Source organism: Peromyscus leucopus, chromosome 4 (genome assembly GCF_004664715.2).
Source record: "Peromyscus leucopus breed LL Stock chromosome 4, UCI_PerLeu_2.1, whole genome shotgun sequence".
NCBI classification, from domain to species: domain Eukaryota; kingdom Metazoa; phylum Chordata; class Mammalia; order Rodentia; family Cricetidae; genus Peromyscus; species Peromyscus leucopus.
Window position 1 is genome coordinate 32772285 of NC_051066.1, and position 288358 is coordinate 33060642.

A 288358-nucleotide genomic window follows, 5' to 3' on the forward strand; every position below is an offset into this window, starting at 1 on the left:
CTTGGATAATTTGGGCGAATTTCAGTCTCAACACAGGCTGGAATGTTCAACATGTCATAATGAAAATCTAAGGAAATGGGCACATAGGAAAGGATGGATTGTTGTCAGAAGGAGGATTCCGGGAAAGTGTTATGCAACTGAAATAAAATGTGGAGAAATTCTATTACTGCCTCGTATGCTAGTGTCTGGGATGAGGATTTCAGAATAATAGGGAAAGATAATGTAAGTAATGAGAAATAGGTGAGTTAATATGAAGAGTTAATGAAGTTAATATGGGGCACATTTTGTGGAATAGCGTTGATTAGAGAAAAACCCAAATCTGAAGAGGATGTAGAAAATCATTTGATAGGCTAGCCTAAACCATTTTGGAGATCTTAACATCAATGAGAAACAAGACCTATGGAAAAGAGTGTCCTAAGATCTGTAAACCACTCCTGGAGCAGAAAACCACTCCTCTAACCCTGCTGGCAGTGGGTGATAGCCCATAAAGGTTCTGGGGACACACTGCTTGAATTAAAAATTCAGTGTCTACTTTTCTGTATGTGATACTCAATGACAATTTACCCTTTCTAAACTCACTGTGCTCTTTTGTAAAAAAAAGATGATTAGATTAGACCAAGTCTTTTTAAACTTTCAACTGGGACTCTAAGTGTATAAAATATGCATACAAATCAAACAGGATTAATAATAAATGATAAATTTATCTAAAAAATATTTTTTGGTGTACATAAATGTTTACCACTTATTAAAGACCAAAGCAAATTTGCAAACAAATGGAATGTTTGTTCTTATTTTATGTATTACATCTTGGCTGAATATTTGACATCACAGCATGTGGGACAAATGCAACATTCTTTTCAGAGTGGATTGAGATTTTGACTTTATAATTGTCCATCTTGAGAATGACACTTTTCATATACATGTAGTAAAAAATGGCAGAAATGAAATGCTTAGCATTATTTCATAAATGGTTAGATTCTTCCCAACTCCCAAGCAAAAAATTAATTTAAGGATTATCAAAATGAGATTCAATAAGGTAACTCAAAAAATTAAAACCAATCTTTCTAAAGCAAAAAAAATTATAGTTATATTGCTTTAATACTTACTGGAGAAGGGCAATAGGAATATATTAATTTTTTTTTTTATTAAACCACTATGTTTCTGTAAGATCCCCACTGTATAGGCATTGATGGTCTGGAGATCGCTTCACTCACAGAGATCTGCCTGCCTCTGTCTACTAAGTGCTGGGATTAAAGGCGTGCTCCAACATGCTTGACTGAATTGAGGTCCTAAAGAGAGGTTAATGGTGTTGTATTAAAGAAAGTGGGAGAATCATTCCAAACATAGCAAACACAGATACAAAGGACTGATAGAATATAAACTTTTAAAGTAACAAGCTCAAGAAATAGTCTTTTTTCCATTTAAACCTTCTTTCGTATCAATCCAAGTGAGTGATCCCACTTAGTGATGATTAGATTCCCAGTTGGAGTTCTAGTGAACTTATATGGAGTTCCTAATGATTTAGACTGCCATATGTAATAATCCAAGAAATCTTGTTTGTCAAGGAGGAGGCAAGTACTAGTCTAGGTATGAGGAACATAGCAGGGAATGAGAAAAGGAAATAAGAGTACTGACAGGGTCCTTGACCTTGTAGATCCTGTTTTATGTGATTGGCCATGGAGGGAGGAAAACACCGAGCAACAGAAAACAGCACTGAGAAAACTAGCTCATGAAGAAAGAACCTGGCTGATGAGACAGGAAGGAAGTCTGCCCTATAAAGGATACACTTCAACAGAGAGCCTTGTGACATCAGGAGCCAGTAATGCTTATGGGGTCGACAGGAACACTACAGGGAGAGGAAGAAGACAAGAAGATGGTGGGTGGCCAGGGATCAGCTTCTGTCTGGGTGTGTCTCAGTAACTGAGAGGAGTGGCCTGCCAAGGGCATAGTAGACTGGAGGGGACAAGGTCACACTGTCAGAGACGAGATGAGAATATATGTTAGTTCACAGCAAGACAACAATTTGAGAACTCATTCATAACCTCCTCTTTGCTTTCTTAAAACTTAGTAGCCCAGTATATCCTTCAGAGGAGAAATAAAATGGAGTTTATTCTTTTTCTTTTTTCTTTGGCTTTTGTATCATGACTGGGGAAATGGAAAACTCTCAGTTTTTTTGAAGGAGGAAATTGGGGCTTAAAGATTTTTCTCTTGCTCAAGGTCACACAGCTTGCAAAAGGCACAGCTAGGATTCAAATCAGGCCTCAGGATTCCAAGACCAGAGCCTTTCATGCTCCTGGTAGTGTCACTGTCCTTATGTAATCTCCAGAGAATAAGTTGCTGACCTCTTATAGGGGACATGGCAGGACTGGAACTGGAACTGAATGTTTTATAGTCCTCCACCCATGGCTCAGAAGCCCTCCACTTTAGCCAGTAGGAAGGTTTCTGCTAGGGCACAGGAGCCAGTGCCTTCTGTGGAGAAAAGGTCTAGCGATTGTGTGTTTCTTTTGCTTAGCACTTGCTCAGCAGCTCTTTGCTTTTAGAGCAAGAGTTGACTTTCTACCAAGTTTGTGTATCTGGATTGAATGGAATATGGCATAAGACATTTTAAAACGAACATGAAATGTGGTGAAGAAGCTGGCATTTACTCATGGGTGCTATATCAGCTGTTTCTGCACTTTGCCCCTCCATTAAATTAACTGCCAGCCTGGGGCCACTAAAACACATCACTTTCCCCTCAATTATAGTCACACACTAACTCCAAATATTCTAAGTGTTTCTCATAGAATCCTTTTCAGAAAGGACTGGGAGTTTCCTTTCAGTGTGGCCCTTCCTTGGTGTTCCCATTGTTAGGTCTGTTTTTGTAATTTTTGGTTCTAAATATGCCTGTCTGAACGCCAGATCTCTGTTGATGATGCATCCCCAAATCCTAGTATTTGCTTCAGCGAGAGCCCTAGAAATAGAGACATATTGTACTCCTCTCAGAAGGCAGCATTTGTTGCTTGCTTGGGGGCTTTCTGATTGATGCAAGGGGGCGAGGAAAGAGTTGGCTGCGGTTAGGGAGCAGATTTAGAGCGGCTTCTCATTGGAGGGGCTCGCATTCTCTAAGCTGCCAGACACTGCAGGCTCAACCAAGGCGCGGAGGTGCAATTCAGGCTGGTGGAGCAGCGGGGGAAGGCAAGGACAGGCGGGGCTAGCGCTGCTCTGCAGCTGATCACACGCACCAGCACACACACCTCATCCCCGCTGTCTCTGCTTCAGCCTCGCATCATCCATCCACCGGGCAACCAAAGCGTGTACATGGACTAAGAAAACCAGGAAAGGAAGACTCAAATGTTTCTATTGCGAGGCACAGGAAAAGCTGGAGCAACGCCAGTGTTTAACCTGAAAGTCTGACCTCGGTTAAGCTGCCGCTCGGTCTCCAGGAAAGAGGGCATCGCGCGCGCCAAGGAACCCCAGAGTCGGCGTCCGAGTCAGTCTCGGCTTGGAGCACCAGGGTCTTCTGGCGGAGACTGTGTAGTGTCCCCCAGGGGGTTCGGAGATCGAGCCACCTGCTTTGGATCTCATCCTGGAACAGCAGGAAAAGTAGGAAGGGGTCGGGCAGCCCTGAGTGCTTGGCCGGACTGCCTCAGCTGCTTGCCGCGCGGCTCTGTCTGTCCTCTGCTGCTGGGTGAGTGCCCCGGCTTCCAGCGCTCCCCAGAGCACCGGGGTGGCCTGGTGTCCCCTCCTCCCCACGAGGGTCCACACGAAGGCCCCAGTGGCGCGCGTGGAAACTCGACCGCCCGCGCACAGCAGTCGTACAGGTCTCTGGAGTCCCAGGCGGGGGATTCTGAGCCAGCAGAGCGTGGGTAGGGGGCGTTGCACCACTGCCCAGCAGACATGCCTCTGGGCGGGATTTTGGCTAAAAGATAGGAGGCGGGAGTGACGAGGGAGCCAGGAGCACTCCCGGGGGGCGGCTGATCAGGGTGCAGCTGGGAGGGGGGAGGGTCTGGACCAAGCAGGTAGAGCAGCTTAGCAGCTTGGGGAGTTGGCAGGTAGGGTGGGACTTGCTTGTCAAACTCGTTAATTTTCAGCAGCCAGTTCAGGGGTGCTGCAAGATAGTCCGGGGTAGGGTGCTGTGGAAAGGTAAGAGGTGGCCCGGGATGCCGGTGGTGGGGGGAGAAAAGGGGAGCCTCAAAGAGCTTGGAGGCAAAATTGCACTCGGGTTCTTACACCTTGCATCCCTCCTGCCTTGAGTGTGGGGGAACACTTCTGTTTTAACACTGCTCTTGGAAAGAAAGCCTCTGTCCCAGGGGAGGAGAGGTGTCTGCAGGGGCAGATCCTGCTGCTACCTGCAGGGTGCTCCCCAACCCCCCACCCAGGCGCCTGCTTTCGTCCCCTCCCCTCCTGCCTTCGTCCCCTGCCCCCACCTCCTTATTGGTGCTGGTTTGCAGCGCTTGGCTCCTGTGCCTCCGCTTCGTGTTTGAATCTGGCTCGCCCCTCCGTATTATGTCTGCACTCCGAAGGAAATTTGGGGACGATTATCAGGTAGTGACCACTTCGTCGAGCGGCTCGGGCTTACAGCCCCAGGGGCCAGGGCAGGGCCCGCAGCAGCAGCTTGTACCCAAGAAGAAGCGGCAGCGGTTCGTGGACAAGAACGGCCGGTGCAATGTGCAGCACGGCAACCTGGGCAGCGAGACCAGCCGCTACCTCTCGGACCTCTTCACCACCCTGGTGGACCTCAAGTGGCGTTGGAACCTCTTCATCTTCATCCTCACCTACACCGTGGCCTGGCTCTTCATGGCGTCCATGTGGTGGGTGATCGCTTATACCCGGGGCGACCTGAACAAAGCCCACGTCGGCAACTACACTCCTTGTGTGGCCAATGTCTATAACTTCCCCTCTGCCTTCCTCTTCTTCATCGAGACCGAGGCCACCATCGGCTATGGCTACCGCTACATCACCGACAAGTGCCCCGAGGGCATCATCCTTTTCCTCTTCCAGTCCATCCTGGGATCCATCGTGGACGCTTTCCTCATCGGCTGCATGTTCATTAAGATGTCCCAGCCCAAGAAGCGCGCCGAGACCCTCATGTTTAGTGAGCATGCGGTGATCTCCATGAGGGACGGAAAACTCACTCTCATGTTCCGGGTGGGCAACCTGCGCAACAGCCACATGGTATCCGCGCAGATTCGCTGCAAGCTGCTCAAGGTAAGTGCAACCCTCTCCCACCCCATCAAGAATGAGCTACTCAGAAACCCAAAAAGTCAATCAAATCCCTGGGCACTACTCTGCCCTCTCCTCGGGCTTTCCTTCCACCACAGGTAAACTTCTTTGGAGCAAGGAGGCGGTAGAGAGAGCTGGGGATTGGACGGAGGACATAGTTGCCAGTTCTGTTTTTGCCCCTAATTTAGTGCTCTGGTTTTATGCTCCTCACCTCGGATGCACTGTATCACAGGGAGTGATGGTGATGGAGAGTGCCCTGGGCTCCTGGAGCTTAGGAGACAGATGCCCTGCTCTGTGCTTCAGCTTTGTCCTGTGAGCTCTTTGGGTTTGCTGTCAACTCAACACTCCCCTAAACTTCAGGCATTAAAGCTTCTATTTTGAAGAATTGGGTGTTGAAGTTTCCTTAACTTTAGTTTTGGGATTCTCTTCAGTGTAGCCCCTTCCCAATAATACCAGCAGGTGGATTAATTTTTTTAGGACACAGTAATTTAACTGTGGTCTTCTTTTAAACAACCATACAGATCCAGGCAGCGGTTAGTAAAGTAGAAGACGCCATATCTGTTTCTTTAAAATTGTTATTTTTACTAAATATTTTCCTTGAGACATATTCCGTGAAAGCTTGAGTGCTTTTCCTGTGGAGTCTTTTGTTAATTTTATTCTTAATTGCCTGTTTCTATGAAGCCTTTGTCAATTATAGATTTCACATGAAGCTTTTCAGCATCCATTAAAGAAGACTGCTTCCTAATATAGTGCTGTAAACGCTGAAACAAATTGCTCATAGAGTAGTTATTAAGGTCAGGTCTTTATAGCCCTGAGAAGGTACCATCACAAATAAGAGTCCCTAGTTATTTACCAATTAGAGTCTGGGAGGAGAGATTAAAGTTAGTTCTCACAGTCTACAGGTGTCACCTTTCTCTCTCTTTCTTTCTTTCTTTCTTTCTTTCTTTCTTTCTTTCTTTCTTTCTTTCTTTCTTTCTTTCTTTCTTTTCTTCCTTCCTTCCTTCCTTCCTTCCTTCCTTCCTTCCTTCCTTCCTTCCTTCCTTTCTTTCTCTCTCTTTCTCTCTTTCTTTCTTTCTCTCTTTTTTCTTTCTTTCTTTTTCCCTTCCTTTCTTTCTGATTTTCCAGAGTGCTTTTAAACGTTCACAGATTTAAAAAGATAACCTCAAATGAATAGTTCATGATTGAAAAAAGAGTGATCTAAAATCATGTAAAGAAGCATAGACAGGTTCTGAACTTAGAGGTAATGAAATGACTGATATCTAAGTTGAGGGAAATTTTTGTCTTTGAAATTTCATTTTGCACCATTCAACTATGGATTATTTTATACAGCTCCAAATTATTATGCAGTTAAAAGTGCTTTCCCAGGATTAAAAAAAATGTTTTGCTCTTATGTCACTTTCATTATCACTTATAAGATCTCATCCTAATTATTCTTGACCAAGTTGCCCAGTGCAGTGCTTGAATTAAAGCAGTTCACTTGCCCTGTCACTTCCCATCACATGAGTATTTCCTATGCTGCATAAGAAAATAACTGACATTTTTTGATATCAGAGTGTAAAATTTTCAGCCTGATTCTGGTGTACATTTTCATAAAGATAACTATGATTATGTAATTTTAATTGACTGCTTTTTATAATACACTTTAACTGCACAGAATTGTTACATTTTAAGGTAGCATTTTGCTGTATTGATATCTGTTTAAATTAGGTGGCTTGATAGATCTAAGTAAGTGGATGAGTTGCAGATAGATATGCTTATGGCAGTGGTTCTGTGTGTGCTCCTTTCTGTGTGTACAGTGACATCTTCCTCTGCTTCATTAGGGAGACCTAGTGGACAGATAGGAGCACTCTGAATGTTTGAACCATGCTACAGCCACTGTCAGGGAATCTGTGTGTAGCTACCGCTTTGAAACTTTCATTAAGTTTATCCTATTCACAAGAGTTCAAGTTATTGCCATTCTCTAATTTTTCACGCCAGATAAAACTGGTATTTTTACATGCCACTTATTTCAAATATTCCCAAATTTTATTTTTAACAAGTTAAGGATATAATTAAAGGATTACTGACACAGATGTACACAATGAGTTTGAGGTTCTTGGTCTCTACAGTGGTACATATACCCATAGTAATTTTTCTATGTAATGTTATGGACCACATTTACCAGAACAGTATCTTGAATTAAGAAATAAAATATTACAATGTTGGAGCGAGGTGCTATATTGATACAAGGTGATAAAAACAATATCACTTTAAAATAATAGAGTATTGGTGATGTACTGTCTTATGATTTATCAGGAAGACATCAGTGCTGAAAGTAAAAGTGATTAGCATGTGATTTTAAAGTTATATTGAAAATTATAGTGAAGTTAATATAGATCATTTTAAATTTGTTTGTTTTTCTGGTAGCCAGGGTAAATATAATGAATTCTTATAGTTTTTTTTATCCTTTTTTTACACTACATTGAAGCCATATCCTACTGAGGAATTAATAACATTGAGCAAAATTAGAGGAGACATTTGCTTTAACAAGTGACCCCTATTTTCTGTTACAGACCCTTGAAGTGACCTAAAACAGTCAACTATGATATGGGAGAAAAACTATATCAAAAGCAAAAAGTTTTAATATTTGTTATCAGTTGTGTATATTCTCACTAAATATCAGTTCACATATTCAATTTTCTATTGTAATCATTTTAACACTTTAAATACTATATTTATGTGTCTTCAATACATAATATACAGATTTTTCATGTCAATAAAAGTCAGTGTATTATGGAATCATAGTAATTATAGTACACATATAATTTCTTATAATTTAACTAACATTTTCCTACTCATATTTTATTTGTTGAATGAAAGACCTATTATTGGCACAAATATAGATTTCATGAATCATTATAAAGTATTTTCAGTTCTTTGGACAACACTGAGAGCGGGAACCTGCCTTTCTAATATTGGATACTGTGAAGTTTTTCACACACAGTTCTTTGGATTTCCCAATTATCTGGTGGAAATGATTCTAACTTTTCTATTTAATTTCAATTTTGCTTTTCACTTACATGAAGGAAATTTTCATTTAAACTCCACCCCTCAGTTTCATACTTGAAAACACTGACATTTCTCTAACTAATCATAGTGAAAACTGCTAACTTTAAGACTAGAGAGGTCAATATTTTCTTAGAAAGTAAATAAAAAGTGAAGGGTATAACTTGAAGTTATTTTAAATGTCTACAATCTAGTTAATTATAAATATACCTCCATAAAACTATTTTAAGGTAAATATTCTTAAAAATTTTCCCTCTCATCATAAAATTAATATTTACTTAGTTTTACAATTTATTTTACTTGCCTTTCTATCAACCTAAGGAATAGAGATTAATTAATTCCATGACTAGATTAATTTAATGTATTAGCCTATAGAAATTTTAATAAAAGTGCCTGGACTGGGGAGCTGAAAGCTCTATGACCAAGCTGGTGGAGCATACAACCTACTTTGGGTCTGAAGAAAGTGGAAAGTTCACGTACTTTTCCTGTCCCTAGTCATTAATGATTGACTGTCCTTATTAGAAGAAGAATAAAATGATCTTCAATGAACTGTTTAAGAATTTATCATTATTATTCAAACATTGCCCTTTACATCCAACTATTTTTACAATACAAACAAAAAAGGCAACTATTACAGCCACACTTTAAAAGAGGTAAGAGGGAGCTTTCTCATGGGGATATTCTTATTTCTTCATATTTTTATCATTGCTAACAGTCATTGTCTTTCTTGGGAGACCCTACACAGCTTTTAACTCTCATCCATTAAACAGTATCAGGCCACATTCCTTTCTTCTAACATCATGTACACTGTCTATGTACATCTCTTCTTTTCTCCATTTTTATGGCTAATCAAAATTTGGTGCTGTGTGATTTCTACAACAGGAGTGTGATCATGCTCAGATGCAACAGAAAACAATTTTATAGTTTGCAAAACCATTCAGTTCTTTACTCTTTTCTCGGTGCTGGGAACCTAAAGTCTCAGGCATGCCAGCAAGCCTCTACATGGAGACACAACCTTTGCCAAACTTTTTATGATTATTGCTGTTATTATTACTAATTATTACTATTATTATTTTGTCACAGCAGGAGGTCTAACCCAATGACTATCCATGCTGGGAAATTGCTTTACCACTGAGCTACATCCCCAGCCCTATCCAAGCATTTTACTAGTCAGTAACCACAATTATTCTTGGATTTTTTCATAAATGTATTGATTTGTCTTTTTTTCCTATCTTGTACTTAAACATGATTTTGCTTTCACCATGTACAACCTCATCTTGCCTACTTGACACATTTTACAAACATAGATCTTGGTTAAACTTTCCTTTATAGCCTAACCTTCTTTTAAAAACATCAATCCATGAAAATGGGTGTATCAGAATAAGATCAAAGCTTTGTGCGAGAGTATTAGAGAAGTCTAAGATGGAGTCCCTAAGAACTGCTAGGAGCTAGGTCTTATACTACTTGTTTTAGATGGAGGCGTTCATTATAAACCCCAAAACTAGTACAGTAGCTATTTATTTTAGCTTTGCTTCCTTTGACACATGTGTGACAATTCTCTAGTAGGTACAGATGTTGAGTTCTTTCTAAAATCTGTACTTATCATTCCTTTTTACACTAGTAGTAATAGCTTTTGGGTTGTTTGGGTTTTTATTTTAAATATGGTTCTTAAAGTATACAGGGTGCCTTGTATTCTTAAAATAAAGTATGAAGATAAGTAAGGGATGTGAAAACCCACAACTAAACAGCAGTAGGTAAGAACAAATGATAAAAAGAAGCAGGAAAAGGCATTTCATGGATGGAAGGGTGTTGTTGAGTAGGAAAGTAATGTACAAACAGGGATACAAATCCTGCCAATAGTTATTATAAAGCCAACAAAAGACCCCCATAGTGACACAAAGTAGAGCTTTCATTTGAACAGTACAAAAGGTTCACATAATCTATTGTAAGATAAATTATATTACATCTAAATAAGGCATATTCTTTTCATAAAACTGGACATTTTATGGATTAATTAGCTTAACATTAAAAAAAATATTTTAGACTTGGCTTGACTTTCATCATTCTACTTGAACTGAAATTTCAAGCTTTAATCATCCAAATAAATGTACAAAGGTCTATCCCAGTCCAGATGAAATTTTTAGTCTCCATGCTTCTCTAACTACCTTAAATTCTGACATGATTGTCATAAGTTTTGTCATAGTTGCTTTGAGTCACCAAAGCAGTTTAATTCCTGGTCTTAGTACATGTCTTGGACATATTTCCTACTTTTAGCTTTAGGCTATTACTCTGACTATACTCTATGTATTGTTCTTTGTGACTTCACCATATACTTGTTGTATATAAGCTCATAGATATGATATGACACATTTAAAGAAAAGTGAAATTCAAGACATAAAGATAGAAGGTGGTAGGAAAGACTGTTTGGTCCTCTTCATGTTGTTCTCCTTTCCTTATCACTAACTATACAGTCCCTTGTCAGCTGAGAATTATGGGATGTGGAATGTGTGGCCAGGTCACAGACGATGGCATAGTCAGGCAATGATGAGTAGGTCATAATTCCTGTACCCAACTTCAAACTGGGACAGAATACAAATACAGGTCAGAGATGGGATAGGAAGTTTCTGGGCAGCATTAGTGAAGTGTGGCTCTGGAGAATCAATATTGACACTTGGCCACATAATGCCCAGAATAACAAAGGCTGAGTGCAGGTCTGCTTATGTATGCCAGGACAGTGATGAAAATGTTTATGTGTATGTACCTTCAATTACCTTTGTTCTACTGAAAGTAAACTATTTGTTTAAAATTATCAGAATGTGATTCTTCCTTCTGAGCATATGTGATTTTTGATTTTTTTTTATTTGCATTAAAATCATACCTGATTGTCTTCTATATTTTTTGGAATCTGAGAGGACCCAAAGTTGTTGTATAATAATAGATTTTTTGAAAGTCAAAAACATCACTCTATAGTTAGGCAAAACCCTTAAAATACATTCAGAGATTCTTTTCATTAAATGTGAATTTTGTGTAATTGAATATTGTTACATAAATATTTTAATAAGAATAACTTAGAATTTATTACCACAATTAAAATTATACAAATTATTCCAAAAATCCATATTCATGTAATCAATTAGTAAGCCTTAGAGATCCTCAGTCTTTCCTCTAATTCAAAAAAACTTTTGCTTCCTTACTAGCAACTAGCTTGACCTTGGGATGATGGAGCAATATTTAGTATCTTTCTATGATTCCATGAAATCAAAATTCAGTTGTTTGCAAGCCATTTTCAGATCAGAGATTCATCAACTTATCTTCTAAGTTGTTAAGAATTTTCCATTGTTTTCTTTTCTTCTACTGTAGATGTAACCATCTTGTTAAATAAGAAACACAGAGACAAATACAGAGTTAAAAGCCAAGAGGTCAGAGCTGAGATTAAAAACCTTACCCTTCACTGCCGCTGCTGTCCTACCTCTCTGCAAGAGACCTACTTCCTGTGTGTTTGTCTTTTTTATTGACTTTCTATTCTACCTTCTCATTGGTTGTAAACCCAACTACATAACCTCCTTTTCACTGCCCATCTATACAGACCTCCAGGTCTTCTATGGTTGGTATTGGGATTAAAGGTGTGTGTCTCCATGCTGGTGGTATCCTTGAACACACAGAGATCTGGCTGTCGTGTGATCGGGAATAAGGGCGTGTGCTACCACTGCCAGACTTCTGCTATGGCTTGCTATTAGCTCTGACCCCCAGGCAACTTTATTTATTAACATACAAATAAAATTACATTTCAGTACAAATAAAATATCACCATACCCTACCTTTATTTATTTCTCACTCATTCTACAACTTTTATGAATCTTTTTTATCAGTATTATTAATTTAAATATTTTACTATAACCATCTAAATTTTTTAGCAACTATTTTGCATTTCAAGGCAATGTGGATTATTGTCTAATCAACCACCATTTCACAGCTTAGTCTGGGTAATAGTCATGGTCTATGTTCCCTTTGGAATAGGAAAATTTTAGGGTTGAAGAGTCTAAGTATACTAGACACAAACACTCTGTTAATGGAAGTCCTCATCATGATTTAGAACTCTTACAATGACATAATTAAGAAAGATTAAACTTATTTTATCTAAAAAGATTCTCCCTATTATCAAATAGCTCTATATTAAGCAGAGTAGTTGTTAGCCACATAAGACAGGAAAACAATGGGATATAAGTGGTACTGTAGAATACAGCATATTATTATAAGGCCATTTACAGAATTATCTTTTCCTCTTTATCTTTATTTTCCATATACATGCATATGTCACAGTTCTTTAAACAAAAAGTCCCAACTTCTCTTCCCCCACTTAGTTAACTTACTTTTATATTCACTTTGTTAACTTTGTTCTGGAACATCTTGGCACTTATATCAGAATCGGATCCCATAGATTATAATTGTTAGAAACCCGGTATAGAATGTGTCTGTTTTGTGGATGTATGTAGTGAGCACCTACATTTTCCTGCAGTATTAAAAGTGTTTGGCTGATCAGTGATAGCAAAACTTGATTCCAGACAGCAGTCCAGACTTCAGAGCGGTCCAACCTTCCAAGCACCTCTTCTCTCACAGCTCGTCTTTCACTTTAGACCTGTACTAAAGCCTTCTATCTGGTTCTAGTTATTAATAGACTTCTTAGTCTAGTACAAAGTCAAAAAGACAAACAAAAATCAGAAAATGAATGAATTTACATTTGAAATGTCTGATGTCCTAACAGAAATGACAAAGACTCGAATGATAAATTTGGAAATATATATGAAGTGTCTCAATACAATAAACAGTGCCTGATAGAAAACAACTTCAATAGCATGTGTGGGGTATCACTGATACTACAAGAAGCACTAGAAGCACCTTCCAAATAAAAGAAGTTACTAGCACTTTCTCCAGAATGTCACACAGTAGGGAGATCTGGATAGGACATGGAGTTGTCAGGACACTCTAGATTAGTGAGAGGTGGATTAAAGAGTATTAATTACAATATAATGAACAAACATTTTAAAAATAAAGACATGTTGGGACTGAATGGAACGAATCTATGTATATTTAAATCTAAATTGCCTATATCTTAATAAACCCCTTTGCTGAAAAATCAGGTCTTCCCAATTCAAACCTGCTGATCTCCTGGCAGTCTGACTGACTTAGGCCACTTCCTTTCTCCAGTTGTTGAAAGGTTAGGGAATATTAATCATAAAACTTACTCTAAAGCCACAGGTATGAATAACAAATATATCAAAAATTAGGCAAATTTTAGTACTGGTATACCATATGATAATAAAAAAATTGACTTCTTTGGAGAAATATTACCAAAAAATGACTTTAAAGACATAGTCCATGCTGTAGTATAGAATAACAGAAATTAGAATAGCTAGTAGAAAAGACCCAATTTAAAGTCATTAATTATAGATTTCAGAATATCACCTTGTGCTTGTATAGCACCCGCTGCTTCTTAGGTGGGAGAACAATGAAGCAGGCTTTGTTTGTCTTTGTCCTTTTCGTTGTTTTCTGTTTGTTAGTTACTATTTTCATCTGTGAATCAACTATCAATATACAGCTGACAGTTGGGAAGTTGTTAATATCACTTTATTTTACTAACTTGGCAAGATGTTGAGACTATAGGTGTCTGGAAATAAGCTTCAAACAGGTATTTTTCATGATGATTTGAAAATACCAATTGCTTTCCAATATTGGTTGCTAGAGCTGAGGTTTTGATTTTTGGATTATCAGGTTTTCCCACAGATGAAAAACAAAAATGTGACCAGGAACCCTTTCTTTCCCTCTTCCTTTCTCCAGAAATCCCCTTTCCTCCTTTTCTTCCACATTTACGTTCTACTTAAAGAAGAAAAGTGGTCTCAGTGTTTTCCCTAAATAGTCTCCTACACAAATAGAAATTTCAGTATTGCCAGTTGTAATGGAGCCTCTCAAATGAATCAGCTCAGCTTTTAAAGCCCTGTTTGGTCATTGCAACCATGGCATACTACCACTGATTCAAAACTACTCATTTTTTTTCAGGGAAAACAGATTATTCAACAGTTCTTCAGAATTTCCAGCCTTATTCACCAAACATGAAATCTAATGTATTTGTTGCAAATGAAAATAATATTCTTGTTTTAAAATGAGTGGTGTTTCTTTTAGATAGATTCATGCTCTAGATTCATTTTCATTTATTAACTTAGCTGATGAAGGGTCTTAAAGTATGCTGGATTCTTCCAAGTCATATTTAGCCACTGGGAATAAAACCATTCCCACTATTTTTTCCTGTATAAGTCTAGCTAAACAGCTCTTATTTTGCTTGTATTATTTATGTTAAATCTAAATATTTGCTTGTACAGCTATTGTGTATAATAGATATACTAAACAAATTGAAAATGAATGAAACAAAAAGAATAAGTAAGTCCACTTTTATGGTTTGCTGATACTTGCTTTTCATTCACAGTCTTAGAATATAACTGGATCGTTCAATTAAGCTTTAGAGTGATTATATTGAAACAAAATGCTAATGTACTATGAGATTTTTTAATGGACTTTTTGTCAAAGACAGCTACCTTAAAATTCTATTTTGTTTAAAAAGGTTTAATAGGGCACATGTTTGGCTATATTTTAAAATTCATAAATAGAGTAGTAGAGAATTATATTACAGTTTATTATCACTAGGAGAATGAAAATCATGACCTAAAGGCACATGCCTTTTAAGACTAGTACATACCACAATTCAGTATGACAGTGTCTTTTCTGTTTTATATTCATTTGTTACTTTACTAAGCTCCCCAAAAGAAAAAAAACCCCAGTTATTCATTTTGCTTTTCACGAAATCAACAAATCTCTTTTTTAAATGTGGTCAGCATTTTTCAGCTTCACAACCTCCAGTGGAACTGCAAAATGATTTGCCTTCTGAGGGAAGGCAACTCTGGCATGCCATTGGTTGTCATACAGAGATTTCTTTCAAGTAGTGTGCACATACACTTTCAGTTCCACAGTTGTGTTCATAGCCATTGTTGCACCAGACATTTGTCCAAAGCTCAGGAGTTAGGGATGGGTAATTATAGCAAATTCTTAATTATAAATAATGCATGTATTTTCTGCATGAGCTATGTGGGGTTTCAATCCATTTGGTAAAATATAGATGTATAATGATTTGATTGGATTATATTACTGATGATTGATAGTGCAGAATGTTGACATTGATGTAGATGATTATTAGGCTACCTTGAAATTTTCAGTACAAGTGGTGATTTCTTCTCTTTTTCTGTGTGCTTGTCTAGTCTCGGCAGACACCTGAGGGTGAGTTCCTTCCCCTTGACCAACTTGAACTGGATGTAGGTTTTAGTACAGGGGCAGATCAACTTTTTCTTGTGTCCCCTCTCACAATTTGCCACGTGATTGATGCCAAAAGCCCCTTTTATGACCTATCCCAGCGAAGCATGCAAACTGAACAATTCGAGGTTGTCGTCATCCTAGAAGGCATCGTGGAAACCACTGGTGAGTAAGAATACTGATGTGCCATCAAGTTTTTCATTTAGAATTCTCTACTATGTACCAGTGCCTGCAATAACTGGCCTAATGTATCAGTTCACAAGCATGAAAGTAAAGACATACCATTTAACATCCTGATCACACAAAATAGACAGCACTTCAAAAATGAAGATTGTTGTTTTGGTGGTTATATACCTGGGTTACCAGTAATATTGATTAAAACTACTACTTCAAAAAAGAAGGTTGTTGTTTTGGTGGTTACATACCTGGGTTACCAGGAATAATGATTAAAACTACTACTTCAAAAATGAAGATTGTTGTTTGGTGGTTATATACTTGGGTTACTAGGAATAATGATTAAAACTAAACTAAGATGATATTTTAGAAATGAGTATGCTGTTCTATTTTAATAACAAAGATTTCCTATAATCACGATTTTTTTCTTTCAAAATTTAAGGCTAACAAATCTTTACTCATCAGCCTGAACCAATATGTGTTTTTTTTGATTTGTGGTGGTAAAATGGAGGGTCGGGGGAGTTGACTGATAACGGTCTGGCATCTATTCTGTGGAGCCTCACAGGAAAGTGCCCTCCATGTTTGTGTGTGCACACAGAAGCAATGCTATTGTTTCAGAGCAGAGCAGCAGTTTCCATAGCTAAACACTGACTACAGTTTTTCTTTCAAAACAGGATTTTTTTTTTCCTATTCAGTTTGACTAGTCTTTAAGCATCCAATGCCATTGGAATGCTCAAAAATAAATTTCTACTCTCAGAGGAAAGTTAGGCACACAAAGAAAAGAATCAATAAATGTAAGTGTATTTTTGGGCCACAAATATTGCCAGTTACGTTTGAAGCCTGCTGAGTATTTGAGACTAATGATACATGATTATCCTCATAATTACTTATGTACATAAGCAAATAAACATTTGTACAACTTGACTTTTGCATGTTCTTCAGGTAATAAAGAAGCAAGAAATATTTTAGGTTTTCCCCACTATTTTTTTTGGGGGGGGAACCAATAACATCTTAATATTGAAATGCTAACTGTTAAAGTATGGCAATATTGGAATTCACAGTGTCAAAAATATAAATTCAAGTTTCAGGCTAGGGTGTCTCTGATTTCATTGTACCACTTGTCCAAGGAGTAGGCAGGTGGCTGCCGTTTTTTACATCTGTGGCATAGCAGCTGTTTGAAATTAGGCAAGGTACCATTTGTCTCTAAACTGCATCTTTCTCTTCATAGTGGGGCCATTGAATGACCAACTCACAACTGACCTTTGATATTGCCTTAGTTGTGGATGCTTAGCTTGAAATTAAGATTTTTGAAAAGAAGTGACAGAAGATTTATTAAGTCGGAAATTTGACTTCTGTGTGTTTTATGATTTGCATTCCTCATTCTGTCTTCACTTTAGAATCAAACAGTGTTAATATTTTCATGAAATATGCTACTAAATAAGGAACCAGTTTAAATTTACTTTGGATGTCAATTTTTGTGTATCATTTATCACAATAAAATGTTATATTAGAGCATAAAGACAGGTATCCCAAATTTTACTTATTACTTATAATATGTGCTTTCTAAGTGGTTATTAACATAATCATTGAGATAAGTGAATTTCTTTTTTGTGGCAATTTTAAAAATCCTCCATTTTCACCATTACTTATGTAATTGTGTACTCATTCATCCATCTGATATCTCACCCTAACCACTGGAATTTTTAAGCATAAAAACATTTCCCTACCAGATCAGTTTAAAGATAAAATAAGGTTTTGTGTGTGTGTGTGTGTGTGTGTGTGTGTGTGTGTGTGTGTGTGTGTGTGCACGCATGCACATTTGAGATTTATTTTATCTTTAATTATGTAGAGGTGAGTTAGTTGGTATATGTGTATGTGCATATGTGTGCATTCAGATGCCAGAAGATGATTTCAGACCTTTTGGGGCTGGAATTACAGGCAGTTGCGTGGCACATAACTGGATACTGGGAATGGAGTTAAGGTCCTTTGAAAGAACAGTAAATTCTTTAGGTCCTGACCTATCTCTCCATCTCTTTATCTTGTGTTTCATGACCTCATTATGTTTAAAGAATCTAGGCCAGGTTGTCTGCATATTAATTCTATCTGTACATGATTTTCACATACACATTAATTCTTTTTGAGGTGTGTGTGTGTGTGTGTGTGTGTGTGTGTGTGTGTGTGTGTGTGTGTAATAATGTCTTTTGTTACTGTTTCTACATCAATATCTTAAGGGCGAATGCTGAAACATGTGACTTTGTAATTTCAGCTGTATTTCGGGGAATCATGATTAGTAAATGGTGCTGTGTAAGGTCAAATGGAATTTTGCACCATCAATTATTCATTACTAGTATTGATTTTAGTTTGATGACATTCTTCACTCTTGCATTTTTATCCTGTCTGTTTTGTTGAAAGTCAACTGGCAGAGAATACTTTGCACTGGTAATCTAAAACTTGGGTGGAGCCTGAATTACTTACTTAGAGATTGCTTTTCATGGCAAAGAGCACATATTCTTCTTTAAAAAATCTCTTAATTAAACAAAATACAAAGTGAAACCACTGCTTGTAACACATACTTTATGGAAAATTCATCTGATATTTCATTTATATACCCAGCACAGCTAATAGAGTCTTAACACTGTTCAACTTCTATAAAAGCTGGTTCCAGCCCTCATGTACTAGCTTGATCAAAATAGCACATTTTTATTTCACTTGGTCATTTAACAATTTTATTGAAATATACTCAGATTTCATCTTGAATGGTTTTTGCCCTGTATGCAGCCATCCCCCCAAAAAAAGAAAAAAATTTCTTGTGGTATTTATTTTGGGGAACAAGGCAGATAGGTTCAGTATGATTCATGAAGCAAGAACATGATTTTTTTTTAAAGTTTTTGGATGTAGAGCCTTGGGATTGAACTTGTGCTTGGTGTAACTTTCCATCGTGTTTGAAATTAAAGAACCAACATTGGTGTCATTCATTAACTTACCATCTAAGTATTGAATATATATTATGTGCTTGCAAGAATCTAAGGAACTAAAGGTATAATGGTGACTTAGATGGAACTGCTTTCTTCCCAGGGTTTATATTGTAAGTGACAGTGACATACAATAAATCACAAATAAGGAAAACGTTAGCATTGTCAAGAATTAAATAAAAGCAAACCAAAACCCAAATACTCCCCTCACCCCTCCCAAAGTCAGTTGGTAGTGGGGGATGTTAAAAATTGAAGACTACTTTAGGTTGATGTTCAGAAAATGTTCTAAGGGAGGTGACACTTAATCCTAATCTTAGCTGGTTGATCTAAGGGCAGACTATGACAGGTCCACAGGAATAGCTGGTGCAAATGCCTGGATGTGGAATAAGCTTTGTTTTGATAACCGAGAGAAAGCCTGTGCTTGGGAGTAAGAACTAAGGATGTGGAGGGTAAAGTGAGAAGTTAAAGTGAAGGGCTAGCTGTCACTGCAGAGGATCTTACTTCACTGAATGGCAGCATTAGGGGTTATTTAGAAAGGGGATTCATCATTTAGTCAACTCTGCTGATATATAACAAAAATCCATTTTCTCCCTCTGACATGTAGTTTGTTTAGAAGTTACTATCTAATTTCTTGGAAATTTATACAGTTCTAGACAGTTCCTTTTTTTCTGTCAATCATCCTCACCTTCTGACCCCTGTGCACCCGCACTCCATAACCGGTCACTTCTAGACAACCCTTTACTAAGAATTTTTACATTTCATGTAGTTTTTCCTTCTTCCTGATCCTGTGGTCTCAGCAGGAATAGAGAGGACCAGGAGGTAAGAACCCAGAGGCTTCCTGATTTACACAGAGTAAGGTAGCAGCCTAGGACTTCTCAATTAACCCTTTCCCCTGCCCTTGGAAATATGCAGTCACCAGACTCAGAGATTGTTGCTCTGCTTAATTGAAAGGAGTCAGGCTCCCGTGCATGCCACAGTCTGTCTGGGTTTCAGCAATAGCCTTTGTATCTTTGCTCATACGGCAAGTTCTTGCCATAGAATATACCTCTAACTTCTGTTCTCTTCACTGCTTCTCCCAGGAGAGTGAGCACTGCTGGACTCAAACAAAGTACTGCAGATTTGGCTCATTAGAACGGGATGCTTTCAGGCTTCAATCTGGTTTCTGCTGCTATTTGGCAGTCTTTTTAATTGTCTTTTCTGTACTCTCAGGCTCAGTCCCCATGGGATCTATTTTAGACCTTTCTCTGTCTCCATGCCCCCAGTCCCAGCTGTCCTATCTCTTTCCTGGCATGTCATCTCTCTACCCATTCTATTAAAAACTATATGACACTTCAGTTTTTGTACATTTTTTTTCTTTCACCCATTTCTCATAGTTATGTTCTTTTCTTTCCTGGTATTTGTTACTAAGGCTGTCTCTTTCTTTCTTTCTTTCTTTCTTTCTTTCTTTCTTTCTTTCTTTCTTTCTTTCTTTCTTTCTTCCTTCCTTCCTTCCTTCCTTTCTTCCTTCCTTCCTTCCTTCCTTCCTTTCTTTTTCTTTTTTTCCCCTCTTTTCTTTTGAGACAGCTTCACATTCTCTGACCAGGTTGACCTGGAACACATGGCAGCCTCAGCCTCCTGTGTGCTGCTCTGACCTGCACGAGATAACAATCTGCTTAGTTATGCTCCTTAAGCATGGTTACCTGCCACCAATGTATCATATTCAGTACCTACCAACATCTTCCCATCGATCCTTTTTCTGTGCTCTAAAATCTCAATCCTTTCTTTAAAGGAGTAATGCCATATTTTTTCCATCTATACTTTGAAGATTTTTTTTCCTGGGATTCAGAGGGGTGGCATTCTTCCCCCATGTCTTTGCCTTTTCTTCTTTTTGGTGGTTGCTAGTCTTCCTTTATGTCTGTAACCCTGGCATCTTGGGCTCTATCAGCTGTTCTACTGATTCTCCCAAGCTCCCTGACCTTACTTATGATTTTCTTTTTTGTTTTGGTTTGTTTTGTTTTCAGTCATAGCTCTCACTACTCTACCACTCTACTATTCATCTCCAGCAAGGAAATCTTTCAGTCATGATTTTGTATATTCTCTTAATTACAAATCATTTTCTACTTAGACACTGACATTTTAATTCAGAGTTCCTTTTCCCAAGAACCATGTCATCTTCTCATCTTCCAATTATAATAGATTTAATTTTGGAGCGATTATCTGTTTTACTAATATATATATATATTTACCACAGATCACCCCTTTCCTTATCATATCTGGCTAATTTATTTATTGCACTAATACATCTTGAGAACTTATTACTCTGGACCCTAGAAAACATACAAATTAGAAAAACAAAATTTTTGCTCTTCTGTTTTTTTCTGTGAGTAACACAAGAAACAAAATGGAATGTCAGGAAGTGGGAAGTGCTGTTATAAACAGTAATGAAGGTCAGGAGGTACTAGGAATGCAGAGGTCAAAAGGCCACAGTGAATAGTGGACAGGTGAACTTTGAGCAAAAGAAATAAAATGTCTCAGCTAAGGTGACTCTAGGTGAAGGTGCCAGCAGGTGAGAGTGTTCCCAGGCAGATGCTTCTATTCTTAGGAATGGCTCTTTTGTTACCTGTGGTTACCTTCTGCCCTCCTGTTTAGGCAAGCATCAAGATGGTACTTTGAAATCATGGTTGTTCAGATGAGGATATAGCTGCTGTAGGAGCTCCTCTCACTAGCAGATTGCATATGGCAGTCCAGTACATAAGACCCAACTTTCATTATATGCCTGTGCTCAAAAATCTTAATGACAACTAAATAACAATACACACATTAATTTTTTTTGAGAAAATTAGACTGTACCTCTTCCTCTAAAGCTCATGCATGCACACTCACTTTTGCCTTCCGTGTTCCTGATCATGCTAATTTTTGTTGCCTAGGATGACATTTCTCTTTCCCAAGATTGCAAGAGCAGCAGAGGATCTGAGTTTCTCTTGAGCACATTAGCCCACCGTTTTCTTTACTAGGTCATTAAGACTTATTAACCATTCAAGAGTTATTACTTAGCCGGGCGGTGGTGGCGCACGCCTTTAATCCCAGCACTCGGGAGGCAGAGCCAGGTGGATCTCTGTGAGTTCGAGGCCAGCCTGGGCTACCAAGTGAGTCCCAGGAAAGGCACAAAGCTACACAGAGAAACCCTGTCTGAAAAAAACCAAAAAAAAAAAAAAAAAAAAAAAGAGTTATTACTTAAATGCTCCTTTCAAAAGATGTAAGCAGTACAAATATGCAAAAGCAGAAGCTCTTTCTTAATTTCATTTGCTGTTTTATTAACATGTTGATTGATTAACTGTTCAAGTGTCTGTATTTGATATAGTACTGTGCTCAGTGTACCATTTCATAACTTGTTTTATTATATTATCTATTGTTGCTGCCTTGTGTCAAGTCATAATGCTGCATCATTAATTTGAATGGCTCTATTGTATGCTAAGACATGCTTGTCTTAATCTTATACAACTAAGCCTCTAATCTAGAATCTTTAAATATTTTCTTTTTAACAAGGCAAACACTGTTGATAGCTTTAATTTATTTACTCCCATCTACCTATTTTAGATAAACTACTAGAGACAGAATTATTGGGTGTGCTGGTCAGTTGTTTTTTTTGTTTTTTTTTTTATTTATTTATTTGACATGAACTGGGATCATTTGGGATGGGAGAACCTTAGAAGAAGAATTACCTCCCTCAGATTGGCCTATGGGCATGTCTTCATTTTCTTCCTCCCTAACTTGGTTTTGGTCAGTGTTTTATCATAGTAAGAGAAAGCAAGCTAGGACATTGGATCATGAACATATAAATCTGCTTGCCTTTATTTTATCTTTAATTAAATTTGTAATTCTTTTATGATGTTGGTGATTGAACTCAAGTTCTTGCTGGAGTTAGAGAAGCATTGTAACATGCCACCACATTCTCAATCCAACTTCTTTAAATATTTTTTAGTTTTATTTATTATTTTATGTTTATGAGTGTTTTGCCTGCATATATATATGTATGTATGTATGTAGACCATGAATATTTCTGGTAACTATAGAGGTCAGAAAAAAGCATCGGATCTCCTGGGACTGGAGTTACTGATAGTTGTGAGCTCTCATATGGAATTCACTCTGGGTCCTTTGCAAGAAATACAAGTGCTCTAAACTACTGTGCCAATTTCCAGCTGCCTGCTCGTTTGAAATATGTAATGTATCTCAGGAGTCCTATCTGAAATGGAAATATCAGTAAACAACTGTAAATTAATGTGTTCATTTCTCCATATATCTAACCAAAGTAAACATTTTAAAATCATTTTCAAACCTTTGATTAGTGATGATGAAGAAAGCTTTCCACTTGCCTGCTTACTGGTTATGCCTTTCATCTTACAAATTATTAGTTAATATGTCCTCTTTTTATGAATAAATTGTATAATTAGTAAGATAATATCCCTGGCAGGTCTTATTTTTTGATAATATATTTTCTTTATGCAAATCCAAGGAAGTATATTGTATTTATTTCATAAGTACTTTATGGCGGACAAGGCAGAAGGTCATCAGAATGATACCTTGGCCTTCTAGTCAGAGGGACAGCAAGTGTAAATGTGAGGGTTCATTTTGCTAAGGGCATCACAGACAATTTGAAATGCTAATAGAAGTGTAGAGTGACTGATGAAAGACAAGCCTTGGCTGATTCCTAGATAACTGTCCAAATATAAAGTACAGACAGTAAGACTGTGAAAAGTATTAGTGTGCTCAGATGATGCTTCATGGTAGAAAGTTCCCTGTGGCAGCAGGTAGAAGATTGATTCAGTGAATTGGAGACTGACTACAGACCAGTCATTAGGTTGTTACAACAGCCCAGAGCAAAGGTAATTGAGTTCTGTTTGAAATTTTGTGGCTGAAGCAACCGTGTGGCTATTGGAAGTAATGAAAAAGGCCTCAGGTTTGAAAGCCGTCACTTGTGATTAAACAGGAATGGTGGGGAAACGGCCCCAGGACCTTTCCCACTGAACTCCCACTAGTTACTGAGAAGAAGCCTAATAACAAGCTACCGAGTCTTTTCTTTACCCATAAAAAATCACTAAAGTATCCTAAAAAGGAAAATTCAAAGAGTACCATTTTACCTTCTTAGTAAGTGAGACATGTCATCATTTTCTTCTCTTGAAGATTTTACATTATTTAGCTTTATTATCAGTAATCAGTCATTGGGCCTTTATGATCTTTTGGGAAACAGCAACCAGCAAACTGCCTCGTGGTACCTAAAATGAGGCTATTCCAACATGCCTACTAGAAAATTTATTCATCTTTCCTTATTGCATCCTTTCTGAATTACCAGCTTTTAAGTGAGTCAACACATAATTTAGAGCTAAGAGTTATTAGCTTCCCATGCTAATGACATGTAATCTGTATGGATGGGAGGTCTCTAACTAACATATTCACAGTAACTTCCATGATTATTTATTCAATAAATTGTTATTGCTTCTTAATTGTGATTGTACGTACATTTTTCTTTTTACATCTTAATTAACCAAGTCAACATAAATCTCAGATACTAAGATTTCTGTTTAAACTAAAGCAACTTTTTTTACAAGCTGTTTCTAAACAAAAGTATACCTTATTGTTTTCTTTTTATAGGTCATAGAAAATTTTCAGGTTAGAAAAAATTAGCATTTAAGTATTGAAGCATGAAGGAGGATGATGAACTAGAGCAGCCTACTATTAAAAGCCTTTGTGGACTATAAGAACTTCAATGATGAAGCTAAGAAAGCCCTGAGCAAACAGAGATGACTTTTCACACTCCACAGAAGCACAGATTATTAGATCAGCCTTACTAAATGGTAGCTTCAATTCCAATGGATTTTATTTTATTGATAATGGAATAGAATTTTCAGTGCTCCTGTTTGCTATCTTCCACCATTTCACTTAGTCTACATTTGTCAATATTAATCCCTCAAAAAAAAGAGTACATTTATTCTTCGTTTGTCCATGGTTTTTAATTGTTCTTTTATAGTTTGTTTGATGCAATACCTAACATCTTTGGATGGGAGTTTCTCATTTCCCATGCAGGACTTTGGGTGAGTGGGGATTCCTGGACATGCAGCTGGGATCTAGCTGGCTCTGTGCTGTGAGATGTTCTGTATGTTAAAAGTGTTGCTCTGATTGGTTAATAAATAAAACACTGATTGGCCAGTAGCCAGGCAGGAAGTATAGGTGGGACAAGGAGAGAAGAGAATTCTGGGAAGTGTAAGGCTGAGGCAGAGAGATGCTGCCAGTCGCTGCCATGAGAAGATTTTAAGATACCAGTAAGCCAAGAGCCACATGGCAATTTATAGATTAGTAGAAATGACTTAATTTAAGATATAAGAACAGCTAGCTAGAAACCTGCCACGACCATACAGTTTATAAGTAATATAAAAGTCTCTGTGTGTTTACTTGGTTGGGTCTGAGTAGCTGTGGGACTGGCGGGTGAGAGAGATTTGTCCTGACCATGGGCCAGGCAGGAAAACTCTAGCTACAGCTCTGCCATTGTTACAGTTTTGTCTAAGACTGCTAGGAGCAAAAGAAGTTAGAAAACTTCTTAGATAACACAGTTCACCCTTAAATATAAGCACCAAGACATAATATTGAGAAAGATAATCTTTCTCCTTTTATTAAACAAAGGTTCTTTTCTCATACTATATAATCTGAATACAGCTTCCCCTCCCTCTATTCTCCCCAGTTCCTCCCCATCTCCTCTCCCACTTGGATCTACTCTTATTCTGTCTCTTATTAGAAAAGAATAGGCTCGCAAGAGATAGATAACAACAAAACATAACAAAATAAGATAAAACAAAAACCATCATATTGAAGTTGGACAAGGCAAATCATCAGAAGGAAAACAGCCCCAAGGGAAGGCACAAGAATCAGAGACTCACTTGTTTACACATTCAGGAGTCCCACAAAAGTAATAAACTGAAAACTATAGTATATGTACAGAGGACCTTGTCCAGACCTGTGTAAGCCTTGTGATTGCTACTTCCATCTCTGTGAGTTCTTATGAGGGCCTAGTTCTCCTGGTGCTCTCCATCACCTGTCTCCCTTACTTCTTCTACTTTCTTCTCCAGAGTATTCCTTGAGATATGAGTGGAGGGATTTGATATTGACATCTTGTTTAGAACTATATGTTTGAAGGTCTTTCTCTCTTTGTAAGTGTCTGGCTGTGGGTCTCTGTATTTGTTTCCATCTACTGCAGGAGGAAGCTTCTCTTGTGACAGCTGAACAAGTCCCTGATCTATGAGTATAGCAGAACATCATTAGCAGTCATTTTATTGTTACTTTCTTTTTAGACCAGTAGTATTTGATTTTATTCTTGGTCTCTGGGCTATCTTATCTCTGGTTCTTGGTCACCCAAGCAGTGTCAAGTATGGATTCTGTTTCATGGAGTGAGCCTTAAGCCAAATAAAACACCAGTAGTTATCCCCACAAGGTTTGTGCCACCTCTGTCCTAGACTGTTTTGCAGACAGGATAGATTGTAGATCAAAGATTTTGTGGTTGGGTTGGTGTTTGCACTTCTCTTTTGGTAGCCTTGCAGAATAATTTTCCATGTCAAGACACTAGAATATGGGGGTGAAGATTATATGCAGGGAGAAGCTAAACCTAATGTTCTTTAGATTAAAGTATTTATTGACTGTAATACACCTTTAAAATTCAAAGCATCTATTTACTTATTTTTGTGTGTGTGTTGGTGTGTGCCACATGTGTTGGTCAGACAACAACTCTCAGGAGCAATGTGAACTTTCCCTTTACCATGTGACTCTCAAAGATTGAACTCAGGTCAAGTTTGACATGAAGCACCTTTGCTCAATGAGACAGCTTGATGGTCCATCAACTGCAATATATCTTTAAAAAACTCAAATTTATTACTATTTGTATTTAAATTTTATTATAATTTACATGTACCCATATGATATGTGGAAGATGAAGGAGGGAAGAATTCATGGCAGGCCCATGAAGGTCCAAGAAGACTGCTGTGGACTCTGTTCTCTATTTTCAACTTTATTTGGGTTCTTGTGGTTGCATTCAGATCTTCAGGCTTGAATGGCAATGGCTTTACCCACTGAGCCCTTTCGATGCCTTTCAAATGTGATACCTCCTGGGTAAACTTTCCACATTCACACATGTTAAAACCGAAAGAGAATACAGATCTTTAGACTTGTGCAATCCTCAGAGATGGAGTTTGTGTTGATTCAGACTGTGCTGATCAATGTAGCCAAATGCAAATTAGTGTGGGAAGGAAACAGTGAAAATCAGGGGTATGAATTAAAATGTGTTGCTGTTCATCATCCTAACTATGAACAAGATGTGATATCTATTGTGGAACATTGTGTAAAGATGTGACATAAATGCCAAACAAGGATGCTGATGCCACTCACGGATGGAGACTTGCTGCACATTCATTAGATGCAGAACACAGTGTGCAGTTATTTGCTGATGCACAGGAGGGAATAGCATTATGCTTACAACAAAGTTCAGAAAGACAACTTTCATTTCACAAGAAGACAAACATTGGCAATTAGTCAATGCCAAACCATTTTGGACCTTTCTTTTCTGAGGACAAATTTGCAGAGATAACAGAGATTAAATAGAAAGAGGCTTTTAATAGACAATGATAGCAAATGGATTAGATTTTACATTCAGATAGAGTGAATGTAGCTTGACAAATTAGAATTCTAAGCCCAATTTGACATTGTCTCACTGTGATTAGTTTTTACTCTGTTATTTCCATGCCTTGGGCTGTGTCTGAGAAAAAGCTAAGACCAGTGACCTACTCAGCTCATGGCAGTGACTTCATCATGGAAATTCAAGTGGAAATCAGTGCTGCTGTGACATTGCTACTGCCAAACAAAAACACTAAAACAGATGAAGGAACATGGGGTTACTTCAAAAGTGTGGTAACTTAACATTTACTAAAGTTAACAGTGAGGTGGCATCAAAGCATGGGAATGGTATCTTTATGGACAAGAGTGTTGAGGAAAAGGTAGACAGATATTTGATTCTATATTGTTCAATGGAAGATTTACCCTTGATTCTTTTGGTTATACATAGGCTGTGTTTGCTTTGTTTCTTTTACCAAAAATTTCCTCATCAGTCTATCAGTAGCTTGATTCATGGCTGCTGCCAACCTCAGGACAGAACTATGTCTAGACTGTTACCAAGAGATGATTAGATCTTATAGTTTTTTAAAGAAAGAAATTTTTAGTCTCCTTCCAGATTGCTGTCAAGCAATTTTCCATATATCTCTAAGCTAATTTTTAATATAACTTAATGTCTTAATTTTATTATATCTAATTTAATTTTTGTTTTTTTGTCTAAGTTGGAAACTGTTCTGTTTTCATAGACATCATTAGTCATTTGTAGTACCAGGTATTCTGTGTATTACCATTAAATGCAAGTAATACTGACACTTTGGAAAGCTATCTCCCCATACATATAAGTATGAGAGAATAAGTATAGGAGGGGCAAATAGATTGTGCTTTGAGGATGAAAGTAGGCTGGGCCTTACAGATGGAACATATCTACTGTTTGTGGATGTTCTCACAGCATTTATTTTCATACTTTTTCTGCATTAAGAGTTTACTTATAACGGAGCCTGCATGGGTCTGAGCTAGGTCCTCTGTGGTACTTCTAACAGTGGGAGTGGGGGCTGTCTCTTACTCTTTTGCTTGCTTTTGAGACCCCTTTCCTCCTACCAGGCTGCCTCAACCAGCCTTGATATAAAGGTATGTGTCTAGTATTATTATAACTTGCTATGCTATATTTGGTTGATATCCCTGGGAAGCCTGCTCTTTTCAGAAGGGAAACATAGGGGGACTGGATCAGGAGGACAGGGGAGGTGGAGGGGAGGGACTTGTAGGAGTGGAGGGAGGGGAAACTGCAGTCAGCATATAATATATAAGAGAATAATTTAAAATAAAAGAGTTTATTTTCTGACTTATCCACCTGATTCAGCAGTTCCCTAGAAATGGCTTCAATCTTTCTGAATTTGGAAACACTACTTTGAGAATGGATGAGGAAACTTATGTAGTCTCTTTGTATAATTATCTGTATTTCTTTGCATTAGCTTTATCAGCTCCACAAGTATTTCAACATGTGTTATCTCTCCACAAATTTTGCTTTGCTGTGAATTTTCCTGGCTCCCCCTCTTTTTATTTTTCAATTATACTTTATTTTCCCCCACATACTTTATCACACATTCCATACAAAGCTTCCCAAGCTTACAGAATATAGTCTACACATTTAAGTGTTAATGTTTATGACCTATGATTGTTGAATAGTCATATATTATAGTGGTGAAAAAAATTCAAGTGTCCTAGGGCTTTAGGACAATTTGCTGAAGTTGAGGATTGGCTTTGGGCCTGAACTTTCACTGTGTTTTCAGTGCAATTACAAATAATCATATGGTTAATGTGATGGCTGTCTGTCACTGTGATGAAACACCAAGAAAATTTACCTTATGAGAGAGCAACAATAGTCTTGACTCACGTTTTCATATTTTAGTCCATAGTTCTCCTGATTCCATTCCTTTAGGCTTGTAACGAAGCTTCTCTTTCATGGAGGTCAAGGAACCAAGAGACAGAAAGGAAGACCCACAGTACCAATATCTACTTGAGTATGCCTCCATTCATCCAACTTCCCCTAACGAGGCCCTCCCATTACACAATAACACTCTATCATCCAGAGACTGAACCTTTAGAACTAGAGCTTGGGGTGCACATTTGAGTTCCAAACAGTAGCATTGTCTAATTCACCCACTGACATTTTAGTATTCAGTTTAAAAAGCTTAACTATAGTTTCTCTTTAAAATGTACCCCATGTTACTAAGAGAATACATATACATCTTATATGTATTAATATATTTCAAGTTCTATCAGTTCAACAGCTCAGATGACATTTTACCTGAGTTGATCATTTAATTATACCCATATGATATGATGTTCCTGAAGGTCATGCAGTTGGTAAAAAAAAAAAAATGAGAAAAACATATTTCTTACCCTCACCCATCCACCCATTGGGAATCTGTGTAACTATAATAAATACAGAAGAAAACAATTTTTTTTAATTTCAGCTGTCATCTAATTGGACAATAAACTATAATTATAAGATAAAATATACCTCAATGATAATCTTATTAAAATTTTCCATTTGACAGAAACAGAAACTAAGGTTTAATGACATGGAAAGATTTGCTGACCTCAAAGCCCTTGTTTGGATAAGTCTAGAACATGTTTTATGTTTCCATCTTATTCTAGCATTCTTCTTATTATAGCAATTTAATTTATTTAAATACACTTCTTACTTCCTTTCTTTAAAGATGATATAGAGAGCTTATTTCATTAAGGCATGTCAATGACTTTTGCCATTTGACATTTTAAGATTCCAAGTTTTGATTAGATGGATTAGCTACTTCACCAAACAGAATACAAAACAAGAGAACAAGTTGGTGAACCTCTGAAGATATGGCTTCATCAGTAAAGTGCTTGTCACATAAGCATGAAGACCTGACATTTGATCACAGTCCTCATGTAGAAAGTTAAATATACTGGCATGGGCTATAATCCCAGCACTAAAGAAGTAGAGACCAGTCTCACTAAATTGGTGAGCTGGTAGGTTCAGTGAGAAACAATGTCTTTAAAAAAAAGTAAGGTAGATGATGATTGGGGAAGACATGCTACTGACCTTTGACTTCCATAGGCATGTGTACACATGAGCACATAGACCTCCTCATATGTACACACACAAGAACATGTACACACAGATACAGCCACCAACTCCCTCACATATTGTGGTGATTATCAAGGCAACTCCATGTAGTTAAAAAGGAGGTTTATTTGGGGGTAACTTGGGGCCAGTAAAGGGGTTGGTTACAGGATCCTAGAGAGGTGAGGTATAGTCAAGTGTGGTTTTCTGGAGAACTCTGGTCAGTCTACCATCCAGCATCCAGGATCACAAGAAACCTAGAGCACAAGCACGTCCAGATCTCAGGTCTTAAAGGCTTCTATCTTGGGCCTGCCCCAGAGGCAGGTCATAGGTAGGTGTGGGAGTTACCAGGAGCCTCACTAGGGGTAATACTTCCAGGTCAAAGCTGGAGCAGCTACCCACTACACACACATACTAGCCATGGTCATTAACCAAAACTCAAAGACCTGTTTCTTTGGAGCTCTTAAATATACTGAATATTATAGCTGGTATAAAACACTTACAGTCAAGAAAAGGACAATTTTATGATTGTTATCATTATTTTTGTCTTTTTTTTTTGTTGTTATGAGAAAAATGTTTAGTAAATACTGACTACAGATAAATTCTACCCAATTTTTGAACAAAATAAATTTTTACTTGATGTATTGAGAAAAGATCCAGTTAATTCATTTTTAATTATAGCTCAAGGATTGTCCTTTTTATGCATTGCCAAGCTTCATGCAAGTTGTGATGTGTTTCCTTCTCACACTATGAGAACTAGTCCTCAGGGAGGAGGCTTCCAGCTCAATTCCTCCAGGTCTTGTGTCCAAAGTGGATGATGTCTTCAGCAATGGAATTATACTTTGAAATTCTGGGAGGAAATTAGGGGTGACAATAGCCTATATGGTTTTTGAAATTTCTTTTATTTTTTAAAAATCTTTCTCTCATATATTATATCCTGGCCACATTTTCCCCTCTCTCCAATCCCCCGAGTCTTTCCTTTCTATCTATCATCTTCCCACAACTCCTCCCTCCCTGTATCCCCTCAGAAATGAGTAGGCCACTCAGGGATGTCAACCAAACACGGCATAATGTGCTACAATAAGATGAGGCACATGCCATCATACCAAGGCTAGACAAGATGACCTAGAAGGAAGAAAAGGGTCCCACAAACAGTAAGAGTCAGAGATAGTCCCCACTCCTACAGTTAGGAATCCCACAAGAACACCCAGCTACTCAGCTACAACATATCTGTAGAGGATCTAGGTCAGACCCCTACAGCCTCCCTGGTCTCTGTGAACCAGTGAGTCCAGTTAGTTAATTCTATGAGACATATTCTGGTGGTATCCCTGTCCCTTCTGGTCCCTCTGATCCTTCCTTCCCCTTCTCCTCAGGACTCATGAAGCTTCTACTAATGTTTGACTGTGGGACTCTGCATCTGTTCCCATCAGTTGCTGGATGAAGTCTCTCTAATCTCTTTGATGACAATTCTGCTAGGCTCTGGCCCATGAACACTCAGAAGGCAGGGTGAACCATAGGTTGAACATTATGTGGCTAGGTCGGTGTCCCAGTACCCCCACTTGAAGCCTTACGTGATTACAGAAGATGGACGGTTTAGGCTCTGTGTCTCTGGTTACTAAGAGTCCTTGTTAGGGTTACTCTAGTCTGAGGTGGAAACCTAGGTCAATGAAACTCCATGTTTTTGGAATTTCTTCAGCTCTCATGACCAAGAAGAGAAGTTTCCCATGCTTAGCTCTGGGATTAAGAAAGTCTAAGTTTCTTGGGGTACACAATGTGGCATGATTTTGTTTAAACTCACCCCCTCTCTACACACACAAACACACACACACACACACACACACACACACACACACACACACATACACGTATATACACACATACTCAAAAATTATCTCTATGTGAATATCTGTAAATGCATATGTACATTTACATATAAATATTATCATAAATATTGTGTTTCCTTATGGCTTTTCAAGCATACTTTGTCTTATTTATCCATTTCCTTCCCTCTTCCTTATCCTCCCTTGCCTCTTCACAGTTAAGCCCATCACCAGTTTTCCCACTCTCCCCTTCATAACAACTATGTCCTACTATGCCATCTCTAGAGCTCCTTAGTCACCCTCCTTCCTAATTAACAGGGCCACTTTTTTTCCTTTTTCCTTTACTGGTTTCTGTGGCCATTCCAGGTTATATATCCATTTGTGAAAAACTGAGAAGTAGAATCTATGAATAAGATATGTATATCTCTCAGAGTTCTCTTGAGAATTCAAAGATGAGGTCTAGAACATGAGTTGTGAAGCTGAAGGAAAACATTTTTAAGCTCACTAAGTGTGGCTGTCTTATCTTTTTCCTTCTTTGTGGCCAACTTAAAACATGGACTTTCATAGGTCTGTTGACATTGTGATTATGATTATTAGGAATATTGGGTTCCTATATCAAACTCTGTATCATTAGTTCATGAAAATAGTCTTATTTCCCACTTTAAAAAAACTTATTTGATAAAGTTCAACTAGATTTTCAAATAACTTTAGAATCATTTTTGTGTTGAGCCATTATAATGGATGGAAAAAAAACATGAATTAAATGTACTTAAAGCTGTGCATTTAGCGTTTATTGAATATTGTGGGTAATCTTACATAAAGTATTTGTTTAGAGTTTTACCTTTCTGGAACCCAGAGTTTACATCTTCCAGTAGTTTGAATGAAAACTGCTCCCCCAATAGGCTTGAATATTGTAACACTTGATCCCCAGTAGCTGGTGCTCTTCGGGGAAGATTCAAGGCTGTGTCACACTGCTAGAGGAAAAATGCCAATATGGGTGAGCTTTTAGAGTTTAAATCCTCCTCTGCTTCCAGTTAGCTTTCTGCTTCATACGTGTGTTTAAGGTGTGAGCTATCAACTTCCTGCTCTGGCTGCCATGCTTGCTGCTTGAAGGCATGCTTGCTTGCCATGTTGGGCTCATCTTTCTGGACCCATAATTCCAACACAACTTTTCCTTCTATAAGTTGTTTCCTTCGTGGGTGTTTATTACTGAAACAAAGCAGTAATCAATGTACATGCAATGTTAATTTTAAACAATTTTATTTAAAATTTTATACCTAAGGTACATTGTTTTTACCACTGTTACCAGGGAACCAGAGCCTCATAAAAATGCCCTGTGTCATTACCTCACTCTTCCCTTCTACCCAGAACCCTGACAATGTATCTTTGGTTATTCATTGTGATATCTTTTTCATCAATAACAATTTGCTTACAGTACTTAAAACTACTGGTCCCTTGGTATCATCTACTTTTTATAGTAATAGTTTTATCAGTTTATTTGTTTATTTTTATTTTACATGCACTTGTATTTTGCCTACATGTATGTTTTTGTAAGGGGGCTGAATTCTCTGTAAATGGAGTTACAGACAGTTGTGAGCTGCCATATGGTGCTGGGAATTGAACCCTGGTCCTCTGAAAGAGTAACGAGTGCTCTTATCTGCTAAGCCATTTCTCCAGACCCAGCGCTGTCACTTTCATTTACTTTTTCATTGCTTCATTAATTAAATGCAATTTTCAATAGTTTATAGCAAAATAATGACCCTTACTTTGAAATGCTATGTACATAAATGTCCGTGCTGCAGTTCACATATTCTCAATGCTTCATTATGTTAAAATGTCTTCTCTGTTAGCTTACTAGATACTGTTAATAGGCTCAGTGTCACTTTTTTTTCTTTTAAATTTATATATTTGGTTCCGGAAAGCACTGGGATGAATACATCTCCAATAGTGAAATTTAATGTTTGCAGAGTTGTTTGGATTTTCTGTAGAAGAATGTGGAACATGACATTTCAATTTACTGGTGTTTAAAATATGTCAAATGTTAGAAGAAAGTTGGACTGCAATATTTGAGAGAATTTTCTCATGTAGTGGTTACAAGCACTTTGGAGTGAAATTGCTTGGTTCAGTCTCTCTGTGCTTTGTGTTATTTGTGTGATTCTAGATAAGTTGATTTACTTTTTTTTTTTTTTTTTTGGCTTGGTACCTGTATACAATGAATTCAGAATGAAAGTACGTCATTACAATGTCCCCACTGAGGGGTAGGCCAAGATTAACAACATCAAAATAAGATTGCAGGGTGGATACGATTAGCTCATTGCTATATAAGGGCATCTTTAAGTAATAATAATTGTTGCTTTTATCATTAAAATGTTTGCTATGAGGCTGGAGACACAGTGAAGAAGTTAAGAATACCTGCTACATCTTCAGAGGACTGGAGTTTGGTTCTCAGCACTCACAGCTCTTAGCTTCCAACCACTTAAAGTTCTAGCTCCAGAAGGAGCTGATTCTTCTGGCCTCTGTAGGCTCTCATGGGAAGTACACACACACACACACACACACACACACACACACACACACACACACAAATAAGTAAATCTTTAAAATATTTAATGATATAAGAGACCCAGTTTGCCAATTTTTGAAGACTAGAAATATCTTGAAACATTTTAACATCTGTAATTTATACTAATTTCTGTGAAATTTAAATGTACAACATTTTAGAAATGAGTATCAAACATGTTTTTGCTTAGAAGCACAGGACTGGTATAATTACAAAAAATAGGAAAACTAGATTGATTATTTTCTGATTGGGAGTATTATATTTCTGTTTGTACATTTCTAATTGGTTTACCAGCCAGACACTCATAGGAGAGGTTCTTCAATCCTATGATTTTAAATGCTATGACATAAAATAAAGTACTAAGATGAATAAAGGGCTTTTGTTCATATGATTAATCATGGTCATATAGTTTTCTTTTGAATTTGAGTGGGACCTTTAATGTAATAGTTAATATTTACGATATTGCTATTACACATTATTTTTTAATATCTTAACATTTGCTTCTATTTTTTTTTCTTTTCTCATAATATATGTGCCTTCCCTAGCTTCATTGTTATGTAAACCACCAAAGTGAAAAATATACCGGCTTATAATGCCAGTGGACTTTAAGCATAGTGATTTCTTGTCACTGAGGAAGGGGCAGAGACTGAGGATAAGGGGTCATGGGGGAGAGTACCACCAACTCTATAAACCCTTTCTAAAAAGTGAGACAAAAAGAATAGTGTATGTATTATGAACCAAACAACAATGAGATCATTGAAATCAGAATGATACTATTCAGAAAGCTTGATTTATCTTTGTGACACTTTCTCTCTACATCCTATTGTCCACATTAGGAGTGCACTTCATTTCAAAGAGTAGAAAACCCAAGACAGCTAGTTTACTTTTTATTTATAATGAGATATTCAGAAATAGGCACTCTTGCTAGCTCAGCTGCTCAAAGAAGGCATTAGAATCCAACTCCTGCCTGTTTTTGCCTTTTTTAAAGCATATGCTTTTCTTCCTTAAGAATTAGAAATGGCTACCTTAGGCTCAGGCATCATCCCAGTTTTAAGCTGAAAAAAACTGGGGAAGAAGAAAGACCAATAGCTCTTACTCCTAGAGATGGTTTTGTCATTTTATTCAGAAAAAATATTCCTAGGAAAACCTGTCTCTATAGCCTTGGTCACAACTACCTCCTTCCACCCCCTGGTCCCAACTGGATGAGTTTTAGTAATTCAGTATTTTTAGCTGTACATACTTTCTTGAACTAAATAAAGATTCTTTTTTTAGTGAGGAATAATGAGAGGTGGGAATGAATAATCTCACATATGAAAATGAATTCTTTCCTCGGCCAAGTTTTAAAAGTTATGCTAAAGAAATAAAATGAAAAGCATTGTTTTATATCAAATTTTCTAGCTTATTAACTTACAAAGCTAAGTAATGAAACAAAAGAATGTTGTATTTTATTAGTAGCACGTGACTTAGGAGGGAGATATGCTTGATAGAGAATTACTAAATTGTGCATTATTAAACTGCGTGGTTGTCAGCTTGTTAGTATGAAGTAAGAGCACTAAGATATAAATGAAAACTAAACATAAAACAAAAAGCCAACATCAACTGTTTTTAATTGACCTATGAACATTGAATATTAAATGGCATGTGCAATATTTTAGGAATGTCATATTTTATTGTTTATTTAAATGTGCTTTTATTCCTGACACATAACAATCAAATTTCATCACAGATTAGAAAATGTACCTTCAGTACATGATTCTTATCTATAATGCATTATTTTCTCACACTCCACAATAAATTAAAAAATTATTCCTTGCTTGATATGTAATTCAGTAAGCTTGCCAAAGCTGAAATCACATATACGAATAATTTATCAGGAGCTGCAAAGATGGACCATTGACTAAGAGCTCTTACTGCTCTTACAGAAGACAAGAGTTAATTCCTATCACCCATGTTGGGCAGCTTAACACCATCCATTACTCCAATTCCAGAGGATTTGACAGCATTTTCTGGCTTTCTTGGAGACCCATGCACACATAGAGACACATACATACATAGATATAAATAAAAAAGAAAAGAATCTCATAGATTGGTGCCTAGCCCATTTGTCATCAGAGAGGCTTCATCCGGTGACTGATGGAAACAGATGCAGACCCACAGCCAAACATCAGGTGGAGCTTGAAGAATCCTGCAGAAGAGGGGGAGAAAGGTTTGTAGGAAGTAGAGGGGTCAAGGACACCACAAGTAAACCCACAGAATCAACTAACCTGGGCTCATGGAGGCTCACAGAGATTGAACTAGCAATCAGGGAGCCTGTATGAGACTGACCTAAGCCCTCTGTGTATCTGTTACATTTGTGTACCTCGGTTTCCTTGTGAGAGTCCTAACAGTGAGAGCAGGACTCTTTTGCTGGCTTCCAGGACCCTACACCTCATAATGAGTTGCCTTGCCCAACCTTAATACATGGGGAGGTGCTTAGTCCTACTGCAACTTGATATGTCATGTTTTGTTGATATCTCTGGGAGGCCTGCCCTTTCCTATACAGAAATGGAGGAGTAGTGGATTGTGAAGTGGCAATGGAGAAGGGTAGGAAGGGAGGGACTGGGAGGAAAGGAGGAAGAGGAAACTGCAACAGGGATGTAAAATAAATAAATAGATTAATTAAAAATAAGTAATTTGGAAGACTTTTTTTCCTAAAAAGAATATAATTTATTTAAATGTGATGATAAGATTCATGTTATAAAAATACATGCAGTAAAAATGCCACTTAAGAGGTGGATATGCTGGAATGATCCTTGAGAGTGTGAGGTCAAGGTGGCTCACTCAAATGAAATGTTTCTTCAGAAGACTTTTCAGTTGTAAATATAATATTAGCTATTACCAAGACCAAAGGCTTGATGTGATGGTAAACTTTAATTGAAGCAGGTTATTGTATTTATATCTTGAATGAACATACAATAAGATATGGATGGTCAGATCTTACGGTGTGTAGATAGCTTCTTTAGGGCTAGGAATATCCTAGAGAGTTATGGAAACTAAAGTACGTGCAATATATTTTTAATATAAAACTTTAGGCTTCCATTGTCCATCTTCACTGTCCTCTGACAACATTTCTATCTTGTAATAGCAAATTCATAGCTAAATCAAGGACAGTCTTATTCCTAAAATACACATGAAATAAAAAAATAAGCCAAATAATTTGTTTGGTATGTTTTAAATTCATGCCATGGTAGTTTCTGTTTAACTAAATAATGATATTTACATAATATTGTCTGATATGCTCATTGCTAGTAAGATTAGTCTTTCAGAGAGGTGACAGGGAAATGAACTGGGGTTTGGAGAGGAAATCAAAAGTAGGATTTTGTCAGATAATATTCTCCCAGGAAACATTTGATTTACTACTGCTTTTCTATTTGAGGGTGTTCTGGGTCACCTAGGTTTTCATTCTTTGATAATGAACAGTTTCTCCTAATGCTACATTTAGGTATGTAGTGAAAAGTCAACACTGTTGTTCTACTGTGAGAATAAAAAGGACAGCAGCAATGTATTGCTAATAGTGAGGAGAGATGAGACGAGCAAAGATGGAGAAATTATCTTACATTTGAGATCATACTATAGTTATACAATTTCTCCCTTCTCTTTCCTTCTTCCAAACTGTCTCATATACTCTTCCTTGCTTTCTTTATGGTTTTTTTTTTCATTCAGTGTTGTTACACAAGGAGCACAGAGTGAGAGAAATAGTCTTTCCTGGGGAAGATGATACCCACTGACTACATGACTACCAGTCAGTCCTGAAAACAAGCATACAAGAAACAATATACAGAGAGAGCAGATTGTATTCATGCATTTAAGAATATATAAAAACATGTAGAAACACAGGTATATGTATGAAAAATGATGTTTTAAAATAAATTTCCCATATGTGTTCAAAAGGAAAATGTTTCAGAGTAAATTGCCTTTTAGATGTAAACGTGAGCTTGAGCCTTGGCCTCTGTCTCAGTCATTCTTCTATTGCTGTGAAATGACATCATGATAAAGACATCTCTTATAAAAGAAAGCACTTAATTGAGTGCTTGCTTACAGTTTCAGAGGGTTAGTCCATTATAATCATGACTGGGAACGTGGTGACACACAGACAGACTGGGTGCTGGAGAAGTAGCTGAAAGCATTACATGCTGACCTGCAGGCAGTAGGCAGAGAAAGACCCTGGGCCTGGCATGGGCTTTTAAAAATTCCAGTCTCAACCTGAGTACCACAGTTCCTTCAAAAAGGCCACACCTTCCAATTCTTCCCAAACAGTTCCGATAAGAAAGAATGAAACATTCAAAAATATGTGCCTATGAGCACCATTCTTATTCAAAGTATCACAGTCTTTGTGACACAAATTAAAACAAATCTGCTTAGCTATTAAGTTTAAAAGGACAGGTATACAATTTAATGTTTATTATTGATTTGTCTTCTCATGAGCTAAGGAATACTAAAGTTTTTCATGTTTTAGTTCTGAATTTCCGCATTTTTAAAGTTTCTTAAGTGTTCTGTTTATAAAAGAAAATGTTGTAATCTAATTTGATATTCTCTAACCAGAATAAACCATGTGAGCATTTGTGTTTCTAGTTCTTCCTTTTCTTGACCAATGGAGTAACTTCTTACCCACTAGGGTTTAAAGAGATAAAAGACAATTGTGGGCTTTAGTGGAGTCTTCAGAAATACATGAAAGAAACCATACAGCATCATATTTGGGAATAGGATCCAAAAGCTGTGTGGCTTCAATCTATTTTCTTCACTCAGACTCACCATTTGACTTGAAGTTTTGCATGGAGGAGATGTCAAGCTGGCATCTGAGTAGCTCATGAACTGTTCATTTCTACTTTCTATTCCTTGTTTGGCTAACTGACCATCAAAACTCAGTGTGCAGTTGTAGGCCTGTTACAAGAACCTGAAAAGGGATCATTCACAGTCAGGCATTACTTACAGATCATTTGAAAGTATGAAGGATTAAACAAGGATGGAAAATGCATTTAGTATTTAATCTATGATTTATTAAAATTAGAAATCAAATGAGATTTGCACGGATTCTATGAAACAGACGCCAATTCTGCCAAGTAGATTAATGGAAAAATTGTCAAAAACAATAACAACAACAACAAAACTCCAATTTTCACTTAATATATTGGTGTTTGGTTCTTCAAAATAAACTTTTTTTTAATAAATGTAGATTATAAACCAATCCATGTCACCCATGTAAGAATTCATTTTGAATGCTGAAATAGATTCTACCACTAGAAGATTTAGTTTTATATTAAAAAAAATCTGCATATATAATTCTCAATTGGCTCCCCTCCCCGAATTACATATTTGAATGAAAAATTAGATTTAAAGCCTCTGAAAAATAAACCATCAATGTTTAGTTTTCAGTGAGAAATGCTGAGCATTTGATATAGATAACAAATGGTCAACCATTTCTAATTTGCTGTGAAAGACAAAATTATATTTTTCCAGAAGTATTAAATACAATATAAAATAAGTTGCTACTTCAAATATATTTTATAGATTTTGATTTAGGCCCCTTTATTGATGGAGGGAGAATCTTGAGTCAGTGATATTTACCCACATCATCTCAAGTGAGTGATACCCACATCATAAAAAATTATGGTCCTTAGTATTACTGCTAAAGAACTAGTTGAAATGACTCACAGACCAATGCCTCATACCACAAGCAGATGCTGGATGCATGCCTATGGGATTTTTAAAAAGAAAGAAAAACTACTCAATGAAAGTTAACACCTTGTTCTCTATTTATAAAGCTATAAATGATAATTATATGACACATGGGACTTGTCAGTCTGCAAGGAATTTTGTTTTCTTTTTTAAATTAAATTTATTTTCATCAAATGTATTTGGATCATGCTTTTATCTTTTCATAACCAAAGTCCTTCTAGATCTTTCCAATCTACCTACCTACCTACCCAACTTCATGCTCTCTTTGAAAAAAGAAAACAGAAAAAAAAATCAATAATCAAAGTCTAATCAAAGATAAAAGTAGCCCATCATGCTCCACTTCAAAAAAGGAAAAGCAGAAAAGCCCACAAAAAAATGCAGTTTGTTTTGCTGCAATAGTCAGTGAAGGGGCTGATTCAAGCCCCCAAGTAAACTGCAAGGTTGAAATGTCAGAGTTTTGAGGAGTGAAGATCTGAAAGTGCGAATGGAAAAAAGAAGATAGAGGAAAGAAAGCCATTTGGTCTTCTTTCCTCAGCAAGTTCAGGTTGCTCAATTAGAAATCACGTTTATGTTCAATCAAGCAACAGGAATGGCTTCAGCTGGTTGGACTTTGAACTGCTGTTGCCTGGTCACTGAGAGGATATCTAAGTTTGCAATCATCAACATTAGTCACCTATGATAAGACAACCAGGCTCACCAGGCAAGAATAGGTTTCATTATGTTGAGGCTTTTCTCTAGACCCTAAGGCAAACATGGAAATTAGTAAAACATTATATTATTTTAATTTTATCTGGTGTCTTAGTCTATTTTTTGGCTGCTATAACGCAATACTCAGATGTGCAGTTTGTAAAGAACAGAAGTGTATTGGGCTCATATTTTTGGAGTCTGGGAAGTCAAAGAGAATGATTGTGTGTGTGGAAGATGAAGTGAGTGAGTGAGACAGAAGAGAGGCAGTGCTTGGAACAAACCCCCTCTTGGGATAAGGACTATGGCCCAGTCACAAGAGCATAGCCCCCAGACTCACACTATTCCTTTTGAAAATTATTTTTAGTATTTATTTTTACTTAGTATACCCGCTATTGGGTTTTAGAATGATGTTTTTCATTCATGTGTGTCATTGAAATTTGTCTTCAATCATTTCCCATCCCCAGGACCCGTTCCCATCTTTCTCCCTTTAGCCAGTTCCCGTTGGCCATGTTAGTCTACATTTCTGTGCACTCTCTTTTAACATGTTATCCATCACCTCAGTTTTCAACCTTACATAACCTTTCTTCTTCCATTATCCTCTTTATAGTTTCATGACCGATAAACATGCACATATCGCATATGCATATGTAAGTACATAAATAATTTTAATATGTTCTGTATATGAGAGAAAATATGCAGTATTTGCCTTTTTGAGATCAATTTGTTTAATTTGCTTAACATTTTGATTTCCAGTTTTAATCACCTTCCCTCAAATATCATGTTTTCATTCTTATTTATAGCTGCACAGAAATACCTTTTTAATGTGTTCTACATTTTCCTTATTCATTCATCTGTTGATGGACATCTAGACATCTAGACTGATTCCTTTTGTGAATAGCACATGTACAAATATGTATATAAAAGTTTTTCTGTGGCATATTAACTTAAAGTCTTTTGAATATATAACCAAAATTATATATATATTTTTAATTTTTTATATGTATTGGTGTTTTGCCTGCATGTATGCCTATGTGAGGGTGTCAGGTCCTCTGGAACTGGAGATACAGATAGGTGTGAGCTGCCATTTGTGTTCTGGAAATTGAATGCAGGTCCTCTGGAAGAGCAGTTAGTGGTTGTTACCACTAAGCCATCTCTCCAGTTCTAGTCCCCATTTTTTTAAACATGGGTATAGGTTTGTGTAATTTGGTATATGTGTGATGGATTTGCACATGTATGCATGTTCTATCCACTTATGTAAAAGGCAAAAGAGGACATTGGGTATCCCTCTCTATCATTCTTCACTTTATTATGATAGGGTCTCTCACTCTCAGGTGTTCAGATACTTCTGCCTCCATTGCCTCCCTCATCCCCATATTGGATTATAGACATGCAATGACAAACTTATTAGCTGGATGCTGGAATCCAGACTAACCTTTCATCCTTATGCTTACAAAGCAACCACTATTACCTACTGAGCCATCTCTCCAAGCTTCATAAACATAGTTCTAGTTTCAGTTTTATGAGGATCCTCCATACTGACTTGCATAATTGCTGCACATGTTTGGATTCCTGCTATCACCCAATAGGTATTCTTCTTTTCAATCATCTCCAGCATTTGTCATTTAGTTTTGTGATAATAGTCATTCTGACTGGATTAACAGAAGATCTTAAAGCAGTTTTATTTTCTATTTCCATGAGAGCTAAGATGTTAGACCTTTTAAACAGTACTGTTTGGCCATTTGTATCTCTTCTTCTGGCAATGGTCTACTGAGTTTATTTGTCCATGTTTTGATTCAGTGAAGGGGCTTTTGGTGTTCAGTTTCTACAGTTCTTTATACATCATGAATATTAACATTCTGCCTGATGTGTAATTGGTAAAGATATTCTCCCAATCTGTCAGCAGTCTCTTCACACTGGTGAGTGTTTGCTCTGTGGTGCAGAAATTTTCTTTGCTTCATGTAAAGCATTTGTCAATTTCCCCGATTATTTCCTGTGCTACTGGAATCTTCTTTGGAAAGTCCTTGCTTATCCTAAAAGGCCTTTTCTAGTAGTTTCAAAGTAGCATACCTTACATCAAGGTCTTGATCCAAATTAAAATTCCAACCACTTTCTTCACAGAAATAGGAAAAAAATCCCTCAATTAATTTGGAAGTACAAAAAAGCAGCTCTAAGTTAAAAGTTCAGCCTAAAATACCTAAACTAAAATTATGTTTTAGAGATATCTTAAGAAAAATATGTTAATCACACAAAAATAGACTTATGGAACAGAAGAAAGCACCCAGAAATATGTTCACAGGTTTACCAGCTACCACCCAGGTAAGAGATATGGAGTACCCATGGAGCTGAAGTTACAGCATTTGTGAGACACTTGATGTAAGTGAGGGGGATGGAAGTTAGGTCCTCTGCAAGAGGAGTGTACACTCTTGACTGCTTTGAGTAATCTCTCCACCCATACAACTATCAAATACTTTTTAAAAGCTGTCAAAAACGCATTGGGGAGAAGAGAGTCTCATCTTTCAAAATAAAGTATTTTCTGACCAGGCGGTGGTAGGGCATGCCTTTAATCCCAGCACTCGGGAGGTAGAGGCAGGCAGATCTTTGTGAGTTCGAGGCCAAACTGCTCTACAGAGCGAGATCCAGGACAGGCGCAAAGTTACACAGAGAAACCCTGTCTCGAAAAAAACAAAAAATAAAATTAAAAATAAGAAAAAAAGTATTTTCATTCTTTGAGAATTTTATAGAAGAATTTTGATTATTTTCACTACTTCCTGAGTCCTATCACATCAACCCCTTACCATCCCAACCCCTCTTGACTTCATGTCCTCTTTTAGTATATATACATCCAGCTGAGTTCTATTTGTGCTGTCATATACTTCAGGGTGTGTGGGGTATCAATTGGAGCATGTCCCACATTCTAGGGGAAACTCCCTTAATGAAAACTGACTTTCCCTCCCCTAGAAGTCATCAACTTTCACTAGCTCTCCAGGTAGGGATAGGGGTTCATGACCCTCTCCCCTCTCCATTTTAGAACGTTACTAATTTGGTCCTGCAAAAGCAACTACAGTTGCTCTGAGTTCATAGATGTAGCAATCATGTCATGTCCAGGAGATGTTTCTCTTTGATCCTCCTCAACCTCTGGCTCTTATAATCCTTTATCCCAGCCGTTCCTTGATGATCCCAGAACTTTAGTGGGTGGATGATATAGACGTCCTGTTGGGAGTTGAATGTTCCATGGGCATTTGTTTGCAGCTCTTCAATCAGTCATATGTTTCTGCATTAACAGAAATACAAAACACAGGGCTCCATCTCTGATGAGGAAAAGATAACCTACAAGAAAGAGGCCTGGAAAACTGTATTTCCTTCCATATATAGATGAATGAAAGAAGATTTATATGTCTCCCCTTCCACATAAAATCCACTCAAAATCCACCTCTTCTTAAAGGTCCCAACTCTTGGCTGTTACAATGACAATTAACATTATCTGTTTTCAAGGAGATATTTAATCCAAGGATTTGAGATGTATTTAACAAATTTTAAGATTTGGTTACATGAATACAAAATATTCTCAAGTATTCAAAAATCCATAAGTCCATTTTAAATTTAAAAGTGGGCCATGTAAATATTCTGACCATTATTCTAAAATATATTTTTTTCTTTATTACATAGTATTATAGATGGCTTTTAAAATTAACCATTTAATGCAGATCATTCAATTTTTTTTGAGAAACCATATTTTTAGCTCTCACACATCAATTTCTTTTGTGTAAAACACACAAAAAAACTAATAAATTTTGCTTTTGGGTGGCAATCATTGCCTAGTTCCATAGAAAAATATGATATGGATTTCAAAAATATCTCTATGCTTATAATTTGATATAGTAAAATTTGTAAGAAGTTCAGTTCAGTTTTAAGTTCCAGGTTGTAAAATTCCCATAGTGATAAAAATTCATGAACAGAGCCTGAGTATTCCCTTAAACCCAAAGCCATAGATACAACATAAAATAAGTGAAACACTAGCTTTCTGAATATTGGGAATCAAATAAGGTAGGACAATGATGCCCAAAAATTAACAAACAGACAAATTCAGATTACTGACTTGTCTAGCTTCTTGTATCTTTTAAGACTGTGGTATTAGAAGGGGTCTTAGGTTGAGCCTGAAGGTTTTCTTGAATTAAGGAAGAAAACCAGGAGCCCAGAGAAGATAGAGAGTCCAGAAGTCACAAAAACTCATACCTGAGAAGAAAAAGATAGAACAGAAAAGACTATGGATACTTGCAAAATTTACAATCTTAGGCTGGGCATGGTTCAGCTAATGCTTATGAGGAAGCTATCTGTGTTGGTTTCACTCAAAAAAATTATAGGTAGAAGAGCCAGAAAGCACGCCATTCTAGAGAGTAATGCTGCTCATGTCAAACAGAGTAGAAAATCACATAATTCATAAGTCATCACATAAAATAGTCAAAAGACTTTGCTCAATGTCAGGACAAAATCAGCTCTAGATTAAAATTTGTTCTAAATCTTCTTGACAATGTTTAAAAGCAGTACTTGAAAATCTGAATCTATTTCCAAGCAACTTAATTATGTTCAGAAGAAAGCTCATCAATAGCTAGAGGACTATGAAAATCTTTAGTGTAAAATGATGCTAATATTCAGTTTCTGGAATCCACCAAAAATAATTTTTAATATTATTTGAAAATGTTTTCTTAAATTCATCTAGTATGATTTTGTGTGTGTGTGTGTGTGTGTGTGTGTGTGTGTGTGTGTGTTTGCATGTTTGTGTGTAGGTGCATATATGTCAAGCTTCCATGTAGAGATAGGAAGAATTCTTTCAGAAATTTGCTCCCAATGATCAAATTAAGGTCATCATGCTTGTGAAAGGTGCCTTTTTACCCTCTGAGCCATATCTGTGGGCTAACTTTAGTACCTATTTTAAATACCCTCCCCAAATAGTTATGTCTGTTTATAATATATACTGCTGTTAATACACCAACATGAATAAATACGGAAGCATAAATAGAAAAAAGCTTTAAATCTCTTATCACTTTCAGATATGCTAAAATTCAAAACTGGCATCTTTAGAGAACAGAATGTCAGTTAGACACTGTTTCAGACTTGTCAATGTAGTTGAGTTTGTTTAATTCTACCATATGAAGGGATAGTTATCAGTTCTACTATTGACCACCCAAATGACCTTTGCTGTGGATATCACTCTATATAAATAAAACACTGATGGCCAGTGACCAGGCAGCAAGTATGGGCTGGACAAAGAGAGAGGAGAATTGGGGAAACAGGAAGAAGGAGGGAGAGACACTGCAGCCACCGCCAGGACAAGCAGCATGTAAAGACTCCGGTAAGCCACCAGCCACGTGGCAAAGTATAGATTTATAAAAATGGGTTAATTTAAGATAAAAGAACAGTTAGTAAGAAGCCTGCCACGGCCATACAGTTTTTAAGTAATATAAGCGTCTGAGTAATTATTTTATACGTGGATTGTGGGACTGCAGGGCTTGGGGAACCTGGAGAGAAGCCTTCCAGCAACAGACCTTAAAATATTTCAGAGGCATACGTACCCGTTTTTTATATGACTTCCATTGTATCAACACCTGAAAAATTCTATGTTGGATAAAAATATTTTTCTTTTCTTTTGAGGATCCATTCTCTCAAAAGTTTGGATTCTGTTTGTAATTGGGATTCTTAGAACTCTTACTTGATATCTGCTACCACCAGCTGGTACAGGCAACCTAGGCAACCAGGGCTACTAAATTCATTGATCTTAGAGGAGGATCTAGTTTCCACTTTACTATATCAGCATAATTCTTAACCATATTCTAAATATTTGTCCTCAAACCCACAGGTAAATGTAGTCCTCATCCTCACCAAGGAGACATCTCTTTCTTTAACACTTAAATTTTTTTAGCAGGAAATTAAAATAGCCCAATAGTGAGTTATCCTAACTATAGACTTGGAAAAGTGCTTAGAAATGTGCTAGAGAGTTCTGGGGATATTGCTTTAGATAGTACCTGCCAAAAATGCCTTAACAAATGTTTGTTTTTGCTTTTTGTGCTTTTATATTACTATTTGGGAAATAATCAACACTTTCTTACACTCTTAATTTTTAATATGGCATGTGTCACCTAGGCATATTTATGAGTTTTCTTCTCTACAAAAGAAATGATCATCATTGGAGATGGAAATGAAAAGGGTTAACTGATGATAAGACCCCATGATCAATTTGCCTCCAAATGAAGACATAAAAGTGGATACAGGCTTTACAAGGTGAAGGAGTAAATGAACTGGGTAAAATGTCTATAAGTGACATTCCTTTCATGAATTTCTAGTTCTTGAAGCTTCATTTAATTACAGTTCACTTTTACTCCTATATTAAAAAGGGAGAAAGAGACAATATTCAAGCCCCCTCAGGAAGATATTCTCCAGTGACTCATGCTCAGTACCTTGCAATGATAATACTTTTTCTGTGAAACATTGAATAGGATAGAAACCAGACTGCATAGCACAGGGAAATCTCATCTTAAAAACACATGGAAGCTCATATTGCTTTCACACATTTTGTAGAAAGCAGATAACCCCAGGATTTTCTTTCATTTCTTATGAAACCTGACATTATTGGAGGAAGTTAGATAGAGCTTCGTAATCTTTTTTATTCTTTAATTATCCTAGTTTTGTTTGTGCACAAAGCTGAACAGAACCAGCATAGCTGAATCCCCACAGTACTGAAAGAAAGCAAAACCCAACAAGGTAGCCATTCTTACCCTTAGGAACTTTAGTTGAGACAGAGACCCTTCTGAAATCATTGTCTCCTAAACATTCTAGGCTTTAGTGTTTAGGTTATCTGTTCCCCATGTTTTTTTAAACAAAGCTTGATACATACATTTATGAACTCTTAAGTAACATGGGCCTTTCAAGCTGAAATAACAGCTTCTGTCTTCATGTTGAAGGATGAGATTTGGTAGCACCAACATATCTTTCCAGTTTGAAGTTGAAGAGTGTCCATCCTGTACACTTTGAACTTGCTTTCCATGTCCCCAGTTTTCACACTGCCTGTCCCTTTCATTTCTGCTGTCTGCTTGGCCCACTGTCTCAATTTTCAGCCTTATCCTTAGGAGCTGATGTCACTGTCAGCAGGTCCCTTTTCTGATTCAACTTGTTGTGAAAGGCATGTTGCAGCTTAACATGTTTAAAGCGTATAAGCTCAAAATATTTTCTGATAAAGGTGAAAATTGAACGAAAGTGAAAATCCAAGTTTTACAGTTCTTGTGTAAGCACAAACCAGATTTTAATAAGGGATGTCTGTTTTATGTTTTGGTATTAATTATAAGTTGTTTTTCATTTTTAATGCTGCATGCTACATGGGAGTCACCAGTTTTTATTTCCACATGCTTGCCAGGGTATTGTTAAACAGAGAAAGATTTCCTTATTGTTTTGTTCAGCCCTACACTGTGATTGGACACTATTTTTAGTAGTGGCTTCTGTTATTATTTTCCTGCTTGATCATATGTTCCTTGTTGTTGCCAATGATTAAAGAAAAAAAATCAAAACAAAACTGCCTGCTGGTTTCTTGGAAACTAGTTCAATACAAATTTTACATCACATCCCACAAAGCAGTATGCTCATTTTTGTTAATAGAATTTCATAGTATAACAGCGTAATGGAGGCCATTTTTCATTAGGAGGGCACTTTTGTTTTCTCACGTATTCTCTGTTGCTGTTGTGGAGGACGATGCTTCTTTAGAGAGAAATTATAGGATTCTGATGTCATGCCCTCAATGAGACTTTCCAGTTTTAGCATCTGTCCCCTTGGCACTTTTCCTGGTGTTGACAGTTGGGCAAGAAGACACCCCTGGGTTTTGTGAAGTGCTCCTGCTACAGATGGCAGGCATTTGCTTTTAAAGACTTTGTTTTAGCACTAACTCCCTTTTTAATCTCATGTATATATACATACATATATTGTGTTGAGCATTTTATGTAATAAAAATTATGCTACACATACAAAATAAGTGTAAAATCACTTAATGTTGCTCATGATATATGGAATAAAAACTACAGATTTTGAATTTACAGAATTTGCCACTGTGGATCCTATATCTGACTTGCCTGACTGAAAGTTAGGCACATTGCAAAAAAGACCAGGATGAAGCTCTTCAAGAGCTTGCTTTGATGTTTGGGATAAAATACCAGGGAGCTGAATATTTCACTCCCTATAACATAAATTTCCAGAGATCCCTGTAGCTGGAATTAATTGTGAGACCATATTTCTTCTCTCTCTTTTGATAGTATTGCATCAATGCATTTTGTGAAACACAGCTTTTTAAAAATGATCTTAGAAAACACTTTCACGTTAATGGTATTTATCTGTTGGTCTGTCTGTATTATCTATCTATCTATCTATCATCTATCTATCTATCTGTCCATCTGTCTGTCTATCTGTTTATCTGTATATCTGCCTATCTATACATATATATATTATCATCATTAAATATCATTTATATATCTCCATCTTTGTTTCTACTTCTACCTCTAAATCAATCCCTTCCCCATCTATCTGGTTATTGATACTAGAAATGCAAGAACTGGGACCTGATCTATAAGGACCCTCCTCTTAGCCCTTGGGTCTCTTTGGGGGACATTGCTCCATGTTTTAGGGCTCTGAGAAGGAGATATAGCAATCTTCCATATTTTGTTATCACATATTTCTTATCATAAAAAGTTGAATTTTATTTATTAAAAATAAAAGGAATCATAGCAAGTACCTGAAGATTAAAGCTTTTCATATTATGTGGAAAGTTCAGAGTATTTGTACTCTTTCACTTCTAGGCCTCTTACCCAACATTCTGGAAAATCAATTGTGAAATATATTCCCCCCATTATTACATCATAAAAATAGATGACATTTTTGTCTACATGAGCAGTAATAACACATCACTTGTTTCTTAAAAATCTATCTGCTTTTTATGAAACACCAGTCTAGGCTTCTAATCAGAGATTTGCTCCATGCTGTTGCTATTGAAAATCAGGGAGCTACACAGTACTGATGTATCTGTAGTGTACTCCAAACTTGTAGTATTTTTTCACTGTGAAGATTCCTTCAGTGTTTAATTTATTAGGAAATGAGAGAAGTGAGTATGGACATAAAATGCCTTTTGAGCTGTTAATGGCCCCTACCACTCCCCTATCAGTGAGCGTGGGGCTGATATGTTCTTATGTTATTATTTGTAACTTAAAAGGATTTATAAGAGATAAAACTATATAACTTTGGCTGGGATTTGTCATCACTGAGGACCTATTAGTCATAATATTGTTCTGTTTTTTATCCTCATTCCAAGAAATCAGGAGTAGCGTGCCTCATTAATGTGTCTAAAATCTGAGTCTTTTATACGATGACTATCTACTCTCTATTGGAATCAAATAACATCTTATTTCATCTCCACACCAGATAAAATAGAGCTCAATAAAAATGCTAATAACTGAACACAGAGGCTATTTCTCAAGAGAAATGCGCCTTGACTCATAGGTCTCAGAAGTGAAAAAATCTTGGACCCTGAACTAGTAGAATGATACTCCCCCCCAACAAAGAAAAAGTACTGAGAAATTTACTGGGACATAGATATCTACTAGGATATGAAAACTAGGAACATTCAGAAATATCAATAGAGATTTCAGTGTCTGAGGCATGAAAATCATCTGCTTTTGAATGAATTTTAAGTGGCTTGGGTAAGTAGTGTACTTTTCATTGGTGTGCAATTTCCACCAAGGTTAAAGTTCTTCAACCTTTCTTCTTGGATAAAATATTCCCCTTGGAGATTTTTGGAGCTCCTTGTCTCTGCATCTTATTCCAAAATATAACACATAACCAAATGAAAATGTCCTGTCAACCTGTAGGCCAACAAATTGTATTCCACTTTAACCCAGTGCTTGGATAGAATTTATAGCTGGTTTGTGTATGCCTGTTCTGTTCTTAGAAAGTAATGCAATATTCATTTTTGAATGAAGTTCGAGTCATTTGTTTGACTGCTTTTCTTCTAATGTCTTTTTTATGTGTTGAAATATGGTAGAATTTCAAATAAAACCTATAGTGTAGTAAAAATTTGTTGACATTTTATTGTATAGTAGTTCATACTGACTGTGCAATGTAGAGAAGTTTTTCAGTGGTTTTCAAGCGTGTTGTCCTCTAGTGAAAGCACCTGAGAGTTGAGAATGCATAGGATTTCTTGCATACATAGTGCCCTTTCTACTTTGTTCCATCCAACTTTAATATATTAATTAAGAAATCAGAGTAGATTATCAACTATATGAATACATATATATATATATATATATATATATATATATATAGTTGTATATGAATTGAAAAATTACCTGGAAACCTATAATTTTATCTATCTGTTGGTATTAGAACAGCAAATTAAATAATAACCCACATTCTCAAGCAACTGCTGAGTAGAACCCACCCAAATATTTGAGGCTAAAATTGTCAGTGACAAGATTAAAAGATATGCCAAAGAAGATATTTTTATTTTATTTTTATTAATTTTTGTTGTTGTTGTTCATAGACATTGTGGTCCACAGGACTTTATTTTTTTATTTTATAATTAATTTAATTTTACATATCAGCCATGGATTCCCCTGTCCTCCCTCCCCCACCCCCCACCCCCCTCTTCCCCCAGTACACCCCCCATTCCCACCTCCTCTAAGGCAAGGACTCCCCTGGGGATTCAGCTCAGTTTGGTAGATTCAGTTGAGGCAGGTCCAGTCCCCTCCTCCCTTCACCTAGGCTGAGCAAAGTGTACTATCACAGGCTCATTTTTATTTTCAAATGCACTTGAATACTGGATATTTGGTAATTGTATCATAGATATAAGAAAATTAAACGCTGCCTATAGTTTTTTTTTTCCACACTTGACAATAAAAAAAAAAAAAAAAATGAAATGATTTGCAAAGTGCTTTGTGCATTTGACCTGACCAGATTCTGTAATTCAGAACTATTAATATTTTCCTTCTCTAGCATCAGTAGAAATAATTTCCTTTTAATTATCAGGTTACCTGATGCACTGTACAAAGAAAATCACACCTTGGACTGGTACAGGTAGTGTTTGGGCAGAGTGCACCAACAAGCCAGTCAAGCTGCTACTCTTATAGAAACCATTGATTTTGTATAAACTATCATCTAGGAATATAGCCGCCAAACATTAAATAATGGGTTTAATGACAAGCATCTTTGAAATGCATATAGTTGATACCAAGTGATTCCTATAACTAATCAGATCTTTCTTAGATACTACCTGCTGTTATGCAAAGTATTGTGTGCAGGTCATGAAACAAGCTACATTTGTCCAAAGTTTCATAAGCCCCTTCTTTGGGGGTTGACGGTGGTAGATAGATTGCCAACCACTAGGATGGAACCTAAACTGCTAATCTCAAATTTTCACAGGTACACTGCATATGAATGCAACGAACAAATTTAAGTTATCTGTGATGGATACATAGGTACCTCAACTATTCAGTTTTCTGAGCATGTATTTCATTCTGAAGAGTTATAACTCAAGACATTTTATCTTTGGCTTTTCTCTATTTAAAGCACACTTCGATACTGGATTTATCTCTTAGCTTTATGACTTTGGCAATGTAAGATAAATTTCTTTATATTCATTTCTCTTATCTAGTGGAAAGGGAGAGGTGGTCTGTTAACCAGGAAGCCAACATTCAACTACCTTTCTTTTGTATGAATTCCAAGCTGGAAATTATGTTTAAAATAATTTATCTTCTATAAATGTCTAATGGATAAAAACCTAGTGTATAAAAGTAAGAAGAAAACACTTCAGATGTTGGTTTTTCTCTTCCCTTTATCATGATCCTCCCATTGAACAGTTAATGAGATAAATGAAGCATGATGTGCAACATATATGTGAAACTGGTCCTCATGAGAAGCGACATGATGTTTAATTAAAGCACTCCTACATTATGCTGCTGCAATCAATCACATGACTTTAAAAGTTTCTGAACATATAAGAATTGGTTATAAATTCTGATGATTTGTAATAGCCCAACACTATTATTATTGCTAATGTGATAAGAACGCTAAACAGGACTCCAGATAATACCAATATATGTAAATGTATGAAACTTCAAAGAAATTACTAATTACACATAATAAATGTTAACTTACCTTCTAAACTGTATGGCATTCCTGTTCTATTGTTCCTATGATGACTGCTGAGTTTTACAAGCACAGCTTCTGAACTGCGCACTTCAGCTCTGCCCTATCTCATCCTAACATAAATCCACAAAGCTGTAGCCTTCAGTAATCACCAGGCAGTGTTGACGCACCCACAGCCCCCTAACTGCTTGTTTCTTCTATCAGACGTTGCAAACAGTAGAGCCAATTCAATATGGAGTTTTGATTTGTCTTTGTAGCAATGTTGTGAATCAATGGCTTTTTCTGGTTTTGTCTAGATTGTTCATATTTAATAAATCGTGAATTGAATGAAAAAGGCATAAATTGTGTGCACAGATTGACTGCAGAAATCCTCGAAACTGCTATGTGTTACATTCAAAACAATATTTCTCAACATTCTTTTTGTCAATAATAGAGATTTTTCTTGAAATAACCTTTGAAAACTTATAGTTGGGGTGGATTAATTAATTCTGAATATGATCACTACAATATCAACAAGGTTTTAAACCAATTTAAAAAATAAAAATTCTGTGAATTTTATTTTTTATCATTTTTCTAAATTTTTGAAATGGATGTTTAACCTACAAAAACATATTTTAATATAAATTAAATATATAATATATAAATACATAATGTATCATTATATATATATATATATATATATATATATATATATATATATATAACTTAATATACATTTTCTTCTGTAAAGGAGTACATTTAAGATAAAAACATCCAAGGGTCTCATCCCCACAGACTCTTCTCCTACCCTTTCTCATTACCTTGTGATTGATAAAAAAATTTAATTTATTTTTGTGCTAAGATATTTAGAATTTCATTTTAGTTGCTAAATACATGCCCTTCCATATATGTACAAAGTTAAGCTTTAGAGAGTTTGGGTTTTATTATTATTATTACTATTTTTGTGTATTTGTGTGATTCTGAGTTAATTTATGCCAACCACAATTTGTGTGTGTGTGTGTGTGTGTGTGTGTGTGTGTGTGTGTGTGGTGTGTGTGGTGTGTGTGTGTGTGTGTGTCTGTGTAGGTAAGAAGACTAGTTTTGGGAATCAGTTCTCACCTTTCATTGTGTGTTAATGGAATCCAGTTCAAGTTGTCATGCTTCTGCAGCAAGAATTTTTACTTGCCCAGCTATCACACTAACTCCTAACGTTAAGCTTTTTATTCAATAGCTTATGTAGTTGTTATCCACAAAACAATATATCCTGTATGGTTTACCCCTATTAAACTGTATATATTTATTGGGTGTGCTTTTCTTCATATTAAAATTTCACCAAGAGATTAAACTGGTTTTAGAATATATGTAATAAAATTATGGAATTAAATCATAAATAGTGTTCTGTGTTTCCATTAGTTTATAGGAGATCCTTAATTAAAGTTCATAGACATAGCAGCTTAGACAACAGAAATTTACTCTCTCAGTTCTTAGATTAGAAATGCAAATTCTAGCTTGAGATGGATATGGATTTCTTCTGGGGCCTTCCTTTTAGGCTTGGAGATGTTAGGCTTCTTTCTGTCTTCACACAGTCTTATTTCTTGCTTTACCCATCCCTAATCTCTTCTCAGAAAGATATTATTTCTGTTGACTTTGTGCCTTTCCCCATTATTTTATTTCAATTTAACTGTCTTTTTAAAGTCTCTCTGCCTTTCCCTCCTTTTATACCCTATTATACCCACATTCTAAGGATTCAATATTTAGGGTTTCAGTATTTTAGGAAGAGACTTTTAAAACATAAAGTAGATAGCAATTATTTTTTACAGAGTTAAGGCAATTTACTTTCCTTTATCTTATTTCAAAATAAAATTCAAAGTAATCCCTTCTTCCAAATTCTTATGCAATTGAAGTGCAAACCATTATGTAACTATAAAATAAATGTGAATAACTCTCAGAAAGATTATAAAAGATATAAAAATATCAACTGTTGAAGAAATTGAAAAAAAATACTTATTTTTTTTGTTTGTTACTTTCTTTTTTATTTTGCTTTTGTTCAGGGTTTCTTTGTGTAGCCCTGGCTGTCCTGGAACTTGCTCTGTAGACCAGGCTGGCCTTAAACTGTAGATCCGAGTGCTGAGATTAAAGAATTTATTGGTAACATGACTAGCCATAGATTAAATCTAAATTAAACATCAGCAGAATTAAAGGGTGGATAATAGAAAGAAAATGTGACAACAAATGAAAATGTGTAATGATAGCAATACAGGAAGCAGTTTAATAAAAAGCATTGGTATACTTTGTGTACTAGCTATTCTTTTAAGACAGTAATCTTGTAAAGGCAGTGTTATTAACCCCAGGTGAATACCTTAATTTTTTCAGATTAGACCTTAATTTTGACTTGTGACTTATGTAATGATATTGTTGTAATGCATACTAATGTTATAATCGGGAGGGCAAAGTCTGGTTATGTGTCAGGTCCACATTATTTTCAGTACAGTTCATGCCAGTTACCCTCTGACAGGAACAAAGTGGAAATGCTTGTAAGTAGGTCCTCTTACTGCCTGGATTCAGTCAGAGACAATAGATGACTTACTAAAATTGTGTTGATACCAACATTAGGAAGATGTCCTTTTCATTTCTTATGAGTGTTGTTTATTTAATATTAGAAAATCATCTTAATCATGTAAGTTGTCCTACATGCATGTTGTTTTGTAAGTATACTTTTTATTAGGATAGCTTTAGATACATTATGTTTTGTAATTTACATTCGAGAGTTTGCTTTTTGTGGCTGTTTATTTTAGCCATGTTAATGACTTAATCAACAGATTTTAAATATTACTCAGATGATAGTCCACTACTCAAACTTTGTATCTACTTTATTTTTATGACATTGATTTACTTTTTACAATTGTTACATTTATTTATGTTTTTGTTTTTGAGATAAGGTCACACACTGTAGCTTAGGCTGTCCTGGACTCACTACAAAGCCCAAGCTAACCTCAAATTACATGCAGCTGTTCTCTCTCAGTTTCTTGAGTGCTGGAACTACAATTGTGACCCACCTAACCCAGCTTTACTGTTTCTTTAAAATAGACAAATTTGACACTGTCAAGCAATAAAATAAAGAAATATTTATTTAAAAAAAATAAATTTGTTATTTTTGAAATAAGTTTAGATTTAGAGAAAGGCTACATAAAGTTCTTACTTTACTGATTCTCTTAACATTCATATTTTTCATAACCATGATGCAATGGTAAAAATCATGAAATTTTCATTATCTTAGTAATCCTTTACTATGAACCCTACTTGTATTTTGCAAAACGAACTACTAACATCTTTTATTAAATAAACTTTAAACAAAATTTTTGGATTTATAGAAATACTTCAAGTGAAAATATTGCCATTTTATTATGAATAAACATTGATTTTTGTCAATATTTGTGCACCCATTAAAATTTAGTTATTTCTTTAGTTCATTCTTACAATAAATTCAGTATACATCTGAAAATTTAATCAACCTATCACAAGTAGTTAAATTTGAATAACCGTTCTTTCAATAAAACTTAAATGTATGGGGAAGATGGAAAAGGACACTTTTGTGTATTGGTTTATTTGATATAAAGCTATTTTATACAAGGTTTTTCATCTATTGTTTAAACGAATATTATCCTACAATTTGTTTAAGTTCAAATATATAATTGATATATTTGACAAGTTTGTCATTACTATATCAGAGGTGTGAAATAGTAATATTTGTAAAAGTTTTATCAATTTAAAACAATTAACTCAAATTATTATTTCTACCTAAAGTGTGATGAAATTTACTAACAAATGTCTCTCAGTTTTGACTTTCATCTAAGGAGATTTTAATTGCAATCTATCTGTTTCTTTGCCTTTTTGTTTGCTGTGTTTTTGTTTTTTTGACATTTTGAAGTAAAGTTGATCTTAGCCTAGGCTGACTTAAAACTGACTGCAACCAGGCAGGTCACAAACCTGAACTTTTCCTGCCTCCACCTGCACCAATAATACTTTTCTCTGTGATATAACCTTATTCACAGTTTCTTCCTTTTGAATTTTTTCATCAATTTTGTTTTTTAAGGAACTTACTGTTTTACCTTACACATCTAATTTGTGATGTGTAGTAGTTTGTGAAAACTTTGCTTTTTCATCATGATGTTTGAAAAGTCTATTGAAACAGCCGTAGCATATTTTCTCCCAGAATCACCCCACATCGGTCGTCTATGTTTTGAAAGACTTTGAAAGAACTTACAGAGATTTCTCTGCTTCATGTGTCCTGTTTGGTTACTGACTTCTAAAACCCTTCCTTTCCCTAGCCCTGATAGGTTAATTTAATATATTTTCTTAATTTCTTGATAAGATGGCTTAAATTAATACTATTGATTTCTGTTTTTCATTGAATTTAAAATCTTGGTTCTAATTTTAAGCTTTTCAGTGTAGCTGTTTCAGATGTTTTGTTGTTGCTTTTCCAATTATTTTATTATTTTAACTAATCTTATGCTTTATGATTGGCAAACATTTTTTTCTGCTTTAAGGAATCTGTACAGAGTCATCAATAGTTTTGCACCATGTTACTGGACTGTTTGCATATATGACAACATTTTATGTTCATAAAGTCTATGTAGGAAATGAACACTTTAGTATATATTGCAATGAATTACATAATGGTTACCCCATATATCCCTGATATTATTAATTATGAATAGTGAGAAAACCCTCTGATTGAAGTACACAGAGAAAGTCTAACATTTAGAAGGAAATCATATTTAAGCCTTAAGACAGATAGACTCTGTGAAAATAAAAACTATAAACAAAGTAGATAATTTTGTTTAAAATATCTTATAGAAAATTCCCTAAGATGAATCTTACTGTTTTGATATACTGGGGTTTATCATCATCATGGCAGAAGAAAACTTTCAGTAAATAACCCTCTTAAACTTCTTACTGTATATTCTTTCACTCATAGTAATAAAAATCCTAACATAAATATGTTACTGCAAAACATGTTTAGATGCCTTAGTTTATTATTATACAAGGAAGTGAAATATCATGTCTTCAGGAAACCCTCTTAGAATGAAATGGTTAACTTGGTTAGTACAGGGATACTAAACTAGCTCATTTTTCCTCCTTAGTGACTCAATGTCATTTTTTGTTATGTCTCTTTTTGTATGTTCCAAAATAATAATACATTACTATTATTATTAATATCATCATATTAATATATATTCTATTCAATAAGCAACTAAGCTCAACCAACCTATTTATATCTTCAACATCTTTGTGGTCATTAAAAAAAGTAGCCCATATATAGAAAGAAGTTGTCATTTTTATTTGACTCTTAATATCCATTATTTCCTAAGAGCACATGTGTACCTGTCTGCACCTTTTCTCAAATGCTAAAATCAGATTATCATCAAGTCCATGCTCTGTTCAACAATGATTTTTCTCATTGTATGTGTCATCAATAAGAGCAACTGGGAACCATCAGCTTTGGAAAGATGTGGCAGGATAAAAAAAAAAGCAAAAAAACCATAATGTAATCCAGTGTTGGCACTGAACTAAAAGAATGAAAAGCTAATAGGCAATATGACAAATGTTACTATATCTACTTTCCCCCAGATATCACTGGGCAGCTGGATAAAGCCTAAAGACTAGTGTAATCACACAGAGTTAAGAATTTAGACTGGTGATTACAAAGCTTCACAAGTTTATACCAGAGTAATTTTTGTACTTGGAAATCAGCAGACTCAAATTAAAAAACAATGAATCTTAAACGTGTATATTAAGTGTTCACTGCATGTGAAACCATGACTTAGTCCTCAGATTAATAGCAGGGAACAAGGTAGAGGAAAATTACCTCATTTCTGAACTTTATTTTTAAGCAGGGAAAACTAATGTAAAACATTCAGACACTCCTTAACTTAAAACAAGGTTCTATCTGAAAATCTATTGCATGTTGAATGTAGTTAAGTGAAAGATACATTTAGTACACTTAACTTTCGGGAGCCTCACAGTCTAGCAAACCCATATCTGTTATTTACCCTCACAATCATGTGGCTCACAGGGATATGCCATGTGCTGCAGTTGCCAAGCAGTGAAAGAGCTGCTGACTGCATAGAGTAAGCCTCAAAAAAGATCCTATTAAAAATATTTTCTACTGTGTGCATATTATTTCCATAAATAATCTTTTCAGACACATTAATTCAAGTCACTGTAAATTAGAGACTGTCTCCTTAAAATTATTTTCCTTCCATAATTTTTGTGGTAGTAAGTGAACAAAGGAGACCCATGGACTAAGTGAATGAAATCCCTAAGGATCAATAAAAGTAAGGGAGCTGAGATGTTTGAGTTACATGAAAAGTTTCCCTTAGTAAAATTTTCAATAAGAAGCAAAGCGGTGCTTCTCAGGAGAAAAAAAAAAAAAAAAAAAAAAAAAAAAAGATCGGGATATTTGGCAGTTATTTAGTTTGCATATCTGAGGAAGACGATAATGCAGCGAATATAGATTGTAAAGGCCCTCAGACTTCAATCCTCAACACATTACCTGACTCAAAATATCTATACTACCCACCTTGAGAAAATTCTTTCTAACACAGAAAATTTATAAAGGCGAAAGTATGTATGAGAATGTATGTTCAAGAGTTATAGCTTCCATAATCATTTGATCAAGTGAATAGCATTCAAAAAGATTTCATAATACTTGGACGATGATACAGGAAAGAAACAAGACAAGACTGGTGAAGACGGAGGCTTTTGTAGACACACACACAATAATTCTCTCCACTTAGAAAAGGATGAAAAAATATAATGAAAAAATGATTCTTGCTAACTCATTCTCAGAATACAAGACAGAAAATACAAGGAAGAAAATCAAATATTATTTTGATTACTCAAGTGAACACTAGGCTATATATAACATCAAACTTGACCTTCTGCTGTGGAATGTGACAGATCGGGAAAAGCAAGTGACCTACTGAAAGACCTACGCTGTCATCAAGTGGCCATGTGGTGCTGGCCACTCGGTAGCTACACAATTCGGAGGTCGATCAAACAGACTTGGTCAAGCTGAAAACCCAAAGGGAGAAGGCAGGGAAGCTTTTGATGATCAGAGAGATCTTTGCCCTTTAGTTTTCATTGTGAATGATTACATCCATTACTTTTAATAAAAGCATTTCTTTTTGCTCAGAATGTGACTGAGATGCACACAGCTTTTTCGCATTTATAAGCAACTAGGTAAGGCAGTACTCTGACAAAAAAATATTGACATCACAATTGAAAAAAAGAATATTGTGTGCTTTGAGTGATAACTTTGGATTATTCACCAGGGATACAGATGGTAGCTGTATCTTATCTATATCCTCACACTAGCTATGATAAATGCCACATGATTTTTTACAATTTTCCCTAGAGCTGCATTTTTTTTATCTTTTAACAGTTATACAGCAAAGGAGAAAACATGTAAGAATACTATGTTTATTAAATATCTATTTTGTACAGATTCAGAGTGAGGTATTTTTATTTGATTCTGTTCAATCTGCCAAACAGCTTCATTTTAAGTGAGAGAAAACAGGCCATGCAAGGCTCTGACTGCCCAGATTTAGCATGTAGAAGCTTGAGCTCATTTTTGATGTCATTAGTTCTTATGTCCAAACAGCTATTATACCATACTTCCTTTCAGAACAACATCTTTTCTTCAATGGACTCTACATTCCAGCTGCATTTTACTCTCTAGAAGCTTCTGGAAAAACCTGAACTTGATCACCTAGTTCAAACACTCTGCTTCTCACAGATGGAAGTCCACGCCACTCTGTGCCCCCAAAGCATGTGACCAATAGCTATATAAGATCATGTGTTGCACCTTCTCTAAAGCACAAATAGTAATGCATTCAGTGAGACAATATTGAAAAGAACAGGCATTAACATCAGACAGAATTATCACTACTGGCAGGTGTCTAGAGTCCATTAGAACCACTTGAATGGGACATATTTAGAGAGCACACAGAACCACAATGGAAAAAGTAAATTATTTCATTTATTACTTGGCCCCAGTTATTTCTAACAGCTATACCAGGTATTCCCAGGCAAGGGGCCAAATACATTATGATAATATCAGCTCAAATAAACTTAAAAGTTTTGCTTTAACATATTTAAATTTTATTAATTATATGATGTCCTTACAGAATAGACCACTAGAAGTGTAAATACCAATGGGAATGATTTTTCTGAGAAATGTTGTTTGAGGCTTACCCTTATGAATCAAACTTTCATCGTTCCTGTAACCAAGTTATAACATGCATTGAGATCATTAAGAACTATACAATCACTCTGCTTACATGTAGTATTCTCAACCTGTTCAGAATTAGCAAATCTTTAAGGAAAATATTGTAATTGGTCTTTCTATGTTTTAGTTCCCAGATGTACCATGTTCCCTGTTCTTCCTTTGTGACCCTTTCAAGAGCCTGACTCAGAATAATATATGTGTGTGTAAAATATGGTAGCTAGACCTAAGATCATTTGCTGAAAACAGCGAAGCATTGAAAACAATGCCCTGTCCCCAAGAAAAATGGTGAAAACAACATGTGGTTATAGATTGATAATATTTGATTGTGGCTTTGTGGTTGTTCTTAATCAATAGGTCCCAAAACAATTTTTTTCCTTTGTGAGACTCCTGTAAAAGACTGAGACAGAAATTCCCTATTCTTTTTCCCTAACATACTTGCTGTGCTCATCAATGGATAGCAAGGTTGGCCTCTGTTCAAGAGCTAAGTGCAGGAGCCATAAGATCTCTTCTGAGCAAATCAAGCCCACTCTAGGGTTAAAGACACCAAGAGTCATATATATATATATATATATATATATATATATATATATATATATATATATATATATATATGTGTGTGTGTGTGTGTGTGTGTGTGTGTGTGTGTGTGTGTGTGTGTGTGTGTGTGTATAAACATAAAGGGCTGGGAGTTTTCCTTATTTAATTTCATTTTATCATCATTGCAACTGCTCTGCCCTTGAATTTTCCTTGAGAAACAGATTAAGAAAATGAGGCTTTAAACATAGAGAATAAGCAGATCATTTTTAGTAGGATAGAAATGTCCCTGCACTGTCCAACAGACCAGCTGAAGGAAGGAAGTTGATTTTGTTATTTTAACTTTTTATTAATTTTAATTTAAAATACAAAATAATATATTTCATTATGACATTTTCACACACAGACACACACAAAGAGGCACCCAGACACATACACTCATCCATATGCAGATACACACATATATTACATATGTTCACACGCACATACTAAACATACACATGAATACACATGTATACACAGAGCTATAGATGACTCGTTTACTGTGTGTGTGTGTGTGTGTGTGTGTGTGTGTGTGTGTGTGTGTGTGTGTGAATTTAAATTGAGGCCCTCTATATGAGAGAACACATACTATATTTGCCTTTCTGGGTCTGGCTTATTTCACTTAGCATAATGCTCTCCAGTTCCATCCATTTTCCTACAAAGGGCCTATTTTAATTCTTGCCTACAGCTGAGTAATTTCTAATATGTACACATCCCACCAGTTCTTCACAAGTTCACCCTTGATGGTTAGCTAAGCTGGGTTCATATCTTTGTTATAGTAAAGAGTGCATCAATGATCATGGGTGTCAAAGACTAAACAGCTAAGACATCAGTTCAAAAAACCAGAACCCTCTGATCCATGTGAAATCCCCTCACAGTCCCAGTCATAACACTAGCCTAGCATCCCTGTCCAGCACTTGGAGTTTGTTGCAGGCTGCAGTTCACTTCTGCATTCTGCACTTTGTAGCCGAGACTTGCTTTGGAATTGCTACAAACAAGGAGACTATATATGAATATTTAATGGAAGGATTAGAAGGACCATCTGTCCCTGAGTCAGCAAAAACAAAACCAATCATGTTATTTCTTTGCTTAGGAAACTAGTTTTGATATTGTCAGAGACCTGCAGGGCAAACATAAGAGTCCAATCAGCCACATAAGCTGCAAACTCAAAAACTTGGAAGAAAAAATTTAAAATAGAGCTGCCACAACAAATACTTAAGAGGCACACTCCTCTTTAAAACTGGGTCTCTGACTATCCTCTTATAAACTCAGCTTAATAATTAATCCAATAAAGGGATCCACATTTGCTTCAATTCAGTAGAAACAGCTTTCTCACTTAACTTCTCACTGGAATGCAGTTCTTCCAGGAACATCCAACATTAATATGCAAACATATCCAATTCACAGGTAAATATTCTTACATAGGCTCATCTGCTTTATGTCTTAAATTTGTTTTGACTTAAATTTAATACACACTTTTCTAAAAGGCAACACCAAGTATAAACTATGAACAGTGTTGCTGACCAAATACCACATATGTAACAAAAGACAAATCTTTTTTGGCTTTTCTATATATATTTCATACTCTGCTCCACCCCCCCAGCGCGCGCGCGCGCGCGCACACACACACACACACACACACACACACACACACACACACACTTAGAAACACATAATTTGAAATAAATAAATAAATGAAACACAATTAAAAATTCTTGAAATAGAGGCCCCAGTTCAGATATTATGTTCAATAAATCTCAAATGCTGACCATTTCTCTAATATTATGTATGGCATGTTTAAATATGTTTTGTGAATATCACTTCCCAATAATTCCAACGTGGAACCTACCAACTCAAGTTATAGTATTGACAGGTGTGGCTTTGGCGAGTGATTGATTGACTTACTAGGTCTCTTCCCATAAATAGATTTGTGCTTTAACATGGAGCCTCCCCCAGCAATTCCCCAGCCTTTGTCCACATGGGATGAAGCATCAAACTTCCATCTCAGATACAGAGAAAGTGCCTTATCCGACACCAAGTCTACCAGTTCGTTCTTCCTGAAATCCCTCAACTCCAGAGCTGGGGGAAATAAAGTTATATTATTTGTAATAACCCTCACTAGTATTAGCTGCATTAGTTGGAATACACCAAGAGACTTTCAACATTATGGGTTAAGAAACAAGTTTACAAAATCGAGTGAATAATCTGAATGCTGTTTGCAGTTGTATTAGCTAACAAGACTTTGTGTGCGGAAAGACAAGATGTTCTCATATGTAACACGGGGGGAGGGGGATACAGCAAGGAGTTCAAGAAGGGAAAACGGGTGAAGAGTTTTCTTGCTTGAGTGGAAATTGTATTTTAAGCTTCCATTTCTACTTTTGATAGTCTAGAAGTACTATTTCTGATAAGGGAACAGCCTGGAGCAGCTGTTGCAATACTAAATCTTCCTCCCTAAAAATATCCACTTCACTTATACTGCCATACTGCTCACAAATACAGAATCAGCAGCTTTCCCAAGTTGTTCATCTAGAAAAATGCTAAAAAAAGAGTGGAAGGGACATTCTGTTATGCTCAAATGTGTCGATTCATATTCTGTATTTCTTATATTTTATTGCCTAGTGTCTTACTCCAATATGAAAAGAAATCATAATTGCTATGAAAATGCTTTGACAACAAAATATATCTGTAAAATTAATCATTCATTTATTTCTCAAGCTTTATATTGCCCTTTGTTTTCTTCATTTTTCTATAAAATTATATACAGATTTCTGATAAATTTATAGTTTTCTAGAGAAAATTTAGTTCCCTGGTGTGGATTTCAGTCAAACCTCCTCCCCAAATATTTGTTCTTCCTGTCATACATTTATTGAATGTTGCATTTATGAAAGGACGTTTGTCTTGAATGGTAAATTAGACAGAAAACCAAAGATTTTGTTTTCTTATTCCACATAGTACTGAGCATACCAACCTCATGATAAGCATTTAACTGTTCATAGCACCAGTTCTGTAGAACCTTAGAATGTAGATTTTGATGGCACAAAGTAATAATTTGCTTGATACTCAATAAAGTTTCATATATGAGTTATAATTGTGGAAAAAGATATCAGAGCATGACTGTACAGTAATATTTCAAGATATGAAAAAAAGTTGGTACTTTTTTGGCTTTAGCTAGAAATCAGCATATATAAGAAGCTATTACCCTGTGTGACAGTTACTACTATCACCATCATTATTTCAAATTGACAGTTAATCACTAATTTTCTTTGACATTGTTATTAAGTTCTATTGCTTTTATATAAAGATAGAGAAATATAAATATGCAAGAATATAAGAAAATTCATCTACTATCAATAGCAATGAAGCAGCAAGTGGGCATGCTATTAAAGAAAGGCACACATCTGTTTGGATATCCAGAATCCATAACATAAAGACATTCTGAATAAAGCTCAAAAAAAAAAAAAGCAAGAAAAGAATGTCCTAAAGTGTCATCCAAGGTGATAGTGTAGGGGAAAATATTGTAAAAGTAATCTAATTTATAATGTCACTTACCTATATTACTATATTAATTATGTGCAACGTCTAGATGAAAAAAAAACTTTAGAAACATTTACCTAATATCAGAAAGCTAACATAACACAATACCAAATCCAATCTGCCTCTATGACACAAACCTTTTGATAACATTACTTTCTACATTTCTGCATTTGTTTTGAGTCAATTCGCTTCTAAATACATATGCAAGGTAATATGAAAGGTAGTAATCTAGTTTCAATTTTAGTGCTCTATTAAGATGAACTTATGAGCACTTACACTGTCCATTTCATTGCAAACTCTGTCCATCTTTACTTTTGTAATTGCTGTCATGCAACTGTGTCACACACTTCATAAATGAAATTATAATACACTGTAATTATAATAAGTAAAATTATTTAGATATAAAATTATAGATAAATCAAATTTATTTCAGCAGAAAAAAATCCAGATATCATTTAATGTCTTTGATATTCTTTGCTTTTTAATAAATTTTCTAAACACATTATATAGTTATAAGAACAACTACTAAAGAATTTCATAGTATAATTAGAAGGTGTGATAAGTACATTTAAACTATTAATAATCTTCATTTATTTTTGTCATTACCATATTGGAAGTTTTAATGTAGTTTTAAATTTTGGCATCTTAAATGGCTTAAAGTGACTACCAACTCTGAAAAAGTATAACAATGATCAAACACATTTCAGAATGAGTTGTACTGCTTTCTGAAGAATGTGAGTACATTGTTCAGAGGCAACTGAAAACTGTACAGTTCTCAGCTGCTAAACATTGGCCACTTCTTTCTTTTGTATAATTATGCCTCACTACTTAGTGGTTATCTCTGCACTGAATAATCTTTTGAAAATTTTGATATTATGTACCACACTAGTTGATTAGGAATTCGCAGAGCTATAATGTAAGAGTAGAATTGATGATAGTAGAAACGTGAGTCCTAAATCCTGTGCCAATAAAGATCTTGGAGAGAAAAGAAGAATTTTTGGCATATTGGAATAATGTAGAAATAGGATTTTTAATGCTTTTGTTTTTACCCCCTCGTCCCTCCCTCACTTCCCTCCCTCCCTCCTTCCTTCTCTCCCTCTTTCTTTCCTTACTTCCTTCCATTCATTCTTTTTCTTGCTTTATTGGCATAGCATTAGAAAAATATCTCAATTGTATTGTGCAATGATTATATTGTGAAATTCTGATTATTTAAGTTTTCTGATTTAAACGAGTTGTTTTTAGTCTATTTTAATCATTACACTGCAGATTATTGTTAAAAATGTTATTTTTGTTTTTATTTGAGTGTTTAGGTAAGGTGGTGTATCACAATGGGTTAAGGATCATTATACAAATGTTGTTTCACAATTAAGAAGTCTTGAGAACACAACTTTGTTCAAGGTAATTTGACCAGAAAAGCAGAGAAAAACTAACTCTTTTGTCCCCCAGGGAAAAAAGCAACTGTAATTTTCACTAAATAATTTTGAAGCATGCAAAAACAGTTCTAGAAATGAAATAAATGGGACACATTCCCTATGTCAAGGATACATTTCAAATATGTAAAATATTTAAATATGGATGTAAGCCCTGACTATGCTAAATGAAATATTGGATGAATACATTTTAAAGATATGCTATGGGAAGCTAAATTGATTGCAGTGTATGAGGATTCTGTGATGTGTGTGGAGCTGCTGGGACAGAGAAAATGGTAAGTGGGCAGAATAGTGCAGACTGAACCACAGAGTTCAGAGGTAATATATTCCAACAGTCATATATCTACAGCCATGAGTCAAGCAGTTATCAATTGCAGTTGATACGAAGCATGTACAACATGGTTAGAATGCTGTGAGCCTTTTTTTTCAGAACAGGAAATTCTTGACACTGTTCAAGAATCAAGTAGACTCTAAATAATATCATTGCTGGTTAGTAGAATAACTTATACAGGTGTCACAAGTTGGATGGCTTTGGTCTATTAGTGGAACTGTTAGGAGATAACACTACTTTGTAAGTTACTAAGATAAGGTCTCTAGAAGGTAGGAATATGGCTTCATGTAAGAGGGATTTGCAAATAAATAGAAGAATGTGCTAGTTCAATTTTTTTTTTTTTTTTTTTTTTTTTTTTTTTTTTTTTTTTTTTTTTTTTTTTTTTTTTTTTTTTTTTTTTTAACGTTAAATGGAGAACCTCACAGAGTTATGGACCTCGAGCCTCACTCATGTTGGGAAGAAATGTAGAGTTCACAATGAAATCAAGTAAGTGATGTCAGGAATTAAATACTGAGACACAGAGATGGCTTGCCACCAACCAGTATAACCTGAGTCAGATCTCCAAGACCCATGTCATGGTGGAAGATAAGAACAAACTCTAACAAGTATTTGTGACCTCCACATAGTTGTGCTGGTACTCATGCATACATGATAAATAGATAGGTGGATAGATAGATAGATAGATAGATAGATACATACATACATACATACATACATAATACATAGATACATACATAGAAACATACATAGATACATACAGATAGGTAGATGATAGATAGATAGATAGATAGATAGATAGATAGATAGATAGATAGATAGATAGATAGATAAGTGAGAAGGGAAGCTGAGTTCCATTTGGTTGATTTTTTCCTCGCCTATATTCATTTAATCCTGCTAGAAACTGAGAAAATCCACACATTCTAGACTGATGTTTCAAATACAGCACTGAATTTGGAATGACTGATATACTAGAAATATGTTTACTTTAACTATTGCTTTGTTCTTGAAATATGATTTTCCACTACCACACAATGGATAATTATCAAACATATTACATTTGTTTTCCTTGTTATTTCCTTCCAAATTTCTAGAAAAGAAGATGTACTTAAGTGAAATACTGTCTAAATCAAGGTTAAACATTAACTCAGAATATCAGAGTTGTCTAAAGTCCCAAGATCATTCAGAAACATTGTTTTGAAGCTTCTCTTTCTAGAGACAATCTCTGAGATGATAGTTGTCAGCCTTTTAGGCTGTGTTTTCTATGTTTGATATCTGTATCTGGAAGCCAAAGTGTTTCAGTCATTTATCCAAGTGTGATGATGTTTTTTTCTTCAAAAGTTATTTTAATTACTCAATAGCACATTAAAATATGATTGTTAAATTTAAATTTTCCTTCTTACTCTGTGAAATTATTGGAGTGTTCAGTGATCACTAGTGTACTGTCTGTGAGATCTTAACAAGTATAGCTATAAATTCTAACAATGAAGTAAGAAAACAATAAAGTGACTCAAATAGTGACGTAAGATGACAACCTCCCTGACAAAGTCAGACATTACCAGGAGCAAAAATGGCACATTTTATTGCTTAATTGATAAGACTCCTTTTAATTATTTTTTATTAATATATAAACATCTTTTCACATTTTTATTGTGAGCCCTGAACATTTCATCAAGGTGCTGCTTTCTTGTTGATAATCTGCTGACATCAGTAGTAACAAAACATAAATTTTTAGTGTTCTTGTGGTAGTTAAGCATCGTATACTTTTCCAGGATGGTTTATTTTACTGTATAACTGAGTTTGTAGTCTGAAAATGGAATTTGGGGAATAATGACACCATTAAAATAATATGTACATAAGGATGAGAAAGAGATCTTTTGGTCCAGAAATAAGGTTCATTTTTGGAATAATTTTTTACCTTATTCATACTTGTGATGCAGATGCATTTTCTCCCACATGTCAAGAACCATTAGCTACAGTCATGTGAGTGTGTGCCTCGATTAATGCCTTTTTATTCTGCCTTTCAGATCATCACTATTCAGTCCTTTATTGCTCACTTAATAATTCCGACATCTCTTTTTTGGTTACACACTTTTCATTATGTACTTTAAAATTTTGAATGGTTATTAAATTGATTAAGTATCTAATATTCACATGTAAGATCATATTTTAATATGTAAATTGTAACTACTAAAACCATTTGTGTAGGTACCATGAGGCTTATCATGAGAATTAAATTTACTTAATATGTTGTTATAGAATGATGTTACAGATACAAATCCACTTGCCTTCAATCGTCCTATCCTTACTATACAACTGTTAATACTGCACATTCATAATTGATATCCTTTAATTGTGTTTTTCAATTCATGGAATTCAAGGGGTTCCAAAAGGCTCTTGGATGTAGTTATGTCACACTAAGTTGACCAAGGATGGCTATCACTCCCATATTTAAAGTTTTAAAATCCATTCAGTAATATTTTAGTATTTTAATCCATCTAAGTAGGTAAGCTAAGCTGTGCCATCACAATTTGCTTGTGGTGTATCATTGTAAAATGACATGAATCCTAAAGAAGAAGGTGCTCACGGGTGTGGACAAAGTCTTTAAGGGAAATTTTGCAGAGTGGGGCTAGTTTTCTCAAATAGAAATGTTTGTCCATTCCTAACTCTGCTTCCTTCATAACATGTCTCAGCCATGAGGAGGCTGTACTAATGTTCCTCCTTATTCTTTACATCAATTGCCTCATTGATTTTTTGAGTAATTGTCAGTTGGGTAAATTTAACTTATTACATATGTATCTTCCTTAATAATACAAACATGCCAATAAAGACTTGTGATTAACTTAGTGTTTCAAACTCAAACTTAAAGAGTTTTAGTTTATTTTTTAAAGAATATTTTATTGTTTAAGAATTTCATAGGTGTTTTGATTATCTTCCCAGATATCCTTCCCATTCCTTTCCCAACCAACTGTGTGTCTTTCATTTCACTATTAAATCCAATTGTGCTGCACAAATATTTTTGATTATGTGAACTTCCCCTGGTAAATTGTTGACTTAACAGGAGCTTTATGGTTAAAGAAAACAGACTCGTCCTTTTCATGGAGCCAACAATTTCCAGGAGCTCCTCAGTTGGGGGTAGAGCTAATGCTCAACTTTCCTCTCCATGCTGGGATTTAATTTGGCTTGGACTCCAGCAGGCCTTGTGCTTGCTGTCAATAAAGCTTTGAGTCAATATGCACATCTTCCTTGCTGTGTCCAGAAGACACTGTTTCCTTATAGTCATACACCACCTCTGCCTCTCATCCTCTTTCTGCTCCTTCTTCTACAATATCCCTAGGCCTTTGGAGAATGTGTGTGTGTGTGTGTGTGTGTGTGTGTGTGTGTGTGTGTCTGTGTGTGTCTGTGTGTGTGTGTGTAGGGGGCACAGTATTCCATTTAAGGCTTATTCCATTTAAGGCTTAGCACTCTACAGACTCTTATTCTTCACAGCTTGGCCATTTGTGAGTCTCTCTGTTGCTCAGCCTCTACTAAAAACAGGAGCTTCTCTGAGGAGAGTTGAGAAATATTTTATGTTATGGGTATAATGATGAGTCATTAAAGGTTGGTTTTACACTGTATTCATTTAGATGAATAGTAGTAAGTTCTCTTTTAACATCTAAGATCAGTCAAGTCATAGATTCTTGGTCCAAGGTGGTGCCAGATATGAGTTTCATCTTCTGAATCAGGCCTTAAATCTAATCAGAATATGACTGTTTCCTCCCATGTTGTTCATGCTACTTATTGTAGCAGTGGACACATCCAGCCACTCGGTCCTTGTTGCAGACTCTAGGGTTCACATCTGAGTAAGACTGATGAGTATTTTTCCTACAAGTAGCTAGTATGGCACCTTCCAGCATAATGAAAAACAGCCAGTAGGGATGAAGCTGTGGGTGACAGACTGATTTTTTTCATGTATCAATAAATCAGTATCAGATTGATTTATTAATGGACAATGACTCAAGTATGTAACTGGGTCAAAATATCAAGTTATAAAGGATAACCAGAGTGTTAACAATAGCTTGTAGTATATGAGAGTCTTTGTGATCTCACTGGCAAATAACTCCTAAAGGGGTAGCCAATTCCTGCCACTGGGCTTTTTTTTTTGTTATCCCCTGGTACCTAGTAGGGGCATTTTTGCCCTGCTATAAGGTTATACTGTTTTAACTTTTTAAAAAGTTGTTTGTTAAAAGAAATGTTTATATAAAAAGCTTTTATGAAGATAGTTACAAAAGAGAAATAAAGACAAACCCAAAATAGAAAAAAATACTTATTATGACATGATATATGTTAAACTGAAAGCCATACTAGATATGCAAAGGACCTGTAGGGAAAAACAGTGAAGAAAATATATAAATATTAAGTAAAATGAATTGGAAATAAAATGAAAATGAAAACAACCCCAAAAGGAAAAGCCCTGAAATGACATATTGAGACAAGGAACCTCTAAATATACCTTGAGATCATTTTCTGTTGGCAGTCTACTGTTGGGCATGCTGTCTATCTACTTTTAAGAGTAGTTTGCTACCTGGTGAGACTTCCTTGAAAAAAACAAAATTATCATTTTCAAGTGGTTATTGATTGGAGATTGCTTCTGGGTTAGGGATGTGGCAAATGTTCACTTCTTTCATCTCTAGGACATTATGTGGTGCAGAACCATGCAGACCCTATAAATGCTGCCTCATTCTGTGAGAGTTCATATGTGCAACATCCTTGCTCGTTTAGATGGCTATGTTTCCTCAATGACCTCCATCTTCTCCGGGTCTTACACTTTCAGTCTCTTCTTCAACCGGGGTCTCTGAACCCCGAGGGGAGGGATTTGATGGAGACACCCTGTTTAGGGCTGAGTCTCCCATTCTCTTCATATTATCTGGCTGTGGATCTCTGTATTTGTTCCCATCTGCTTCAGAAGGAAGCTTCTCTGATGGTGGCTGAGCTAGGTACTAATATGTGATTATAACAGAATGCCATTAGGAAATACGTTTTTGGAAGAGTAAAATTTGGTATTACCCTAAGACTAGTCTCGGGTTCTTGGTCACCCAAGCGGTATCAGGTATAAGTCTCATGGACTGGGACTTCATGCAAAGCAGATATTGATTGGATACACCCACAAACTTTGTGTCACCATTGCACTAGCATATCTCACACATAGAACACAATTTTAGATCAAAGGTTTTTGGCTGGGTTGGTGTATGTTTCTCCTTTAGTAGCATAAAGAGTACCTAGCTCCCTGTACCAAAGACATTAGAATGTAAGGCTGAAGGCTCTCTATTTGCACCAGCTTGACTTCTCTATGTTCAATGAGTCATGTAGGTGTTTTGAGCAATGGATCTTGCAGTCAGCTTATGGAGAACAACCTATAGTTTTGGCAAATAGCCTGGGTGTTTTGGGGATTCCCATGGGACACCTTTGGCCAATTTCAATTAGATGCAATCCCATCTTAATACTGGGAGCTTCATTTGGCATCAAGAGATGGCCAGTTTGGACTCTTCCCCCTAACTCCATTAGTTGATGATTTTATTTAGATTATCTTCATATATGCATACATTTTAGGAAACTTCTAACCTTTTATGTTACCATAATACCCCCACATGACCTTTAATTTTACCTGTCTCTCCTTGTATTCCCTCTATTTCCTCCCCTTCTCCATTTGATTATCCTGTTCCTGTCCAGGTACCTGTCATCTACCCATAATTATCTATTATATTTTCTTTTCCAAAGGAGATCTCTCTGCCTGCCCCTACTTATGCTAGACCTAACATCTGTGGCTCTATGGATTGTAACTTGGTTATTATTGACTTAATAGCCAATATCTACACATAAGTGAATACATAACATATTAGTCTTAATGGGTTTGGGTTAGCTCAATCAGGACGATTGTTTTTAGTTCCATCTATTTACCAGAAAATTGCATGATTTCATGTTTTTGAACATCTGAGTAAATACTCCATTGTAGAAATGGGCCACATTTTCTTTAAACATTCATATATTGAGGGACAACTAGGTTATTTCCAGTTTCTGGCCATTATGAATAGAGCAACAATGAACATGGTTGAACAAGTGCTTGTGGTAGAATGATGCATTCTTGGATATGCGCCCAAAAGTTGTATAGCTGGATATTGCGGTAGATCAATTCCCATCTTCCTGAGGAACCTCTACATGGATTTCCACAGTGGCTATAAAAGTTTTTATTCCCACAGCACTGGGAGAGTGTTCCACTTACTCCACAGAATGAGCTGTCACTTGTTTTGTTGATATGAGCTCTTCTGACAAATATAAGGTAAAATCTCAAAGTAGTTTTTGATTTGTCTTTCCCTGACATCTAAGGATGTTGAACATTTTTTTAAGCATTTCTTAACCATTTGAGTTTCCTCTGTTGAGAATTCTCTATTTAGATCTGTATGCTATTTTTAAATTGGCTTATTTGTTTCCTTAATATCTAATATCTGAAGTTCTTTATATGTTTTGGACATTAGTTTAGTATTAGATGAGTAGATTGCAATAATCTTTTATAATCTATAAGCTGTTGCTTTGCCTAAATGATGAAGTAAAGGAGTTTTTCAGAGCCAGGCAGTGGTGGCACACTCCTTTAATCCCAGCACTTGGGAGGCAGAGGCAGACAGATCTCTGCGAGTTCGAGGCCAGCCTGGGCTACAGAGTGAGTTCCAGGAAAGGTGCAAAACTACACAGAGAAACCCTATCTCAAAAAACAAAACAACAACAACAAAAAGAAACTGAAAGAAGTTTTTCAGTTTCATGGGGTCGCATTTTAATTGTTGATTTAGTGCCTGTACTAACAATGTTCTGTTCAGAAAGTCTTTCTCCATGCTAATGAATTCAAGGCTATTCCCTACTTTCTTTTATGTCAGGTTCACTGTAGATGGTTATATATAGAGATCTTTGATCCATTTGGAGTTACATTTTGTTCAGGGTGATTAATATGGAACTGTGTGCATTTTTCTATTGCAGCAATCCAATTGGACCAGCATTATTTTTTGAAGATGTTTTCTTTTTTGTTTCATTGTGCATTTATGGCATTGTCATTAAAAGTCAGTTGTCTATAGCTGTGTGTACTAATTTATGGGTTTTCATTCTATGCCATTGATCAGTGTGTCTCTTTTTGTGTTGAAGTAACTCTCTAGTATAATTTGAGTTCACAGATGGTAATACCTCCAGCAGTTCTTTGATTATTCAGGATTATTTTTAGCTATTTTGTGTTTTCTTGTGTTTCTATATGAACATAAAAATTGCCTTTCTAAGATCTCTGAAGAATTGTGCTTATGGGGAGTGCATTGAATCTGTAGATTGCTTTTGGTAGTATGGTCATTATTTTGTTGGTTTTTGTATATTAATCCTGCTGATCAATGAGATTGGGGTTTGTTTCCATTTTCTGATATCAACTTCAGCCATCCAGTTTGAACTATACTATTTGTTGAAGATGCATTCTTTTTTTCCAGTGTGAATTTCTGGCTTCATTATCAAAATTAAGGTATCTATAAGTGCATGGATTTAAGTATATGTCTTTAATTCAATTCCATTGATCATCATATCTGTTTTTATGCCAATACTATGTGGTTATTCTTACTATGGCTCTGTAGTACAACTTGAAATTGGGAATGGTGAGACCTCCAAGAGTTTTTCTTTATTGCTTAAGATTATTCTAGCAATCCTGTTTTTTTTTTTTTTTCTTTTCATATGAGGTTGAGAATTGTCTTTTCTAGGTCTGTGAAGAATTCTCTTGGAATTTTGTTGGGGGTTGTATTGAATCTGTAAATTGCTTTTGGTAAGATGACCATGTTTACTAAGTTAAGTCTACTAGTCCATGAGCATGGGAAATCTTTCTGTCTTCTGATATCTACTTCAATTTCTTTCTTCAAAGATTTGAAGATGTTATCATACAAGACTTTCACTTGCTTGGTCAGAGTTATATAAGAGGATTACTGATTTTTTTTTTTTTAGTTAATCTTCCATCCAACTACTTTGCTGAAGGTGTTTATCAGCTATAGGAGTTCCCAACTGGAATATTTAGGGTTAGTTATATATACTATCATATCATCTGCAAATAATGATACATTGAGTTATTTTTTTCCAATTTTATCACCTTGATCTCTTTCAGTTGTCATATTGCTCTAGCTAGAACTTCAAGCACTAAATTGAATAGATATGGAGAGAGTGGACAGCTTTGTCTTGTTCCAGATTTGAATGGAATGGCTTTGAGTTTCTCTCCATTAAAGTTGATGTCATCTATAGGCTTGCTGTAAATTGTCTTTACCATGTTTACATAATTCTCTTTTGTCCCTAATCTCTCTAGGACTTTTATCATGAAGGCATGTTGGATTTTGTCTCAGGCCTTTACTGCATCTAATGAGATGATCATGTAGTTTTTATTTTTCAATTTCCTTTTTAAATATGGCTGATTGTATTTATTGATTTACATATGTTGAACTATGCCTGCATCTCTGGGATAAATCGCACTTAGTCATGGTGGATGATCTTTCTGGTGTGTTTTTTTCTTTTCTTCTTTTTTTAAAAAATAAATTTATTTATTTATTTAACATCTGGGCTGCAGTGGCCCTTCCCTCCTCTCCTACCAGTTCCCCCCACCCCCTTTGTTGCCATCCTCCCAATCTGCTCCCTCTCCAGTTCTGTTTAGGAAAGGGGGGGACCTGTCTGTTGGTAAGTGTGGAATATTGAAGTCTTCCACTATCATGGTTTTGGGTCAATATTTGATTTAAGTTGTAGTAGTTTTCATTTTTTATGAGTTTGTGTGCCCTTCTGTTTGATGCATAGATGTTAAGAATTATACTGTCCTCTTGATGGATTTTTCCTTTGATGAGTTATTTTAACTCTTTTTATGTATATGTATAGATTTATTTTAGGTCATTTCTACAATAGTAGATTTCTGTATGGCTTTTTGGAAGAGTATTTATTATTATTATTATTTATCTCAGCATATCCCTTCTACCCTGAAATATCTTCCTCTATACTCATTTATCCCTAATCCCATGACAAGAGGGCAAGAAATTTCTAAGGGCCCATGGTGAGTGATTTTGAAGGACAGAATGCTCTGGTACAATTTCAAATCTCTGCCATAGCTTTGTGTGAGTGCCTGGTACAAGTTTAGAAACTGAAAAAATTTAGATTTCTGAGAATATCAGAAAAGCCAGATTGGCAAATTCAAGTTATTTATTAAGATATTCTGATTACCCTCTGAGATTCCATTTAGTTCTTAAACTGCTGTATCATGAAATAGACACTGTTATGTCTAAACTTCAAATAAGTAGAAATATGTAGCTATCTCCTTACCATTTTTTTTAAATAATTTAGCCTTGAATTCCATTTTGTTAACTTAAAAAAAACACACTTGACTAACACAAAACATTTTGAACTGTATATCTTTTAAATTAAATAAAAATTCATTTTTCTCTGTGGTGTTGGTAATAGACTTAAGGCCAGCAATAAATCGCCTTAAAAATAATGAAATAAATAACCTTTCAAAGAATCTTAGCTGTCCTATGCTTTGTGTAAGAGCCAGTGTTTTTCTGAAACATTTTGATTGATGACTCATCCATGTGACTCATGCCATTTTCTTTCATTATAGTGTTGTTTGCTTCTCAGAAGTGAGTATCTGTGTTTTTCTGTTGGATGTTCCTTTCTATATGCTCCTTTCTCCACTTTCCTAAACATTACATACTGCCAAAATCAGAAAAGACTGAATTTCAATGCATTTGCTAGAAATTCAAAGACTGAATTTGCAACACATTTTGGGAGGTAAATTGACATCAAACTAGAACCAAACAGCCAGTCTTGATTGCACGTGCACTCCTACAATCCCAGCACTCAGGAAGCTGAAGCAAGAAGATTTGACGTTCTAGGCCCATCTGCTGTACACAGTGAAACCCTCTCCCAAACAGCCCAAAACAAACAGAACATTTGCCCATCAAAATCAACCAAGAAAATAAAACAAACTAAATTCCACACACCCCCAAAACAAAATAAATACCCCACCAAAAATAAAATAACAAATAAAACAATCAAACAAATAATGCAATTCACCATGTGAACAAACTGAATTTTGAGCCATTTCATTTTTTAGGAATGCCATTGTTTAGGAAATACTCATTTTAGAGATAGAGGAATTTTTCTTGGTCATTTATAGAACTTTTCTTTAAATCATTTGTACAATGGTTACAGAAAACTTTGCAAGGACAAAACAGTACTCAAGAGCAAAATTGGAAGATTAATAATAAAGGGACAGAATGAGATTAGTAAGCTCAACTTTACCTAAGACACCAAAACAATTCATCTAAACTTTCCTTTTAACATATGAATATATATTCATATGTATTAGCACATTTAATTTACAGACACTGATTATGTCTTAAAAAAATTTAGGAGTAAGCCTTCTTAGTTTCTTCTCTTTTCCTTCTCATTTCTCTTCTGACCTTCCCTATGTCTCTAGAGATTTGATGACTAGCTGATTTAAGGCAGTTGAACAAACATGGCTGTGCATGAACTGTTTGTGAAACAGACAGTATAAAACAAAAATAACCAATATGCACAGTAAAGAATTAATTTACAGAATAGTTAAATTTAGTGAGTTTGAAGTTGTGGAATTTGGTGATTTTGTGCTTATCTTTGAAATGCATTACTTGTACTTATTAAAAAATATTTTCAAAAATGCTGGATTATAATAGGCCATAAATTTAGAATAAAAATTAGTAAGAATTAGTATGTTCTTTAATCTATTATGATTATACTGAATCAAGATCCTAGCTACACTGAATATATAAGTATATATTCAGATAAATTGCCTTAGCTAAAACTAAGTTAATCCAGAGACTATCAGTAGCCCTAGACATTTAGCTGTACTTCAGAAGGTGAAATTTAATCATCTTTGTCTTTTACTTTCTGGTTTCTTAGTAACTCATTGGCAATTTAGAGTCAATCTCTCCACTTTCATAGAAAAGGATTTCAATTAAGTAGATCAGTGATCTCATGTTCTAGTTTTGAATAGCATTGTAGAAACTCATCACTAATGATGTTCTATGGAAATCTTGTGCTTCCAAAATTTTCTATAAGTCACTTGTACCAACTTTTGAGAGAAAGAGAATTGGATGAGCTAAGGTATTCTGTTCAATCACAACAGTATAAAAAATTCAGCCTGAAAACCCTCTTTGAACATCAGTGACCTTACATAAATATGCAGGTTGTGAGGGAGCTCTTTTCAAGAATGCAGGTTGGTAGATGCCATTAATTTTATGTCTCCTCTTCACATTCTCTGACTTCATGAATGTAGTATAAATTTGTACGTGGGTCTCAAACTTTACCAAATATCCTTTTGTTTTTTTCTTTCTTTCTGATAAACACTGTTCCCATTTCCTGACATCGGAAATCACTGACCCAGTGCAATCCATCATATCAACACCATAGGCATCTCACAGCTTCTCTTTCTTATTTTCTGTCTAGTTTCTTTTAATTTGCTTCCTCTTTGCCCCTCAGCTTCCCTGTGTTTATAGCTCTGCCTGATGTAGGGTATTGCAAGTGATAATAGCTGAGTCAGTAATTACCCTGTTCACACCGACTGTGCAATACATTCTTTGTAAATATAGAGAACATTGGGAGCATTTAGATTTTTTTCTCTTTGAAATATATTCTTTCAGTCATGTTTTCTCAAATATTGAAAAGGATTTTTTTACATACACTTGTAGAAATGTTAACTGTAGCAACTCTGAGTCAGTTGTCCCAATTTAATTTCACAGACTTGGGTGTCAGAAGAAAACTTAAAGGAGACTGGCCTCATGGGGACTTAATCTTCAGAAATAAAACAAGGTCATAAACATGGGACTTTAATGCAAAGAACTAAAACTTAATTCAGTAGTCACTCAAACCACAACCTGGGCTTTCCTTCTATCATGTACAAGGGATACTCCATAAGGTGTCAACTTATTGTCTTCATTTTCCTTTATGAAAAGGAGCAATGAACAGAAAGCAAAAGAGGATGATGTATGAGACACCCATACCAGCTGTGTTAGCATCTGACTCTGAGCTGAAGACTGTGATCCGCTTTATATGTTAGTTATTTAGGTGCTGAAGATTTCTTCATAGTTTAATTGATCAAGGAACGATTTGTATTTCCACTGATACATAAAATTATTAAAATTCTATTTGGCAATAATTCATATTATTCTTCCATTAAAGTGGGATAAATGATCAGTTTTGACTCTGTTTACTAAGGTTTTAGCAAGGTTCCTGTAGTGAACTGAGGTATTTCAAAACCAAAACAAAGGATCAACTTGTCAGAGAGGGTAATCTTTCACATATATTTTCCTCTCACGCTCAGAATCAAAGCAGGAAAATATACAGTTTAGGGCCTGGGCTTCACTGGTAATGGGGACTAAAGCTTTGTGCTCTAGCAGCAGAGGGTTTATATAATGCCCTATTTTTCTACTTCTTTCTATATTTAAAGGAGACCATACAATGTGCCTTTATGTGAGGTACCCTATGATTAAACATGTAAATCCCACAGGGTATGCTTGACAAAATTAGCTGCTTAATGACATTTAACAAAGCTTTTATTCTGAATTTTAAACACATAGCTCTCTTATTATTATTATTATTATTTTGCTATTCTTATGTGGAAAAGAGCAACTGTAGTATGTTGACTGTTAATAGCATTGTGTGCTTTGAAAACTGATTAAATATACATTTTTTTAAAAGTTGAACTGTATTAGTTTGGAGTTATTCACCTCCAACCTAAATTAAATTTCTGTATTATACTCTTTTTATTAAGAAAAGGATAACATATGAGATGATGCATAGGGACCTTCTCAGGTTGCCTGTTTCTAACATGGGAGCTACCTCTGGCTACCCAATGAATTAGAATACTTGATGATACATCAGGTGAGTTTGTAGTGTTGCTGTTGCATGTGAATAATGTGTTGGTTAGAACTTCCTCCAAAGTCAAACTTCTCTGTGCTTCTCTAACTTAGGATTATGATATATTGGAATTTTACTTTGATGCCTTCAAAATATGCCTTTCTTTAATATTGTGTAGAGAGGAAAAAAAAAACCTTCTAAGTACTGATTTATTTATTTATTTATTTATTTATTTATTTATTTCACAAACATTTGTCAGGGAATTCCAGCTACATGTTATATGTATTCAAAGATGGTTATTTAGAATTTGTTCTTGAAGGACTAAAATTGCAATTGGAGAGAAAGAGAAAGGACAGAATGGAAAAGGGAAGGAAGAAATAGAGACAGTTATACTATACATGCATGGAAAAGGGGAGAAAAGAAAGAAGAGGCATGTAAACACAAGTTCCCTGGGCTATGCTCTGTGACAGGCATCTAGACTTCAGCTGCAAAATCTCTCACCCAAGTCAAGCAGGCAGTGCCTTCTTTTACAGACATGTACATGTATTTTATTCATGTACATTAGCTACACATTAGAAACTGTCTCAGGTTTACCTCTGTTTTCAACAAAGCAATTATCTTGAGTTATTTCTGAATAGCAATGAAACCATTGTCTTTTGCTGTGGGAAAAATAATGCCCCCACTCCAAGAAACTCACATTCTTCTCCCCCAACCTTCAGAAATGCTACATTTCATAGAAACGGAAAATTAAAGCAGCAGCTGGAACTAAAGTAGCCAACCAATCAGTTTAACCTCAAATCGGGAGGCTATCCAGACAAAATGTGTGTTGGGATCTCTAAATGTAGAAAAGATAGGTTAAAAGTGGATGCTGATAAGAGTCATGAGAATTAAGCATAAGAACAACTGGTCACTGCTGGCTCTGGGGTGTAAAAGGCCATGAGAAGAGGAGTGAAGTTAGTCATGAGAAACTGGAAAGGTAAAGAAACAGAATTTCCTCCTCAGTGCCCACAAGGGATGCCCTCCAGTTCACCATGAGGTTTACAGCCATTTCAGGTTTACAGGAAATAAGTAGTGTATTTGTTTTCGAGCCAATATGGTAAGTTATTGGTGTTATGATAAATACATTCACCTCTACAAGATGAAACATCCCTTTGGCTATAACTTTTTAATTGAGTCCTTTTGGACTCAATTATTTATAGGAAATACCAGGTAACACATTAATATCATGACATTGCCCACAGCCTTTTCAAAGGACTCCCACCTTTAAAGTTCAGTATTTTTCTAAAAGGTGGGGGGGGGGTAATCTCTGAAAGAAAAAAAAAGAGGCAGTGTGCAGAATGTAAAGATGCAAGAGTTTCTTGTGCAGAATACAGAGATGCAAGAATTTCAGGTGAAGACTGATTAGAAACTTGAGCTAAAATAGTATACATTTTCATTTTGGAAATAGTAGTAGAATTCTGTAGATCTTGGCTTCTTTTTGACATGCATTTTGGCTACTAATAGCATAGTTAAATAGGTATTAAAGGAAAAACAGTCAATACTTGCATGTTTCTTTGTTACCTGGAGAATTTTATAGTCTACTTAGAATAAGTAGTAGAAGTAGGGATTAAGTTATAAGTATGGAATACATATTTTTTTTTAATTTCATCTACTGTCCTGGCTATTCACAAGAAGATCAACAAAATTTTAATAAATTAAATTACCTTTTTTAGTTCTTTAACTAGGTCAGGTCAAGGATTAGTGAACTACTATTTTTATTAGGCATAACTTTTATAGATTTGAGTGCTAAGAAATATCCTTTTATGACTTAGTATATAATGTTATGTGGTGATTTTAAATATCTTCCTGGGATGATTTTGCGGGCTGGTGATACTGAAGCATTAGTAAAACTATTTCCTAGTTTTGGATTTTTTATTTGCTTCATCATGACTATACACTGGAGTAAAAGGCTGAAAGAAATGTTGAAATTCTGGAAAGTAAGAATTATGGAGGGAGGGTACTTGGAGAATGTTGATTTTGATACTTGCTTGTCAAGTGATTGTGAAGAAATTCTCCACCTTTTCTGTGCTTTGTTTTTTATGTTGCACAAAATGAGGGTAATAATAATGAATGTTTAATACAGATGTTGGGGTGCTTATATGAATTAATATAGCTATTGTGGCCAGAGTAGTAAAAATCCATACTAGGTGATAAATTCCAGCTATAATAATTTTCTGCTGAAATGCACAATTGAAAAAGGGGCCAGGGGGTGGTGGCACACACCTTTAATCCCAGCATTTGGGAGGCAGAGCCAGGTGGATCTCTGTGAGTTCGAGGCCAGCCTGGGCTGCCAAGTAAGTTCCAGGAAAGGTGTAAAGCTACACAGAGAAACCCTGTCTAGAAAAACCGAATAATAATAATAATAATAATAATAATAATAATAATAATAGAAAGAAAAAGGGAAACACATACAGTTTAATCTGCAACAAAATATAATAATATGCATTCACATTAATGAAACATAGACATAAATGTTCTGTTCATGTAGCATGAATTTTAATGAGAAAATCAGTATCAAACAACATGATAAAATATGTACTGAGAAAAGAATATCCTAAATTGGTGGCCTTATTTCATGCATGAAAATAAAAAAAAAATGTTGTCTTAAGATCTGACTGGGGGAAGAGATTTGAATGAATGATAAGATTATGTCATATTACTGTACTCAAATCAAAATGTGCTTCTTTTAAAAACTCTTCAGTAGTCCAGGAATGGAAAGAAGGAGTAAGGGCTGAAATTAAGTCACTGCAGACAATAAATTTTGTATTTCTTTTGGGATAGAGTTCTACTTTCAACTAATTAAAACATACTTTTATTCTATTTCAAAGAAAAAATACTACAGAGGAATAACTGAGACAACCAAATGTGGATTTTATTCTAATGATGTTCAAAGTCAGATATGTTTAAATATGCCATCTTCTTGCTTCAGTTTTACCTTTAATAGGCTTTCAGGATCTTCATGGGTTCCTTCATTTCTTTGGTCACAAGATAGGGGAACATAGGATGTACAATCACATAGCATCATGATAGGAAAATGACTCACTGGAACAGGTTTTTTTTTTTTTTTTGCCATACTAAGATCCTAAAAAGTTTTTTTTTTTTTAACTACAAAGCTTTTTTTTTTTTTTTGGTTTTTCGAGACAGGGTTTCTCTGTGTAGCTTTGCGCCTTTCCTGGGACTCACTTGGTAGTCCAGGCTGGCCTCGAACTCACAGCGATCCACCTGGCTCTGCCTCCCGGGTGCTGGGATTAAAGGCGTGTGCCACCACCGCCCGGCCTAACTACAAAGCTTTTTTCCCCACAAAGTTTTAATACTCTCTTAACTTTAGGCAATGTATAGGTCATAATGTGTTCAAAACATGTTTTAACTGATTAATAAATAGTAACTTTTAAAATCATTAGAAATGGGTTAGGTATCATAACTATCCTTACTTCACAGAACATAAATTGAGGCAGAAAGATATTTAATGCTTTGCTGAAAGTGTTTTAGAGTTCAGTATGTGCTGCATTCTTCCAATGAATACCCATCATTGCTTTGTTTATGCACAGTAAGAATTTCTTGAAAACTTGTCATAAAAATATGTTTTCATGAAAGCTTACTAGAGCAGGGTACTCTGTGTTTCATAAACTTTAAATGAAAATCCAATTTAAAATATTTTCTTGACGTAAGTCAAAATTTGAAGATTATTATATGCCACATTTTGCTTTCAAGGTAGATTTTATATGGATATGTCAATCATTGTGACAAGACTCAATTTGGTGTGATAATTCATAATGTTACCCAGAAGATTTAATAATTAAAATTTTTATCTATCATAGAAACATTATTTATGATCGTGAAAGAGTAGAGTATAATTAAGAGTTATATATCTCAGTCAAAAAGATATTGAAATAATTAGAAAGAGAAAAAATGTTTGAGGAAAATGTATATGTTACTTCTGTAATAAGGTATCAGTTTATTGAAGGAATATAGCTGAGTTAAGAAAAGGGAGTTTATCTTTCCAGAAGTCAGAGCTATGTTTTGAAGGCCCTGTGACATAATGGGCATAGAACAATACCAGAGAGGGCATGTCTGTATTGCATTTGTACCCTATAAGTACATTAGTATCTGTGAGTTTAGGGAATTTACACAGCTTCTCTTTATTTCTTAGTTGTATTCTAGTGGTTCCCACCCTGCAAAATTGCTGTGAAGCTTAATTGATTTAACATACAAAGTGATGAACAGTGCCTACAGCAGGCTGCATGCTTCATAAATGCTTCTTGTCATAACAGCAGTTATAGTAGAGGGAAGGAAAACAGGAAGAGAAGGAAGATAATGGAAACCTTATCTATCTGGTCTAAGGGGGCTGAACAGCAGATACGGAGCAACTTTATGTAAGTAAATTTTTATTTCTGGAGAAGGCTTGCTATCAATGTTCTTTAAAAATGTATAAATATATAATAAATAAAATATAGAAGTAAAAATGAGCAGTAAATTCATTGCCCTAGTTAGGAGAAACAATAGACTTGTATTCATAGCTCAAGACTGCTAGCTCAAGAACAAGATGCTGCCAAGCACAGCTCTTTTGGAGACTTCCTTCATGTTGTGGTCATATGAGGTCTATCCTCGGTGCATACACATCTCTAGTGTTTTTCTTTGTACCCAAACTGTCTTAAGAGACTAGTCAGATAGGGTTAGAACTCACCTCAGGAAGCTAATCTCTGGTATCTTTCTCTATACGCAAACTGTCTTAGTAGACCAGTCAGACAGGATTAGACCTCACCTCAAGAAGCTAATTTTAACTTAATTATCTATTTACTGCTCCGATTTCAAAATTCAGTTGCAATGAATGGAGCACAATTTGCCCATTATGGTCTCTCCCACACAATTCTACTGCTGAAAATTGAACTTTGAACCTCATACATGCTTGACAAGCCCCTCCCAGTAAACTAGACTCCCATCCCTTAATAGTCTTTTTGGAACAAATGAATTTCAAATTTATTGCTATGATTGAGGACTTACTCTAAAATGTCATTATCTCTTTTCAAAGTTTTGATCTTGAAGTTGAAGAATGTTCATCTTTAAGATTACTGTTATGAGTGTCTTCTTCTAAGAGGGGTTGATCACCATTGCTCTTGGACAGATTGAGGCTATTGTATAAGGCCCTAATGATGCAGGAAACATTTGGAAGAGGGCTAGGACTTCATTCACGTAGAGATGAAATATCTATGAGTTAGAAAAAGGAAGCGTTTTATTTTTACTTTTATTTACTCTGATGAAATTTTTATCATGTTAGTTTGAGAATTGGTGGGGCGGGGGCAGGAAATTATAAATACTCTTTTTGTATTCTCCTGGGAAGCAAGAGGTCATTGCAGGCTTGTCACTTCCTACATCAACAAGAATAAAAACTCACAAATATTTTATTTATTTCTGAGTCATTGGATATCAGACAAGAGAAACATGCTTTAGGTTCAATGATCTTTCTCTATTAAAGCTGCTTGACTGACATTTGAATATTAGGTATCACTCATGTAAACAATAGAAGGTCATTCCTGTGTTATTTTCACTCAAATTGCTTCTTGATGTTTCTTGGTACATCAAGTTTTTTTTTTTTAATTCTGCACTATGGAATCACAGTTTATACACATACACACACACACACACACACAGAGAGAGAGAGAGAGAGAGAGAGAGAGAGAGAGAGAGAGAGAGAGAGAGAGAGAGAGAATTGATGGAAGTATCACTTGTCATTGAAGAAGAATTTATGGATGAAATGGTTATGGACTATAATCTATAGGTCTATTTGTAGCGGACAAGGAGAAAAATATATAGCTTTATATGTAATATAAATCAGAGGATATTGATTTGCTATTCTCAAATTTTGGTTGGAGTATGACTGAGAGGAATTTTGAAATGACAGCAGTTAGCATATGGGGCTCCTTTCTCCTGTTTTCCAGACTCTTCCAATGTATATTTTTCTCAACCATTGGAAATAATATGTCAATTTAAATATAGTTCTATGTACTTTGTACAGGGGGAAAATGTAACTGAGAGATGGAGGAACAAACACACTTTTCAGTGTCTTTTATGGTACTGTTTCTTTGTCCTTGCATTTCAAAACATTGTGTATAATTGACATTGCATTATCTTCCTTTCTTTATTCTTCCAGGACCATCATTCACTAATAGCCCTCTTTCCTAGCAGTCTTTTGAAACAAATTGATTTTTACTACTCAATTGCTCTTTTCATTGTAATTTTTAAATAAGACCTTTGGTAGCTTCTCAAAGTCTCTTTATGGATCTAGCCTGCACTGATGATCAATTGAAGATGTGCCCTTCATCTGTTAACTTCCTCACCTGCCACTCCTGGCACAATGCCTTAGAAATCTATTTAAAAAACCTCAAGTGAATGAGGACAAAGCATGAATCTGTTCCAAACATCATATGGAGGCTTGTTTCCTCTCTTTTATTCTGTTTTCTCAAATTTTCTGAAGTCCACTTCCCATATGTAGAAGTTAGTGCATGGAAAAGCCATCTCCACAAGATTTGGATAGTGTATTAGACCAAGGTATACCCAGGCCATGGTCCAGCCTATACTCTCCATTTTTCTAGAGCAGCCCTGTGCCCTTTAATAGTTCAAGGTTCTTCCCATGATTTTCACACTAAACTAATTAAATCATCATCCATCTCTGACTGTTGAAATCTTGTAGTCATTGCAAATACTCCAAGTAGCATTCCTTGGTACTGCCAAAGAAAATGAGATTCAGTATGTTTTTATAGCAACAAGTTTCCCCTTCCTTATAATAAAAGCGAACATAAAGTTGTGTTACTTAATCTCTCATGTTGTGAAAAAGATACACATTTTCGCCCACATGTTAGATGGAAAAAAATTGGATTAGTTAATATCACTACAAAATGCATGGCAACTGTAATTGGGAGCCTGGATTCAGAATCAGAGGTTTAATATACAGAGAAGGAAGCCATAGAGAGCACAAGAAACAAAAACACCCTCCATTAAAGTCCTTATTGAGGATTAAGGCTTATTTGAGATATGTAGCTGCTCAAATAAAAGCACTGAGAAGTTGTACTAAAGCAAGCAGCAAATACTATGAAAAATTAGTATGTCTATTTATTGTGTGGTACATGCAGGTTTGCCTCATGTAATGTCCTGAGCTGAACAAATGGCTGCAGGGCACTAGACTTTGACAGTTTCAGAAGCTGGACCAAGGTGCAATCCTGACATCTGGATGAAAAGGACTTCTCATTTTGCTCATGACACAATTAGTAAATATAGATGCCTTCATATGCTTAAGAAGGTTTTCTCTTGTTTTTTTTACTGCTTACCTGCTAGTAAAAGCAGCATTTTGAAGAAATATTATTGGACAAAGCTTTGGCGGTTAAATATGCTGATTGTTTGTTTTTCTTCTTCCAATTTTTAAAACATTAGTTTCAACTATATTTGTTTCCTGCTATTAATCTCTACAGTTTTTAAGGTAGATGGAAAAATTCAGTAGATGAATTTGAAGATTTGGTTGACTCTCAGATGTTAGAATTACAAACAAATGTATTTATTTTCAAGAAATAGGATATTGTGCTACAGTAAATATGAAATTTTTAGAAGAAAGGTATTTCTCAAAATTTATTATGGTGTGACCAATATGGGACATACAGGTGGAGTTAGCTATGAGAGTTGGTGTTAACTAGATAAGGCAGACAGTAGAAGACAGCTATGAGAATTAGTGTGAACAATATGGTGCATATAGATGGAGACAGTTTTGCTGTGAGTTTGTGGGAACTGTGTGGGGGAGGTAAGTAGATAAGAATTAGTGTGAACTGGATGAGGAAGATAGGTAAACACAGCTATTAGAATTAGTGTGAGCTGGATAGGGAAGATAGGTGGAGACAGCTATGAGAATTAGTATTAACTGGATGGGAATGGTAGGTGGAGACAGCTATGAGAATTGGTGTGAACTGGATGGGGAAGATAGGTGGAGACAGCTACAAGAGCTCTAGAAAATAACAGTAATGTTTCCTGCTTGGAATTCTTAGTGTCTTATGACTCTTTAGTGCTTAAGACTAATTTTAGGGCTTAAGGCACCTATTCAGTGATTGAGAATTTAAATGCATACATACTAATTTTACTTACATAAATTCCTGGCTTAGAAAGTTTCCATAGCTTTCAATTTGTTTAAGATGCAAAGATTTTGTGGCAGATATTTTTCTTCGCTGAATCACATTGCAAGAAGAAAAACACAAGGAATTTTGACTATTGGATTTCATTCTAACCAACAAGCTCAGAAGTTACCATGTACCTAGGGCCTAATCGCAATCAGGCTAAACTTAAAGCAAAGAAGACAGTGGCCACAGGGGAAATTAAAGCAAGAATCTTTTTGAATTGACTTTGTTTCTTCAAACACCGTGGGGCTTATATATGAGGAAAACACTGGGGATATTTATTTTATCTGCCCATCTGAATTTCATAAGTGTGCTTGATAGAGGGCTTTATTAGAAACTAGGGGAGCAAAACAATCTTCAGAATCAGGGTTCTTTGGAAGACTCTGCATTTGTTACCTTTAAAATACTTAACAGCATAGAGGCTAGGACATAACTCAGATTACTAAGATAATGTACACTAAACTGCCTTGAGAGATACAAAACATTGTTCACATGTTAGACATTATTAGATTACTAAAACTAAGGTTTCTTGGCAAGACAAAAATGCAAAGTAGTATATTGAGTGCTTAATTTCCATTATCCTCTGTGCCCATCTCTCTCTCTCTCTCTCTGTCTCTCACACACACACACAAACACACACACACACACACACCATATAAATACACACACATATGCACACAAAACATACACAATTCCCATACACAAACACATACACACATACACACAATGTACATATGCATGCTCTTGTTTTACTCAGGTATTCCAATTTACCTACACTATCTAAAATCTTTATTAACATTACATACAGAAATGTTGAGTTATTTTTAGTAAGAAGCCCATTTAGGAAAATCTTTAGGTAATTAAAAGTATAGAGGAAGATAAAGAAAGGCAATTTGTAGGGGTTGAATGAGGATTTACAGCCTGGAGCTTTTAGAACAACTAAAGAAATACAGAATGCATTAATGTTACCAAAGGCACACTTTTAGAAATGTTACTAAGGATATTTTACAAGGATAAATTTAAAAAAAAACCATCAAGCCCTACTAACAATGAACAGTGACTTTATTATTTATAGTGGAAAGGGAGGGCAACTGATCTGATGCTTCCTAAGTACCACTTTCATTATGGCTCATTGTCTTGGCTCTTCCTCAAAATGAATAAACAGAAAGGCATCAGTCAGATATAGTTTTAACATCACTTTCAATATGTATATAAACTGACACAGATTACTAAAACATTATCCAAGAATGTGCATTTTTCATCACAGCTAATACAGTGATGTGCAGAAAAGACTTCAACTTTAGAAAATCATACTCTAAAAATGAAATTATTAGTCATGTAGAGTAGGAGACAGCAAGCATCATTAATAGCATTGTCAGGCTCTTTGACCACTGCCCATGATTTCTTTATTACCTTGTTGCATGAGCTTTGCTTACCTCTACTTTCTATCTGCATGTCTGGCTTACTTTGTGGTTTCTCAAATTAATAATCAGGTCAGCAGAAGATGAGATAAGAGATGCCTTGTTCAACCGAGTTGCTTGTCTCACATTTATCACTATAGTTTTGTTATTGGTTTGATGCTTTAAAGACACTTGCCATGTTTAGAGAGAGGGGGGAGAGAGGGGGAGTAAGAGAGGAGAGAAAGAAGGAGGGGTGACCAGGTTTAAAAAATGTGGTTTGCCATGAGATGTGACAGTGTTCTTTGTTTGTTTTTATTTGTGGAGATAGAATTTTGCCATGTAACTTAGAGGCTTGCCTGGAAGTTGAATTCTGCCTGCCTCAACCTCCTGGGTGGGGTGATGATAAGCATCCAATATTAAGCCAAGTCAGTGTTCTTTTATGGATAGCACTATTTTGTTATCATCATTAGCTACCAGTTACAAGATTCCATGTTTTAAATTCCATGCCCCTTCAACAATAAATGTAGCAGAAGAGAGCTATGGGAAGACTTGCTCACATGGCTTTGCCCCTTTGACAAGAAGGCTGGTGAGGGTACCTCAACCAGAGAAGGATATTATCTGTGAATAAAACAGAAAATATTTCAGGAGATCACCAGTATTTCATAAGACTTTGATTCCATCCTCACAATTCTTAGACCCTCCTACAAGTTCTGGACCTGGAAGCTGTTTCGTGGGTAGAGGGAAGCACTTGGAAGAGGAGGAGAAAAACAGAGTTAAAACAGACAGAAAAGTCCACCTCATGATTGGACAAGGAGATCAATTACTCATGCCTGAGTGACAGCAGTGTTGAAAGTTTAACTGGTTAAGATTAAAGTCTTACTAACTTAGAACACACGAGAACCACTTATTATTATATTTCTGAAATTCATTAAGATGTTAACATCTATGTCCAAAATTCAGTCATGATAAGAGAAAGGCGGGGAGGTCCAGAGTTGCTTTTGTAGTGGTTTAGAGTTAAATATATGGATGACTTTCTTTCTCTTTCTGTTTAAAAATCTCCTCTTATGGTCTTACTGTTCTAGCTGAGACTTCATGTATTAGACGAAATTCACAAGAAGAATGTGGACAAATTTGTCTTGCTCCTGATTTTAGTGAAATCGCTTTACATTTCTCTCTATTTAAGTTGATGTTGACTATGGGCTTGGTGTAAACTATCTTTATTATGTTGAAGAATGTCCTTTGTATCTCTAATCTCTCAAAAATTTTTATCACAAATGAGTATTGAACCAGTCAAAGTCCTTTCATGCATCTATTGAGATGATCATTTTTTTATTTTATTTGTTTATATAGTAGATTACATTTATTGGTTTTCATATACTGAACCATGCCTACATTTCTGCATTCAACCCTAGTTAATATGGAGGATGATCTTTTTGATGTGTTCTTGGATTCATTTTGCCAGTATTTTTGTTATAGTATATCACTTTAACTATGAAAAGATTTGTTACATTTGTTTATGTTTCAGAATGCTACTATAACTATGTAAAGGCATCTTACATTTGTTTATTCTACATTTTTGTTCAATGATGTAAAGATGGGCTGCTTTGTTTGCCTAAGGAAGCTGATTGGTCTAATTAAAAGCTGGATGGCAAATAGCTAGGCAGTAGAGGGATGGGCAGGACAGGAGGGCAGAGAGAATAAGTAAAAGGAATGTATGCTCAAGAATGAAGAGAGAGAGAATGAAGGAGAAAGAGAGGGAGTCACCCAGGACCAACAGGCAGCCATCGGCCAGCCAGACACGGAGTAGGACATATAGAATGAAAGAAAGGTAAAAAGCCCAGAGGCAAAACATAGATGAAGAGAAAAAAGTTAAATTAAGTTATAAAAGTCAGTGGGACAATCATAAGCTAAAGTCTAGCATTCATAACTTATAAGTCTCTGTGTTTTGATTTGGGAGCTGGTTGGTGGCCCAAAACAAGGCCTACTACTTATTATATTTTATTGAGTACTTTTGCACCTATGTTCATAAGGGAAATGGGTCTATAATTCTTTTTCTTTTTTGGGTCTTTATGTGGAGGAGTTGTCAGTGTAATTGTGGTCTCATAAAACGAATTTGGCAATGTTCTTTCTGTTTCTATTTTGTAGTATAATTTGAGAAATATGAGCAGTAAGCTCCATTACTGTTGCTTAAGTCTCTCTGAGGCCTCATGAGCACTGCTTAGTTGGTTCTGTGGGCTGTGTTCTTGTAGCTGTGTTGTTTTCAATCCCTCTGGACCCTACAACCTTTCCTCCCCTTTTGTGCATGGTTCCCTGAGCTGCACTTGTTTGGTTCTGTGTCTCAGCATCTGCTCCCATCACTTGCTGGACGAAGCCACTCTGATGATGACTGGCCTAAGTACCAACCTATGAGTACAGCAAAATATCATTAGGAATCATTTCACTGGCTTTTTTTTCTAGTTCCAAACATCTGCCTGCAAAATTCATGATGTCATTTTTTTAACAGCTGAGTAATACTCCGCTGTGTAAATGTACCACATCTTCTTTATTCATTCTTTTGTTGAGAGACATTTGGATTGTTTCCAATTTCTGGCTATTATGAATAAAGCTGCTATGAACATGGTGAGCAAGTTTCCTTGTTCAAAGATGAAGCACCCTTTGGGTATATGTGTTATAGCTGGATCTTGATTTAGATTGATTCCCACATTTCTGAGAAACTGCTGTATTGATTTCTAAAGTGGTGGTACAAGGTTGCACACCCACTAGTGATGGAGTAGTAATTCCCTTGCTCCACATCCTGGCTAGCATGAGCTGTCACTTGTGTTTTTGATCTTAGCCATTCTGGCTGGTGTGAGACAATATCTCAGAGTTGTTTTGATATGCATTTCCCTGATGGCTAAGGATGTTGAACATTTCTTTAAGTGTTTCTCAGCCACTTGAGATTCCTCTGTAGACAATTCTTTGTACAGATCTGTATGCTTTTTTATAACTGGATTATTTGGTTTGTTGAGGTCTAGCTTCTTGAGTTCTTTATATATATATATATATATATATATATATATATATATATATATATATATAATTTTGGTTTTTCGAGACGGGGTTTCTCTGTGTAGCTTTGTGCCTTTCCTGGAACTCGCTTTAGAGAACAGACTGGCCTTGAACTCACAGAGATCCTCCTGCCTCTGCCTCCCAAGTGCTGAGATTAAAGGCATGAGCCACCATCATCTGACATTTTTTTAAATATATTTTTTTATATTGGTCTGATATCAGATGAGGAGTTGATGATGATCTTTTCCCATTCTGTGGGATGCTATTTTGTCCTATTGACTGTATTGTTTGCCTTGCAGAAGCTTTTCAGTTCCATGGGGTTTTACATTTTTATTGTTGATTTTCCTTCTTGTGCTATCAGTGTTCTCTTTAGGAATTTGTCTCTTGTACCAATGTGCTCAAGGCTATTGCCTAATCTCTTTTCTACCAGATTCAGTATATCTAGTTTTATGTTGAGGTCTTTGGTTCATTTGAGCTTGAGTTTTGTCCATTGTGATAGTTATGGATCTACATGCATTCCTCTATATACAGAAATCACATTAGACCATCACTATTGGTTAAAATGTTTTCTTTTTTCCGTTGTGTATTTCTGTCTTCTATAATAAAAATAAGGTATTCATGGCTATGTGGATTGATTACTTGGTCTTTGATTCAATCCTATTGATCAACGTGTCTGTAGTACAGCTTGAAATCAGAACGGTGATATTTCTGGAAACTCTCTTATTGTACAGGAGTGTTTTATTTATCCTGGGTTTTTTTTTGTTTTTCCTTGTAAAGTTTAGTATTGTATTTTTCAAGTCCCATAAAGTATTTAGTTGGAATTTTGATGGGGATTATGTTGAATCTTTAGATTACTTTTGTTAGGATAACCAGTTTTACTGTGTTAAATCTACTGATTCATAAGCATGGGAGATCTTTCCATCTTCTGATAAAATCTTCTTCATTTTCTTTTGTCAAAGACTTGCGGATTTTGTCAGATAATTCTCTCACTTGCTTGCTTAAAGTTACTCCAAGATATTTTACGTTATTTTTGGCTATTGTACAGGATGTTGTTCATCTGCCTAGTTTATTTCTCAGCCTGTTTGAGATTTGTATATAGGAGGGCTACTCATTTTTTTTTTTTTAGTTAAAAATCAGCTGTAAGAGTTTCCTGGCAGAATTTTTCAGGTTGCTTAATTATACTATCATATCATCTACAAATAACAATACTTTTACTTCTTCTTTTCCATTTGATATCCCCTTGATCTCCTTCAATTTGTTTATTGTTCTAGCTATCACTTAAAGCAATATATTGACTAGATAGGGAGAGAGTAGAAAGCCTAGTCATCTTCCTGGTTTTAGTGGAATTGCTTTGAGTTTCTCTCCATTTAAGTTGATGTCTATAAGTTTGATGTAAATCGCCTTTATTATGTTTAGGTGTGTCCTTTTAAATCTAATATTTCCATGACTTTTATCATAAATAATGTTGGATTTTGTCAAAGGCTTTTTCAGCATCTGTAAGATGATCTCTTTTTTCTTTTAGTTTGTATAGATGGTGTTTTGCATTGACAGATTCTCATTTGTTGAATCATCCCTGCATCTTTGGGATGAAGCATCCTTGATCATGGCCTTTTTGATGTGTTCTTGGACTCAGCTTGTGAATATTTTATTGACTATTTTAGCATCTATGTTCATAAGAGAAATTGTTCTGTAATTCACTTTCTTTGTTGAATTTTTGTGTGGTTTGAGTTTCAGAATAACTGCAACCTCATAAAATGAATTTGGCATTACTCTTTCTGCTTCTATTTTGTAGAATAATTTGAGGAGTATTGGCTTTAGCTCTTCTTTGAAATTCCAGTAGAATTCTACACTAAAATCATCTGACCCTTGTCTTTTGTTTGTTTGTTTGTTTGGAGACTTTAAATGACTGGTTCTATTTCACTAGGGTTTATAGGTCTATTTAAATTGTTTGTCTGATTTTGATTTAACTTGTGTAAGTGGTACCTATCGAAAAAATTAACTGTTTCTTTTAGTTCCCAATTATTTTGGGGTACAGGTTTTAAAGTACATCCTTATGATTGTCTGGATTTCCTTGATATCTGTTGTTATGTCCTGTCTTCCTTCCTCCTTCCCTCCCTCCCTCCCTCCCTTCATCCCTTCCTTCCTTCCTTCATTTCTTTAATTGAAAATAGTTTTTCTCATACAATACATTCTGACTACAGTTAACCTTCCCTTCACTCGTCCCATATTTTTCCAACCTCCCCTCTCACAGTTTCACTTTCTCTCTGCTTCCCTTCAGAAAAGAACAGATCTCCAAGAGACAGCAACCAAATATGACAAAACAATATACAATAACACCAAGAGTAGGCAAAAGACTCAGAGACTCACCATCTCTCACTGTTAGATGTCTGACAAAAACACCAAGCTAAATGTCATAACATGTATGCAGAGGACCTCGTGCAGACCCCTGCAGGCCTGTGCTTCTTGCCTAAGTCTCTGTGAGTTCGTAGAGGACTGATCAGTTTATCCAGTGGGCCATGTTCTCCTGATGTCCTCCATCCCCTTTGATTCTTGCAGTCTTTCCCCCCTCCTTTTTCCATGGTGTTCTCTGAGCTCCAAGGGGAAGAACATGATGGATACCTCCAATTTAGACTCTTTCTACATAATGTCAAGCTTTAGGTCTCTGCACCCACTCCTTTCTGCTGCTGGAGGAAGCATCTCTGAAGATGACTGGACATTGTACAGATCTATGAGTACAGCAGAAAATCATTAGGAATCATTTCATTGATTTTTTTGGTCAGTCATGTTTGGTTTTAGCCTAGGTCTTGGGGCTGGCTATCCAGTCTCTGGTTCCTGGCCAATGGATGACTTTCATATTCACTGTTGTAGGTTACTATGCAGCTTATTCTGCACATTGCCTATGCATTATTCCATTAAATCTCTATGAGACTGATTTAAGCACTGCCATTGAAGAATGTGGATCCAAGAGAGAATACTAAATTTGTGGGAGCTATGTGAACTCACTCAGCATGTGATAACTGGGATGGCTGGTGAAGGTTCTGAAACTTGATGCCCTGACAGCCACAAATCCAGGATATTAGTTAGTATGGAGTGGTATCAGAGGCAATAAATCATGAGGCAAGTTTGCATGGTTGTGGGCAGTAGAGTAAAGGATGCTGGGGGAAATTCTGAGATGTCTATGGCTGTATGTCTGCTGACCATGCCTAATTTGTCTGAATTAGACTTAGAAGGCTTCAAGTAAGCATGTGACAGGCAAAACAACAAAGTAGAAGCTGGAAATCTTGTACTACTAATCTAGAGGGACAATCAAACTTTGTACATACCCAGAGTTCCTGATTCAAGCATAATGTATCCTATATCCAAGTGTTTAATCAACAGAATGTTCAAGAGAACATGGCAAATGCACCAGAAAATAGGATTCCTGTATTCATTCAAGAAGGCACAATAGAAATCTGATGATGGGTTGAGTTTTAGATCAGGTCTGACATTACATTAGTCAGCAAGCAAATAAGAGCTCCTGTCCTCATGTGGCCTTTTGGGAGGCGAAGTACAAGCAGGAGTGGGTGGTTGGTCTTTTAACTGCTGTCATATTTCTAGTCCTGAGCACATGGCTTCCTAATCTTGGATATGTACAAAGCAATTTTCAAATATACTAAGAAGCAGATACTCAGTCTCTTCCTGGTCCTGTTTCTTTCCTCCAGTGGGTTGAGAAATGGCAAGGCCTTGCCTTTTCATTTATCTGCTTCTTATCAAACAGCTATGCAGCAGGCATTTCTGAACAGGCAGAACATCCTTGGCATGTGGTCTGCTTCTCCTCTCAGACTAAGGGCAAAGGCATGCTCACTGCTTCTTGAGTTTCTCTTCTGCTGCCACATACATGCTGTGTAAGTGCTATTGCCCTGAGCCTAGCCCTTGGGGCTTCCCATGAGTGGCTTGCTTCTAGGAGAATGAGCACAGATATGTGCATGCTTCTGCCTTTTGTCCCTGAGGTTCTAGGTTTTCTTTTCAGAAACTGTGAACCTTGTTAAATATCCTACCAATCCCTTTCTTCTTCCATCTTGCTGTTCTCTCTGCTCTTCTTCTGCTGCATATCACACTTGATTAAAATAATTCAATTTTAAAACTCAAGAATTAATAAGAAGGGCGATATGGCATCAGGAAAAGGCTACGTTGGTTCATTTTTCTCTGTTTCAGTTATTTATGGTTTAAAATAATAAATAGAATAATCTAAAAATATTAACTTAGTTTTCTGTAAGGAAAACTTCTATGGGAAAATGTTTTCTGAACAAACTCACCTGTCATGATATAAATATGCATTGCAGAGGTTGGAAAATGATAGCAGAAATTTTACCATGGATCTCTAATATAAATCTCCAGAAGTGAATTGAAAACTGGTTTTCTAAAGCATTTTTATTTGAAATGAAAGCTGAGTTATATTAAATGACATGCTAGAAATGCTTCTTAAAATGCACAGTTTTGTGGAAATGACAAACAGTCCACAGGCTGCTTCAATCAGAATATGGTATAAATGTAATGGACAATAGAAAAGAAAGAAAAAGAACTTCAAGAGTTGAAGAAATAAGTCATCTGTGAAAAGTACAAAGGCCTACATTGTAAGAATTACATTTGGCACGTCTTCCTTTCCTGCAGGCAGCACAGTATGTGTGGCCCTTCCTTCTCCCCTTTTTGCTCATTGGGAAATGTTCACCGATGACATTCAATTGTTTTGAATATTCAAAGGCGCTGCCCTGACTGTCTGATTTATGCTGTCTGGGCAGCAATCATCAGTGTATGAAGAAGTTGGTGCTGTGGCCCTTTTCCAAACATAAGATGACAACAAGCCACCATCATTCATATTTTACATATTTTAAAATGTGTATGATCCCAAGGCTATACTATTTCAGAAAGTGTGATTGCTTGAGCTTATTAAGATATTCCACAATCCTCTAAAAAATAATCTTAGTATGCATGAAATTAAAAAAAATATTTTCAGAAACATTCATAAGCATGTAACATTGCAAAGCATTAGATTCGCCAGTGTCACAAGTATGTGATAGGAAGGGTTCTGTTCTCTCTCTCTCTCTCTCTCTCTCTCTCTCTCTCTCTCTCTCTCTCTCTCTCTCTCTCTCATACACACACACACACACACACACACACACACACACACGCACACTTAGAACACAAAAACTGTGCTGACTTAACTTCCAGAAATTGTGGACTGTGGACCTACCTTTAACATTTCACATGTGTCTCTCTGTCAACTCTGCCACCATTGTACGGAACCTGGCACTTAATAGACACTGGCTGGCTGAATGGATAAATGAGTGAATTCTATCCAATGAAATAAAGGTGGGTTGAATGTGTGTAATTGGATTTAATGCCTAGAGGCACTTGGATTGCAGATTCTGAGCCCAAACATTATGGTAATTTCTTCCCCTGAAGCAAATACCTTGCTATTTTCAGGGCTGCTGAGTGTTCACTTTCAGCACTGTGAAGTGGAGGTGCTTAGAAACTCCTCTAAGCCAATCGTGGAGGAAAGTTTGGTATTACTGAACTTGGTGCTGACATTTCAATTCTAATTGAAGCTTAAGATTAATATATTTTATAATTTTGTGTCCTGGCCTATTGAGTGTAAATCTCTATTCCTTTGTTGCTGAGAATCTATTTACATAAATGTTTTAATATTTTTTTTCAAATAAAAAATTAGACATTCTTATTGTCATTCCTCTTTCATGGGCTATTTCCTCCAGGAGAACTGATTTACTTTAGAAACTTTTTTTTTTTTTTCAATTCAGTATTTCCTTTCAATGTTCTATAAAATATTTCTGCCAAAGAAACATAATTCACCTTCTTGCAAAATGTTAACATTTTCAAATTGAAGGAAAAGCCACCTTGCCAACAGTGTTATTTCAAATGTTTGATTCGTCATGCTATGTTCAGTCTATTTTTAAGGTTTTTCCAATTTGAATTTTAAGGTTGTTTCTTGTTCCAAGTTGGATCAGTTTGCAATATGTTGCAGAATGATTGAGTGGGGAGAGAAATAAACCCAGAATCAAATGCATTCAGAGGAGGACTCACTGAAAAATCATTGCTTTTCTTTACCAAACGTGATTAACCTGCCAACCGTCGTCCTGCCCTCAAGATTACAAAGAATCCCATTTATCAGCAAATGAGATTATTTCTTTACATAATATGTTAATTTATGTGCTATACTAAATATGGTTGAATAAGAGACTGATTGTCTGGTTTGTTATTATCAACACAAGGCAATTTAATGCTTAGTTATACTGGAATATCATCTCATAATAGGTACTCAATAGACAGAACAATGAAGCACAGAGATTCCACACAGTATGGCCTACCCTGTTCTTATACTAGGAAACTAGAGTTTCTCTCTTAAAACCCAGAATTGTATGACTGGCACTGTACAGTTAGCTATTGAGAGTGTAAGACAGGAATAACACAATCAGGGAGTCAATGGCATGAGAGGTATGGTCCAGTAATACTAAGGGGGAGGATGGGGGGGTGATGCTGCACAAGAAACTGAGGAAGCCTTGTGAAGGAAGATCATCTTTGTAATAGCATAACCCAGTGACTGGAAATAGTCATATTGGATATTCAAGTACTTAATTGGCTATATTTCCTTTTATCTTCTTAACATAACCCATCCATTAAAGTTAGCAAATATCCTTGCCAAATAGCAATATATGTGTTGGTACCACTAGGTTAAATAGACAGAATTAACTTTACTAGATTAGATTCAGATTTACGATATAAAATAAGTATAGATTTTATTTTGTTGAATCTGTTTCAATTTCTGTTTCCTTGTGCTTTTACATTTAAGGAAGCATGCGCTTATTTGCTTTACCATTAAATATTTTGGTGCATAGTTTCTTTTTTTTTTTCTTTTTTTTTTTTTTTTTTTTTTTTTTTTTTTTTGGTTTTTCGAGACAGGGTTTCTCTGTGTAGCTTTGCGCCTTTCCTGGAGCTCACTTGGTAGCCCAGGCTGGCCTCGAACTCACAGAGATCCGCCTACCTCTGCCTCCCGAGTGCTGAGATTAAAGGCGTGCGCCACCGCCACCCGGCGGTGCATAGTTTCAAAGGAAAGTTTATATTTTATACAATTGGTGATGATCAATCTAAATCTATAACTCTCACCAAAAAGATAAATACCAAGAAAAATGATCTCTTTAGCTGAAAGTATATTTTATTATCTTTACTGGGCATGTATTATATATTATCTATATATTATAGATTGGGTGTATAATTTTTCATTTAATGGATATTCATCCCAAATGATATCCTATATTTAAGCATTCTAACACAATGCTGTCTTTTACTATTTTTTATAATGGGAACATGTACAGAGAAGACCAGCCAAACTAGTGGAAACACATGAACTATGGACCAAGAGATGAGGAGCCCCCATGGTACTGGATAGGCAAGAGAATTGTTTAGCTTGAACTGTTTATGGGGTCCCCAGGCAATGGGATTGGGACCCACTCTGGTGCATGAGCTGACATTTTGGGGTCCAGTGCCTATGGTGGGACACTTTGCACAGCCTTGGTGCAGGGAGGAGGGGCTTGGGCCTGCCTCAACTGAATGTATCAGGCTCTGCTGATTCCCCATGGGAGACCTTGCCTTGGAGGAGGTTAAATGGGGGTAATTTTGGGGGGGGGAAGACTGGGGGATGGGAGGATGGAGGACAAGGGAATCTGTGGTTGGTATGTAAAATGAACAAAAATTCATTTAATAGTAATAATAATAATAATAATAATAATAAAATATTACATCACAGTAAAAAAGTTTCAGCTGGCTTACATTGTAAAACCTTTTAATTCTTAAAAACATTCATGTAGGACATTTTTCTATTCAAGAATTTTTAAGTATTTTTAGAGTATAGACTTCACTATTAAATTTACTTGACACAACCTAAGAGTAAAAGCTTTCTTTGTTAGCAAATATCATTTTTAAAAAATCCAAATATAGTACTATTTTGAAATATGCCAAAAATTGTGCACATTTGTAGGTTATAAGGTGGCCTTTCAATACAGGCATACAAAGCATAATATCATATCAGGTTAATAATTGTCATTCTGCCACTCAAACATTTACTCTATATCAGAAGTGTTTAAAATCCTCTCTCAGTTATTTTGTAAAATCCTTATGTTGTTTATAAATATTCTCCTGCTGCATCATTTAACCTTACGGTTCCTCCTTTTGCTCTCTCTGCATCTTGCATCTTTCCTTTCTTTCCTGAAACATTGTAGTATTTTCTATATTCGAATGCTATATATATAATAGGCTCTGGTAACCACTACTGTATCCTCTATTTTCTTGAAATGAACAGGAAATATTTCTTAGTAATGCCTCATGTTAGTTCTGTAGGTAATTATGGATGAAAGTAATTGTGAGTGACATTTTTAATATATATTTTAAACGCAGGACTCTTTGGGTCATAAAAATATTCCCATGAGCTTTCTCTCCTATGTCTTGGTGAGATGTTCTCTGTTTCATTCCCATGTTAAATCAGTGTGGAGCCTAAAGCATCATTGCAAAGTAAGGCAAAACTTAGGTAATTAGGTTTCTCCTGGGAAATTGGATTCTGAGGAATTGGATTTCCCCAGTAGATTGTGAGTGACAGTGATTCTAACTCTCAAAGAAGGGCGCCTTTGGAATGTCCACAGGCTGATTCAGGAACACAGACATAGTGATTTTTACTTGGTTTCAGATTTTTTTTCTTGCATTGGCTTTTCTCTAGTACACACGAGTTCCAAGTAATGGATTGAACAGCAAACTATGTTGAGTGTCCTGAGTGAGGATGTGATACTGTGCTAAATTACATGACCAGGTAAGGTTATGTGAGGGATTGAGAGAATTGAAGTCTGTCTTGGAGGAGCTGAGAAAATATTTTCTGAAAGAAATGAAAAACCATGGAGAATGTCTGAATTTTCTGAGGGTAAAATGGTTCTCTGTACAAAAGTTTTAAAAATTGCAGTTTTTCCAATTATATTGTCTAGACAGTGTTTAGTATCTCGCTTATTTGCTTTCATATTTTCTCTTGGTGATGTGATTGATATACTAACAATGATGTGTTTGTGTTTTAGAAAGTTACCACTTTGCTAAATGGGAAGATGTCTTTTGATCATGACTTGCTTCAGGGCCCTGGGTTGTGTATTTGCATCCAATTGAGGCAAAGAAGTCAGTGTTTGAAAAGACAGCAGAATAGTCTGTGTAGATCATTAGTTTTTGCAACCCTAAACTTAAATCATAGCTTAAAGTGTCCTTTGAGATGGTAGCTTTGAAGAAATGACACCACATAGTAGAGCTGAAAGTGGGGAGCATGGAGACGTTTTAAACAGAGCCAACAGAGTTCCCAGAGAATTGGCTTGTTATTTTATTACCACTTCTCAAGTTTTCAATTTGCAAAATTATTTGAGTAACAGAATACACTGAATAGAGAGAAAAACAACTAGAATTATCTAGATAGGTTAGAAGAATCTTTTAAAAGACACTTGATGTGCATTCTGTGGCCATAGCTGGCAGGATCAGCCACTGAATTTTAAACTTATTTCTTCCCACTCTGTTATTGCATGGCTAACCAGCAGGCTGAGAAACATCTGCTACAAAGTGTTCAAGGTTTACATGTTCTGTGTAGGTGAGAAGAGAGAGCCTCAAAGTACAAGGTTAAGGTCATTGGAATCTAGACATTTATTCTCTCCTCATGTCACTTACTGTTTACTAAGACACAATGTGCTACTCAGTGTTCTAGGTGCTAATCATTTCCTGGTGCCTTAGTATTTCAGATATATTCTTTAGAGCACCTTTGAGATTTTATAGTATTATAAATATTAGTAATTGTCTGGTTGTATTTCATGAAGTTAGTATGAGCCTTAACTTGGGAAAGTGTTAGAAGAAGCTGTGATTGACACTAATATATGTACATTTAATTACAAAACCAACATGAAACTATTCTTTATGAAAATGCCCAGTGATCCAGGACTCCCTCCTCCCCAAAAATCACTGTTCACAGCTGTTGTGAGTTTACACTCATTAATAATTGTCAACACATTTATTTATTTTGTCACTGTTGTTTTAATGTATCAATTTTGCAAGACATTGTAGTATTTTCTATAATTGAATGCTATATATATATGCATAGATATATTATATATCATATAATTTGCTTTTGATATGAAAGTATATTGTCATATTGCTCTATATTCCTTATAATACATATTTTTGGAGACAGAGTTTCACTTTGTGTCCAAGATTGGTCTCAAACTGGTGATTTTTCTGTCTCAGCCATCCAACTGCTGGGATTGCTGGTATATGCTACCACATACAACTTTTCATAAGCCATATTTTATTAAATATGTGATAGTTTATTTAAAATTCTCCTTAGCCTGAATACCCAGATTGCCTCTTTAATTATTGATATTTGTTATTATAATGATATTGAGCATGTGAATAACTCCATTAGGATATTTTATTTGTAGCATACAATATTACAGATACAGTATTGTAAGGGAAATATGTAGAACTTGCACATTTGTGACTGTACACATTTGAGCAGTCATTTCTTCCTCTTTACAGTTTCTGGTAACCACCTTTAGCATTTTTAAAAACAATGTAAATTTTTCATGGATAGATGGATGGGTGATGAAAACTAGCCTATGTAGTTATGTTGGAATATGACTCAGTCTTAAAAAGATGAAAACTATGCCAGCTGTAACTAGATGATAGAGCTGTAAGGATATTATGCTAATTTCAATGGCCCAATAATAGAACAAACTCTACCTGGATCATGTATTCTAATGATTAGATGGAAGTATTTCATAGATTCTATTCTTTTTCATCAATATATTCATGCACTGAGATTATGCTATACTAACTTTTTGATTGTTTCACTCATGAGGAAGACTGATCTTGCATTAATAATTTACTTTACTTAGAAACTTGTTTTCTGTTCTAGTTTTTATACACTGGCAGTTAGAATCAATCTGACTATTTCTCTAATAGGGAACGTTTTGAGACTTGGTTGTAAAATGTACTGAATTGTTGATGCATTTTGAAAATGTTGACTTGTTTAAAATACTGGACCCTTTGTATAGGGATCTTTTAAGTATGACTGTATGTATTATGTTTCACATTGTGTTTTAGTTAGGGTGTCTATTGCTGTAAGGAGACACCATAACCATGGCAACTCTTATAAAAGAAAACATTTAATTGGGGCTGGTTCACAGTTCTTGAAATTCATTCCATTATCATCATAGAGAGAAACGTGGTGGCATGCTGGTAGATACAGTGCTGGAGGAGGAGCTGCAAATTCTACATCTTGATCTGCAGGCAGCAGAAGGAGACTGCCACACTAAGCCTAGCTTGAGCATATATGTGAACTCCAAGCCCACCTTCACAGTGACACACTTCCTTCAACAAGGCCACATTTACTCCAACAAGACTACACCTCCTAATATTGAAACTCCCTATGGACCAAAGCATTTATACACGTGGGTCTATGGGGGCCATTCCTATTCAAACTAGTGCACATTGTTACCAGCAGGAGTGATGTGCCGGAGAAAAGTGTGTTTCTCTGTGTTTGCATGTGTATGCATACATATGTGTATTTATGATGGGAGAGGCTGAATATATAAGATGCTAAAAATACATATTGTCTCATAAACTTGACAGATTCCATAGTGAAAAAGGAAAAAAAAAGGCCTTTAGATTTCAAAATTATCCATAGAAAACTGTTGAGGAGGGAATGCCTATGAGAGACTGAATCTGGTGTTGGAGAAGTCAACTATCTGAATATGTTCCAGATGTTTCAAAGGCTGTACACATTGGTGTCTCTTACCATGGAGAAATCAAAATCTGGACCAATTGCCACTGGGACCATTCCTAGACTTACAGTGTAAGTGTTGCTTCCTATTCATTCCAGTTTTCTAATCCAAGCAGATTTCTGGGTCTTCCCTGTTCTGTCTCTTCTGGTGGAATTTACTCAAATCAAACCCTTATGGGTATCTTTACTAGAACCATACACTCCTCCCTGTCTAATGATTCCATTTCTGACAAACATTAATAAAAAGTCCAATCCACATGGAGCTTCCACTCATCATACTGTGGGGTAAATTCTATTGGAAGTACATTAAGAGACAGTAAGCGCTAAGCATAAATGAAAATGTGATGGAATGGCACAGAGGTGGGAAGACGGTCATAACTTTCTTTCGTTCTTTTGTTTACATTCTAAACATTTTTCATCATTGTGAAAATGTGAGACATACATTTATGTATGCTATACCATCTAGCATTAGTTTATGTGAATGAAATGAAAAATTTAGCATTCATATTTACAGGGGGTTGTAATTTTCAGTAGAAAAGTCAGGGCAGGGGCTGGAGAGATGGCTCAGAGGTTGAGAGCACTGGTTGCTCTTTCAGAGGTCCTGAGTTCAATTTCCAGCCACCACATGGTGAATTACAACCATCTGTAATGAGATCTGGTGCCCTCTTCTGATGTGTAGGCATACATGCAGGCAGAACGCTGTATACATAATAAATAATTTTTTTTTAAAAAAAAGTCAGGACACTGTCAATGGGAAGGTGACATTTGTGTTGTCCTGAAAGAGGTTGAGATGATTAGACTTGCTGAAACTCTGCAGTAAAATGTTTGTTCTCTTCGTCTTTGAGATTCATATATATTAATATACATGTAGGCTTACTCCTGCTCATTTGCCTTATGTTTGTCAGCTCGTCATTGTCTTCTTTGATCTCTTGGTTAGCTTCTGCTTAGCCCTTGCTCTAGCAGTTTGGCTGTTAAAACCTTTGAATAACATGGGTATAACTTAACAATATAGTAATTGGCTAGCATGTGTGAGGTTGTTGGCTTAGTTCCCAGCACCAAACACATGTACACATACATATGTGCACACTCTCACACATGTATGCCCATTAACATACTTATGCATGAACACATAGAAACACATCTTACAAGTACATCTTTGAACATATTTTAGATTCCTCTACAAGAGAATTTGTCAATGTAGTAAAATTTAGTAAAACAAAGATAAATTCTACTTCTTTAAAATTATGAACACTTCTAGAATGAGTGAATAAATTGTATGGGTAATAGCATTGTTGGCCAGTCCTAGACACATGCTTCATGTGTGATTCCTGAATAGTGAGACAAAGAGCTGGATTTCTCTTCATTCTTTTTTATGTGAATTCTCTTTCTTTTGGTAGCTCCCTCCTCTATTTTCAAAGCACATTTTGTGTATTCCCAGTATTACTACATTTCACTCTTTAATTCTTGTTCATATCATATACAATATGAATTTTAATTGAGCATCACTTGTCAGGATTTTTCTGTCTGCACTTTTCCATATACTCTTGATTCCTGGGTATTTCCATATCTGGCTTGTCTTCTCTTTATGGGACACTTTTTTGTGCTTCATAAAGCATAATTCTTTATAATAACTGCATTTTGAGTTCCATTTCAAATAGTTTTCTTTTTACTGGCATTCTTTCCCACAGGTTCAAAGTGAAAACCTCTGTATGTCACATAGATTATATTTCTAGTAAAGTACATAAAAGCATAGCCTGCCATCAAGGTAGGACTCTTGAAGCCTCAGCCTGGCTATTAGAGGAGCATGCTCCACTGGCCTTCATGACCTCACTGGAACACTGTGTATCTGGTTCTTGGTGATTCCAAGAGGAGTCACCAGATGCTTACAATCTGCCTTAGTCATTCTCACTTATATAAAGACATGGGTAGAGAGCGTAAATTGTAGGGAGTTCCAGATGTATGAGTAAAATTCCACTTCTGCCATCTTCTCAGCTCTGGGATCCAGGGGAAGTTGCTAACTTTAATTTTTCTGCTCTTCATTATTCTGACATAAGAACTGAAAATAAATATGCCACTGACTTTAGCATTTTATTGTTAGAATTAAATTAATAAATATGTGTTTAGTTTTTTTGTAGATATTTATTGATTATTTATTCACTTGAGAGAAAGAAAGAGAAGGAGAGATTGTGAATGCTATGGAGTGAGTGTGACCATCACAGGAGTGGATTCTTTGATTCCACCTTGACAGTACCAGAATTAACCGCAGATCCTAGGCAGAAAGCACCTTCACCTGCTTTGTCCTCTCACTCGCAATGATATTTAATGTTCAAGAGAATGATTGCCAAAGAGCAGGAATTGTGCAAGTGCCAAGACATTTATTGTTTATTTTATTTACTATTATAGAAAAACACAATAGTTTTTTTTTTATTGGTTTGTTTTACTTCTTAAGGGGGGACACATTTATTGTATGTTAACTTTTCATATCAGGTGAGAGTGGTATCAGTTTCACTTAATTTTCTCAGAACAGTACATATTACTCTATTCATAGTCCATCTTGAAATCTACCAAATAAAATATTAAAGTTTGTCTTATCATTAGGTTTTTTTTAAAAAATAAGACATTTTGTATTATTATTCATTTTACATACCAATCACAGATCCCCCTCTTCCCTCCTCCCACCCCTCCAGCCTCTCCCCTCATACCACCCCCATTCTCTCCTACAAGAAAGTAAGGCATGACAGTTATATAGCTTGATCTGCTTAAGGGGCCCCCTGGCAGTAGTTTCAAAATCTATTTCTAGTGCATGAGCAGGCTTTTTGGAGTCCAGTAACTATGGTTGGACACCTTGAACAGCCTTGAGGCAGGGGAAGGAGCTTGGACCTGCCTCTACTGAATATATCATTAGGTTCTTAATATATACTAATGTAGATTTTAGGTATGCAATTGCTGCTGTGATATTTTTCTCCTTGGCTTGATTATTTTATTCAACCCACATTTACAAGTCAATAGTAACATAGAGATATTCCTCCAAGATAAAAACCTGATAGTCATCATGCAGCATTTCTAGAGATTTAATGCTAGTGTGTGTGTGTGTGTGTGTGTGTGTGTGTGTGTGTGATGTATATATAACATACAGTTTATATGAATTATATTAATTTGATTATGTGAACATATACTATGAGTGTTTATAAACAATAATTAAGCATACAAATTTCTCATGTTGTGAATCCTTAAGATTTCTTGCTTTCCAGTGAATTTGAAAGTACTGGTAGGGACACAAAGGACTCTTTTGTGGGAAAGACACAATTCAGCATGGTCTGGATTAGGAATGATAGAGGATTGAGATTGCTTTCCATTCTTCTTCTGGAGTGCCATGTTGTCTTGCATACAGTTTTATCAGTATTTATTGGGGTTTTTTTGCTTTTATTTTTTTTGTTTACAATTGTGTAATTTCATTACATGTGAATGTAATGTAGATAGCTTTATAGACAAAATCTGTGTTAAATGGTTTTAATAATTATATACCCTCTAAATATATTGCTATTTTTGACACTTCTGTTCCTAACATACTTTTATATTGGCATATGATGTCATTTATTCTGATAGATTTGAAATAAGAATGAAAATAGCTGAGTAGAACACCTTGTCAAGATACATGTAAAAGGGCTAGAAATCCAAATCAACTGTTAAGGCTGCTGGTTACTCTTCCAGAGGTCCTGGCTTCAGTCCCCAGGACATAAATGATTGCCCGTAATAACCTGTATTTCCAGTTCCAGGCTTTCTGATACCTTCTTCTGGCCTCCAAGAGCACAGCATAGATTTGATGCACCTATATACACAATGCACACACACACACACACACACACACACACACACACACGCATGCACACACACACACAAAGTAAAAAATACATGTAGAAATAAAGATTTATTGTAGAATAAAAATGAAATATGATTGATATTAACCCTAAATTTGAGTTTAAGAGTAATACAATAAGTCAGTAATGCTGACTTAGTTGAGGCTGAGTCATAATATTTGGCCTAAAGAAATTATGACATATTAATTATCAATTTTTGACTAAATAAAAACAAAAACTATATAAAATATTATAAATTCCATATTTTGATAGATTTTTAACATCTCAATCCTTGCTACATTCAGTATTCCAATTTATTTTTAATAGGTTTTTATTTATAATTGAGGATTTAGTATCATGAAAGGCATTTTAAAATACTTCTGGCTGAATAATTTTATTTGATTGCATCTTTAATTAGATTTTTTTTTGAGCATTTGTTTCTGTCCATAAAATGACAGAAACAATACCCATTTCGAAAGTTGATTTTCTGCATGGTAAAGCAAAACACTTGAAAAGCAGTCTAGAATGTCCTGTGAAACTTAGGAGGTCCCCACTGAATGTCATTCAAGACTTAATCCAGACTTCGATCTTGGGAGAGGAAATAGTAAGGAAAGATTCACAGTCCCTTATGCTCAGATTCAAAACCATTACTGGGGCTATATTATTCCTCCTCTTGCTCAGCACACCCTTTTCTTTATTTTCTGCCATGCTCTCCATTTTCAAAAATTACTTAGTTCCAGATGCCTACTAGATACCTTACACTATAATATGGACAAACACTCATGAGTAGGAATAAAGGAAAAGCCATCTGCCATATTTTTTGGACACAGAGTTCCATTCTGTAGCTAAGGAGAGTCTTTATCTCTTTATCCTTATGCCTCAACATCATGAGTATAGGCATTTGCCACCATCCCTTCACTAAATTCTTATAAAATTTATCCTGGTTTTAGCAAACAATGTGTCTTATTTATTCTTTTCCAAAAAAGTGGACAAGACAAGATGTTTGCATAGTATCCCGCTGTGTAAAGTAGGTCTTGTAGACACTCACCCAATAAATAATACAAAATGGAAGGCATTAAGGAGCTAGCCAATATTCCTCCACAAAATATAACAATGTTAAAAATCTAAGTCTGTCCTACCCAAAGCCATGTTTTCAACTGAAGGATGAATTTGCCTGTGTTTGGCATGTTTCTTAAATCTTTTAAGCATTTAACATAATAAGCAGTACAGTTTGTTTGTGATCAATTTACATTATTAATATTTAAGTGTCAATATGGGGATCTATAATCTTGGGGGTCTCCAAGTTACAAATAGATGATGCTCTGCAGCCTGATTTACAAATCAGATGTTATAACATAAAAGTGAGAAATACAACTATAATTAAACATTTAAGTTGAAAAACAGTAAGTATTATCATAAATGAACAAGTGTAACATGAATCTTAGGAGGGCTTCTAATAAAAAAAAAATCCAGAGCCATATATTGGGGTGAAAGCTGAAAGACCAAAGAAGCAAAACAGCCAACTACTAGCTTACCTCTAGGAAATCCTCAGCCTCAACAGAGCAAGTTCCTGTTTCCTCATGCCTTATATACCTTTCCGTGTCCTGTCATATTACTTCCTGGGATTAAAGGCGTGTAACACCACAGCCTGGTTCTGTTTCTCTCATGTAGCTCAGTGTGGACTTGAACTCACAGAGATCCAAACAGATCTCTGCCTCCCAAGTGATAGGATTAAAGGTATATGTGCCACCACTGCCTGACCTCTATGTCTAATCTAGTGACTGGCTCTATCCTTTGATCCCAGGTAAGCTTTATTGTGGTACACAATATATCACCACAAGCTAGGACATAAAACAATACATATTCAGTGTGAAGAGGGGGCTGTCAGTGTTTTGAAAGAAAACAAATGCAATCTGGAGGAGATGAGCACATTTCCTAATATGTATTGACATCAACTGAATATATTGTAGAAAAGTTACAAGGTACAGATGTGTGTATAAGAGATGGTTTACTTGGTAAAGTGCTTACTGTGTGAGCATGAAGACTGGTGTTTGGATCCCAGCACCCACACGAAAGTCAGGTACAGTCGTGTATATCTGTAGTTCCAGCATTGGGAAGGCGGAGACACATAAATCCTCTGAGCTGTCTGGCCAGCCAGTCTAGCCCAGTAGGTGAATTTCAGGGTTAGTGGGAGACTGTGTTTCACAAAATAAGGTGAAGGGCTGGAGAGGTGGTGTAGTGAGTATGAATGTTTGCTGCTGTTGCGGAGAACTGTAATTCAGTTCCTTGCACTCATATTGGGTGGTTCACAACATCCTGCAAGTCCAGATCTAGAATATCTTACATCTTCTAGCTTCCTTGGGTACTTACACTCGTGCATGAATAAACATGAGCGCGCGCGCGCGCACACACACACACACACACACACACACACACACACACACACACGATTTGTATTTAATAATGTGTGTGAGAGATTAAAACAGCAGACAACAGTGAAGTACCTTAAACATGCAAATGGCCATTGCACAAATCCTGCCTGATAGATTAAAGAGATATAAAAGAAATTGATATTTATAAGGGCAGGTGCTTTTCCTTGATGTTGATGAGAGAGTGCCTTTAGCCTGGGTAGACTGGGTTATAGACATGACCTAAGTGTGTGGATGATAGTGGAAACTTTAGTGAGAGTAGATCAACCTCAGGCTAAGATGAAGTCGTGTGAAGTTGAACTACTTTGTACTTATAAATAGAGTATCGTTAAGTCTTTTTTCTTTTCTGTTTCAGAAAATATTTCAGTAACACTTTGAAATGATTTGAAATTGGCCCTTTTTTCTTCCTGATTAATTACTGAATTGTACTGCAGGGATAATTGCAAAGTTGGCACAACATATGAATTATAATTTGAAGCAAAGGAACTGAAAGAGTGTATTTTTACTTTGCAAACTTTTAACATGAAGTTTTTCTGCAACTTTTCAATGAAAGGACAAAGATATATCTTGATTTAAATTATTTTAATATGAAATTGATATCCTTTAACTTTATTACTTAAACATTATACTATAGTGTGTAATATGGGCAAAGTATAGTTAACTTGCTAATTTGTCTTAAGAATACACATATATCACTAATATACTAAAGATTACAATGATCAACTATGTCAAATTTATGCAAATTAATTATCAAGACAGAATATAAGGCTTTGATAGACTTTCTTTTATTAAGTAATATGCATAATTAGGTGAGAATCATATGAAGACTGTAGTAAGGAAAATTTAAAAAAAAATGTCCTACCATTCTGTAACTGTGTTAACATATAGAGAAGTATTGACTAATGATTAAAATGTGCTCTTCATCTATAACGTTCATTTGAAATATTAGTCTCCCCTCTGTGTCTTTCTAATCATACCATCAGGAGCCACTTACACTTTTATGCAAAATGTGAAGAGATGCTTAAATGGGATATGGTTATATCCTATTTTAAGTACATATTGTTTCCTTCAAAAACTGAAACAATCCCAAGATTTTATTTTATTCTACTTTGGAACTACTACGTTGGTCTGTTACATGGAATGTGGGAGAGACAAGGGACTCCTGGATTTGAGATAAAGGATTTAATTATAGCAAAGCTGACAGTATGCATGTGAGTATACTGGTGTGTGTCTTGCGTGACTCCCAAGTAGCAATTGATGGAACACAACATTTAGATAGAAAGTATAAAACAATGCTTTATGTTTTAATAATTGATTCGTCTAAAGCATGCAGTAGAGCTTCATACTTTCCCCAAACATTCAAAACATTAACAATCATCAAAGAAATGAGTTATTTTCCTATTGGAAACAAGCAATGAAGTTCTCATATTCCATTAAAATTCAGTTAATTTGTAGGTGAATTTGCTTATTTAGCTTGTGTTGTCAGTTTGTAAATACGTTCTGTATCAGAGAACAGGTAAGCTTTTCTGTTTATCATACTGATAAAGAATATACAGGATACTCAGAACCCTGGTAGGCTGCCTATGGAAAAATACAAAGTATTATTGGCCCTACATGTTCTTAGCTGAACTCAAATTTCCTTGTGAGTCTGTTACTCCATGAGTTATAAATCTTATCAGCAAATTCTGTATTTGCAGGGGCTTGGTATATATAACATTTGCTTACGACTGTCACCACGACTCCACACATCTTATAGAGACAATCTGAACTACTGACCCCAACCCTGCCCCAAAGGGTCCCACATTCAGTTCTATAAATAAATTCTATGGACATCAGATTATTCTTGGCAAAGGCATATGGCTATCTCTTTTATTGTTTCTCTTTGAGCTTTCCTCTTGCCCAAGATGACTAATCCAGATACACTAACGGAAACTGGTGGGGATTAGGACTCTGATAGTGTTTCTCCATTCTCCACAGTTGTTTTGGAGCAGTATTACATGAAAAGAGCCAACACTGTGTGAGCATGTGCATGTTTTACCTCTGGATTAAGCTTATCTAAAAATAGCATTATATAGTGAATATCTTACATGTTGAACTTTACATCACAGAAAAGTATATGTATAACTATGTTTGTATGTATGCTTGTGTGTAATTTTAGAGCTGATGGGTATACATGCATTCATACCTATGCTTATTAATTTTCCTTACACCTCCCCTCCTTCATTTCATTATAAGGTAAAAGCAGAATTTATGGGTGCAGGATCCTAGATGCTACTTCAATGGACATAATTATTTATTTTAAGATACTGGGTAAGAAAAATAAAAAACTGGATTCATTGAAAATCAGATGGTACTTGATAGAGTATGGTAAGGGACTATTATTAAGGTAGTTTATCAAAATTGAGACACCCAGCTCTTAAAACAGCACCATTATGAGACTATACAGAACATTTAGTAAAAACATAGGACAAAAAAACCGATGCTATGTCTTACAACCATTTTATATCATGAGGAAATGTAAGATATTCTTGTAACATTTGGTTTGCTGTTAGGATTTAAATATATGAAACAAAATCAAGAATAATTAGTTAAATTAACCACAGATTTAATAATTAGTAGTGGATTTTTAAATGGTTTGAATATTTGAGAATTAAAAGTGGCAAAGCTTTTCCTTTATTAAATAAAAAGGAATTTTGATAATAACCAACCTTTAACTACAGACTCCCTCTCCTAGCAGGAACTTTTTGTGTCAAAACCTGGTGCAGCTCTTTTAGAATGGAAAAGTTTGATGAATTTCCTAGGTGATACTTTGACTATTCCAACTTAAAAACTATCTGGGGGCATGTTTTTTGCAACATTTCATTTAATGTTTCTTGTATTCTCTCATAAAAAGCAATGAGAGGGTGTATGCCTAGATTTACAAGACCTGGACAACTCTGCTCCACTCAAAAATATTTAATGTATATGAATGTTTTGCTGGCTTATGTATTTGTGCATTATGTGCCATGTAGTACCTGTGGAGACCACAGATGGTATTGGATCCTCTGGAACTAGAATTGTATGCAGTTGCTGTGCATGAAGTGGGTGCTGGAAACCAGGCCCTGCTTCTCTGGAAGAATAGCCAGTGCTCTTAACAATGGAGCCATCTTTCCAGTCCTTGTTGCCCTTTTTTATTCAACATTTTGTATTTTCAAAGGCATACAATACTTATTCAGTTTTGTGTGTGTGTGTGTGTGTGTGTGTGTGATGATAAGATATGGTTTGTAAAGTTTCTTCTTTTTTAACCAACCAGTCTCCCTTTATGCCCACATATATTAACAAAATATTTAAGTTGAAATACATCATAAATAAACATATCTACAGTCTGTCAAATTAAATATTAACAATTAAAGTAGATGAAACTGGAATGAAATAATTACATTAACAAAAATCTAATGAATTGTACCTCTATCATTTATTACATGAACTTTCTTACACTTTTTTAGCACATGTGTATGTGTGTATGTATGTGTATATATTGCATGTGTGTTTGGGCACATAGGTGTCAAAGCATGCAGATGTGGTTCAGAGGGCAACTTGCCAGAGCCAGTTTTTTTTTTCTTTCCAACATCCATATGTGTTCTGAAGATCAAATTCAGTTAATCAAGCTTGAGGGCAAGAAAGTTTACCCACTGACTCATCTCACCAGCCCTGCTCATCACTTCTCATTCTCCTGCAATGAATGATAGTCAGTAGGATCATAGATGCAGTCAATGCCTTATTATAGTCTACATCAAATATGACAGAGGTAGGTAACTGGCCCAAACTATTCCCATATGATCTTGTGCAGTGATGCATTTCATCAAGGAAGACCACCATTGAAGAGATGCAATGGTGGTCTTAATTTTAAGCACTCCATTATTTCCTTGAAAGGTGTTTCTCTTTGCTCCCTGTCACCCCATGAAACATACTTATTGCACTTTTGCTGATGTACTACTCCTATAATGTGGATTCATCCAGCTAGACTTCAGGACCAGGAAATACCAAGGAAGAAACATAATTCAGTGTCTCCTTCTACCAGTGCAGTGAACTGATTTTGTAAGAAAGAATTGCAGTTATAAATTAGAGATTAATGGTATGTTATTGATTTTTATTTTTTTTAAGATAATGCAATTACATCACTTCCCCTTCCTGTCTTCCCACAAAACCCTGCCCCTACTTGCTCTCCTTCAAATTCATGGCTTCTTTTTTCATTGCTATATGAGAGTATGGAGGGTGTGTGTGTGTGTGTGTATGTGTGTGTGTGTGTGTGTGTGTGTGTGTGTGTGTGTAATACTTATACATTCTTAAATATAACTTGTTCATTAAACTTACTTGTCATTAAATATTATATAAGCCTAAATGGCATTGTGGCCCCTATTGATTTATATTTTACATTTTCTGTAGAACAAAATATACTTAATGCTGTCTGTTCTCTGTTCAACTTGGTAGTTGCTCTTAAATTTTATGCAAAGGAAAAGTCCCCACCATTTCCCACTGAACAGTGAATACCGAATGTAATTGTATAAGAGGTTTTTTAACAAAACAAAAAATAACTTGGAATAGCTTAAAATGTATATAACCCATTTTTAAGAGCATTGGAAAAGTAAATTAGTGATGACTATTTCATTCCTGTAAAAATGCTTACTGACTATTACACAAAATAATGGATTGTTCTGACTATAATAAGAGTAAAGCTATTCAAACTTATCTCTACAATTAGCAAAAATATAACTCTTAACAAAGTCAAATAAGCACTCATATCAAGCACATTTTGACAACCTGCCTTATTATGGTGTGAAAGGCCAATGTACTAGAAGAAAAATAAGAATTTGACTAACTATTATCTTATTACACTCTATCTCTGAATATATGTATTTATCTATAATTCTAAACAATCTTTAGACATCGCTCTAATGTCACTTTTCTAATCATCATCTTTGATTTGTTATTGTTGTTGTGAAAGCTCCAAGACTTCCTAAAGTTATTCCATATCAATCTTAAGGCATTGATGTAACTGTAAAACAATAACTGTGCTCTTATCCCCAGAATAATCCAATTCTCTTAAACTAATACGTGTGTGTATACTTAAATTTTATATCTTTCTCTTCTTAATGCTGGAAGTTGATATAGTTTGTTTGTATGTTTGTTTCTTTCAAAGTCTGATTGGGTTTACTTTGATTGATTTGTAACCAGGTTGTGGTGGTTTGAGTGAGCAATTCCCCAGCTAGGCTCATGTATTTTAAGCCCTGGTCCTCAGCTAATAGTGTTCCTTGGAAGAGAGTATAGAACTTTTAGGAGGTTCTTGCTGGAAGACATGCATCTTTGCAGATGAGTTTTGAGGTTCATGAAGTTACCCCACTTCACTCCATCTCTCTCTCTCTCTCTCTCTCTCTCTCTCTCTCTCTCTCTCTCTCTCTCTCTCTCTCTCTCTCTCTCTCTCTCTTTCTGCCTGTCTGTATCTCTGTTTCTGTCTCTCTCTCTCTCTGCCTCTTTGTTTCTCTTTATATCTCTTTCTCTCTGTCTCTGTCTCTCATTCCTCTGTGTAGTATCAAATCCTCCTTCGGGGTTACAGAAATTACTTCAACTAAGGATTGAAAGTTTATGACTTATTCCTGTTCTTTTCATATTTTTATCTAGTTCAGTGACTTCTGACAGAAAATAGATTTAAATACACATGTTAGTTTCCCAGTTTGTAATAATATGGATTTTACTCTTTGAGGACTGCATGACTTACCACAAAATATGAAATAAAGTGAATTTGGTTATACTATCAAGTATTATTTGAGTTGAATCAAATTTGAACCTGGACTTTGAAATATGTATTGATAGTACTGGTTTCAAAAATAGAAACTTTGTGATTAAGGACAAAATGTTCAGAGCAATGAGGTCTTAAGTTCCAAATCTGGGTAACATCAGCTTCCATATTCCTCATTTATAAATCTGTGGAATTAGAGATAAATGTATTTTCCCCATATCACTTCCCAAATTATTTATAAGCTCCAAAAATAGTCATTACTGTGGCATTTTCAAATGTGTATAGCAATCATTTGATTGTGATGTTTATACATTGCCTTCAGACTACTCCTAATTCTTCACAAAGGATTTTAGGGTTCAGTCTCATCTCCTTTCCTCCATTCTTGTCATTATAACCTCAGAAATTTGTCATGGTCACTACTCAGCACATTTTAAAAGATTAACTTTTTAAAAGAAAGCTAAACTTACTAAAATTTTACTTAGATAATGTATGAATTTCAACTTGAGTGTACTCTCAAAATAAGGACTGTTGAGAGTTCTGTATCCATAGGCAGCTGTTATGCTGCAAGGCCTTAATAATATTTAAATATATGTCTATTTAGATGTATGATATTAATAATAAAATTCCCAAAGAGTTTGGGAATGAAGCAAAGAAGTATTCTACATAACAAACTCTTAGTAAAGGAGGTTAGTAAAATATATTTTTATCATTTGTTAATTTTTACTTTCTTATCAGTAGAATGTTTTCAAAGACTTTCAGTTGAAAGTTTGTAACACAAATTACTATAAAAGATTATTCTCAGGAACATTTTAAGAACAAAGTGGTATCTAAAGATCTTTATTGTAAAATAGAATATTAAGCAAATAATTATTTAATAACAAGAAAGCAGTTCCAAAAACACAGCCATGAAAAGGTAAGACAATTCACACAGGCACCATGACCTGTACAGAGAGGAAAATAAGTGTCTAAGTCATGAGGGTCACACATGAATATCTGCTACAGTCTTTAGAAGCCAAGCAGATATGGAAATGGAGTTGTCGAAAATTTTTATTTCTTTTCAATATAATCATTTCCTTTAAAACCATTTTTTATCCTTTTGTGTTTTATTGGCTTGTTGTATACAGCTGTAGAGGATTCTTAGGGTCATAGACAATCTGAACAGCTAACCCTTCCCTAAAGGTCTATGTGTTTGATTGCCAATAGCAACCAATTATAATTTTTCCTTAGTATCTTCTTTACCTCCTTTTTGTAAAATGGTTGCATTAAACATCAATATTGACTGCACTGTCAGTTTTTAGCTATGCCCTGCCCTGTGGTTTATTTATAGTTTTATTTCATGTTGGTGGAGAAGAATCAATGAGAGGAGCAGATGGAAAATTTGGTTCTGACCCTAGCATCGACCTAGCATGCTCTTCTGTACAGCCATAAATGAAGTACTGTTGGAGTTTGGTTAGAGGGACATACTTTCTAACAGGCTTCTTCATGCTTTGTAATCACATCCTTCAACTTCTGGGAGCTACGTTAGCCTTTGCTAGTGCTTTAATTAAATACTTACTCCATTGCCTGTTTGTCAGTTAAACTGGACTCCACTCCTGCCCATAGTTGTAGACATGTGCCCAAATCAGGGCCTTTTTGTTTATTATCTATTTTATCTAGAAATCTTGTTCTTAAAGAATTCAGTGTGTGTGTGTGTGTGTGTGTGTGCGCGCGCGCGCGCGCGCGCGCGCACGCGCGTGCTTCTGTCTGCCTGTCTGTGTGCTCACCTTTGCATGACATTCAAGAGGAAGGAGGTGGTTCTCTCTTCCATCATGTAGGTACGGGGGTGTCAGCCTTGGCATTAAGTGCCTTTATCCACCGAGCCCCCTACCAGCTCCGAAAGATTCCTCTAACAGATATTTTCATAGTTTATTTTTCTCTTAAAACATTACTAGCAGGGAAACATTTTTTGCAATGCAAGGTATAAATGATGATTCTGACATACTCCTTTATTTTCTTCAGGATCAGATCATCGAGAGACCCAAGGTTGATCAGTTATTTCTTTGCTTGGTGTTTGTAAACATTTGTCTCTTCCTATCAGAATTCATATTTCATGAGGGTGTCATTTGGCCTGGCACATAGTATGTACACAGAACTGTAAATAAAATAAAGAGAAATCTTTATTTGAAATTCACAATATCTTAAATGTAAATGAGTAAATTAGTTAACACAATCAAACACATGGTCTATGTGTTAATGAGATCCCAAAGGTAAAAGAAGGCATTTTGTCCCTAGAACTAAAATTCTACACACAAATGCTATAAAGATTATGTGAACTCTTGAAAGTGTAAGGCCTTAATATTTGACTCTGATGTTACACATAAGCAGAACACTTAATAATGTAAACAATGTAGTATAGTCCTATATGACATCGTGCATAAAGTAATATATATGCACACAAATAAATACACCAGTAAATGTAATTAAAAATAAGAAATAAACTTTAAAATTTCCATAATCTTAGGAGAAACAAATTTCTCTAGGATAAAACTTTCAAGCAAGTATTAATGACTCTATAGAACTGTTCTGGAATTTGGATTTAAAACAGCTCAGTGTTAGCCTTTCTCTTCTTATAGCAATTGCTTGTTGACCTTTACAAAGTCACTAATAATAGTTCTACATTCCACTGATAAAGCCCACAAGTGATATTAAAAAGATCAAGACTTTGTTTTGTTCTTTGGCAAGTGATTCAGTCCCTGGACATCATATTGTAGCTGTGGCAATCCTCTATGATAAAAATGATTTATGTGTGGAAACAGGGGAATACTGCATTCATTTGAGTGAACTAATTGCATTTCAGAAGCAACCCCCCTGCCCCGATAATAAGAACCTATGTTTGGTTTTCTTCCAATTAATTCATATTCCTTTTTCATTCTAATAATAACCTGCAATATGCAGCCTTAATCACGATAAGCAGTCTCAAATCACTTTATCTCATCACGGTGTTGGATAAACACTCCTGATTTAAATTTCAATAATTCTACATTAGCAGAGCTGGTATGAGACTTAGATGTCTGATGGAAAATCCGAACAGGGATTACTTAGTAATTATCGGTTTCACTGAGGTTTATGTAGCACTGCACTTAGCTATGCGCCAGAAATCCAAGCCCCAGAGAGCAGGCCAAGCCAAGCTTGCATGATCACTGCTGTTCACCTATTAGGCATGTCATAAAAATGAAATTAAAGTCTCTCTAGTGAGTGATCAAACTGTCTAAAATCTCATAGAATTTCAAAATCATGGAAATGTAAAGATGAGAGAGCTCAATTAGATTACCTAATCACTTCCTCACTCCTCTCTCTCTAGGGACTGTTCTCTTAATGCCATGTTTGATTATTTTGTCTAGCTATTGAAATGACTTGGTCCAGAACACTTCTATACTTCCCTCAGGAGAACTTGCCCTGCTCTAATAGATTTCATTGTGGGGAAGATATTCCTAAGAGCAAAATCTTTTTCTCTCTTGATTTCACATAGTTGTCCCTTTTCACCCTTTGTTTAGTATCCATTTGTTTCTATACCTTGTACACAACTCAAATATCAAAAAAAACAAATTAATAAATAATAAAATGTAAATAAAACATTTAATTCTCTGAGATGAAAATCATGAGCACAAAAACTTCTGAAAGGTAAACCTGGTTTATTGATGTCATATGTATTAATCAACTAAAAACATCCATTAAGTGCCATATCTTTCAAACTCACCACAGTCATTTTTACATTATCAATCTCTTCTTACCTGGTTGTTAAAATCATGAAACACACTTGATAATCAAAATGAAATATTTGTATAATACTTTTCATGGGACAAAAGCTATAATAAAGTCTACTGATGAGTTTTAGAAAAAGCAATATTCATTAATCATGTCATGGATTACCTCTGTCTTCTATAGTTTATGAAGAATGACATATCTTTCCTTAGTATGTGGAATCCTCCTGAAAGATTCGCAATTGATTAAGTTATTTAATAATTTCTTACAGACATAGGGATGGATGAAACTAGATCTTGAAAATCAATGTTGAGCACAAATGTAACACTCATACGACCAACACTGACATCTACTGCTCCATGTGGAGACCAAAAGCTTGAGAGCCCACCACTGCTGCTTAGTCTAATTCAGCAGTAGTTTGCATTGGACATGTTCCTAAGTGTTTTACATTAATTATTTCCAATTTTTTGAATTCCAAGTACTGTAACCTTTCTTTATCCAATGTACAAAGTGAGTTGAATCTGAAAGAATAACCTAGTAAAGCCAGATACCTAACAAAAATATGTGGTTCCTAAAACAAAAACAAAGACTCTACTTATAGCTCTCATTGCTATGCTTTACTTTTAATCACTCTTACTGTCTGTGCTCATTGTTGAGGTTGTTCTTTAAGAAGATAAATGATATCTACTCTGATATGGAACATAAAATACTTTATATTCATTTTCTAAATAAATACCATTATCACAACCTAGTAAAACTAGGCAATCTGATGCTGTAGGAGCTGTCTCCTTAACTACTCATGTGAGTATGAATAGTAAAGTTTCAAAGTTTCTGAAAACCTAGGTTGTGGATAAAATACAGCTCTTGTGTTTGTCATTTTGTTAGCTTTATTAGAATTAAATGACATATTGAATATAATAGAATTATCACCATTCCAGAGCTTTAGTTGCAAGCACATCTTTTAAGCCATCTCTAAATTTTTTCTTTTGAGTCTCAAGAAGAACACGGAGATTATACTAGCCTTTACAACACCAACATCAAGAGATGCTATGGATGGTACCAAATGACACAGAATTTTCAACTACCATTGTACCCAAGCAAAAGTTATGACATAAAAAGTTTTTAGAAACTTTGATTATTGTAGGTTGCAAACACAAGTGTGGAGAGAAGTTATATTCATTCTCTGATTCAGTCAGTATCAGTGAGGAATAAGCAAAGCTTATTCTTTTCTATAGATTTATTTTAAACCATTGCATGCCATCATCATACCATCAGTTTTTTCATTTTCCAAATAAACAAATTTTTTCATGATCACAATATCATTATTAAACCCAGGAACATTAAGAAATCTAATGATGAATTTGCATCTTAATATCCTAGCTTTTGTAAAATTTTCCCTTTAGAGTTCATGTACTTAAATCTGAAACAGAAGTGGTGTGGGCTGCATTTGCTTTGCCCCTTACTATTTTTAAATGTTCAATTGTAAATAATTTTAGAATTAAACATTGACAAAATAGCATTGAATTTCGGGGTATTTTTCATCAGCTTCTCCTTCTGTTAACATCTTAGGCACAGTACAATGCTCAAAATCAAGAAATTAACATCACAATGCAGGTTGTTGCCTAGACTATAGTTTTCTCTCTGCAAACTGACAGAAAGGCTCCATAGCTGAAGACAACACTTACATAACTCATTGAACATGGAGAAGTTGAGCTTTTGCCTACATAGAGCTTTCATCACTACACACTAGCACCTTTGGTATAGGAAGGTACTCTATGGACTACCAAAGGAGAAACATAAATACCAACCTACTCACTAACCTTTTGGTTTACAATGATACCCTGCCTGCAAGATTTGCTAGTGCAATGGTGGCACAAAGCTTGTGGGAGTAACCAATCAATATCTGACTTGACTTAAGGTACACTCCATGAGTTGAAGCCGATACTCAACGTTGCTTCGGTGACCAAGAACCAGATATCCCAAAGACCTGGGTAAAACAAAATACTACTATTCTAGTAAAAAATAAATAAATAAATAAATAAATAAATAATAAATAAATAAATAAACAAACAGTAAAATGACTCCTGATAACCTTCTGCTATACTTGTAGCTCAGTGCCTTGCTCAGTCCTCATCACAGGAGCTGTCTCCTGTAGCAGATGAGAACAAATACAGAGACTCAGAGCCAGAAAATACACAGAGGCAGAGAAAGAGAGACCTTGGAACATTCAGCCTTAAATGGGATGTCTCCATCAAATCTCTCTACTCAGGACTCAGGAGACCTTAGGGAAGAGGAGATGGAAAAAGTATAAGGTCCAGAGGAGATAGAGGATACCATGGAAAAGAAGACCAACTTACTTAATCAACAGGATCAACATACATGTGAATTTACAGATACTGTGGCAGCATGCATAAGACCTGCCTGCATAGGTCTGCACCAGGTGGGATCTTAGAACTGAAAAAAGAAGCAGATATAGGTTCTTATCCCTAACTCAGAAATTATCATCAATTGATAACCATTTGCAAATGAAAATTTAGTTTTCTCCAAGGGAAACCAACTACTCTTAACGGTAGACTTCATACCCTGCAGTAGATGGCCATCAGAAAATGAATGCAATGACATCTTTGGAAGTTCCTAGTCTTACAATGTCATGTCAGTTTTTTTTTTTAAAATTTTATATTATTTTCAATTTTTAGTTCATTTTATTTAGTTATAAATATGCACACACACACACACACAGAGAGAGAGAGAGAGAGAGAGACAGAGACAGAGACAGAGACAGAGACAGAGACAGAGACAGACACACACACACACACACACACACACACATACACAAATAAAGGCTTCCAGTCTGTGCCTTTATGGAATTCCTGAGTGTGTGAACAAGTGGATTTCTGCTTCTATATCTGTTTTTTGTGACTTTTCTTGGGCTCTTTTCCTTGTTTGTTTTGTCCCATTCTGACGTTGTACTTCTTATTTGATAATATTGTACTATGTTATATTATATATTATCTTATATTATATTCCTTAGAAGTCTGTTTTCTAATAAGAAATAGTAAGGAGGTGGATCCAGATGGGAGGAGAGGTGAAGAAGAAGTGGGAGGAGTAGATGGAGGGGCAAATGTAATCAGGATATATTATATGAGAAAAAAAAAACCCATGAGTAATAAAATGGGAAAAGGTATTGAACAATGTCTGGAATTTTCATGAAGAGAAAACATATATTTGTGACTGAAAGGTCACTAGGAAACAACAAATTAGGACTGATGAAAAGACAACAGAAGCTGAGGGTGGGAAGGAAGGAGAGAGAAGTACATATGAGATGGAAGAGTCACTGGATTTCTCCTTGGGATTTACTCACTTATCTACCCATTTTGAGAGAAAGATATTTATAAAGTGCTGTTTATGGGACAAATCATGACTCCAGTGTTTGAATACAATCGTGTGAAACAAACCGACATAATCTTTTCCTTACAGAATTTTGCTATTAGGGAGAACAATACCATTAAAAGTAAATCTACTTTTTATTCTAAAAAGAGAATTTAATGTCAATCACAGTACTAATTACTAATAACTGGCCACTAATCCATTGGTGCTACTGAGCCTTCACCACGGGTTTGCTTTGTTTTATTATGTTTTTTTAAGCTGCTGTTTGTTTATCCTTTCCAGGATCCAACCCCAAATCTCTCATAACTCACACAATCCACTCTCCCCCAGGATGTCAGTGACTTTATTTATTAATTAATTAATTTATTATTTATTTATTTACTTATTTATTTATTTTGGTTTTTCGAGACGGGGTTTCTCCGTGTTGTTTTGGTGCCTGTCCTGGAACTTGCTCGGTAACCTAGGCTGGCCTCGAACTCACAGAGATCCGCCTGGCTCTACCTCCTGAGTGTGTTGGTAGAAGTATTAGGGCAACTCTATGTACACCTACCCCACTACACGATTGCTGTGGTAAAAGGCGTGCACCACTACTGCCCGGCGTCAGTGATTTTTTAAAAGAAAAATAAAACACCGATGTATTAGCTATTCATTATTTTGAATGTACTTACCTTTTCCTATCAATTACACCTAACATGCAGATTAGCTCTAATAATTAGAAGAGAGACCACGTGTTTTACTCAGTTTAGTTCCTCATAGTAAAAAAAAAAAAAAAAAAAATACATTAAAATCACTTAAGAGATTATGCTGTGACCATAGTGTTGAACCAGGTCAGGAAAACTGTGTTTGCTTGTTCCATTTCAGTGGAAGGCAAAGGTGGGAAGATAAGAATTCTGATCTTCCATATTCACTTTCCCCCTTAGTATCAATTGACAATCATTGCCTGGTTCAATTATCTCATGCCCTGAGAAAAATACTACTTATTTTCTAATTTTAGGAGAGCAGTGACGTGTATGTTGGAGGGTTTGGAGAGAGGAAAATGAAGAGAGAAATAATGTAACTATGTTCAATCTCAAAATAATCTATAAGTAATTACCCTTTAAGGGAAACAATTGTTGCATAGGCAGACGTAGTTAGTTGCTGTGAATTTTGCTTTCTTATTATAATCACCAGCTCTACAGTAAAACATTGGCATGTTCGCTCCCACCATTACAGACAAGCTGCATGGCTCCCCCTCATACATGCTCTCTTGGGTGATTTATTTCTTAGTCTATGCAGATTTGCTAAAGTATCTTTACCAGTGCTCATGTTTTGTGCATTCAAGGTATCTGGTAATCGCACTCATGATTCTTTTTCACCCTCAAATTTCTCACCAGAACTAAACAAATCCAGATGACACTGTTGCCCTTTGCACACATGGCTGTTAGGGCTGATGGCTGCATTGATTTCCATGATAAACTACCAGCCTCATCTTGTGGATTTCCTTTTGCAGATTTTTAAAGAGATGACCTTCTGAAAAGTTCATATTCCCTCTTTTCTTTATTTTCCTTTTTTATTGTGTGTGTGAAAATGACATTCAAAGATTATAGCTTAGAACCAAAGAGCAAAGTATAGGAACAGTTTCTTTGAAATGTATTATTTTCATTGGGCATATTACTGATCACTAACTCTTAAAAATAATTTACTATATTTGTTTTGAAGTTGGATTTTTTTAAAAATATTCTTCTGTATCCTAACAAATATAATATATCTACACACTATTTTTTTGCATAGAAATGTCAACAAAATTTTATATTTCTAAAAGCTGCAGTTTTCACTTTCTTTGGGATGGCTCTGCGTTTTGTAAAAGGCACTTGCTGCTCCTGAAGATTATAGTGATCTAATGAAAAGGCCAGCACCAAAGAATAAGCAATCTGTTAAAACATGAGTTTTATCTGCCTGCAGTATTGTACCAGCAAGGCTACCAGCTCACCTGTCTCCCACTTCTGGACTCAACAGCACTTCAGTATAAAATATATCGAATGGTGGTTTCCACAAAGATGTAAAAATGAGAGAGCAGAAGAATAATTTTCTGAACTCACTAATTACTTTTGGAGTATCTTTTATTTAGATATTTGTCAGTGAACCTGAGCAGATATTCAAGTGTCAGTTTGTAATAACTCATATGCACATGATCGGTGAATATTTTTTCTGGGAATTTTTTTTCCTTTTATTTTATTTTACAATACCATTCAGTTCTACGTATCAGCCACAGATTCCCTTATTCTCCCCCCTCCCGCTCCCCTTCCCCTCCTCCCAGCCAACCCCCCCATTCCCATTTCCTCCAGGGCAAAGCCTCCCCCGAAGACTGAGATCAACCTGGTAGACTCAGTCCAGGCAGGTCCAGTCCCCTCCTCCCAGACTGAGCCAAGCTTCCCTGCATAAGTCCCAGGCTTCAAACAGCCAGCTCATACAATGAGCACAGGACCCTGTCCCACTGCCTAGATGCCTCCCAAACAGACCAAGCCAATCAACTGTCTCACCCATTCAGAGGGCCTGATCCAGTTGGGGGCCCCTCAGCCCTTGGTTCATATTTCATGTGTTTCCACTCGTCTGGCCATTTGTCCCTGTGCCTTATCCAACCTTAGTTTCAACAATTCTCGCTCATATAAACCCTCCTCTTTCTCGCTAATTAGGCTTCCGGAGCTCCACCCAGGGCCCAACCGTTGAACTCTGCATTCAGATCCCTCAGTCGTTGGATGGGGTTTCTAGCACAACCACTAGGTGCTTGGCCATCCCATCACCAGAGTAGGTCAGTTCCTGCTGCCTCTTGACCATTGCCAGCAGTCTATTGTGGGGGCATCCCTGTGGATTTCTGTGGGCCTCTCTAGCACTTTGTTTCTTCCTTTTCTCATGTGGTCTTCATTTACCATGGTCTCCTATTCCTTGTTCTCCCTCTCTGTTCATGATTCAGCTGGGATCTCCCGCTCCCACAGGCTCTCTTTACCTCAACCCTCGTCCTTCATTATCCCCACTCATGTCCAGGCTGTTCATGTAGATCTCATCCATTTCTCCGTCATTGGGCGATCCCCATGTCTTTCTCAGGGTCCTGTTTTCCAGGTAGCCTCCCTGGTGGTGTGAGTAGCAGTCCAGTCATCCTTGTTCCACATCTAGTATCCTTCTATGAGTGAGTACATACCATATTTGTCTTTCTGAGTCTGGGTTACCTCACTCAGGATGATTTTTTCTAGATCCATCCATTTACCTGCAAACCTCATGATGTCATTGTTTTTCTCTGCTGAGTAGTATTCCATTGTGTATATGTGCCACGATTTTTTATCCATTCTTCAGTTGAAGAGCATCTAGGTTGTTTCCAGGTTTGGGCTATTACAAACAATGCTGATATGAACATAGCTGAGCAAGTGTTCTTGTGGTATGATTGAGCATTCCTTGTGTATATGCCCAAGAGTGGTATAGCTGGATCTTGGGGGAGATTGATTCCTGATTTTCTAAGAAAGCGCCATATTGATTTCCAGAGTGGTTGTACAAGCTTACATTCCCACCAGCAGTGGAAGAGAGTTCCCCTAGTTCCACATCCTCTCCAGCATAAGCTGTCTTCAGTGTTTTTGATCTTAGCCATTCTGACAGGTGTAAGGTGGTATCTCAGAGTTGTTTTGATTTGCATTTCCCTGATGATTAGGGATGTTGAGCAATTCCTTAAATGTCTTTCAGCCATTTGAGTTTCCTCTGTTGAGAATTCTCTGTTTACTTCTATAGCCCATTTCTTAATTGGACTGTTTTTAAGATATTATGGTAAAACTGAAATCGTAAGGGTATATTCATGACACTTTCATTTCAAAACTCTGTGCTTCATCATTACCAGGACCATGGCAACCTTTAAGCATCTGTATCAGACCCAGAGTAACATTTATATTTATTTTATTCATTTTTTGGTACCTTGAATAAACTCTCAGAGTGCCATTTGCTAGAAATATTAGATCAAATGAATCTCCCCATTCACGAAGACCAAGAGCACAGCCAGCTTCACATTTGCTTCTGCTGCACAACCAAAGGGAAGGAAGCTAGGTTAGCCTACACAGCTGCCGGGTCATGCAGAAGACTGGATCTTCTGTTCCCGTGGTGTAAGAACAAATTGAAGCAGAGCAGAAGTAACTTAACAGAGTACAATCCCAACTGAACTACATAGATAGATCTTAAGGAAAGTACCAATAACACAGTTATTTTTTAAATTTGTCAAATTAATAAAAATGTATTTTCCTAAAATATCCGCAAGGAAGAGTACAATGTACCAAAAGATATTGAAGAAAATAATGTGATATATTATAAAGTAGCAAAATTCATAATACTAGAGTTACAAATAATTTTAGTTTGAGTAACTAGAACTGAAATATTCTAATTTTTAGGTGAAACTTGACATTAGATGTTTTATTAAAATGATATAGGTCTGCAACTACTATGTCTTAATCATTTCTAATTCATATTCATTATATTTGTCTCACATTATTTATTAGATTCTTACTAAATATATGAGATATTTGACATTAAGGAATCATTGTTATGAACTTTGTATCATGATATCTAATTTTATTTATAAAGAACCTCTACTGATATTTCTAACAATTTATATTACAAAATAATATTACTATCTTATAATCACAAAAAATGTATAAAAGATTACATAAATGAAGTACTGAATTGACTTTTAACCTCTTATTGCCATAAATAAATATCATTTCTGAATAAGAATTTAAACAAAAAGACAGTGGAAAACCAAGTAGTAGTAATATTGATAAAGAATTAAATCACTGAAGAATATAAAAAAATAGGTGAGGGAAAAAAGGTAAAGATGATTCATATACCACAGTAATTTGCCACTTCCTCTCTAACATCCAATGTCAATGACCAAAGTCCAGCAATAACCAATGGCTTTATTTATTCAATCATTTCACTCCTCAGCCAACTCATATTTTCCAAGCACTCACCATCTGTCAAGCACCTGGATACTAAAGCCTGTATATCTCATGTATAATTTCCTTCCTTGGATTTCACTACCTTTCCTGATCCTTAAACATATTGATTCTTCTTTATTGTTTAGTGATTTTCTCAATTTTATTATTTATTTCTGTATTATAATCCACATTCATATGTTGCTTTCTCATTTACTAGTCTTTCTGATTTTATGCAAGGTGTCTAATATTAAGTAGTTAACTTTCCTACCACATCAGTCTTTAGACATATATTACTTACATGATGGATACAGTTTTTTGAAGAAATTCCTGTGCATATTTTGTCTTGTACCAATGTCAGTTAATTCTACAAAGATAGGAATTTTCTATGCTTTATTCATTCATATCTTTTCTTTTAACTTTTTATGAATAAAGAGGGGGAGTCCTTGAGTTCTATATTATGTTGTACATAACAGTCAAACTGCTGCAAACTTAATGATTTTGATAATAATATAAAAGGGTATATGTCCCTTGAGGATACATTTCTGAAGTAAAATCAGTGAGGAAAAAATCTCCAAGTGTGCCTCTTGTTTGTCATAATATTTTCTGTATTGAGAAAAATATAAGTGCATTCGCAAAATATGAAAGATAAAGGACTGTTTTAAAATCGCGTGATAAAGCAATAACCACACATATTTTTATGTGTAAGGACCAGAATGAGAATCTAACCATAATAAAGGACGTTGGAGAAACCAGATGAACAGTTATATAACAAAAATAGCTTCTACTAAGGCTATCCTGATAGTGGATATTGCAGAGTCTTCTAGGCCAAAGCAAGCACTGTATCTTCAGGTCTGCATGAGAGATGTGTAAATATGCCCTGTAGAAAAATAGTGAAAATCAGTCTGTGAGGGGCCTTTAGCAGGGAAATCGTTGTGAAAGGAATACAGTCATTTTTTAGGGTGGCGAGGTAATTGAAATCTTTCCTTACATAAGTCTCTTGAAGATAACTGATTGAGGTTGCCTCTAAGGTTCTCCATAACCAGGCCACTCCCAAGTAATTTTATTTGTTTACTCTTCATTTCCACGTCTTTTAATACCCTATACTTTTTCTGTCACTTTTCTTCTGTTTATTCAAATTATTATTATGGCTTCTATTCTGCTAAGTAGAACTCTTAACTTGGAACAGAGCCACCCCTGTAAGAAACTACTACTCTACTATTTTTCTGCTTTAGTTTTTATCAATACTTAGGGATTAAATCTAGGGATTTATACATGTCACAAAAGTACCCTGCTAGTGAGCTATATCACCAGACTTTTGTTTTTTATTTGAGACAAGATCTTACTAAGTTAGCCAGGCTGGTCATGCTTTATTCTGTAACCACCTAGGTTGCCCCTTGAATATTTGATTCCAAGCCTGTGCTATTAGAATTTATTTGTCACCCTTTGTTCACATTTCTTGATGTTTAATGAGCAGGGCAACTTCCTGTGCCTTATATTCCAGAAACAATTGGGATTTAATTAATTCATCACCCATTGCTGAAATACTGTTACTTAAGTCGTTTTAAATTTACTGTATATGGTTGTGTGCCTACATGTATGCCTGAGCACCACTTTGGCTGCCTTGTGCCTCAGAGGCCAGAAGAGGATTTATGATACAATGGAACTTGACTCACAGATTACTTTGAGCCACTTTGTTGATTCTGTGAGTTGTACCTGGGTACTATGGAAGAACAGACAGTGCTTTTAACGGCTGAGACATCTCTCTAATTCTCTAAAGTAGTATTTACAAAAAAAACTTATTGTGATAATCTTAGGTGTGTAGAAGTGAGGACCAAGCCTATTTGGCTTACTCATTCCCCTTGATGACCTGCGCAGTTCCTAATGTGTGGAAGAATGCATTACTGACTTCACTAAAAGTATCTAGAGAAATGATAATTAGCATGAAAACATTTGTGGGAGCTAGCCACATGATGAAGACTCAGACACCCTAGGCCTCATACCGTTAGTGATCGCCTACTACAAATAAACTCAGTTAGGAATGCACACATCATCAAGGACACAGAGTGTAAAAATATTAGTAGTCAAAAGACCAGTAATGAAACATCATTTAAGCTTAATGGCCTTATAGAATAGTCATGTCACATCCTTCTTTAATTTATAAGAGTGAATTAGAAATTGCAGAAAGACTGGAGCTCTAACTTTCTCCTGACATCCTTGGCCACTTGGCTCCCAATCAATAGTCATGATCTATTGATTAAGAGCAAGATATGACTACACTCAATTAATCATTAGAAAGGGCACTTGTGAACAAAATTTAAATAGGAGGACTTAATGCATAGACAAATAAGAGTTACACTTCTAAACTAACTGTGAGCATAGAAATCTGAAAACTTGCAGATACCTGTAAAATATACAAAGGATTATAAAATCTTTATTCTATTTTCTTAAGTGTAAGAAATGATGTCTGATAAAGATAATAATTTATTGCTCAGTTCATGGAGCACTTCTAATTGTATTTAATGTGGGAAAAGCTTTATTAGTTCTTCATGTTTAATTTATTAAGACATGTTAAAATTTACTTGCAAGAACATCATAAAATCTAATTTTATATTTATCTACAATAAGTGATTATGAATAATCTTGAATTACTATTTGGTTACAATAAGAACATTTTAAATCAGTGTCCTAAGAATCAGTATTGTGAGTTTCGATTATAATTCTCACACCAATATATATGGCCAATTGTATTATGAATACTGAGACAATATAGATAATGAATTAAATGAATTATGTGCATATGTGTGTGTGAGAGTACAAAATATTTTCTGAAATTTTATTTTAAATTAGGTATATATCATTTAAAATCTTTAAATATAATAATATTAAACTATTTCTATTGGCAAAATCAACAATGCAAAATATGCAATAGCCTTAGGCACCTTGCCCATTTTTCTACTTTTTAAAAATTATGGATATATATATATAATTACATAATTATGTATGAAATTATAATTATACTTTTCCCTTCCCTTTCCTTCCTTCAACCTCTCCTATGTCACTCTCTAGCCTTTGTTTTCTTTTAAATAGATGATGTTTTTTATATAATTGATATTAAAATCAATATATGTGTTTAAATATATATATAAAACATACTCAGTCCATATAATCCATACAATAATAATAATATTACTTGTATGTGTATGTTTTCAGGGTAAACCTTTTGGTGTTGGATAACCTATTGGTGTACTCTTCTCTGGGGGTGATTATTTTTCCAAATCTCAGCATTTGTTAGTTGCCTATAGTCCTTTGTGCATGGTTGGGGTCACGCGAGCTTCCTACCATCAACGTTAGCATGTCGATTGTGTTGTCCTTGTTCCCGACTTGTTTGGGTAGCCATATCGGTAGGATGTATCTTCTGATCATTTTCACAGACACAATCTCCCTGTTCCAAGGGTTTTTACAATATCTCTGCTCCCTCTCCCACAATGATCCCTGAGCCTAAGGCACTGGAGTTGTATTGTAAAAGTATCAAGTTGGGACAGGGCTCCAGATCTCACCTGTGGTCTTCTGTAATGGTCCCCATGTGTTGCAAGGAGAAATTTCCAAAGGGCAAATCCTGCAGTTTCTCTTCTTTTTCTTCAAGTGGTGTTTCAGTTAATCAATCTAGGTCCTCTTCTTTCCTTTCTTATTGGTACATTCTATTCTCCAAAATGAGGTCTTTTGACAACTGAAGACCTATACCTCTAGGTTAAACACATATCTTAATACATCTACCATAAATTCCTTTCATTTTTGCGTACTGATATCCTAACATAAGCATATCTTTAAACTAATTTATATTCCCTTTGACAGGCTGAGAAAATTCTTGGAATCCAGATGCCTAGTCATAGTTGGAAAAAAAAATGTACTTTGAAATAGTTTTGGTTTTTTGGGGGGAGGTTTGCTTTTATTTTCAGCTTCAATCAAAGAAGTATTGAAGGGGCTCCTCATTCCTTTTGGGGTTTATGCTAAAAAGTCTATCATCCTTCTTTTGCTTAGTACTAAACTCAGAAATTTCCCCCAAGACCTCTGCAGAGTGCTAGTTTTCCTGAATTAGTTTCACAGATGTTCTGCTAAGCAGGCTGCCTTATATTTAGGAGACTATTTCCACTTGGCAAGTATGGAGAGGCCAGTTGCCCTTTGCAGAGATTGCTTTTGCTTCAAACACAATTCACAGAATCCTCTAAGCATCTAGGCATTGTCAGCTAGTGGACTATTTAGTGCTCAAGAGACACAACATGAGGGTAGTAGAATAATTTCAGATTGACTTACAGGCTTATTTACGAATGTTCAGAAATGTATCAATGTTCTTCAAACCTGTGTACTTGAAAACTTTCATGTTTAGGAAGACATTGACTAAGTTACCTTAAATCTAGTGGTCTTAGGAGACATTCCTTAATGTGAATACAGGCTTTGGGAATATGTTTCACTGAAAAAAAAAAAAGAATGTTTGTTCTCTAGTGTCTTTCAGTGATTCTAGTACTCAAATTCTGGAAAGAGCAATATATTTTCTGTAACTAACTCAGATTTTATGAAGTACAACTAGAGTGTGTCAGATGTATATGTGTGTTAGACTCAAGAAAATACATTTTTCTGTGCTCTGTACTGAATACCTTAATAATATTTTCCTTCATGTTAAATGGGTGATACATTTTATATTTGTATCATGATTATGCCGAAGTTCAGTCTCAGAAGTCGGTAAGCAACCTGATAACAATGGCTTTCCTCTAAAACAAACTGTCTGAAACTGTCTTGTTTTTGTTTACACTTGCAAATTGTGAGATGGGATTTCTACCAAGTCACTGCTGAGTTAGTTTTCCCTGGAAAAAAAATACTTATGTAAAAACCACCTTAATTTGTACCTTTGTTTGCTATTGCAATGACAAGCTGTTGATGTCTTATCGCAACTCTTAGGGACCTGAGACCTGCCTGCCTCCCACATACACGAAAAGCTAAGGCAGTGCATGGTTGGGCTTTCTTAGCCATGGGAATGGGAAGGTTGAACTAGAAATCGGTGATATGTTAGGGTTAGCAATTTGTTTGGTATGGATGAGTTATGGCATTTTAACTAGTAACTTATTAAGACTTGCCAGAGCAATTGATGGAATCCCAGGACTTCACACAATCAAGGAGGAAAGCTCTACTATGTGTGTGGCAATGAGAAAAGCACCAGACTTTTAACTCAGGCCAAACTATCCTAGTTTAATACAAGACACCATCTTAGGCATCTAATGCCTCCCCTCCACGCCAAGCCCTTAAGCTGTGCTCACGCTGGCAGTCTTGTGCCATTTACTCTCTCTTATTTCATGCTTATGAAACACTCAGCCATTCAAAAATCCAGAAATTTTTATCTCCATTGGTAAATATATTGAGGGATAAATTTAGAGTGAAATTTCAAACAAAGAAACAAAAAATATTTGTTACTATTTCAAAACGTGTTATGCTATGTATTAAACCTTACACACATCTTATTTCATGCAATGTTTAGCTTTGAAGTAAAAAGTAAAATCTTTAAATCAATAGGATCATTGCTATTTACATGTTGTACCATGTCGATTTTGTCTCTAGAAAAAGGTAATCGGACCTCAAAATAGGTATGCCAAAGTCTAAAGCCCAAATATTATTTTTAAATGACAGCAGAGAATGAAACAGATGGCTGTTTCCTTTGAATATTCTAATAGCAACCAAGCTGTTAATTAAAATAAGAGGTAACCCAGAATGTTCTCAACCTGTTCAGAGAATTAAATTAATCTGGATAATTTTGACATACAATTTTCTTCATTTTAAAACAAAGATCAGTGTCCATTTAGTCTCATCATGGGGCCCATCTTTCCACTTCATTCCATTATGTTGATATCATCTATTATCAAATTGTGTCAAAAAGGGAGGAAATAAATGTGGCTAGCATCTGTGGGGGGAACAATTTCTTTACCTTGGTTTCCCTGTCTAGAACATTAGAATTTTGGCATCTGTTTTCTGATACTTCTTCAACTGAAATCAGTCTAGATTGTGTAAACGCCCTACTCAGAAAGTAAAGTTTATTGTTTTACAAAGAACCTTTCATCTATGTTCTTATAGAAGTAATTTCCTTTTCCAGTTTTGTGCTCACAATCTTGGAAAAGCAGCAGTGAATATATCCATATCTCAACAGTCCCTATAAATTGTGGGAAATTTAATGCATTTCATTAAAACCATACCACCAAACCACCATAAGATTGTTGTTACTCTGAAAAGAGGCTTGGAAAACCGCATCATTAAGATGCACATCATGTACTTCAAACTTAATGTATTTGATCTGATTAGTTGGCTGAGACCCAGTCAGTGTTCTGTCAGCAGATCCAGAGTAAAACAAAGAGGCTATAATTAATAAAATTAATGCCAGATATAGAAACTTGAGGCATGAGGTGACACTTTGATCATAACATTTCCTCTGATCTAAGCAGAATGCACAGACAGTAATTGCTCTTTGTTTCAAGGCATGGGTTTAGATCAGAAACAATTATTTTCTTCATGCAACTGATGGCTATGGATGTTGTCAAGCTTGCTACAAAATGGTCAACTAGATTTTGAGAACAGAATAAAGTTCGGGAAATGAAAAGTATGATTTTAGGTATTACTTTATCTTTGTGTTCTTAGGAAATTCCCCAGTGACGTTTGAGAACATATCCATCTTCATCATTTTAACAGCACAAACTTTTGGTAGCCAGCCATCTTTACCAAACCCAAACAGCTATCAGTTACTAAGAACTTGGTCTCCTCAATACCATTTTCCTCTCTCCTGACAGCTGTGTGTTTGGCCATTGTCTTTTAGTCCAGTTTCTCACCTGAGTTTATCAATTTTTTTTCTACACAGTAATCTAAGTGATTTCTGCAAAGCACTCACACTGTGGTGAAATCTTTGACAAAAATACCCAGTGTTCCTACTGCATGGAGTAAGACAGGTTTCCAGGTGATAAGTGCAATTTCTCTTCTATATGCAACAGCAGATATTTCCCTGATATTAGTTTTGCAGTATTCAAAAGAAATGGAAAAGTCAAAGCTTTTAAAGAGATGTAGTTTTGTGTAAGTCAACTTTAGTTCCTGAATACAGATATTGACATTTTAATAATTTCAGTAACAGAGTATTCATTGACTATATCTTGAAAGAAAAAACTGGAGATTTTGACACCGTTTTAGGACAAAATAAATTGTAGCATCTTACTGTCCAAAGTTTATTTTGAGGGTTTGGTTACAATAGGAGAACATGGTACCAGGTAAAGAACAGTGTGCAGTGGGACATTTGTGTGCATGAGAAGTGTAATTTGGGGAACATAGGAAAGGCCTGCAATGGCATCCATAGTATTAATTTGGGTCCCAATGATTAAAAATATCACAACCATAAATTATTACACAATGTCATAGTACTAGCAAGGAATTCATACCAAACCTGGTCTGCTTCAAGGACACTTACTTCGATTACATTATAATACTTTTTAGGAGAAAAAGTTGAGAATGGAAACAACATAAACTTTTGGATTTCCTTAAGCAAAAGAGAATTACAATTTATGAAATAAAAATGTAAAATGGAAAGGACTTATGCTAGGTAGAGCACAAAGCTGAACTTGATGCAGATTCCACTTCTGGTAAATGCCTATTTCTTAAAATAGTTCTCATACATTATCTTTGTCTGATGGCAGTGGAACATTCTCCATTAAGATCTAGCATAGGCTGGGCATAGTGGCTCCCACCTTTCATCTGAGCACCAGATAGGCAGAGACAGGGAGATATATATGAGTTCTAAGCCAGCTTGATCTACCTAGTAAGTTCCAGACCAGCTCGGGTTGCTTAAGTGAGATATTGTGTCCTGGAGCGGGGATGTGGAGGGGAGAAGAAAACAAAAGTTGATAGAGAATAGCACAGTATTATGAGTTTTAGACTTCAATTGCCTTGAGTTTCACATAATAGTATTTCATAGTATACTTTATAAAATATCTATTAAACATGGACCAAGTAAAGCTGATTGAATGTGAGGTTATGACAGCATATGAATAACCGAGGATTCTCAGAAGATCAGTGAGGGAATATTCTCTTATATAAGTAGGTAGACTATTGCCTATTGCAGTGAGCATGGCGATTGCAACAGCAAACTGTATGAAAGTAACATAGGGCTTGATTGCGGGACTTCTTCAACTTTTAAAATATTTTTAAAAACTTTTATAAGCTAAATGCGGTCATGTGGTGCTATGAGATTGCCTGATAACGAACACTAGGTGAGTTGCTCTTATTCTTTCTCCAAATATTAGTTACTTAGGTAAAACCATTCAAAATATTTTCTTCTAATTTTATTAAAATTTATAGAACTTTTCAATTATTTGTAGGCACACCGGAAATTATAACACTTCATACCTATTGGTAAATCTATTCCCTACCACTCTTGCCCCTACTTTCCCAACACCCTGATAACAATCTCTCTTCTTAACTGCTGAGATTACTTCATTACATGTGGATGCAAACATATTTTACATGTATTTTTATTTCCTAAGCATTATATTGGGTGAAAGAATCTCTATACCATCCCTGTTGTTACAAATGACAATATTTTTACTATTTTAGGTTGAATAGTACTATATTGAATATACGAACTACATATTCTTTACCTGTTTAGCGCTTGTTGAAAATATAGGTTATCTCCACGTTCTTTATAGTATTGTAGCATTACAGTAAAATCTCTTGAATTATGGTTTCAGTCATTAAAAATGATCAAAGGAATCTGTTAATGAATTAAAATGATAAAAGAAATTAAATTCCTAGAAAGCTTGTTTGTTGGTAAATCTTTTACCAGGGCTTTCCTTTGTGAATCATAGTGCCTAGGTCACATTTACAGGTAATGAGATGGCTGAAATGTGGAATGGAACTTGAATAAGAGGTCTGCACACTGGTTAAAGATTGGAGGTGACACTACTTCCGTTTGCATGCTCTGCGGTCTGAAGAAAGTCATTTAACTTTCTTAGTTATTGGGTTTGTGGCTTGGGTTTTTTTTTTTCTGTTTTAAAACGTTGGACATGGCAGAGTTCTCATATACCAACCTATGGCTAGATTAGCCTCCTTCTCCATCAACATTTAGCCCCAATAATGGTACCTCTATCACAGTCCTGGAGCCGACATGGTTTGCATCAGAGTTTACATTTTGTTTTTGACTCATGCATGATGTCATCTGTGTACTATTATAATAACATTTAGAAATGTTTCACCATGCTAAAATATGCAATGGTCCTCTTATCCTTCTATTCCTCCCTTAACCCTTGTAAATAATTTACCTTCTTATTGTCTCTAAAATTTATTATGAAGAATTTAATTTACTTGGAATAATCCCTCACACATCATTCGCAGACTGGATTCTTTTAATTAATAATATGTAACTCAAACTCTGTCACATCTTTTTGTGCCTAAACAGTTTACTTAAAGAACATTGAGCAATATTCCAAAGTGCAGATATAACAAAGCTTACTTATGCATTCCATTCCTTGAACTCCCCTGACCAACAACTTGGAAGGGGATTTCTCATGCCTGGGGTTTTGATTGGATAGTCTATGGCTCTCTATGAAGGCATTGTCAGACCAAGTGTCATACTTTATTTTATAGATACATACATGTATGCAAAAACATACATATGTGCACATATACACATATATTATTTTAACTATAGGTAAATAAAAATATAATTCCTTAGGGTTTTTTCAAGTATACTTATTATTTTTCACTCCTGTCCATCTCTGTTTTGACTTCACTCGCCTGTGACACCTATGAACCCTAACAATGACAGTAAGCTAAGATATACCTAAAGATGCAATAATAGCATCCATATTTTGGAGGTAACCAGTAACTTTCAAAGGGAAGGGAACCATCCCTGGCAATGGAGACTTAGGAAACTACAAGGGACTAGTTTTAGAGGAGAACCTACTATTAACACTGTATTGAACCAGAATAATTCCCAACTGTATTACAAATACTTGTCCTTATACCCATAGATAAGTGTAGCTCTCATCCACCCTCAAGAGACTTTATTTTTGCATAAGATAGAGACCATTACAGAAAACCCAAAATGCTTAAAATGCAAATAACAACAGATCATGGTATGCTCAGTCCAATGGATACATCTATAACACATCTCCTACACTTTAGGTTCAATGCACATAACAGAAGAGAGTGTGGAAAGACTTTATGAGCCAGAGAACCAGGAAAACTGCCATGAGATTCTGTCTCCTAGAAAAGATAGAGAAAGTACTTTCATGATACCTTAACTCTATGGCTGACTAAATAAGACCTGAACCAGAAAAGCACCAATAGACTTGCTAATGTGGAAGGGGAAAATCTTCCCAGGGCTCCACCCTTCAACAAACAACTGCAGACAACTAAAAATTGTTGAGAGAGGGAGCATTAATATTCTCCATGGATGAGGCCCCTACATAGTGTTCAGCCCTGAAATTAAATACGTTTAAACAACACTAAACTGACTCAGCAGTGTTATATTTGTATATTTATGGATTTAACCATGTAACAGTATCAAGTGAAGAAAGAGAGGCCGCGCGTTTGGAAGGGAATGTGGCGCATAGCAGGAGGGAGGTTTGGAGCAGTGGTTCTCAACCTTTCTAATACTGTGACCATTTAACACAGTTCCTCACGTTGTCCTCAAACCATACCAGTACTTCGTTGCTACTTCCTAACTGTAAATTTGCCCCTGTTATAAATCGCAATGTAAATATTTGACAAGCGGGATATCTGATATGTGACCCTTGTGAAAGGGTAATTCGACCCTCAATAGCGTTGTGACCCAAAGGTTGAGAAGTGCTGGGTTAGAGGGCAGGAAAGGAACAGGGGAAATGTATCTATATTTTAATTTTAAAAATAAAATGTAAGGTGGCATAGAAGACTTTTTATTTGTGTAGTTAGCCTTCATATCAGTGCTTTTCTATGCCTTGAGCTGTGCTCATTATTAATTTTTCTTCATGTTTAACATGTTACTTTATTGGGACTTTTTTTTTTAAAAAAATTTATTCATTTTCCATACCAACCACAGATCCCCCTCTCATCTCTGCTCCTGCTCCCCCCATCCCTGTCTTCCCACCTCCCCCAGCTCTGACCCATCCCTTATCCCCTCCTCCACCAGGGTAAGTTCTCCCATGGGGGGACAGCTAAGCCTGGTACATTCAGTTGAGGCAAGGCCAAGCCTCTCCCTGCTGCATCAATGATGAGCAAGGTGTCTTACCATAGGTAATAGGATCCAGAAAGCCGGCCCATGTACCAGGGATAGATCATGATCATAATCTCATGATCAGAGACCCTCAGAGATGGCTCAGCACGGCTGGGCTTAACCTCTAAGTTCAATTCTCAGCAATCACATGGTGGCCCAAAACCCATCTATAATGGGACATTTTTAAAATTTTTCTTTCAAATAGCTTCTACTAAGAAATGAATCTGAGCTTTCATTATCAGGATTACCAGTTCTAATGTACACCAGCCTCTTATGTGCCAAAATTTTACTGTTGCTTTGAAAACTTCACTTACAATCATTTATTACTTTGTTTCAAGTAAAACGTGCTGTTTTAATTATGGGTTATTATATTTTCCTCTAAAAAATGCAGGGTCAGTAGATAATAGACTTTAGTGTGTTTATATATTTATTATTAGCTGATTTTGATATTTGATATCTTATTAAAACATTGTTGATTTTTATTTATCAGATGTTTATTTAAACATTTGATGTTTTGTATAATTTTCTAACAACAGCTCAACAAAAGAATAGGAAGGATGTGAACCGGTTTATTTTTGCATCTAATAACATGTTCATGTATTTCACATTTTCTATGTTCTAGATAAAGTTTTGATTGCTTGATTTAATTTTTCCACTCTCTCTCAAGGAACTCTACCAAACCAGAAGGTAATGAAAACGTCACTATGTATGACTAAATGTCACTAAATTAAACAAACATTTAGAAACAAAATTAGAAAAAAAAAATCTTCTAATTTATAGAATTTATGAAAAGGTAGTTTCCAATTCTGAATGATGTGAAAAAGATTAAAAAAACATTGTGTTCATAAGTGCTGCAAATAAAATCCTTTCTTAATAAATTACTACTTCTATATAACGTGTCCTAAGTGAGTATCAGGCCAGAACACCTGATTTTGAATCTTCCAGATTGATTATTTCATCGGACCTTCCATCTCTCTTACCTTCCATCTCCCTCACAGTTACATAGTTAAATATTATTTGTTTTGAAATATTAACTAGGCTTTGACAAAGGATTTTAATATATTGAACATCTTAACCCCATTTTGTGAGGTAAATGATACTGTAAAACATTTCTCAAAAATGCATATGCTAAAATTTCTCCAAATGTTAGCAGGCCATTGGAGAATTTTTGCCTCTAGACAAAGAATCTTTACATCAATGGAAAACTTCCAGACAGACAATTTTTCACTTAACCACTTGGGAGAAAAATCTAAGCTACTTTTGGAGTATGCTACATCTTAGTATAAACTTACAGAGTTTGGTTATCATTTTCTTTCTGATAATGCCAAATTTAAGGAAGTAACTTTGTCTCATATTTCATATACTATTTGTCTTAGCATTTCCATACTTTTGGTTTTATAAAATCAATCTAGTTTTTATAAAATTGAGATAAATTAAATATTGAAGGAGATGAGAAACCAATGAGTTTAGGAAACAATAGTTTGACTTTAGTCTCTAGACTCTTTCTTGCCTGAAAATTAAGATCATTCATAAGACTTGTACATAATGCTACAATTGATCATTCATTTTACTTTAAAATACATGTGTTAAAAGAACATATATTTGTGAGTATTACTGTGATGTGCCATTTTCACACTTAGAGAAAAAAAAATTTCTCCCGGAAACTGTTCTCTTAAAATTATAGGGAATTTATGTTTCACTTGGCCTCTAAAAATAGCATAACAGCAAAATTAGAATAAAAATCCCCTGACCTTTTACTGCAAAGCGTAGAACCAGAACAACTGCTGAATTGCAAATGTTTATTCAGCTCTGTTCTGAGCCTGCAAGCAAACAAAGTGGAGTTGAATTTCTGCCAAAGGAGATGTTAAAGAGTAGCTACAGTGGGTGACTGTAAAAGATGTGGCAGTCTCTATAAAAAGGAAGAGTCATGAGCTAGGAGAAAACAAGTTTTAAACTGTCAGGTAGAAATAGATGTGCTGTACTGTGCGAGGTGACCAATTTAGTGATATGAGGAACAGGGATTTCACCAGGTCTGAATAAGACAAATGTCAAAGTGTGTACAAAATACCATCTTGGTTTAATTATAATGTGGCTTACAAACTAACTCTAGGAAAATTAACTCTTTCTAATAGCCATCTTTACATCTATATCTACTTGTATATGATTTCATATTCATTTAAGGAAAATATGATGCCGTCTAATGTGACATGTATTACTTATCAAGTGTATAATGATTGCATATAACCTATTATTATATTTTGTTTGCTTGCTTCACTAACCAGTGTAAAAAAGTTTATGTATAGACATTTGTGGGTCAAGTTTTGAGTTCATATGAACAACAAATTGTATAATTTTCAATGTGCAGAAATCAATCTAGGCTGAAATATCACAGATGTTTACTCTATTAATAATTGTCTTCTGCAGTTTTGTTAGTGACTTTTGGTAGTATTAAAATCGGCTATTGATAAGTAGATAGAAATCACTGAAAGAGTTAACCTCACCACTAACACTTCTAACTTCTTTTCTCCCTCTCCCTTCTTCCTCCTTCTCTCCCTCCTTTCCTCTCTCTTTCCCTCCCTCCCTTCTCCCTCTCTCCCTGCCTCTCTCCTTCCCTCCCTCTGTCTCTTTCTATCTCTCTTTCTTTTCTTTCTTACATTTTGATTGTAAGTTTATTTATTTCTAGTGTGTGTGTGTGTGTGTGGTGTGAGAGAGAGAGAGAGAAAGAGAGAGAGAGAGAGAGAGAGAGAGAGAGAGAGAGCAAGTTTAAAGTGAACAAATGGAAGTCGAGAAGATTGATTTTACACTTCATTTTTGCAGCACTTGTGAGTACCAGAAGAATGCTTTGCAGAAAGTAGATGCTCAATAAATGAAAGAAGGTTATTATTTATGCTCTCAGGGCATTTATGGTTCTCTATGAGTGAAGAACGCTGACACAGTTGCAGGAATGTACAAATGAGGCAATTTCACTTATTTAAAGGCTACAAAGCTAGAATATAAAAACTGGCAATGATGTGGTGGAGTTAAATGCACTTGATTTAAACTTTGGATATGAAGAATTGTTGACAGAGGGATGAATGAAGACCTTCAAGCCTTTTGAAAGAGCAGATATAAACAGAAAACAATAGTTCCTACCTGCTGAAAATTGGTGACTCAATGTCTGTGTTTTTGTGTGTATTCGATTGTATTCATAATTCACATAAGGAAAGGAATAGTTCTTCACAGGCACTGAGGAGTTACATAATCATATGTCTGCTTCCGATATGGTATGTAGTTTTTCTTATTACTGTTAGTAATATTTTTGTTAAGGTTTTTATCTTATAAAGATATTTCAGAATATCTGAAAGATATATTAGAAATATTTTGTTTCTTAGTCTGCATGAGCTTTGTGTTGTTAGGCATGACACGGTTTTGGTGGATAGCTTTGAAGATTATATTAATTTGTATATAATGTTTGGAAAATTTGACCTACATTTTTGTTCCAGGACATATTTTAGAAGTCCTTCACCTAATTTTTTAATTAGGAATATATTTTCCCAAATAATTACTTGTTAATGTCACCCAAAAAAACAACCTTTTGTGTTTGTTTTTTTTTTCTTTTTGTGTTACATGTTTTAGTTTTTTTCCCCCCTTTTTAAAATGATCTTTACTTCTGTCAGTCTTCTACAGGCCATTCTCTTGCAGTAACTCGATTACGCTGTTGCTGCATAATGGAAATACTTTGGAAACTAAATCTTGTCTTATTAGGGAAAGAACAATGGCAACCCTTGATTTGTTTTGATTCTATAATTGACCACGCAAGCAAGCATGTTTTAATAGATACTACAAGGAGAAATCCCAAAATAGGCAGGCTGAGAAGAGAGCATTTCCCAGGTGAAATTTAGGGAATGATAATCCGATGAAAGTAAATTTGTCATCTTGCAATGAGCACAGGACCCGGTACCACTGCCTAGATGCCTCCCAAACAGATCAAGCCAATCAACTGTCTCACCTATTCAGAGGAACCTGGAGCTTATGCAGAGATGCTTGGCTCAGTCTGGGAGGAGGGGACTCGACCTGCCTGGACTGAGTCTACCAGGTTGATCTCATTCCTCAGGGGAGGCTTGGCCTTGAAGGAGGTGGGAATGGGGCTGGGCTGGGGGGAAGGGGAGGGGGCAGCACGGGGGGGGGGAGAACAAGGATATCCGTGGCTGATATGTAGAACTGAATGTATTGTAAAATAAAATAAAAGGGAAAAAAAACAATAATGAAAGTCAAAAAAATTATCATTTCTTTGTTCCAATTTCGCATAGTATCTAAAATAAATTATTAGGAACTATTTAAAAAATTGTCGTCTTGCAATGCTTCCCTACAAAGGAAGACTAGGGGCTAGAGGTGGTGCCCTGTCAGTGTCTCCTGGAAATTAGCTCTAGCAAGGAGAAGGAGTTCTGCTACAGTTAAGTTACATTTCTTCACGAGGAGGCAGGTACATAGTAGGGCTTGATTTGCTGCTTATAAGTGTGATAATATGTGCTTATCAGACCCCAGGGTGAGGTAGGCTCCATAGAACAACTCAGATCACCAAAGAATAGCAATAATACAAGCTATTTCAGTTGCTTTGAGTTGATGCTGAAAAATGAGGTAATTACTAGAAAATATGTTAATAATGTCTACACTGACCTTTAGGTTAGAGGGAACTGCAATAGCAGTATGATGAATAATTTCTTCCAATTACTCACCCTTTATTACTTAATGGCTATGATGGTAGACTCATAAGTTGGTTATATATACATACATACATTCATATATACATATTTATATTGCAAAAAGCTTGAGGATTAGATATTATTAGCCTTAATACTATCCATATTTTATAGCAGCTAAGGTTTACATGGTTTAAATAACATGTCATTGGTCTTACAGGAACAATCTCTGATTTATAGCCTACATTTCTGTTCTTTGATATTAGCATTACCCTGTCCTCCAGAGTGTTCAGCATAGACTTCTTACATATTGCGTGCTTTTCAATAAACCCAAGCATCCACTTAAATTCTGTTGTGCAAACTCAACCATCGCTTTATTGGTCATTGTTAAAAATCTCTTTTCCTTTTTATTTTGAGATTTTAGAAATCTAAAGTGTATTTTAAAAATCTGTTGTCAAATCATTTATAAAGATTTATTCCCTTACAAACATAATTAGCCTTTTCTGCTTTAAATAAAACAAAGCAAATTTCTGGCCTCACTTGTATAAAACTAGCAAACTGACATCTGAGAACACATAGGATACTTCATGATTGTACAGAATAGAGCATAGTATAGAGCTGAATGCATGCCTGCAACTCCTCTCTGCCTGTGCTTTGGCAGACTACATTTGGCTTTGAAGAGATTCCATCTATTTGAAGCATTTTATGGAAACAATTTATGTATACTTAATGACTTTGCAGCATGTATCCAAGGAGAACCCAACACCAATAACCCTGGTGTTATTGAGCATTGGAGTACACAGTGTCTTTTTGTTTTGTAAAGAATAGTTTAAAATCTTGAGCTTCTTTGGAAAGTTTATTGTTTAAATTTGGGTTCAGCTCAGAGCAGTAGAACAGAGAACGAGAAGAGAATGCTGAATGACCCCAAGTTATTATTGAAGAGGGATGAGAGAATTTCTGGAAGGACTTTAGGGAAGAAGCAGCAATAGACTTTATTCAATAATCTTAAAAGAAATATGCATGGCAGACTGCGAAGTCATGTGTGATATACAACATGCCCTGTATCAACTTCTAGCTGATACAGTTATAATAATAACTGCCAATTTAAAGAAAAGATAGACAATAAGGACTTGAGAAAGAAAAACAATGTTTCTAGCTAAAATTACCAGCTTTGTGTATCTGTATGAGTATGAAAATGAACTTGTATTTATGTAGCCTTCAGTTGGAGACCCTTCTTGAATAAAATGACCACCGTGTTTTATGTAAACAATTTACATACATTTCTTAATTTACTTAATCCTTACAGCATCCTTTGGAGGGAAGCTTCAAGTGAACAAATAATAAAACTGAAGATTCCAAAAATCTATTAGCTTTTTCTTCTTCCAAATTATACATTAATTAATGATTGAGCTGAGATCCACTGTTTGATTTTACATGGGTCTGGTATCAAAACTCGTGATTCATCCATTGGCCTCTAGGGCTAATGTAGCCTGCTTCTTTAGATACTGGATTATCAGCTGTATTTATCCTACAAGGTCAATGTTCATAGCATTGCAGCCATATCTAAAAGTGTTTTGTTGTTATTGTTTTTATTTTCTGTTTTTTGGGTTTTTGTTTTGTTTTGTTTTCTTGTTTTTTTTGGGGGGGGGTGTATTTTGACACAGAAGGTAGAACAGTGAAATGATTTACCTATACTATGGGTATATGATAGAGTTAATTTTGATCAGATTCCAGCTCTTTAACCAAAGATTGTATGAGACAATACATCATTGATACATGGTTTACAACCCAGTTTGGCCTCTAGACTTAGTTCTGCAATGATTTTCTGCTTCTGGTATTTTCCAAAATCCAGTACTCAAATATGGACTTAGTAAAACTTATGTCAAAGTTCCAAAGTGATGGTGTAGAAAAATGTTAAGCTACATAGCACAATTACTGGCCTACTGTTAATTATGCTGTGTACAATTAATACTACCACTTTTATCTTACCAAAAAGTAATGATCATTTTAAAGACTAGCCAGAGAAACATAAGCTAAGAACTTTTACTGTGGCTAAATGATGATTCAATATAATTATTAAATGTTAAAAATGTAATGATATTTTTGGTTCATCATATATTTTCCATGTCATATAATTAAGGGCTACAGTAAATAATTTTTAATGCCTATGCCAATGTTTTTAAATTTAGAAACAATATCTCATGATATCATCTTGATGTCTCCAAGCTATAAGAACCAATAATATTTTAGTTTTTTAAGATTAGAGAAACTGAGAATCAACAAAGAAAGGGTAGGTACCTTCCAAAAGTTATACATCCTATGTAGGAGTACTGGGATGTAACCACAGGGTTTGATGTGAGAGTCATTGCTTCCTGGATCTCTACAGGGTCCCTTTTGTGTTCACCTCCACAGAAATTAACATTTTCCTTATGTTTCATTTTTGTCCTGGTCAGATCTCCCTGACCACTAACTTACAGAATAGTTCTCCATCCACACTAATTATCCCTTGGAGTTGAATTTTCTTTGGCTGCATTTCTAATGCTCTATTAATCTTTTTTATTCCTTCTTTTGTCTACACAGTGCAACTTGACAGACAGACACTATAACACAGGGATTACAAACATGGCTTTCTAGGTCCCGTTTCTTCAGCTCAGTCTCAGCTCCACCATGGTTACACGATCGTCCTATGACTTAGTTTTACTTCTAGAATTTGGAAGAGTTGTAACAGAATCTCAAAGTATGATGAGTATTGGAGTCAGAAACAAAGGGCAACATGTTTAAGGAACTGAAGAGGGGGAGGTGTCCCTTTGTACAACTAACTAGCTAACAAATTTTCCTAAAGCCGTCTATGTTGATCTCAACTTTATGAACTACAGACAACAAAACCTTCTCGTGGCTTTGTGTAGCAATTGAAAATGTGTGTGGTGTTCAGTGACTTAGTGACTGCTTCTCCTAGCTACATAATGATCATTTTTATCTGATGTGTACCTGAAAATTTGTGATGCTGTCTGATAGAAGTGAAAGTTTGATAGATTGGTAATATAGAAAATTAGTGTTTAAAACTATTAGATATTAGCAATTACTTTTTTGTCAACTTATGAAAAATTAAAATATTTAAATATTTTAATTTAAATTTTCTTATTTGAATAACTTTTGCATTTTCCCCTCTCCCAACTCCTCCCACATCTCCACACCTTCCTATCCACTAACTTCATGTTCTTTCATTCTCCCCCCATAACCTCCTGCCTCCATCTCTCAGAAGTTCACCAAAGAAACACACATCAAAATACGGACACCATGGGGTCCCACCACTCCCCAAGAAACTATTGGAAATTAATACTTGCTGGCAAAGGGGAACTAAGTCTCCTCCAATGGAGTGTCACTGTGTTTATCAACTTCACTGTAGGGCAGGCCCTGTGCCAGGAGCTGTTAGCCCACAAAACAAACTCCCTGTTTTTAGTTTGTTTGTTTTTCATTTTTTGACATTTGATTAACTTTGTTTTGTCATTTTTGTCTTTAAAACTATTTTTTAGTGAAATTACCCATATTTCCAGCTTCTAGATTTTTCTCACCACTTTGCTTCTCATGAACTGACAGAGTCAGTGTGAACACTTGGTTTTCATTAAAAAGGCTTTCAGTAAGTGAACGAATATATCTATCATAACTTCATATGAGGAAAATTGTCCAGCACATTAGCTTTTCTTTTTCTGTTCCTTCCATTCTTTCACTGGCTGTAAGAACACATAGAACATCCAAGTCCACACACATAATAGTTTTAAATGTAGTCTCACCTTGGGATCTTACTAATTTGAAATTGAAATATGGATAATGATAAAGAAGTTTAATATATTGTATAACGGAAAAATATCTATGACTCCTATTCCTTGCCTTAGACAATGAGCCAAGCTGTGATTGAGGAAATACTTCTTTTTCAAAATCTATCCCAAACTAGTGTACCAAAAAATAAAATGCAAACTCTAATTGAGAAGCTTTAAAGTAGATATAATTATGTTTTCAAAGAATATGCATGCATTATAGCATCCTTCCTTCTAGAATGTTCTATCTTTTCACTACTTTTTCTAATTAAAACTATTTTAAAACTATTTAAAAATAAACCATGCTTACATTCCTGACCGAAGATACCGGCTGAATTAAAGTAATTGCAGGTGAACACCATCATTCAAAGGGCACTATGTGATTGCACCTCTCAGCTGGCGAGATGACTGTTTGCATGTTTTAACCAGATTCCAGACTGGAACAAATGTGGTGAAAATCAACACGCACTCATCCCTGTGGAAACTGGCGAAGCAGCAGATGCTGCTGCTGGAAATAGCTGGGACTTCTGCATCTTTGGATGAAAAAACATTTTGTGAAAAAAAAAAAAAAAAGATTTGCTTCATGCATTGACTCACAGATTAAAAAGGGTATATGTTATTGTTTAATGTGTTTTATTCTAGCAGCATTACAAATTTAGAATGTCAAATGCAATGCAGATAACCTCGTTGGTATTTCCTATAGCTAATCCTTTATTTACCCTAGACCAAGGTCATGTATTCAACCTAATTCGCTATTCACTAGAAAAACAGGTCTGGGAGCTTTTGAGGTGAAAATGGCAATCGCTTGATGTTATTACAAATCTTTAATTAAACTGTCAGATGACCATTAACTCTGTAATTGTCCATTGTTTCTACTGGAAGAGAGAGGGCCTGCATAAGTCACAAACAGTGGGCAGGATAGGTTTAAAAACAGCATAACCACATGACCTAGTGTAAGAATTGCTGTGGAGGTGGAGTAGAGAGTGAGAGTAGGGGGTCAATCAGAACACTGGACAGCAGTGGTAACTATTTCACTAACATGCCCTCAACAAAAGGTAAATAAGCAAGCAAACAAAAAAAGGTATCATCAGATGTTGTTTCAGTGTTTACTCTGACTGTTGGAAATAATCACATGAAGCTCATGCCTGCAATTACTTTGAGACTTCTTAATGAAAAGGAGTATTTACAGAAATCTTGGGACAAACCTAAAAGATGTCACAAGTTCAGAACTCTGACAGCCTGAGAATGTGCCTTGACATACAGTTGAACTGAACCATGATTGTGGTAAAAATGGAGTAAGAAAATTGGGTTGTTTTAAATTAAAATGTTGTTTTAGGAGAAATATCACTTAAATGAAAACTACATTCATGATAGTTTTGTTCCATTGAAATCATACAGAGAGATATTTGTAACTCCATACAAAATGGTTTCTTTGAGGAGACAGTTAAAGGGCATGCTAATTTTATTTGCTGCATTATGTACTATATAGAATATTTATTTCTTCTGGGTAGCTTATCTTCAAATTTCTCAAATAAAAGTGAGTGAATATGTCAGTAGAGTCCTTTTTTTCTTTTATGATGAAATAACAATCCAACATTTTCTTAAAAATTATTTAGTAGTGGATTATAAATATGTTTACAATACAAAAATGAGTTTCTGCTAGTGTGTACACATAAAACCCAGAAATAATGATTTGAACTGATTTAATTACCTTCACATATGAAAATATATTCTGGCATAATATTTATTACAAATAGTGATTTTGTCACTGCCACGCTGTATTAGCTGTATTATCATTTCAGCATTGAAGTAATGAATGGGTTTAGACTCTTAACTAAAACATTAAAAGTAGAGAAGAGAGGGAGAGCGAGTGAGGGGGTAGAAAATGAGAGGATAAGACAAGAGGTATTAAAACTATGCTGACATTTTTCTCTGCAGCTTATTAAACCGGTTTCCCAGTAAGTTCAAAAAATTAATGTCTCTGAGCCCTGGGTTACTTATCTTTCTGTTTGACAGAGCACATCCCCTTAACAGGGATGTACAGAGGATAAGGAAGAAGAGCCAGGGCACCTAGCACAGTGCCTACCAAGACATGGATGATTATTTTCTGCATTAGAAAATTTTAATTCCTTCTGAAAGATGGCATGTCATGATGACTCTGAAGTACCTCGTGATATGTTACTGATAATGCTCATTTGGCAAGATGTTGGAGGGATTCAATGAAGGATCTATCTTTTCTTTAACGTGGCTTTTCCTATGACAGACTTTAATCCTAATCCCCTGTAAGTACTTGTGTGATTGCTTTTCAGGCAGCAGAAGCACACGGTACTTTTTACTGGTCCTCTGCTATGTTTTAAAACAACAGAGATCACCTGTGTGATGTGAATAATTGAAAGAAGGAAGGTGGACCTTATTCATCAGATAACAATTGTTAAGGGAGAATTATTAGTTTTATGACTTTACATTTTAGTAGCCAGTTGGAGAAGTTTGATAGTGCACATGCAGGAAAGCAATCATTTTACTTCTCACAGAAAATCATATTGTGATTTGTATAAAGCTGAGATTTGATGTGTGATTTTAAATTTTCGCTTCATTTTCAAAAGGTGAATATTCAGAGGTTGTTTGGCTAGATAATAACTTAATCTAAATAAATTATATTGAAGAAAACAACATTGGTTACATCAAAGTATCATGAGGTACATTATATTCAAGCAACATAATATATAAGTGTCACAATTTTACATCTGATAACCAGCATGACTTCTAGAATTTTTAAAGCAGAAATGGAAAATGATACATTACAAGACCCCAAGTAGCTATTTTTCCACCAAAATTTCTAAAATTTTAACCAATGTTTGACCTTATAGATCTAAAAAGGTAGGACTACCACAATGACTCGCCATTATCCAGATTGAAATGTTTAGTTTTGTTAATTAACAAGTACTTTGGGGAGAGATCTTTGGTGTTCCCACCTCCCCTTGCTTATTGTCACTAACTGAAGAGGAAAAACATAACTCTTATTTATTTAGAGCCAACTACATATACTAGCTACATGATTTGTTATATTTCTATATTTGAGTTTGATTTCTTGCTCACAGCATGAAATTCTTGGTTTGTCCCCACTTTACATTACAGGAAATGATTTAGAGTTTCTAATTTCTTTACCTTTACACTCTGGTACAGTTCGCATTCAAAGCCAGATATAGTCGACATATCACATTGCTTCTTAAATAATGATATGATCATACTATTTCCCCTTCAGTTCCTCCTATAGATAAGTGTTCTAAAGTTATTCTAGGTAGGTTTTAGTCTTGGTTTGTGGATAATGAACCATGAATCATGTGAGTCTGAGGATTTCTGGCACCTTTTGTGTTTCTGTGGAAGGAAGGAATATGCAGTACAGCTTTAACACAAAAGAAAACTTCTGAAGTCTTATACTATGTGGTCTCCTTATATGAATATGTGAACAGAGTGGATTCCTGCTTTTTCTTTTGCTTTACTGTGCATAATTCATCAAAGGGTTTCTTTCTGCTTGCAGGGATGACTTGCCAAGCTCGGACATCATACACTGAGGATGAAGTTCTTTGGGGTCATCGTTTTTTTCCTGTAATTTCTTTAGAAGAAGGGTTCTTTAAAGTTGATTACTCCCAGTTTCATGCAACATTTGAAGTCCCCACCCCTCCGTACAGTGTGAAAGAGCAGGAGGAAATGCTTCTCATGTCCTCCCCTTTAATAGCACCAGCCATAAACAACAGCAAAGAAAGACATAATTCTGTGGAGTGCTTAGACGGACTAGATGACATTAGCACAAAACTCCCATCAAAGCTGCAGAAAATTACTGGGAGAGAAGACTTTCCCAAAAAACTCCTGAGGATGAGTTCTACAACTTCAGAGAAAGCCTATAGTTTGGGTGATTTGCCCATGAAACTCCAACGAATAAGCTCAGTTCCTGGCAATTCTGAAGAAAAACTGGTATCTAAAACCACCAAGATGTTGTCTGATCCCATGAGCCAGTCTGTGGCAGATTTGCCACCAAAGCTTCAAAAAATGGCTGGAGGACCTGCCAGGATGGAAGGAAATCTTCCAGCCAAACTAAGGAAAATGAACTCCGACCGCTTCACATAGCCAACACCTCCTTAGGCATTCTTTAAGGTTTTGATTTAGTATTAGTCCAATATTTGGCTTACAAGATAATCCTCCCTAGGAAATCAGAGAGGTCTATCCCAGCCCAGAAAGTGTGTTTGAGAACTCTTCAATCCAGTGTTGTTACCGTGCAGAACATGCATTATGAAGGGAGGCCATCTTAAGGAAGTTATTAGTGGGCATGTATTATCACATCAAGCATGCAATAATGTGCAAATTTTGCATTTAGTTTTATGGCATGATTTATATATGGCATATTTATATTGAATATTCTGGAAAAATATATATAAATATATATTTGAAGTGGAGATATTCTCCCCAAAGTTTCTAATATATGTATTAAGCCAAACATGAGTGGATAGCTTTCAGGGCACTAAAATTATACACATATATACATACATACATATAAACATACATGCACACACACACATGACATACCCATACAAACATATATATCTAATAAAAATTGTGATGTTTTGTTCAAATTTGTATTTCTTGTGCATGTTTACTTTATTAGACTAGGAAGGCTGCTGGCATTGATTATGAATACCAAATACTTTAGCCTTAAATTATTTGTTATTTAAAAATCTGATTTAATGTTTTCTGCTGTTAAGGTGATGGAATCTATCAACTGTACTTAATCATAAAAGATTTCTCAGAAGTTTATGGGGTTCATGGCACCACAGAGACATCATTATTGTGCATTTAATTTGTAAATTTAGAGTACCAGTACCTGGTACACACCATTGAACTTTTCTTATGATTTTTAGAAGTCACTGGAACTGGGGTTGGGTAAATAAAAGTTTATTAATTCATCGGTTAGTCTTTTCTTAGACTAACTAATACCTTTAAGTTGGATTTGTACACAGTCTAATAAAAATATGAGCTCTAGACAAATGCTGAATCATTGGAATAGTCAGTAGCCAGGTTATATTTGAAGATGTCAGAGTTTGTGTGAACTTTACAGGGTAACGGTCCCTGCTTCAAAATGAGTTAATTGCAAATGTTTTCTTCTTTTTCTGGGACTTTTGTCATCCATCAAAAACCTCGTAGATCTTTCAGGAGATATGACAGCACAATGAAGCAGAAGAAATACTCATGCTAAAATCGTGTATGTCTAACAGAGACTTTTTTTGCTGTTCTCTTGTGTATGCCATTTGTTGTGAAAGGACAGACTTTTTCCTTATCTGGGAAGCATATCCCAGGTCTGTCAGTCATAATTTCGCCGAGACCTGAGGAAATTAAAATCAAATGAATTGATAATGTTTGTACACTCAGGATTTTTCAGTTTTGTTTTGGTGTTGAACAATTCTTTATTGATGCCTTGGATCTCTGGCCTCCACAATAAGTTTAGTAGTACGATTTTTCAACTCCCAACATCTTGCTGGAATCAAACTTGATCAGTAGTACACTTCTAACACAGGGTTTAGGGTGAGGATTTTTTTTGTGTGTGTGAAAATGCAGAAGTACTTCTTGGCATAATAGCATAGGTTTTGCTATATAATTTCTTTGGGAAATTTCTTTGGGGTTTTCAATCCAAATTGGCCCAGAATTTACTCACTTCTCATTAATATGTAAATCACTGATGGATGGTTTGAGCACACAGCATTCCTTACAGTTTAGTGATCCTGCGATAATTTTATTAGAGGCAAATTATTGCATAAACAGTATATCATCCACTATATCTTATGGCTACCTCTGTATCAACCAAATTCTGTAGGTGCAAACACATACCAGGGAATGATTACTGGAAAAATGATCAACTCTAGCATCCATCCACTGTGAATAGAGCAGTTGCCCTTCCCCTTGATCACTAAATGTTCTTATTTGCCAGATGAAGATGATATTAGCAGAAGGAAAAAGGGGACCAGTGGGTATGGAATATTTAGCAGTGGAGGAAGCTGCATAGATCATTTAGTCCAACACCTTAAAACTATACAGAGCCATAATAGTCTTTGGAGAGTCATTTTAATTTGTTTTTGGTATTATGAAGAACCAAAAACAAACTCTCTGGATTTATTCATTTAACAAAAATTGTTGCATGCCTTCTTTGTCCTAGGCATTGTATTTTTTCTTTCTTTCTTTTTTTTTTTTTTTTTAGGTTTCGTTCCTGGGGATTTAGATATGTATGCCACATGAGCAGGAGAATGTGGAGGAGACAGGAGAAAAAGAGAGAGAGAGAGAGAGAGAGAGAGAGAGAGAGAGAGAGAGAGAGAGAGAGAATGCAGTAGTCAACATTTCAAGTATAAGAATGAACACAGGGTAGAACACAGAAATGGCTGGGGGTTGATGAGCACACAGAGGAGATACGTAGGGAGTTGGTTAACAGTAGACTTGGGACCTGGATGACAAGAGCCAGTGTGGCCATAATCAATCAATTCAAGAGAATACGACACTTTGACCTTTTCCGCACACGTGTGGGAACAGTATGATTTCTGCATGTACTTGCAGTTTACTCCCGATTTCAATGTTGAGCATAGGATCCAGTCTGCCCAGGAAACTTGCAGTTTATACTTGTTGTACTTGTGGAATTATTAGTAGCCCTCTCTTTAATTCCCATTATGTCCTGGTTTGGATGATATATGGTAAAGTTTTGTTGATGCTAACAAAATTATCGAGTCTAATATATTTGGAAAAAAAATAAAGAATTGCTTTACTTCTCCTTTTCTTGATTTTCTTTTCTTTCACAAACTGTTTTGGAAAAACTCACTCCAATATCACTTCTTTTAGTCTCAAGGAATTCCTAGAAAAGTAGTTGGATCTGTACATGTCATGTCTCTTAGGTTCAAAACTTATGCATTTTATTGAAAGCACAACATAAAAGTAAACCTAACTATTTCTACTTAAAGAAGTTTTCTAAGAGCTAAAATCAAAAGAGCTAAAAGTTAATATATGTCAATATGCTTTCCAGATCACCAGATTAGTGGTTATTGGGAAAGAAACACCATACCAAATAATTGGACACTATTGTGTTCCTAGCATTTTACAGCATAGCTCTGGTTATAGTAAAAGATATCATTCTATTTATTAAGATGTTAATAAAACAACTATTTTGATAATGCTTATCCTCATTTTAAGTACATATTTATTGCAGCAACACATGAATATACTTTGTAATAGATGTTAAATGAACTGGAGGATATTTTATCATCAATTATGTTTAAATCTTATGATATTTTAATACCATTTATATATGACTTAACATTTTATCCAAAGAGTTCTTTAACTCCAGTAGTGAAAAGCCCTGTTGTCTGGTAACACAGAATTTATTCTAATGCATGATGCTTTCTGGAGGTATAATTATGGCACAGCTGACTCTATTTGTATGAAGAACATTTCTGTAATTTCTTACTATGAAGAAAGTTCAGTTAGACTGCACTGTCTGTCTGCACATTCTATTTTACAATTTATGCTTGAATTACATTTTGCATATTAAAATAGTATGAAACTTATTATATTTTATAACATCCAATCTTTAAATATTTCAATTTACAGGGTTATTTGTATTATAAATATATAAACTCCTGTATTCAGTACAGAGAGTCTAATTAAAATACACATTAAAACTTTGGAGAACCACTGAGCTTAGTTTTCAAAGTCTCACCATCATTTCTTCACTTTCCTACGTGAACCACACACCTTCATAGAGTTTATGACTTTTAGTTCCTACAAGACAGTGATTTGATTCTCTACAAGAGCTTGCTTATAAATTACTTTCATGGAGTCTCTTTATGGATGAGCTGTTTCAGCAACATGAAGCCTCTACTTACTAATGCTGATTTCTCAAGACCTGATTCCTTGGAGGAAGCTTCAAGAACAGTCTGTCCCAAACTAAGTGTTTTTTAAAATGGTGATAAGTAAAGCAGGAAAAGTACAGTTTTGTTCAAATAAATAATATTTTAATGTATGTTCACCTGAAAATGTTCAATGTGTCATCAGGTTAATAAGTGTGTCATCAGATAAGGGCTATGTTTTTCCTTTGATATGTACTGCTTCCTGCTCCTGGGATCATCACAGAATTAATTTTATCAAAAATTAAAATTAGAAAGCTAAATTACAGAACAAGAGAAATTTATCATTAATTATGAGAGTTTACTGACCATGCAGAAGATCTAGTATTGGTTTCCAGCACCCATATCAGAATCTTACAACTGCCTATAACACAAATATCAGATCTTCACTGGTTTTTTTTTTCCTTTGCTGTTATATGACACCATGACCAAAGTCTCTGTCTACTCTTTCAAGACTCCCGAAAGTTGCTTGTGTCCTTCTCCTATTTCGCAGGTAATAATATATCCTTCTGAGGTCTTTGATGTAGTTGAAGACTAGATAGTTATAATTTTCCTTAGTTATGATAAAAGATAAGTTAGATATGAAACCTTAGACTAACAAATATAAGATAGATAGAACATTTTTTTAATTTTGCCAAATACAAATAGACTAGTTATTATAAATAGACTAGATATTGTAACTGTAATTCTTGCTTGATGATTGTTTTGTTATCTGTAATTTTACTATGTGAAAGTTAAAACCTTCCTTTTTGAAAAAAAGAAAAGGGGAAGTGCTGTAGGATGTACTGTATGTTAAAAATTTTGCTCTGATTGGTTAATAAATAAAACGTTGATTGGCCCGTAGCCAGACAGGAAGTATAGGTGGGAAAAGGAGAGAAGAGAATTCTGGTAACAGGAAGTCTGAGTCAGGAGAGACACTACCAGTTGCTATCATGACAAGCAACATGTGAAGATGCTGGTAAGCCACAAGCCACGTGGCAAGATATAGATTTATAGAAATAGGTTAGTTTAAGATATAGGAACTAGATAACAAGAAGCCTGAGCCATTAGGCCAAACAGTTTAAGTAATATAAAAAGAAGAAAGAAACTAAAGTATAAAATAAAGTATTTAATTTGGGCTTATGTTTTCAGAGGGTTAGCATCCATGATGGCATAGCACAGGAGTGTCGACAGTAGCAGTTCAGAACTTACATTTTGAATTGCAAGTATGAGAGAGAGAGAGAGAGACAGAGAGAGAGAGAGAGACAGAGACAGAGAGAGACAGAGACTGAGAAAGTTGCCGTGAATCTTTTGAAACCCCTGAGCCCAACGCCTAGTAACACACCTCTTCCAACAAGGCCATACGTCCTAATCCTTCTTAAACAGTTCCACTATGTGGAGACCAAATATTTAAACAAACTTTCTTATGGGGGCTATTCTCATTCAAACCACCACATTCCACCCCCTGGTTCCCATAGGTTTGTGGGCATATCATAATGCAAAATGCATTTTGTCCAACTTCAAAGATTCCCACAGTCCTTTATAGCCTCAACAAGGTTTAAAAGCCTAAAATTCAAAGTCTAAACTCTTCTGAGACTCATGAAAATCTCTCAGTTTTAACCCCATGTAAAAATAAAAACATTAAATTACTAAATTCCAATATAACATGACATAGAACACACTATTCCTGAAAGAAGGGATGGGGACATAATAAGAAAATGCTGAATCTAAGCAAGACCCAAACCAGCCTGGCAAAACCCAAATCCTGTAGTTCCCTGTCTAATGTGAATGGGCTTTGATGGTCTGCCTTTCTAGGCTTTCTGCCTGCAACATTCTTCTCTCTCTAGGAATGGTTCCACTCCTCGTATACAGCTCTCCTTGGCAGATGTTCATGGCTTTGACATCTCTAGCATCTCTCCCAGCTTCAGGCCTCTCAGATTATCCAGGACTCCCCTGTCACACGTCTGGTCTCAGTGGATTTCCTTCACCATAGAGAAAAATTTCAGAAGCCCTTTATTCATGTATCATTTATGAATCTAAAGCCATAACCACATGGGTGACACTTTGAAGTTTGACTCCCAACTTGAGGTGAACCACTTTGGCAATCTTCAACCACATTCCTATCAGCTCCGATTTGTTGTTACTTTTCAGGAGCAGAAAATTCCTCAGTTCTCTCCTTTCTGTGATTTAGAAGCTTACCTGTGTGGCTGTTTCCCTCACAGCACTCCTCCATTTATTCCATTGAAGATCATGACTTACTATGATCTTTTCATCTTAGCACAATCCTTGGCTCCAACATTAAATTTCCTGGTGCTATTTTTCCTCTCAAACTGTCCATTTTGCATTTTTTTGTTGTTTCACGTGTTTTTTTTTTTTCATTGTAGACATGTCCAAAAATGATTACTATAGCCACACAGAAGAATCAATATTAGGCTGTCTTGTAATCTCTTTTACTATATAAATTAGTTTCTTACTTTTCAATTTAGTATCAGGTACATTCTTAGGACACTGGAGAAGCCTTATTCTTTGCTAATATTGTTTCCCTCTAAAACTCTTTGAGTGGGGCCTCCATAGTACATACTGCTCTCAGCCCTATTATCTTCCAAATTACTACAAGGATGGCCCATTTAACACTGCTCACAGTACTCAAGTGCTTTCCTAGTACAAAGTTCCAAATCTTCCACACTCCTCCAACAAGCTGCATGGTCAGACCTGTCAAAGCAATACAGGATTTGCCGGTAGCAGCTTTGGTCTTAGCTACTTTTCTATGGCTATTATAAGAAACTGTGACAAAGACAATTCCTAAAAGGACATGTTTGAGTAAGGTTTATGGTTTCAAAGGGTTTGAGTCCATGAATGTGGAATGCAGGGATGTTGGTCCAAATAGCTGAGAGCTTACATATTTTTGTAGGATTTTTTGTTGTTGTTGTTGCTGTTGTTGTTTTCATATCCCAACCAACATTTCCCCTCCCTCCCCTCTTCTCAATTCCTCTCCCCCATCTCCCATCTACCCCTCCCCCATCCATTTTCTCTTCAGATACATATATTCCCATGGATATCAGCCAGCCAAAGTATATCAAGTTGCACTGAAACTAGGCTCCTCTTCTATTAAGGCTGGATGAGGCAATCCCGTGGGAAGAATGGGCCCCAAAAGCAGGCATCAGAATCAAAGACATCCCCTGTGTTAGGACTCTTACAAGAAGACCACATTACATAACTAGAACATGTATGCAGAGGGCCTAGGCCAGTTCCATGCAGGCTCCCTAGTTGTTGGTTCAGTCCCTGTGAGTCCCTTAGGAAGGCCAGGTTAGTTGGTTCTGTGGATTTTCTTGTGGTGCCCTTAACCTCTCTGGCTTCTACATTCTTTTCTCCCCCTCTTTAGCAGTATTCCCAGAGCTCTGCCTAATGTTTGGCTGTGGGTCTCTGCATCTGTTCCTATTAGTTGTTGGATGAAGCCTCTCTGATGACAGTTGGACTAGGCACCAACCTATACTTTATGAAAATAGCAAAATATCATTAGGAATCATTTCATTGCCTTTTCTTGCATCTTTGCTCTTGTGAACAGTACACTGCAAACATGAGCTATTTGTATTTAGTTCTATCCTAGGTCTCTGGGGTATCTTTCCTTGAAATGGAATCTGGGGTCATCTTTGGGTGGAGCTAGAAACTTAGATCAATGAAAACTCCCAGGAATCTATGAGGGTGACCCTAGCTAAGTTACTAGCAATGGGGGATACAGAGTCTGAATCAGTCATCCCCTGTAACCAGACAATTCCAGTGGAGGGATTGGGACACCAATCCCACCACAAACCTGTCAACCTACAATTTTCCTGCCTACAAGATGTACTGGGATAAAGACGGTACAGAAATTTTGGGAGTGGCCAATTAATGACTGCCCAGCTGGAGACTTATACCCTGAGAGAGTTTACACTTTAATATTCAAGTATAAACAAGAGGAAAAGACTAGGAATGCCACAAGCCTTTTTAAACCTCGTGGTTTACTGGCAGTGACACATCTATTCAAACAAGGCCACACTCCCTAATCCTTCCCAAACAGTTCCACCAATTGGAGACCATTATTCAAACATATGAGCCCATTATGGTGGGTTTCATTTAGTCCACTACATTATCCAACACCCTTTACTTACAGCAGACACCTGCACAATATGATGAACAAAATCACACAGATATACATAAAACAAACAGACAAAAATAAACTAAATTTCTTGAATCTTAATCTTGTGGATTCAGTGATGATTGTCTTCAATAATAATAATAATAATAATATTACTATGATGATGATGATGATGATTTTTACTGTGGTTGGTATTGATTTTACTTGTAAAGTTTGTATTTTTGTCTCTCTCTCTCTCTCTCTCTCTCTCTCTCTCTCTCTCTCTCTCTCTCTCTCTCTCTCTCTCTCATGAGCTGGATTGCAAGCTCATAGTCCTGCTTCATCCTCCTGGATGCTGGGATTACAGGTATTTATCCTTGCATCAAGTTAAAGTTACTTCCTCATCCTCATTGACAGCTAAGATTCCTTGTTATGATTTCAGTGGTGAAAAGTTTGGTTGCTGATAAGATTATAGGTCTCTAGAGCTACACATGACATGCTCATCAGCTCTTAGTTTCAGCTTTACAATGATTCATCCTGCATGTTATTTCTCATGGATGTGATAATCCCAATGTCCTAATCAGGATTACCCAAGTCTAATTCTTCTGAACCCAAACACACACACACACACACACACACACACACACACACACACACACACACACCACAAACACAAAAAAGAATCACATACATGCATACATGCAGAAAAACATTACTTTACTTTTGAAAAACATTATTCTACATAAAATATATGAATACATATAGACATGTATGTGTATATATACATATATTTATAAGAATACATTCATATGCATATATGATACAAATATATATACATATATATGAAATTTTAGTGCACTTAGCCATCAAATTTATATAAGGACTGCAGAGAAAAGTCTCTACTCTGTACATATTGTCTATTCATTTCCTTTTCAGACACAAGACTTTCTTTCCTTCTGAGTAGTTCCAGTTATATTAAAGTATAAGCTGCAGACATCCAGTAGATCTGTCTCTGACAATCTTTCCACTCTCTCTTTGTCTATGATCAGTTGGAGTCACTGACCATGAAATAGATGCCCTATTTAAAGCTGAGCATTACACAGTCTGTTCTCTGCATGTTAACGAGTTTGGGGTTTCATGTGAATCACCATCTAGTAAAAAAGAAAGAAACCTCTCTGATGAGAGTCAAGAGACTCACTAGGCGATCAGGATAAGAACTTAGTTGCTTCATTCAGCAGCACATATACATAAAATTGGAACAATCTGCAAGGTGACACACAAATATAAGCTTACTCTTAGATATATGTATAATGTATCAGTCTCCCTCTACCTCTCTATCTGTCTCTGTTTCTCTCTGTTTCTGTCTCTGTTCTCTCTCTCTCTCTCTCTCTCTCTCTCTCTCTCTCTCTCTCTCTCATGCATGTAGTTTAAACAGAGTTGTATAATCGAGGGAGATAATGCTCCCCCTAAGAGCCATAGACAAAAAGTCCAGTGCCAGGCATAAGGTACCTACCTTTGAGTCATTGGTCAAGAAAGTTCAAGAGATTCCCCTAGCAACACAGGCTATGGCTAATGCCCATGATTGTCTTCTAGAACGCACACTTTAGTCACAGGACTTGGAAAATTTGAGATGGAAATATTTTAAAAGCTTCCCCCTATACCACTCAGCTTCCAAGGTAAGAAAGCAATCAATAGTCCTACTCATCTTTAAGACTACAAACCACAATAATGACTAATCTTGCAAGAGGCCCCTAATAATGCAATAGTGGCATTACCATCCTGAAAGTACCTAGTCATTATATAACTGGACTTAAATCCCACTTAAATGGAGACAATTCATACCTGATATTGTAAACCTAGTCAATTAATCATGGCTGAAGTGGTCATAGACCTTATGGGAGAAGCTATTTTTCAAAACCAGTGCAATTCAATTTCTAACTATATTCTAAATTCTTATCTTTAAATCCACACATGTCCAGCTCTTACCCTTCATCAAAGAAATTTCCTTTTGCAACAAAAGGAGACTATTACAAATGTCCACACTGGTCAGAATGCAGAGAATAAATGATAAGGGTGCCCGGCTCCAACTATTATACCTACAATAAAATTATTACAGCTAAATCTCAGGTAATATCACAGGAGAAGAAATGAAAAGATGGTAAAAGCCAGAGAATCATGATGCATTCCGCTAGACAGGGATGCTTGCACCTATGAAATCTCAATAGTATGGTTGACTGCACAATACTTTTGTAGTGACAGCATCAATTAATACAGCAACATGGAAATTTCACAAGGTTCCACCTGTAGATGAGGAACAACATACAATAATGGCCACTGAGAAAGACAACCAATTTTCTCCAAGAATGAGCTCCCTGATGAGTTATCTGATGCAAGTACCAACTTGAAACAAAAGACGATTGCTAGGGAGAGTAAGTCTGTTTTTTTCAGTGGTGTTGCTAGTGTACATTGCTCATGCTCTGATGGATGTCCTCACACCCTACATGGGCAGAAGTACTCAGTGATGAAAAAGAGAGAGAGAGATATGAAGTTGGGAGGGTTATGTAATTCCTGAGTGAAGTAGAAGGAGAAAATGGGTTTGTGGATGTGACTTCACTTGATTCCCTTTTCAGTATACATAAAATTTATAAGATGAAATTATATTCCTTTCAATTCTTATATTCATATTCATATGACTTATATCTTTTCTAATACATTAATGTAGATCTGTCAAATAATTTTCTCATCAATCTTCAATTTTTTCAGTTAAATAAAAATGCATGAATAATGTCATCAACTTTTCACTAAAAGTGACTCACAGAATTGATGCTCAATCACAAAGAAGTTTTAATGTGAAAAATATTTGGTAAATTTAGATCTAATCTGGGATGAGAATATACAATATTTTTAAAAGGAATAACAAAACATTTTAGACTTATAAACAGATGAATAATAAGCTATAAGCAAATTAAATAAATAAGAATATTTGAGAGCGTACATGATTACAGGTCTTTATAAATTTTGCTTTCCTCTGTGCTTGCAATCATATTTGTTGGTTATAATATGAGTGGTCATAAACAATGAATGACCTGTATTCATACTAATATTCCATTATTCTGTGTCTATGTTTTATTTTATAGTCACTTTCATGACTATACAACATAATGCCACCAATTTCAAATTGTTAAATACTCTGTTGTTTAGGAAAAGATCTTACTGAGAATGATGAATTTAATTTGTAGCCACTATAATATGAATACCACATGATGTCTATTAACATGTAATTTCTGAATAATCATGTCCAATTGTAACTTAACTACAGTGTTAAATCTCCACAATGATTCCTTTATCATAAATTTAAAACTAGTAACCACTTATTGGGTCATTTTTTCCTATTATAGAAAACAAACTAGAGTAAATATAAAGATCAAGAAATTCAAGCCCTATTAGAGATAGGGCTTTAGTGGGAATAGAATGTTCTAAATTTTTTAAACATAAGTTCATAGTATCCTATAAGCAAATTGAAGAACAATGTGATTTATTTCATATTTGATGTGATTTTGAAATTATAATCACAAAATTAGAGAACTTTTAAAATGATTGATAATAAAGGGTACAGAAATTACATCTCAAGTGCTTTGAAGCTATTTCTTAAATAATGAAAAAGTAGAAGAAAAGTCAACAACATCAATATATCCACAGGGTTTGAAAGGCACATTATGGATTGTAAATGCAAATTCAAAAAAGTATAAAAATGAAATATGAAAAGTAGATCAATAAGGAGCATAAAGACCAGATGAATAGTAGATTGTTCAAAAGGGAAAACAAAACCCACAAACAGTATCTGTACACCCTTTAAAAACTTAAGTAATAGGGAGAAATGATAAATATTTTGCACAATACACTGACAGCAATCAAGAGGCTTCCTATAGTGTGAGTGGGTTACATTTGGTTGAGTTGTGGACCAAGGAGGGGCTGCTGTTGAGGTCCCTAAATAACCCAGGCAGAAGCTCAAATAGAAAGTCACTTTCTTAAAACTGACAGTGGGGTCCCATTGTTGAGGACATCCACATAGCTAATTGAACATATAGAATATTAACTTGTGCAGTCTCAGAGCCTTTACCCATACATTCTAGTCTCTGGTACAAGAAAGTACTCCGTGGGCTACAGAATGAGAACCTGTACACCAACCTAGCCACAAAACCCTCTACCTACAATTTGTTCTGCCTCCAAGATATGATGGGCCAGTGGTGGCTTAGACTTGTGGGTATGGCCAATCAATGTTGGGATTAACTTGAAGTCCACACCATGAGAGGGAGCATGTGCCTGTCTTTGCATGGATGGCCAGAAACTGGAGACTAGATAGTTAGACACCTAGTGTAGAACCAAACAATACTGGCAAAAAAAAAAATCCAATCAATGAAATGATTGCTAATGTTATTGTTTTAAACTCATAGATCAGTGCCTTGTCTAGGTGTCCTTAGAGAGGTTACTTCCAGCAGTAGATGGGAGTAGGTGTGGAGATCTATAACCAGACACTATGCAGAGAGAGAGTCTAAGTTGGAGGTCTCCATTGGGTCCTACCCCTTAGAGCTCAGGGGAACCCCGCAGAAGAGGGGATGGAAAAATTGTAGGAGTCAGAGGACACCAGGAGAACATGGCCTACCAAATCAACTAAACAGGGCTCATATGGTCTCACTGAGATGGACATGGCAAGCATGGGGCTTCACAGGGCTGCTCCAGGCCCTCTGCATATATGTTACAGCTGTTAGTTTGGTGGTTTTGTGTGACTATCAACAGTGGAATCAAGTGTATCCCTGACTCTTTTGCCTGCCACTAGGCCTCTTTTTCTTCTATTGGACTGCCTTGTCCAGCCTCCACATGAGAACCTTTGCCTTGTCTTGTCATATCTTGTTTTGTCTTGTTTGGCTGTTGTCTCTTGGAGGTCTGATATTTTCTGAAGAGGAAACAAAGAAAGGTTCAATCTTGGGGAGGAGAGGTTGGAGGGAACTTGGAGGAATGAAGGGAGAGGAAACTGTGATTGGGAAGTATTGTATGAGAGAAGAATCAATTTTCAATTAAAAAAGAGTAATAAATAAACTGATGTTTCACTCCATTGAAATTATTTTCATTGAGATTTGTTTATAGATCACGTGTTTTAGAGAAAAAATAAACTCAGTGTAAAGTTTAATGTTAATGGTTGTAGAAGTTGCCAAAACTAATATTTTCTCAATTATCAAGTAAAATCAAAAAAGAAGCATCATTTTTGTGTGGTTACCCTTACAACCACCTTGGAAATCAATATGGCACTTTCTTGGAAAACTGGGAATCAATCACCCCCAAGACCCAGCTATACAACTCTTGGGCATATACCCAAGGATTGCTCAATCATACCACAAGGGCACTTGCTCAGCTATGTTCATATCAGCATTGTTTGTAATAGCCAGAACCTGGAAACAACCTAGATGGGCCTTCAACTGAAGAACAGATAAATAAAATGTGGTACATATACACAATGGAATACTACTCAGTAGAGAAAAACAATGACATCATGAGGTTTACTGGCAAATAGATGGATCTAGAAAAACTTATCCTGAGTGAAGTAACCCAGACTCAGAAAGACAAACATGGTATGTACTCACTCGTAGGAGGATACTAGGTGTAAAACAAAGATGACTAGATTCCTACTCACAACTCCAGGGAGGCTACCTAGAAAATATAGGACCCAAGAAAGACACAGGGATTGCACAATGACAGAGAAATGGATGAGATCTACATGAACAACCTGGACGTGAGTGGGGGTAATGAAGGGCAAGGGTTGAGGGAAAGAGAGCTTAGAGGAGTGGGAGATCCCAGCTGGATCAAGAACAGAGAGGGAGAACAAGGAATAAGAGACCATGATAAATGAAGATGACATGAGAATAGGAAGAAGCAAAGTGCTAGAGAGGTCCACAGAAATCCACAAAGATACCTCCACAATAGACTACTGGCAATGATCGAGAGAAAGCACAAACTGACCTACTCTGGTGATAAGATGGCCAAACACCCTAATTATCCTGCTAGAAACCTCATCCAATGACTGAGGGAACTGGATGGCAGGCCCCAGGTGGAGCTCCAGGAGTCCAATTGGTGAGAAAGAGGAGGGTTCATATGAGCGAGAATTGTTGAGACCAAGATTGGAAAAAGTACAGGGACAATTAGCCAAATGAATGGAAACACATGAACTGTGAACCAAAAGCTGAGGAGCCCCCAACTGGATCAGGCCCTCTGGATAAGTGAGACAGTTGATTAGCTTGATCTGTTTGGGAGGCATCCAGGTACTGGGACCGGGACCTGTCCTCAGTGCATGAGCTGGCTGTTTGGAACCTGGGCCTTATACAGGGACACTTATCTCAGCCTGGGAGGAGGGGACTGGACCTGCCTGGACTGAATCTACCAGGTTGAACTCAATCCCCAGGGGAGTCTTTACCCTGAAGGAGATGGGAATGGGGGGGTGGGTTGTAGGGAAGGTGGGGGGAGGGGGGAGAGGACAAGGGAATCTGTGGCTGATATGTAAAATTAAATTAAATTATAAAATTTTTAAAAAGTAAAAGAGCCCAGGACCTGGTACCACTGCCTAGATGCCTCCCATACAGATCAAGCCAATCAACTGTCTCACCTATTCAGAGGGCCTGATCCAGTTGGGGGCCCCTCAGCCTTTGGTTCATAGTTCATGTGTTTCCATTCGTTTAGCTATTTGTCCCTGTGCTTTATCCAACCTTGGTTTCAACAATTCTAGCTCATATAAACCCTCCTCTTTTTCGCTAATTAGACTCCCAGCACTCCACCCGGGGCCTAGCTGTGGATGTCTGCATCCACATTCCTCAGTCCTTGGATGGGGTTTCTGGCACAACTATTAGGGTGTTTGGCCATCCCATTCACGAGAGTAGGTCAGTCCCGCTGTCTCTCGGCCATTGCCAGCATTCTTTTGTGGGGGAATCTTTGTGGATTTCTGTGGGCCTCTTTAGCACTTTGTTTCTTTCTTTTCTGGGCTCATTGCATGAGTTAGCTGTTTGAAACCTGGGATTTATACAGGGACGCTTGGCTCAATCTGGGAGGAGGGGACTGGACCTGCCTGGACTGAGTCTATCAGGTCAATCTCAGTCCTCTCAGTCCTCGGTTGTGGCCTTGATCTTGAGGTGGTGGGGATGGGGGGTGGGATGGGGGGAAGTGGAGGGGGGCAGGAAGGGGGAGAACAAGGGAATCTGTGGCTGTTATGTAGAACTGAATAGCATTGTAAAATAAAATAAAATAAAATAATAAAATAAAATGAAGGTTTGGAACAGAATAAATAAATAAATAAATAAATAAATAAATAAATACCTGAGGAAAATATAAAAAAAAAAGGAAAAGAGAAAGGCAATAATTCCCTGAAGATTCAGCACTAATTCTAGTTCCTTTTAAATCACATAAGACTTTTACATAAGGGTCTTTTTCCTCATTCCGTGTAATCAAGTTTTCTGCTGGAACCTTTCCCTAAGGAAAATGTAACTTGGAAGTTGCTTTTTTTTTTCTCTCTCTACATTAATCAAATGAGACTGCTTAAAAGAAAAGCAGCAAAAAGTGGACTGTACAAAAGCAAAGATTGAAAATAAAAATTATTATATTGGGATTCTTTGTGAATCAAGAGGAGATTTTGCCTTGACTGTGTGTTTCAGATGAATAAATCCTATTCATCTTTGCTTCAAAATGAAATTTTAAAAATGAACATTGGCACATAAGCTATACATGATATAACTTTTGCATATTTCATTATTTGAAATGTAATGAATACAGTTTGACTAGTAGAATCAATATAATTTGTGTGTTTTTGTTTATGTCTTCTATGTATATGTGTATATGGATTCATGTCTGTGCTCATGAGCGTGCAGGTACATGTGAGCATGAGTGTGGAGGCCAGAGGTGAAAATGAATCATATTTAATCACATTCCACTTTATTATTTTTTAAAAAATATGCATTTACTTTTATTTTAAGCTTATGAGTTTTTCTTGCATGTGTATGTGTGAACCATGGGTATGAAGGGTATCAGCAGCCAGAAAAATGCATGTGATCTGACTGAGCCATCTCTCCATCTCTAGCAAAAGCATTTTTCATGAACAATGGGGCCTAATCTTATGTCTTTATACTTGCATGATGATCACTTTACCAACTGAACTATCGCCTTAAAATTTGTTTTGCATTGACTAATTGATTGATATGCTTACTTACTTTTTTATTGATATTGGAAAGGCATGGCACACACATACCATGGCATATATGTTGATGCCTGAAGATATTTTGCCTGAACTTGTTCTCTATTTCCATGAACATCGCTGGGATTTAACTTGGATTATCAGGCTCAGTAGCAAGTGCCATTTCTATAATACACCATCTTGACAGCCCCTCACCCCACTTTGTGCTTTTAAAATTAATTTTTAATTTATATCTTTGTGTGTGTGTGTGTGTGTGTGTGTGTGTGTGTGTGTGTAATATAGATATCAAACACAGAGAACTTTTGGCATGCTGAGCAAGCACTCCATCAATGAACTAAAATACTAGTCAAATCATTAGGCACAAAATATGTAGCAAAAGTTTTCTTTCATAATAATCTGAATACAAAAAATAGTGACTGATTACTAAAAGATATCAAGATATCACTGTTGGGCATTAATGTTCATGTAGTGAATACCTTCAACAGTGAATTCTGAATAGTGATTGCTTATACATGTCTCACCTTCTAGGAAGTAGTTTGATTGAACACTTTCCAGATTCCATTCAGTCACATAGAATATGTCATTTAATTTATACCCAATAAAGCATTGTATAAATATATATACACTTAATGCTAATTGTCAATTTTATAAAATCTAGAATCACTTAGGAGATAGGCTTCAGTGCATGTCTATGAAGAATTATCTTGATTATATTAATTGATTTGAGAAGACTCATTTTAATTGTGGGCAAGACCTGAGCTGTAAATATGGAATTGAGTACTAACTAGTGTGAATTCAGGGGATTCTCTCTGCTTCTTTAAGCTGGATGCAATGTGACACTTCCTTCATACCCCTGCCCCATGACTTCCTTGATATGATGGACTATTACCCAGGAATGTGAACTAAATAAAAGCTTTGAGTCTTAAATTATTGTTGTCAAGTTATTTTATCATAATAACTGGAAAATTTATTAAGATGATATTATAGATCATTTGAGCTTAATAGCTTAGGCTTTCTTAAATTATTTCTCAGAATTCCTCAAAGATTCTGCCTTCAAGGAAATGTCTTTCTGGACACACCTAAGTATACAGAATGATTAATTTTAGTTGACTTGGCAAAACTCAAAAGCATAGCAACACTGTGAAGTATGGAGAAATAATTCAACAAAACTCAATCTTAAATTATTTTTGAGAAAATATTGTCAGGTTACCAAATACATGCTATAAACACTGTTACAGTTCATGAATACTTATCACATGAAATAACTAGATAATTGTTTTACAACAATGCTATATTTTGGTAAAGAAATAATTGTAAGTATTCAGAAAGTTTAAATGATTAACATAATATTACTTTGGGTAGGGAAGAGACATTTGTTATTTTAGATAAATTTTACTGATGTGTATAGTAACTCGAAAATGAATGCGTAGAATGAGAAAATGGAATATAGATGAAGTATACATTTAAAGGAGCATTATTGTATGTTGGTTAAATTAATTGCTCAGACCATGAAATATTTCAGTTAGGTTTTAGCAGGTATCAGTTTTAGTGAAGAAGATGCTGTGCTTCTAGGCAGCACTGGGCTGCCATTCAAAGAATTTCATTGTTCAAATGTTTGCTTCATGTTGGCATCAACTGTTTTTAGCAAAGATATGACAACTCATTCCTTCTGGTTTTCCACATTCATCTTCAAATTAGATGCCACTATACTTGGTATTAAGTTATATCAAATTTTCTTCTGTGGAGAGCAGATGAGATCATGAATGATCTGTATTGTTGACATGAGCCCAACCACGTCAAGGACTCCAATGTCAAAAACTCATAGGCCTTCCTTGGTCAGATACAGTAAATTGACAAAGCCTTCTGCTACTTCAAAAAGGAGTGCTTATAAATGATCAAACAGTGTATACACACACTGGAAACCACACTTCCCCATCCTGGATGAAGGTGACCTGGAATGTTCCCCTACAGAAAGCTACCATCAAAACTAGATATCCCTCTACCTCATGCTGCACATAATAAATGTCTGTCTGTTGGCTTAATAGTAGCCATTAGAGTGAACACAACACAACACAGTTTTTCTGTATGTGTGTTTGTTATTTCTTCATTGCCCCATCAACATAGTTAGGCTTCTAGACCAAGTCATGGAGGACATGGCATTATTCCATAACCATCATATTAGGAAACATTGTTTACCTATGGAATATAAAATTACCATAAAGCCACCATCTAGTAAGTTTGTGTTGAACACTAATTTAAACTTCATTTATTTAATACACAATGCAATGACAGTTTTACCATACAGTATATATGACATTCTTACTAAGTGTCATTGTCCAGATAAAATCTTATTAAGATGACTTGAGGTTTTTCACATTTAGGTTAGAGCCAGTTACCTTTTGGTGTTATTAATTGATGTACCTTAATATTCCCACCATTCAGAAGTCATTATAATCTGAATAAGTAAGAAAAATGCCTTTCCTTATGTTTATAACAAATATAACATTCTTCTTCAATGCCAACAATAAGAGAGGGTCCATATAATGTTTGATGTTGCACTTTTAATGTATAATGTAGATGCGCTCATCTGAACCTCATTGTAAATGGAGGGTTCTTTCCCACCCTCCATTTCCTAAATAATCACACAGAAGCTTATATTAATTATGAATGTTTAGTCAGTGTCTCAGGTCTTACTACTAACTAATTACTAATTATATTTAAATTAACCCATCTCTATTATTAATCTATTTATTGCCACATGTTCTGTGGCTTACTGTTTCTCTGGCATCCTGTTCCTTGGGCAGCTGGCTGCCATCCCATTATGCAGCCCTTTGGGGTAAAGCAAGGTCAGGTTCTCTGACCCTGACTAAGGTCTCACAAGATAGCCTCTGTGGGCCACCACAAGACTCTATAAATGGCAGAGAAACACTTAAGGAGATATTCAACATCCTTATCTATCAGGGAAATGCAAATCAAAATGACTCTGAGATTCCATCTTACACCTGTCAGAATGGCTAAGATCAAAGCACAAGCAACAGCTCATGTTGGAGAGGATGTGGAGAAAGGGGAACACTCCTCCATTGCTTGTAGGAGTACGAACTTGTACAGTCACTTTGGAAATCAGTGCGATGGTTTCTCAGAAAACTGGGAATCTACCTACCACAAAACCTAGCTATACTGCTTTTGTATATATACTCAAAGGATGCTCAATCATACCACAAGAACACTTGCTCAACTACGTTCATAGCAGCTTTATTTGTAACAGCCAGAACCTAGAAAAAACATGGATGTCCCTCAACTGAGGAATGGATAAAGGCAATGTGATAAATTTACACAACGGAGTTACACAATTCAGCTTTAAAAATAAGGACACCAGGCTGGGTAGTGGTGGTGCACACATTTAATCCCAGCACTTGGGAGGCAAAGCCAGGCTGATCTCTGTGAGTTCGAGGTCAGCCTGGTCTACAGAGTGAGATCCAGGACAGGTACCAAAACTACACAGAGAAACCCTGTCTCAAAAATAAACAAACAAACAAAAAATGACACCAGGAAATTCAAGAAAAAAAAAATGGTTGGAACTAGAAAAAAATCACCGCCTCTACTTCCTCCCTAGCCACTGGCCAATCAGTGTTTTATTTATTGACCAATCAGAGCAATTTGACATACAGACCATCCTACAGCAGAGTGTATATTTTTTTCCAAAACACCTGTGCTAATTGGTGAGCTTTTGTGCAGGGTGATAAGTATAGGTTCTTCTACTTGAAGTCATCCAGATTTGAGCACACCTTTTGTTAAAGATGGCATCTTTTCTTCAGTATATATTTCTGCTCCTTATCAAAAATCAGGTTTCCATCCATGGATAGACTTATGTCTGAGTCCTCAATTTTGATTCTATTGATCAATAACTCTGCTTTGTACCAATACCATGTTCTGTTTATTACTATAAACTTGTAGTATAATTTGACTTCTTCCTTTCTAATTTGTATCTTTTGATCTCCTTCAGTTATCTAAGAGATAACTGCACTAGCTAAGAATCCAAGTACTATATTGAGTAGGTATAGAGAGTAGATAACCTTTTGTTTTTCATAATGTTAGTGGGATTGCTTTGAGTTTCTCTTCATTTAATTTGATGTTGGCTATGTGCTTTCAGTAAGCTGCCTTTATTATGTTTAAATGTTTCCCTTGGTTTCCTAATATCTCCAGGATTTTTAGCATAATGTGTTGTTTAAATTTGTCAAAGGCCTTATCTGCATCTAGTGAGATAATCATATGGTTTTGTTTTTCAGTTTACTTATATGGCAGGTTACATTTGTCAATTTACATGTGTTGAACAATCCCTGCATCTTTGAGATGAAGCCTGCTTGATCATGGTAGATGATTTTAGATTCCATTTGCAAGTATTTTATTAACAATTTTTACATCTATGTTTATAAGGGAAATTAGATTGTAATTCTATTTTGTTTTCTTGGTCCCTGTGTGATTTGGGTAACAAGATAACTTTTCTCTTATAAAATGAACTGGGCCTTGTCCCTTCTGTTTTTATTGTGTGGAATAATAGGAAGATTATTGGCATAAACTCTTCTTTGAGTGTCTGGTAGAATTCTGCACTAAAGCCAACTAGATAGTGATTTTTATTTTTATTTTATTTTTGGTTAGTGGACTTTTATGCTTTTATTACTAAGGATTATAGGTCCCTTTAATTTGCTTATCTGATGTTGATTTAACTTTAGTAAGTGGTATGTGTCATATATATATATATATATATATCTTTTAGATTTTTCCAATAAGATACAGATTTTTAATATCTGACCTTCTGATTCTCTGTGTTGATTTAACTTTAGTAAGTGGTATGTGTCATATATATATATATATATATATATATATATATTTCTTTTAGATTTTTCCAATAAGATACAGATTTTTAATATCTGACCTTCTGATTCTCTGTGTTTCCTCTCAGTTATTATACCCCCTCTTTCTTTTCTAATTTTGTTAATTTGTATATTCTCTGTGTGTCTTTTAGGTAATTTGGATAAGTATTTGTCAATCTTAATGAATTTCTAAAAGAATCAATTTTTGTTTTGTATTTGTTAATTTGTTTCAATTTTATTGAGTTCACCCATAGTTTTGTTGTTGCTTGTTTTTGCTCTTTTGGGGAGCCTGCCACCCAGATCCCAAATAAATCACACCAGAGGCGTATTCTTAATTATGAATGCCTGACCTTAGTTTGGCTTATTTCATGACAGCTTTTCTTAACTTTAAATTAACTCATCTGATTTTTGCATCTGGGCTTTTTCTTGTCTTTATTCTGTATACTTTTCATTTGTTCTTACTCTGTGTCTGGCTATGCAGCTGGGTGGCTGGGTGGATAACACCTTAAGTCTCCCTCCTTCCTCTCTCATTCCTTCTTCCTCCCAGATTTCTCCTTCTATATATTCTCTCTGCCTATGAACCCTGCCTACACTTTCTCCTGCCTTGCTTTGGCCATTCTGTTCTTTATTAGACCATCAAGTGTTTTAGAAAGACACAGTAACACAGCTTCACAGAGTTAAACATATGCAACATAAACAAAGTAACACATTAAAATAAAAATCCCCAACATTTACCCCATTTTTTCTAAACAAAAATAAAAGGTTTTAACTTTAACACACTAAGACTGTATACACTAAGAGCAATTATCAAGTAAGGATTACATTCACAATGTACTGAATTCCAATTCATTTGTGTCCAGTAAATTTAAAGAAAATACTTCATAATCTAGCCTATCTTAGTAAATCCAAAATTTTATACCTACTTTACTTCCTATCTTATCTAAGGAAAACTGTCTAGTCTTCAACTCCATCAAGGCCCCAGAAGGAAATAATATTATTTAAATAAACAAAAAGTGCATTGCAAACACCTTCCAAAAATTCAAGAAATGACAGAAACATCTGACTGTCTGAACAACCACCCAAATTTCCTCTTCAACATTGGGGCATCCATCTTCAGCCTATAGATCTGTAGTATCTGGCAGACTTTTCAGTGAAGCAGGAAATTTGAAAGACTGTCCCACTTATACTGGCAAAGTTTGTTAGTCACTTTTTTCTATGTCCTGCACAATGTCTGGAAGTTTCTTCTGAGAAGCAGGAACACTGAAGGAGCATCCCACCACCTTGTTTTGGCAAAGTTCAGTAGCAGTTACTTTCCTGTGGGTCCTGCATGTCCAGCTTATACAACACACTGTCAAGCAGTGTAGGTAAGAGCAGTTTCTTGTAAAAATTGCTAGCCCTGACACATTGAAAGCAAACTCCATAAGGAGTTTCTTTAATGCCCATCATCTCTGAAGTAACTTGGTGCTTCCAGGAACAGACATGTCTCATTTTCATGAAAGATCTAAGTTAACAAAACATTTTAAATGCCATATTCTATTGGTCTTTGAAAGTTTTGAAGATCATCTAGCTAAAATAGATCTATATATGGTCTGAAAAGCATACCTAATATATTTATAATTTTTATTAATATAAATGACTAAGCACTAACCTATGTTTTCCTGTTTATTCAATATAGTTTATAATAATAGCTTTCAAAAACTAGAACTTGACCCTACATTTCCAAGTGAACTGTATATGCATAATGCCTCAAATAAAAATAGAGACATATATACAGTATATTGTAACAAAAGTAACCTTAAATTTTTATTAATATCCAAAAATCCTTTAAACAAGAATAAAAACATATATACAGTGTAACAAATGTAATTTTAAATTTATATCAATACACCAAAATCCATGCCAATGCAAAATAACTGAGATTAATAGTTGTTTTTCTTGTCCTATATTCCCCCAGATAACAAACACTCATAACTCACCAAATAACCCAAGACCACCCTCACAGCTAACTCTTGGGAATGTGGGCATAGTTTTTTTTTTTTTTTTTTTTCCATTCTGCTTCCTGTTGTCTGTGGATGAAGTATCTTTAGGTTTCCAGAGAGAAAATTTGAGATAATGGCCAAGTCCTGAGAATACCAGCTATAATCTTTGACGATGGATATCAGCTGTCAAGATTAAGGAGGTCTCCCTTGATCATACATGATCCTGTTATTCCTGAAGGAATCCATAACCACTGGTCTACCGGGGGAAACAAAACTCCAAAGCGTTTTTTTGTTTTTTTTATTTCCATTTGACAAATATGTTTTGAATTCTTTTTTAAAGTTAAAGCATTCCTAAAGTCTCTAGATTGGTTCAATTTATCAGTCCAGTTCACAATCCTGTTTCAGCGGTCATTTGCTTATCAACATTCAAATAAGTAAAATCAACACAATACCATACAGGATCCAGACTCCCTGTGTATTTCCCATCTCTACATGGTTTATTCTTTTTTATTATTTTACTTCTCTCTCTAAGGACCTTGCTATTTTTAAACTATTCATTGTTTCTATGATTATACATACCCCTTTTCTTTCTTTCTTAAGCCTATGCACATTGTTGAACACACTGCAACCTATTTAGAGGTTGTTTTTCCATCTGCATATCTTCCACCTCTTTTATTGCATTACTCAAGTCTGTTTTTTAACTACACAGATTTAGACTGCTAAGTTACACCTGGATCCTCCACGTGCAGCTCTGGGCTGGCTCTGCCTGCTGCTGGGTTAGTGAAAGCCAAACTTTAAACTCACAGCTTGGTCAGATGTTTATGGCAGAGAACTGCATTCAGCCTTCCTAGCACTCTAAAATGCTGGTGTTTGCACGGTAGCAGGCATTTTTACTTAGTTTTTTTGTTCCTACTTAACCTACTGGCTGCTCAAGGGGTTGTCTTAAGGTGGGAACTCTTAAAGGATCTATATCTTTTTTTTTCTCTTTTGTTTTGCCAACTTTCTTAGGCCCTACATGGAAATTTGGTCCCATAATGGAATGCCAAAATGCTGTAGTTCGTTTTTTACTCTCTTGTGGGGCCTACCATCCAGATCCCAAATAAATCACTCAGGGAGGCTTATTCTTAATTATGAATGCCCAGCCTTACAAGCATGGCTTGTTTCTTGCCAGCTTTTCTTAATTTTAAATTAACACATCTCTCTTTTGCTTCTGGACTTTTACCTGTCTTTATTCTGCATACCTTTCATTATTTCTTACTCTGTGTCTAGCTGGGTAATTGAGGGGCTAAGTGGCTGGCTCCTGAAGTCCTCCTTCTTCCTCTCTCATTCCTTCTCCCTCCCAGATTTCTTCTTCTATATATTCTATCTGCCTGTGAGCCCTGCCTATCCTACCTCCTGCCTTGCTATTGGCCATTCTGTTCTTTATTAGATCATCAGGTGTTTTAAATAGACACAGTAACACAGCTTCACAAAGTTAAACGAATGCAACATAAACAAAAGTAACACAACTTAAAATAATATTCCCCAAGAGATTGATTATTTCCTTCAGCCTACTCCTTTTCATTTTTTTTTCTTTTTGTTCTAGATTCTGTTTCTTTCAGTTGTGCTGTTAAGTTGCTTGTATGAGATCCCTCCGATATTTATAAGGTAGGCACTTAATGCTATGAACAACTTTCAGCAAGCCCCATAGGTGTGTGTATGTTATGTATTCATTTTCATTTAATTCTAGAAATCCTTTAATTTTTCCCCTTAATTCCTGTTGACCCCTTTTTCATTCAGTAGAGAGTTGTTCAGATTCCATGAGCCTGTAAACTTTCTTTTTTTTTTTTTGTAGATAGATACTGGTAAATTTGGTTTTATCATGAATGTTGCATTTTCTCTATCTATGATGATTGAAAGTTTGCTGGATTTAGTACTCTGGGATGGCATTTTGGTCTCTTAGAGTCTGCAGCACATATATCCAGGCTCTTCTGGCTTTTAGAGTCTCCATTGAGATGTCAGGTATAATTCTAATGGATCAGTTTTTGCATGTTACTTGGTTTTTCCCCATGCAGCTTTTAATATTCTCTCTTTGTTCTACATATATAGTGTTTTTATTATGATATGCTGAGTGGACTTTCTTTTCTGGTCTAGTCTATTTGGTGTTCTGTATTCTGCTTGTACTTTGATAGGTATATCCTTCTTTAAGTTTGAGACATTTTCTCCTATGATGTTGTTAAATATATTTTGCTGTGCCTTCGACTTGGGTTTCTTTTCCTTCTTCTATTCCTATTATTATTATATTTGGTCTTTTCATAGTGTCCCTGATTTCCTGGAGGCTTTGTGCCAGGATTTTTTTTTTAGATTTAACATTTTCTTTGAGCAAGGTATCCACTCTCCATTTCATGTATTGTGTCTTCAATGCCAGAGATTCTGTTACATTTCTTGTATTTTGTTGATGACGCTTGTCTCTGTGGTTCCTGTTCAAGTTCCTACATTTTTCATTCCATGGTTTCCCTCAGCTTGGGTTTTTTTATTGATCAATATTTCTACTTTCAAGTCTTAAACAGGGTTTTATTCATTTCTCTCCTTTGTTTTTTGTTTTGTTTTGTTTGTATAGTGTTTTCATTGATTTCTTTAAGGGATTTATTCATTTCCTCTTTAAGGACCTCTATAATACTCATAGAGGCTATTTTAAGGCCTTTGTCTCATGCTTCAGCTATGCTGAAATATTCAGGTCCTTCTGTGGTAGGGTTGCTGGGCTGTACTGGAGACATATTATATTGTCCTGCCTATTACTGATTGAACTTTTACATTGTCATTTAAGCCTCTGGTACTGGGAAGATTGTAATCTAAGGGCTGATCTTTGGTCCTGTCTTCATTGGGTAGATTTTTTTTTTTGGTTGATTTCTATTTTCTCTCTGGTTCTTGTGAGTTTGTGTGCTCTGTGTTGACTGTAGCAAGATCTTCTGTGGTCCTGATAGTGTGGGCACTAGAAGTCCAAAGTAGAATGTGTTTCTGAGTATGGTGACCTGAGACGTGGGACTTGAGATGAACTGGGGAATGTGGAGGAAGTTCTCAAGAAGAAGGAAGGCAGGATTTTCCACCAGGATCTGTTTATTTAGCTCCCCTGGGATGAGAGCAGACAATGAGAACATGCCATAGTAGAAGGTTTGCTATAGAACTGGGGATGAGACTGGGAGATTAGACGAGAAAAATGGAGGGAGAGGTGAGGATTTACAGTTAGCCTACCTGTTTTCCTGGCCAGAGTAACTTGTGAATTACCAGGGAGTGCCTTCTGGAGTTCCGGTGGGGGTGGGACAAAGCAACAAATAGGAGCAGGGAGGTTAGAAGGGTAATATCTGTGTGATTCACCAGAGATGAAGTTGCCACAAGTGTTCTGCTGTAAAGCTGGGGGATTAGACTAAGAGATGGACTAGGAAGATTTGAGGGAAAGTTGAAGATCTGCAGTCAGCCTACCTGCTTCCCTGGCTGGAGTCTGTATTAAGGTTTCTAATTTTAGGATCATTATTAATAGTGTTAGGTTAAAAATGCTACAAATCACTATTGCTTCAAATGATTCTATGTCTGGTTATATTTTAGAGGAATTTTATTATAAATGTAAGATATCTTGAAGTGGGGTTTCACAACTATGCCACATTATCTGTTAGTGGATTAGAAGTAAAAAGAAAATAGATCATACAAAAGAACAGGCATATCACTGTATTGGGCAGTAAAAGAATGGCAAAATAAACTTAGAGATGAGTTATTTATTAGAAATTTATTATTTCTTTTATTAGAAAGTAAAAGAAGGAAACTTATTTCAAAGTAGTACTATATACATTTCAGACTCTCTTTTTTCATTTTCAGGTTAATTAAATCAAGTCTATTATTCTTGCACAGCAATATTTCATACAGTGCAAATAAAAGTGTGATGGAATTTCATAGGTAAAGCAGAATAAGAATTGTAAAATTGATGAATTAGATTCTGAAAATAGATCTTGAATAGTTTTGGTGAACAATGTGTTTCATTTTGCTATAAAGGCCAATTTTAAACTATTTTGCATAACTAATATTTCCATAGCATTGGTTGGCAGATGTTTCTAACTCCATTGTAACCAAAAGTGTACAATATAACAATAATAGAATTTATAAAAGCAATTCTATCAAATTATTGACTATTAAACAAATTTAAATCTATATTTTGTTTTGTAAGAGACATGGAACATGTGGACAACTTTGTGTAAATAAAAATACAATCCTATATAATCTTTTGTAGCTATATTAACAATAGGCTAAACAGACTTCTAAGCCATAAAACATTATCAACAATGGTTAAATTCAAACTATATATATATATATATATATATATATATATATATATACATGCTAATGATTATAACAGGAAAATATTCAATCAGAAGAGCCTTAATATCAAAATATAAAGGGTATTCAATGGAATATTAATGAATTAAGTTGAGTAAAGATACTTGCTGCAAACCCTGATGGTTGAAAGGGAAAATGCAATTCATCAAGTTTTTCTCTGATGCCCACATGTGAACATGGCATGTATACACACATAAACACACACTCACATAGACAGACAAAATTCTACAAAAACTTCAAAATTAAAAAAAAATAATGACCTAAATGACATTTTTGGAAATCAATATGGTGGTTTCTCAGAAAATTGGAAATAGAACTACCTCAAGACCTGGATATGCCACTCTTGGGCATGCACCCAAAGTATGCTCAATCATAACACCAGAACACTTGTTCAACTATGTAGCTGGAGTTATCTCCAGTCCTGCCTGGGCCCGCAGCCACTCAGATCCAAATAAACACACAGACTCTTATATTATTTAAACTGTTTGGCCTAATGTCTCAGGTTTCTTGCTATCTAGTTTTTATATATTAAATTAACCCATTTCTATAAATCTATACCTTTCCATTTGGCTCATGGCTTACTGGTATCTTACATCATGCTTCTCATGGCAGCGGCTAGCAGTGTCTCCTCTTCCACCTTCCTGCTCCCACAATTCTCTTCTCTGCTTGTCCTGCCTATACTTCCTGCCTGACTACTAGCCAATCAGCATTTTATTTATACAGAGCGATATCCACAGCAAAACTATGTTCATAGCTTTATTTGTAATAGAATCTGGAAATAACCTAGATGCCCCTCAATGGAAGAATGGATAAAGAAAATACGATATATTTACACAATGGATCATTACTCAGCTGTTAAGAGCAATGACATCATGAAATTTGAAGGCAGATGGACAAAACTAAAATAAATCATCCTGAGTGAGATTGGTGACTATCCACTTGTCATCAGAGAGCTTTCATCCAATAACTGATGGAAACCAATGCAGAAACCCACAGGCAAGCATTGTGTTGATCTTGGAATCGTGCTGAAGAGAGGGAGAAAGGATTGGATAAGCCAGTGGTTCAAGGACATCATAAGGGAACCCACAAAAACAATTAACCTGGGCTCATAGGAGCTCACAGAGTCTAGCCGGACAGCCAGGAAGCCTTCATGGGATGAACCTAGGGCTCCTACATGTGTGAGACAGATGGGAATCCTAGCAATTGGAGCAGGGGCTGTCCCTAATGCTTTGGTTGGCTTTTGGGAATGTAATCTGCATACTGAGTGGCCTTGCCTACCTTTAAAACAAGGGGAGTAGCTTAGTACTAACTCAACTTAGTATGCCATGCTTTGTTGATACTCATGAGAGCTCTGATCCTTTCTGAACAGAAACAGAGGAGGAGTGGATGGGAGGGGATAAGAGGGGAGGCTGTGGGAGGTAATGGAAGGAAAGAAGGGAGGGAAACTGCAATTGTGATGCAAAAAAATGAATACATTTAATTAATAAAAATGAAATCTTTAAAAATGATACTAAATATAATAATTTTAAAAAGTAACTTACAATGGGATATTTAGAAATTCTTTTCATTATTTGGAAATTTATGAAGGACAATGGATAAAAATGTTTTAGTACTGGGGCCTATTGAAATTCTCACTGGTTAAAAGTACTGAGATAGGTCGGGCAGTGGTGGCACATGCCTTTAATCCCAGCACTCGGGAGGCAGAGCCAGGTGGATCTCTGTGAGTTCGAGGCCAGCCTGGGCTACCAAGTGAGTTCCAGGAGAGGCGCAAAGCTACACAGAGAAACCCTGTCTCGAAAAAAAAAAAAGTACTGAGATAGATAGATAGATAGATAGATAGATAGATAGATAGATTCATTATTTCATTATCCAGAAAACACATTGCATTATCCAGAAACCACATGATGTTGATCACATATAAACAGCAGTATTTTGTTTTTGTGACTTGTAGAGGTTTTAACGCATTGATTGTCTGGCTGGGTATTCTCAAGTCTGCGACATGTTGGAAGGACATGCCAGAGTAAAGCAGATCATATCATATTATAATAGCCAGGAAGCAAAGGAAGAAATAGAAGAGAATCTCGGAACTGGAATAATTTATAATTTTGAAAGGCATGCTCCCTGTTATCCATTTCCTTGAATATTTTCCCAACTCCTAATAGCATATTTGGTGAGGTATTCAGCAATGAATTAATCCACTGTTGTCACTGTCAAATTTGTTGACATTTTCGTGTGTGCATATGATGAATTTAATCATTTTTACTCCATTAGCCTCTCTTGAGTGCCTCCCTTTCCTACTGAAACCCTTGTTGTTTCTACCTAGTGCCCTTCCAGCTTCTGTGTCTTGTTTCTGTGTGTGACTCATTTTGTTTGAGTAAGGTTATTCCATCAACACAGGTTGAAGGGGCTTTACTGGAGATGCCACCTCCCTAGCAGTCATTAGCCAACTGCCTGTCAACAGCAGCTCAGGGTGGAATCTTATGAGGCAGTTATTCTCAAACATACTGTAAATTGGAGACCAAGACCTCAGCAATGAGCTTTTTTAGACAATTTGTGTCCAAACTATCATAACATTTACATAGAGTATTACATTGCTTTCAATAAAGAACAATATTTGTTGTTTTGAAAAGTAACTGTAATACCCACAAAAATATATTATGCACTATACCATTAAGTAAATGTCAACAAATTTCAAATTTAAAAATTCAGTAAAAGATACTGGTGCTGTGGTCCACAGACCCAAAGAGACTAAGTAACAAGGAAGGTTTAATGAGGAATGCATGGATCTCCTTGGCAAGGGAAAATTGAATAGATTTGGAGGGTGGATTGGGGACAGGTGGGATGGGGGCAGATGGGGTTGAGAACAAGAAGGATACTGAGAGAAATGATTGCAATGGAGGACATTTCAAAGGCAAGTCGGAAACCTAGTACAATGGAAACTACATGGAATTTACAGGAGTAACCTTAGCCAAAACAAAACAAAACAAAACAAAACAAAACAAAACAAAACAAAACAAAACAAAACAAAAAACCTAGTAATGGAGGGCGTGGAGCCTGAACTAGCCCTCTTCTGTAACCAGGCAAGCCCTCAGTAGAGAGATTGGGCCATCAACCCAGCAACAAAACCTTCCACCTATAGTTTGTCCTGCTTGCCTACAAAATATTCTTCTCAAAGCCTAGCAGAATCAGAATCAAAAGACCAGAGAGACTTTATCCAGCAACTGATGGGAGCAAATGCAGAGTCCCACAGCCAAGCACTAGGCAGAGCTCAGGAGTCCTGCAAAGGACCTGGAGGAAGGATCAGAGGAACCTGAGGGGTTAGAAACACCACAAGAACACAGCCCAGAGATTCAATTGATGGGTTCATGGCAGCTCATAGAGATCAAGGAGCCTGTAGGGGTCTAAACTAGATCCTCTACATATATGTTATGACTGAGTAGCTTGGTATTCCTGTGGAACTCTTAAGAGTGGGAGCAGGGCCCGTCTGTGATGTTTTTGCTGCTTGTGGGACTCTTTTCCTGCTACTGGGTTTCCCTCATCAGCCTCGATATGGTATTAGGTGCCTAGTCTCATTGTAACATAACCATATGTGGTTGAGGGTCCCAGGAGGCCTGCTTTTTTCTGAAGGGAGACAGAGGAAGGGCAGTGGGTTTGGAAGAGAGGGGAAGTGGGGGTAAGAGACTAAGGGGGTGAAAGGGGGGAACTGCTATGTGGATATAATATAAGAAAGAGGAATAAGAAAATATTCATGGAATTTCCTTGTAGTTACATTATCACTTAGCTATTAACAATATACAATAGCTAGCTAGAAATAACATATTTAAAAATCAACAAATCTCTGTAGCATTTCATACTTCAATAAATAATACTTGGAAATAGATGACATCTAGTAAAACAACAGCAGGGCAGTTTTCAAAATTTACAGGATGCAACACAATAAAAAGAAACATTGACTTTACTTAAAATAGTGGTAAGAAAAATTAGTTAAAATCAATAACTAAAATCTCCCCCAACAGTTGGTTAAATAAAATAATAAACCAAAAAAATGATATTCATAAAATAATAGTGATAGTAACATGAATTTATTAATGACATCAGTTATTATTTTCTTATCCCTTATTTTATCTTGTATTGTTTGTAATACTAAACAGTAATCAAACTTATCTCTCACTTGGAAGGATCAATAGTTATTTCATTCTCTCAGAACATAGAAGAGAAAGAAAAATTCTTCAAAATGAGCATTTATTATAGTTTTCAATGGGAAAAAATGCTGGCAAGTTATGTGTGGTACTTTGAATGAGAATGTCTCCCATTGGCTCAGGTCTTTGAAAACTTGGTGCCCAGTTGGTAGAGGTTTGGGTGGTAGAAGCTTGTGGAAGGAAGTATATCACTGGAGATAGGCTTAGTGAGTTTACAGCATCACCCCACTTACAGTAAGCTCTCTGATTCCTACTTCCTGTTTGTGATTAAGGATATTATCAGCCAGCCTCCTTTTCCTGGGGCCATAAATCTACAGCCATGATGGGGTCTAAACCCTTTGGAACTATAAGCCAAAATAAACTCTTTCTTTTATAAATTGTTTGATGGCAACAATAGAAAAGTAACTAATACAGTCAGGATATGACATAAAATAATAAGATATAAGACTTATTGTATCCATTATTATTATTATCTAGATTAATATTATACAAAGGATTATACTAGATATAATAAGTTTAAAGAAATCATTAATAATACTTATTATCCTAGATATAATAATTCTAAACAGAGTATTTCTTAATAATGTCCAGCAGAATATGAAAGTAAAATTAAATTTTCCTCAAATTGATTTTCATTAAATAATCCAGTTTGGATTTGATTAAACAATAATTATTTCAAAACTTTAATTATTGTAATTATTGTTAGTCTCATAACTAGATTTATTAATTATACAAGTAATTAAAAATATATTTGGAAAAATTCACACTCACTAATGATAAATTATCATGGCTAACAGAGTCAAAAAAGAGAGACATTAATATGCACAAATATTTACATCATTTATAACTCATGGAATTTTGAAAATATTCTCTGAACAAAGTAGGAGAAAAAAGTATCTCATATCATGATGTGCAGTAAACAGAGGTCCTCCAAACTGGACAACTAAAGTAACATTGAAGAAATAAATGTGAGTACAATTGGAAGGCATAATTCCTTAAACTTTCCTTAACAGTACCTTATGCGAAGTTAAATCATGGGATTAGTCCTTTTAATAATCTATTACTGAGCTATAACACTGTTCCCATAAGCTTCAATAATACCACAAAACCAACTTTTTCAACTACGAGTTGGAGCAGTCACAAGAATGATTGATCAATGTAATGAGTGAGCCGTTCACTTTGTTATGGAAAGATAGATTTCTCTTTGTTTCATTACGTATGTATGTGTATAGTAAATTGCAACACATGCAAGAATGAATAAAAAAACATAATTGGGATATCAAATACGTAATATACTGATTCACTGAGTAGAAGAGGAATGTAATAACAAACAGTAATAAATAGTGCCATAAAAAGAATATCAATTATAAAAGCAAATAGAATGTATTTTCAGTTGTCATATGTAGATATAATTGTTCAAACACTGGAAAACATAGGGACAGAATAAAGCAAAGGTGCTTTAAAAATAAAAATATATATATTTATTTTGTTTGTATTTTTATTTCAGAGGTTTCATCATCAAAAAATAAATTAGTATAGCAATATCAAACATTAATACATTATTATATGCATTTCATAATACACCACATGTTTTGAAACAATTCAAAAGTAAAAACAATATTAGAAACAAGAACATTGAATATTTTTTGATAATTTTCTAGATTTGCCTGCTTGTAGTACATGTTTCTATTCTATTACCAAGATAGTAACAACATTTTCCAACATTATAATAGAAATTGTCCAATTTTTTCTCAGACGTTGATGACTTGAAAATTGGAGCAAAGGCCAGCAAAATTTTTGTGTTTAGTTTACAACTGTTCTACGTTGTCACAAATTACAAATGTCATCCATCAGAATTTTTGGCACAACTTAGACAAAGGATCTATTTGTGAGCTAATTTCATTTGGAAATAAAATAAAGGAAGGTGAAGGTGTGATAGAGCCATGGTCCCTTTGAGATGACACTGTTCTGTTAGTTCCTGTGTTGTGTGTAACTTAATGACTTCTGTTAAATGGACATGCTGTCTAGTGAAGAGAGAAGAAGAGAGAAAGACTACTTGTCAAAGACCACATGCTTTCCTACCCACAGTTCCCCTCCAGTGCACTTTGGACACAATCTTGCCACAAAGTATTAATAGTAAAGAAAATACAGATATATATTGTTTCCTTAAAGAACCTTGTGTGTGTGTGTGTGTGTGTGTGTGTGTGTGTGTGTGTGTGTGTGTATGTGTGTGTACAAATTTTCATTAGGTACAAAAGATCCAATTCCTTTTCAGCCACCTAATCAAATGGTGCAATGCTTCCATGATCAAATGAATTATGGAGCATGTTCAAAACTGAAGCATTTATTCATGGTTTAAACTTGCATTGCAAGAACTAACTCCACCAGGGCTCAGAAGTTTAAGGACTCTGATATTCACTAATGAATAAAATATACTTCCTATCTCCAAATGGTTTATAGATAACTATGTTTTATGCTTTAATACGCAGAAGGTAAGGAAATAAATTCTTGCTCATACATCTATTTCATGCCTAGAAAAAAAATAATAAAAGGGCTAGAGTTAATGTTATCTTAATACAAAATTGTCCATATATTTGTTATCTTGTTTAGTATATCATCTAATTTTCCTAATATTACTCATTAGAATGTTATCTGGTGTTCCTAAGCCAACATATAAATTACCAAATATGTAGGAATAAATCTATTGGAAAATGGCATTTCTTTAAATGTACTTTGATGTATTATAAGAAAAATGCTTTACAGTAATATGAATGTTTTTAGTGTACTATTTCCCAGATATATAAGCAGATCTTTTTACAGACTCCAGGAAATATGATTTATCTCTAAGTATGCCTTTAAATTACTTTTCTGATATGCGATCAATGATACATATATCTAATATACAAAAGAAGTATACTCCTGACCATTGAAAATTTCCTTTGCCTTCATTTCTGTGGTGCATAGATCCCCAAGGGCTTATCTTACAATTTCAACTTCTTCTACAATCATGCTCATTCTTCCAACCACAGGAATTAATTTAAATGGAAAACTTGAGTAAAAATGTAGAAAAACTTTAGGGGTTGAATCAAGGACATATGACAATGAGTCCTTTGAACATCCTTCAGCTCTCATACACTGTTTTTATCAGTGATGTTTAGGAGATTCAAATATAAGCTCGACTTTCTATTATCAAGAAACTTGCTACAAGATATATGATAATTATTTTATTTGTATATTTTCCTGTGTTATGTATAGTTTTTATATAATTATATTTAATGATCTCTATTCTTAATAAAATAATATATTCTTTAAAAATGTAGAAAAACTGTGATGATATTTTATTTGTGCTGAAATGTGGTGATATTTAATTTGTGCTTTAATAAATAAAGCTTGCTGGCAGTGGTCTACAGGGTGCCTGGACTGGTCTACTCTGGTGACCAGTCTAGTGAATACCCTAACCGTCATCATAGAGCCTTTGTCCAGTGACTGATGGAGACAGACGCAGAGATCCACGGCCAGGCACCAGGCTGAATCCAATTGATGAGAGAGAGGAAGGATTCTGCCGGCGGGGAACGTGGAGATCATGAAGGGAAGATGTATAGAGATGACAGGCTACACTAGTGGAAGCCCATGAACTGGGGACTGGTGGCTGTGGAGCCCCCATGGGACTGGACTAGGCCCTCTGGATATGGAAGATGGTTGTTTGGCTCGAAATGTTTTGGGGGGCACCCAGGCAGGGGGATTGGGATCCATCCCTGGTGCATGGGTGTTGCTGGAGGCCTTCTCTCCAGGTTCCCCAAGCCCCACGGTCCCACAATCTACTTATAAAATAATCACTCAGACGCTTATATCACTTATAAACTGTATGGCCGTGGCAGGCTTCTTGCTAACTGTTCTTTTATCTTAAATTAACCCATTTTTATAAATCTATACCTTGCCACGTGGCTGGTGGCTTACCAGAGTCTTTACATGCTGCTGGTCATGGCGGCGGCTGGCGGTGTCTCTCCACCTCAGCCTTCTGCTTCCCAGAATTCTCCTCTCTCCTTGTTCCACCTACTTCCTGCCTGGCCACTGGCCAATCAGTGTTTTATTTATTGACCAATCAGAGCAATTTGACATACAGACCATCCCACAGCACATGGGCAGGCTTTTGGGAGTCAGGTGCCTGTGGTGTGACACCTTGCACAGCTTTGGTGCAGTGGGGAGGGGTTTGGATCTGCCTAGGCTCAGTGTGCTGGACTCTGCTGACTCCCCATGGGAGACCTTGATTTGGGGGATGAGGGAATGTGGGGTGGCTTGGGAGGGAGGGCTGGTGGGTGGGAGGAGGGGGGATCTGTGGGTGGTATGTAGAGTGAATAGAAAATTTCTTAATAAAAATGAAAAGAGAAAGAGAGAGAGAGAGAGAGAGAGAGAGAGAGAGAGAGAGAGAGAAAGAAAGAAAGAAAGAAAGAAAGAAAGAAAGAAAGAAAGAAAGAAAGAAAGAAAAAGAAAGAAAGAAAGAAAAAAAGAAAGAAAGAAAGAAAGAAAGCTTGCCTGTAGATCAGAGGAAATAGCAAGCCATTTAAAATAAACAAAGTAGTCGGGCAATGGTAGCACACACCCTTAACCCTATCACTTGGCAGGCAGGAACTCTGTGTATTCAAGGCCAAACTGGAAACAGAACCAGGTGTGGTGGCACATGCCTTCAATTCCGAAACTAGTTAACCATGGAGGTCTGGAGGTCTGAATAGACAGAATTAACAGAGCTGGGTAGGAAGAGGAAGTGCTAGAGCTGAACAGAGATAGCAAATTAGAGGGCAGAAGAGAAAGGCATCTAGGCATGGGTATACAGGAAGTCACAGCATTTGAAAGCTGCAGAGTTGGTGAGGTAAGGTTAGCTGGTGGCTTTCCCCTATTTCCCTGTTCTCTCTAAGGCTTTCACCCCTATATTTGGCTTTGTGATTTTTTATTTAATAAGACATTTAGAAAATTCATCTATAAATCCCTATCTTTTTGTGTATCAATTTGTGAAGAATAATATTTTCAGGTGTACATTCTAAAGTACTGTATTAACTACTGTTCTCATTGCCATGACAAAATAACAGGTGAAAATGTAAAGGAGGAAATACTGGTTTTCCAATGCTTTATGATTGATACTAGTTCTTCAGAAAAGGAAGGCAGAGAGGTAAAGAGAAGGCACCTCATGGCATTGAGAAGCAGAAAATATGATCCTGGATTTGGTTCTTTCCTTTAACCACCCTGTTCTATTGGCTCCAGAGCATGCATGGGGTGGTGCCAACCCATTCAAGGGAAACCTTCAGCTTTGTTTGCTCTCTTGGGAAATTCCATCACAGGCAACTCAGAAGTATGCTTTACAAATCTTCTAGGTGTGCTTCAATCCAGTCCTCATGACAATCAACACTAATCATCACATGTACATAGCTACCTCTATTTCATTTAAATCATATACAGCTATTATCAGAAAATCATTGCCAAGCCATCTTATCACACAACAGGGTTTCTATGACTGCATGGAGGATCATCTGTGATATACATGGAATTTCTTCTCTAACAATTTTGTTGTGATGTAATTTCACCAAATAAAATTAGCTAATTTCTAATGTTAGCTCAATGATTTTTAGTAAGTATGCAACATTGTAGAGAAATTGTTATGTGTAATTTTGACCATTTATGGTTTCTGCATGACACCTTTCATATCCATTTGTGGATAACACTCTCACCTGAACACATCTGCAGGTAGTCACTAATCTTCTTTTGATTGTTATCTTTCCTTTTTCTGATCTTTTTACATTGAAAGAATCTGAAAAGACTACTTTAGCAATCAATTACACTTTTGTGACAAATTAATATTTAAATGTCCTTTTATTGTTTTTCTTAGGCTAAGTCTCTTTGCATAATTCTGACATATTTTTTGTATCTGAGTTTCAAATATGTTCTCTCACTCTGATTTCTCCAATGATTAATTTTGAGAGAGAAGTTTTTATTTCTATGAAATCAAAACTTTCAGTTTTTTTTTCAGAAGGTCAAAATTGTGATGGCTATGCTTCATTGTCAACTTGACTATATCTGGAATGAAATGCAATGCAGAAATGTGATCTGGATCCACTTGTGATCTGGATCTTGAGGCAAGAAGACAACATGCCTTTGATCTGGATCATGAGCATGGATGGCACATGTCTTTATCCAGATCTTGAGGCAGGAAGGCACATCTTTAATCTGGATCACAGCCTCTGTTGGAAGCCTATATAAAGACAATAGAAGAATGAAGGGGTATACTTTGATTGCTTGCCCTCACCTCCCTCAGTACATTCATTTCCTTATTTGAGATCCCAGCACACCAGCTGAGACACTCAGCCTTGTGGGACTGAGCAGCAACAAAATAACTGGGCTTTCTATTCAAAACTAGCCATTGTTAGACTTCAGCCTGTAAGTCATTCCAATAAATTAATATACATACATATATAAATAGAAACAGAGAGAGAGAGAGAAAGAGAGAGAGAGAAGGAAGAGGAGAAAGAGATTCATTCCATAAGTTCTGTGACTCTAGAGAATACTAATACAATAATGTTAGCAAGATATCTTAGAAATTTTAAATTCAAAGCCATAATTATTTCTATTTTCTTCGAAAAATATTCATTATTTGATTTTGCATTGAGATTTCTCATCCGCTGATGTTAGCCTTGGTGTATGATTTGAAACAGCAATGACTATCTGTGTGTGGATGTTTAATGGACCCAGAGCTACTTATAACAGTAACAATGAACTTGGCCTCTCTGTGAAAACTTAAAGTATCCAAACCACAAGCATTTACCTTTAGGTTATCAAGTCTGTTCTATTAATTTATATATCTATGCCATGAAACAATTGTTCAGATTATTGTGGCTTTTTATTGAGCAAGTGTCCAAAGTGAGTGAACATTTTTGCACAAAGCATAGAAACAGTAGCATAACACAGACATGCAAAAACTTACTAGCACTGGAAGGAACAGTGCTGATATTCAAATGTATTGCTCTTAAAGTACAACATTAACAGAAATTAGAAACTCAAATAAAAATTTACAACCATATTTTGATTGTTGAAGATAAGATGAAACACTTTAGCAGGAAAGACACTTTGGTGTAGTGCATGACATTTAAAATGGCACTCTTCTGAGCATCCAACAAAGAGAACAAACAATGCAGAATGATATGACAGTAAAATGGCAGGAGTGCATTCTCTGTCAGAAAGGGAGGACAGATTTAATTTGTGCAGTCATATAAATGAGGCTGAAAAATAAAAGCAATAGTTATTGGCACATTTTACTAATTTTCTTGTGGATAAATGATAAGGTTAAAAATGTAGATTTAGTGTGTTAAAATAGCTAAATCAAACTTGTGTTTGCTTTTGCAAATTTGTCTAGTTTTATTTTTTCTTTTAAATCTAGTTACGGTTTAGATGCTTCCCATTCAAAAAGATCCACCTCACTTGCATATTTTATTTGTTCTGTAGAGATATAGACTAATGTATATTCACTTCAGATTGTAACTATTGAAACTAGAAATAGTTTGGTAATCTAGTGAGTTTTGAGGATATGTAGGCACATTAGTGAGCATTAATTGAGGACAGTTGCATCACCAATGTACTTACTCCTGCTTGGAAAAGACACAGGAGAGGAATCATTGAAATTGTTTCAGAACCTGCATGTAGTGTCACTAAAGAGTTACATAAACTGCTTGCACCTCTTGCAGATTTTCATGTCTCCCAGCAACATTTTATTGCTTATGTTTATACTGCTCTGGTGATGGTCTCATGAGGCTTGCAAGATCTGGAAACTTTCTGAGTCTTAGAAATTTTGTGAAGTTCTTTACTCTTATAAGTCTCCCTACTCTCCCCGAGAGGAATTGTTTCAACCCATTGGGAAGTATCAACATGCTATCAACCATACCGAAAAGCAAACCTCAACATTAGGAAACAAGAATTGAGTGTCAGCAGCACAGACTTTACACTACAGCTCAGATTTGTTGCAACCAGAGGAGAGAAATCAACAGTCACAAGGTCTTGTAAAATCTTTCCTTGTCACGAGTCTTACATATTAATGATTTAATTTTTAATCTCCCAATTCTTGTACTTTGTATTACCTCGTTTTACCTATCAATTTGTACACTTCTATACCTTGTTTCTACCACTCTTACTGCCCTCACATCTTTTTCCTTTGTTCTTCCTGTTTTACCTAGATTATAAGTAGCTAACATACAATTATTATTGGACAAAGGGTTGCAATGTATTCAGGTGTCTGTGATGCTGATCAGCCTCTGGTAAGAAAGTTGAGAAACAAGTAAAAAAAAAATACATGACATGAATCCGTGTTCTAAGAGAGAAGAAAGCATTGCGCTAGTATCATTGTTTGTTTGTTTTTTATCCTATGAAAGAAATGAAAAAGACCAAGGTGGTACCTAAAATGAGAGATGATAATAAAACAGCACCCATAACTGTTTATTCTATAATATATTATTAACACAAAACACAGTCTTCAACATATTATCATATGCATATATTTCCTGTTTCTTGCTCTGAAAAAAATCCAGCAATGTGATATCATTCAGAGATGGCACCAGAATATAAAATGTGGTCTTTTGCTGATCAAGGCATGTACCTGTAGAGCTTTCTTAATAGTTTTTTACTGCTTTAAGAGACAGCACTGAAATATTTATTTGACACCCACAAAATGGTCACATTATAAAATGCTTTGCAAATGTGTTGATTTTGTTTTGACTCCAATATGACTACACCTCACAGCCATATTCTATTTTTCCTCCTGAAATCATCTTAATACTTGATATTCTGTCATAATATACTAAATTGTTCTAGCAATGAATGTAGCCCACCTTCCTTTTTTCATCCTATGCAAAGAAATTTGAAGAGGCCAAGGTGGGACCTCCATGTTTAAGTCATGGAGATTACTTGATATGATAGCTGATATGGGAAAGGATATTTATGCAATAAATTATACTGTGAACAATGGTCAGCATTCATCATGACACTGTAGTAAAACTGTACATGTGTGGCCAGTACTTGACATTTTTATTTTGCAGAAGAAATGTTATTTATTCACTTCCTTATGTCAGTATAAAAGAAGAAAACAGCAAAGGGAGTATTCCAAATACAGGTTTTACAAAAGAGTTGTAAACAGTCCCCAAGTCAAGACCTCTGAGTAAGAGAAACCTTATTCATCTTCTCCAAGTAATTGTGACAACTGACTTACTCAAAAATTTAAAATGTATGTCTGTGCTACATAGTTTGCATAAGAAAGCTTTTAAGGATGGGGTGCAACTGCCCTTTCTCATATAGCACTTGACCCGGCTTCAAACCTATCATCAACAACAACATTAGTAATAGTCATAATAGTAGTAAAGAACATTTACCCATCTAACTGGTCCCATAATTCAGAGAGGATCCATTTCTCCACCTTAACCATGTCTGAGCAACAGTTGAGATAACTATTATACATTCTATTAGCCCCCATGGAAACCCCAAAACAAACTGTAGTCTGACTCTTCGTGGTCCAGTGTCTTCTTCCTGACTACTATGATGCCTTCTCTGTTTGGTCCAGGGTGGAGTAATCTGCCTCTAAGATTGTGAGTTCAACAACCTCCATTTCATAGTACCTCTCATGTGTATTCTCTTGTGTCTATTCTTTAATGATTATCAAATCAAGAAGTAAAAGCACCAACTTTCATTTTCTGTGCTACCAAAACCACAGTGAAATATCTTACTGGATATTCCTGTAGCTATCTTGGATTTACTTGGGTGCACTTATGCAATAATTTTAGAATTGTTGAAGATGTAATTTTGATTGATAGCTCTTCCTGATTAGCCAAGGATGAATTCACTGTTTTGAATGAAAGAACACTTACAGGGAGACTTTATTTTATGCGTATTAAGTATTGGATTACATAAATATAGCAATTACAGAAAGAATTACAGCTGCGTGATATTTAAAGGTGTTTTAATGATATGTTGTTAAGATTCTTTCAGAGATGCCATGTTCACTTGCATCCATAGTCTCATATGTTCCTAAACATGTGCATTACAAGTGTATGACTGTTTTTAGATATCCATTCCTATAGGGAATGATAAAGGGAATATTCATATTTTTAACAAGGAGATTGAGACAAAATCCTTAATGGATAAGGAGAAAGAAATAGGAAACACCAACATTCCTGTAAAAGTAAAAAATAAAAGATAAACTGTCAAAACCTGTGTGGTTGCACTCTTTATAAATTAGACAAATGTTTCCCCATCTGGAGTTCTGAGAGGTATTTATGTCTGATGCCTGTAAGACTCTTACAAAAAATGTCTACCCTCAACTCCAACTTCTTATCTCTTGAGTCTCAAGCACAAGTTCATTGTCCTTACTAAGAAACTGTTCCCTGAGACAAGTGCAGACTAACTTCTGTAGTCCCTTCCAACTTTGCCCAGCACCTCAACAGATATCTCTTTTTACCTATTTTTTTCAGCTTCAGGTTAAGAAAGAAACAAATAAATAAGGACAATGGAAAAAAAAAGAAAGAGCAGCTATTATGGTAATCAATACAATGGTTACATAGAAAACTGGAAACTGATCTACCTTAAAACCTTGCTATACTACTCTTGGGCATATAGCCAAAAGATGCTCCATCCTACCACAAGGAAACTTGCTCAACTATGTTCAGAGTGGCTTTATTCACAATAGCCAGAAACTGGAAACAAGCTAGATGTACCTCAACTGAAAAATTGGTAAATCTGTCTGAAAAAAAAATTACATCATGAAATGTGCAGGCAAATTGTTGGAACTAGAAAATAGTCATCCTGAGCAGGGCAACTGAGATCAGAAAGAAAACATTACATGTGCTCATTTATAAGTGGATGATAAAAGTTAACCAAAGGTTAACCATAATACAATCCACAGACCCAGAAAGGCCAAGTAACAAGGAGGGTTCTAGGGAGATGAACTGATCTCCCTGGGAAGGGGACTGGTAGGAATGGGAACAGGAGGGATCACATTGGGGAGGAAGGGGCAGAGAAAGAGTATGGGGAGAGAATACTGGAATAGGTGGGCATTTAGGGGAACGTGGAATCCTAGTGTGGAAGAAACTTCCTCCTAGTAAGGTGCCCTATTTATGGAGGATATGTAACCTGAACCAGCCATCTTCTGCTATCCAGTGATGGGACTAAGAAACCACCCCAGACACAAAACCTTTAAACCACAACTTGTCCTACCTGCTAGATGCACTGGCGCAATGGTGGCTCAGAGTCTGTGAGTCAATGAAATGATTCCCAACGATATTCTGCTTTATTCACAGATCGGTGCCTAGCCCAATCATCATTACAGAGGCTTCCTCCAGCAGCTTTCGGGAGGAGTTTTAGACACCCACAGCCAAACATTAGGTGGAGCTCAGGGAACCTCAGGGAGGAAGGATTGTGGGAGCCAGAGGGATTGAAGACATCAGGGGTATACGGCCCCCAGATTAAACTAAGCAGGGAACACTGGGGCTCACAGGAGCTTAAGAGGTAATCATGGAGCCTGCATGGGACTGTGCTAGGCCCTCTGAACACATGCTGTGGTTGTTTAGCTTGTCGTTTCTATGGGATTCCTAACAGTGGGAGTGGGATTTATCTGACTATTTTGCCTGCTTGTGGGACCCTTTCCTCATACTGGGTTGCCTTGTCCAGCCTTCATATGAGGGTCTGGTTTATGCTTAGTCTTATTACACCTTGTTATGCCACATTCAGTTGATCTCACTGGAAGACCAGCTCTTTTTCTGAAGGGAAATGGAGAAGCAGTGGATCTAGGGAGAGGGGAGTAAGGGGAGGCTCTGGTCAGGATGAAATGTATGAGAAAAAAATCAAGAAAAAGAAAAGAAAGAGAGGGAAAGAATCTAGGTCGAGTAATTCTGGGTACACTCACCAGCTACTCATCAGCACAACTGGAAGCATCCTGATTCCAGCCTGCTGCCCTGCAGTCAAGTAAAGGATACAGTACATTTGGAATCAGCCTGTAAAGCAGCTCTAGTGGGTTCCCTCTATGCTTATTCATGTGCCTTACGTATGTGGACTGATCTAAGAGCTGTAGCTTTTCTTTAGAAGACTCCATCACCAAAATGAAGGCTGTGACTGTTATGCCCAGATCATGACCCCAAAGAGACCACTGAATACTGTGGATGTCCAGAATGCAACAGCAAGGTTTATTCTGTAGATACAAGCCTAGGCAGGGAACTCATTCCTATACCCAATACAGTGAGGCAGGGAGGAGTTGCTCTTTCTTTGTGAGGCTAGCTATTTAAAGGCAAAAACCACAAGCCCTTCAGGGCAGTTGGGGGTGGGGGTTGGGGGTTTGGCGCAACTCAAATTGGTTTATTTTTATTTTTGAAGGTTTCTGTCTGTTCTCTTTTAATTGGGTAAGGGTATGTAACCTTTGAATTTACTGGTTGGGGATTACATTATCAATTTGGGGCAGTCTGGGACAAGTCCCAGGCTTTGTCCTTCAGCTGCCATGGGGGCTGGCTGGCCTAGCTTGGACTGACTGTGGGGGCTGGCTCAGTGGTCCAGCCTCTGTCCTTGACTCTCCCACATAGCTCTAAGTTGGTGAGGGGTCCCAGACAGTAAACAACTGGCTGAACTTCGAGCAGTCAGAGTACATGCAGAAAGGGAGCTACTGCAAGGACTATGTCTTTTGGTCACCGCCCTCCCAGAGACTGCTTACTCAAGTCTCAGGAAACTGAAATTAAGGCCTGATTTCTGTGAGAAGACTGAGCAGCCTGTTATGGCATCTGCTTGGTCCTTTCAGTGACAATACAATAAACAATAATAGCACTATAATATGATAAACCTATGATGTTTGGATTTTTTCCAAATATATGAAGCAATAGACACTGTGAAACTATTCAAAATGTTATTAGACCCATTTTAAATGATAAACATCTAATACCATGGGTGCTTTTTTAGCAAAATATGATTTAGTTAATAGCCATGACCTTAAACTGCTTTTAAGTACTTCACACCATTGACTGATTGACAATGCCTACTGGACCCCACGTAATATACTGAACATCTCCCAGATCCCTGCCTATTGAAAATAATCACATGGATTAATGGAAATGCAGCATCCTTTAGTGAGTTCCTTTAAGATGTAAGTCTGGGCTTGGGATACATATGTACTCCATAAGGATTCATTGTGCTCCTAACATGTGCTATAACTACAAGAGGTCTTTGGGACACAATAATGACAATGACTGTTCTAATATAAGAAGTGACAAGTTGGAGGTAGAAGTAGAAAAGTGATCATAAAACCAGTGAGAATGCTGCAGGGAGATGGAAAGGGTTGATGCTCAGTAGGCACTGAGTTACATTTACAGAGGAGCCAGACCTCTGGTGTGATAGTGAACAACAGGGTAATTATAAATAACAGCAATGAAGAAACGATTTTGTATGTTTGAAAAAATAGACTGGTTATTCTGAAACATTATATGATATATACGTGCTTTGAAAAATAACATGGTGATCTGTATATGTGTGTGATTTTTATATTTTAATGTATTAATTAAAATGAAACAAAAGGAGTATTTAGTAGAAAGGAATACTGTTTAAAGACTAACTGTGTGCTACCAATAATGCAGGCAATGTACAAAACTGAGTTGTGAGAATAGTTGAAGAAAATGTTTCTTTTATTTGGAAGTTTCCTAGTGTTATAGAAAAGTCACTTCAATCAAGGCTTTGAAAGACTAAACTTTTCTAATAAATTTCAGACTGCAAGTGGGAATCATACTCTTGAAAGAAACTACTAATAACTCAGTGTTCCTGTAGGCTAGACGTGAGCCTGTTGTCTATGGGAAGAGGGCCTGATTATAAACTCCATGCTCAGCGTGTATTAAGTGTGAAAATGTATCTTTTAGGTAATACAAAGCATGCAGAGTTTTGAACAGAGATATGGTATGATGTGGTTTGCTTGATGAATCTTCCTGACAAAAGTGATTAGTAGAAAGCTGTAGACACTGGTAGGCAGCTGGTCAGCTACTGGATTGTCAGCAAAGGATACACTTCTTAGTTTGGGCAATGCTGGAGAAATCAAAGGGGGTGGGGATGCAAGTCAAGTGGAAACCGATGTGCAAACACCTCTTCACTTCTAGCTGGCATTAAACAGTGGTGGAGCTGTTGTATAATACTGACTTCCTTTTCTGCCTGGCCTGAAACATTCAGTGTGAAAGAGTATCTTTTCCTTAAAAGGTAACTTCAAAGATGCATAAGAAAAGATCATTATAAGGAAAATTGCTATTGATATTTTTATGTTATATTAGAATACATAGATTTATTTTAAGATATTTCAGCAGCAATATCTTAAAGATATGAACTATTTGAGCATATTTGGATCAGTAAGATCAAAGGGTCAGGGTGTTTTCTGTGAGACTGTGTCTCCTAGTAGTGTCATAAAGGACACTCATAAAATATCATGAACATAACTGCCCGAAAGGGAGATGAACAAGAATGACTCCAGTGTCACTTTGGACACACCAAAAGTGGATGGGTAAAAGCTTATGGTGCCTCAGCCCTACACAAAGAACTACAGACAACCAATGAATATTTGGAGCAGGAGGAAGTCTTTCCTAGGGAAGAGCACAGCAATTGGTTATCCAACACCAAATGGTCAGCCCTGAAAACATAAAAACAAGTAAAATCATATAAGTCAAGACAACTGTATTTAACAACACACACACAAACACACACACACATACATATTCATCCATATACATATATAAACACATATATGCATGAAATAACAATTAGTGAAAAAGAGGCCATGACTTTGAAAGAAAGAAACAAGCAAGAGGAGATATATGCCAGGGCTTGGAGAGGGGAAAGGGAGGGGAGAAATATTTTAATCACACAATCTCAAAAAAGGAAAGAAAAAAAAATGAATGCCTTACTGAAGGAAATAAAATGTAGAAAGAAATGAAAAAAAAAAGACAAGTGTGAGCACTCTGAAAGCAGTTGGCTCTAGATGAAGGTTGAGGAAGGGAAGGAAGAGAAAGGAATCACAGACATACACCACCAGTGGGTAAGAACACAGTGAGAGCAGAAGGAAGGCTAAATTGAAACTATTAAGAAAGTAAATGTGGATTTAAAAAGTCTCCTAGTTTTTGTATTTTGAATTTTTATATTTTGAATAATATGGTAATAACTATGAAGGAAAATAAATAGTAGACAAGAAAAATTTTAGGAAATGATATACTTAAAATATGTTATTATATATATATATTATTATAATCATGCATACATTATGTTTTGATTGTACTACACATGATATGTAATGAATAGTAGTGGAAATCCCACAGAAAATAAATATGTTCATATGATACAGATACCTCCGTCTCAGAAGCCGTTCCTAGTGGTGTCTCCCTTTTCCTCCTGATTTTCCACCTGAGTTCAAGAGAATTCAAGCAAATTAAGACTCAATTCTTTCCTGAAACTCCTTGCACTTCACCTATGGAATATACAGAATGTTTATAAATCCTCTTTATAATTTTATAAACATACTTTACCTTCTGGATGCAAGAAAACTGTGTGACATAATTTATTGGAAAATGAGAAAAATTGGACTATGAATATGCAATTAAATTTAAAAATACTTTTTCAAATTATTTTGTGAGGTTTTCATTTAGCTACCAAATAAAATTGAGAGATGAACAGTGATCAAAGACTGCTTTGCTTGCATTTATTATTTTTTGCAAATCACTGGCAATTTGAATCACATAAAACTACTGTTGGTCACTTTTGTTACTCATAGATAAATTATCCATATTCTTAAAATAGCTTATTGTAAGCCCCAAAGTTTATTTGTGATAGTTAGAAGAACTTGAAGATTGTTTCCAGTTGGTCTCAAAACATATCACTAGGAACAATAATGTGCAAGCTAATAAGTATAGATCTAAATAAGACATAATCTCTGCCTTTAAAAACACAAGAGACCAATAGATAGACATCCCTACGAATAACGTCGTTGCAATTCAACATGTTAAATGAAGTCATCTGTAAAATCCCATGTTTCAGACAGTCATCATGACAAAGTAATTTTTGAGGAGATACATTAAGTAACTACATATGGCATTGCTGGGACCACAAAAGACAGGTTCCCCTTTACCTTTTCCAGATTAGGGAGAAAGATTAATAAGGTAACAATTTATTAAGGTGTTCATTTGAGAAAGAGTGATGACTTCAGGCCAACATTCTTGGGCTAGCTAACTTCACTTACAAATATTCCTCAGTTGTAGATCACAGCCTACTGCATGAAATAACATTTTTTTTGAATCATAATGAAATAAAGGTAACTTTCAGACTTAAATTTATTTACTAAGATAAAGCAAAATAAAAATGCATAAATGCTATATTATATATACAAAAAGTTCCATCACACATGAATGAAAACCTTTGTCTGGACATGTTTTGAAAGGAGGACCCTCTTTTAGCTTCTTTAATCTTTTACTAGAATTTGATGAACTACTTTGAAGCCTGTTTCTTATGACTTTGTGGTTTTCAGTAAGTATCACTTTGAAAATATATACCAAAGTAGAGCATGAGCACTATAGTTAATAGTAGACATCTGTAGGAGGAGTAAAGAGGGCCAATGCAGACTAAGATTTTGAAGCATTTGTCACTATGGTTGAATTAATAAAAGTAATCACAAATACAGCCTTAAAATAATTGTTAAATTACTACTGAGCTATTATGGCAAGTCATAACATGTAGAATTTTAAATAGTTATTTATATGAACTTAGGACTTACAAGATCATGCAGACAGTGTAGCATAGGTTGTATTTTAAATATATGTATTTGATTGCTATCTTTCTTATACTTGACATTAAGTTTAAACTAATGCATGAAATGTAAAATTGGAGACATTTATATCATGTGATGTTTCCATTCTGCTTACTAACTGATGTTTTAAGCCACTTGTGTTTCATTTACTTATGGATACCCTGGGTCTTAGGTCTATTTTTTGTTGTTTTTATTTTTTTAAAAAGTTTTTTTTTCATTTTATATACCAATCCCAGTTCCCTCTCCCTTCTCTTCTCCTGCCCCCCCCCCCAATCCCACTCCTTACACTTCTCACAGAAGGTAAGGCCTTTTTGTTGGTTTTTATTCATCAGAATTTCTTCTTTTCCTTCATTTGTCTTTCTGTTAATGTCTTTAATATTTGTATATTTCTACTTTGATTTGTGTATAAATCACGGGGATATATCTTCATGTAGATTTGTGGCTCTATGTACAATAGAAAACATACATAATGTCATTATGTCCCACTACTGTTACCATTTTACCAGGGTGTACAATATGCAAACTGCTAACTTAACTTTATGTCATTTTAACCCCACTCATTTTCATTTTTTTAAAGACTTTTTCTAACAATCTTCTCACTTCGGGGAATATTATAATTTTCCTTTCCATCAAAAAATATAATTTGGAATATTCAAGCAGAAAGGAAAAATGAGTTATACTATTTGTGTTTGTATTCTTTAACTCATTCACTGTGTCCCTAATTATTCCAATATCCATTTTCCCATTATTTTCTTTTAATATAAAGAATTTCCCGAGCTCCCATCCTGCCCCCGACTTCCCTTCTGGACCACAGGTGAGTATCTGGCTCCAACCCGGACCCCATCCCTGGGCACCAGCCACTCCGGGAAGACCTGCCCAACTTGGCACCAGGTTCTGGCTACCGGGCAGCTCCCCTTCTAGCCCCACCAGGAGGGATCCCCTTTTCCAAGCCCCCTGCAGCCCCTGCAATCTCCGCGCCCTGCCCCCACGCCCATTTGCCCGAGACTCCAGCCACTTTCTGAGACTTAGAGACCGGCCCCCAGCTCCCATCCTGCCCCCGACTTCCCTTCTGGACCAGAGAGTTGGACAAGAGAACTCTCTTTTGGACAAGAGAGAGAGTCTTCCTGAATCTGTCAGCTCTTTCTGAAACAAGTACACTGATAAGACCAAAAAGGAACCACAAGGAGATGGGAAGACGTCAAGGCAGAAGTACATACAACAAAAAGAAGAGCAATACAGCATCACCAGAACCTAGCCCGCCTCCAACATCTAGACCTGAACACCAAAAATTGGAAGAAGCAGAAGAAAGTAGCCTTATGAGTAACTTCATGAAGAAGGTAGAGGCTTGTGTTGAGGAAAAGACAAGAAAATTGGAAGAACGCTGTAAACAACTAGAGAAAAGGGCAAACAAATTAGAAGAAAACAATAAAGCCCTCCAAGAAAACAATAAAGTACTGGAAGAAAACAATAAAGCACTGAAAGAAAATCATGAAAAAGCAATGAAACAAACAAATGAAACAGTCCAAGAAATGAAAAGAGAAATTGAAAAAATAAAGAAGACACAAACAGAGGGAATGCTGGAAATAGAAAACCTGAGTAAAAGATCGGGAACTTCAGATGCAAGTATAACCAACAGAATGCAAGAGATGGGAGAGAGGATTTCTGGCATTGAAGATACAGTAGAAGAAATAATTTCATCAGTTGAAGGAAACACTAAAGCCAACAAAGTCATGAACCAAAATGTCCAAGAAATTTGGGACACCATGAAAAGACCAAACCTATGAATTATAGGGATAGAAGAAGGTGAAGAATACCAACTCAAAGGCACAGAAAATATATTCAACAAAATTATAGAAGAAAACTTTCCCAACTTAAAGAAGGAAATGCCTATGAAGATACAAGAAGCCTATAGAACACCAAACAGACTAGACCCCCCAAAAAAGTCCCCTCGACACATAATAATTAAACAAACATGGATGTCAGCCCAGACTAATATACCCAGCAAAACTTTCAATCATCATAGACAGAAGGAACAAGACATTCGAAGACAAAGCCAGATTTAAACAATACCTATCCACAAACCCAGCCCTACAGAAAGCACTAGAAGGAAAATTCCAACCGAAGGAAATCAGATACACACTCGAAAACACAGGCAATAGATAAAGCCACAACAGTAAACCCAAAAAAAGGGAAGTTCACACACACTACCACCAAAAATAACAGGGATGAAGAATCACTGGTCATTAATATCCCTTAATATCAACGGACTTAATTCACCTATAAAAAGACATAGACTTACAGAATGGATACGAAAGCAGGACCCATCTTCCTGCTGCATACAAGAAACACATCTCAAATTCAAAGACAGACACTACTTAAGAATAAAAGGCTGGGAAAAGACTTTCCAATCAAATGGTCTTAAGAAACAAGCAGGGGTAGCCATCCCGATATCCAACAAAATAGACTTCAAACTAAAATCAATCAAAAGAGATAAAGAAGGACATTACATACTCATCACAGGAAAGACCACCAAGATGAAGTTTCAATTCTGAACATTTATGCCCCAAACACAAGGGCACACACATATGTAAAAGAAACATTACTAAAGCTTAAACCACATATAAAACCCCACACATTAATAGTGGGAGATCTCAACACCCCACTTTCACCACTGGACAGATCTCCCAAATCGAAACTTAACAGAGAAATAAAGGACTTAACTGATGTCATGACCCAATTGGACCTAATAGATATCTACAGAACATTCCATCCTAACAAGAAAGAATATACCTTCTTCTCAGCACCCCATGGAACTTTCTCTAAAATCGACCACATACTTGGCCACAAAGCAAATCTCAACAGATACAAAACAATTAGAATAACCTCCTGTGTTCTATCAGACCACCATGGTTTAAAGTTAGATTTCAACTACAGAAAACCTACAATCTCATGGAAACTGAATAATGCTCAACTGAATCACCAATGGGTTTAGGAAGAAATAAAGAAAGAAATTAAAGACTTCCTAGAGATCAATGAAAATGAAGACACCACATACCCAAACTTATGGGACACTATGAAAGCAGTGCTAAGAGGGAAATTCATAGCACTAAATGCCCACATAAAGAAGTTGGAGAAATATCACCATAGTGACTTAACAGCACACCTGAAAGCTCTAGAACAAGAAGAAGCAAAGTCTCCCAAGAAGAATAGACGCCAGGAAATTATCAAAGTGAGAGGTGAAATTAATAAATTAGAAACTAAGAGAATAATACAAAAAATTAATGAAACAAAGAGTTGGTTCTTTGAGAAAATCAACAAGATAGACAAGCCCTTATCCAAACTAACCAAAAGACAGAGAGAGAGAATCCAAATCAACAAAATCAGAAATGAAAAGGGGGACATAACAACAGACATTGAGGAAATCCAGAGAATTATAAGGTCATATTTCAAAAACCTCTACTCCACAAAACTGGAAAACCTAAAAGAAATGGACATTTTTCTGGATAGATACCACATACCTAAGTAAATCAAGACCAGATAAACTATTTAAATAGCCCAATAACCCCTAAGGAAATAGAAGCAGTCATTAAAAGTCTCCCAACCAAAAAAAGCCCAGGACCAGATGGTTTCAGCGCAGAATTCTACCAGATCTTCAAAGAAGAGTTAATACCAATACTCTCTAAATTGTTCCACATAATAGAAACAGAAGGAACATTACCAAAATCCTTCTATGAGGCTACAATTACCTTGATTCCTAAACCAAACAAGGATACAACAAAGAAAGAGAACTACAGACCGATCTCCCTCATGAGCATTGATGCAAAAATACTCAATAAAATACTGGCAAACAGACTCCAAGAACACATCAGAACAATTATCCACCATGATCAAGTAGGCTTCATCCCAGGGATGCAAGGGTGGTTCAGCATACGAAAGTCCATCAATGTAATACACCATATAAACAAACTCAAAGAAAAAAACCACATGATCATCTCACTAGATGCAGAAAAGGCATTTGACAAAATCCAACACCCCTTCATGATAAAAGTCTTGAAGCAATCAGGAATATGGGGAACATACCTAAACATAATAAAGGCAATATATAGCAAACCAACAGCCAACATCAAATTAAATGGAGAGAAACTCAAAGCAATTCCACTAAAATCAGGAACGAGGCAAGGCTGTCCATTCTCCCCATACTTATTCAATATAGTACTTGAAGTTCTAGCAGAGCAATAAGACAACATAAGGAGATTAAGGGCATACAAATTGGAAAGGAAGAAGTCAAGCTTTCCCTATTTGCAGATGACATGATAGTATACTTGAGTGACCCCAAAGATTCCACCCAGGAATTGATAAAGCTTATAAACACCTTCAGCAACATAGCAGGATACAAGATCAACTAAAAAAAATCAGTAGCCCTCCTATATACAATGGACAAAGAAGCTGAGAAGGCAATTATAGATACATCACCCTTTACAATAGCCAAAAATGACATAAAATACCTTGGGGTAACACTAACCAAGCAAGTGAAGTACCTATATGACAAGAACTTTAAGTCCCTGAAAAAAGAAATTGAAGAAGATCTCAGAAAATGGAAAGATCTCCCATGCTCATGGATAGGCAGGGTTAACATAGTAAAAATGGCAATCTTACCAAAAGCAATTTACAGATTCAATGCAATCCCCATCAAAATACCAACACAATTCTTCACAGACCTGGAAAGAATAATAATCAACTTCATATGGAAAAACAAAAAACCCAGGATAGCTAAAAGAAACCTGTACAATAAAACAACTTCTGGAGGCATCACAATCCCTGACTTCAAGCTCTACTATAGAGCTACAGTAATAAAAACAGCTTGGTATTGGCATAAAAACCAACATGTGGACCAATGGAATGGAATTGAAGACCCTGACATTAACCCACCCACCTATGGACATATAATTTTTGACAAAGAAGCCAAAAGTGTACAATGGAAAAAAGAAAGCATCTTCAACAAATGGTGCTGGCATAACTGGATATCAACATGTAGAAGGCTGCAAATAGATCCATATCAGTCACCGTGCACAAAACTTAAGTCCAAGTGGATCAAAGACCTCAACATAAATCCAGCTACTCTAAACCTGCTAGAAGAGAAAGTAGGAAGTAGTCTTGAACACATTGGCATAGGAGATCACTTCCTAAATATAACACCAGTACCGCAGACACTGAGACAAACAATCAATCAATGGGACCTCTTGAAACTGAGAAGCTTTTGTAGAGCAAAGGATACGGTCAACAAGGCAAAGCGACAGCCTACAGAATGGGAAAAGATCTTCACCAACCCCACAAGTGACAGAGGACTGATATCCAGAATATATAAGGAACTCAAGAAATTAGACATCAAAATGACCAACAGTCCAATTGAGAAATGGGCTTTAGAACTAAACAGAGAATTCTCAACAGAGGAAACCCAAATGGCTGAAAGACATTTAAGGAACTGCTCAACATCCCTAATCATCAGGGAAATGCAAATCTAAACAACTCTGAGATACCACCTTACACCTGTCAGAATGGCTAAGATCAAAAACACTGAAGACACTTTATGCTGGAGAGGATGTGGAACTAGGGGAACTCTCCTCCACTGCTGGTGGGAATGCAAGCTTGTACAACCACTTTGGAAATCAATATGGTGCTTTCTTAGAAAATTGGGAATCAATCTCCCCCGTGATCCTGCTATACCACTCCTGGGCATATACCCAAGAAATGCTCAATCATGCCACAAGAGCACTTGCTCAGCTATGTTCATATCAGCATTGTTTGTAATAGCCAAAACCTGGAAACAACCTAGATGCCCTTCAACTGAAGAATGGATAAATAAATTGTGGCACATATACACAATGGAATACTACTCAGCAGAGAAAAACAATGACATCATACGGTTTGCAGGCAAATTGATCGATCTAGAAAAAATCATCCTGAGTGAGGTGACCCAGACTCAGAAAGATAAATATGGTATGTACTCACTCATAGGAAGATGCTAGATGTGGAACAGGGATGACTGGACTGCTACTCACATCACCAGTGAGGCTACCTGGAAAACGGGACCCCAAAAAAGACACGGAGAAATGGATAAGATCTACATGAACAGCCTGGTCATGAGTGGGAACAATGAAGGGCTAGGTCGAGGGAAAGAGAGTGGGAGATCCTAGCTGGATCAAGAAAAGAGAGGGAGAACAAGGAATAGGAGACCATGGTAAATGAAGACCACATGAAAAGGGGAGGAAGCAGAGAGCTAGGGAGGCCCACAGAGATCCACAAAGATAGCCCCGCTAAAGACTGCTGGCAATGGTCGAGAGACGGCAGGAACTGACCTACTCTGGTGATGGGATGGCCAGACACCCTGTTAGTTGTGCCATAAACTCCATCCAAGGTCTGAGGAATCTGGATGCAGACATCCACGGCTGGGCCCCTGGTGGAGCACTGGGAGTCTAATTAGTGAGAAAGAAGAGGGTTTATATGAGCGAGAATTGTTGAAGCCAAGGTTGGATAAAGCACAGGGACAAATAACCAAATGAATGGAAGCACAGGATCTATGAACCAAAGGCTGAGGGGCCCCCAACTGGATCAGGCCCCCTGAATGGGTGAGACAGTCATTTGGCTTGATCTGTTTGGGAGGCAGCTGTGTGTTGGTGCCAGGTCCTGGGCTTGTTGCATGAGTTGGCTGTTTGAATCCTGGGACCTATGCAGGGACGATTGGCTCGGTCTGGGAGGGGGGGACTGGACCTGGCTGGACTGAGTCTACCAGGTCGATCCCGGTCCTCGGGGGAGACCTTGATCTGGAGGAGGTGGGAATGGGGGTGGGCTGGGGGGAGGGGGACGAGAGTGGGAGAACAGGGGAATCTGTGGCTATTATGTTGAACTGAATGGTGTTGTAAAAGTAAAAAAAAAAAAAAAAAAAAAAAAAAAAAAATTTCCCGCCAGGCGGTGGTGGCGCACGCCTTTAATCCCAGCACTCGGGAGGCAGAGGCAGGTGGATCTCTGTGAGTTCGAGGCCAGCCTGGGTTACCAAGTGAGTTCCAGGAAAGGCGCAAACCTACACAGAGAAACCCTGTCTCGAAAAAAGCAAAAAAAAAAAAAAAAAAAAAGAAAGAAGAATTTCCCATAGCTGTTCTTCTTCAGGCAACTCTCATGATAAATTTCATTCACACTTTCCTATGGTGATATTTTATTTGTACTGAAATGAGATTTTATTTGAATGTTAATAAATAAAGTTGCCTGGGGTTCAGAGCTAATAGCAAGCTATAGCAGAAGCAGGGCAGTGGTGACACACGCCTTTAATCCCAGCACTTGGGAAGCAGAGTTATGAGGATCTCTGTGTGTTCAAGGATACAGCCAGCACCGAGACACATGCCTTTAATCTCAATACCAACCATAGAAGACCAGGATGTCTGTATAGACAGGCAGTGACGAGGAGGTAATGTGGTTGAGTTTACAACCAATGAGAAGGCAGAACACAAAGTCAATAGAAAGACAGACACACAGGAAGTAGGTCTCTTTCTGAGATGAAGGACAGCAGTGGCAGTGAAGGTTAAGAAAGAGTTTTTAGCTCATAGCTATTGCTCTGACCTCTTGGGCTTTCCACTCTGCATTTGGCTCTGTGTTTCTATTTTAATAAGATGGTTACATCTACACTTTCCTTCCTCTTTCTCTATTCCTTGATCATCCCAGCTTCATGCCCTACTTTTATTTTATTTTTAAACATAATTTTTATTGATTCTTTGAGCATTTCACTTCATGAACCGCAATCCCACGCATTCCCCAATCTCTCTCTATCCACTCTTCAACCTTGTAGCATACCTGCACCCCCAAGGGAAAACTTTTAAAGAAATAATAAAAATGAAATAATAACTAATTAAAAAGCAAACCAACAAAAAAAAAACTAACAAAAACCAGAAACAGTAAAACTCTTCACTCCTCCATCTTTCCCGCTTCTCCATCACCTCTTTGTTCCTCTTAGTCACGTTAGGAACTGCTGTATATCATGCAGTATACTATTTTGTCCAAATAGCCTTACTTGCAAATGTTTATTGTGTAATGTGTTGTTGGTCAGGTTCAATGTTTCTGGCTTCTGGTACACCATCAACACTGGATTTTCACTGAAATTCTTCTTGTACATCCTGCTGTGTGCCCCAAGTCATGGAGATTCTGCAGCTATGATTCCCTAGGACAGTCCCTTCACTGGCTCCAGCGGGCGATATATGGGGTAGATGTTGGAGAGTGTCAACTCAAATCCCTGGATATGTGCCTGGGTGGTAGCTGAGTCGGTCAGTCTGGGCCACAGGGACACTCCCTATCAGATAGGGGTTGGAGCCAGCTTTCCCACATTCATTGTGTAGGGATGGGCCAGATTTCTCAAGTGCTGGGGGCTGGGCCAGCTTTCCAGTGCCAGGATCATTTGGGTCCTTTTCCCAGGACTGACTAGGGGTGGTCTCAGCACTCCAGTTTGGGGTGGGGGTAGCTCTCCCTAGGCCACTGAGGGGAAGGACCAGTTCAGTAAGGTCCTCTTACTTCAACACATGGTTCATCATATGGTTTGCATGACCCCCTGGAGTAATGATGCATTCATCAATTCTGACCACAGCTGCAGGAGCAGGACCAAGGACCCAGACATGGTCCTGGGTTCATGCCCTACCTTAGTCCGGGTCTACATCCATGTCGATGGCTCCTGTTACCATAGAAAGCCATACCACTGCCCAGGGTCTGGGTTGCAACCTGGGACCATGTTCGAGTCCAGGTACCACACTGCTTCTGGGTTTAATCCAATCATATTCTACTTTTATAATTGTATTTATTTTAACCCACTGAGTCCAACTAAGGTTTCCCATATGCATCAGAGCATGGAGTCATCCACTGGGAAAAGAGACTCTTACTGGTGGGCCAAACTCCTAATAAAGTGAATCTTCCTCGGAACTACAGCAGCCATTAACCAGTAATGGTTCCCTTTCTCATTATTATTATTATTATTGAAAAAAGATTTTTAATCTCATACAGTACATCCTGACCACAGTTTCCCCTTCCACTACTCCTCCCAGACTCCCCCAAACTCCCCTCTCCCTGAGATTCAACTCCCCTTTTCCCTTCAGAAAAAAGCAGACTTCCAAGAGACAAATCAAACACGATAAAACAAGGAATAATAAGACAAGGCCAAAGTCCTCATATCAAGGCTGAACAACCAAAAAAGAAAGTGGCACACTCCTTTAATCCCAGCACTCGGGACCAGAGGCAGTCGAGTCAGATCTCTGTGAATTCGAGGCCAACCTGGGTTACAGAGTGAGTTCCAGGAAAGGCGCAAAGCTACACAGAGAAACACTGTCTTGAAAAACAAACAAACAAACAAACAAACAAACAAACAAACAAAAAAGCTGAACAAGACAACCCAATATGAGGAAAAGAGTCCCCAGAGCAGGCAAAGGAGTCAGAGACAACACACCTGTTCCCACTGTTAAGAGTCCCACAAAAACCACCAAGCTAACAGCCATTATATATGCAAAGGACCTGGAGCAGACCCTTGCAGGCCCAGTACTTGAAGGCATCAGTCTCTGGAGCCCATATGAATCCTGCTTAGATTTTTTCAGTGGGCCATGTTCTGCTAGTATTCTCCATCCCCTGTGACTCCTACAGTCCTTGGTCTCCCACTTCTACTGGGTTCCTGGAGCTCCAAGGGGAGGCAACTGATGGAGAACTCCATTTAGACTCTCGCTCTGAATAATGTCTGTCTGTGGGTCTCTACACCTACTGTCTGCCCCCAGAGGAAACCCCTTTCATGACAACTGGACAAGGCACTGATCTATGAGTATAGCAGAATATCATTAGGAATCATTTCATTGATTTATTATTTATTTATTTATTTATTTATTTATTTATTTATTTATTTATTTATTATTTTTTGCCAGTTGCATTTGGTTCTACCCAAAGACTCTGGACCATCTCTGGTTCCTGACCACCCAGGTAGTTTAGGGCATGGGCTCTTTCTCATGGCATGGGCCTCAAGTTGAACCAGACATTATTGGTTGGCCACTCCCACAAGTTCTGTGCTAACATTGCCCCAATGCATCTTATAGGTAGGACAGATTGTAAGTTCAGTTTTTGTGACTGAGTTGGTGTCCAGATTTCTCTTTCTGTAGCCTGCAGTATATCTTTCTGTGCCAGAGAGTAGACTAGGTTTTGTGTGTGTTGGGGGGAAGGGGAGTGGAGAGAGAAAGTGAAGTAGAGACAGCTGAAATTGGGGGGGGGGCATTTAAGGACATAGTGTGGAAGCCTAGTGAAATGAAAACTTTCTGGAACTTGTGAAGATGACCCTAGTGAGGACTTGTGAAGATGACCCTAGTGAGGACTTGTGAAGATGACCCTAGTGAGGACTCCTGGTCATGGAGGATATGCAGTTTGAACTGGCCATCTTTTGTAAAGAGGCAAGGCTTCCATTGGTGGGACTTTGCATTCAGTTGAGTTGTTGGCTATGGGTATCCTGTGGAGAACCCAAACTGATGCTAAGACAGGGGGGTCGCTCCTGAAAATTGACAGCTGGGGCCCATTGTCAAGCACAACACCCACTGTTTTTTTAACAGTAAAATGTTCATTAAATTTAATGTGATTTACACAAAGACCAGTGCCAACTTTATGAGAAAATACTAATAGATTATCGCCTAAATTTATATTATAGAATGCTTCATATTCCAATTTATATTGGTTCTTCATAAAACATTTTTGTATCACTGAGAACACTTAGATATCAAAGACAACTGTCCCTAAGCCTAATGACCTGACTTCAATTCCTCTGTGTGTGTGCTGTATATGTGTGTGTGTGTATATATATATATGTGTGTGTGTGTGTGTGTGTGTGTGTGTGTGTGTATGCATTTGCTTTTATATGTAATAACATATATGTAATGCATTTTATATGTATGTATATATATGCATTTGCTTTTATATGTAATAACAATTAAAGAAGAAGAGATCAAGAATTTGAGAGGGAATTGGAGAGCATGATTGAAGTTGGAAGGAGAGAAGAAGGGGTAAAAATGATGTAAATATAATATTCATATACCATTAGTGTTGGTTAAACGGCTCGCTGCTTGTGTGGGGCAGCAGTAGCTGTGTGGGGGTCCAGCAGGGGCGGTGATGCTTGCAGTCTCACAGTCTCGCTGGATGGGGGAAGAGGCAGCAGGTGGCAGTGGTCACAGCAGGTCCTCGGTATTCGATGGTGTATCCAAGTCTGAATGGCACCAATGTTGGTTAAACAGTGCTCTGCTTGTGGCTGGCTGCTGCTTGCACATGGAGGAGCTTGCACATGCCGATGGAGGAGAGTGTTGGTTGGAAGAATCACAAGCCATAATTACCTTTTTAGAGCTTTATTGGGAGGGGGAGAGAGGAAGAGAGGGAGAGAGGGAGAGAGGGAGAGACGGAGAGAGGGAGAGAGGGAGAGAGGGAGAGACGGAGAGAGGGAGAGAGGGAGAGAGGGAGAGACAGAGACAGAGACAGAGAGACAGAGAGGAAAGAGAAGGAGGTCCAGAAGGAAGGAGCGAAAAGGAAAAAGCCACGGAGGGCCCACCCACTTTTTAGGCGGGGACGCTGTTGCAGGCTGATGATGTAATTAAGCACAGAATCCTTACAATTAGTAATTAGTCAGATTTACAATTTTTCCTCTTCTGCTTCTTGAATCTGAAAACAGGCACTCTGGCTTCTGATAATCTGAACTATGAACTTGACTTGATTTAGAATACCCTACAAGAAGGTGAAGCATGCATTTAGGTGGATCATGAAGGCATTTCTGTGGAAACATTGCACAGGTGACTGTAGGTATTATCATTTTCTTGAGTTTGGGGCCCATAATAAATAAAAGAGGAAAAGGTTTGAACTCATGGTCCCTCCTTTGATTTCTGGCTGGCTGTGATGTGAACTGACCCACCACACCTTCTCCACCATAATGGTCCCAGTCTTCTAAAGACTTGAGCAGAATAAACAAATCTTTCCTCCCTTAAGCTTTTCTTGTCTGCAACAGTCATAAGAGCTGTTACAATGCTAAAAAAATAATCTAAATAAAGCATCACAGCTACATAAAAATGAAATTATTTATTCTCATTGTAAATGTAAATCAGAGAGAGGGAGAGAGAGAAAGTACCATAAGGCAGAAGGTCTTGGAAGGTTTGGGAGAGTCCTCATCAATGAGTCTGAGAAAATGGAGAGTGTTCTTAATGATCCACTTCATCAATTATTTCACTTTTTGATGTTTCAAAATAATCTTCAGTCCTTCCTTTAATTGGAAGATTTGTTAACAGTGCTTTGAGACCAAACAGTGCTTCTTAAGAGGAATGAGGATTGAGGAGTAGCATACTGACTTCAATAACAGCTGAGTCATCACATTGTTCTACACCAGTGGGTTCCTACTGATGGAGCAGCAGGAGAGCGAGTTCAGAGTAGAATTCAACCTTCCTGGAGACAAGTTGGCACAGACAGTAGGCTAGCAAAATAAAATCTAATCATAACCGAAAGATACACATATCAACTCCTAAAAACTCATTTTTGGTTAGTTTTTCAGTCTGTCATAACCTGATGCCATGTTCTCAGGTCCTTGATTTCTTTTACTTTGCCCTCAAAGGAATTTTCCCATTCATGTCAGATTCATCCTTTACTCTTTTCTATTAGTTCTTTGAGAGATTCATGAAATGTGTTTTGATCATGTCCACCACCGTTCCCCACCTCCTTCCAGATCCACCCTTCCCTTCTCTACTCACACAGCATTGTGTCCTGTCTGCTTTTTATCCTTCAAGACCAATTAGCACTTCATAGATATTTTAGGATGTGCACACTTTCCCTTGAGAGTAGTCAACTCACCAGGGACTACACTCTAGAGAAAACTTACCTCCTTTTCGAATCCCATTACTCCCTCACCAATTGATGTGCATCTCCCTTCAAGCTACATGCTCGATAAAACAGGACAGATTTTCTAAATAGAGACTAGTCATTGGTCAAGGGTATATGAGTAACTGTGCTCTCCTGCTAGCATCTCCAAACAAACACTCATTTACTCCTTATAAGATCCAGGGCATATCTTCTTTATATATTTGTATGTATAAAATATAAATATTTATATTGTATATAAATAATACATGTTGTAGTATATGTATACATTTACACACACATTACCTCCAAAATCATTTTTTTTCACAATCAATGGTGTTCCTAACATCTATACATTTCCACTGTATACATGCTGCACATGTTTCTAGATGGAAAATTACCCCGAGATATGATTTATGTGCATTGTACATGTTTTTCTTAGACATCAGTTTTCCTTTTAACTTCATTAGTATTGTACTGTTTATCAGGATAACAGTTATATTTTCAAAGAATTCTATTTTAAAAATAAAAGCACTTCAGTATGTGTTCCATAAGCATATTTCCTGTAATTGTTTCAATATGCAGCTTTTCATGTGTGGATTTTGATCCTTTTTAGAAACTATGTGCTATAAGAGTTCTAACATCACCTGTGAGAAGAGTGGACATGCTCCTCGATAACGTGACATCAAGCTTCTGTTTCCCAAGCTCCCTTCTAGATGTGGAGCGTGGAGATTTGCTTGTCACTTCTCTCTCATGTTTTTGTTTTTGTTTTTATTTTAGCTTGCTTTTGCTCATTGACTTTTGTAACAGAAATTTATATTTGATTAATACTTTGTGGGTACATGGACATGTATGTGTGTGCATGCACATGTGCAGAGACCAGAGAAATTTTGGATATTTTTTGTAGCCTCTTTTCATCTTCTTTCTTGATACTAAGTCACTGGACCTTATCAATGATGCTAGATAGTCTGGACATACGGCCTAGATATCTCTGTCTCTGCTTTGCCAGTTTTGGGAACAATCACAAGAACACAGCTCCACACTTGACCTTGTATGGGGTTCTAAGGACCTTGTTAAAGTTCTTGTGCTTGGATGGTGATCGAGTCATGCCCCTAGCACCTGATAAACATTACTCTTAAACAGTTACTCTTAAACATTAGTCTTAAAATTTATCGGTTTCTATGTTGGATGGGCAGAATCCTGCTGCTTGCCATATTTTGAACCTGACTGGGTTTCTCCTGCAGTCCTTCATATGTACTTTAGATAACTGCTTATGTTTCAAAGAAACCTCACTTTACTATTTATTCACAGGATTTTTGATACTTCTCTTCTTTGATGGATGTTAATACCACAAAGTTTGTATTTTTTCCTCATTCAATGTGGGATTTTTAACCTTTTTCACACCATTTAATGTCTTATGATTGTATTCTTTAGGATGTTAAACAACATTTACATTCATAGACACAGCAATTTTGTAGACGGCTTTAATGTTTATTATAGAATTTTTAATTATGTCATATAAGTGATTGGCTCTGATATATGAAACTGTATCAGTTTTTTGAATATATATTTTCAAGTTATGGCTGACAACATTGCCGAAACTTCCTATGAATTTTCATGATTTTCTTGTTGAGGCTTTCATTTTTTTTCTTATAAAATATGCCATCTATAAATAATGGTAATTTTGTTTTCTCTTTTCAATATTTAAATCTCATCTTTTTAAACCAGTGAATCATATTGACAAAACATATCTTCTTTACTCAGTTTTGAAAACATGCTTCTAGGAAGGAATGCTTTTGAGTAACGGCAGAAGCTACATCCATGAATTCTCAGCAATATGACTACCTAAACATGAGGTGAACAATGACAGCAACAATTGTTATGCCAAAGTGGACAGGAGAAAGCTTGGGAAGCCTCTAACCTACACAGCCACTAAAGAATGCTGAGGGTAGAAAGGACTTTCTTCCCCAGGCAAGAGTATGTCAGTTGGTTATTCAATACCAAATGGTCAGCCTTGAAAATGTATATTCAAGTAACATCACATAGACTGAGCAGGTTGCTTTTAGGAATATATATGTATATGTACACACACACACACACACACACACACACACACACACACACACATATATATATATATATATATATAAAACAAGTAATGAAAAATTAGGTCAGGAAGTTAAAAACAAGGAATATTATATAGAAATGTTTGGAGGGAAGAAAGAGGGGAGGGAAATGATATATATCATTTTATAATCTCAAAAGATTAAAAAAATTAAAATTATCTTATAATGCAGTTCACAGTACCTACAACTAGAATATTTAGCTACATTACTTTTTTATTTCTAATATTATATTTATTGTATATAAGAATGACTTATATGATAATTATAGGAAAATGGCTTGATGTGAAATATCACTGAGGTGAAGATGTAAAGTATTTCAAATTTTTATTAAATTCCTTTATTCCTTTCATTGATGATAATGGAAACCAAAGTGGGTTAACAAGGGCTTCTAAATCAGCAATTTTTTCATTCTTAAAATTCATAGAGAGGGCTGGAGAGATGGCTCAGAGGTTAAGAGCACTGGCTCTTCTTCCAAAGGTCCTGAGTTCAGTTCCCAGCAACCACATGGTGGCTCACAACCATCTGTAATGAGATCTGGCACCCTCTTCTGGCATGCAGGCAGAACACTGTATACCTAATAAATAAATCTTTAAAAAAAAAATTCAAAGAGATGTAACTAGTTTTTTGTCTATCTTCTTTCAATCAATGTTTTATCTATGAGATATCCATCTAAAGTGCAAGTAAACGGTGTGTGTTGAAAAAAATTGGTTTCATTTGTTAAGTAATATTTAAGGGTGTTATTATTATTGAAGGGTATTATGGTAATTTTCAGTTCCTGAAAGATTGTCTCCACTCCGAACATACCACAACGAAATCTCTTTGCCTTAAGTAATACTGAAAAATCTAGATACCATATATTAGCAATTTATTTTTATTTGTTTTCTAAATACATTCCTTTATTACTTACTTATTTTAAATGAATCTTTTTTACTTAAAAAACAACTATTTTATAGAATAACTATTAAAACAGAATACTAAAGCAAAATAGGTTGTCTTAGTTCTCTATAGGCAAACAGCAAACAGTATTTAAAATAGTAAAATCTATTTAAAATTATATATATATATGTGTGTGTGTATGTGTATATATATATATCCTGCCAGCCTGCCAGATGTATTTAGTACTGCCTCATAAATCAATGGCTGAAAACTAGGTCATCCAATATCATTGTTATTATTATCTTTTTAAAACCTCTTCAGGTTTTTTGTTTTTCAAATTCCTCTTAGAGTAAGTTTTGCCTTGCCTTTCAAGGTATTTTCAAAGAGTAATATTTTCGTGTTTATAATATTGCAATTTTGTCGTTTTTTAGAAATTGTATCTGTAATTGCAATTACTTTCTTTTCATATATCACAATAGTTTTCTATGGAAGATAGAGTACAATCGCAAGTCTCAGGGCTTCAAGGCACCACATTTTCTCACAGTAATATAGCAGAGAAGTCTGGGTACACGAACTCATAGTTGTATAACTTACAACTATGGCTAGAATCAAGCTTTTAACTCACCAGTGCTGCTTTCTGGTGGGGAAATGTTTCTAAGCTTATTCAAGGGTTGATAGAAATGATGTCAGTGACTGTGTTATCGAGTTTTCTTTGTCTTGTTTTCTGTCTCTGAGCTCCAGGTGCTGTCCACATTGCCATTATTCTACTCCTCTATCTTCAAAGACCAATTACAATTTTAGTCTTTATGGTCATAAAATCTCTCTGACTTTCCCTGTGGCCACATTTCAGGTTTTTTCATTTTTAGAACTCAGATTTAGGGACTCAGATTGCAGAAAGCACATTACACAGTGGGCTTGAGCCTTCTGTAGCAGTCATCAATCAAAACAACCTGTCATAGATGTGGCCACAGGTCCACCTCATCTAGAGAATCCCGCAGTTAAGATGACTTTAGATGACTCTAGGCTGTGTCAAGTGACAGCTGAATATAACTAGGAAAACTTCTGAACTGAATATTCTAAATTTTAGGGTTTTTTTTAATTAGGTAAAACATACATATTATGATATTTGTCATTTTAATATTTCAAACAAGCATTTCAATGACATCAAGTAATTTTACAATGATGTGCAACCTTCATCACTGTCCATATCAGCAGATTTTAATATTTGAATTTTATTATCCATTAAATAATAATTTGGCATTCCTTCTTCATCCGGCCTTCTGTTATAACTACACTACTATTTTTCTAGAAACTGTCTATACTAGTCAACTCACATAAATGGAGTGATACAGTCTTTGTTATCTTGTGCTTAGTATATAAAGTGTCATCAAAGTTTAATCATATTGCATTATGCATGTTTCAAATTTGTCTACATGCTCAAACTGAATTGTGTTCCATTGTATGTGAGTTTCATATACATTTATTCATTCACCCACTGATAACATTAAAATCCATTTTTACATTTTGATACTTGAGGCTATTCTTCTTTGGCTATGGGCACAAACATATCTAGCCATTTCTGCTTTCATTTCTCTTAAATATGTATACTCTATATCTAGAGACATTAGAGAATCATATGGAATTCTCTATTAAAGATATTGAAGAATTAAAAACACTGTATTTTCCCAGTGGTTGCACAATTACACTGTTACCAGCAATGCCCATGTGTTCCCTTGCCTCTTGTTAACATTGTTATTCTCTATTTTTTATCACTTGCAGTCATCATCAGCAATTATTGCAATTATATAATTTTTAGTGTGATTTTGATTTATATTTTTTTTTGTATAGCTTTGGAGCCTGTCCCTGGAACTAGCTCTGTAGACCAGGATGGCATGATTTGCATTTTCTTAATGATTAATGATATTGAACTTATTTCATATGTTTATTTATCATTTGTAAGTTTTCCTCAGACAAATGAAACTTCAAGACCTTTTCTCATCTTTAAACCAGTTTTTTGTTGTTGTTAGATTGTGGGATTATTTTAATATATTTTGGATTTTGATCTCTCACCATGTATATGAATTTAGAATATTTTAGTTTGTGACTTGCTTTATACTCTGTCAGTATGCTATGGCAACCAAATTAAATTTTGATGGAGTTGACTTTTTTTAAACACTTATGCTTTTGCTGCATCTAAGACATTCCAATCACATAAAGTCTCTAATTGCATAAAATCGCTGTTGTTCAAATTTTAGATAGACTTTGAATAAATAAAAACCCAAAAAACCTAAAGCCAGATTTTGGGGTGAAAGCTGAAAGATCAGAGAAGCAGAGCAAGCCACAGCCAACTTCACCCCACCAACTCTTCAGCTGATCCTGTTCCCATGAATCCTCAGACTGAAAGTCTCTGAGTCCTCACCCTTTAGGTCTCAGCTGAACTGCTTAATTCCTGTTTCCTTACCTCTTATATACCTTTCTTCATCCTGCCATCACTTCCTGGCATTAAAGGTGTGTGCTTCCCAGTACTGGAATTAAAGTTGTATGCCACCACTGCCTGGCTCTGTTTTCAGTGTGGTCTTGAGCTCACGGAGATCTAAATGAATCTCTGCCTTCTGAGTGATAGGATTAAGGGTGTGTTCCACCATTGCCTGACCTCTATGTCTAATGTAGTGGCTGGCTTTGTCCTCTGATCCTCAGGAAAGCTTTATTAGGGTACACAATATAACACCACAAATTATAATATGAATATTTGTATAGAATGCTATTGGAAACTTTTGATTTTCATTTGGAATACGTGTGAATCTACAGAATTAAGATTATTGAATCCCTTTCTTAACCCATGGAGAAGGCAGCCAGCCAGCCACCTGTCACTGTAACCCCAGCCCCTGAGAATCCAACAGCCTTTGTCTTTGTTTCTGTGGTCACCATCTCCCACCCCAAGCACACATACGTGTCATTCTTTCAGATGATCACACAGACACAAATAAAAATAAATAAATGAATAAAAATTAAAACATTTTAAAAAGACACTTGTGGTCTTATAAGTTGTGTTGTTCTTTACCTTTCAGTTATGTGATGGGAGGAATGATGGTGGTATATAATATACTCAAATGTTACTTTGTCACTTTCACACATGCAACCACACATTCCTGAAAGACCACTCTATCTTTCCTCCTCAAACTATCTTTAACTTACTTTAAAAATTCCTACTCCTTCTAATTCAGAATTAAGACATCTTAAAAAGACATATCATATTCATATAGTATTTAAATAGATTCACACAACCATTTCCTATTTAAAAAAATCTTAAGGTGCTAACAGAAGAGGTCAGGCCAGAACTTGGCAATGAACACACCAAAAGCAGAACTGTAGCCCCAGCCGTGGACTCATTCATAGTTGTTGTCTCTATGCAAGCATAATATTTCAGTATCTCCCAAATTATGTCTTTTAATATAAGCATAAGTCAGCTTTAGGATTCATATATAATATTTTTGAAGTAACAGAATTCTAAATAAGATTATTTAAAATATTGAGTGTCCAACAGGTACACAAAAAAGTGCTAAGCATCATTTGTCATCATGTAAATATGAATTCAAGCCACCATGAGGTGTCACCTTACCTACTGAGAAGCCTCAAGGAAAATTGCAGAAGATGAAATGGAAAGATTACAAGAATTAGAAGACCAGAAAAATCAGCTGTGAGATCATGGCTCTTGGAAATAACAGGGAAGCTTCATCATGATATCAAAACAAATATGGCTACCTCAACATGATCTGGACAAGGTAAACACCAATAGACATATTACAGTGGAAGGAGGACTCTCCCAAGGTTCCACTCCTAGGCAAAGAACTACAGGCAGCTAAGGCATACTGGGAACTGGAGAAGCAGTCTTCCATATGAGGAGGCCTCTAATGGGTTATTCAATGCCAAGCGGTCAACCTCGATATCATGTATGTGCAGGCATCATTGAAGGGACTCAGCAGGTTGTATTTGTATTTATATGTAATGATAACAGTTTAGGCAGAGGAGGCCAGGAATTTAAAAAGGAGTTGAGAGCACATAGAAGGAGTTAAAGGAGAGAATTACATAATTACATTTTAATAAAATAAAGCAAAACCAACAAAGGCAACAAATGCTGACAAGGATACGGAGTAAAGGGAGTTTTACACACCATTGGCCGGAATACAAATTAATATAGCCACTATAGAAAACAGTGAAGAGGTTATTTAATAATTAAAACATACAGCTAATTCATAATTCTTTATTTTGATTTTATTTGCATAACACTTAAATCAATATGCTGCAGAAAGATCTGAAGTACCAAATTTAGTCACAGTAACTCAGGAATGGACACAATCTGGAAAAAAACAACTAACAAATGAAAAATGACAGTTATCTTACATGTAAACAATTGAAAACTATTCTACATCATAATAAAAAATGAAACACTGACATTTGTCACTTCCTGTCCAGAATGGAGATCATTCAGTTAAGAACAATAAACAAAGTACTGAATGACAGCACATAATATGTGCTTTCTTACAAGGTAGGATTGGCATAGTGGTCACAAGTGTGTGGAAAGAAGGAGCAGGGGACAGGAAGAGGTTGACGGGTGAGCACTAAGCTGTGCTTTGACAAGAGCAGAAAGTGAAGGTGTTCTATTATACAGTAATGGCCCATAAACAGTGAAAATGCAGTATATGCTTTTAGAAGCTGGATGAATATATGTTGAATGTTTTCATTTAGGAAATGAATATTTTTAAGAGAATAATTAATTTAATCTAGTTTTAACATTGCAAGTTCAAATCATCATGCTACCCTGATAAAGTATATTAATTATGTTTTTTGTATCAGCTAAAATATCATAATTTTAATTGTTTTAGTAAAATAAAGTATTGCATGCAAAACCTACAAGTGTCCATTGAATAGCACTGTCTTTCTCCTCTGTTTTTCTCTCAGTTGATGATTCAGCTTATCTCATTACCATCCATCTGTTGAATTCATTTTGCTTATAATTAATGTCATCTCCAATGAAAACCTCCTACGCTTCAACAGAATAACATATAAAAATCATAAATTCTTTCTTTAATAAATGGAAAATGAGAAAGTGTTAGAACACCATTCCCTTTTAATAGGTTATATGAAAATGTTCTGAAATGACTGAGAGTGACTCCAGTCTTCACAGGCCAAGCAGGTGAGACACTAACAGAGGCACTCTAACACTGCAATTACTCTGTCAGAACTGACTTCCTGCTTAATCTGTGCTGAAGCAAACCCGCTAGCCAAGGCTTTGCCATGATGTGAAAGTAAGGATCTAAACTAAACACACACACACACACACACACACACACACACACACACACACACACACACGACTGCTTAGAATCTCTTTTCTAAATTCAATGTGAAAATGGGGGTGTGGTCTTATTTCTTAACTTCTCACTTCTAGGATTTACTTCCTAGTAATGAGAACTAGCTGCTGTTTTATAAAATACAGACACTGAAAACATGGTTTATTGCTGAATATTGATGATTTTCTTTTCAAAATGGCCAATTGTATAAGAAAATGAGAATTCTGTTGGAGCAATAATAGTAATGGCAAATCTTTCTCTGAATCTTCACAATAGACGAAACTCACATCTTTATAACTAAAGAAGACTTTGGCGGCCGGGCATTGGTGGTGCATGTCTTTAATCCCAGCACTCGGGAGGCAGAGCCAGGCGGATCTCTGTGAGCCAGTCTGGGCTACCAAGTGAGCTCCAGGAAAGGCACAAAGCTACACAGAGAAACCCTGTCTCGAAAAACCAAAAAAAAAAAAAAAAAAGAAGACTTTGATTTAGTACAAAATCACAACATTCAGATATTAAAAATATCTGACTTTGATAACTTGTCATCAAAATTAAAAACCAATCAAATATTATTATAATTTGTACTATAATTTCTATCATAGTCTCTGGATTTTCTAGTGGGTAATGCATCTAGATGCCCTTTGTAGGACTGAAAAATCAACATCTTCTATTTTCAGGACTTTGGTCAATTTTGATTTTCTAGCTTGACCCTTGTCCATTGCCAAAAGATACTTCTTTGACTATGACCAGCACTAGTATATGGGTATAAAAGTAGTTGTAAAGCTCTTTAATTACACATACATTTAGCAAAGCATCTAAGTAGAAACTTTTACCACTCAAACATGCACACCGTAGCTTATGAACTCTCTAGCCACAGAGTTTTGACCATATTTACAATACCATGAATATATTCTCTCACATGGAGTGGACTTCACATCCAGTCAGGAAAGAGTTGGCTATCCCCAGATATGTGGGCATAGCAGTCAGTATTACAACTCACAGTATTTACAGCTACGTTTGGTATTTGATAACTTTTTTTCCCAAAAAAACTTGGCAAGCACCTTCTAACATTATGGATGCTAGTCAGCAGGAAGGAAGCTTCCAGCTTAGTTCCGGTTTGATTTCTTTGTATCCTGTATTCAAAGTGTGTTTTGTCTTCAACAGTAGGATACATCAGCCAGGCAGTGGTGGTGCACGCAGAGCCAGATCTCTGTGAATTTGAGGATAGCCTAGTCTACAGAGTGAGATCCAGGACAGGCATCAAAACTACACAGAGAAATCCTGTCTCAAAGAAAGAGAGAGAGAGAGAGAGAGAGAGAGAGAGAGAGAGAGAGAGAGAGAGAGAGAGAGAGAAAGAAAGAAAGAAAAAGAAAGAAAGAAAAAGGTTACATCAACTTCGTAATTCATCAGCTGCAACAAGTGCATATAGAATGTACCTTTTAACTTTTGAGGCCCTTTCTTTCTTGTCCTCTCATCTTCTCAATACTTAATAGCTATATTATTATTTCCTTTCTGTTTTAAATGCGTTGGAAAATACTGGGAAGTATCTACAAATCTGAGCAAAGTATTTGCCAGAGCACACAGGCTCTGTTGAGCTGCAGATAACTACATAATGCACCAGACTGCTTTGGACTCCCAATGGTATGCGGCAGAGATTTTTAAAATGTTGTGTAGAGTCATTTTCTTTGTGTACATGCAATAATGCTGAAAGATAGGGATGGATATCTGCCTAGATGCTTTTGCAAAGTTTAAAAGTTTACTTGACAGTTAAATCCTTTAAGCTTTGTTTATTTGTGTTGTGCTATGATTGTATTTCAATTTTCCTTTTAATATTTTATTATAAATTCACCAATCATTCAGGATTGAGAAGACAAATTAGAAACCTCCTTCTATCCTGTACCATGGATGCTGTATAAAGGAAAACATCAAGGTGAATTGCCAAAAGTAATTCCTTCTCTGTCATCATCATCATCATCATCATCATCATCATCATCTTTTACCTTGAATCACTCCCTGCCTATCATGTTAAACAGGAGCAAGAAGCATTCCAAAAAGTAATGGACACGTTTGCTTGTTTCATTTGAAAGTGTCAACAAAATCTACCAGACATTCAAGACTGCTTCATCTTGGTAACACAGAAACACTCCCGAAGTGGCCCTCAGAAATCAGAGGGCCATCAAGGTTAACTGAGCAACAACAAGGCCCACATCAAGAAGACTTTACTCTGGATTTTGGAGGCTCAATCATTCAACTCTTAAAGTAGCTACTAAGAAAAGAATCATAACAATGTTAGGTTATTAAACGTGTCAGTAACGTAAAATTGAAATTTATTGCAAAGAAAACAAGCTGCAGGACAAAACACTTATGTAATAATTGATTTTAAAAGCACATAAGTTGATTATCCCCCTTTGATGTAGTGGCATATGCTTACTGGAAAAAAAGTAAAGGAGTATCAGTGTGTTTAAAGACAGTAAGATTTCTTCAGATCTAATTGACATCCCCGGGGAAGAACTTTCATGGTACAATTTTGCAAAGAATTCCAGTTCTGGAAGGCAACCTGCATGGGGACTGATGTTTAAGAACAGCTTGAATTTTATGGGCGAAGGGGTGACAGAGTTCCTCTAATAAAGCTCATATTGCTATTCCCACTGATGGCCTCCTGCAATGCTTTACAACCTCTCTGCACCACATGGCTGTGCTTTTAATCCAGTCATTAGAGCTCCGCGCTTTTAAAGTCCTGGAAACACAGCGCTTATAACCAAGAAATAGAGCAGAAAAATATTAGTGTTTTAAGTCAGAATTCTGTTATGTGTTCTCTGTGTAATTATGTCTAATTGGCCAGTGTGTGTACAAAATCCTTGCTTCTATCAAAGAGTATTTTAAAAGCAGATATTTCTGGATTGCCTTCTAAGTTTTGTTTTATCAACACCAATGGTGTCTATTTACATAAGCATGAACTTCTCTGATTTGGCCTGTTAGAACGATGTAAGAAATTTTGAATCAAACAAGTAGAAACTCTAATTTTCTTCATCAGGGAGGAAAACTGAGGGAAGTAAATGATGTAGATTGGCCAAGATAGGGAGCAATTGATTTTGCCTTGGTATTTTCTTTTTTTTTTTGAAACAGGGTTTCTCTGTGTAGCTTTGCACCTTTCCTGGAACTCACTCTGTAGCCCAGGCTGGCCTTGAACTCACAGAGATCCGCCTGCCTCTGCCTCCTGAGTGCTGGGATTAAAGGCGTGTGCCACCACCACCATCCGGCATCTGCCTTGGTATTTTAAGCCAATTATTCACATAGCATTTTGATTTATACATTTCAACTAGTATGTCCTTATAATTCATAAAAGGTGACATAGCTCCTGTTTGTATAATCTAACTATGGACCAATTAATCTGTCAAGTTTAAACATGTGCAGTATATTTTTATGTTATGTCTAAAATTATATTCTCCATTTCAATATAAGAAAAATAATATTTTATAATTTTTAAAACATTTCAATGATGAATAAGGAAGTTTGTCCTCTTTAATATTTCCTAATACACAATGTTAATTCAGTTAGTTTAGTATTTATGAATTTTTAAGATGTAAAGATAAAATGGACATGCTTGGTCATTTTTATAGTGATGATAGATTCATAGTTTATTTGCCATGCAACAAACATAAAAATAATGACCAATTTCTTTAAGTAGCCAAGAAATACAAATCAAACCTAAGTCAAACCATACATGCATGTGGTTTATGCCTATAGTCTTTGCACTTTTTAAGAGGAGGTGGAAGAATGAGGAATTTGAGTCCAATTCCAGCTGCACAGTGAGTTAAAGGTTGCTTGGGCTACCGATACAACACATCTCAAAAACAGCACCTCCCAAGACAATAATAACATATTATCTATCTTGCAAGTCAAAAGTTATTATTTTTTTAAGTAAATTCTGGCAAGATGTAAAGAAAAGTGAATTCTCATATACTGTTGATAAGAATGTAAATTTTCAAAACCACAAATGGTAGAACAGCATGTAAGCTCCTCCCAAAACTGAAAACATACATGTTTCCCTCTATCTTACTTCTGGGCGTATATGTAAAGGAAACAAAATTAACATATCAGAGAATCCTATGCTCCCGAATTTATTGACAGTGGCCACACTATACAGTCAAGCTAGATATCAATTTAACAAACAGATGAATGGATAGAAACAGGGTGGTGTATAAGCACACACACACACACACACACACACACACACACACACACATATACAGGAATAGCGTTCATTCACAAAGAATGATGCAATTCTGTGATTTGTAGAAAAGTACATAAAAGTGGAAGTCATTATACTTAGTGAAATAAGTCAGCATTAAAAAACAAATACTACCTGTTCCTTCTCATCTCTGGAACCTGAAAATGAAAATACTGACTCCAGTTAACAACACTGTGATCATCAGAATATTTGACTTTCATACTGTACAAATGCATTTCCATATCACAATGAAACCCATTTATACATAATACATTATTTCTAAAAATTAACAAAGCTGGAGACATAGCTCAGCAGCTAAGAGCATTTGCTGTTCTTGCAGAGAACCAAAGTTTAATTTTCCTCACTCAGACAGCAGCTAACAACCTGTAATTCCTGTTTCAGGGGGGGAAAATATCTAATGCCCTTTTCTGGCCTTCCCAGGAACTGCAGGCACATGGTGCACAGACATATACATAAAATAGAAATAAATAAATATTTAAAAATGAATCAACCAATTAATTATAACCTGAATAAAAACATACTTATCACTTAGCTATGACTTTCACGTTCATGTGTATATTGTGTTTTGAGTAACAGAGATACTCTAGTGGACTACATATTGCCAAGAGTATAATTTCTTTAAGAATAACCTTGTTTAATTCCTTGTTTTGGGGTCCTATCCTAATTAAAGATTTTAAAAATGCATTTTTAAAGAAAGATTCTATCCATCAGCTGTCCGAGGTGCTCTGAGCCTTCTCTGCAGCTCTATATTTTTGTTTGTTTTTATTAGGGGGAGGGAAGAGCATAAAATTGAGTAAAACAAAGAATACCAAAACACAATACTGTAGATGTAAATATTTCTGTAAGTCAGGGTGATTGTGTTCTGTGATGTCTGAGGAAGTGCTACAGTTCCATAGTGAATTTCAGCCCTTGGATCATGGCCATCAGCAGAGAATCACACAGTTCAGAGAGAGAAAAGGTAACAACAAATAAATGTTTGAATTACAATTCTGCTTGATTTAAAATGATAATTTGACCTGAAACTATTTGTTTTCAACTTGTCTTAAAAATTCCAAGACAATTTGACTTTGAGCAAGATATACATCTATATAATGTGTTTTGTTAATTTGAAACAGAATTTTTCTCTTGAAATGAAGAGGCATTGCACATTCTGTTGAAATTCATTTTTGATATCACATATGAGACAACTAAATCTCTCAGAAAAGTTCAAAAGACCAAAATAGAAAAAAAATGTTTTATGTAAGAATTTCTTATTAAAAATAGATTTTTTTCATACAATGTATTCTGATTAACATTTCCCCTACCCTAACTTCTCAGGAATCCTCTCCACCTCTCTTCCCATCTGAGTCTACACCCTTTCCATCTCTTCTTAGGAAATAAGAAGACATCTAATGAATAATAATAAGAAAGGATAAAACAGAACAAAACAAACTGGAATAGGAAGAAACAAGCAAACAGACAAATAAGAACCAAAATAAATAAATAAATAAATAAATAAATAAATAAATAAATAAATAAAAAATCAGGAGGATCATATATCGATGTAGAGACTGACATGTTTTTATGGACAGATATTCTAAAAAAAAAAAACCTCAAAACTGGAAGCCATAATATACATGCAAAGGACCTGTAAGGTTGAGAAAATATGGCCTGATAAAATATTATGAGTCCAAGAACCTCCAAAAATGCTATTGAGTTAATTTTGTGTTGGCCATCTATTGCAGAGCCTGGGGCCTGCCCTTAAGAATGCTTTGTATTCCCTGTGAGACTCCACCGAAGAAAGCTGTTTTTTTCATCTGCAAGTAGTTGTCCATAGGAGCTAGCTTCTGGGTTAGAGGTGAGGGCTCCTGTCCAATTCTCCTCTCCATGCTTGAACCTCATCTGCATAAAACCAGGCTGGTGCTGTGCATGCAGCCCTACTGTGTGAGTTCATGTGTGTTTAGAAGGCTTTGTTTCCTGGGTGTACTTCACTCCCTCTGGCACTTACAGTCTTTCTGTCTTTCTAAAATACATCCTCTGTTAACTCCTTAAAGAGAATTTCAGTGAAAGGCAAATTAATCATCCCCTAGGTCTGCCTGTAGGACTTTATTCATATAGACTGTAAACAGCTGTAAGTCCTTTGGCTGCCAGTCACCTGCTCCCAAGCTCACCTTCAAAAAAGAAAAGGTTAAGCTAACATCTGCTTACAGAATGTTACACAAATCAAATCATGGTGTAGACTGGATCTTAACATAGCACTTTTGGTAAATTAGCATTGCATACATGTTCGTTTTTATGATTATTTATTCAAAATATAAAATTTTCATTTTACTATATGAATCTCAATTTGTGTTCAGGGGATAACTATAAAACAGATGGAAAATAATCTTTCGTTCTGGATCTTCTTGTCTTTCTGTTATTTATTATGCATCCTGATACAATTATTTTTGATGTTTGTATGGCTTTTGCAGTCATTTGATTCTGTGAAATGATCTTCAAAAAAAAAAAAAAAAACAAATGAAACATCTTTTCAAAATAAGCAATTTCACAGATTGTTTCTGCTTTCTCCCATGTTCCTCCAATTTGCTTGTTTCATTCCTTATCTGCAGATATTAAGAACTCATTGTATTTCATAGTAAACTTGATATTAATCTACTTCTTAATAGAGTGAGTGTTTGGTGCCAGTTTGCATAACTGTTTCTTAGTGTGGAGTACACATCACATTTAATTATTTTATTATTTCTGCATTTCCTTTCATTTTAATTAAGTCAATTTATTTCATGATCTTTTGTTGAAATTGGAAAAGTTAATATTTAAAAAATTATTTTTCAGAAATACTGACACTATTTAATTCTTACCTTATATGAAATATAGTCTATTAAACACATTACTCCAAAGTAAAATTTTTAGGAACAATATTTTTTTGCAAATTACCAGATGTTGATTTTAGTAATTTGAATATTAACTATTTTTATTGCAGGTATTATTGATAAGATAAATAATTTTATTTTAAAAATTATAAATTTAGCCGGGCGTTGGTGGCACATGCCTTTAATCCCAGCACTTGGGAGGCAGAGCCAGGCGGATCTCTGTGAGTTCAAGGCCAGCCTGGGCTACCAAGTGAGCTCCAGGAAAGGCGCAAAGCTACACAGAGAAACCCTGTCTCGAAAAACCAAAAAATTATATATATATATATATATATATATATATATATATATAAATTTATACATAACTGAATTGACTTTTGTTTGGTTGAATAAAATGAATAGATTCACATGGAAAATGCACCCCTAAAAGAAATGTAACCCTGGCCCACTGTGAGCAATACTATTTGTTTGGTTTCTTCTTGTCGCTCTTCTTCAGTTTAATGAAGAAAAAAATGAAACAGTGTCTCCCCACACTCTGTTTTCTATTTGATGCAGTTTGGGAACTATTGACTTCCAGATGAAACTCATTGGAAGTTAGTTGCATATAGAATGCTCAAATTGGACATCTACTAAATTCAAACTTCAGATTGTTCTCAGGCAGCAAACCGTAATTGGGTATGTGTATATATATATATATATATGTATGTGTGTGTGTGTGTGTGTGTGTGTGTGTGTGTGTGTGTGTGTGTGTGTGATTTTACTTTCTTCTTTCCTCTGGTAAACTCTTGCTGGCTCTTACCTCCCCACAAATAGCTCTGCCGTCTATTTTTATTTCATATATATTCCATTATTTTCTCCTTTTCTTTCCATTTCCATCCCTTAATTTTTCCTTCCCCTCTCCTGATTCCTTTCTTATGTTCACAAGCCATGAAAACACACACACACACACACACACACACACACACACACACACTCAAACCTAGAGAATCTGGAGTTTGTAAATGACAGAGAATGTTCTGCAATTTTCATGTTTAGCTTAGTTTACTTCACATAATGATCCCCAGTTGCAACCATTTTCCGGCAAATGTATGATTTCATTTTTCTTTACAAAAAGACCCAATTTCAAATATCTTCTTGATAGGTCTAGGGTTCTGTGCCTACTTCTCTTTTTCCATGCTGGGAGTTGCTCTGATTTGAACTTGTGTAGGCCTTGTGTGGGCAGTCTCGGTCTCTGTGAGTTCATAGGGAGAAGGAACTGATAGCTACTGGGGGAGAAAAATCCATTTTCTCCAGGGAAGTGTCACTGGGTATATAAACCAGAGTGCAGGGCAGGCCCCAAGCTCAGGGGTAGTTGGCCAAAATAAATTGCACTCCGTAGTTGTTGTTGTTGGTTTTGTGTGTGTATGTTTCTATTTTGTTTTATTTTTCTTTTAATAAGAGAGAATGAACATGAAGTAGAATATGTAGTATTGGGGGAATCTAGAAGAAGTTGGAGGAAGGGAAATGATAGATGATCAAAACATATTACATAAAATTCTCAAAAAAATAAATGAAAAAAATTTTAATTCCGGATTTCAAAAACCACAATAAAGATACTCAGGCTTTACTGATTCTACTACAGAACACTCAGTCCTGAATTCTTAATATTGTTGAACACTTTTCCACATAATGGTGACGCTGAAGGCCCGAAGACATCCACAAGTATTTGATCAAGTTACCCAAGTAGCAGGGAGTATGAAAGTTCTTCAAGCAATTACAAACCTCAATTCATCAGGGAACAGTAAAAACCATGAAAATCAATGATAGAAATAGGACACATTTAGATAGCATATATTGTAACTATAAAGCCATAGAACAAGGGCTTTATAATCGTGATATGCAATCTTGAGAATAAAAATAGGGATACTGATTATCTTCCATTTTTGTTTCCTTTTATTTTATTTTACAATACCATTCAGTTCTACATAACAGCCACGGATTCCCTTGTTCTCCCCCCTCCCACCCCCCTCTCTTTCCCCCCAGGCGACCCCCATTCCCACCTCCTCCAGAGAAAAGCTTCCCCCGAAAACTGAGATCAACCTGGTAGACTCAGTCCAGGCAGGTCCAGTCCCCTCCTCCCAGACTGAGACATGTGTCCCTGCATAAGCCCCAGGTTTCAAACAGCCAACTCATGCAATGAGCACAGGACCTGGTCACACTGCCTAGATGCCTCCCAAACAGATCAAGCCAATCAACTGTCTCACCTATTCAGAAGGCCTGATCCAGTTGGGGGCCCCTCAGCCTTTGGTTCATAGTTCATGTGTTTCCCTTCGTTTGGCTATTTGTCCCTGTGCTTTATCCAACCTTGGTTTCAACAATTCTCGCTCATATAAACCCTCCTCCTTCTTGCTAATTAGACTCCCGGAGCTCCACCCGGGGCCTAGCCGTGGATCTCTGCATCCAGATTCGTCAGTCCTTGGATGGGGTTTCTGGCCCAACTATTAGGGTGTTTGGCCATCCCATCACCAGAGTAGGTCAGTTCTGGCTGTCTCTCAACCATTGCCAGCAGTCTATTGTGGGGGTATCTTTGTGGATTTCTGTGGGCCTCTCTAGCACTTTGTTTCTTCCTTTTCTCATGTGGTCTTCATTTATGTAAACTGAGGAGGGTATCTAAAAGATGGTGGTTAATTACAGAATTGTACTTTAGGAAAGGAATACAATAAAACATAGTTCTTAGATTAATGAATGTTCAACATGTAGCCCCACATCAGAGAATATGAGTTTGAATCTTGGCTCCACATGCTACCCTTTTCCCACTATTTAATGGAGACAACTGTAATATTAGCATCACCTTCAATCATCACTAGGTGTTTGAACTAATATCCATCAAGTGTTATTAAATATTGGACTTATTGGCACAGATTGATTCATTTTTCATAAAGAATGAGTAAAACATTAAGATCTTCTTAAAGAAACTAAAACAATATAAAAAACACAGGTCATCTTCTGTGAGTCACTGTGATCAAAGTAGAGACCTCACTTTTTAATACAGCAATTGTCTTTAAAATAAATTCAGAAACACTAAACCATTTCACATGTCATACACAAAGATGAATCTGTTGTCAATCAGCAAGGTTACTTTTGCAATCCTATAGTATGTGCAGGTCAGAATTATAGTACACCTTTAAAAACTGTATTTTTGTTTAATGTGGGTGTATATGTGTGTGTGCTCACATGTATATGCACATGCATTATCAGAGCACAACTTTCTAGAGTCAGTTTTCTCCTTTCATCATGTAGGTTTTAGGATTCACTTGGGTCATCATGCTTGGCAGGAAGCACCTTAACCTTGTGAAGCAACAAAAATTTATATATATATATAATGATTTCTCAGACTTTGGAAAGGTGAAAAACTGACAAATACATCTTTCCTCTTTTATCCTTTAATTTTTCCTTATTTTAATTTTAAGATTTTTTTAAATTTTCACAAATTTATCTCCACTTCTGATACTAAAAGGGTTTTTTTAATTGCTCTAATTATTAATTATTTAGTTAAGAGCTAGTACTAGTTAATTTAGCAGTAGTCAATTGCTAGTTATGTGTTTGGTTGTATTTCTGTCATTCTTAGTTAATATCAAAAATTAACTCTTGGTCATTCTGTAACCTGTTCAAAACCTCTCAGGTGGTGGGACCAATGGTTTGGGATTCGTTTGTTTTCTCCATTGAAGCATTATTTGCATCCATGCTCATTAGTTTCTGCACCATATTGCAAATTCCTGAAACAATTTTTCACATAATTTTCCCTATTTTCTTTTATGGCTTCACATTATGATCTGCATCATTTAAACTGAGCATAAATAAAGCAACTGTTCTGAACAGAGCAGACAAAGGAAGCAGTTGCCTAGCAACAGAAATCACAGAACAGATCCTGAACTCCTACTCAGATAGAAGCTTCATACCCCCGCTCAGTGGTGAAAGCATTTTGAGTATCCATCCTCTCTATGCATGCCCCTCACATTGGGAGCAAAGTCAGCTTTAGATCCTGATATTAAATGGAATTGGAGATTAACGGGCTGCAGTAGAATTTGCATCACGTCTTTGAGATTCATGAATTACTGTATTAACAATGAATAAGTTAGATGCCTGACATGGTTATGCTTTTGTTTTAGAGCTGAGTGACTATGTACCTGCGGCTTATTCTGAGTGCACTCAGGGTAGCCATATGGGCTGAGCTACAGATTAAAATGCATCTGAATCTGTGAACAAATCCAAAGCAAGCACTGGGACATCCTAGAGACCACAGCAGCTTGATTTTCCATGCCGGGGATGCTGTTGCTATAGCACTGGGGACTGTGTAAGGTTTGTGAACCAATGCAAATCACAACTAATTTAGATTTTTAACTCATATCATAATTCCTGTGTGAGGGCATAGGAATATTTATAAATGATGCCAAATAGACTTTTTTCTTGTGTCTTCTGGGTATGATTTTAAATTTCTTTCAAAGTGTAGCATGAAATCACCAATATATACTAAATTATTTTTTTATTATTTTGAGTTTTTACCTAAAATTTTTACTTTATGGTATGTATATAATCAAGGTAACTGCACTCTCTTATTCTCATATGGTATTTTCATTCATCATTGCAAGATGTCCTGCATTTCAAATTTTTACTTAGTAGCATTTTTTAGTGCTTTAGTATCTGGTTATTTTTCATTGACAAGTCAAGCCTTACCTTGTTGCAAATCAATGGGATAGCTCATGTATATATTCTGAGAAGGCAGAATAGATCAGTTACAATGCCATTCTGTGAAAAGACACTAAATCTGACTCAAGCCAGCACTATCATGAGTGGAATTGCATAGAAATATATCATCACAGAGCAGCATAAATCACTGTAAATGGAGAGAATGAAGTACCACAATGAAATACAAAATGACTAAAAATGTGCCATTATGTTCATGGAGATAAAAAGGGGTTAGATGTGTCATGGATACACTGTTGCAAGCAAACACCATTGATCAATGTAGAGAGTTTCACCACCATATGTGGTGGGGATTGTCTATACAGATATGCAGAAACAGTGCATGAATTTACCACAGAAAATATGTTCTGTGTCTTTATGCATTGTTTTCTAGGAATTGGGATCAAGTTAATTAACCAGTTAACCAACAAATCTCATTTGCTGTCCTGGCAGGCAATCATTTTAATGGAGGTGAGCACATAAAGTATGAAAAAAAAAAAAACCCACCAGAAACAGAGGTGTTCACATGATATATTACACAGAAAAAGGAAATGGGAACTTATCACTCAGATGAGAGATTTATTAAGAGTAAACTTTGGTATCATATAACATTATTTATGTTGCTTGGACTTAGAAGTTTATTTTGTTAAGAAACACTCACTCCTCATTGGGACCTGAAAAGTAACCAGACCCAGAAATAAAGTCTAATATCTCTGCTTCCATGTAAAATCTGTATCCTTTAAAGTCAGAGTTCTGCACTGTGGATAGGGATGTTAATCATTCAAGCAGTGTCTGCCTAACTAATCTCAGTTCCTATCAAGGCAGTTTGACTAACACTGCATAAGATAACTCTTTTTTGTTTATTTGTTTGTTTATATTTTACTGTATGTCTATTTTATTTTAATGGTTTACTTATTTAGTTATTCTATCATACAATACATCCCAACACCATTCTCCCATCCTCCCCTCCTCACAATCTCTCCCTACCTCTCCTTTCCCCAAGATCCACTGCTCCTCTGTTTCCTTTCAGAAAAGACCAGACCTACAGTGATATCAACCTTATTCAGCATAAAATACAACAAGACTAGGCACATAACCTTATATCAAGGCTGGATGAGGCAAACCAGTAGGAGGAAAAGAGTCCTAAGAGCAGGCAAAGAGTCAGAGACACCCCTACTCTTATTGTTAAGAGTCTAACAAAAACCACAAGCTAAAGAACTACAGCATGTAGGCAGAGGCCTGGTGCAGATCCATGCAGGTTCCATGGTTGCTGCTTCAGTCTCTGTGAGCTTCTATTATCCTGGCTTAGTTGATTCTGTGGGTCATGTTCCACTGGAGTCCCCAACCCATCTGGCTCCTTCAATCTTTCCTCTCCTTCTTCCGTGGAATTCTGTGAGTACTGACTAATGTTTGGCATGCTTTAGTTCCTCCTCTATTTGACCTGAAGCTCATGTTGGTACCACAACCAAGGAGTGGAATGGTTGAGTTTATTTTCCTAAAAGGTGCATTTTAATTAAATCCTTTTCTGACTTTTCATCACTTCACTGCTTGGTTTCTTTGTGGTTATTGGATCTTTACATGGAGACATCCCCCACAGTTGAATTATTCTGGTTGCAGTACTCTTTAGAAGAATTTAATATGCTGATGAGGTACTTGTAGGCACTTTCCCAGAGACTCAATATCCACTGCATAGCAAGTGCTTTTCAGTGAAGGCTTTGCACCTTTCTTTGTGTTCTATCAATATCAAGTCTCACCTGCCCAAATCCAAATGAGTTTAGGACTAGTCTTCTCTGAACTATTGTCTCTCACCCTCCCTAACATAAATGCATAACCTTCCCCTAAAGTTTTCTTCATTTAAGCAAATTAGATTCTTTAAAGAGCTACACAAAAGTAACACAGAGATACTCAATTAAGTGTTCCTTTAGTTCTGTGATTATTTTCACAGTTTCAAAATTACTGTGAAGAAAAAAAACCATGCATACATATTCCTGGAACTGGCCGAAGTGCTAATTGATTGTTTGAGTCTCACCTCTCTAATTTGTTGTGCTGAAATTCAATATGGTCTGCCTAGGAATTCACAGCAGGTAGGTGGCTCTGCACACAAATTGATGCAGGCTATGTTTGCATAAGTCAAATCCTTACAGATTTCATGGACATATCCAATTGTACTTCTATTTCCTATGTTGTTTAGGAATATAAAATTCATTTGGATTGAACATAATGGTGTTTCTTCATGACTGACTATTCTTTTTGCATGAAATATAAAAATGGAAGAAACTGGAGGTTTTTCAGTTAGGTTGGAAGTTAAAACAGAGGTAACTTATCCTGAAGACTTTTCAGATTGTAGCTAAACATATTTTTTTTTCTATAGGGAAGTTTATGGGAAGAAAGAGCCCAGAATATCAAAGCCTTAGAAATGGCATCTTTACTCCATCACTTGCCATAAAGCTTTGTTAGAATATTGAGAGTTAGGAGTCTATTTCTGTCTGTTTAAATTAATGTACTATATAAGTAATAAAGATAAGCAAAATTAAACAATTGATCTCTGATGAGCTTCTATTTCTTTCTTAGAAGTACTTTTATTATTTCTTTGAATATTGATTCAATGTATTTTGAACACATTGACCCCCAACATTCCCCTTACCTTCTCCTATATCCTCCTCTGCCTCCTCACTACTCACAAAGGAAATGAGAGTGGGATCATAGCACTTGAATCCTTAAGGTGATAGCCAGTTCTCACAGCATTTCAGATGTTGAAATCATTGGAGTACAAATAATTTTTTTACAAGCAAAGGACACCAGATAGTATAGTAGAGTACAGTCATTTGGGGAAAAAATTGTATTCATAAGTTCAAATGCAGTCTCTCCAGGATAACATCTGGATGTCAAGGCATGTTAAAAGTGATTTTACTACAATTATGGTCAACAGTATTGCCACAGGTAAGTACTAAGTGTTTGTGCATTAATTGCTATTCTCCCTTGGTTTCTGACACAGTGTTTTCTGGTACCATGGAAACTGAAAAGCAGAAAAGAAGCCTTTAAGTCAATGCTAGCTTGAGTTTTCCATGTCCTGAGTCTTCAGTGTGCTGTGTCTTCAGCAATAGTATCTTACCTTTGGCCTCTGAGAAGCAACCAAGAGCTGTATCAATAGTCTGCATTGTTTTGGGAGACGCTTGGGCTACCCTGATCAACTACTTGAAAGAAGGTTTTTCATGCCTGGTACTGAGGTTTTTATTAGTCTATGAGTCTTGTAGAGAGAACTGTCAGCCCACACAGCTTAATTTTCTTTCAAATATACACATATACATTTTATGTATACGCATACACATATGTGTGCTATGTATTATTTGGTTAAATATAAAATATAATTACTTGAAGCTTTATCAAGCAATCTTGGGGTTATTCCCATCCAGTTGCAATACCTATGAACCACAACAAGATATCCATAGAGACACATTAGTGGAATTCACATTATTGGTAACCAACATCTCCCTAATTGGACTTGAGACCCACTCAATTGGAAGGAAATCATGACAATTATAAAGAACTGATCAAGTCTAGTGAGACGTTAGACCTTAGAAAAGAATCCACAACAACTACTTTGTTAGACCCATATATATCCTTACCATGCTCAAAATCTTATCCTTGTACTCCCAGAGAAGTGTATGTACCACCCTTCATCACAGAAGCTTCTCTTTGCAGCAGATGCAGAGACTCACAGAAAACCAGATATGGACACAATACAAAGATTAATCATTTGTGTGAAGCTTAACCATAATGGATGCATATATACCCCATAATTCCTGCATCTTTGGCTCAGGGAAAATTGCAGAAGAGGAGGTAGAAAAATTGTTGAGAACAATAATGCCAGGAATTCTGCTGTGAAATACATGCTTACTGGAAAGGGGAAGATTTCATGGGGTTCCACCCCTAGAAAAAGAATTATAGGCAAATTACGACGGCTATAAGAGGAAGAATTAGCCTGTCCAAAGGATGAGCCCCGTTGTTGGTGTCTAATGAAAGCAGTTATCATTGAAACCACATGTGCACAAACAACAGAAACACACACAGCATGTGTGTCTATGTTTGTATGTATAAAACAATAACAATAAAAAGAGGCTATTGATTAGAGAGTGGTGGCATGGGAGGGACTGGAGGGAAGAAATGGAAGTGAAAAGTAATATAATTGTATTTTAAATAAAGTCTTTTCAAATTAAAAATGGGCTATAGAACTAAACAGAGAATTTTCAACAGAGGAAACTCAAATGACTGAAAGACATTTAAGGAATTGCTCAACATCCCTAATCATCAGGGAAATGCAAATCAAAACAACTCTGAGATACCACCTTACACCTGTCAGAATGGCTAAGATCAAAAACACTGAAGACACCTTATGCTGGAGAGGATGTGGAACTAGGGGAACTCTCCTCCACTGCTGGTGGGAATTCAAGCTTGTACAACAACTTTGGAAATCAATATGGCGCTTTCTTAGAAAATTGGGAATCAATCTTCTCCAAGATCCAGCTATACCACTCTTGGACATATACCCAAGAAATGCTCAATCACACCACACACAATATGGCTTGATCTGTTTGGGAGGCATCCAGGCAGTGGGACCGGGTCCTGTGCTCATTGCATGAGTTGGCTGTTTGAAACCTGGGGCTTATTTATGCAGGGTTGCTTGGCTTGACCTGAGAGGAGGGGACTGGACCTGCCTGGACTGAGTCTACCAGGTTGATCTCAGTCCTCAGGGGAGGCTTTGCCCTGGAGGAGGTAGGAATGGGGGGGTGGGCTGGGTGGAAATGGGGTGGGAGGGGGAAGAACAAGGGAATCCGTGACTGATATGTAGAACTGAATTGTAAAATAAGATTAATAAAAGAAAAAAATACAAAGAATAAGTATATGTGTAAAACTGAGGCAAAAACAAAAATTCAACCTTTAAAAAATGTTTTTCCAGGGGTGGCTGGAGCCCAGGGATGGGGTCTAGGATGGGCCCGGATACTCACCTCTGGTCCAGAAGAGAAGTCGGGGGCAGGATGGGAGCTGGGGGCCGGACTTTGTAATAGCCAAAACCTGGAAACAACCTAGATGCCCTTCAACTGAAGAATGGATAAACAAATTGTGGCACATATACACAATGGAATACTACTCAGCAGAGAAAAACAATGACATCATGAGGTTTGCAGGCAAATGGATGGATCTAGAAAAAATCATCCTGAGTGAGGTAACCCGGACCCAGAAAGACAAATATGGTATGTACTCATTCATAGGAGGATACTAGATGTGGAACAAGGATGACTGGACTGCTACTCACATCACCAGTGAGGCTACCTATAAAACAGGACTCCAAGAAAGACACGGGGATCACCCAATGACGGAGAAATGGATGAGATCTACATGAACAGCCTGGACATGAGTGAGAGCAATGAACGGCGAGGGTCGAGGGAAAGAGAGCGGGAGATCCCACCTGGATCAAGAACAGAGAGGGAGAACAAGGAATAGGAGACCATGATAAATGAAGACCACACAAGAAAAGGAAGAAACAAAGTGCTAAAGAGGCCCACAGAAATCCACAAAGATACCCCCACAAAAGACTGCTGACAATGGCCAAGAGACAGCCGGGACTGACCTACTCTGGTGATGGGATTGCCAAACACCCTAATAGTTGGACCAGAAACCCCATCCAAGGACTGACGAATCTGGATGCAGAGATCCACGGCTAGGCCCCGGGTGGAGCTCCGGGAATCTAATTAGTGAGAAAGAGGAGGGTTTATATGAGCGAGAATTGTTGAAACCAAGGTTGGATAAAGCACAGGGACAAGTAGCCAAACGAAGGGAAACACATGAACTATGAACCAAAGGCTGAGGGGCCCCCAACTGGATCAGGCCCTCTGAATAGGTGAGACAGTTGATTGGCTTGATCTGTTTGGGAGGCATCTAGGCAGTGTGACCAGGTCCTGTGCTCATTGCATGAGTTGGCTGTTTGAAAACTGGGGCTTATGCAGGGACACTTGGCTCAGTCTGGGAGGAGGGGACTGGACCTGCCTGGACTGAGTCTACCAGGTTGATCTCAGTCCTTGGGGGTGGCCTTGATCTGGAGGTAGTGGGATTGGGGGGTGGGCTGGGGGGAAGGGGAGGGGGGCAGGAAGGGGGAGAACAAGGGAATCTGTGGCTGTTATGCAGAACTGAATAATATTGTAAAATAAAATAAATAAAAGAAAAAAATGTTTTTCTTTAAAAATGTAAATTCAAATATGTATTTTTGTGGATATATGCATTCAGTTGTTATATACAAATATGAGTCATAGAAGTGAGCCAAACAAAGCATTTTAATTTTTTATTAGCCACATTTTGAAAATGAGAAAAGAAGTTGATATAAGTTTAAATAATGCATTTTAACTTGTATATCCAAGTTATCATCAACTCAGCATGCCAGCAGTATACTAATCGTCACTACCCTAATTTGTATATTTCATTTTATCATATGTTTTCAAAACCTGCTGCACACTTAGTGTTTCTAAACACATCTCAGTTGATTAGCCTCACCCAAAGTTATAAAACATGGTTTGTCCAGAAATTATTATAATGTGCTGGCATGTCTAATGAGTCTAAAAGAAAGAGAAGAGCTATTTTAAATATACGGTAATATCTAACAACTTATACAAAGAATACATTTTGAGGAATACATCACATTTGAAAAAATGTAATAAGGAATAATGTAGCACAAATCTTAAATGGTCTTATTAATAAAAACAAACCCAGAGCCAGGTATTGGGGTGAATGCTGGAAGATCAGAGAAGTAGAACAAGCCACAGCTTCCTCACCTTGCCACTTCCTCAGGTGATCCTGTTTCCTCAGACTGGAAGCCTCTGAGTCCTCATCCGAATGGATCTCAGCTGAACTGTGGTGCTCAGAAGCCTAAAAGCTTAAACAGGCTCTAGTTCCTCATCCTCATGCCTTGAATAACTTTCTGCTTTCTGCCATCACTTCCTGGGATTAAAGGTGTGTGTCACTATGTCTAGCTGTTTCCAGTGTGGCCTTGAACTCACAAAGATCCAGATGGATTTCTGCCTCTGGAATGTTAGGATTAAAGGTGTGAGTGCCACCTTTTTCTGGCATCTATGTCTGTCTAGTGGCTGTTCTGTTCTCTGACCCCAGATAAATTTATTAGGGTGTACAATACATTGGGGAACACAATATCACCACAGAATAATGTACATTATAGACTTTAGTATGGAGTATCAGTATCTCTGTAATCTTTAAAATATCAGTTACATGTACACATATATGCTAGTATGCTGAAAAGAAATTTCTACCATATTCAATTTCAATGGAACATTATATTGAAACATTCTTTGCTTCACACAGAGGTACTGTTCATAAGCCTAATAAACAGAATTACATATTTGTTTTGTTGTAGTATGATGTCCCTGCCTTCTGACAGAGCATGGGGTATAAATAACAGGGAAACAGGATTTGCTGCCTACCTGGTTATATCCTCAACTTGTCCCTTTAATTGAGAACAAAAAACGGCAAAGATGTCCTTAAGGACAGACTTGTTTTAGAGCTGTGTATGTGTGGTGTGAGGGCTGCATTAACAATCAAAATTTACACTTGGTATTTATCCAGGTGGCAACCTGACCTGGAAATATTATTACCTGAAATTTCTTAAAACGTGACTGCATAATGCTGAAGATCACCAAGTTTCTTTGAGTCCTCTAGCATTGATGGGAAGTATTAGCATTTTAAATACAATTTCTGAGGAAATCCTATTACTCTGCTGCAAAACATGAGTCTGTTCTGAATAAAGAGGAAGCAGTTGTACTTGAACATGTTCTGTGACTGTATCAGGAAGAACACAGTTTATTTCCCTAAATGGAGTGACACAGGGGAACTTAGCTTTTCTTCAGATAATGTAGAAAGAGGAGAATGGATTCTAATTTTTTTTTAAGTATGAGTACATGCAGTGAAGCAAAATGGTACAAGATCAAGTATTAGTGCAAATTGCATAACTACTTGTAGACTGAATTATTTGGGAACTTCAAAGGAAGAGATATTGGGGAGAGAGCTCGAAAAGTTGGCTTTTCTTACATCCTACCTTCTCAAATATATAGAATCTAGACTAAAAAGATTTTTTTACTCTTTGAAACTAGTGTAATTACACCGTTTACCCTTTCCCTCTTCTCTTTCCTCCATCCAAACCCTCTGATAATCCCCTCTTGCTGGCGTTCAGATTTATGACCTCCTTTTTCCTTAATTGCCATTGCATATATATGTATATAGATACATTCCTAAATAAATAAAGACAACCAGTCTATATAATGTTAGTTACTTCCACATATGTTTTCAAGGCTTACTATTTAGCCCTGGATAACTAGTTGCTCTTCACCAGAGAAGAGTGTTTCTCCCTCTTTTAGCATTCCTTAGTTGTCAGTAGGTTTTGTGTGTGTGTGTGTGTGTGTGTGTGTGTGTGTGTGTGTGTGTGTGGTGTGTAAGGCTGATGGCCTGTGAACTTTATTCTGTTAACGTTAGCATGTCTGGTAGTATCTTTCTTGTTCAGGTCATGTTTAGGCAACCATACTTTCTGGTATTTCTAGGAGACATAGTCTCATAACAAAGTTCCCATTCTTGTGTCTTTTACAGTCTTTATCTCTATTATTTTATTAACTGATGCAAAATATAATTTTATTGTAGAGTACAAATGCCTATTTGTTTTCAAGTCTTCCAGGAATTTTAATTTTCTGACTTTTCTGAGAGCTAATACACAGAACTGCTAATGACTGAAGTGCTTCATTCATTCATTTTTTTAAGTTTTCCTTCCTCAGTGTATAATGAATGCCCCAAATAGTGAAAAGTCCTTGTCTCAGCAGAACCACTCTCTGTGTAACTGCCATCCAAGTCATGATTTGAGTTATTCATTCCACAAATGCCATGCACCATTGCTTAGCATGAATCACATACACTTTTCAGAGTATAAGGGTAGCAGCATGCACTATTCACAGTGAAGATAAAAGATACCTTCTTGGAAGCAAAACAGGAGCTTGAAATAACCACACCCACATCCTATTTTCTTCAGTTAGTTTTCTCATTAACACAGATAATTTCCTGAAATGGCTCCCTAGCAGATGATTCTTTGTAAAACATCTTGTAAAGTTCATCTTTCTGTGCCTCAATAGATGTCTCAGCAGTTAAGACTACTTGGCTGCTCTTTCTTAGGATTCAGGTTTCATTTTCAGCACAGACATGAAGGCTCATAATTGTCTATAGTTCCAGCCCTGGGGAACAAAACATCTTCTGGCCTCCAGGAATTAGAATGAAAAATTCCTAGGAAATATCTAAAAGTGATTGAATCAACACATATGATCAATGGAACACCAGCCTAGAATGAGGACATACCTTAGTTTATGTAGAGTTTAAATATTACTTTTAGCAAACAGTTCTGGAATCCTCACTGTGCATGGAACACTACATTAAAAACCAAAGATTCAAGAACAAGAATGAATAGCCTTTATGTTCACACAGTCTGACTCTTTTGAAAAAAAAATATTTATGTGTGGATAATTTGAATGTCTTTTAAGCACTTTGCAGCAGAATCATGTCCATTGTGCTTAGGAATAGATGGAGATCATTTGCCTGACTAGGAAAAGACTAAGTGGAAAACATACTTGAGATCAATCTTGAAGAATACGTCTTTGTTTGCTGAATGGACAGCATGACAGAAAATATCAAGCAGAGAGGCCATCTAGAGGTAACAGCTCATTCAGTAAACTTTGGGATTTTAAGACTCAATGGAATTACCTAAGGATATGCAATTGATAAAAGACATTGCCTTAAAGGACCAGATTTTACTGTATTTACTGCTCATGCACATTTGTGGATTAATGCTATAGACTTTGGCTCTGCACTTAATGCATATGTCAAGTCTCATGGCTCCTGTCATCACCCTGGATAAGGTGGTGCTAGAATCCGGCGCCTTTGAAATGTTGTTTATCAGGAGCAGAGTCTTCACAGACCTTTTAGTGTCCTTAGAAACAGGCTTCTAAGGATCTCTTACCCCTACCACATTGTAACTACTCCAAGAGAAACTGTCCTCAAGGAAGCAGTGTTTACCAGTCACCAAATCTATAACATTGATCTTTGATTTTTCAAGGCTCCAGAGCTGCTAGCAATAAACTCCTGCTCTCTAAACTAACTGCTTATGGTGCTGTGTCATGCCAACCTGAAAGAATTGAGATTACTTCCTTCTTAGAAAGAATACTTTGCTAAGCAGTGTGAAGATTAATGATAGAGTGTGACTCAGACGGGAATGCAATTTTAATGATAGTAATCGGGAAAGAGATGAGAAGGGAGTAAACTAAAGAACTACACCTGTAAGAGAAAGGGGGATTTATAGTAGAGACCAGTAAAACTCATGACTAACAGAACAATACTAGAATAGATATGGGAGTTCACAGAGAATCAGGGATTAAATATCATTCCCTCATTTGAAGTTTGGGAAACTGGATGAATGTTGGTTCTCCAAACTAATAGAATGTGTAGGAAGAGATGAGGAACAGTTACTAGAGTTTACAATCTACTTTGTCTATAAATCCTAAGATAGAAAGAAACTGAATTTCAAGTTCAGGAATGTAAAGATGTTAGAAATATGGTAATGCTTAAGGCTGTTGGCTTTATATTATATTCTGTATTATTTTGTGCTCTTTCTCAGCATATATCTAAGTCTTTGTTCACGGTTATAGCTCTTTTCACCATTTACTAATTTCTAGTAATTTGTTGTAAAAGTACATTCTTAGTTATAACTGAAGAAAGGAGTTTACTATAGTGAGATATTTTAATGAAAATATTAGAACATTGGAAGTGATAAGGAAGTCTGACAAAACTATTGAAAGTTTAGTGGGATAAAACTGAAGTTGTAATCAGTTTATGAACTGTGAGATTACAGCACTCAGGTCAAAGTGCTAACTGGTGAGTCTAGTTTGGAATTGATCAAGCCCTGAAAAGATCAGACAACCTTGTCATTGAGCCCAGTTGATTTGGACAGTGTCTTCCCTTCCTTCTGGAAGGTGAAATGAAGTAAGAGACTTGCACTACCAATGAGCAAAATTTCCACAGCTATTATAATCTTTGTAATAGTCAAATCTGTATCTCTACTGAGGTCAGAGAATTATGCAGTACACTTATGACCCTAAAAGTGTAGAGCACATTGCATCTGTGATCTTTATTAGGGTAGTTAGACCACATGATTATAAAGAGTTAAAACATCCCTGCTTAGAATATGACTCCATCTGTATTTCACAGGAGATTTCTCATCTCAAGGTGATTATATACTACATGGACATGAATTTATTGTGACACTCTAGGGAAAGTTAGAAATAATCCAAGTTTATCTTTGACATTCACCTTGCACTTTTCCCAGAGTTTCTCTTGAGCCACACTGCCAGATCCCCTGCCCTACCTCTCCATACACTAAGTATTGCCATCTTGTCTACCACAGTCTTCTCTTGAGAAGACACCGGATTATCTCCTTCACACTATGGCTTACATTTCTGTTAAGGTTTAAGTTGTTAATCCTTTCTGCTAAACAGCTTTTTCTTCAGACATAGGAACTAAACGTTCACAGGAGTGGGATTTCAAGGTGCCAGAAAACAAGGCAGATTATGAAGAGACAGTTCTTACCATCTTTCTTAGGACTATCATCTCCATGTTCCTATTAACCAACCCCATTAAAAAGCAGCCACTCTGTCTTTTTGTGTTAGAATCTAAAACAAAGCAAAGCATGCTGCACTGCTTCAAATCCAGATTGGCTGCTTCACTCCAGTGCCCTACTGGACCCCAATAACCACAAGCAGTGTTCCCAATAAACTCCCTCCCCTGAATTTTGTTTAGTTGCTTCTTCATTCTCTCATGTGATTAAAGGAATTAAATGCTTCCCTTTCTTCTTAAGATTCTGTCCCATTATATTCCATGAAATTATTTCACTGTACAAATCTGTTTCAATCTTCTTCTATATATCCCAGATACACTACATTAATAAACAAATAACACAAACCTGTAACATGCTTTAATGTTCATTTCTGCAGAGTTGCATGCAACTAATCTGAGGAATGAACAAGTGTAAATCCAAAGTATATCTTCTTTGAGACCTTAGAAAGACCTTTCTAAGAATCCCATGTACCTATTTATAAAATCAAAATTTGAGACAATGAAAGGATTCACTGGTTAAAAGGGTTTGCCATCAAGCCTGATGACCAAAGTACCCATCCCTGGTGTGCACATGGCATAAAGAGAGAACAGACTTCCAAAAACTGCCCTCTGTCCTCAACTCAACATGACTGCTGTGACATAAAAGTGTCTCTCACCCACCTCCATACACAAAATAAGTAAATGAAATTATTGAAATTATTTAAAAGTAAAATTACAAATTAATTAGTTCCTGACTTTAGAGAAAAGATTCCAATGGTATATGCTCCAAATTAAGAAAAAAATCTATAGCTATATATTTACAACTAAGAGTTAGAAACCTGAAAATATTTTTAAAATGCTGTAAATTACAATTTTAGGAGAAGAAGTAATTAAAATACATATTAATTAGATAATTAATGTATGTCTGTCTCTATGTAAGAAATAGGTCAATCTAGTTTCACCTTTTTCAAGTCTTAATTGTAAACTGATATATATTTGGAAGAAAACAAACATGGATAGGTATGTATCATTTGAAAAATAATCTAAACAGCATTAAATAGGGGCAACCTTTATTCAGTTTTAAGTTCTTAAAGATTTTTCATTGCAAAATCATTTCTAACAATTCAGAAATGTGGCTGTCCTGATGGTAGTTAGTTACCAGTGGTAACTGTGTTGTAAACAAATATGCAGAATGGGTACTTCCTAAAGTATATTCACTCTCAGGGACAGTGACCTTTTCTTTATCAGAGACATTTTCCTCCAACATTCAAACATTAAGGACTAGAGAAATAGATCACTGAGTAAGAGTGGTTGCTCGGAAAGAACAAGGGCCTAGGTTCAACTTCCCTGAGCACATAGAAGCCATTCCTTGGGATATCTAAGCCTGTAACTCCAGCGCTAGTTGGGGTGGGAGTGAATAGACAAGAGGATTATTGGTTTTTTGTGGGGTTTTGGCTTTTGGTTTGTTTTTAGTTTTGCCACTAAACTTGATCTAGTTTCGTAGAGACACTATTTCAAGTAATGAAGTGTAGAGTGATGGAGAGGGACACCAAATGATCCCCTCTGGTCTCCATACCTCCACACACATGTTCACACATATGCAAACATTCAACACACAATAATAACAAGAATAAAATGTTAAAATTTTTCAATATGCTCTAAAAGCAATGCACTTGGTTTCTGGAAGGAACAGAATCCTGTATTATATAATGCCATCGACCTTGACGTATATGTTGGTGTCATTCCTGCTTGGCTCATTTTAGGCAGCCATGTTGGTGAGACCTGATATTATAGATTCTGATATTATTTAGTAGATATAACCTTACACCAAACTCCCATGTCCTCTCCCTCTTATAGCCTTTCTGTCCCTTCTTATGCAGTCTTTCCTGAGACCAGGGCAGAAATGTACCCATTGAAACTGGACTCCACAACTAGGCATTTTGTTTGGCTGGGATTTTTTGTAAGCATCTTCATCTATTGGAAAAATGTTTCCTCAATGAAGGGAAGGGAGAAAAGATTTAATTATATTACAATCTCAAAAATGTATGTTCAAAATGTATATTCAGGAAACACAACATATCTAAATAAATAATAATTTCCAAATAATTTTATGATAAATGATGTTTTACTCCTATATTTGTAAAATCAGATTGTTGTCATTTTTCAAAGATTTGACTCCTGGAGAGTTGGCAAAGGCCAAGCTTGCTCTTGGACCATTAGCAGAGCATTTATAGACTTAGAGAGTCTGGCTTTCAAGGGAATGCTAGGAAAGGGTCCTGTTTTGTATCTGAGAGCTAGCAGCGAATAAAACAAAGCCATTTTATTTGTTACATGGTCTAGCCTTTCAGAAAATATCCTGAATACTAATGGAGAAATTGGTGACATGTTCAAATGATCTTGGGAAAAAATGAGTGGAGATATTATTTATGTAAGTATTAGAAGGTAAGTGTTAATACACAACAAGAGACGGAGAGAACCCCAGGCAGAGAACCCCTTCTCCTTAGAAAGGCAAGAAGCCTATGCCTGGTGAAATCTGAAGGAATGGAAGCCTTGCAAGCACAGGTGCTGTATAGAGTCACAGAACCACTGACAGAGACAGGGGCAGTAAGTAGTCTCAGAGAACCAATCCATCTTCTTTCTTATTTCCATTTTTTTCCTGTCTCTTTCCAGGTCTCTCTCTATCTGTTTCTGTCTCTCTCTGTGTGTCTGTGTCTCTTGTCTCTCTCTTTCTCTTTCATTGGTCAAATCCAACTTGAACTCTGGAAATGAAGATAAATTTTACACTTTTTGAAGACAGAGTATATTTCTAAAGTATGTAAGACATACTTTTCATTTTCCAGTTCTCAATTACAGTACATCTCATGTGGTATTTGACATAAAACTGATGAATTCATTGATTTGATTTTCAAACCCCTCTGACTGTGCATGAAGTAACAATTAATGAAGAACAGAGGACATGAACTGTAATGAGATCAAGTAAGGGAACTTTGGAGGATTTAGATGGAAAACAAAAGAAAGGGAGAAATATTAATTGTATTATAATCTCAAAAATAAAACTAAGCTAGACCTATGCAATCACTTGAATATTACAAAATCAGAAGACAGTTATGCAGTTACAAAGGGGTTTAAAAATAATAAGGTATCTTTAGTATCTGGTAATATTACCTTTCAGAAAGTCAATCTAATTCCTTCAAGGAAATGTGGAATGCAGATATATAGGCTCTCTAAGAAAATTACAGATTTCCTTCATGCTTAGAATCAAATACAGAAAAAACTTGGATGGCATTCATAAATCATAACCCTGAAGTAAAATTTGATCATTTTATCTCTCTTCTAAACCTACTGTTTCTTTTTATGCCAACAAATCTATGTGTAAGAGTAAGGACACAACCAAAGAAGAGTATTTGGTATTTCTTAAAGTAGCTTATAAAACATTTATAAGTGTTCTCAAGAAATCAGTTCAATAGCTAGGATGTAACAATATTTCAAAGCCCACAGTAGATACTATGATCTTTATCTTACAAAAGGAAACCACTCTGAATCTAATACAGACAAAAGTGGTTTTTCATATCAAATCAAGTTTTAAGATGTGCTGGGATGTCAACTCAAGATCATACTGTAAAATAACATTATGCACTCAAATTTCTTTCAAAATGGTGTTTAGAAACACATTTTCAGAATGGACCCTGTAATAATAAATGTATTTGTAGGGAACTGTTTTATGATATGCTACATACAATTAGTCAACAGGCAAAGTTTTTTTATAACTGCCAGAATATAAAGAAAACAAAAATGACAGAGAACAGTGATAATTTGCTTTTTATAAGTAATAAATTAATAAATCTGTACTCATTAAATCATATCACTGTCAGTATATAAATTAGGGGCTGCTCTTGAATAGGTGTTCTATGCACACATTTAATTAACTTTTTATTACTTAAGCATTTTGTGTATAATGCTAGAAGTATTGAATATGTGTTCTCACTCACTACATGTCAAGGCACACGCAATCATATGATCTAAGTCATCTAACTGTATTTACTCAGTACTCAGTCCAAGTGACACTGTAACTTGCTAAGGTGTTTCCTGGCTTTCAGTGATCTTTTATTAGATGGCACTGCTCATTTTACTCCATAAAAAGTATACCAAGGTAAGGTAAGTTGACAAGACGTAATTGACATCTTTTACAAGGACATTCTTTCTTGAGTAGCTATTTACCACTTATTAAAGAGAACTTCATATGGTTTCCTCTTTACCTTTGACTGTATAACTTTAGAACTTCTTAACAACTTTGAAATATAGAGACATTTACACAAATATTTGTGATTTGTCCTCCTACAAAACAGACCTCCATACTGAAACAATAAAAATTGCAAGCTGTATGATGTTCAGAAAATAACCAGCAGACTGTCATAGATGGTGATCTGTATGTGATTAGGAACATACAATGCAAACATCATGGATGTGCAGCTTTCTCTCTTGAATTACCAAAGAAAGGTATAGGGAAGGAATACCCAGATGAAGCTCTGAAGAATCAGAGATGATCTAAAAATCATTCATAGGAAAGAGTGCATTGCAGGCCTTGTCTGAGAAGGAATTCAGAGAACTGTAGATCTTGCCAGTCTGTAGCCGAGTACTGATGACTAAATGCATGTGAGAAAAGTACTTAATATTTCAGAGTGAACATTCAAAAATAAGTCAGACATATGTAGGTGGAGTTTTTCTATTCTAGCAGCCATTTCCCAAATAACCAAGAATGAGAAGTAATATTACTTATAAATGCTTGGCCTATAGCTCAGGCTTGTTACTAGCTAACTCTTACATTTAAATTAACCCATGTTTCTTATCCACACTCTACCATGTGCCTTAGTACCTTTTCTCAGAACAGTACACTCATTTCATTTCTCCCCTCATCTGCTGGTGACTCCCTACTCCATCCTTCTTCTTCCCAGCATTCTCAATTTGGCTTTCCTGCCTAACTTTGTTCTGCTCAGCTATTGGCTTGTCAGCTTCTTTATTAAACCAATCTCAGTGAAAAACCTTCATAGTTTACAAAAAGATTATTCCAAAGCATTTCTCCCCCCCCTTTTTTTTTATCAAATTATAAAGAAGGTTTTAACTTTAACATAGTACAACAAAACAGATATTAAGTGGAAATTACAGTTACAATATTCAGTCAATTTGTATTTGACAAAATTAGAGAAAATATTCTATTATTTGTATTATCTTTGTGACTTCAAAGTTTTGTACCTAATTTACCTTCTATCATAACTAAGGAAAACTGTAAGTTTAACTATTTAGTTTTTAACTCCATCAAGGACCCCAGAAATATGAAATGTTATCTAACGACAGGGACATAAGGCTGCCTGGATAGTCACCCAAAGTTCCTCTGCAACATTGAGTCATCCAACTCTGGCCTATAGGCCTAGCATATCTGACAGACTTTTTTTGAAAAACAGGGAATTTTGATGGACTGTTTTACCTTGTCTTGGCAAAGTTTGATAATCACTTTATTTTGTGTCCTGTTGGTCCAGTTTGAACAGTATGCTGTCAGCAATTGAGGCAAGAGTACTTTCTTAGCCAAAATAATTAGCTTTTGACATGAAGAAAGCAAACTCCATACAGAGTTTCTTTGATGTATATTATTTTCTCTGAAGTAAATTGGTGTTGCCAGGAGCAGATATGTCTCATTGTCATTAAAAGCCTTAGGTTACTAAATATTAAATGCCATATTCTGTAGGTCTTAGTAGTGTTTGAAGATCATTTATCTATCTAAATATGTCTGCTTATGACATTAGAAACATACCTAACATGACTATAAGTTTGACTATTATAAATGTCTATTAATCTGTATTTTTAATTATATCTTGCATTTTTAAATGGGTTGCATAAGCACAATAGCCCAAACAAGATTAGAATCATACAGTACAACCAAATTAATTTTAAATTTGTATCAATATATAAATCCATACAATGTAAAATATTTAAGACAAATAGTTGTTGGTTTTTTTTTTTTTTGGTTTAAAAGTAGATTCAATAATCTACCCTTTTGTCCTGTCATTTCTATATCCACCCCATTTCAGAAAAAGATCCCGAAATCTAATCTTTGTTCAGCTTTTTTGCCTGACCATTACCAGTAACAACTTATAACCAACCCCCCCCCCCAATAATAAATATCATAACCGGTATTTTGAGAATGTGGATGTTCTTATCTCTAGACTGCTTCTTGTTTTTGGGAGTGCTGGTAATCTTTGTGTGAAACTTGAGAAAAATCAAGATAATTGTTAGGTCTTGGCTGGAATATTCTGTGAGACTAGATCATCTCAGTCACCAGCCTTGAAGCTGTTTTGGTCTGTTGGATCACCTGGTCTATCCATTTTTATTGGTTCTTGTGCCCTTTTTCTGAAAATATATAAACTTTTAAAGGTAACATACGTATCTGTATCAATATAAATATAGACCGTTGTACACAGGTCAGCCAAAGATGATTTTTGATTCTGTGTTTGAGCAGGTAAAATATGCATCACATTTCTTGTAGTTCTTTTAGGTTGATTACTTTATGTTTTTAGTCAGGATTTCAGAGGTCTTCCTCAATCAAACCTGATTTTCTTTCACCCAGAGTGAATCCACAGCCTCTAATTTTCTGTGGAAATAAAAACATAACCTCTCCCCAAGTAACATATCTTTTGACTTAAATTTTGAAGTCAAGATATTTTTTAAAATATATGGGTTAGTTGAATCTAGCAGTTTTCATAACACAGTGTTTCTTAGAGCCCAAAATTCAAAGACAATAGCATAGCACACAGGATTCAGACTCTGTGTATTTTCCATCTTTACCTGGCTTATTATATTTTTGTTATTCTATTCCCTTTTTAAAGAACTTTCTCTACCCTTTTTCTTTTATTTCCCAAGCCTATGTATATTGTTAAAGACACTGTTACCCGTTGAAAGGTTTTTGTTCCATCTGAATCTGTTTATACTGCATATCTGTAACCTTTTCTGCCTGTATGAGCAAAAACCATAAGTCAAAACACCTCTCTGTGCCATAGCCCATGTGACAGAATGCAGGAACCTGCCATGTGTCTCAGCTCATGATGTGCTGGCAGTTGTGAGGAGATATGTCTTTGTACCACAGCAGGTATAAGAGGCATAAAACTAGGAAGTCACATCTGGCTCCATTTCTGTGCATGTAAACATTTTTAAAAGCTTTCTCAGGCTTTATGTGGATGTACATGGTCCCATATTGGGTGACATTTGTGGGTGGAGTTTTTGTGTCTTGGCAGCTGCTCTCAAATAATCACTCAGAGGCTTAATATTAATTACAAATGCTTGGCCAATACCTCAGATTTGTTATTAGCTAGCTGTTACATTTAAATTAACTCATATATCTTATCTATGCTCTACTATGTGGCTTGGTACCTTTTCTCAGTATGGCATGCTCATCTCACTTCTCCCTGCATCCATTGGCAACTCCTGACTCTGCCCTCCTTTTTCCCAGAATTCTCAATTTGGCTTTCCTGTCTAACTTTATCTTGTTCAGCTACTGCACAGTCAGCTTCTTTATTAATCCAATCACAGTGACAAATCTTCTCAGTGTAAAAAAGGATTATTTTACACAAAGAAAAAACAACAGAACCTTATACTGACTTGGAGAGGAACCTGCTTATACCTGGCTTAATGGAAAACCCAGAATTCCAAGAACAAAAAGTACATCTTTTATAAAGAGCTATTCTCAGAGTTGTTGATTATTTCTATATTGGACACCGATCTACATATACTTAATGATCATTAAATCTTAAAAGACTTAAGCTCATTCCAAATCCTAATTTTGTCTAATACAAGTTTCAAGAATTTTCTATAGAAATGTAAAATGTTCAATGTATTCAAATGTAAAATAAAAATAGAATTAGCAATTTCTGGAAGCCAATAAAATTATCAAATGATATGTTGGGCATTTTGCTGGATACATTCAGTCCCATCACTCAGGAGATGGAGGCAGGCAGATTTCTGTGAGCTCAAGGTCAGTATGATCTACATAGTGAGATTCAAGACTACAGGGTCGAAACAGAAAGTCTGTATCTCAGAAAATAAAAACAAGAAAAGAATCAGAGAGAATCTAAAATAGTGTGAAAAATAAACATATATTAAGAATTTCACAATTATTAGACAATGATATTAAAACACAAGTTAACAACAAATATGGCTTATCTTGCTTATAGTTTTGTAGCTTGGAGTCTAAGATTGGTGGCCCACATTGTACGAGGCCTATGGTGAAACAGTGTAAACTCATGGCCCGCATTATACTGACATTATAGTGAGACTGTATATTGTGGTGGGAGCATGTGGTAAGGAAAAACTACTTGCTTTATAAGCCAGCCAAAATAGAGAAAAAGGAAGAGCTCGGCATGCCACAATCCTGTCTGAGAAAGGATACCACTAAGGGCTTACCAACCAAAGGTTCCACTACATTCCCATACCACACTTGGGAACCAAACTCTATCTCATTATTGTTTCTTAAAACACAAGCCAAACATTTATGAATAGAAATTGTAATGTGTGAGATGAAGTTCAATTGCAGTCATAGCACATTCAATGATATAGAAAGAAACTAAGTATGATAAAAGAGTGTGAAAATAGGAATGATTCAAAGTGGAAAAGAAAAGGACATCCCTGTCACTCATACACACTCAGTGTGACTGCACAAGGTTGGGACTTTTTAAGATGTACAAGGCTCTGGGTTCTGTCCCCAGCAGCACTGGGAAAAAAAGGACTCTAAAAGCAAAAAATCAAAACAGAATAAGAGTATAGAGTCAATATCTAACTGTTCTCCCTTCTCTTCATAGTACGACAGATTAAATCCAGAGCCTCATGGATGTTAGATACACATTCTGCAACTGAGCTACAGACTCAGATCCAGTAGCAAATAGCTTCTTATGACCTTTGTCATCCATGCCTGAATAAGGAAGAGACCATTAGGAACAGACTATATTATATTTGTTCACCAAACAGCTACACTCAAATAACTTAATGACTTGATATTTTATGATACTTTAATCCCGGAACTCAGAGAATAAAGGCAGGTGAGTTGAATACCATCCTTGTCTAAATAGTAAGTTCTAGGCTAGACAGGGCCACAGAAGGGGACCCTGTCTAAAAATAAGTTCTATTATTCATACTTCACAGGAAAATATTTACCCTCACACCTTCAATACAGGAAGGCTATAGTGACCACATAACTAGTAAGGACACAGGCTTTACTCCTTCATCCACCAGCCTCTAATTTTAGGGTCTATATTTTCAAATGATGCTCATTTTCTCCCATGTTGACTATTTTAAATCAGGGCTACAGTGACACAGTATTTTCCTTTGAAGTTTTAGGTCTTCCAAATATTTTGTGTGATTAGTAGAGAACATTGTAGAGAAATATCAGCTGAAATTTTAATATTTTAAGATAATCATGGCCAGGTAGATTTCTGTGAGTTCGAGGCCAGCCTGGTCTACAGGGCAACATTCAGGACAGGCAGCAAAACTACACAGAGAAACCCTGTCTCAAAAAAAAAAAAAAAAAAAGATAATCATGGTGCCTCTGTATAAATCACATTTGTTTGTCATAACAGTGTTTGATGTTGCAGATGATTCACTACTGCTTAACTATTGCTTATTTTTGTAATGGTTCTGAGTTAAACTTTTTGATTTTTTTTCTTAACAAAATTGTCATGCTGCCTGACCTCTTGCAAATTAGATTGACAAAAACTAAGAAATAAAGTATTTATAGTTAGTCATGTGAAGAAAGGAATTTTTCTGTTTGGGTGAGTCATAAGAACCCAGGCAATTCTTGGTTTTGAATGTGAAAAAATGTCAGACAGGAACAGGTCTCCACAAGATAGAGAAGTGTATCAGAAGTTACTACCCAGCTGCTCTAAAGTCAGGCAGTTATTAAGGTGGCGTAACACAAATTTAAATTTCTGAAAATGAGTCAATATTCCTGCGTTCTTTGAAAATGTTTCCATGTGTTTAATTTCATTTAATAGTCATACTCTGAAGTGGAAAATTTGAAAAGTGACTTACCCCATACTCATTTTGACTGACAACATATTATTAATTTTGAAGCAAAGACATATTAAGGTAGTTAAAATACATCTTTGGTAGCATATGAACTCTTTGTAGTAAAATAGTTTAAAAGCTACTTGCTCACTTGTGCTTCAACTATATTTAGAACCATTTTAGGATAGAAATTTGTACACAAAAAATGAGTTTTAAAACACCTGGCTATATACATATATGTAACAGCTCTATATGATGTACATGCATTTGGTGTATGTATATAACAGTACACAGTGAAGTGCCTATAAACAAGATATATTGCATATAGGCAAACATGTGTAAGTATATAAATTTTGCTTCTGCATTTAAATATATCTATAACTATGAGTTAATTTTCATTCACAAAACATGAATCAAGTGTCTACATATTTAAGACAACAATTTTATAAGTATATCTGAAAATTTGCTAATTTAATTCTCATGTCTGCAGAAACTGGGTTATCTCATGTCTTTAATTTTAAAATTGCAATGTTGCTTAGATTTTTAAGGTGATTTATTCATATACTTAGATTTTCAAAATGTTATCTATGTTTAAAACCTATGGTAAAAAATAGATATATGCATAAAACTATTAATTCAATTTTACACATTTCTTATAAATCATCTTAAACAGTGTTTTAAGCATTTGAGCTAATATAGTCTTTTCTCTACTTAGCAACAACTGTGGAATTTTTGAAACAGAGTTCACACACAATTGGACTCTGTGAACAGTTGTATACCAATGCATATCATCTCAACTGTCACTAAGTGATGTAATTCTAGCATTCAAAACACCACACTGTATTTCAGCTCTCCCAGATACAAAACCAGTGGTCCTGAGGCATGACACAATGCAAAGACTATCATTTTAGTCTATCCTTTAAAAAACTTATCACCATTTATTTAGCAAGCTTTATGTTTGTGTGAGTGTGTGGATATGTCTGTGCACATGTGTGTGCATGTACAACTTGCTACAGTTTGTTCTTTTTTTTTTTTTTTACTATATTGATTCTAGGGGTAGAACTCAGATCTTCTGGCTTGTTAGTGAGTATCTGAACTAGATGAGCTACCTCATTGACTGGTCTAACTCTAACCTGGACATCTAGGAGAAAGCAAGTACCCGGTAAATGCTTATTTATTATTGTTTTAATTGTTTATATATAAATTTGATTTTAATATAGGATAAGATTATGCTAATCACTTTCTGATATTTCCATACTGGAGAACAGTGATAAAATACATATTCAGTGAAGATTAATTTTATTTAATCTTCTCTATAAGTCAATCCAATGATATTAAGTAGGAAATTATTTGATATTTCTTAGAGACACATTCAGCTGCCTTCCTACATATGAAAATATAGTATTATTGAATATGACTTTAGCTAGAGAGAAGAAAACATGAGCACGGCAAATAACATTACAACGGACATAGGATAAACAGAATACAGCAGCCTAGAGTAACAATGAAACAGTCTCGCTTACCCCAAATAGAGATTATTAATTAAACATTAGTCATCTCTTCCATAAAGCAAGGGATGAATACTAATGAATACAATGGGGAAAGCAGCCATTTTCAAAGATGCAAACACATTTTTTTTTAAACTTTTAAGTCCCTAGTAGGGATGAAAATTCAGACATTATTAAAACAGAAAGGAACATAGTTCAGGCTGAAACAACCTAAGGAGGAGACACTGACACTGAATGGAGCAAGATAGATTCACAGCTGATGACCAGAGGATCCTCGGTTAGCTTCTGATTGCTAATTCTTCCATACCACTGTGTTCTCATTCATGTTGCACTGAAGAATAAAATTACAAATCACTTAAATTGGTTTTACAAGTGTTAGGTATATAGAATAAAGAGACAAATAGCAGCTTGAATTCATAAATAAGTATATAAATATAATAAATCTGAAGAAACTGATTAATCAGAGCTGTTAGAATGAATTAGATGACCTATTCATCTGTTAGGGAGAGGAAATGATGTTCCTTTAGAGGAACTGTTTCTTACATATTCATTTAGCTTAAACTGTATCTATCACTATTTTTACTCATGTTTAATTTCATTTTTAACTTCTAGATAAAAATACAAAATTTATATGTACTTATGGAGCAATGTGATATTTCTGTGCATAAACACTTTGCTGTATAAATCTTAATCAAATTGAAAGTATTTGTTTTTTTCAATAATTTTATCATTTTATGAGGTAAAAATATTCAACTTTTTCCCCTTTTAAAAGCATAGTGTAATTTTATCTGTGTTTTCTATAGTCATATCACAATACACCAGCACACTGGAGTTTCTTACTCCCACCTAACTGTTTAACTTAGCACACATCAGTCCACTTTACCTATACTCCCTTTTCTCTCCACCCTCTGTTGACTGCCATCTATCCTCAACTTTAATAAGCAATTATTTATACTTCATGTACAGTTGACATTACTGCTTTACTTTTTGTGCCCCTTTTATTTCACTTAACATAATGATCTCCCATCAATCTTGGAGAAAATGACAGGATTTATTATTTCCTACATAACTAATGGGAGTATAGATATTTCTTCTATATAATGCTTTCATTTCCCTTGGGCATACAATCAATATCATGATTTCTGGGTCATATAGTTATTGCAATTTTATTTTTTGATGAAACTACATGCTAGTTTCCATAATTGCTATATTAAAACAAGAGGTCTACTGACAATTTCTTGAGGTTCTGTTTTCTTCAAATTCTCAACAGTTCTTCCCAGTTTTAGAATTTTTGATACTAGCCAACCTCCTGGAATATTTATATTTTTTATTTGCAATTCTTTAATGGTTAATGATCTCAAATATTTTCTTATTTATTTATTTATTTATTTATTTATTTATTTATTTATTTAAGACATAGTTTCTCTGTCTAAGTGTCCTGGAACTCATTCTGTAAACCAGGCTGGCCTCGAACTTATAGAGATCAACCTGCCTCTGCCTCCCAAGTGGTGGGATTAAAGTCATGCACCGCCATCACCCAACATGTTTCTTATTTTAATTGACCTTCTGTATTTCTTGATTTGAGAATAATCTACAATAGTCATTTGCCCATTTTTCCTTTCTGTTGCTTGTTTTCTCATTAAGATATCTGAGTTTTAAAAATATATTTTAGGTAATAACTGTGCTGTAAAACCTGCAAACTGTGTGGGTTAGGTCTACATTCTGTTGACTGATTTGTATGACAAAAGCATTTTGTTTTGTGGTTGTCTCATCTTTCTTTTTTATTTTTTCTACTTTGCTTTTTGGGTCTTTTTCAAAAATTCTTTTAGCATCTTTCCTGTGCTTAGCTCTAGTACTTTCATCATTGTATGTCTTCTACATAAATATTTAATTCAGTTTGGATATTATAAGTGATAGAAACAGGCACATAGAGTCTTTTTGTATGTCTACTCTAATGTTTATAGTTTCCTTTATTAAACAGATATAGTTTTAGCTTTAGAACTCTGTATTTCTAAAATTCTTACTCTATTTCATTGACCTACATTTTTGTCTCTATGTAAAAATTCTGCTGTTTAGATTAATACAGCTTTGATGAATTTATCAGAAATTCCTTCAGCAAGTCCACTATTAATCAGAAATCAAGGCTAAATGGATATGAAAATAATAACAACCAAATAAAAAAAATAGTGCCAAGATCCTTGATGAAAATAGACAAAACTCATCATGGAAATACACACTAAGCCCAATAATATATTAAAAAGATAATTGATCAAGAACAAGTGCAAACCATCCCATGTATGCTAAAAGGTTTCCAAATCTGATTACTGACAATCATGATAAAGCAGAGCAATTGACTGAAGGGACGTTTGAAAAACATCATCTTCTCTTTATGATGGAGGACACCAGGAAAACATTACCCACCAAAGCAACTAAGCAGGCCTCACATGGGTCCAGAGAGACAGAAACGGCAAGCACAGGGCCTGCATGGGTCTGCACCAAGTTCTGTGTATATGTTGCAGCTGTTAGCTGGGTGTTCTTATGAGACTCCTAAGAGTAGGGGCAGGTGCATCGATGACTCTTTTGCCTGCTCTTGAGAGTTTTTTTCCTCCTATTGGATTGCCTTATCCATCCTCACTGTAAGTGCTTTCAAACAATAGTACCTTGTTTTGTCCTGTCTGGCTGCTGGAAACCTGTTCTTTTCTGAAGAGGAAATAAAGGGGGAGTGGATGTAGGGGAGAGGGAGGATAGAGGGGCAAGCTAGGACAAATGGGGGAGAAGAAACTGTGATTGCGATGTACTGTATGAGAGAAGTTTTTAATTAAAAAGAAAGCTAAAAAAACATAATAAGCAAACAAATAAAAAGTAACTCCAAAATACTAATCAGAATTAATTCAAATACGAAATTAAACCCATGAACTCTATAGCAAACCACTTCAAACCAGAAATAGACTATCTTAAAAAAAAAAAAAACAACTCAGTAATTAGGTAGGATAATTACCTTGCCATAATAAAGGCCAAATAAAATAAAGCATTAAGTAAGACCATACTAAATGGGGAAGATAAAGATTTTATAAGCTGTAGAATAATAAAAAGAGTCCCTATATCTATCACTTTCATTTGGTGCATTACTAGAAGCCCTATCCATGGCAGTAAGAGAAGAGAAACAAATAAAGGATATCAAGTTGGAAAAAGAAAAAGCAAATTGTCACTGTTTTTTAGATCATGTGATTTTGTGTAGTAGGAATTTTAAAAGTTCTTATTAATAAAATCAAACCTGAGGCGAGTTATTGGTGTCCATGCTGGTAGATCAGAGAGACAGAACAAGCCACAGCTATCTCACCTCGCCGGATCCTCAGCTGGTCTTGTCTCCTCATACTGGAGGCCTCTGAGTCCTCATCCGGAATAGGTCTCAGCTGAATTACTGCTCAAAAGCCTGAATGCTCAACCAGCCAAAATCTTAACCAGCCAAATGCCTAACCAGCCAAAAGCTTCTTGTTTCTGGTCCTCACGCCTTATATATCTTCCTGCTTTCTACCACCACTCCCTGGGATTAAAGGCTGGCATTCTGGGATTAAAGGCGTGTGTCACCATGCTTGACTATTTCCAATGTGGCCTTGAACTCACAGAGATCCAGAGGGATTTCTATCTCTGGAATGCTAGGATTAAAGGTGTGAGTGCCACCATTTTCTAGCCTTTGTATCTAGTGGCTGTCTGTTCTCTGACCCCAGATAAATTTATTAGAGTACACAATATTTTGGGGAACACAATACCACCACAATTTTGTGTAAAGAAAATACCAAATGCTCTAACAAAAAGATTAAAACAATAGAACTACTAAGTTCAATAATATTGCAGAGCATAAAATTAGCATATAAAAATGAAACATATATATATACATATATCAAAATTATCTGAAATAAAAACCCAAAAGTAGATTTAAAATAACTATTAAAGTAAAATATATAGAAATATTTTTTAAAGATTGGGTAATTTAAAAAAACTTAAAAATATAATTCAGAATATGTAAAGGGGAAAATTATGTTTATATATTTAAACATAAACATATATATATATACAGATTAAGAGCAATCCAATCAAGGTCTAATGCCATTCTTCACAGAAGTCAAAAAAAAAAAAACATTCTGAAAATTCATCCCTGGTGCATGAACTGCCTTTTTGGAGCCCAGTGTCTATGGTGGGACACCTTGCACAGCCTTGGTGCAGGGGGGAGGGGCTTGGACCTGCCTCAACTGAGTGTGCCAGGCTCTGCTGACTCCCCATGGGAGACCTTGACTTGGGAAATGTGGGGATGGGTGGTGGGTTGTAGGGAAAAGCTGGGGGCAGGAAGAAGGAAGGAGGGATCTGTGGTTGGTATGTCAAGTCAATAGAAAGTTTCTTAAAAATTAAAAAAGGGAAAAAAAAGAAAACACAAAAAGGAAGTATTTACAATGCAGTTAGAGATTGTTCCAGTTTAATAAGGAGCACTAGTAAGTTCTCCTCTAGGTTCCATGGATTCACCTGACTTCAGCAGTTGGGTAGGTTTATAGTACAGAGCATGATTCCTTCTAATAGGGCAGGCTTTAACTTCAATTTTTTAACTATTAATTACCTCTATGTAGTTGGGAGTGTCTTTGGGACACACACCAGCTCCCAAATAAAGACCCAGATACTTATTATTAATCATGAATGCTTAGCCTTAGCTTAGGCATGTCACATTATCTCTTTTAACTTAATTTTACCTGTTTCTGTTCATCTACATTTTGCCTCGGAGCTCTTTACCTTTCTTTCATTCTGTACGACTTACTTTCCTGCTTCCTCTGTGTCTGGCTGACTGGTTCTTGGTGTCTCCCTGGTGTCTTTTTTTTTCTCTCTTCTCTGATCCTAAATTTCTCCTCCTACTTAATCTCCCTGCCTGGAAGTCCCACATATACCTCCTCGCTCATTATTAGCCATTCAACTTTTTATTAGACCAATCAGGTGCCTTAGGCAGGCAATGTAAAATAGCAACATATCTTTTCATTATTAAACAAATGCAGCACATCTTTACATAGTTAAACAAATGCAACACATCTTTGCATAGTTAAACAAATATTCTGCAACACCCCCAAGATATTGAACTCTTGAAGATATCTTGCTATGATAGTAGATGTTGTGATTCAATAACTTTATATCTATTATAGGTAGGACTATTGTTTACTTTTATGCTTTGGCAGCTCACAGCTCATACAGATACTATGAAAAATAGTTCTCAGAAAAAGGAATTGCAGGTTTGTTCCTGCTTTTTTCTTTTTTCAAAGTCGTAGGTTTGAAATGTGTGGTGTCTTCAGCAATTGGTTCTTAACTTCAAATTCTAGGAAGAAACAAAGGCAAATACAATAACTTATATTGTTTGGGGAGTCTCTTGGACTCCCTAATCAGCATCTCAAGGCGGGGATCCAATGTTTGGTACTGGACTTTTTGCTACATAATCTGTGGCTCTTGGAAGAAGCATTATTTGTGCAAGTGTCACTGTTTCATTTACATTTATGTATGTGTGTTTGTTTACACATGCACTTACGTGTTATATATTTAAGAAAATATAAAAGAATTCCCTATGTATTTTTTCAAACCTCATCAGTGTTATATATCCGTCTTCCCTTTTTTCCCCCTCTGTACTGCTCTCCATTCTCCTTTACTAGTTAATGTCTCCACCCCCATTTATCCTATTTCCCCTTGCAAATCAACTGGGGCAGATAATTATCCTCTTGCATATATACATAGAACACTCATAGTGGGTTCTAATAGGAAGTTTGAAGCTAGATTGCCAATTAGGGCTAATTATTGCTATTTGTTTGTTCTATCTTTATCTCTTTTTTATATAACAGCTGATTGACCTCACACAATCTAGTTAATCTCTCTGTATGTCTCCTCATCTGTAAAAAAGGATATATTGGTAACAGCTTCCTCCTAAGGATTTGCTGTGACCATTGGTGTATATATAACTTTTAGAAAAATTTATGGCACAGGATATACACTATAAAAAAATTGATTATTTCAGTATAGCTGTAAATGCTTTGTGCTTTAACTAGCAACCTTTCCTACATACACAGGATTGCAAACTCTTATCTTCTAAAAATTTTTCTTCAGTTTTCAAAGATCATATCTCTTCTACCTTTTCCCCTCCAACACACCCATTTCATCATGTTTTATCATTTTATTTTTATCTGTTTATTTATTTATTTTGATAATCTATTAAGTCCAGTTAATATTGCCTATATGCTTATGGGTTTGGGGGCATCTACTGGAGGTATGGGAAACCTACACATGGTTATATTGTCAGAAAAGAGTAATTCTCCTTTCTACATTACTTATTAACCACCAAAAGCTACTCATGGGGATGTGGGGTCCAGGAATCATCTAATATTTCTATGCCAAAGTTTTTGCTGGTTTGATGTTGTATAGGTCTTGTTCAGATAACGAACGCATTTCTGAGTTTGCAACTACAATAGCCACTTCATGTCAGAAGACAGCATTTCCCACTAATCTTTTGCATTTTATTGCTTTGTGGCAGTTTGACCATGAATGGCTTCCATAGACTCATATTTTTGAATTCTTGGTCCCCATTTAGTGGAACCACTTGGGGAAGAATAGAAGGTGTGGCTTTGTTGGAGTAGGTGTAGATTTGTTCTAGGAGGTGTGCCACTGGGGCATGGGCTTTCAGATTTCAAAACTCATGCCAGGCCCAGGCTCAGTCTGTCTCTGCCCATTGTCTGATGATCAGGATGCAAGTTCTTAGCTTTTACTCCATCAGTCTGCCTGGTTGCCATTATGCTTCCCATCATTGGGATGATTATGGACTACTAACCCCTCTGAAACTGCAAGCAGGCTCTTCACAGCAGTAGAACAATAACTAAGACATGCTCTGATGTTCTTTCTGACTTATCTTACACAATGTTCTTCAAGCCACTGTGGTGGGGGCCTTAGTACAAATGTTTCACCTAGGACTGAGCACTCAGTTTCTTATTGTCAGCATTTTAAGCAGTTATGCATCTCTCTTGACTGATGCCCATTGCAAAAAGAAGCATGCATGTGGCTTGTTTTGCCATCACTAAACAATGGGCTACTAACTCTTTAAAACTGAATTATTGGAGGCTATGGCACTAAACTCTCACTTTCAGGATTGTAGCTGAGAATACAAATACTTTTCCTTTGCTGTCTTGGATGATTATCTTCTTTTGAACCTTGATGTTTGTATAAATAAGATCAATACTACCTATTTGCTTTTGAGTTCTAATTGCAATGAAACTAACTGCATTACTAATCATATTCCAATTTACTATGCTAAATGAATGTTTCTAAAATGAAGTTATAGAAATTTGCTAAGTCATGCAGTCAGTGGGAACTACTTGTAAAATAAATCAAAGTATTAGTTGAAGAATTTTGTTTGAAGCCTCATATAATTTCAGAATAATTATGTTTTTTCTGAAATATAAATATATCATATTGTAAAAATGAAGGAATAGTCATACATCTTTGGATGGAAGAAACTAGAAAATTTAATAACATACTCTTAGCCAAACAGATCCACACTGATTCAATATGGAAACCTTTATCACATAAAAATAGTGAAAAAATACAGACACTGCCAAAGGATGATATTCTGATAGATATCCTTTTGTTAAGACTGTACATAGTACACATTCATAGTTACATGTAGATTATATTTATTTCAACATTGTTTTGGAATCTGATATGCTAACAACTTAAGGAATAAATACCATGTGAAATTCAGAGTGATTTTTTTTATTTTTAATTTTTACAGCTGAGAGCAGCAAAGAAAATTGTAGTTCACTCTTAATTATAGAGTTGCAAGAGCAGCCCTGTAATTAGAGCTGTGAAAATTGTCTGGCAACAAATTCTCTTTGTAGTTTGAAAAAGCGAAAAATCCTATTGATAGTATTTGATTTGAGTTAACACAGAACTCCAAAGGGATATAGTGACTTCTTAATATTTCTATAACACTTCAAATAAGACAACTGCTAATTGTTATCATTTGAACATGTGGTAGCCACTTTAAACATCTAGGCTTTTGTATCTAATAGGTTATCATTTTGCTTTCCTATGTAGATATTTACACTCAATTTCTGGGTGATGTAGTCAAGATATGTTAACCAAATGAACAAAAGAGTAAAAGTTCTTACCCCAAGTTTTATATCACTTGAAAAGTATCCACTTATAAAGTATTTGGCATAAAATGATTTTAAATTATCAACTGATCTAATTTTTTCATTTCATAAGTGTTCACATTAATTCTGAAAGACAAATGATCTTTAGGTTCTATTCATCCAAATTCAGTTTTATGAAAATTCAGAAAATTTTGGCCATAGTAATGTCATGTTAAAAGCTGTAAGGACATTGAAGTCATTAAAGTTTCTGTAAGTGGCTACAGTATGTTTTAATAACAGGTACAACATCTGTGAGGTACTTAATATTATTAAAGCACCACTGTATCTGCCGCTAAGCACTATGGAAAATTTATAAAAGTTAATAAGAAATTCCATGGAAAGCTTTTAGGTATTTTTATGTTCACTGGTGTTATTTTTACTGTGAAAATAATCAGTTTCATAATCTTTTGTAACACCGACACAAGTAAAACCCGAGGAACAAGAACATAGACACAATTTGGACAGTAAAATTAAATTCTGTGGTTGGGTCATCCTGATTTTATTAACTTTAATTTTATTATATGAAATTATGTTTCCAGCATTTCTTATTTAAAAAACAACCAAAAGAAAGAAATCTGGAAGAATGAAAATGATGGAAGGGATTGCTCTCATGCTAGTAACATTTTCTTCAATTTTAGCTGTTTTCATATGCAAACAGAAATAAAGTCAGCATTTCAAAGAATGTCTTAAGGAAAATATGTAGAACTATATAGACTTGGAACACCAGTGTGTCGATCAGATTTAAAGGCTACTTTGCCCAATTCCTATTTGGAGTTCAGGTCACTCTAATGAAGTTCCTGCTGTCTCTTGGATCTCCCCCTTTTCATGAGGAGAAAGTAGGAGTAATTGCTGGCCAGTATCTCATGAGACCCTGTTGGGTAAGTTATGTTTTGGCCAACAATGCAGTTCCCGAAAATGAAATGGTTTGCCTTTTGCCTTCTGAGTGATGTTTCACAAATAACAACAATAGCAACAAAAAGTGAAGATTCTTGATTCATATTAAATTAAGATGAATTGATTTTTATTTCAAATTATATATGCTTATATAATCTTTGTCTTATTGAACTTATCATCTAAGTTAATGAAATATGTGCATTCTAAAGTAAAATACCATTGTCTCTCTATAAAAACCAGTGGATTGGTGTACTCATTTAAATGGTTTTTAAAGCAATAAATGAGAGTGCAAAAAAAAATAGTGGATCAGAGAAATATATTAGTGTTTCCTTTAAAGCAAATTTTATTAGTTACTTTTCTAATTGCTGTGACTAAATACCTTACAGAAGCAGTTTAAGGGAGGAGGGTTCCTTCTGGGTTACAGTCCCAGGGGATCATTGTGTCGCATAGGAAGGCATGGAAGCAACAGGCAGGCTGGTCACATTTATCCACAGTCAGGAAAGAGAGAACAGGGACCAAGGCTGGGTTATAGAATAAATTTAAAATTGACCCACTACCCCAACAAGACTCCACATCCTAAAAGTTTCACAACTTCCCGAAGAGCATCAAAGCTAGGGGACTTATCATTCAAATACATGCACTTGTGGGGGACATTTCGCAGTTAAACCACAACACACACCACCTTGAAAAGGTTCTTTAATTAAAAATGAGTTAAAAGTAACTTCACATTTATACCAGTGTATTAAAAGTATAACAAGTGATGTAAATTATAGGGTTTATTTATTCTATATGTATATAATGTACCTGGGACAGTAGGGTGTGGTTGATTTTCTTTTTTTTTTCTTGATAGTACTTGTGTTAGGATTTTAACTTTCTTAGAATTTATTAAGTGGCACTTAAAATTTGTACACTTTTCAAATATGGTTTACTTCATACTTTACAGTTTTAATGTTCATTAGTTCTCTTTCCCCATAATTATTTTATCTATAAATCTGTTTTATTTCTCTGCTTCACTGCTTCATTATTTCCCTTTGTTTTGTTTAATAACGGGAACATTGCAACCATTTGAGTTACTAGAAAATGCCCTACTCTTAATTTTTTACCCAAAGAAACTCTAAGATTTTCTTAGGCACTTTGCTCAGCAACTTATATTGCTCAAAACCATTTTTGGGGTTGCAAACCTTTGTTGTTCAGATTTCATTCTGTCTCATTTTATGTAGCCATAGTTATCTATATTTGATAGGCATGATCTTAAGCATTAAGATACCCTTTTTTTCCCTTAGTGTGTTACAAATAATCTCATTTGCTCATTTTCTTACCTCATTGCATTCTGTGATGTCTTTTTAAAATCAGCAAGGAGAAACCAGTATCCTGTGACATGCTGACATTTTCCTGGCCACTTCTGAAACTGAACACTCAGTAGGGTCTTTGTAAACTTACCAATCTATGGTGGGCTACTGTTTCCCAAAATGTTTGCTAAAGTGTAAAAAGTGTGTTCAGTTTCCTTGTTAGCTAGGCAGCCTTCCTGGTCCTCCACTGTTTGGCAACTGAGTCAAAGCCCTAGGTATATGCAATTGTATAGCTTTAAAGATTTAGCAGGATGTTTACTCTCTAGTTTCTCATGTGAAGCAGCCATAATTATTTCTTCTTCCCTTTTAAGTTTTGCCATTGAAGTTTAAAGTATAGTACAAATTTTACATACATATTTTAAAAATTGCATGCTGCAACTTACTAGTTGGTATATTTTCTCTTTCATAGTTTACAAATGTGCCTATGAAGGGAAATTTATAAAGACATATTTTAGGGCTTTTGGACACTTGTCCATACATCCTTTTACTTTTTTAAAGTTATATTTCTTTTATTTTTAACAAATAAAACTAGACCCAAGAATTACCTTATCTGGAATAAATGTGTAAGTTTTCAGAATCATTCACTTCTAAGACAACATATGTTCATGCCATATGAAAAACAACAACAAAAAACGCTAAAACTTTTTGAAGTCCAATTAAGCCAGTCACAATGATTTTTGTTTTATAAAGTGCATCTGAAAAAGAAATAGATGAAGCATCAAAAGTAAATGCAGGCTTACTTGAGAGAATAAAATGTTTCTAAAAGGTAATTTTGTTTTTCTACTATCACAAATTAAGTGTATGGAATCACTGGGTAGATTAAAGAGATAATGAAATTAAAGATTATTACAGCTGAGAAATCTAGGTGGTCACACTGTAGTACTACTTGAGAAATTTTCCAGCAGTGGGTAAACTGTGGCAGGATAATCCCTCACCCCATTGAGATTGCTTGAGACTCCATCTCACCACACCAATGTCTGAGATGTAGCTGAAGTGGTGAAATGCTAACCTCTCCTATGTTAGGTATAATCACACCCAAAATGTGTCAAAGTATATTGCAAGTGCTTATTTAAAAAAAATAAATCTAATATATTTATTATTTTTTTGAGAATTCCATGTAATATGTTTTAAGCATATCCACCTCTCTACCCTAACTCCTCTCCTATTCACTTTCTCCATGGTTATCTCCTAACCAACGCAACTTTTGAGTTTACTTCTTGGTTCCTTCAACAAATCCAGTTTGTGTTACCCGACTGTTCTTGGCCATGGGGGCTATTCTTGGGTGTTCTCTACACACAAGAAGTCATCATTAAAGGAAACTGACTCTCCTTTACCCAGCAACAATCAAATGCCAATAGCTCCTCAGCTAGTGGTGGGACTTCTCTCCTACATCCCCCGCTTCATGCTGAGATTACATTTGTCATCTTGTTGCATACTGATACAATCACTGTGAGTTCATATGTTTACCTGCCCTGGTAAGTCTGGCAAGCTCTGTTTCCTTGAAGTTCTCTACCAATGTTATCAATCATAATCTTGTCACCCACTCTTTCATAATGACCTCTGAGCCTTGGGAGACGAGGTGCACTACACAGTCTATTTTCCTCTGCACCTTGAACAGTTGTGAATCACTGTGTTTACTGCCATCTATTGCAAGAGGACTTTCTGAAGATTGAAAGATGCACTATCAATGGGCATAATGACAAGTCATTAGGGGTCCATTTAATACTTTTTTTAAAAGCAAAATTACAGTATTTGGTTTATCCCTAGGACCTAGGATTTCTCTACTCACAGCTTCTTAGCCATACTTTAAGTATCATCTCATGGAGTGGGCTTTATAGTCCAGAAAATTATTGACTATTCCCATAACAGTCTTGTCACTGTCACACGAGAGTTCATATCTTCTCAGATCAATCATTATTATAGCTTACAGGGTTAAGAACTAAATGAGAAGGATGATTATTTTTCTCTGGTAGCCTTCATAGTACCCCTACATTATGAAAGCTACCAAGTAGGGTGAATGTATGCCAGCTTGATTTCTACATGTTTTAGATCCAAGTGTTTAGTCTCTTCAGCAATAGTGTACAAACATCAAGTTCTGAAGGGTAAACAAGTGGACTGACAACAGCATGTAATGTTTGGGAGAGGAAGGAGACTTATTGGGTGACAGTTGAAAAAGGGGTTGTTGTTGTTGTTTCTTTTTTTTAGTAGTAGTATGTAGTGCCATATTGTTCACCTCAACAAAACTTATCTGGAGATCAAAGGACAGAGCCAGCCTTTATTTGACATACATAGAAGCCAGACAGTGATGGCACACACCCTTAATCCTATCACTTGGGAGACAGAGATCCATCTCTGTCAGTTCAAGGCCACACTGGAACGAGCCAGGCATGGTGGCACATTCCTTTAATCCCAACACTTAAGATCTCATGCCTTTGCTTGGGAAGCACTCAAGGCTTTAATTCCAGGAAGCAAGATGGCAGGGCAGGAAAAGGTATATAATCCATGAGGAAAAAGGAATTCTCTCTTGAGGCTGAGGATTTTGTAGAGGTAAGAACGTGGCTAGCTTGTTCTGTTTCTCTGATCTTTCAGATTTCACCCCAATATCTGGCTCCGCGTTTATTTGTTTGTTTTTATTAATAAGACCTTTTAAGATTTGTGTTACAGTAGTATGTGGTATCTAGTTGGTATGTTGTATCACAATTATAGGATAACATCATTAAAACTTTATATTTGCATATGTATAGATCTTTTAAAATTTCTACAGTAGTATAGCTATATCATGTGGTATACCTATTTCCAATTGTTTGGGGAAGCTCCAGACTCAATTAGACACCCACCAGTGTACAATTTGTACTCCCACCAGCACCAAATAAGTATCACCCTTTTTTCACATATTAACATGAACATCTGTTGTCATTTTTATATCTTGTCTATTCAGACTAAGGTAAATTAAAATCTTAAAGTGGTTTGAATTTCGATTGTTCTGATGGTTAAAAATTTTGCACATTTTAAAAATGTGTCTAAGATATTTTTATTCTGTAGAGTTTTGTGTTTAGTTCCCTGCCCATTTTTAATTGCTTTGTTTGTTTTCTGGGTTTATTTTTAAACTTCTTTGTGTATTACTAACTGAATACTGACTCTCTGTCAGATGTACAGTTAGTAATTTTTTTTCCATTCTGTATGCTGCCTCTTTACTCAAATGATGGTGTCCTTTGCTGTGCAGATCCTTTTGGGTTCATTTGGTCATGTCTGTCAAATGTTGATTAAAGCTTGTTCTACTGGAGTCCTGTTCAGAAAGTTCTTACGTGTGCTTACAAGTTCAAATATATTCTATAAAACATCTTCTCCTCCACAGTCAGGGTATCAAATATTATGTGGAAGTCTTTGATTCATTTGGAGTTGAGCTTTGTGAAGGATGAGAAGTACAGAGCTGGTCTGTTTCCTTTTACATGTAGCTATCTGGTTTAATCAGCATCATCTGGTAAACGTGATGTCTTTTGGCAGTGTGTGTGTTTGGTTTCTTTGTCAAATATCAGGTGGCTGGAGATATGTGAGTTTATTTGTGGATCTTTAATTCTATACCATATATCACTTTGTTTTCATTCCAGTAACCTGCTGTATTTATTACTGTAGTCTTATAATGTAGCATAAAATCAGGGATGATGATATCTTCTAAAATTCTTTCATCATTCCAGAATTTCTGGGCTATCTTGGATTATTTTTGTGTTTCAAAATTAAATTTAAGATTATATTTCAATTTTTGTAAAGACTTGCATTAGAAATTTGATGGGCTTGCAATTAATCTGTACATTAATTTTGGTAGGATCATTTTCATAGAATTAATGCTACTTATTCATGAGCATGGTGGGTCATTTTGTTTTCAGATACTTTTTAAATTCCTTTCATGTTTTTAAGTTTTTGTTATACAAATCTCTCAATTCCTTAATTAGATTTGTTACAAAATAGTTTAATTTTTTATGCTGTTGAGAATGGAATTGTTTTGTTAATATTTTCTTTTCTTAGTGTATTTGTCTCCTACATGTAAGGACACTATTGATTTTGATACTTTAATTTTGTATCATTCTCCTTTGATGAATATATTTATCAACTATAAGATTTTTCTAGTAGAGTCTTTAAGATATTTTATGTATGGAATCATATCATCTGCACATAAAGATATTTTGGCTTCTTTTTCTCTTGGTATTCCCTTTCTCATTTAGTTGATTTACTTGTCTAGCTAAGTAAACACTCTATTGAACAGGACTAGAGAAACTGGAAGTCCTTGTCTTGTTTCCGATTTGAGTGGGAATGCTTTAAGGTTCCCTATTTAATTTTCATTAGTTATTGATTTATTGTTTATTAAATTTATTGTCTTGAGATATGTTCATCATGTGCCAATATTCTCTGGAACTATTTTCATGAATATTGGATTTTGTGAAAATCTTTTGGCATCTAATGAAATGATTATGTAATTTCTTTCCTTAAGTCTGTTTATGTGTAGATTATATTTATTAATTAATATTGGTCGAACTACCCCTCCCTCACTGGGAGTAGATCCAATCTGCTGTATAATTTCTTTGATGATTTCTCAAATTTGGTTCCAAGCATTTTGTTAATATGCTTTTCATCTATGGTTATCACAGACATCATATATTAATTTTGTCTAGTTTCAGTACTGGGGCATGTTACTCTATTGATAAATATGTCTGTTTTTATCCCAGTGCAATGCTGTCCTTACTATTATAGCTCCTAGTATAGTTTCAACTCAGGCTGGTGATACTGTAGAGTTCTTTTCTTTTTCAGGATTGTTTGGGCACCCTGTTTGTGTGTGTGTGTGTGTGTGTGTGTGTGTGTGTGTGTGTGTATTTCCGTGTTGTGGGATGTTCTGTATGATGTGAATGTGTTGCTCTGTTTGGTTGATAAATAAAATGCTGATTGGCCAGTAGCTAGGAAGGAAGTATGGGAGGAATAAGCAGACAAGGAGAATTCTTAGAAGGAAAAATAGAACTGAGGAGGAGACGCCAGCCCACTGTTCAGGGAGCCGCATGTAATGGCATACAGGTAAAGCCATAGAAAACATGGCAATATATAGATTAACAAAAATGGGCTGAGTTTAAGTGTAAGAGCTAGTCAGTAGTTAGGCTGAGCTCATGGCCGAGCAGTTTTCGTTAATATTAAGCCTCTGTGTGTTCATTTGGGTCTGAGCGGCTGTGGAAATGCGGGACAGCAGGAGCAGGTAGGACCAGGAAAACTTTACTTTTCAATTTATGTGAAGTGTTATATTAAAAAATATTTTGAAAGTGTTTTCCATTTTCTATTTTACAGAATAATCTGTTGAATGTTGTTATAGGTTCTTCTTTAAATGTTGGGTAGAATAGTGTGCTGTTATCTATCTGGTCCTGGATTTTTGTTGTTTTTGCTGTTTACATAGTGGACTTAATTACTGTTCCTATGTCATTGACTGCTATGGGTCTATTAAATTATTTATTCCATCTTGATTTAATTTTACTAGGTTATATATGCATTCACATATTTTAGACTTTCCAGGTTAGTAGATTATAAATACTTTTTAAATTGTTGTGTGTATTGGTGTTTTGCCTGCATATTTTTATGTGAACAACAGTTGTGCCTTGTGTCTGTAGGGACAAGAACTTGGAATTGAGTGCTCAAGAACTGGAGTTACAGGTAATGATGAGCTGCCATGTGGGTATTGGGAATCAAAATGGTTTTCTCTGAAAGAGCAGCAAGTGTTCTTGACTGCTAAACCTCACCTCCAACACCCTAAATATTTTTAAGTTCTTTTTTAAAATGAGATTTTTGAGAATTTAATTCAATGAGTTTTGAATATATTCAACTCTCTATATATATTTCCAGTTCCACATTCCTTCCCACCTAAATATATTCCCTCCTTTATGATTTCCTGTTAAGATTGCCTCTGTAGTTTCCCATCTATTTTGATATGTTGTGTTTTCATTTTTATTCAATTTTAGGAATTTTCTCTGCTCATCTTCAGAAATTTGTAGAGTACTCATTGAGTTCTACAGGTAGTACTTGTGTAGCAAAGTAGAGATACAATGGCGTGGACTATTCTTCATAATATTGGGACACAAGATGTCACACTGTCCTTAGATATAGTTGGGTGAGTTGGTAGCCAGATTGGGGTCCTCATTTGGGGTCCAGGGCATATTGTGCTGTGTAGTCCAAGAGCATCTTGGTATGTCAGGTTCAGAACTGCTTCTGGAGGACCTAACTGAAATTCTGGGTCAGATACTCATACCAGTCAGCTTATTGTGTTGGGTGGCTGAAAGGTAGGTAGGCCTAAATGTAAAAATTTAAGAAATCATTAATAACATGATAAGTTGAGAGTTGTTGATGTTTTATTAGTTTAGATATATAAATAGTGAGTTTCTTAGTGTTTATATTTAATTTTATATTTTATTGGGTGATATGTGTGTTTGTATATATTTTCACATTTGTTTACAACTGTGGGTACGAATATGTCCCAGGGTGTTTATAGAGATCAGATGAGAAACATGGGTGTTAGATCTTTCTGTCTTCCTTGTTTGGTGCTGTGTTTTCTACTTCTAGACACATTTTTGACTCTGTCAACCATCTCCTCATAGAGCCATTACCATGTCTGGCTCCAGGTAGCATACCAGCTATAGTCTTCAGATCTATGTTAACTGCCTTACCAACAGAATAATCTCCTCGGCTCAAAACAGTGAGTTTCATCATAAAATTGGTGTGTAAAATTGGTTGTAATATATTACACACACACAAACACACACACAAAAAATTACCCTGCCACCATCTTCCATCTCTCCGTAAGGTCCATTCCTCCGCCATATAGTCTCGCTCTTAATTTCACATAAAATACATTAAGCTATGTATATTTGACAATCTAGATTTTGTTTATGAAAAAAAAATCCAATATCCTCTCTGCCCTTCTCCTTCTTCTTTTCAGTTCCCCTAGAGCCTTTCTTGGATCCCATTTTACCTTCAGGCATCAGATGCGATTTTATTCCTTGAGTCCTGTGTCTGACATTTTTCCAGGGTGTTACATGTTCAACGTAGCTCATCCTTTACCAATCTGTCTTAGAAAAACAAACAACTTTTTCATGTGATTCCCTTCTCGTCAGTACATATAAGGAACTTGCACATACCAATTTCCAGATGCTACTGAATAGACAAAAGCCATGTGAATAGTTTTTTTTGGTAAATTATCTCCTTTAATTTATACACAATCTTAAGTATAACTAATTTGGAAAAGACATCTGAGGAAGTTATACACTTTAATTTTTGAAAATAAGTTGACATAAAAAGACAGCCTGGCAACAAAGTGAGATTATGTAGGCTAAATTTGATAAGAATTACATTTATCTTAAGTGTTTACATAGTACTACATGACATTTTTATTGCAATTTATAAAGTATGAGGAGGAATTCATCATATAAATTTACTCTCACAAAAATATACTTCTAAAATATAAAGCAAATTGAAAATGGTCAATAATCCAGGTCTGAACTACACAAAAGAAAAGTGTTACATCCAAAACTTAATAACCATAAAGGAAGAAAAATTGCAAACAGTTTTTGAAAGTATATGTTGTTAATATATTATTTACCTAAATTTGCAGCATTTAAATTGCAAGAGTTACCATGGTATAAATGTAAGGCTAGAAAGAAATGATTATTCTCTTGATAATGGTGTTAATCATGCCACAGATCTTAAAGATACAGAGGCTTATGTTAAAGAAGAAAATGTTCTAACAACATGGTTTTACACTTATAATGTTGAAAGAGGATGTATCAGAGACCACAGCTAATGAGTTGTCTCCTTACATGACTCAGGGGCATTGTTGAACTGTGCTTTTGTTAATCTCTACAGAAACTTTTATTATTAAATTCTCAGTGTTAATTTTTTCTTATGAAAGTGTAATGGTTATATTATTCTTGTTTTTTTTTCCTGAGAATCAACTAAAGAACATCACACATTATCTCTAGTACATACCATTTTGAAAATGATCAGCCATTGACTATTATAAGGTGAAGAGAAAGGAACTTTATTCTCTGCCCATTCCAACTCAATCTATAACAATCTCTGCCTGCAATCTCAACTTGGCCTATGACTTTTCTGGTCATTTTCAGATAATGTAAAAATTATTCTCCATGCATTTAAGATGCAGAGGTACTCTTATTTCTTTAATTAAAATTACCTTTTACATAACAATTGTAGTACTAAATTTTATGTAAAGTTAAACTCATGCTGTCTCGTGACACAGATAACACCAGCTATTGCCATTGCTCTTGGTTACCTGCCAGTGCTTAATGGTAAATCTCTATTGCTGAAGACACCATATAGTTGAGTCCTAGAACATGTAGAAATGATGGTGGTTCTGACCTGGAAGATTCATGCCCACTCCCCAGCTTTCACAGTGCTGGAAAATATCATGCATGCTATAGGAAGAGAAAAGTAGTCATCAATGTTACATACCTATGAACTCTGCAAGATACAATAATAACTTGCCACACAAAACATGTAGGTTTAATAAGGGTGCAAATGCTATGAAAATGATCAACTACTTTTTGAATGCATTAAAGTTATACTCAAGAAGATGAAGTCAACTCCTGATGCCGTTATTAGGCCAATAACCTATGGCTAGAGAGGTCATAGGGCCTAGAAGTAAACGTATTACTATTGTTCTATTGTTTACTAAATATTAAACTACCCCACAATAACAACACAATCTACATACATTAAGGTAACTTTCAACATTCATCAGAGAAGCTTCCATTTATACTACTACATAATGGTCCACAACTGGCCAAGAAACAGAGAATAATATTGCAGAATACTTAGCCCCAAATGAGATATAAATACTGTGCTCTTCTTTCAAAGGCTTGGGAAGTACTGCAAAGTAGAGGAGCCAAAACAGTGTGGAAAAAATGACTGCAAGGAAACAGTGCTTCTGGATACATCAGAGCAGCTGAATTCACAAGGCCTGTGAAAGCTGAGACAGCTTAAACCCTAGCACACCATGGGGAGATGAGCATAAAGTCCAACCCTAGTAGACAAGCTAATAGAACTTACTACTGCTAAGAAAGGAATGGCCAGTTTTATCTAATAGAGTAACCCCTGATAAGTAGAACAAGCTGCAGTGGAAGGTCATATATCCAAGAATACTTGGGCACTTTTAAGATTTATATCTATACTTCTTCCTTAATTTGAATTATATTTATATGTTAAATATATATTTAATTTGAAGTGTGTGTGTGTGTGTGTGTGTGTGTGGTGTGTGTAGGTTAAGATTCATTTATATGTTTGGTTGTCATAAATTCCAGCACTATATACAATTTAAAAATAATTTAAATTATTTTATTTTATTGGATTATGCATGTATCTGTGTGTGTATTTCTGTGTAGTGCTATATGCACATGAGTGTTCATTCTTACAGAGGCATGAGGTGACAGGTCCTTCTGGGGCTGGAAGTATAGGTGATTGAGCATCCTGATATCAGTATTCAGAATCATATGTAGGTATTTGGCAAGAGGGGTACTTGCTCTTAACCTCTGAGCAATCTGTCCTTTATATTTTAATTATTACACAAAGTTTACATATTTATGGATCCTGTGATATTTTTATGTACTTATAACATTCATAGTGTTCAAGTCAGGATTAAAGATATATTTCTACTTAAACATGATGGCACTCAAAATTGTTCATTCTCTTTCAAATATATAGTATATTGTCATTATTTACAGAAATCCTATTATAGCATCACATTTGAAAATATTATAAACTTTTTAATCATTTATTTTCCTCTCTGACTTAAAAAATAAAAACAAATCACTTTGTATGTGTGGGTTTATTTCTTAACTCTATTTTATTTCTTATATTAATGTGTCTGTCTTTGCAAACTATACTATCTCAAATACATGAATTTTATATTGCCTTTATATTATTTTCAATTTTCTATACTTTTAAATTCCTATTGACCATCTCTATAAAAAACTTTTGAAACTCTAATCTGGACTGTATTTACTGTGTAAATCACTTTAAAGAATACTAGCAACTTACCTCCACAGAGATGTTGTATCTATTGACACAAGCATACCTTAAATTTGTTTCACATTCCCTTATTGTGCTTTATTAGTCCTTTCTAATACATGGCACTTGGATTTACCATATATTTAGTTAACTTAATTTCTGAACATAACTATAGTTTTTTTCTTTTGTAATTGTATCACTAGTATACATAAATGCAAATATAATTATAACTGTGATATGAAGTCATGCATTTCCCTATTTATATTCACAGAATATCTTCTAATCTTAATATGTCTCTTAATATCCAATATAAAGCTAGAAAAAGAAACATATTTATTACATCCATTAATGTATGCTGACACATTTTTATGATAATTTATTTTCAGCTTTTGTTTTAGGTCATTATGTGGAAGTTTTGTATTGAATATATAGGACTTTTCAATCATTATATTGGATTTTTATTAGATATATGCATACATAAAAAATTATACCAAGTTTCCTTTTCACTCCAGCAGTCTTACTTCATTAGTAAAAGCTTTTTTATATCAGAGGAGCCTGGTTTAGGACCATTTGAATAGACTTATTCAAACTTACTGGCTCTGGATGTTAATTATTTTTTATTCTGATCTTAAAAATAGATGTATGTGAGAGAGCTACCATCTTAACTGTATAGCTATAGTTTATAGTGTTATATCATCAAATGGGGATATAAATTGAGTCTGAGAGGAATTAGTAAGAAAAGGGATAAGTAAAGTAGAAAATGCCAAACAAGTAAATTTAGTATGCTAGAAAATTAATACATATTTTGCATGAAAGAGGAGGGTGAGTTCCAGCTAAAGGATTATAGTTTCCTAAGTTCATTGTTAGAAATCTATTCTGTTCTTACTTCAGTTTAATTGACATTTTCTATCCCCAGATCTGCCAATGCCATTTTCTCAAGTTAATTACATTACTAATTAGTTACTTGTAGTAAATTCTTTACTATGAAAATGCTAATATTTCTTGCCATGTCATTTACATATTGATGAGCCAGCAGTCAATTCTCCATTTTCTATTTCTATGAATAGAATAATCCCTCCTTTTAGCAGCTAGCTCTATATTAAGGATTTTGTGGTTATAAAAGATTTGTGTAATTAAAGCTTGTTGGTTAGTTTCTCTGAAATTCTATGGTTCTCTTGGTCCTCTGACAATTCATAATGGAAGTAGGTGCTGTCTTAGCTGCTTTTCTATTGCTGTGATAAAATATCATAACCAAAAGCAACTTGGAGTGGAAGGGTTTACTTCATCTTACAACATGAAGTCCATCATCCAGTGGTCAGGGCAGGAACTGGAGGCAAGAACTGATGCAGAGGCTATGGAGGAGTGCTGCTTTCTGGCTAGCTCCCTATGACTTGCTCAGATTGCATTAGTTCATAGCTAGAACCACCAGCCTAGGGGAGGCACTGTCCATAGTGAACTGGGCCCTTCTTCATCAATCATCAGGTAAGAAAATGTATCACATGCTTTACCACAAGCTACTGCGGTAAAGACATTTTCTCAATTAATGTTTCCTCTTCCCAAATGACTCTAGCTTGTGTTAAGTTGGCATAAACGTAGCCACTCCCTCAAGCTCTGAACCCCTATTACCTCAGCACATCTTGTAGGCAGGGCAGGTTGTGAGTCACAGATTTTGTGGACTGGTGGGTATGCAAGTCCTACCACTGGGAGCCTAGCCTGGTTATACATAGAAGATGGTCGGTTCAGGCTCCATGTTTTCCATTACTAGAAGTCTTCACTAGGGTCAACCTCATAGGTTCCAGGAAGTTTCTACTGCACTAGGTTTCCATGTTTGACCTTAAATGTCCACCTATTTCAGTTATCCCTCCCCATATTCTCTCCCTTCAATCCCTCCCACCCCTACCTGATCTATCCTGTTCTCATCCCCATTCCACCCCACCCACTCTATTCACAAAATCTTTTCTATTTCCCCTTCCCAGGGAGATCCATGCACCTCCCATAGACTATCCTCTTTATCTATCTTCTCTGGATCTTTATATTTTATTATGACTATCATTTACTTAACAGCTAATAGCCACTTATAAGTGAGGCCATACCATGTTTGTCTTTCTGGGTCTGAGTTGCCTAACTCAAGATGATTTAATCTAGTTACATCCATTTGCCTGAAAATTTAATGATGTAATTTTTTTCTAACAACTGAGTAATATTCCATTGTGTAAACATAGCACATTTTCTTTACCCATCTTTTCATATGAGGGACATCTAGGTTGCTTCCACTTTCTAGCTATTATTAATGAAATTGCTATGAACATAGTTGAGCAAGTGTCCTTGTGGTAAGATTGGGCATCTTTTGAATGTATGTCAAAGAGTGGTATAGATGGATCTTGAAGTAGATTTCCATATGGCTGTACAAGTTTGCAATCCTACCAGCAATGGAGGAGTATTCTCCTTTTTCCACATCCTTACCACCATGGGTTATCATTTATTGTTGATCTTAGAGATTCTGCCAGGTGTAAGATGGAATCTAAAAGTAGTTTTTATTTGCACTTCCCTGATGGCTATGAAAGTTAAATATTTCTTTAAATGTTTCTCTGACATTTCAGATTCTGCTGATAAGAATTCTCTGTTTAGGTCTGTACTCCATTTTTCAATTGGATTGTATAGTGTGTTGATGTCTACTTTCTAGATAGCTATAACAATCCTGAACAATACAAGGTATCATCATTCCTGATTTCAAGCTGTCTATACTGCAGACCTATAGTAACAAAAACTACATATTAGAAGCATAAAAACAGACACATTGATCAAGTGAATCGAATCAAAGACCCAGACATAAATCCACACACCTATGGACACCTGATTTTATTTATAAAGAAGCCAGAAATACATAATAAAAAAGAAAGCATCTTCAATAAACTGTGCTAGTCTAATAATGTCTGTATGTAGAAAAATGCAAGCAGACCCATATGTATCACAGTACACAAAACTCAAATTCTAATGATCAAAAATCTCCACATAAAACCAGACACAACGAAGATTTAGAAGAGAAAGTAGGGAAGAGCCTTGAGTGCATTGACATTGCAGACAATTTTCTAAACAGAACACTGATAGCACAGGCACTAAGATCAACTTAATAAATGGGACATCATGCAATTGAAAAGCTGCTGTAAGCAAAGGAGACAATCAATAAAACAAAATGACAGCCTACACAATGGGAAAAGATGTGGTGATATTTTATTTGTGCATCCCAATAAAACTTATCTGGTGATTAGAGAATGGAGCCAGCCATCAAATTAGACATAGAAGTCAGGCATGGTGGCACACACCTTTAATTTCAGGACTTGAGATCTCATGTCTTTACTTGGAAAGGACACACGACTTTAATCCCAGGAAGTGATGGCAAGAAGCAAAACGGTATATAAGGTATGAGGACCAGGAATTAGAAGCTTTTTAGAAGCAGTTTAGCTGAGACCCTCAGGGGTGAGGACGCAGAGACTTTCAGTCTGAGGATTCATGGCAACAGGATCGGCTGAAAAGTTGTTGAAGTGAGGTTGGGCGTGGCTTGTTCTGCTTCTCTGATCTTTCAGCTTTCACCCCAATACATGGCTCCGGGTTTTTATTATTATTATTATTATTATTAAGACCATTTAGCAATTCATGTTATAAAAAGATTTTTTACCAACTCTACATCTGATAGAGGGCTAATATCCAAAATATATAAAGAACCCATATTTTTCTTTTAATAGGAATGCATTTGTTATGACACCCTATGAAAATAAGAAGTGATTCAAATTCCAAAGAAAAATTAAATGTTCTCCCTTCTTCAGATGAATAGATGAGTCTATTACAGTTCCAAGGTCAAATCATAAATATACAGTCATTAATAAATATAGCAAGGGCTGGATCCATCCATTCTACAAGGTGAAGCAGAGGAGGATGAGGAATATAAGACAATGTTCAGAGCTACTCACCATGGACGCACAGGTCGAAGAGGTAGCATCATCAGAAACAGGTTTCTCAGATGACACAGGGCTACGTATATTTTGCAGAATAACCTCTTCCTTGGTGCAAAAGCTGATAACTTGGCCACAGGTGGGCAAAGTTGACAATATCTGCTTTTCCCTTTTAGCTGGAGGTTTACTCTCTTTCTGGTGATGTCACTGGCAATATCTGCTTTTTCCGTTTAGCTGGAGGTTTGTATCTTTCTGGCACCATTCACTGTCTTCTCGCCCTTCGTTGTTGTCCTTCATTGTTGACCCCTGCCTGGAGGAGTCAGAGAGGAATCCATAATGCTTCAGTGGATCATCTACAATGACAGATGCATACCCTTCCCACTTTCCTTCTCAAGACATTAAAATAGGGAAGGTTAATGCAACAACTTGCTTATTTCCTTCTGCAATGGAACCAGGAAGGTTGGGGTGTACAGAAGTATGGAAATTGCTGGATATAGTCCTATAACAGCAGAATTATAATAGATTAATCAAAGTAGCCAGTTCTACCTGTTGGGCTGAGGAAAAGAAAGTGTAATAGACTGGTGGATATATAGGTTATGAATCCTTCTTATACTCTTAGATCAGTGGTTTTCAACCTTCCTAATGCTTCAACCCTTTAATACAGTCCCTCATATTGTAGTGACCCAAACCATAAAACTATTTTGATGTTACCTTATAAATGATATTTTTCTATTATTACGGATCATAATGTAAATTTCAGTGTTTCCCTATAGTCTTAGGTGATCCATGGATAAGGTTCATTGGAGTTCATTGTGTTTGTGACCCACAGGTTGAGAACCACTGCCTTGGATGACCCTTCAGTAAAATAAGTATCTGTCTATGGTATGGGAGAAAGTTAGACAAATTTTGTAATCACAAATTCAGTTTCTACAAGAAATCCCATAGCTTATCAGCTATATAATGATTTTGTAAACTTTCATAGTAATCTTCAAATGAAATTTGAAAATCCATAAAGTTCTGTAACACTCTTAGAAACTGAGTGTTAGTTAAGGAAAATGTTACAATTATCAAACCCATATAATTGACATTGGATCCTCACATGATTTACCAATTTAGCAAGAAGAATAAGGCAAGTAGTTATTATTTTGTGACCCTTATGGTATAAATAAATCCATTACAAAGGTTTGTTCTCTTGTGATAATAACTGTAAGTGACAATTTAGTAGGGAAAAGAAGTTATTAAGTTAAAGGCAATGAAGAATCCACACGATAGATAAATCCTTCTTTTAATCTGAATTCAAAAAGCTATAGTTCTTTTCTTGTCTCTCAAAATAATATTCAAAACCTGTCCAATGCCCTCTTTCCTTTTAGAGTTCTAAATAAATTGTCTAGTGCTTTGGAAATTCCAAGGCCAACTCATGAGGACAGGAAGGAATTGAGAAACTATTTCCCCTTCCTGCCATACTCTGTCTTGCCTAGATTATAAAGATGGTTACTTCATCAACTTTCCTAAGTCCTCATTCAAAAGTACAGAGAATTCAAGATGAGACTGATCACCAAATTCCTCACACTGTGCTTCAAGTTAATTTTCAGGCTTTTCAGATTTTTCATAATTTTCAGATTCCCATAAGGAATCTGAGGGAGATGCCACTGGTATAGTTAACAGAGGTGCTGTTTAACTTTCAAATATACCTGAATGTGAAATCTTTTTTGCTTCCTTTACCAAGTTTGATGCTTGATCATCCAGTTTCTATTCATTTAAGGAATTAGCCCTCTTTTCTTAATGGTTTATATCCTCCTTGTCCTCCTTAAGCATTTTGGTAACAGTCCAAATAAATGCCCAAGTGAACCAAAATTGAAGAGGGATATGTCCCCTTGTTTATTTGCATTTTCAATATTCTTTTGGACTCTGTTCCTCAACTCATCTAAAGTCCCTTCTTCTAGAAAGCAGGGATTATAATCATAAACAATTTGCAAGCAATCTAATAGATCTGATTTTAATTCTTGTGCTGCACTTTTCTTTTTATAAATTTATGCACATTCTGGACATATGGCAAAGCCTTCCCTCCCTTGATAGCCATTAATTGCCCAAAGCTCTTCATCTAAGGGTGAGATACTGTGAGATTTCAGCTATTTACATTGACATGCCACCTGGTGTTGTCATAGTGCAGTTCTTGTTTAGGCAACCATATAGTTGAGATTTCATGGGTACAGTTTGCCTGTCATACACAGAAGAGACTATTGAAGCAGACATTCTGTTAATTTGAATCTTACAAATTTTTATCTCCCTTTTCTGTGATATTTCATGAGGCTTAGGTGCAAAAGTTGTATTTCAGACATATCAGTTTGATTGGGCACACCACAAGCTGTTGTTCTCTGCATTTTGACCAGTTGTGAATTCGTGTAATAATTACCATCTATTGCTAAAGAAGTATGTTTGATGAGGGGTTAGAGTTACATATATCCACTGGCATCAGGATAAGTATTTAAAGTATAGCTGGAATTTATACTGACTTATGAAAGTTTAGGGAAAAAAAAGGTTTCTCTCTAAGGTCCCCTGACTTATCCAGTCGTGAGTAATAGGCTAGATTTAAAGTCTCAGGCTTAAATTCTTCCCTACTGGGTGTACCTTAAGTCCTAATAGACAGCTATGTATCCAAGTTACATATGCCACCATTTCACATATATTTTGTGGAGCTATTCATTGTTCTGGTTCATACATTACACACCTTGGTGGGCTATTGATTTATTTCCTCCTTGACAGCTTGCATAGCACACACAGATGCTATGAAAACTAGTTCTCAAGGAGGAGGCTTCCAGGTAAGTTCCACCACAATTCCCCCAAATTCTGTGCTGAAAGTGTAGAGTGTTCAGCAGGAGGGTCATAATTTTAACTTTTAGGAAGAAATCAAGGGCAAAACAGTAATCTATATTGTTTTGGCAGTATTATGGATTCACAAGACTAACAAGTGGGATGGAAATTTACCTAGCTTTGCACTTGAATTTTTGTTAATGTACGGATCTTCAGAGGAACATTATTACCCCAAGAGACATAACTTCATTTAATATATACAATGCACATATATGTGTAGATAATTACTTATGTACTTTAAGTAAACATAAAATGAATCTTTCCCTATGGCTTTTTTCAACTTTATCTTCTCTCTTCCTCCCCCTTTGTAGAGCCCTCCCTCAAGATTCCCCAGTTAAAGTCAATCCTCCCATTTTCCTATTTCCCACTTTATAGCATCTGTGACCTACTACCCTCCTCTCTACAGCTCCTCTCCCCTATGGCTGCTTTTTACTTTCCTGGTTTCTGCATTTACTCCAAGTTATATTCTCACATTCAAAGACTCAGAAATAGGACACACAAATAAGGGAGAATGTAGAGAGTTTATCTTTCTGATCCTGAGTTACCTCACTCAGTATATTTTCTAGTTCCATCAAATTACCTGAAAATTTCATAATTTCATTTTTCTTTTTAGCTGAATAGAAATGCATTGTATTCCTTTATCAGTTTTCTGCAGGGAATCACGACCAGGCCTAACATCGAATTTGAAGTCTCCAGAAAGATGATGGGCCCCACAACAATGATTCCAGGTGGACAATAATAATACCACTAAGCTGACAAGCATCACCCACAGATCAGCTTTGGACTACAAACTGCTCAGAACAATTTCAAGATGGCTAGTTCAGATAATCTAGTTTCACAGAGTACTTGAACAAGGACTTGAGATAAGCCCTGAACTTTGGCATTATGCAGAGACTGGACAACAAAGGATAAAGCTACCTCTCCTAAAACTTGACAATTAACCCAAAACTTTTCTTTTCAGAATGAAGATGCCTTTGCCCACAACCAGCAGGAAGCAATTTTAAGAACATGATGCCCACATTCCCAAAGAGGTGGTGTGGGGTGGGTGGTTTTTGGTCTTTCAATGGGTTTGGGGTCTGGGATAATTTTCATTGTTTAGGAGAGTTGATTTCAAGTTGTTGTTAATAGTTAGGAAAAGGGGCTAAGGAAAGGAGATTAGATTTAAGGTTCTTGTTTGAAAAAAATAGAAATGATAGAATAGAGAGTAGATTATTGAATCTGCTCTGAAAAGTAAAGAGAAGATATACTTACAATATAGATAAAAAGATGGATTATTGAATCTACTTTTAAAAGACAGTTGCTAGTTTTAAATACTTTACATTGGATTGAATTTTTGTATACTGTATACAAATTATACATAATGAGATTGAGATTGTTAGAAAATGCTATACATATATTTCTAATCTTGTTCAAGATATTGTACTTATATAGTTCATTTAACAATGTAATGCAATTTGCTAATCCTTGAATATTATTATTACCAACTATTAGGATATAAAGAAATGAAAGTTAGTAGTTAGACATTACAATTGAGCTTGTAGTTATATTAGGTATGTTTTCAAGGTTGAACAGATATATTTTAGATAGACAGGTCATCTTCAAACTTTTCAGAAATCTACAGAATATAGCATTTAAAATGTTTTAATAACTTAGAATTTTTTTTCCTTTTTTTTGTGACTATGAGACATGTTGGCTCCTGGCAGCACCAATCTACTTCAGAGAAGATATGGGCATTGAAGAAACTGCATATGGAGTTAACTTTCAATATGACAAAAGTTAGCCACTGGACAATAAAGTGTCCTCGAATCAACTGCTGGCAAGCAGGACAAAATGGATAGACAGGACACGAAACAAAGGACTACTGATTCTTGCCAAGACAAGTGTAATTGTGGCTTTAGCAATAGGCATCCTCTGAGGCCAAGGCAATATGGTACGATCCCTGAAGTGGCCTTGGCAATCTGGAAAAAGGTACAGTGCCCCTTTCTTTGAAGGCAGCTGAACAGGCAGTGGACTGATGGCTTCTGATGTGCAGTTGAACAGTTGCTGAAATAATTATTCTTGAAAGAGTAAGTAAGTTGACAGTCTAACTTCTCAATGGTAGACTGGCATTTAATAAAAGAGATGAAGCCACGCACGCACAAGCCAAGAAGAATGGGATGTGGAGAAGAACAGGATGCTGAGATGATGCCACCCACAAGCCAAGAAGAATGAACAACTGAATTCCTAAAACAACAACACTTCCAGAATTTAAATCCTGAATCATGACAGGACACTAGTGGAATTCAGGTCTTTCTTGTACATGGACTACTCTCACCGAATGTGAGGTCGAACTATAGTCCTTGTGTACATCCTACTTCACAAATGAGTCTGTCAGATATGCCAAACCTATAGGCTGAAGATGATGCCCCAACATTGTGGAGAAACCTCGGGTGACTGTCCAGGCAGCTGGCTGTTTCTGTCAACTCACATTTTTTTGGGGTAGCTGCTTGCATGAACTTCCTGTTTTTTTAGGTAATATTATTTCCTTCTTGGGTCTCTGAGCGAGTTGAAGATTAGATAGTTTTGATTATAGTTAAAGATTAGATAGTTATAGTTATAGTTTTCCTTGTTAACAATTTCAGAAAAGAAACTCCCTAAAGAGGTGTAAGTGCATAAATTTGAAAGACATTATAAGATAGTTCTGTTAGTATTATAATTTTAGGATAAAAAGTGAATCAGGTACAATTTGGACTTACCAAAACAGGATAGATAATGGAATATTTTCTCTGAGTCTGTCAAATGCAAATGGACTAGACATTGTTTAGGTATTTATTGCTTGTATATATTGTTGTATACAGTTATTGTACTTATTGTATATAGTTTTTCTTATATTAGTCATAACTTTTTTCCTTTTTTCTTTTTATTAAAATAGAAAGAGGAAATTTGGTTATATTTTATTTGTGCTGAAATGTGATTTTATTTGTATGTTAATAAATAAAGTTGCCTGGAGATCAGAAGTCAAAGCGAGCCATAAGCAGAGTCAGGCAGTGGTAGCACACACCCTTAATCTGATCACATGGCAGGCAGAGTCTGTTGTGGTCAAGGACACAGCCAAGTGTGGTGACCCAAGCCTTTAATCCCAGTACCAACCATGGAGACCTGGAGGTCTGTATAGATAGGCAGTGATGAGGAAGTCATGTGGCTGAGCTTAGAGCCAATGAGATGGCAGAACAGGGAAACAATAAAAGCGCAGGTTAGGCAGCAAGAGGTCTCTCTTTCTCTGTGAAAGCTACTGCTTGTGCTAAGCTAAAGCTAGTTGTGGTTTTTGCTCTGATTTCTTTGGCTATTTCCTCTGTATTTGGCTCTGTGTTTCTTATTTACTAAGACTGTTTAGAATTTTGTCTGCATTC

At 35.9% G+C, this 288358-nt stretch overlaps 1 protein-coding gene across 2 annotated transcripts; it reads left to right on the top strand.

Moving 5' to 3' along the window:
* The first annotated feature begins 4198 nt into the window (after window positions 1-4198).
* Window positions 4199-155674, top strand: Kcnj3 (potassium inwardly rectifying channel subfamily J member 3). 2 transcript variants are annotated; one of them, XM_028874646.2, is made up of 3 exons: window positions 4199-5187; window positions 15552-15768; window positions 152408-155674. In XM_028874646.2, exons 1-3 carry the CDS (start codon window positions 4486-4488, stop codon window positions 152992-152994), a joined length of 1506 nt encoding a protein of 501 aa, XP_028730479.1. In that variant the 5' UTR covers window positions 4199-4485; the 3' UTR covers window positions 152995-155674. The 2 variants fall into 2 exon arrangements, with proteins under 2 accessions (XP_028730479.1, XP_028730551.1); XM_028874718.2 differs by lacking the exon at window positions 15552-15768 and having other exon boundaries at window positions 152408-152479.
* The last annotated feature ends 132684 nt before the right edge of the window (window positions 155675-288358 follow it).

Coding starts and splice junctions, on each gene's coding strand:
- Kcnj3 (XM_028874646.2), top strand. CDS start 4,486: ATGTCTGCACTCCGAAGGAAATTTGGGGACGATTATCAGGTAGTGACC. Junction 5,188..15,551: donor TTCGCTGCAAGCTGCTCAAG/GTAAGTGCAACC, acceptor GTGCTTGTCTAG/TCTCGGCAGACACCTGAGGG. Junction 15,769..152,407: donor AGGCATCGTGGAAACCACTG/GTGAGTAAGAAT, acceptor TTCTGCTTGCAG/GGATGACTTGCCAAGCTCGG.